Source organism: Megalops cyprinoides, chromosome 5 (assembly GCF_013368585.1).
Source record: "Megalops cyprinoides isolate fMegCyp1 chromosome 5, fMegCyp1.pri, whole genome shotgun sequence".
NCBI lineage: Eukaryota > Metazoa > Chordata > Actinopteri > Elopiformes > Megalopidae > Megalops > Megalops cyprinoides.
Window position 1 is genome coordinate 12,478,886 of NC_050587.1, and position 234,889 is coordinate 12,713,774.

Here is a 234,889-nt window from a genome sequence, read left to right on the forward strand (position 1 = left end):
TGAATATGCTTTCACAGAGATGTATATCTGTTTGCTTTACAGTAGTCACAGAATTTTGGGACATGTCTATTTGCTCCCCGCAGTGCTGTGGATGTGGTTTTAAAAAAAGTGAATTTTTTCTATTCAGTACACTCATTTATCACTGCGGTCGCATGACTTGAAAAATAAACTGTTCTTGTGGTCATTGTTTGTAGACCTTTAACCCTTTGAGAGGTGCTTGTGTATACTCACAGTATTACGCTTTTGAAAACATCTCTGTATCTGGTCTGAAATCCCTCTATAAACCTGTATAGTTAATTAGGTCAGGGCTGAATTCATGTCACGGTTATTGATCTCATGGTTAGCCTCGACAGCTTTAATTGTGGGCTTTAAAACAGGACATACATTGTTATTTGACAAATATTTACCAATGAATAGCACAATCAAACTATGTGTATGTGTATTTACCATGTATGGTCCATGATTTAATGACATATTTTTGCATAATCACTATGTTCAAGGGGGTAGATTGAAAAAAAAATTGATTTCTTTAGACACAACCTCTTGGTTCACAAAATTGGATCACTTTTTAAAATGTTACATATTGAAAACAAGTAATGGTAATATGTGAAAATAGATCCAATTTGCCAATTTTTTTAGGTATTTATTTTTTGAGGTTTCTAGGTCTCCATATAATTCCACAAAACTGTATGTATATGCTCACAGTTTATATAAGTAGGACCTATGTAATTGCACTGTAGTGAAGTAATTACTGTGGAACTGCAAGCAAGTTCACAGTGCTACATGTACATAGCTAGGATGGGTGTGGGGGTAGAGCTGAATGATGGGCAGGGGTAGATAGGTTTATTAAAATAACGTGTAGCTTGATATTGTATTTATCAATACAAAATTGTGTTTCACAGAAGCAACTGTGCAACAAAGTGCACGTAGTACATAGTAACCGTAGCTGCACAGTAGTTACAATGAAATTACATAGGTAAAAATTGCCAGCTAATGTACACTTACCCTATGTACTTATATGGGGCAGTTGACAAAAATGATTTTTGGATGTCCATTGTATTTTACTATAAGAAAAACCTAAAAATGAGAATAATACAAATGACCACAATAATTCTTTTCACACATAAGTATTGCATTTTTTGCACAATATTAGTTCAAACTCGTGAAATGTCCACCAGTGAGACTGTATGGGTAAATAACTCAAGATGTAAAACTATGTTAATGTTCTTGGCATGATTTAAAATATATATACTTTTTCACATGAAAGAAACAAAATCTACTCAGTCTATTTCTGAACTGTACCTGTTTCATCCAACTTGTCTTAAAAAAATAATGTCCTTTGGTATGACATAAGATTGTGTTCAAAGAATATTTTTTCACTTGGATGGCTATCTTGATATTGATGATACATTCATACAGTCTAAAAGAATTGCATTGAAGCAGAATGTACTGTACTACAGACAGAAGAACCCCCATTGTTTATGCAGTAAGAAATTGCTGGGCCACACATTTAAACAATAAAGAATCTTAAAATGGTGAGCAGGCTGTTGTGAGACCTGCTGAAGTAAAGGCAAGTGTGGTATATGTAGGACATGTGTGGTATCACACCAAAGCCCCCATTCATGGCCACTGAGAAGAAAAAAAATATTGTAACCCTCATGCACTAATTACTTAACAATGGTATCAAAAAGACTGCATTTGACCTTATCTTGGATAGAGGTGAAATGAATCAGAAAAATGGGCTAATTATGCATTTGTCATCTTCTGAGGACAAAAATGATACAATGTTTACAGAAAAAAAAAAATTATATGAAAAGAAATACATACACAAAGTTTGGGTTTGTATGCTATTAACCTGATTTTGGTACAAAGCAGTGTCTTGCATGTGGTTTGTAGTGTGAACTGTCTTTTCACTAACTAACAAATTGAACCAAAAGGACAGAGACACAGTGGGATATCTTATCACACCCACAAAAAACATACGTTATAAACCTGATATTGTGTTTCTAAAATATATAGTCATGGTATATGTTTTTAAGAAACACCTTTTTAAATTGCACACTTGACTCTTCTTTTGATTGTACATTGAATTATCAATAATATTACTGTTCACGTCAGATGAATTTTCTGATAAACTGCACACAAGTGTGTGAAGTAAGTTACACTGACGTACCTACTGTACTGCACATTGATTGTTTAGATCATTGGTAGGGTCCAAAATTCAAATCTATGGAACTGAATGTTTTTTTTTCCTTTCTTTCTTTGCATTTTGTAATCTGATGAGGATAGATAAAAATATGTATATATCATTATGAAAATGAACTGAATCTTAACTGAAACAAAAAGGAAATAAAATGTGAAGATCAAAATAAAAATAGGTACCTCTTTCTCTGGCACGCAGCCTTTTTGTTAAAACACAGCATTATCTTATCCACTGTGTCAAACGTGCAGCCTACGTACATTTAACAGTTACCCCAGAAAAACTTTGAGATGCAGTAACCACAAAGGTACGAAACCTGAGGGTCCAGACAAACAATTTTAACTTTGAGAAGGCAAAATGGAAATAAAATTCTCCAATTGTTAGCTATTGTGACTTTATTGTATGTCCTCAATTAAGGACATGTATACACAGGATTAAACAATGATTTAACGATACTTCACTTTGCTTGATGACATTCACTACATTTGAATTTGATAGGGTTGTGGTTTCCCTTTTTTCATATATTTAATGTGTAGGAAGATTCCCAGTTTTTTTTTTTCAATATTATCTGAGATAGAAGATGTTTCTGTCTGTTTCCAATTGTTTTTCATGGGAACCTGAACTCTGACATCTAGCTTTTATTGCAAAAAATGTACAAATCTTGCACTTAATACAGCATTCAATACATTCATACAGGCCACTGCAAAGAAACTATAGAACACTGAATGGGAAATAATTTGAGGAACATAAGTCAATACAATAATCTAAGGTTGTAATGGTGCAACCTCTACCCACCCTGAAAGATTCTGATCTCTGCAAACACATTTCAAATGAAGTTCTTCATTCTAACTTGAGAGATTTTGTTTCTTTATAAGTAGGGAATATAATGAAAATGTAATATGATGCCACTAAGTTGTAGAAGATTAGATATTTTCCTTGCACTTTGAACTTGAAAGCAGGCATCTAGTCAAGATTAAAAACTAAATGACTGGGGTAGTGGCAGATTATGTAATAAAACTGTCAAAACTTTTTTCATCAAAGGTTTTCATACAGCTCTGTAAAATGGACAAAGGAAGTATGGTAAAACCCTCTCTTGGACTCTTCTCAGCTGATACACAAGTTAATTTGCATAACAATTAACAATTAACATATTGATTCAACAGATTTGTCTTATAGGAGCAAATGCATCCCTGTGTTTACTTGTATGAGGCAGTCAAAGTTACATTGCTTTGCCAGATTTCTGTCCTTGAAAATGTGCCTTTTCATTGTATCAATGGTGTTTGTTCTTTTAAGTGCAATAGCCATACCTTTGGTGAAGTTCTTCAGCGGCATGTCCGTTCATTTAAGGTTGTGCTTTGCAATGCTAAAATATTGCTGCTTGAGATTCAACAGTCCAGTCCATTTTTTTTCATTCAGAATTTGTTTGTTCTGAACTTGAACAACAGTGAACAGCATCACTCTCACATTGTTTGGAATTAAAAAGTGGTCATTTCCAGAAGATGTTTACAAATTTAATCTTTGGTTGTATGAATTTTCATCACTCTGTAAGACTGTTGGCAATAAAAACAGTGAATGTGTACTTTTCTCTGATGTCATTTGTGTTCTTGTGGTTTTATACTCAGATTTGTCCTACAAATATCCACATATATTCATAGAAAATATATATTTACAAAAATGCAAAATGCCCTAAAGGGACTGGTTGGAATTCAATTTGTACTCTGTGGGTTTGCCATATATTTGATAACAACTTGTTACTAAATATTTCTGAATATTTCAGTTGACATTGAACAAAAAATGCACTGCATCTGGATTCAGCAATCACAAATGCACAAAAAAACATGGTTTATTAAAGCATCATAATGTCTTTACAACATGTACTGTATAAACTGAACATCCAGTCTTGAAAAGGGCTTGAAATTCAGTCTTGAATAAGATGTCTGCCTTGCCAGACACATACAAAGACCTTGAATGCAGGTGTCCAATGTCATTTATCTAATTAATGCCATTTCCTGGAACACAGCAGGGGAAGTAAAGATGCAACTAAGAATTCAGTAACAAATCTATGACAGTTGAAGTATTAACCCAACCCATATAATTTCAGCTCTTACATAAATACAGTCCAGTTCTAAACCCTATTTACTTCATTATTGAAACAATCCTGTGATTGTTTTCTTAAATATGTAAGCCTGAACTTTATTTGATCTATTTTTTGTTCTGCTGAGTGACTTAGCTTTTATTTTCGTAGTTTTTTTTTTTTTTTTAGTTCAGTAGACTACAAAAACTTGGAAGTTTGCTAGAAAGTTAACATACTAAGTGTCAAATGAAACTTTTCACCAAATTAATGCATATGCTGTGTAGCTTTCTTCCAATGAAATGTGACAAGAACATCTCATGCAGTCATCAGACACACTTCAAGGGGCCCAGCACATTAAATTGTTTGATCTGCATTGCTGTTTGGATGTTACCCTATAGATCAGCATAGATTAAAATCTGACCATACTCCAGCCATAGTGTCTCATAGATTTCTTTTGCAACAGCAACCTTGAAATTCAAAAATGACTTTTATTGAAGTTTCATTGTGATGTGTGGCTTGCAGGTTCAGTTGAAATAACAACAAACAATCTGTTGGAAAAATGTAAGGTCAGTAAGTTGCCAATGATTTAAACCTACAGACAAATGTGTTTTGACTAAGTCCTTTTCAGACAGATGTCTGAACAGGCATTCCATCATAAACAGGAAGGATGCTGGCTCAGGGAGTTTGGGGACATGACTGTTGATAACCATACCATAACTTGAGATACTACATGCACAAATGATGAGCAATCAAAAGTAGCAGGAAATACATTCATATCTCATTGAAATGAGATGTCTGTTTAACTGATAGGCCAATTCACCGTAAGATGCAGCCCAGAACGCTGATGATTTCCTTTTGATTGCCTGTTCATTGTTTGTCTTAACCGTCTGCTAAGTGACAAGCACAACACTTATCTGAAGATCTGAGATGATAGTTTTGGGGCTGTTTTGAGAAATGTATCTATCCCAAATGTGATGTCATTCATGAAATCCATCCAAAAGCTTCCTCTCAGTCTTTGCCAAACCAGACATATTGGCCTACATTAGTTTCTTGTTATTCACTGTAAAATATAAATAATATTGCTTGCACTATCTTACAGTAAACCCATCAATAAATATTTCTGGATGCTTTTAAGCCTTTACAGCTAGGTGTTCTACAAGCAATTAAGTCATGCCATCACTTGGATCATGGCTGGTTTTGAAAACAAGGGACAAGTGGGTAACATGCAACTTTGAAATTATGTGTGGTCCATGTATACTCAGTTTAGTGCACAGTCGTCATAACATGAGAGGTTGGAAAAGTTATAAACAGCTTAATGTTAACAACCCCCATAGCGAGTGACAGTGTTCTTACTCTGACATACATACATACCAAACCGAGTTTTCACTTATTGTGGTATAGGCTAGCCAGCATTCCTAGCAAAGAGACCCCCTCACCTGGTCATTAGAACAAAAACATGCAATAACTCCACTAAGACATGTGGTCCTAATATTCCCCATCATCTAAATGCAGACAGAACATGCTAGGAGATCCTGTGAAGGATTTTTGTGCCAAACAGTGCCTATCCCTGGAATGGACTGGATTTTAGTTAAATGATTTTTGATTGTTTTATGTATCTGTGTATGTTAATGTAAATAGTACTGTTTATGTGAATGTTAATGGAGGATCCTTGTCTCCAATTAAAATTGTCCAGCAAGAGGCCTGTTTCAACCAATTGCATTTCAAAATATTGTTATTGTATTATATATAATGCAATATTATATATTATATTATTATTGTTTTATTGTCTCTGTCTGTTTAATTGTGCACGTGAGGCCAACTATGAGATAATAAGCTTCACTTGTGCCATTTACCACTTAGCCTGGGATGAAATACAAGTGTGTGGCTGGAGACAATGTCATGCTTTTCAGTAGTTTGTTTGCTGTGGCTGTGTTCAGACTGAAGCCCTTGTTTAGTGTTGTACTAAATCATTTGTTATTTATAAATTCTTCTCCCTGTGGTTTATACTGTATGTGTGATGTATCGGCCAGAGTGCTGGTCCAGTGTAAACTTTCTGTGTTGTAATACTTACCTTAAGGATTATGACATATGAGGCAAAGCTGATCGTGGATCAGCTTTTTAAAATGATGTTTTGTTTAGCCTAACAGTTATTGGGGAAATACTGTGAGGGTGCAAAGTCATTGTTCACTTGCAAAGAAGGGTATGTTTGCATTTACTGCACTTACTTTTCTTGTCTTTCATCAGACTTACTTAACAGTTTATATCATGTCATCATCTGAATTCAGCAACCTCAGCCAAATAATAATAATAATAATAATAATAATAATATCTGCACTGTCCGAAAAGATTTTACCAGTTCCAAAAATATGTATATTGTTATTTATTTGTTATATATACCTCTCAAAAAAATCATTCAACCACTAGGCACAATAAGATTGACCATCGATTAACAGAAAAATAGTGTCATTTTGCTACTAAAAATAGCAAGAAAATATAGTATAGTATAAAAATATACAAAAAAATACTTGTCACTTTTCTTGTTAGACACAACTTTCTGAACTGCTTCAAGTTAGTATAACTTGTAATCCCCCTTTTTTTCAAACTGACCAAAATAAAATAAACGTTCATTGGATGGCATTATTTTTCATTCACTTTAAGTGTATGGGGCCTTAACCTAGATACAATGAACCTCTGTACTGTTCAAATACATGAGAATGTTCCAGTTTTGAAACATATTGCAATGCATTGCTTTCTCTTTTCATTTATTCTGACATCTCTGTGACTACTGAGAACATCTTTTTCTTTTTTGAAGAAAATTGACTTTATTGTAAAAGTGCATACAATCATCATTTAACATTCATGCATTAAAAATACCCATATGCATATTTCCATCCAAGGCATCACTTTTGTATTGAATTACTTTATATGAAACCTTTACAGCTTTGGTGCCAAGGCTGAAAATTAGGTTTTTATTATATTTATGATTACGAGTAACTGAAAAAATGTTTTCCCTCACAAAAATCTTGCCACTTACGGATGAATTAAGATTATAATAACAGGGAGAAATCAGAGCAAGGGCTATACAGTACATCTCCACACTGGCTCCAGTAACAACAGTTTTTTTTTCAATATCAGTTGTATAAGTAACATTACAGAACACTGGAATCTGCCTTGCTCGTATGTATATTCAGTTTCAAATGCACAAAGAGCTTCTTACATGAGCCAGGAACAATGCCAATATAAAAAGTTTTGAAAATTATTTCCCTTTCATTCTACTCCTATACACAACATTTTTATATCATCACATTTACACATATACATGCATATATAGTCACAAGCATATATACATAATTATAATAATTATAATAGTATAATAGTAGTTGACCCCTCACTTTTACAAAGCTGCATGCCCTTCCAATCCTTGTATTTTCCTAACTCTACATTTATACTATCTTAACAATCTGTTCCTGTGAGACAGGAGTAAATTCTGCTGGATCTGAAGTTTTTCTCCTCCCTCCTGTTTTAAATGTTTTCACTTATATAGTGATTTTTGAAATGAGGACTGGCTTTTGTTTTGGGCAATGCTTGTATATTCTCAGCTGCATAATGAGAAGTGAGTTCACTGCTTCTTCCAGATCACACTCTCAATGTAGCTGAGTCAAGTCATTTAAAATTATGATTTACAATTGCTTAAAGTCTATTTTTGTCAAATTAGTTACAATATCAATTTAGATTTCATCCATTCATCACTTAAATATAGATGAATTTGTTAAATTAAAATGTTGAAATACTGGGACCTAACACACACACACACACACACACACACACACACGACTGCAAAAAAAAAAACCTCCTCATACTTTATCTATCAATGTGCAAATGGCACCATTATTCCACATGTATTAACAGTCAAGCTATCATATGTATAACTACTGCAGTGATAGAGCATACTGTTCCTAAGTGTAGGTCGATATCCATTTCCCTGAGATCTATTTTTTTTTTGGAACAGCAAATTGTCAATGCCCAATTCTGACAGTACTGCTCTGACAGTTATTCTGTGCCTTAAACCCTATTATGATAGTGACAGAAGGCAATGCCGCTGCTTAGAGATAGACCTTGTTTTTTTTTTTCTCCAGCACAGTGAACTATGCCACTCATGTAGAATAAGGAAATTACTATGTATACATACTAGTTATTTAATTTAGTGCTATAACTGAAATTGTTTTTTACACGTGTTATAAATACATTACAATTTATTACACACTACATTATAAAGAACACCTCTATTTTTTGTTATACATAAGAGAATGCAATAATTCCCCATGAAATCTGCAGTCATAACATTTAAAGTATTAGTTAAGTTGTAACACAGTAACAGATTAATCTGTTGAGCTAGAAATAACCAGACATGGTGGACAGAATGATGCTTGGTTGCCTACCTGTGTAGCTGTCAGGAAGACAGTCAATCTGCATGAATAGTATTGAGTATTTTCTCATTTAAAAAGCTGCCCTGCGTATATGGTAAAGAATTATTCATATTTAAAAACATGTAATAAATGTACTAAATTGTCATGGAATGTTTTGCCAACTTGGTGAAAGTCTCAGTTTACAACAGTAAGTACAAAGGTGAGATGTTTCAGGTGACCAGTGACCTGCAATTGCTATTATTATTTTTTTTTTTTACCCTTGACATAGTTATTACTATAATGCGCCACATGAAATAGAACTCCTATACATTTGAACAGAAAGTACATTTTATCTTATTACATAGGGCACTAAATCTATTGAAATACAGTCCCAAGTAATAATCATAGCTTTTACAACATAAATAAAACAATGGTGAAATATTGTGAAATGTTTATAGAGATAAGTTCCTAACCTCATCTTAAATCACAAGACCATAGCAATATGTAAACTGTAGTATTTCATTTGCTGTGATAACCTAAGATGAGTTTTGCCTTTTTATATATTGTCCACACCATATACAACAGATATCCAAATAATTCAAAATATCACAGTATGATTGAATCAGCATATAACGAAATAATAAATTGTATTCACAAGAATGCAATTAATCCTTATTGTTTTAATGTGCGGTATATTTATATCCCATCCAATGTAATTCTAACCTACTGGAATGAACAATGTGTAGCCTCAGGAGAGCATAATGCCTGTTCCTTTCCCATGCCCTTCCGCCAAAACAAGTAAAGCTAGTATTTGTTCATGGCTACCATTCCAGATGCAGTCAGATATCCAGATATCCATCTTCTGTAATTTTGTAGCCACAAGTTAAGAACTGCCTGCTCCTCCACCCCTGTCAACATTCTCTGGGGGATTATGGGGATTTTTGAGACGTGGGGGACGCCACAATCTCCGGGTTCTCCTTGTCCTGTTTCTGGCAGTGGCTGCTGCTGGATTTGCTCCTGCTGTTTTCGAAGCCGGGCTGCAGCACAGCGCGAGCGGCCTTGGTCCTGACCAGGCAGCCGCAGACCAGGCCGAAGAAGGCGCGCCTCATCTCCTTGCTGGCCAGCGTGTAGATGACCGGGTTCATCGCCGAGTTCAGCACCGCCAGTGCGATGAACCAGTCGGCCTTGAAGAGGACTGGGCACTGCTTGTGCTTGCAGGCCACATCAATCAGAAGGAGCACAAAGATGGGCGTCCAGCAGGCGATGAAAACCCCCACCACGATGACGACCGTCCGCAGCAGGGCCATGGAGCGCTCCGAGTTGCTGTGCTTGGTGACCTTGCGGCTGCTGGACTTCACAAGCGTGTAGATGCGGGCGTACAGCACGCAGATGGCCAGCAGCAAGGCCATGAAGATCGTAATGCAAAAGGCCACGTACTTCTTGGTGTAGAGAGGTAAGACAGTGGAACAGTCGGGCAGATTGTCCAGACAGTTCCACCCCATGATTGGCAAAGCTCCCAATAAAATGGCTATCAGCCAACAGGCACCGATGAGCAGGAACACTCTGTATTTCTTGTTTGCGTCGTAAGGCCTCATTTTAATCATGGTCATGTGTCTCTCAATGGCAATTGCAAGCAAACTGAAGGTGGAGGCGCCCAGTGCAACAAACATGCTCCCTTCTCGTACAAACCAAATAGCAGGAGACAGCTGGAGTGTCCTCTCACCTGACATGAGCAAGTTGACTATATAGGTCACTCCTGCCAGCAAGTCACAGAGTGCCAGATTCGCAATGAAGAAATACATGCGGTTGTGGAATTTGTGGTTTTTCAATATTGCCACCAGCACTATGAAGTTCTCTAGGACTATACAGCAGCATATAATTAGGAATACCACAGTTTTAGCATCTATAGCGCCACTTTCTTCCTTACGATTGTCCAGTTTTCCCGTGTAGTTGTAATGAAGAGAAATCCGGCTGTTCATCTTTCAGATTTATTCAGAATTCAGACTTTCAGAGGTATTCAGTATCTTTCCAGCAGGGGGAGGCCTAGTACAAGGAAACAGCTCCTAGTGGTTGAGCAGACCTTTCTGAAGTGACTGGCCATACATGGCTACTGTTTCCTTTTCTCTTGAGGGCACAGTGATGTTGCAGCGTTCATCACTGACTTTGCTTAGAAGAAAAAAGAAGCGCCATTAATCCTCGTTTGTTTGGATTGAAATCTTGTGCATTTTACAGTCGATATATACTTTTGTATAATGTGAGAATTTTTTTTCAATATTAGGACAGCTGCATTATACAGCAAAACTGACTATTTTTGGACCTTTGCCTCATGACCTTTTACCATTGGGGAACAAAATCAAAGCTTTAATCACAGCAAGGCTCAGAAAATGTTAATAGACAAAATACATGATATTTAGCCCCCTATTCAAGAGGAATAATTTTGCATTAATTTGTTAGTTACTATAGTTACTTTATAGCTTTATGTATAATTCTACCATTACTACCACTGATACTATTACTATACTATTACAGCTGCAATGGGGCCTAAACATCATGATTAATATAATGCCCATTACCAGAGGTGGACACCACGGTTTCAGAAAGTAAAAGTCCTGCCACGTATTTGTTCTAGCCATTCACTAAACAAGGTGATTTCACTAATTAGTTCCTCTACCTGGCTGAGGAGTTGTGCTAATTAAATTCAACTGGTGTAATGAATGGCTAGAACAAACATATGGCAGGACTTTTACTTTCTGAAGCCGGGGTATCCACTTCTGCCCATTACACCCCAAACCACAAGATATATAATATAACAACAATCTTAATTTTGAGATCTATATCAAAAAGATGTTATATTGCCCCATATTAACTTTCATACATTCACTTCAGTTTCATATTACTAATAACATCTTGAAAATGCATTATAGGTAGCTATTTACTTACCCTTCTTGTACAAACTTAAAACTGCAAAAAGAAATTATTTATACGCCCTTTGAAAACGTGTATATAGAATAATATATAGTATATTGAATAAAGAAACATGTCCCCTCTCCGAAGTAATCGAAGTTCTTTTACTTGTCATATATTTATTTATTTATTCACATTACCAAAGCTCTTTGGTTGCTTTGGGACTTATCTTTATGTTTAGCTCGTGTGTGCAAATTTTCCTCCGCTTTAAATTAATTAATTAATTTTTATGGTGCCACGAGCTTACATATCAGCCACCAACTGGAAAAAGAAAACATGTTAACAAGTTTACTTACCGTTTCATTTTCCAGATAGAATAACGGTGATGCTGCAGCAGTTTTAACTTTAGACTTAGGGTATACATGCACTTCAGTTTCATCCACTGAATATCCACTGACAAGACTTCTGAAACGGAGAGCTATGTCGTTTAAAGCATTGTTTTAAATTAAATGTTCTGCAAGATCTTGTCGTCTACGTGCCCTTTCAATAGCATTTTCTGCATCTGTTTCCTCTTAGTTCTGTGAGAGGACCACTGCAACTTTCCGCAATACCAATCGACCGCCCATTTCCTTCACATGGGCAGTCAAACACGCCTTCCACTGACAGAGCCGGAGCTGAAAGTCTGACAGTGGATGGGGGAGGGGTGGTATGCTGTTATGTGTCTGTTCACCATCTCATTTAATCCGATTGAAATTGCTAAATTAAACTATATGAAGACGTGTAATAATGCTGTGTCTCTAGTAACCGTTCAAATACACTGTAGTTGACTGTAACACCACTCATATGGAGGTTTAAACTTGTAAAAATGAAATAAATTAAGGGCAGTTGTTGAAATAAATACTTAAATTGTGAAATTTGCCAATTTAATTTATCTCAAGCTCAATTTAGCTTGGAAAGGTACAAAACTACAGTAACAAGCCCTGTTCTAAGCATACTGAAAAGCAATGTTGCGCTAAACTAGCTAGCTGGGTGGCTAGCTTGCTAAATGACAACTAGTCTGAGCCCTAATCTGTTCTTTTGTTATGTTTCGTTTCTGCGACTAAAACATCTGCCTTCTCTCAAAATTTGTGCCTTCTGCATTCTACTTCAGTATCCAATTATGAAGACATTACTTTTTGTTTGACTTCATTTTTGTCATCTGCAAATTGTTTAATGAGACAAGATCAAATTGTTGGATTGATAACTAGTTAGGCAGCTGACCATGGTGTTTGAGGCTGACCTTAGTTTCAGATGGCAGGCAAATTCAGTTCAATTCAGTTGTCACATAGGGAATTCATGTCCTTTGTGGCCATTTTGGACATTAAATATCAACATGAGTTGGAATACTTTCATCCTAACCTGCTAGATAGTCATCAATAGCCAACTGAAGCCAACAACTAAACAGACAGAAGCCAAAAAATTGCTAGCAAGAGAAAAATCTAAAGCATCTAAATGCTTTTACTGGATGTAACAGCAGAAGGATGCTGTTCCTACAGTGTTGAGCAACAGCTTTCCTTAATCCATAGGTATTACTTATGGACTGCTGTTGCACAATATAGATAAAGAAATTCAATTAAATCCTCTTGCATTTCACTGTCTATTTTACAATTTCAGTATTAATGTATATATTCATTTCACAGGGTGCCTGAGAGGAGTGAGATGAGGAACCTCTGGCTGACATACCCACTCCTATTCTTGGTGGAATGAAGCCAGCTTGGCTGTGGGTTCCTGGTCATTGCCTTACAGCCAGTTTTGAACCAATGCCATAGGGCTCAGGTTACAGTCAAGGCAAGCGGTTTTCTGAGTGAGCTACTCTGGAATACCAAGTACATGCCATACAATTGGATTCAATTCTCAAATTCTTCAAGTTTTTCTGAATGCCAAGGTCAAAGTAGACAATTATGTGATATTGTAACAGTGAGGTAAAGATGGGCAGTGGCTAAAGGTACCCTTAAATCCTCATCTCAAGTAAGGCATACTTCAGTCACTGGTGGAGCTTCTCCTTTGGTGAATCACTGAGATATTGCAGTGGTGGTGTGTACCAAAGTGGGTCAGTGGGTGTGTTGTGTACTCCCACATGTGTGTTCATGTACTGTATGTTCAAGTGATTGTTAAGCTGCTGAAAATGCTGAAATGGGAATGAAACCTCCAATCTGCAGAAATGAACATTCAGGAAATCAGCGCAAAAACATATTATAACGTGGCTTTGAAATAGCCATCTGGGTTTGCTGCATCAGGCTTTTGCTTTACTTAGTGGCAAAGGCGTGTAACTTTGGCTGGGACATGCCCTGGTTGTGGCAAATGAAACAGGAGTTTGTTTGTGTGTGAGTGTGTGCTGTACTTGCTTCTGTTTCGTACCATAGCTTGGATAAATAATTTTAAATATCTTTAAATATCTTAAATGAATTTAAGAATTTTAGTGGTGGAGCTTGCGATTTTGCTAAGCTGGGAAGAAAAGAAACATGGAAGAAAAGATGGAACGCCAACCCAAAAAAGAAACAATCAAAAGGAAACAGAAAGAATGAGATCTGTGTCGAGTTTTTATCAAAAACGATGCTGGCTTGGCTGAATTAGAGACTGAACAGGCAAATCCTTCAGCATTATACACTTCTGTGCCCTTGACCCAGTGGTGTGCACAACATTGGGCTGTGGGTGGGTCATTGCCAATGTGAAATACTCAATGGCACACACTTGCAGAGCTGATCTTGGTGCTGCAAGGGTAGTATGGAGTTTATCATTAATTTTGAATGAGCTTTGGCATTTCATCCAAGGCATGATAATATAGCTTTTCCAGTGGTGTACTGAAAAATCCTAGGCCCTCCCAGGAAAATTTTGGAAGGGGTCCTTTGCAGGATGAATGTTTTTTTCTAACCATGTTGATTGGCCCTTAGTGAGCTAGGTACAGTTATGATATGTTCAATTTCAACAAGTGGAGCAAAGCCATCTCTTTTTTTTCAACCCAAGCCAACTCACTGCATACGAGTGCCTCATAAATTAAACTGACCTTCAAGAATTAGTTACCCAAAATGATTTTCTAGGTCGACATCCTTAGTATCAATTCAGTAAGAGAAGAAACAGCATCCAGAGTTACAGGTAATGGACTGGATTGCATTAGAAAACAAACTCAGTGAGAGCATGACAGGAGACATAATAAATTATTATGGATAATGGGGGATTTTGGTGCAAATTACAGTTGAAGCAGAGATATGAAAACTCATAGCTACAGAAGTACAAGTAAAACAACAGGCCTTATTCTTCATACTGATGCTTTCATTTTGCTTCATATTGCTTCAGTGAGATAAGCATAATACCCATTTCACAAGGACAAGAAATTCTAGGATGACTGAAATGAAGGGAATTTACTAGTGGAAAGGTACAGCATTAAATGAATGAGAAGCAGATCTGCCAGGATCCTTAGCTTGACTTTGACTCCAGTCCTCCAGGGAGACAAGCACATTAGCACAGCCATTGGACGGTGCTGAGACCTTGAGCAGTAGGGGCCGGTTCTGGCCATAGGCACAAGGACAGCAGAGCCCTGGATTCAACCAGCAAAAGGGTGAAAGCCGGGCAGAAGACTACTGAAAACTGCCCAGGATGGAGACCTGCAGGTAGGAGGAGAGGAACAAAAGGAGAGGGGAGGAGGCAGATTCTGCAAACAGCTGATGCACCAGGATGGAGAGGTTAGTAGGCACTTTAACTACATCATTTGTTGGCTGGAATTGGTTTGGGGAAAGTCCTGAAGTCCTTTTTTTTAGATTAATCTTATGCTAGCCATGTTAGCTGCTATTTTCTAGGAAAAGCTACTTTCCCTGACAATTGATGCTGGGAGCCAGCGAGGACAGCTAACAACAAGTTGTGTTAAAATCGAGGGGGAGATTTTGACCATGTCAGAGATAATTACCCATGTTACAGCTCAGACACCACATCTGTAGCATGTGGTGTCTGAGCCAGAATAATGAAGGGACAGACAACTCATTTAAAAGGTTTCATTGACATCATCAAGGAGTATAAAATGTTTTCAGAATCAAATCATTAACTTGCTAAGGTTTTGTGTGTCCCTAAAGCACCCTAATTATTTTTCTCTGGAAATGACTGAGAAGGTTATATATTAGACCCCCACTACAGCATTTTCCTTTGCATAGCATGTCTGAGAAATGGTGTGGTCTGGACTAAGTCATTGTGGCATTCATGGCCACTTCCTGGAAGTCACAGGTCTAGATCTGGGAAAATCTATAATCACAGAAAAATTTTCCTATTCATCACAGAGTTCTAAGGGTAATTACAGACTCAAAAGCCAAAAGGTCATTAGCCATGAAACAGAAGGAGGATAGCATGAATTGTTCAATGTAACCTGGTCAGAGCATAGCTTAGAAAACTGGGCAAAATTCTCACCCAAAAGAAAGTTTCAGGCAAACTCATGTCAACACATACATGTTCTGTGAGTTCAACTCCTATGGGATCACTCTTGTCATTTGTATCAGCATCTAAAAACTTACCATTCAGTTGTTTTACTGGAGCTGTTTAACTTCAGTCTTAGGGCAATCTTACATTATCAAAGCTTTACACAGTGCATTTCTCTCTGAGATCTATTTCTGAACCAAAACCTCCAAACTACAGCCTTTCATTAAACTGCCTTCAAGTCATGTCCCAGCGGTAGCTCACTTACAGCTGTGAATGCTATCTATTGCTTGTGATGACGGATTTCCACGTTTTCCAGTTAGACTTTACAGACTCCCCACTAGCAATTACTCCAGGCTGTGCATGACTTACAGTTCGTCAAGGGTTGAAATCGCATCCTCTCTCATGGTCTCCCTGCAAATTTCTTCAGTGGGGTCACTTTTACCCTTGTGATTGCCATTATATGTGATTCTTGACATCCTACAGCAAACCGTTCATTTGACTAAAGAGTATGGGGATAGAGGTGTGGTTACAAATATACAATTATGAGAAAGCACTGCCTTTAATTTGCCTACTCTCTTTTAAACCAGCACTCCATGAGTTGCGCCTGCAAATATGAAGCAGGACGGTCTTCACTGGTGGCTTTGTGGTTGGAACAGCCCCTGGAGGCCCTGCAGTCCCCACTGCATCCGTCTGTCTCCGGGTGGGCAGTGTTTCCTGGCGTTTTGAGAACGTCAGTTTCACAAAGAACAATCACATTAGAGAAACCAGCTTCTTGCTGGAAACATAAATAAGGTTTTGTTCTTTCAAAAAAAAAAAAAAAAATAGTACATGCTTGTTAGGATTAAGGATTTCACAAAAATCCATGTGGTATGTGGTGATTTCTTTTGACTGTTCTGTAGGATGTTTTGATGCAATAATGATGCAATAATGTATGAAAAAGAAGTTTTCCAAAACAGTAGAAAATGTGAATACACTTTGATTAAAATCCCAATTAATTCTAATTAAATACAGATTGTCCCTGCTGCCATAGTACAATTCATTCCTGAAAAACCCTTCGTAAACAGGATACTGGGTAATTGAACCCTGTTTCCCCATAAACACAATGTTATGAGTTAGGGTTAACATTTTCATACACTTAAGTATCACTTATACATACATACACACAAAGTGCACAATAAATATCCAGTTGTGTGATGGTTTGGGAATTATGGGACATGGAGAACAGTTAGACAAAAATCACCCTCATGGCAGAGATATTTATCACGAGGTGAGTGAAACAGGACAGATTCTGCTCTATTCTGTGGCTTTCAACATTTTTAAAATTTTCTTTTTAAAAATAGACTGTCTTAAACCTGGATCATCATGCGTCAGTTGTGACGTCAGTTGTTGTATGTATAAATTATGAATACAAGACTCCTTAATGTTTATGTCTTATTCATATATGTCACATGTTGAAACTATTAAATCTATATTCAGTCTTGATGTTAATATACCTACACTCATCCCATCGGAGATGAGCCCAACCATGGTGTGATGTAAAGACATGGTGTGATGAGTTCGGTGTGGAAGAACTTGACTGGCCCGCACAGATCCCTGACCTCAACCCCATCGAGCACCTTTGGCATGAAATGGAACAGAGATTGCGAGCCAGGCCTTCTCGTCCAACATCAGTGCCTGACCTCATAAATGCTCTACAGAATAAATGGGCACAAATTGCCACAGAAACACTCCAAAATCTTGTGGAAAGCCTTTCAAGAAGAGTGGAAGCTGTTATAGCTGCAAAAGGGGGACCAACTCCATATTAAAATATATGTATTTGAATACAATGTCATTACAGTCCCTGTTGGTGTAATGGTCAGGCGTCCGAATACTTTTATCCATATAGTGTATGTACATTTTTGCAACCATGCAAATGTTTTTAATACCATTAACTCTTTGCAAAGTTAGAGAAAAGTGTACACCTGGTATGTTTGAGAAGTGAAGCTTTCATAAAAAAGAATGCAGCTGTTTACCCTAAAATAATTAAAATATGGGAGATCTTTCGGAATCTCACTTTCAATCTACAAACATACTAAGTTATTCAAAAGTACAAATATATACAGTATACTTCCTATATTATGTCAGTACATATGCATTTGCAAAAATATCTCTGGAACTCAGACGATTGATATCAGTAAAATGGCTGATTACAAGTAAAACATTTGTCCAGTTATATATCAGCCATTAAAGAGGAATTATTCCATATGGATAGTACCCAATATTTCCTCTATTTTTACAAATTAAGATGGGGAAACAGCAGAGGATATGGAAGAAAGTTCAAAATGATCCTAGTTTGACCATTTATTGCTTAGCCATGTGGAGTTTTAAATTTTTGAAATGCAGATTTTATATTTAAATTATATATTTAAAAACCAATTGTATAGTTTAAAAAATTTTACTAGGTGTATAAAGAGGTTTATTTGTGATGCCACTTACATCTAAGAACAAAAGTCTGAGATTTAGTTTAATTCTGGCAAAAGAGTTTGGCACCCCATAGTTAACAGTTCATTCATATAGAAGAATTCAGGTTGGTGGAAATGAAAACCAGCAAATGGGAGCTGGTGTGAGAAACCCTCTAATGGATAATAATCTGAATTATTAAACAGATGTATTTTAACATGTTTATTTGCATCTCCATATAGAGTTGTATTCTCAAAGAGAAATATCGAACCACTGCTTTAAAGAATGGCGTGGAAGTAAAGGAGAGCTCAGCACATGGGAAGTTCCTTTGAAGCTTGCCACTAAAAAAACAAATGCAGCCATGTATTTCCTTTATGCACACTATTTGCAGACCTGCAGAATTTTACCATGACCTTGTCTGTTCTCACATGACCTCACAGTGCGGTTCAGACCCACTTCCCTCAGGTGCTCCAAGACTAATCCTGGCCAGGGTGGTGGGGGGTGGGGGGCTACATACAGCCATTACAGCTGCTAACCACAAGCAACCTACAGCCTACAATTCTTGTTCCAATTTCACTAATGACAGATACAGTACTGTACTACCATTTTATAACCATCATAACGGTTCATGGAAAATACAGGAAGGTTTGTCAAATTGCCACCAGCGTTTCAGTGGTTCCAGGACTGCAATTTTAAACTCTGGAAAGAGACTAATAGAAAGTGTTTCCAGTATTAACTTTACATAGCTGTTTTTTACAGTGTCTTTTTTTCCACGACGATGCACACAAGGGAATGAAAAAATGTGAAAACTTAGTTGTTTTACAACAGTTTCAGAGCAATAGTTTTTTTGTGCACTGCACATTTGTACAACTTTTAACATACTATGCAAGTTTGGCTGTGAAAATGGAATTTGTACATATTTCTCTCTTCTCTATGACTTTCTGTGTATTGGTGGTTTCAGTTTTTTTGTTGTTGTTATGAAACAACCACAAAACAGGCCGTTGGACAGCAATTTGACTAAGTGGGTGTTTCAAATGTCTGCAAAGCTTTTAGTCACAGCAATATCTTTAAAACATCAATAACAAATATAAGCCAGCATAATGTTATCACTGGCACTTTTCACTTGGCAACTAGGTTGAAGTTGTGGATGTGTGTTAAGAAAGAATACGACAGAATATTACAGTACTTTAATGTATGAAGTTATTATATTTCACTAAAAAATGAGAAATAACATCTACTATATCATGTTATTTCATTAGGTTATTACAGATTCTTCAACATAGATTATTCAGTGTTGTGTCAGTGTATAAACCACACTGTAGCTGCAGAATGAGAATGCAGAACTTGAAACTGCCTGTGTTGTAGCATGTGACTGCTATTTCTTTTGAAAAGATGCATCTTTCCAACATCCTGTAATAGATCTAGAATTTACCAGAATTGGCCATACTTAATTTGCCTCCACATGAGAGGGCATAGCATAGCAAGTAAGAAGGCCTAAAGGTACAGAATGCAAGTAACATGTAAAAATGATTCCTGGAAATAATGAATCATACATGGGGGGAGGAGTATCCTGGAATTTCTCTAGGAGTGAAGGTGTAAGAAGGGGCAGGAACATTATAATGCGCAATATTTATGTCTCAGGTTGCCAGACTGTAAAGGAGCATTAATGGGCAAACATTAAGGAGTATCATTTGCTGCCGTGTGTTTTATTTAATGATATGGTGTATTAATTATCACAGTAACTTGATTATTTCTCCAGTGAGTAAGTATGAAGATTGTTCCATGCCACCAAAATGCAACCTCTGATGTGCATATAGGTTGCTTTTTGTTAGACTCCTGCCTTGCTTTCTGTATCTTATATATATGAATAAAAGTTTTTCATATTGTCCTTGTCTGTTCTTGGTTTGATGAAAGTTTTATGCCTTAGTTCCAAAGGAACCCATTCAGTTAATATCAGATTTTGTCTTCAGATTGAAGTAGTGGTAGTGGTAAATGGACATAGGTTAACTCATACTGGTCAACATGCAATCCACATACAGTGTTAATGTTATTATAAATATACACAGGCTGGTAATAATGTTACAATAAACCTGAAAATAACCCAACATTAAAGACAACTACCTGCTAAAAGCAGTTAGTAGATTAATTAGCATTGGAAGCAGGTAGTGAGAATCTTTGAAAAGGCTTTGAAAATTATTATTTTGGGTCATGGATTCTAAACACACAAGCCACAGGAGGCTGCACCTGCACTACCTCACCAATAATGGTGTTGATTGGATAAATAGAAATGTAAACGAAAAGCTTTCCTGATTGATTGTCAACGTCCAGAAGAAAATGGTGATATTCAATGGGATTTGTCCCTTAGAGAGAAACACGTAAACCCAGGAATTTAACACCTATGGTACAGACTGTATCCTGTATGAACTGATCCTGTTTGAATGTCATTGAAGATGAACTGCAATTCCATTAGTATGGGATAAAATCCAATGATGTGTCAGACAATCTGATATTATACAGTTGCTTAAGTAATTCCCAGAATGCAGTCTGTTGGCTGGTCATATAATGTTTAGCAATACTCCATTAATCTCTTGGGCATGAACTGTCTTCTCCTCTCTTTTTAAATCCTTCAACAGTGAGTCCTGGTATCTTTTGGCACTGGTAGTCACACTGTTTTTTTTTCTTGTTAGGTTCAGGGGCTTATGCTGAGATCAGTTAGCCAGTGTGGACAAACCCATGCTTGTAGAGAGAAAATGAATAGCTGTTTAAAGTCTAGCCAGATGAAGCATAATTAATGTAACTGGATGATTTTGGCTAAATTGCAAAAGCATTTCAACATTCTCTCTCACATTCAGACATTTTATTTCACAGATTTCACATCCTGTTTGAGTGCTGTGTTATTTTCTGCAGGCCAGGATACTGTCATGCCCTGCAAACTCAAGTGTGCTTCAGCTGTCTGGTATTGCATCATTGCCAGTGTAACCCTTGACTTCTGCTACTCCTTACCAGTGGTAATCTTATCATCAGACTTCTGAAGTTAAAGGAGAAGTGCTCCTTCACTTCAGCCAAACTGTCATCACCGATTCATCTGCTAGACATTAAACACATTAAAGAGATGTTAAAGAAATATCTACAGATTCAAATTTTTTCTGGCTATTTATGCAATAAAAATGACAGTATAATACTGTACATTTTGTACTGTACCATGTTTCTTTTCCATTTCAACCCCCTTTTCTTCCAGCTTTTTGTTGTGATTGCTAAGTCTATATTAGCTTCACCTCACCACAACACCCTCTGCACTCTCAAGAGACCTCAGGGTGAGGCAAATGCAATCCTCCAATATACGTGTATGCCAATGTGACTGTTTTTCACACTACAAGTCCCACAGTGCACCAAGAAGCGGATATTGTTCAGAAGTTGCTGCACCTGCCCGACATCATCTATGTAACTCACAGGCAAACAAATTGCAAGGTGCCAGAGGCAGTCCAACAAGAACAGCCTGGCTTGACAGAAAAAGGCCAATTTATTCCATACCTGGGGGGTTCCCAGTCATTGTTGGCAGACAACATGACTGATTTGGAACCTGTGGTGTAGGACTCTACCAGCACGTGGCACAAGTGCTTTAACTGTCTGAACCTCCTGGGAGCTGACCATATTTAAAAAAAAAAAGAACCAGTTGTTTTTAAATATGAACCAATGCCTTTTAAAATACATTTTCTTGCACATACAAAACTAGGAATATTTTCTGATAATACTATTTGTAATTTTAGTTAAAAGACACCATAACAAAGTCAAAGAAGGACAATGTCACTGAATAAGAATGAAAAAACCTTTTAGCCTTTTTTAACCTTTTTAAAGTGTGTGTCTCCGAACTGGCCACAGGCATAATCTATTGTCCTGTGAAAGTCAACATCAGGGAAAAAATAACTACTTGGATACAAAACTGCACCAACACAGCATGTATCGTTTCATAGCCAGTTGCAATCAACCTCTTCATTTTCCGAGTGAATGAATCATATCATAGCTTGCATATGTACTGGACAAAATTCACATCAACTTTATGCCAAGAATCAATTATGATGATCAGTCAAAGTGCAGTTCCTGCAAAGGGCCACTGGTCTTCAAGCTGGCTAAAAGCTTTCCTAGATATCCGAGTCAGGCCAATACAGTGTGTTTACTGGATATGATGAGTATCACAAGACTATGTTGACAAAAACAAAAACAAAAAGTTGTTATTTACCAAAGAAAAGGAGTCAGGAAATAGTTATCTTGGATGAATGCAATTGTACTATTCAACCATTCAACAGTCTTCTGTTTTAAGGGAGCTATACACCAGTAGCCACACATCTGAAAACATCTGAAACATTATTACTTTATGTAAGGCAGTGGTACACCAAGATGAAAAAAGATTAACAGCATACAGCAGATCTCTCTCCCTTCGAAATGGATCACAAGGCTGAGCAAGTTCTTACGGGCATACGCATTTATCTTTTTTTATAATTACATTTTTCCTGAGGTCATCATTATCTTGTCCTCACTCTGACTAACTTGCACGAGATTTTTTTTAATATCCTAGATTAAGTGATGCCTAAATTTTTTGACTGTTTAGATGAGGTTTGGTGCAATTTTTTCTATTTGAAAATGGTATTGGCCAGCTCTCACAGGAGAGTTTAAATAGATGTATCAGCTTGATATTTTTGATGGATTGTACATTTTAGGCAAAATGTGGGACATTTTGGTACAAACACAAAAAAAATCTAGTTTGGACTGTATGAGCTGATTTTAAAGCCCAGGTTCACTCACACCACAATACACCTTGCCAATAACTTTGAATAGCTAATTTAATAAAGTGATATATTTTACAATTTCTTGTGTGTTTGAAGTTAATTTTATTGGCCACCATATTCAACAAATTGTGTAAGATAAACATGTAAGATGCACTTAAACATGTTATTCAAACCTGAAAGCAAATCACAATGTGGTGTGAAAAAATACAGTTAAGGCCTTAGATGTTGATTCCTAATTCAGTATATCATCTAACTTCAATAACATTTCAGCCCCTTTGAAGGTTCTGTCTCTCCTTTGCAGTCTTGCAATCATAATGATTTATTTGTGCAGCCCATATACACTTTGGTATAAATTTTTTATATTTCCACATGCATTTCCAGTCTCCTGTCTTGCTCACTGCCTAATGCTTCTATTCCCCACCTCCCTTTTGTCAATAGAGAGATCCTGAGAGCTACAGAATTGTATTTGTGTTTGATATAGCACACAGCACAGGTCATATTAACTCATTGGTCACTGAGACCTGGCAGTTGTGCCTTTCCACTGACGTCTTATTGCAAAATTTCTGCAAGGCTGTGGAATTTGTTTTTGTCCTAAACTGCTGTTTAAAAAAGAAAATGAAGGCTAAAGACTCCTGGAGCACAAAGCTCTGCAAACCGACCACTGGACCCAGTCCAACACAAACAGAAAATAATTATGTCTGAGAGCAAGTTTTATTTTGAGATCACTCACTCAATTGCAATGCAGGCAGAGCCTATGAGTGAAAAATGCTATTATTGTAACACGCATGTCCTTGTATCAGATCCAAGCTAAACAGTGAGACATGGCCTAGCAGTCTGAAGACATTCGCTCTGCAGCAGACCATTGCCTCGTTTACTTTATCCGACTTTATGATGTTGCAACACACTTGAATTTCTGCTCTGGCGATTTCATTTCCAATCTCCAGCTCACATTGTTCCTCTCTACTTCTCCAGTGTTCTTTGAGTCAAGATCTGTAACAATCAAATCAATTTGGCATACACCTTCATTCATTGTAATTTACAGAGATGAAATGGTTCAAATATAGCAATGAAAAAACATGCCCTGACAAGAGAACAAATGTAGTTGAGTCATCATTTTGAAAAACAATGTGTTGTTAATGCTACTGTAACTATTGAAGCTACACCACATAACCACTGCCTTAATTCATTTTTTTGTTTACTTGTGTGAGCAAGAACTGTGAAGAAGTGCTTTCACCTGTCCCCAAGACTCCCAACAAGGAGGTAACTTGTTAATTGTGTAGTGGCCTGTTAAATGTTTAAATATATTAGTGTTAAAGGATCCTCAACTGCCTTTTCAATTTAACATATTAACAATGGACAAATCTGTATTTCATTGAGTACACTTTCAAAACAGTAGTTGCCATTGTGTGTATTGTGTGTCCAATTATGTTAGGCCTGCAATTGGCTAATGAGCCCCACCTGCCTAATCCAAGCACAGCCACACACCTGTACACAACAACACACAACTACTCCTAGGTCAGGCCCTGGTCCTCTCATGCCTGGACCTCTCATGCCTGGACTACTGCAACTTCCTCTCTGCTTGCCTTCCTGTCTATGCAATCAAACCTCTACAAACTTCACTGGCTTCCTGTTATTGCGAACATCAAGTTCGAACATCAAAACCTTGGTGCTGGCATACAGGACAGTGAATGGGACAGCCCCCTCATACCTATGACCCCTCTTCAAACCCTGTGTTCCTTCAAGATCGCTCCACTCTGCATCTACAGGGCAACTGACTGTTCCGGCTCAACAGGGTCACTCTTCCCAGACACAATCCCTGTCTGTACTGGTCCCACAGTGGTGGAGTGAACTCCCCACGGGGGTTAGGACAGCAGAATCACTAGCCATCTTCTGATGCAGACTGAAGACCCACCTCTTCAGACTGCATCTTGATTCCACTTCTATCCCCACTCCCTAGCACCTGCTACTTTTAGTCTTTGATGAAAATTTTGCATGTATTATTGTGATGTGTTTTGATTTTGTGTTCTAGGGACTGTTGTATCATAGTATACTTGGCTTCTGTCAGAGTGCCGAAATTAACAAGATTTGGTAGCGCTTGAATAGTGTTATGATCATACTCACTGGTTTGGGAGTGCTGTTAGCCTGGTCTGACACTGTTACTCGTTTAAATTGAATGGATACACTTATGTTTTATTATGTTGCAAGTCACTCTGGATAACAGCATCTGCCAAATAAATGTAATATAATGTAACACATCTGCAAAATTATTTTATAATTTAATAAAATAATAGAATTTTAATTCACATGTATTACTTCATTTGCAGTAAAAATTTGCAATTGAAACACCACTGACAATCCAAAAGATGAGATTAAAAATATAGTCCTATCAGGTAATGTCAGGGAGGCTTTACTTTATTTAGGTTTTTGTAACTGAATGAAACACAGCATATGCTGTGCATATGTGATAACAGTTACTAATAAAAGACAAATGGAGAACATTTAAAAACGGAATAAATAAACAATTGCTTTCTGTGTTAACCCTAATACATTAAAAGAGGCAAGGGAGAATGTTACGCCCTAGTTTAAAATGCATACAGATAAAACCATTATCCATAGAGTGCTCCGCAGGGCAGAGTGGTCTCTTGTCAATACTTGTAACAGGCATAAAGCCAGCCATGTGGCCCTAAATGTATAAAGCTCAATACAATAGAATAATCTCCGATTTTTACAAACATTAATATGTTGTAGAGAAATACATTGTTCTTATTTGCCAATATTTCCAAACTTGTTTTGAAAAAAAAAAAAACCCTGTTCTGCTGTTTACTGGAACAGATTGAAGGTGGTATTCAGTTAAAAGAACAGTAAGGGAGAGCTAATTGCCTTGGGTCATTGCCTTGGCTCTGGTTTCCATCACAACAGTGTTCTGCTTTCAAGATACACACCTGTCTGGAATAGGACCCAGTGCCTTTAGGAGTGACACTGCAAAGGGAGGGCACATGGTAGAAGTGGAGAACCCACAAAACAACCAAGAATCACAACCATTGGTTAAGCTGTTTCACCATCACCCCGATACCTAGCTTTCTCACAGTACCTGCTATAACGCTGCATTCTGCCTTCTGCTGCTGGTTAAGCTGAGGAGGATGGTGCGTCTGCTAAAGGTGCACTGAAGGGGAACAGCACAGCTGGATCCTGTGCAACAATCCCAAACTTGCATTACATCTGCAGCCATGGGCAAAAGACAAGGACTTGCAAATCATCACAATCTGCAACCTTCCCTTTCACACACTTGCGGCTTCCATACTCCCCCACTCCTCCACAAATACTTAGTATCAAAGCAGAAAGCAGCCATTCAGTCTGATCAGAGGTGGATCACACCATACAGCTTTCCAGGCTTCCATCTTTATCTATGAAGACAGTGGATTGAGAACTTGCCAGGCAATGGTTCTCAGGTACGGCCCATTTCAGTACCATGACCTGAGGCTGAGTGGAACTGTAATTGATGTTATAGCTCCTCAGAAGGGTGCAGGTGAGAGAAATTAGCATTTCCCATTCTGTGCCAGGACAGTGCCTAGGCTTGACTTGCTGACATCTGTGCTGAGGATATAAGTTCTCACCCCCATTTCAATTCCAGTTATACCATCATAAGCCATCTTGCAGATATTGAACACAGATTCATCCAGTCATTCGGTTTTATGGAATAACTGCCATTAAACATAAATCCCCAAAGGAGATATTATGACAAGAGTTTGGCTTGTTTTTCAGTACAAAGTTTGTTCAATACATTCAGATCCTGCTGACAAGGCCAGATGTTGTCTTATCACCATCATTATGTTATGTTAGGTTTACCACAAAGTACTTTTTTTTAGCTTTTTTAATTGGATGAGCACTTACGTACTGTGAACCAGAAATAGAGGACAAGAGTGTAAGACAGGTATAATATTAATGAACCTGCAGTATAATTTTTTGTCAGTAGTCATTCATATTTATTTCATATTTGGCACATTTCTTAGTCATGATCTTCCAAGGTGTTCTTGACAATAATTCAAAGTGAAAAGCCATTTAACCTGAAAGACCTGTGGTTGCCTACAACCTCCAGCTTTAGACTATGTGCTATAACATGTTAGCACCCCTCCAGCTAGGATGAAGTCTCTACCAAACAGAGCAAACATACAACTTAAAGGACTCCATGTGTATATGGATATTATGATTTGCACCAGGTTAAGTGCATATGTGCTTGTCAGAATGTCGACTGATCGAGACCTCATCTGACTTTATTAACAGTGGGTATGGGCCTGTGATTTTTATTCTGCTTCCCTATTCTGCTTCTTGTTGGCACAGTATAGGCTGTAGAACTGAGAAAAGCAGAGGGGAACAGTATGACTGATTGAAGTCTTTAATTCTCTAATTAGAGAAATTTAGAGAATTTTGAGGGCAAATTTATAGAATTGTCATTCTGGGAATCCAACACTCTTTCTTCATCCATGTATCCAGGGCATTTTTGCAACATATCCTCTCCTGCCCATGTTTGTGTAACATGTACAAATGCTCAGGTAAAACTGGGCTCATTCCATTTCATTTCATGGACGTGTGTTACAAATCTGTTGGTAACAGCCAGCGTCTCATGGAGGTCTTTTCAGCCAAGTAGATTATAAAAAAAGTTTCATATTGAGAGGAACTTCCTCAGTTAAATATTTGAAAAGTCCCTGTGCCTGTGTTTTCCCCTGCTGTATAATACTGAGAAGGTAAAGTTGAAATAGCCATGTTTTTACAGTTGTATCTTCAAAGTACCAATTTGCGCTGCCAATAGAAATGTATGTAGAATAGAGTTTTCCTGTTAAACTGAACTATTTAAGATACAGACTGTGTGTGGTGAAAGCAGTACTGCCAATCTCTGACTCCCTCACCCACCCACCCACTCACCCACAGTTTCTATCAGTCCTTTCCACTGTAACGTTAGTGAGCAGCTCCTCCACAGTAACGTCAGCACCTCATACTGCCATTGGAAAACAGGACAAAAAAAAAAAAAACTCTGGGTGGTGCCTGTTCAGGTGCCTGTTCAGGTCTTGTCCAGGAAAAATTGATATTTATAAGCAGACCCCTCAGTTCTTTGGCACCAAGAGGTCAATAAAGCCTTTTCAAAACCATTTGTTAAACAACAACCAAAAAGAAATTCACAGCTGAAAGATACAGTGGGGCTGTCAGGATAATTTTCAAATTGTGAGTGATGGATTATGCAGATATGCTGTCAGATGTTCTGATCAGTTCTACCTTGTTCTTCCATGCAGAAATGAAACATGTTGTAATATATTGAGAAATTGTTTGGCCCAAGAATATACTGCAAATACAATTCAAATATATTCACTCAAATAAGAAATATACTGCAATGTACCAAAATGGGAGTAATTTACATATTATAAATATATTGCTTGAGCTAAAAAAAATCTATACGATACACGTTCAAGATATATGTATATTTTTTTTGTCTGGGCTTATGCAAGTCAGCTGTCCATAAAGATAATTCTGTTGAAGCTGAATGGCTGATGGAATTACACAGCAGTTTATTACATGCTTGATAAAAAAGCATGCAATTATCCACTTTTTCAACAGGAATTAAAATTTCTGATAGGATAATTTTTCATCCATCACAATGACAGCCCTTGAAACCTTTTAAGGGGCGGAGCAACACAGCGTTCACTGTAAATCATATTTAGGGCGTTTTGTGCATCAAAATGGAGGATAGACTGAAAAAATTTCCATCAGTATATCAAGTATATAAAATTCAGTAAATGAGGGGTAATTGTCTGTTAATAGAAACAATGGAGAATATTTACACTTACTATAACATCTGTCAAATCATGAATAACATTCAGCCTTTTCTCAAGGCTGTCTGTACCCCTGTACTTGCTGATGGATAATTCCCCCTCAGCTTCATTGATCTAAGGCTTTGATATTGTGTGTTTTTTGTCATTTTAAGTGCCAGTCTATTATTATCATTATAAATTGCAAACTGTGCAAAATAAATTAAATCTATCTGGGTACAGAGTATCCAGTGGGTAGTGTAGCACTCTATCGTGAAAAGATTTGCACTTTGTTGTGGATGTATGCTTCTTCTATGGCTCCAAGAGCGTCACAATTAGCCACTAATTGTATAATTAGTTAGGTGACTGTGCAGGTTGTTTACACACTACAGATTATTGAGTTTCTACAGTGACACCTAGAGGATAACTAAATTAATGAGTGGGATGTTTTGCTTGTTTTTTAAGCATTTTTCCCCTTATTCAGCCCTAATTTGGAATCGCCAATTGCACATTTAGCAACCACCACTACATTCGCTAAGGAGTGCTGAGCCAGTCCTCTGATGCCCTCACACGCAGCCAATGACTATTATTCACACTGAAAGTCACACATCCCACAACGGTGGAGTGGGCAGTCATTGGAGAGCAGGCTCTCCTCTGCAAACATCATCCCAGCAACTCACAGATGCCTGATGATTCACAGGGTGCCTGACAGTGGTGAGACGAGGAAACCGCGGCTGACCTTTCCACCCTCGTAAAGTTCACATTTTACAAGGTCCTACAGTTCGGCTTGCTTTCAAAGCAAATGCCATGTATGAACTACATATGTAAATGGTAAGGGTAAAAGTTAAAGGTAAAAGGTGCTGATTCAAATTCTTATTTATTTTTGTCTTCATTATTTCTCATGATGTTCATGGTTTTGTCAAATCTTAGAATGAAATGTCTGATTTCTCAGCTGACTCTTTAAGACTCTTTAAGAGTCTTTGGTTTTGAGACATATGACTTGAGATGGCAGTGCTATTCTTTTGCACAAAGCCATGCTTTTTGTCCTGCCATGCTATCTACAACCAGACACTTAGCTAAACTCAACACAATGCAGCAACTGATGAAGGTTGAGTGAATGAATATGCAGATTATATGAATTTAGCATGCAGCAATTAGCTATGCCCTCTCATGTAGCTTAATGTGACAGGGCAGTTTCATTGTCATGTCAGCACCCCACTGAGAAGGGTGCTTCAGATCTACTTTTAAGTTGTTTCAAATTGGTGGTTGTTCAGTTGACATCAATTTATGCCATGTGCGACCTCTGTGACAAAATCATAGGCTGAATCATGATGACTGTTGTGACCTAATTAAACAGGACAGACTGTATCTATCTCTGGTGTAGTAATGTCGATTGTTTTGTATTTGGTTTATATTTGGCATTAAGCAGAAGAATAATGTCATAGTGTCATATCTCCTCCTGCCTGTTATCACCTTGCACCCCTCAAAACTATATAATGGATGCTTTTGAAACCAACTGAAAATAAGTAAGAAACGAAGTAGTCATGACATCACTCAAACTGTATGCTGTGGTTGATTTTCGGCTCAAGTCACACTCCATCAATTTTTCAGTAGCTTGGCTTTGGTGACTGGTGCCTTCCTGTTTCAACTGAGAGATGGAAGGAGTTTTTTTGTGTGTGTGTGTGTGTGTGGGTAGGGGGGGTTCCTTAAAAGACTTCCTGTCTGCAGAAAGCCTGACTAACCAGTGGCACCAGAGCAGTAAACAGGTTGCTTTCACATAAGAATTTAATGGCTGTCTTTAGAGGAGATGCTAGTCTATTACTGTGCTGACTTATTGACTATCGCCTGAGAATATTTAATTCGACTGGAGACGTGAAATAGCCCCCTGATGTCAGGGAAATGGGATTTGCTAAGGCTAAGGGGCATGGCTGCTTATAGACATTAAAAAAGATCTTTAAACAAAACACAACCATTAATTTGTCCATTCAGTTGTTTGGCTGAAAGGGAGACACAAGTACTTTGGGAGTGCAGGGCTAGGGAGGGAAGGGGGTGATGACATCACAGGAAATGTCCTGTTTGTATTTGAACAACTGTCCCCTCATGCTGTGGGAATGAATGACATTTGACAGTTAACCCTGACCCCTGGGAGGATGGAGAGTGAGGTCATCACAGGTGCAGTTTAGGCGCAGATGGGTATTTTGCACATGGTAGCAAACTCATGAAGACAGGCGAAGCACTCTTACAGATACCTAGATACCTAGATACCTCTTAGAGAGTTTCTGCTGCAGCATATTTATACTCTTCATTTGCCTGGCAGACTTCCTTGTTCAGGGGGACTTGCATGTTGCATTCAACATTCATCCATTTGTACAACTGGATATCTACTGACACAATTAAGGTTATATAAAGGTCCCAGGTTCAAGGTTACAGCAGTGGTGTCCCACTTGGAGTCAAACCTGCAACTTTCAGATTACAAATTTAGTTGTGTAACCCTGGGAGCAAGTCTTTTTTGCTTTGAGAAATTTGCAGAGCCACTCTCAATATTCCAGATGACCTCACTGCAATCACGTAATCACGTAATCACTGCAATCACGTAAACTGCCTTCTACTTCTGTTCCAGAATGGATGACTGAGCAAAGGGTTTTTCTTAAAATATTTTAAGTGTGTGTGTCTGTATGCATCTATAAATAATAATGGAGGGGTATGAATAAGGCCTGTTTGGTTGGGGCCAGGAAATGGCAAACAATCCCAGGATTGATCCAGATTCATTATGAATCCCTACAGAGTTCCTTATTTCCTCTTACTGTCCATCTCAATAGAAAACGTTTGTGACCCAAGGTCTCGTTGCATTCAGATGGCTACAAGGCCATTGTATAGAGTTTCCTCAGTCGCTTTTAAAAGAGCCTTGTCAGAATGTCTATGCACTTAGTTGTCCAATAATGAACTCTCCTGAGTTGTAGCCACAGTTTATTGTCATACGTTTCGTGAGAACACGTGCATGTTGAACGATAGTGGCACACTGTTCATGCTGTGAGTTATGCTGCTCACCAGCAATAGGCTGATGACATGAGAACTGAGCCATTACAGCTGCTGTGTGTGCATTCGCATATCATAATTTTACCTACCAGGGTAGCCATTTCTCCTGGCGTTTTGACAGGGGAAACCTTTGTTATAAAATGTGAATTAGAGGAAAAACATAGTAAGTGGAAAAACTCTTCTGTTGAATTCAGCTGAATGTAGTCTTGCAGATTTGAATGCGTTTGTCTGAATTATCATCTGTTGTCACTACTTAGAATGGTTTGTTCTCCTCTGAATCACTGTACTGTATTTTTTGGTGTCCTACTGTGTAACAAATATGAACACCTTTATACGGTTCTCTTGACTTTACCTGGAAGTATACTTTTGATACATTGTGAAAAAAGCAGGAAGTTGTAATATTTTTATGTTGACTGTAATACCCTTATACAGTATCTGGCCTGTCCTTATGCAGTAGTGACTCATCACAGTAGACTATGCAATATACAAACCATTGTAAGGAATAACAAATGACTTGTGTTGATAAATTTAGTTGTTTCACATCTATTGTTAAAAATACACAATTGATACACACACACAAACACATGCACTTTTGGCCATTTTTTTTTTGATAAGGACTGCACACTCAAGAACCGTTAACTGGAAAACTCAGCCTCCCGTTCATGACACATTTAATGGAACAATGCTGGTAACCCGGGAGTCTTTGCGGCCTGCGTCTGAATTTGAATAATGGTATCAGGGCTGTGCAACTCTTCAATGAAGCATGTGAGTGAGGTTTACATGCTTATATCTCAATTCTAAATTGGTCGCATGGTATCAACATATTGAACAACACTGTGTACGAAAAGTCAGTCATACACTGGTGAAACAAAGTAGGGAAGTTATGACAGCCTTGTGGTACACTCACCCAAGTATACTGTTTGTATATTAAAGAGAAAGCAATTTTACATTGGCTATCCTTGTGCACTATAATGCTTCAGAAAGTGCTGAATACATCAAGGGCAGTTTAGAGTTTTGTGGAGCTCCACAACTGAGATCATATAAGGCTTGCTTGCCACCAATGGCGTGGCGCTAGGTGTATGCTTACTCAACTGCCGGTAATCAACAGTTAACCTCCGAGAGCACTCTGGTTTCCTTGCTGGCCACACAGGGGTATTACACATTGAGATGTACAGTATTCTCTTATTATGCCTTGTTGCAGAGGGTTCTTGCTAGTAGCTTGCACGGTTGTCCCTGCCACCTTGGCCCTGGTATACAATTTCTGTGGAGGTGGATCCAATCCTCTGTTGGAAGCTTGTGTATCAGACACCTGTCCAAAATCATTTGTAAATCACATCTCATTTTGCATCCAGTGTTTGCAGCAACAGGACTACACTTCAATCAGTTACATTTGTGACCATATGAAAAGAATGCTTGGACCCCTGTAGATCCATTTGACCCTGCCAAAGGACATCCCTTTGCTGTTGCACCTGAATACAGAGTGCTCCCATAATGTGTTTCTCCCACACCCAAGGGCAGATCAAAAGAATATATAAAGTATATGAAACATATTACATTACACCATTGTCTTTCGGCAGATGCTCTTATCCAGAGTGACTTACATAGGTTGCCGTTTTTACATGTTATCCATTTATACAGCTGAATATTTACTGAGGCAATTGTGGTTTAAGTACCTTGCCCAAGGGTACAGCAGCAGTATCCCAGCGGGGAATTGAACCAGCAACTTTTCTGTTTCGAGCCCTGTGCCTCACCACTATGCTACACTGCTGCTCAGCTATATATCTGTAATGTCTGTGGAGTTGAAATTTTACCTGGCGGTGCCAGTGGGTAGGAACGTACACAGATGGAGGGATTATTAGGGAGTTTGGCACAAGAGAGCTTGATTGTATCACCTGGGTGTATTTAGAGTAATTACCCCTCCCTGTGAGTGTGTGTCAGTGGTGCGGTGATTCCCAGGCTGAGGTCGTGTTTTGTGTGTAAACCCCCCTCCCAGGAAGTAAGCGGTGGTGGTGAACCCGTTGAGAGTAAAGAGAGGGGAGAGCTGACTGTTTGAGGTGGAGGTGGAGAAGCTGCCACTTCAGGGGAGTGCTGAGATGTGCCAGAAGTGGCTCCTGCTTGATGACCCTGCCAAAGCCACTGTGACCTCTTTCCTGAGCTCCAGTGTCCTCTCTTTCCCCTCTCTTTCCCCTCTCTGGAATGATTTACCCCTCAGCATACAGTTAAAGGCCACTAGCTTAACTGTGATTGACTGGGAACTTACATGTGCTTTTTCAGCAGTATCAAATCATGTTAGGAGGTCTTTCTGTCCAAATCCCTCATCCTCAGCCATCTGTATGCAGTGAGTTTACTCAGTTCCTACCTAGAATAGGACAGCTGTGCTCATTTTAGATGTTAAGATCACATTGAGGATTGCACAGTATAAAATATACACAGAATAAAATAAATATTGTCTGCATTTGTGAATGTGTTTCTGTGACAGTGCGGTGGGAAATTTTGACTGGATGGACATTAGATGATCACATTGTAAAACTGACGGCAATGCATTACTCGCTACCTCCATCGATTAAACCATTATACCACTCTAAGGATTAGTACAATGAGTTAATGAGAAAGCTGGTGGTGGGTGTCAGTAAAACATTTGTCTTAATAGCCTCCAACCAAAACCATTGGTGGCCTTCCTTATCAACTTACATTATTCTCCCATGAATCTGAGGTTTGCCACCTTCGTTTTGAGGTTGGACGGTGAAATGCCTTACCAGGTCCTCTCTGACCATTGTGTGCTTTACAGATCTGTAAGTACTGGAGCTTTAGGAGTGCTTTCAGTCTGAGTGCTGAACTGTCTGAGTCTTACCTAACGCACCTAATTGCTTTGGCCCTTTTCCTACTAGTTCTCCTCTGGCGTTTGGAATATCCAACATGTTTGCAGTTGGCACCCACGCAGAGGCTCCTACACATACTTTGAATGTGTCCTAACTTTCCACGCTCAAAATAATCCAGTTTACCAATCTGTAATTAGAGGCTAGAAAGGGCAGTTTATTTCTTACAGTTTTGCTTGGGGGCGCGGGGGGAGAGAGATCAAGTTCAGATACATTCCATTTTGTCAAATAGTCCTGGATCTTCTGTCCTATGTGCCATCTAACAGCCTGTGTAGTCAGTTCTCTACTGAATTGCTACAATAAATGTTGGCAAGTTGGAAAGTCCCCATCTTTACATTTATTTATGACTAGAAAATAGGATTACCACCTGTTAGCAGTACCCTGGCTCCCCCATCTCTGTTGTGATTATAAACACCTTCAAATGTTAGTAGGGTGTTGCCTTTCCCTAGGTAAGAAAAATCTTTTTTATATCAGGTTCGGGCAGGACCAAAGAAGTTTGGGAATGTTATCATCGGTCTAAATTTTGGCAGTGCACTGACGCACCAGCATTGACACGGTGGTTCTAACTATGGATGATCAAGGACATAAGGAACTGGACCAGTGACTGCCCTCTCTGTATCATGACCAAAGGTGCACCTGAGATAAGTACCCCCCTGGTCCCCTTCTTGCCAGCTGGAAGTGGCGGAGATGGACCATCTTTCATTGGAGTGCCCTGGTGATGCCTACCCATAGGTGCTCATTACATTTTATTGTTGCTTAGTGGACACTCTCATCCAGAGAGTATATATGTATATCCATGGTATATGTCCTGTGCCTCAACAGCAACGATAGTGGATCACTGGGGACACAACTGGCAACCTTTGGGTTACAAGACCTGCTCCTCATTACTATACTACACTGCTGCCAGTGTACTTGTGTTTGTGGATTGCTGATTTAAATGTTATAAATAACCATTGTCTTTAAGCATAAGATGAGAGACCCATCTAAGCGGATAATTGATCTGGGGCAGAAGAAAAGCTGTCCCTTTAAAATTGCCCATCAAACAGAATTTTCTGACATGCCCTTCAAAGTGTGTGCTGTCGTTGATATATTTAGGTTAATATTACTCAAATCTTCCAACAGATGGCATACCTGCTATCCCTGTATATGTAGATGCTTATATATGAACACACACCACACACGCAAGCAGACACACATACGCACGCACGTACACACACACACACACACACACATACATGCACACATAGTTTACATGAAACTGTCATGAACCATGACATTTTTTCTTCTTCCTTTCAAATAATGTAGCGTTATTGTCAGAGGGTGACAGCTCTTATCTTACTGTAATGGCCCCTGGCAAAGACTGGGGGCCAATCAATTTTTGTTCTGTGTCATAAATACTGCATGTCGCATCAGCAGGCCAGAATTGACCCTCTGACCTGACAAGATAATTAATAATTTCCCCTTTGCACTTAAAGACAAAGCATGAACCTTCCTGTTTCACATTAAATAAAAGGATGTGGTCACATTTTAAGTGTTATAAATAAACTGTAGATGGTCTGATGTGTTTCAGATGACGTGATCTGTTGATGCAGGGAAGGAAATGTATTTGTTTTAATGTGCTTGCAGACAGATGGTCTTGAGGTGTGTTGCTTACTCATTCTTCACTGCCATGTTGGTTATTTAATGTGCTGATTGTTTGGAGTCAGTGTAATAATTTTCTACAATTTGTTTCCACTTTCTGATATGTTCAATGTATCCCGATAACTCGCCATCTTGGATGTTTCACTTAACCAAACATCGGTTACACTAAAAAAAACAAAATTATGTGAAACAACAAGTCACTGTCTGAGTAAGCAAATGAAAGTGATGACTAGAAACACTGTACTGAAATAAGCAGAGATGACAACGTTTCATTTATCTCACAGAAAATAAATTTTCATTAAATATATTGGAATATGAAACAGTCATCCATGAAAATTAAATAGCAAGGATCAACATATGGTGGGAGAGAAGGAGGAACCAAGCGAATGTCTAAACAGAATAAATCATTTGTATTACCTTTCTGAAACTACAGTATTGTGTCATTACAGCTCCCTCTTGAGGAAATATTGCACAAATGTATTCTTCACTTCAGACGGTGACAACTGCTTTCTCTATGTAAGCTAATACAGTATGTAGCCTCTAAATACCACACTGCTGTGTCTCACTCCACCTTTTTCAGTCACATTGACATTGATTGACATTAATTCCAGCCATTAACCGCCTCTCAAGAGAATACTTTTCTGTATAATAAGTGAGAGCAAAAGGACATACGCAATATGCTGACATAAAAATAAAACTTGTATGGGATTAATGGAGACAGCTAATGATGTTAACAGTGAAGAAGTTACTACAATAGTATGGTGGGTAGTATGCCATAAGTATAGGGTACATTACATGCCTATTATATCTTGGGCATCCTTTGAACATTTAAGCAGTTGGATATTTACTAAGGTATGCTCTGCTTTGGGGTGTTGAGTAACCTGAATACACAGACCGTTGTTACTCCTGGAGTGATAATTCCTATGTCTGTACATTCCGTACATGCCAAAAGCCCCTACTGAGTCTGCTGTTGCTGTTGCTGTTGCTATTTATGCTGTTACCACAGTTTATTCACAATTCTCATAGTGAATGATAAAATGCCTGACATCAAATACGGAAAAACAATAGGTGAATCTGTCCCCTAGCTGAACTGTAACACAGAGGTGTGTAAGCAATGAAAGATTATGACAGACAGCATAAGATGATTGCACTCCAATAAGGAGTACAGACTTCCAAAAATTGCTGAGATATAAAATTATTGAATTTAATTAGGCTTGGCGTGCATGTGCAAAGTGCAAGTGCAGACACTTTGGCCAAGAGGCTGTCTTTGGTGCTTGACCACTTCGAAGGCCTGATGGTGGCCTCTTAGCCAAAACCTCTGCACTTGCATTTTGCACATGCACTTTATGTCTAATTAAATTTAGTGTTTTTTGGTCTCAGCATTTTTTAAGCCTGCACTTCTTGTTAGAGTGTGAGCATCTGTTGTTATTTGCTGTAATCGAATAATAACACCCTGCTGTGGGATAGCAATTGGGAGTTCCCCTCAGTTAGGTCATCATAATCAGCAGGTTCCTGTGTTGTGTTTTGCATTCTGCAAAACTAATTACCTTGTTGTGTTTGGTTATTTTTGCCATTGGCATTGTCCTTCATCAAGTATGACAAAGAGACTGCATATGTGAAGAATTGTTTTTTTTATCTGTTTGTAGATTAAATAGTAATTTCAGATATAGTGCACAAGTGTAACTAGTTCATCATTGATGAAATAACTTTGTTTAAAAAAGGGATACAACGACTATTTTAGACCTCTTTTGATGATTCACTAAAAACTTGTGAGCATTGTTATGATTTCTATCAGAAGTGTCAAATTGGTTGAGCTACAGTTATTTACATGGGTTTGTTCTCATACTATATTTTAGTGGCTGTGTTACTAGCTTGCTTGCTCACTTAACTAGCTTGAGAGCTTTGCTGAAAATCTGCAACAACCTTTGGAAGACAGCAAATAAAATTCACCTTCTAATTTATTTACATAGCACTTTCACAGGCTACCCTGGTGTTAGCACTGTGCTTTCACATACAAATCTGTTTCTGTTTGCTTTGGAATCCACCTTAGGCACTGGTGAAGAATTAATTCTGAAAGAAATGATTTCCAACTTCATACAGTCAGTTCTATGAATCAACTCATCATGAGACAAAAACAACTTGATTCAATGTCAGATTTGATGCCATGCCAAACCATGGAATTGGTTTGATAAATATTGATAGTTTGGGTCTGGCTTCATTGTTTCACCTGACCATCAGTATGAATTCCTTTTAATTCACTCAGAGCTGTTTTAGTTAATGTCTGTCTTAACGTGTCATAACAAGACTGGATGAATGATTGAATCAATGATCTGATGTTTTCTGCCTTTCACGTCTTCATTTGTAAACTAAAACGATTTTTTTCTTGCAATCAGAATTAGACAAGAATAATTTCTAGCATTAACAAATTAACATATTTATGGGCCTAGTCTTAAGGGTCCTTTTTCCTAAACCAGCAGCATTCCCACTTTCTCCTGAAAATAAGCTGACCTGTCATATGTGTATGTGAAGATACAATATTCCCTATGACAAACTGGGTGACAAATTGGCAGTTGTCACCCAATAAGCCATTACAGTATTAGTGTATATGGCTTTGCTTTTCTCATCTTATTATTTGATCTTGACATTAATATGGAATTTAGGTGTACCTTTTCCTGCAAAATGTGGAATTTAGGCCTAGCTTTGTGGAGGCCTGGTGAGAAATTCTCTTCTCAACCAGCAGGCACTGAGAATAAAGAGGATCATAGATGATAGAGCTTTACATGATCAGTTACTTAAAAGATTAATCTTACATTCTTTCTGGAAACACGCTCTTGCACAGGATATGTCCCTTATCAAACATGAGTAAAGAAAGACCCAAATATGGGTTGCCAGACATCAGTCATGGGTATAAGATGAACTTAATATGTCCACTTGTTTTTTTTATGAAGCCTTTTTAGCACTTTATATGGACTACTGTATGTGCAATGCCTAGTGCAAAGAATGGGTATTACCATTTTCTATAGCTAAGTCCTTTGACTGTACGTAGTGGCCAGAGTCACCACAAGATGGCACTAGAAATGTTGTGGGTGTGTAATGTGTATTGTGAATTTATGTTTCAAATGTTTAATGTAAGTTTAAATGATAAACATTGTCATTGCCAAGCCTTTAAAGCATGTGTGACACGTGTCACATTGGTTTATTATGGGATTTTAATGGTTTACATCGCCTTAAAGTCATACTATTTAGTGGTGCGATGCCATACAGTCTTCACATTCAGCAAACTTGCCTAATAGCTGGGTAAAATATAAATTATACATTGATTTCACTTGGTGTAAAGATGTATTTGAAGAAATTATTAGTATAGTAGAAACAGACAAAGGCATGTCAACTGATTGAAAAAAAAGCCATTTTATTTTCTTGAACAGATTTTTATTCATGTAATAATTGTACTGCCATAGCAGCACAGGCACGTCTTTCAGGGATAAAACATTGTGCACATGAAAAATCAAATCAAAACCGAAACTCTGTCTCATGTTAAGACCCATAAAGTGCATAACGTGAGTTTAATATATTCATTCAATTAATTGAAAGTAATGGTGGTAAATTTAAGAACAAGTAACAGTTAAGCATCAAAAGTAATTAGTGCAAGTACACTTTGTTCCACATTTCAGAATACAGTCCATATATACAAGTAAAGTTTTTTGATAGACCTCACTTTGCTGCGAAAAAAAGCAAGAACAATCCATGAAAATGTTCTACACATTGAATAGATTAGATTAGAAAATATGTTATCTCGTCCAGAGAGACATAGATACTGTAGCCTCTGAGCACACTGATTCAATACATTTTGACAAATTTAAATTAACTTCAAATGTTACCAGTCAAAGCTTGAGCTCAATAACATCTTCGTATTGCGATGTAGATGCATAATACCTTTATCTTGGATCAAAATTTGACAGAATGTTTGGCTTAGGCCAAGAGGTTTCATATTCTTAGTGAGAGAAAGTCAACAGTGGCAGATGAAAAATTAATTGGACAGCAACCTCTCTGGTATTGGTCTGTAAACACAGCTAATTTGTATGTTGTTAAGTCCTTCTTCAGGAATGCCCTTTGACCTGTTGATTGGGAATGATGTTTTTACTGTCTCAAAAAAGAATGTCCAGTTCTGTAGGATTCGTACCAAACACATACAAAAAAAGCACATGCTTCCATGGACTGTACATCTTGTAATAGGTCCCAGACCCAAAGGAATATGTTTTTAGTGTCTTTATAAAACATCTTAACAAAATATAGCCAAGGCAAATTTAAATATGCATAAATAGCTAGAAAATATTTTTTCCCCATCTCAATTCAAACCAACATGAATTACACTATTTATATTTAGGTTTTAAAAAGAACAATATGTAAATGAAGGGTCCACAGTGAACCCTTTTTTCATTTGTTACTAAGGCAAACAGTTATACAGAACAAAAGTAGCAATTGCTTTTAAACTTTCATATATATACAAAATACATTTAAAAAATTTACGCTTTTCAAAGAGACACGAAACATAAAACAACACTGTTTCAAGTTTGTGAAGTTTCCCACTTTCCACATCTTTGGATGATTCTCAGTTACAGAAAAAGAGCCCAAACCGCTGTAGACACTGAAGCTGGTTCAAATCATCAAGGTTGAAAACATTTGCCTGTACAAACTGTATATACACTTTTGCAAGCTAGAGCTATACATGTGTGCTTTCACCATTACAATGTTCCTAATAATAATCTTGTAAGATGGGATAAAATTTCAAAAACATTAATATTGTAGCATTTATCATTGGATGTTTTGAGAACTCCCTTTTCTGCTTTCAGCTAAATGCCAGAGACATTAAAGGCAACTGCTGGGTGTATTTGCGTATTTGTGTATGTATTTGCGTGTGAGGGACACTAATCTTTTTTCATATGATCAATTTATGAAGCTGAGTATTAAGTGTGCACCGACAGTCACACGCAGGAATTAAACCTGCAATCTGCTGACAGAAAGTCCGCCTCTGACCCAGATGCCACTTTTTTGTGACAACATGTTCACTATTAGGAATATGTTGATGAAAATATAGTCATTGCAGCCTGTAGTTTGGGCAACATCACATCGTTACTGCAGATGCCATTTTGCAGAAAAACACAATGGCAGTGACGTGCATTATTCAAAAACGTGATACTGAATAAGCCCAGTATCCTCAATGCATCATAGGTTATTCTTTTTTTTTTTTTTTTTTTCAAAAAATCACAAAGGAATTCTAATTTGATGTGACATTGACTGTATTTGCCACATTCACACTTTGTAAATTTGGTGGTAATGTTGCACACTGCCTTGTGTGTCATTCCTAATACACAAAGAACTATTAAATACTGTAACAGAATTATTTTTAAAGTTATTTTTAAGAAAGAAAAGAATTATAAGACTGAGAATTATAAGAATGAGTTCTTATTTCCTCATTATCTGTACATTGCAAGGTCAATGATACATGACAGAAATAGCGAAACCTCCTAAGAAAAATCTGTGTTGGTTGACCAACACTAGGGGGCAGTAGAGGAGCTCTTAAACTGAGGTCTTTTTTGTCTTTCATTTAATTTTGCCATTTACAAAGCTGAGGTTTTCCTAAATTTGCTTTACAAATTTTTTGTGGCCCAACCTAAATAAAACCTTTCTACAACATTCTGAATATCACAGCACCTATACTGTGAAAAACATGGGTCAGAGATCACAAATTAAATGGCACAACATGACCACATGTTAAATGACGAAGATGTGTGAATATCATTCACAGTAAGTCACATCATGCCTTTATTTAAAATTGCCAGAATGTTCATGTTTACATGTTATAATGTTCATGTCTTAGCTTTCCACTTTTTTTGTTTTTTATTTTTTTTTAAAAATTACAGTCTAGCCCTTCCACCAACATAGTGCAACAAGGAATATATTTTGTCAGCTGGGATTTGATTCATGTGGTGTATTTCAGTTTTTATTAGTGCATTATTCTGATTTGTTTTGCTGCTCATTTTGCAGTTATTTAATTTTTCTTTTCATTTGCATCTCTGAAACACTACAGTGAAGCATCCACAGGTATCCCTCTGATTGCTCTTAACCCTTAGCTGTTTGACTGTTTTACTGCAATTCTTTCATTAAAAATGGTCTCGTTGTAGATGCATTTTACACAAAAAGTAAACTGAGGAGAATTAAAGCTGTGTAGAAGTCTTCCTGAGCTTTGAAACAGAATAAAGACAGCAACCCAGAACATGCATTGACTGAATTATTTTGAAAGATGGCACATGTATGAGAAACGTGTTATATATTGATATATCCTTTCACAAGTTATTTTTGTCATGTGTTTTGTGACGGTTACTGTTATTTATGACATATAAGTTGGTATAACCGGAGTGCAATCATATGCAAGAAGAATCAAAGAATTCATCCTGCTCCTATTGGCTGATATCCTCTCCAAGATACCCGCAGCTCAGAGCTTCTATCATAACAACTGAATAGTTCCCATGGAAATACTGCACATTCATATACTGAGGAGAACTGAGTCCACTTCTTGATTTATGTCTTTATGTAAGCAGAGACCTTTAATTAGGAATTAATACTGTGGAGAGACTCATCAATTTTTTCACAACAAATGCTGCAAATTACAGATATGATTGGTTCTTGAACTTGTACGGTGCAACTAGCTTCATGACAATGGATGTAAACATACAGTATATGTTATGCAACATATCAAATTATAATTTTGAACTTCCTTTTTTTTAAAAAATGAATTTTCACCACTATTATGTACTTTCCATTCGAAATATAAAGAAGATAGTTACTAGATGCTAAATGGTGGCATTTCTTGGACAAGCTTTCACATTTATTATTAAGATTCACCTCAACATGTACCTGCCCTAAAACCTTGTGTAAAATGCTAAATGTATATCAAAGCTCCTGAGTAATTTTTTTGATCCTTTTGTGTCTTGTCGCACTGTTAATGCAATGAGAGGAAATTGGTTTTTTTTCAGAGGCCATTTCAAAAATTCAAAAATTGTATTATTTTTTCTTTCATTTAAAATTAAATGATCTTACAGCCCTAGAATTGTCTAATTGTTAGTCTGAGCTACCCATTAATACCAGAATTACATTTTTTAAAATTTTACAAAACCTTCTTACCAATCAAACCCCAAAGGCAACGGGTTAACCATACAAGATGTGCCTGACGAGAGTTTGTTGGTCACATGCTTACCAGTAACAAAGAGTGATCATCCAATGTATTGTTGGCTGCTTGGTCAAAAATGAAAAAGTGAAAACATGGCAGTGCGGAATGACAGAACCAGAGCACACTTGCATGTGTAGCATACAGTCTGGCATGACTTCGGAAGGCCTAAGACCAGATCTCAAATTCTGTCCGTTTATTACAATGTCCCTCAGGGTATTTCATGCAGTTGCCTTGTATGATGTTAATAACCTTTGAGTTTAAAACAAAGGGAGAGAAACTCAAACTGTGAAAACTGTCCAACTGAAAAAGTGTCAAGCTTTTTTTCACAATGTACATTAAATCTGTGTGGTTGGTTTCAGATAGTCATGTAGGGGTGTTCTTCATAAGCATTTCATTGCTCTTAAATGTAACACCTGTGCCACCTGTTTTCACAGAGCAGGAAATTTTACATTAGTTGGAAAATGTCATAATAAATGTTTATGGTGGTAATCTGAGTTTTACAAAAAATACCGTTAGATGTGAGATGCCATCTAACTTGAGTTCTCATCTAGTTACTCCTTTAAAAACAGGTTTTACAGTTAAGGTGCAGTTAATGCTTTATGAATAAAACCCATTTTACCTCAAATGTGACATATCCTGGAGGCGTTTATTGCATACGTGTGTTAACAGTTTAGTTGGTCGCCTCTGGAATGGGTGGGATGTGGTCTAGCCTCAGAGCCCAGGGGTCAGAGGCTGGGGAGTAGAATGGGCGGTGGGAGAGCACGTCCTCGTGGGCTAGGGCGAAGGCGAACACCCCCCTCTTCCTCTCCACCTCTTCCACATGGTTCCGCTCGGACAGCCTGGTCTCCAGACTCTCCCTGCTGTTGCTGTCCAAGTCCTCAAAGCTCAAGTTCCGTCCGCCCAAGTGACGTCTGTCAATGAAGCCGGGGCCGGTGACCCCCCCGTGGCTGGCCACCGGGGGCAGCCTCGGGCCCACGGGGAGACCCTTGTCTTCGTGATGGGCAGCGGGGGGATAGAGGAAGTTGGCGGAGCGCCAGGCAGCGGGCTTGCGGCCGCGGCGCGGGCGGGAGGCACGGCAGCTCTGCCTCTTGATGTGGCGGTGCAGGTGGTCGGAGCGGGTGAAGCTCTTGTAGCAGTGCTCGCACTGGTAGGGCCGCACCCCGGTGTGGATGCGCAGGTGGTTCTTCAGGTCGTAGTTGTGCACAAACTTGGAGTTGCAGTGGAGGCAGATGTAGGGACGCTCTCCTGTATGCTTGCGCATGTGGATCTTCAGCTTGTCCTGCCTGTGGGGAAGACAATTTCAACTGACTTACAGTTGGACTGACAGAAACTCACTTCTTAAGCTTTAAAATTAAAATGTGGATACCGATTGCAAACTTATGTGTGATAGTAATGTACAAACATGAGAAGACATTTTTGGAGTTTGACAACATAAATGCCATTGTGAAATCAGAGGAGAACCAGATGCAATGTTCAGTGATTATGACATGATATGGCCCATTCCATATTTCCTTAATTCTTGATTATTTCTTTAGTTTAGTTGATCAAAGTCATATAAATAAAGAAAAAGCTGGTAATAATTCCATGCATGTTTATGTGGTACTATCCAGAAAATGTCTAGCTGCAGTTGGTTAGCATAATAGAAAGTCACTCTTTTTCATTTATTTTCACAGGCCATATCTTAAAGTTGTGATTCAGACTCAAATGGGAAGATGTCTGTGGGATGGCTTTGGTCTGTTTAGTGGTTTTCTATCTTATCTGTCATGTTTGAATCTATTGTGCACAGACACAACACTGTGAGCTACAGTATAAACAAATAACAGAGATCTGACTGCAAGTCAGGGCCACTTATTATTCAGAGCCAAGAGAACTCGAGACTGGTCCTTTACTTTGACGAGTAAGAAGAAATCTCAGACAACCTCACTGACCTTGTGAAGCGGACCTCGCAGATGTTGCACATGTATGGCTTTTCTCCAGTGTGGGTCCTCATGTGCCGCGGCAGTTTGCCCGCCCCCTGGATCACCTTGTTGCAGATGGGGCACTGCTGTGAAGCCTTGGGCTTCATCTTCCGCTCCTCCTCCAGCTGCCAGGGCGGAAAGAGCGACCCGAGGTGGGAGGCGCTGAGGAAGCTCAGGTACGAGCGGAAGTCCGCCTCATCCTTGAGAGCCCCGAGGTGAGCCTCGGCCCCCATACCAAGGCCCGCACCCATGAAGTCCTTCAGGAAGTCGCTGTGGAAGAGGCCTGGGTGGAGCTCCTCCTTCAGCTCTTCCTTGATCACTTCCTTCTTTACCGCCAGGTTCAGCGGCCTGCTGTCAAGCTCTGGGTGGTATGGGTGAGGGCTTGGGTTGGGGTCCAAGATCTGTGGGAATCCCGGAAACTCCGTGGCCCACATGGGAGGGAAGAACCCTGGGAGCAGCGGGGAAAAACTTGGCGCTCTGTCTGTGGCTGACATCTTCGGGTACAGCCCTTCCTGCAACAGGGACTCAATTGAAAAGTCCTTCAGGGTTCTGTTTTCCAGTCCTTCTGAGTCTCTGGGTTTCTCTGTGACAGCGTCTGGGGTGTCATAGCTTCTGTGAGCGTCTGACTGATCCTCCTGCTGAGAGGTGCTCGGATGGCACTCCACTCTTTCCCCAGCCACACGGTCTTGATTCTCAGAGGTCCACGCGGACTTCTCGCTGGCGTCCTCCTCGGGCTCCTCTGGGTCCTCCTCTCTCGACTCCTCTCCTTCCTCCTCGGCATCGTCGTCATCTTCCTCATCCTCCTCCTCCTCCTCCTCTTCCTCGTCTCCTCCCCCTCCTCCTCCCCCGGTGTCCATGATCTCCAGGCACACGTCAATGATGCAGGGGATCTCCAGCATCTGGGCAGCACTGAGGATCTCCTTCACGTTGGAGGCGGTGACGGTGAGCGTGGAGGTGTAGGCGAACTCCAAGATGGCGGTCAGGGACTCCGGCGCCACGAAGTCGATCTCGTAGACGTTGTGCTGCTCACAGTCCATCCCCACGGTGAAGAGCTTCTTGAAGTACTGGCTGCAGGCGGCCAGGACGGAGCGGTGCGTGCGGTACTCCTGGTCACGGACGATGAGGACCACGTCGCACAGCAGGCCGTCCCGCCGCTGCTCATTCAGACTGCACAGAACATCGCTGCTGTGGTTGGGGAAGGGGATCCCGATCAGGTCATCCTCTCTGCCAGCCATCCTCACACCAAAACCTCTGAAACGCAAGCAAGAGAAACCATCATTCAAGTGCTTCAGCTCTCCTGGAAGCGTAGTTACATGACAATGCTTACACTACATTCTGTAAACTTGATTATACTTTAATTAAAAAGAATCTCAGAGTGGACAAAATGAGAATGACTGGTAACACTAATCACTAAACTAACACCGCAGCCCTGTCGAATCTACTAAGACTGAGTACTCAGGATTTTTTTACTCATAGGTAAAAAATGCTGCATTCACATAACAGTTGAAGGGAAACATGTTTAATTGCTTATGGTCGCAAGTAGCCTCTAATCTGCGATGCATTCTGAAGCACAACTATCAATTTTGGAAGGCACATGGGGTGAGGCCTTGATTTCCATAATAAGATCAAATATTATCTGCTGTAGCAGGACCAGTGTGGGTTTATACTCACTTTCTAAATTCTACATAGTACTAATTATAAGTGCTAAACTGCTCCATCTGGCAAGTATCCCACAAAGGATTTGCTGTTAATGCTAACTTTCATTCACACTGTTCGTTTTATGGCATGGCTTGCATATGCAGATATTGTTGTACTGTGGTATACACTATATATTTGTAAAACTTAACAGCTTTGTCATAAATGTCATCCAAAAATAAACAGAAAAAATCTATGATTGAAGGCCTCTGAGAGCCTTGAAAACATAGTTTGTTTATCCATAAGGTCCATACCTCGTTCACCAGTTAAAAATTGAAACAGTAAACAACATTACTTATCTTCTACTCTCTCACTAGTGCCAACATACATATTTCTGTCACAGGTTTTGATTAATATATCACTAATCATTTGTCAGCAAATATCAAAGTCTTGAATACTTTCCTCTCTGTTGCTAGGAGACCAATAGAATAATAATATAGCTCCATAAAAGTGTCAGTAGCCGAGGCATATCTTACACACACAGTTCGGCACAGTGCACGTTATAACATATTTGGAAATGCGATCTGGTATGCAGACAGATACTCATCATCCTCAAACACTTTCCATGGAAACATAAATAGAGATACTGTAGCGTGATTTAGAATGAGTGATCGAGAAACTGCAGGGCTTCATCCAGAGAAATGGACTTGGTTTGACTGAGGAAACATTTAATGGCCAGCAACTCACTGACCTACAAACTCTTGAACACATGTAATCTGAAGAGCACCCACATCTGGTGCTGCACCAATCTGTAAAATAAAGTATTTGCTAAGTAAGACTCAGCAGAACATAATTTTGAGTAAAGGCACAGCTGCACCATCTTGGAACTGTCTTATCCACTGTCACACACAATTTTCTACCATGCTTGGCAGCACTGCTTTGGTGGCATTTGGCACAAGTTAGGGATAAACAATATTCATCAGCACTTAACCCTAAATAGTATAAATCACTATAAATAGTACTCTTTACCTATACAAACCTTATTAAATATCATTTCCTTTCTTTTCCAAAACGTTTTGGTTTTTCACATTGTCAGTCATCTTCCTGGAAACACCTGGAGTTTACTGTGATACTTCCGTGACACGTCTGACACAGCACAGGAGGGGGAGTAAGAGCTAGACAGAGGTGTGAAGTACATTTTCCCATGATGGCGGAATGAAAAAGAGGTGGAAAAAAATGAAAGAAATTGTGAGAGAGGTTGGGGTGGCACAAATGTCCTCAAAACCCGAGCTCAGATCCCAGCATTAGGGATCCTGAGAAGAGGATTTGTCCCTTTCTGAAAGACGAGCTGAGCAACCCAGGAGGCTACCTGCCCCTCCCTGGGAAATCTAGCCAAGTCAAACAGCTGCAGGGCTAAAACAACACAGTTGATAAGATGGCCCGGCCAAGCATAGGTCTCCCACCCTCCCTGGGAAGATGTGCCCACTGGATTGGGTTGAGTGCACACTTTTCTCACTCGTAATGAGGAGGATCTGAGGAGGATGTGCCATAGAGACAGCGGGGGAGGAGGGCACTGCTTTCCCACCACAGCTTCCTGGATCACGATTCGTTATCGAAGCCTTAACTCTTTCCCTCTGGACACTGAGCACACAGCTGCCATTTATAACCCTGACAGATGCAAAGCAATCATCTTTCACAAATGATGTCAAATTCCTTACATTAAACAAGTTTTAGTCATTCAGGCCCTTCATCAACAACATTCATGGAACACAACAGAGCAGTTTCATAATTGTGTTTCACTACATTAATAATTATTTGAATAATTTTCCCAACATTTTTTCTTTTGTTTTCTGAAGAAGTGTGCTGTTCCACAATGGCAAAATCTATAAAATGTGTAGTAAAAATTGATTTTAAAAATCCACCATATATATGTAATGCAACAATACAAACAAACAACAATCTTACCATTTTATCTTAATACCTTACATTTCATGGGCAACATTAAGACAAAAAGACAGCCAAGACCCAACCTAACTGCATAGTTGTCTTGTTTGTTGGCATGCTTGATATTTTTGCCTTAAGGGAGAAATAAATGAATAGATAAATAAATAAAATACTGTCAATCCAGGGAACTCAGGCTGTAATTTCCTACACCTGTCCAGTCACAGCTAAGTCATGGCTCACCGCAATATGTCTGAGGGGGTGCATCTTCGCCTCAAGCCCTGCCACAATATAATCACTACAGGCTTCAGGCTAATACAGAGCTGTTTACCACTTTTACCACTGATCACTGAGCTGGCGATACAAACCCTGTAAGAAGGGTTCTAATTTGCCATTTCAAACAAAATATACGCACGCAGTTAGAAATCAATGAGTTCAACTATAATGAGTATCTTTTTCATTGTGCTACTTTGCATAAACTTTGGCAATTTTGCTTGAAGAAAGAGAATTTTGTCTTGCCATCACAAAATTAGTGGCTTGGCTACTCCGATATGGCACCCACTTTTAAGCAGTAAAGTTGCACTAGACTCTGACAAGGCGTTGCCTGTAAATTCACAGCATTACCATTGGGGGGCAGTAGAGCATTGCATGGCCATGTAGTGTCAGAATATTCATAAAAACACACAGACAATACAAAGGTAGATAGATATCTTGCAAAAATCTGCACAAAAACAAGTCACTTAATAACAAAGGAATCATCTCCAGCTGCTTGAACATGCAGAGACACTCCCCATCCAACTCATAAACAAGTTGACGAAGAGTAAACATTTAAGGCCTCTACTTTAAAGGCCTCTACACATCAACATTGTAGTGCCCAAATGAACCAAGACTGGTGATTCTGTGGAACTAATTACATTCCCATTACAGTACATTACAGTACAGGACTTCCGTGAATCCTGAGCTGAACTCTTCCAGTGCTCTACTGTTACTCCTGCAATGTTTACTTCGCGTGGAAGCTCAAATGGCCACACCCTCATACTCTCTGATTGGATCATCGGTTAGCATGGCCCAACCAGAATTCTGCATGTAGAGTCAGGGAGATGACTCTAGACTATGTGCATTGATCATTCAGACTGCCGGGTATACTTTCCGGGCCAACTGTCTGTTCTCTTATTGTAAGCACAGTCTGTACTGGCCTCTGCACATGGCATTACAGCGTTAGCCACTGCCCTGCCAGGCATCAACTTTGGAAGATGGAAGCCATTGCAACCTCACGAAAGGAGTTTAAGGTGATGTATATTGCTTCTGTGAATATACTTTTGAAAAACAATGATAGTTCAGTATCGCGCATTTGGATGTAACATAGTCAGAGGAAAGCAGATGGTATAACATTTTATTGATTCCCTGCCAAGAACAGGAGCACAGATTTGTGCAACATTTGTGGGTCACTCTTTGTTCTGAAGGCCACAATAACTACAATCCCTTATTTCGTTTGCAAGGAGTACTGCTTATCCAGATAATATGATAGTATTACTTATATATGATAGGTCTATACATAATAAGGTAACAGTGTCATTTTATGTAGACATACCAAATATCAATCCTCAGGTACGTGTCATAACAAGCTAGAGGTCTTAAAGAAGCTGTAAAACATATGGAGGTGCAGTCATTGTTACAAATATGTTTATGTATTAAGCATTTCTTACATATAATTACATTTAAAAAACTTAGGGCAAAATAAACTTGAGGGATCCAAAAAGACCAGACCCTCCCCTAAGCCCAAAATAAAATTCCACAACATTACCCTACTCTCAGAAAAAAATAGATAAATAAAAATACAAATAAACCTCCCCTATTTTGAACCCCCTGACCCCTCCCCCCTCAATAAATACTGTACAGTTCCCAGGGAAAGACCTTGAACTAAGTTGGGTGAGAAGTACCTCCTCTGCATAACCAGTCTAAAAGTATTCATAGGCATCAAGACTTTTGTATGGTTTCTGTGAATGACCTGTGAAAACCACTTCAGCTGTTTATGAGGTAGCTGTTTTTCTTTTTTTTTTTTTCTTTTTTCTTAGTCACATTTTTAATGGCTTGTTCATTCTTTTCTTTTCTGCTTCACTGATGTTTGTTTCTATTGTCATAGTTAATAAAATGTATGTTGTGTTTTTTCCTTCCAAAATCATGGTGTGTCTTATACATTTGTGTAGCTTACAAAACAGCAAATTTGATAAATCTGAAATGTGCTAACAAGCTGCCAAATCAATATTTTTTAAAATATTGTGTAAAAATTCAGACCTACTGTAAGAGTGGATCAACTGGACATAACTAACTATAGCTCCCTGTAGCGAAACCTAACACAGTTTCTGGGCATCTCTCTCATGTGATGTTACTCATATGAAAAGATGACTTAAAAAACAGCACAATATCAAGTGAAGAATGGTTATACGACATATTATAATGTTTCTTTTAACTGTACATTAAGCTGCATCATCATAATACATCATTTGCATAAAGTTAAAATGGAGAAACAAAATATTAGTATAAAGATGATGTTTTTTAGACTTTTATATGCTCCAGAAGAAAGCAATTGTTCTTTGGCTTAATTCAATATATACAGGCAGATTATGTTTTTCTGTATTCCTGCAATGCACTGACCTCTGATTAGACCAAAAATGTGGTTGTGTCTGATCTGCTGAGTTAACCAGAGAGACAGTCAATTAGAAGTAGGTGCTTGGATTTTTTTTTTATATAGCAAACAGGTAGTCTATAATATTGGCTACTATCATTCCACAAGCCTAGTCCTATCTGTTGGGCTGAAATGCAGTCATTTAGTCTGTAGTTGATACAGCATACAGTTTTAACTGCTCTTTTTTATTTAGATTTCATGTGATGTATTGTTGCTATATGGGTACGATAATTGCTCACCTGTACATATTTAATATTTGTGAAAAAAACAAGCTCCAGGCTAAAATAGTTTTCAGTTGTAATGAACCCTTATGAAGCAATGTTTCACTTTAGGAAGCCAAACTAACCTATCCAGCAAGTACATGCAAGAAATCAGCCTTAGCAAGAAAACAACAAAAATGGGTCTGAAATGAGTAATGAAATGGCTGTATATAAAACTAGAATTCCCATTATTCAGCCATTAATGATGGGTGATTTACAGTTCTGTTGGCCCATTGAATAATACAATACAGAACTCATTAGCCACAATTTGACAGGGTCAGTCAAGATTATAAGAGGAAATGGAGGGTGCAAGGTACGTTTAGTTGGTGGAATTATTTTTCTTAGTCACATTTTTAATGGCCTGTTTATTCTTTTGTAAACACTGGCATTTTGGGGTCACCATAGGTAATCTGAAATTTGAACTGAGTTCCCAAGAGACACTGAGGCTGCTCTCACATATACCCACAGTAACTGACTGAATTTCTATTTCCGCTCAGTCTACACAACTAGGGCTGCGAAAACTGTGGAGAATAACAACTTAGACTACTCACCCCCCTGTTCTGAAGAGGTGGACATAAAACATTTTTTCAGTAATTACTGTATGGGGAGTAATTAATTTGGACTCCTTACACTAGGTGGCGATGTTACATTTTAAACCTCTCTTTACCTTTAAACCACCCTTTAAATATATCTCACTGAAGAAGAAGACAGCTGCTTGATCACTACACTTGTTCCAGTGCCCTCACTTTATCCATTTATTTAATCAACACCAATCTGTACCTGTTATGGTTCAGAAAAAATATATAAGGTTTTGTCTCAGAGAAAAGTACTCGCTAGACTTTCTGGCTTCAGTACACGCTGTAGATATTTTATGGTATTAATGATTAGTGGTAAGGTAAGGATTTATGAAAAAGGTACAACAACAGTTGTAATTACTCACTACATACTCATTAATACAATCATTTTGTTTGTCCGTGTGGGATTGTAACATGACCTGGCAGTGTTGTGCTTAGCAAGGTACACGGAGCAGAGCGCATATAGAGCATAAGTTTTGTTGTATTTCCTCTGTGTTCATTGTTTCAGTGCAGCCCCATTTTTCACCCAAATAATCGATCTGCCCTTGGTGAACTCACTGAAGTCAGACTGCGTCACATAAGAATGCGACTCGTTATGAGCTGTTACATGTTTAGAACTGTTCACTTGTTGAGCACAGAAACTACACCACAAATCACCTCCAGCAAATGTTAAACCAAACCAATTTTTCACACTGTGTGTCATACTCAGACAATATATCTGAAGGCAACAGGCTAACGATCAAATGCAAACTGTGACAGTCTGGAAATCTCTGCATAATACGGTGAAATAAGATATAAAAAGTTAATATAAATATGCACTCATGGAATGAGCTGATTTATTTTATTATTTATTTATTTACTTATTTTTCAGCTGTGTTTTCAGAGATAACAGTCAAAGGAAGGCTAAACAAAACCTCAGTGTTAAGGTCTCTAATGAACCCAATGACACTACCTTCTTTAAACTTAGGTACCAAGCTCCAGGCTCCAGACCACAGCTAGATGAGTACCATGAAATAATGGAAGATTTACACCAGCTACAAGACTTTCAAAAAATTATGTTAAGGGCTGGGCGCTTTACTATAGGATCTCATAATAAATTATGCAAATCCTGTTGTAAATTAGCCAGCCCCATAAGAGTCAGTGAAACCATGTTTAGTCAGCTATTACACACACCTTACACGATTCAAAGGCCTGCAGGTTCATACCATTCCGGATTTCATCAACTCCAACTGCTGTATTTGATCAGGTATGTATTTCTTAAAAGCAATGTATGGATCTAGGATTTGCAGATTTTTATCATGCTTGATGTTTGATTTTTCTGTTCAAGCAGCATAGTGGTGAACTATGTTTGTGTCACTCCCATTTACAAACTCAGGACTAATGCCGAATAATAGTAATAACTGCTATTGTCAGCGAGACATGTCAACCACACTCAGGCAACACGACTGCTCAGAAACCATCACAAGCCTTGCTTTATGACTGTTAAACAAACCACAGGTCTATGGTGTAGACACGTTAGTGCGGCTCATGTGCACAGTGGTTTTTCGGCATGAAGACTACCCTAGCACCTTGTAGGAGAAACGGCCTACTTGAACAAGGAAAAATGCCAGCTAATTTGACACAGCATAGAATAAAGCTGCCAGTCATCGGCCCATTAATTTATCACCATCACCCTTTACCCTAAGCCCATGATTCAGTCACAGGAATCTACAATGTGCCATGATACTGAAACAAGAACAAGAACAACAGTAGCAACAACAGAACTTTTAATAGCAGTCTCTGCCAAAGTTGCATAACAGGTGGTCTGAATCCCCTTTTTTGTGAGTATGTGAAGCAGAACACTCTACGGATCAGTGGTAAGAGCCTTAACAATAAGATACGAAAAAAACAGCTTTTTATCAAATTCACTTCCAAAAAAGCACTTTTACTTTATTAGTGTTCAATATATAGTAGGTGGTAGAAATCAGTTCATTTTTTACAGTCATAATATATTTTGTTGATCTTTTCTTTCATCGGATTTGTGTAATGTAGTGTTAAACAAGTACAATCTTTATTTGTTGGGGCTATTCTTTTGCTTGTTAAGAAGTTAATTTTATTTAATATTTTTTTAATTCCAGTACAAAGAGTAAAGTGTAATGCCTTATTTATCTGAATTCCATGAATAATTGATTTTCTACTGTGGAGAGGCAATGGGAGAAAAAAGCAAAAAAAGCTTAACAGAATTTTGAAGTGTTTTTTTGCTAATCAACAGGTAGATGTTGATAGACAAATTTGCATTTATAAAGTGTATTTTAACTCTGAATATACTGTAATGATGAAATGTATGAATATATACATAAATATAAATTACGTAAATTGAGCTTATTTGACAAAATTTTTGATTAAAGCCCCAAAACCAGCTGACCTCAGGCTCAACATGCAGTTACTACAATGAAAAAGCTGCCTCAAACAGTGAGCTTGAATTTTGATTTAAAAATGTGGTGCATTCACAGCACAATTTTTACAGTGCCCCTAAGGACCACATGTTCTTTCTTATCTATTGCGACATAAAACTAACTCTGCACCCTAATTTTCTAGCAATGCTGTCTGCAAAGCTGTCCAAATACTTAAATGAGTCATCAAATTACCCTGTCTCCACAGCCTGAGCTACTGTCACTGTGTTAGCGCCAGGCACCTGGGAGGAACGCAACAGACTATCTCTCATACTCATATGCACATCGCTGAGCACACAGACTCACACACACACACACACACACACGCACACACGTTCGGCACCTCTCCACCTACCGTATGTGAATTTGGTACAAAATAATTAACACCCACCTCGTTTCCCTCACGTTTTATCCCGAGGCTAAAAGGTGATGCACAGTGACCTCTCTCATCTCCTCTTCACACCACGGAAAAGCTGCGCTTCCATTCAGAGCCGTTTTTCACTGGCCACCCATTCAGAGAGAGAAGGAATATCCGATACCGTCAAGTGGAATGGTAAGTTGCTTGAAAGACTGGCAAACCTCCCCTCCAGAAAACAGGCTCATGAAGAATACTGGAGCAGAGAAGAGGCAGGCTTGTTTGCGCCACAGTGGGGAGAGAGAGCAGCAACACTGCAATGTCGAGATGTCGCACCACTAGTTTTTATAGCAGGGTGGGTAGCTGAAAGATAATAATACCCCATCCTCCTCCACAACACAAGTTAAGCGCAGTGTGTAATAAGCGCATGGCTCAGACACCCTTTGATTTAGGTCAGACAAAATGAATTTTTAGTTTTGTTAGAATGACGTTGGGTAGGGAGGGAGTAGAGAAGGGGGAGCTGCAAGTGGTAGTTCTGTGAAGGAAAATAAAAAAACAAGTTAAAATTCTGTCTCTATATATACAGCTTATCTGCTGTAAGCAGGGGTTGAGCTCCAATATTGTGTTGTAGTGTAGGGGGACCTACACCTTAAGAAGAGAGAGAAGATATAATTTGAAAATAAATAGTGTGAAACGAGAACTTGCTCTACCCCTTTCAGTAAACTCACAGACAATAAATCTGTAATGAGCGTAAGTGGGGGGGATTTCCATGGGAGGTTTTTGGCTTTGCATGAGCTGTAATTATTTTCCTCTCTCCTATCTCTAGTTTTCCTTAAAATCTAATGATCAATGATCTGTTTCATAGATGTTAACATTTTCAACAACTTTTCTAATATTTCTGTAATATTACATTTTTCAGAACTCACCTACATTTGTCAACAACAAAAACCAGAGCACCCTTTTATGTTTGCAAGCATGCTGCAAAGGAGGTGATTACATCATTATTACCTTCTGATATATTTCCTAAAATTCTTATGGATGGATATGAACATGCAGACAACTCCTCCTGTATCAGCGAAAGTGTCAAGATTAGGCATTGTCTGATAGAAGAACCGACCTGCTCATGGTAATAACTATGTCCTGTAATCCATTTATCTTTATTTATTAAGACCAAACATAATAGCTACAACAATAACATTGCATTTATTCATGAGCCTGGTTCTAAAAGTGAAGATTTGCCAACATATAAAAAAGAAACTGCCAAATGAAAGAATGTAACCCCTAAATTTGTTGTTGCTTTGATACAGGATGACTGTTTTTGGTTATCTAATATGTAAAACCATGTTATTACAAATATATTACCTGTAATGTAATATATCTGGTAACATATTTCATAATGTTGTCATAAAATGGAACATTTTTTATTTTTATTATTATAATTTATAATAATTTTATAATGTGTGTAACTATACTGGATACATAAAATATGCTCTACAATATGTTATGGGAGAAAGCAGAGAACTTCTGGATGTATTTAAAAATGTGCCTTTTCTGATATGCCATTCCCACTGAGTTCATGCAAGTGTAGCAAGTGCATGAAACACCATCAGCACACCTTTTCAGCTGTTGTAACTAACACATACACACTCTCACTGAAACACATTTCCTTGAACTGTCATTTCCTGTGGCGTGAATGTTTGCTTTGGTTACGATGTTACTATATTACAATTGCAAAAATACAGAGAACTTCAAGGAAGGAAATTTGTCAGTGTATACTACTGAAAGGGATGAGAGCCCTTAGACTAGAATAACTTCACTGCTGTTTGCCAAGGGGTGTTACCTAACAGATGAGGATATTACACATATTTATTGACTGGGGGCAGAGATGTAATTCGGCATCTTAAATTTCCCCTACATATGTTTTACCACTTGCAGAGCAGACAGGAACCACAGACTTTACACACACTTCACTGTGGGCTGAGAGATAAAAAACACACAAAATCTGTGTTCAGCCCTAAAGAGCACTTTCAAAGATGGCACAGGGCAAACACATATATCTTTCTTTTAGTTTATTCGCCTTATTGCTCACATAGTATTATCAAAGAACAGTGTACTTAACAGATTACTAACTATTTATTTATTTATTTAGTTGTGGTTTAAAAATTATACATGACCATCTTCGGTTTCCTTTCAAACATGGTAAAACAGTAGTGACAGAAGCTATCAAACTATTTCAAATGGACCTCTTCAAGCTGTATCATACATATGCTTCAAGCTGTATCGTGAAGCATACAGCATCACTGAGCCGATGTAAGTTCAAGACTATGGGACCTAAATAGCTCATATTACTCTGTTTGGGGTCCACAAACAAGGTGAATAAGTACAACAACATGGCTACATGTTCCCTTCAAGCAGAGAACATCCACTGTCCACCCAGCTTCAACCCCCGCTTTGATGGACAAAAACCCACTAATTACACACATGGTGAACAGTAATTAAAAGTAGTGGGCAGACACAAACCAGTATTGGCTAGTAGCATGCTGCATCTCAGCCCTGGATTTGTTGAAACTGACAGAAACGCCTTTTGGTTATTAGTCATCCCTATAACCACCATCTACCTGATGCAAGCTATGGCATAACCAAATACTTTCAAGAGGTCTAGTTTTTTTCAATTTTTTAAAAAATTATTTTATGTAACTTTTATATTTTCTTTAGTAATAACAGAAATATAAAAAAATCACCCATAGGGCAGCCATGGTTTGCCTTTCAAATGCTAAGCTGTGAATCATCTAAATGAGAAATGTAGTGACAGTTGGTGGTCTCTTCAAAAGTATGATTTTGATTTTTGGTAGGGGTAACATTTCATGTGTTCATAGAAAAATGGTAAGGCTAAAGACCCCTTGGTTTCTTCACCTTGAATTCTGGGCCTGCCAGTAGATTTTTGTTTTGAATCAGACTGCACTGAAACTGCACCCTGCCAGTGGCCATTGGTTTGCTGCTCTTTTTGTGCCTCTGTAGAGGTGGGTGTTTACATAAAAAAAAGCTAAGGGAAGACGCGGTCGCTCTGCTCTTCAATTTCGAAAGGGAAATGATCTGTCTGGCATGCGGAGTTGATGAGTGAGAAAAGGTTGAGAAAACCTCAACACCACGCTTGAGACTAAGGCATGCGGAGGAGATCAACAGAAAACGTAACTTTTTGTCTTGGTCCTAAGGGTTCGGTGTAGCATCTGTGTCCCACAGCTGGACCCAGTGGTGGCTCTCTCACTAACCTCACATTCCGCCATGCATGTAACCCCACAGGCTATCCTGAATTTACATTCCATCTATGGTAACATTTTAGTGCAGGATTAAGCGTTCCCATAAATTACTTCAATATCATGGCAAACGGTGTTATTGCCATTCAGTCATTACTTCAGTATTACTATGCCATCATCAGACTGAGTATTTGTGACAAAGGTGGCTGATACTGCACTCAATTGAGATTTAAAAGGTTTATGAAAACATTGAAAACTGAGTGCAGTGTAAAAAAGACATTCAAAAAAATGGAGACTGCTAAAAAGCAGATAATAAATGCTGTAGTATTCGGCTTTCTTTCAGGTCACTTCCAGTGTTTGTGAGTGCCTGAATCTGAAAGCACACCTGTACTTAAACAATACTCATTTGGCCCTGCTAACAGGTCTGGATCAATTACTACATTTACAATTGACAATTGTTTTTTTGCACACAAGAATCCAATAATGAACTCAGCCACACTATGCTACAGTATATTGAACGCTTGTTAGGTGTTTAGGTCTGTTTTGATGGCAAATTGATATTGATTGCAGAAATTGATTTTGAGGATCCTGTTTAGCAAAGGAACAAACAAAAAATGCCAAATGAAGACTATACCCTTAATGGATCTAAATATTAGTCTTCCTTTTTCAGGCCACCAGGACTTGACTGGGGCATTTTCTTGACAGATTTATACATTTGGAAATAAAAGTCAGAGAAAACATAACTCAGGTCATGGAGGCCTGGAAGGTGTCAGGTGTTATTTCTACCACACATATTAATTAGCCAGTTAAATCTGAATACTGGATTGGCTGAAACTTTGTCTGACTGGATAAAGGTCCTTTTTCTTTTCTTCAAACAGGATGGAGGTGCCGATAAATCTGTCTTGGTTGCAGTCCTCCAGGGGTTGTACACCTCTGCCATGACACACACTAGTATCCCTAATTTCCTTCATTGAAGTCTTCCAATGCTCTTATTATATGTATCATGCAATGTACGTGTTAGTGTCTATTCCATATTCTAAGCGTATGGCACCACTAAAATTTTCTTGTTGTACAGTACAAGATTCTTAAACAAAGAGATTCTTTTCAAGTCAAGCGACGATGTACATAAAGAACATACATATGGTAGATATGTATTGATATGCATTGCCTATCAGTCTCCGCGGTTAATGTGATTGACTTTTTATGCCTGCGCACAGATAGGTCCCCCCTGGGAGATTTTAACCAAGACCACAGACTTATTCTTGGTGGTTGCAGTGTTTGTAAATGGTAAGATTTTATATATACTGAGATTCTACGCAGTATAAATAAACACTGAACCCACTAAATGCTAGCAGACCTGTCAGCCAGACAACCAACCATCACATAGTACTGGTTATTGGAACTGTCAGCCTGTTGTCATAGAAACCCCCTGCAGATATCAGCGTTCTGGATATTGTACATTTCCCTTGACTATATAATGTCCCTGAAACACCCAGCAATTCCACTTCAAACATTTTTAGCTAAATTAGACTTTCAAAGCTGCACATCTGTAAATGGGCCGAAACCACATTTTTAGATGGCTCTTCCTGTCCAGTGTGAGAGGGATTATTTAGAGTCTTAATTCCAATATACTTGTCCTTACATGCCCTGTCCTGTCTACCAGCGTAAAATATTTTTACTCATTAACCTGTTTATGTGTGATTTTTTAGACTCAATCCGAGCAGAACTACACTCTAATCATCTAAAATTACACCAGCTCCAACAACTCTTCAAGACCTTCTTAGAGGATGGTGCATCTGAATTTAAAAGAACAGTGGTTCACTTTAGTATAAATGAGCTGCTGTCATGGTAATGTGTCAAAGGTGGTCTGTATCATTCAAAAGGCATCAACTATATTTCTCATTTTAATATGTATTTGCCTAAATGTGTTATACAAATGTGACAGATACAGCTGCCATTTACAGATAAATTCGGCCTATGCAGAATGTCATTTATGCTGACCTGTCACCTCATGTCATTGGCTCAATTCACAAATGCATAGTCACAGTCAGTATCTGTTCCACTGGGTCATAGGTCATGCAGTCTAAACCGAGACGTTAACAAGGTAACTGCGAGCATCTATTAAAACAGACATCTACAGCTGTGAAAGACAATTTCAGAAAGTAAAACGGTGTTGGTCTTATTTTCTCTTTGAGAGCACTGTTTTTGTGGTAATTTACCTTGTTTTTTTAGAGAAAATTAGAAATCCTTACAGTAACGGCATGACGATGAAAGTCATGCACTCTTTTTCTAAATTATTTTAACTGTAGTCTGATAAACATCCACATGTTTTTGGTTACAAAAGTCTGCTTCCACCTTCTCTTGGAACAGATGGTTGCTTCTTTCACATAACTACTTATGGTATATTCACAAGAAGCACTGTAAAGCTGTTTCCTCCAAACTAAAAAATTATTGCGGATTTTTACTTTTCTAGCATGGCTGCACAACCTCCTGCTACATTAAAAGCTTTCGACTTTTATTTTAAAAAGTTGTGCTGCCAAAAAAGCTTGAAATATGGTCTAGTTCAGCTGGGCTGCGCATGGAGGGTATGTGCAGTCTGTTCACACCCTATAAGCTGAGTAAGTGTTGAGTACTGCAGTACCTAATTGCTGTCACACATGCTGTTCCTGTCATGGTAGCCTAGTGTGTATTTCGCTCCATATCCAATTTTCTGCTCTGTTAGGTTTCCTGGAAGAAAGGCTGAGGGGAGTCAAGTGTCGAAAAAATAGAAAGGAAGAGCTTAGATAAAAATCTTTTGGTAACATCTTTGGGGTGCAGCTCCCCCGGCCTCACCCCCTATAGAGTCACATGGGTGTTGGCACTCCAAATGTTTTCATGGATTGTGTGTCGTGTGAAGAGAAGAGAATGCTGAGCCTCTCTGACGAAAGAAAAAAATAGTTAACCCTTTCAGGCCAATAGCCACTTAAATGAAATGATCTGAAAGTCCCACTTTGACATGTTGTTCCTTCCAGTGCACAATTGCAAGTCAGAACCAGAACTAAGTGCTTGAGGTGTAGATTCAGTTTTGCTCACCTGGCAATGGTGTCAGATTGTTCCAGACTGATCCACCAGTTGCCAGGTGGATCCGCAAGTTAAATGAAAACCACAGTGAAGATTAATTGTCACCACGACTAACTTTGTTATTGTTGAATTTTACCATTTCAGAGTACTGACTAGTATTCTGGCTTTTAGAAGACCCAGCACTCTGACTTCAGGTCCTTAGTCAGCACTCTGATCCTCAATATTGACATCTGAGATTTTCACCTTTGCCATTTATGATTGAATGATGACCTGGTGATCTTGCTATACCAGTAGTCAATTACTTTATTATCAGAGGACCTTGGTTGTTACCCATGCACTGCATAGTTTCTCAAGTAGAAGCTGCATTGAATTGACTGAAAATTCATTGACTACATACACATTGGTGTGAGCATCTCATGTGCTGACATTCTTACTACCATACCTTAAACAAACCACATTTTTGTTCTGATGACGACAACACTTCTCGGTGTGTAATTAAAGACAATCAAAAAAAGTTACCCGTCAAGCAAGTCCAGCGGACATTTTTGTGAATGCGATAGGCATGATAATATCTGTCGGTCTGATTTTGCACCTCCAGATGGTATCAGTACGTGCTGTGGCCCATGAACTATACGTGGCTGCTGCTATTCTGTGCTGGCCTCGGAGTGGTCCCACTCCACCTCCTCGCCTCCTGTTGTACGGGAAGACTGGGGTTGTGGGAAAGCTGCGGGCACCCCCACGGCTCTCGCCTGCCAATAATGCCCTCCGCAGACAGGCCCACATTTCTCAGACCTCCTTAGGTGGGAAAACCTTACATTCGGCCCTCCAAGGACAACACAAACACCCCCACGGCTCCCAATCTTCAAACTGCAGCAAGGTCATTATTGTTCCACACCAAACATTATGCAGAGAGCGAGCAGGGAGGGTCAGAACCCTTTTGTTGTTGACATATATATTGCTCTTCTTCAAATTTTGTAGGTTTTAAAGTAATTTCTTGGGGAGGGGGCTAGAGGCACAGATGCACACAAATTCTTGCAGTGAATATTCTCTCCACAAGAGTATATGCCTGTATTCTCAAATGTATTATTTTGAATGCCTGTCGATCAGACTTTATTAAAATGCGTGTTCTTCTCATAGTCAGGCTACAGTCAAAGAGCTTTATTGGTTGCAGTTTTTCACAGGCTGATCAGCCATATGTTTTAATACAAAAGCCTTCAGCATGATTTAATATGTTTACTATGGGTCCGCCGGGACCTCAGGGTGAGCAAGGACATCTTCTCCTGTGATAACGAGGAGGAGCAGATGATAGCTGGAGTGGCTCAGTCTGCCCTCCAGCGTTCTGGCACCTTCTAATTAAAACCAGCCAGGCTTGAGGGCAGTGGCAGACAGATGCCTGTCACAGCAGCCGTGGCAGGGGCTGCCAGAGCAAGGGCTAAAAGTTCCACCTCAGCCTCTCTGCCCCCCACCCCCCCCATCCTGCCACAGTGCCCATCCCACGGACCCGCTAGGCTGCCCGCGCTCCTCGGCGCACGGCGGCACTTCTCGCACGGTGGAGCTGATCCGTGCCTCGCTCGAGGTGGGCGGATCAATGTGGCCTCTTTACCAGTGCTGTAACCCACACACTCATCTCTTTCAGCGCGATCCCTCCTCTCTTCACATCAGTGGGTGGACCCAGTTTGCAGAACCCACCGTCTCTCAAAGGGAAAATTACTAAATAAATTTGCCAGGATTAATGCACGCGGCCGGCATTAGCGACCCCGGCGCTCGCACTGCGCTAATTGTCCGTGAGCATCTTTGAATCCTTTTCTCTGATAGCTTCAACCACGGACCCCGCTGTTGTAATTTGCCCAAGGACAGGATGGAAAGAGAAGTCAGCGAGTTGCCAGGGGTTACAGTGACTATTTTCGTTAGCACGGCCACACTTCACAGGAAACACCTACGTAAGTGTAGATTTTCAAATACTGCAGGTATATGTATGTGGAGCTCATACAGTACAGTTAATAGCACAAACAATGTCAGTTTTCCCATTAAGCATAATATTCTGTGTCAATTTTCACACAGTTTAGAGGTGTTTAAATGCACAGTGTAAGGTGTATACAATGTTGATATCTTTGAATTTGTAGTTGGTAGTCTGTATTCTCATATCTCTACTCGTGTATGCCAGATAGCTCCAATTCACTTATCTGTCTTATTAAAATCAAGTCAGGCTAGGACAATATCAGTAGACATATTTCTGCCTGTTTTCTATTGACGGATGAAACAGAGCAAGGTGAGGACAAGGAGTGGGTGACAGTCCCTCGTGATTAATTGCACCGTACCTACACTAAATATGTGTCTCCCTTTTCAACCTTAAAGAGGCAGGCAGAAAGACCTCTGGGTGTGTAGAGTGCGTGCCTGCTGGTATGAAAAGGAGCCGTGAGTAACACAATGTACACAAATCCCAAAACTTGAATTTTGGCACGGAGCTCGCCTCCCACCCTCGTCACCCTCCTCAAAACCTCCTCCCACCCTCTATTCAAACGCGCTCCTCCAGAGCCAGGCCCAGCGCTTACTCACTGAACCTGCGCCTCTGTTGCTATGGAGGAGGATCACACGCCATACACAGAGGAGACGGGACAGCTAAAGTACTAATGCGGCAATGTGATAAGCCCAGGGCTCAGAGTTCAAATACAGCAAAAAATCCAATATCCACATTTTACTTTAATCCAAAAGCCAAATAAAAGATTTAAACACCCATGTGATTTTTCACTTCAGCTCTTTTTTTTGACGGAAAATATCCCACGAATAAAAAGACTTGAGAGTTTTTGGAATCGCTCACCCACCCCCACCCCCCCCCCCCCCCCCCCCCCCCACAACTGCCTGGAGTACATGTCTGAAATTGTTAGGAGAAAGAGAAGTGTGCTAAGCGACTTCACAATTAACACCACAACATCACAAGTGATATTATAGGTGACATCACAACATTGCACCCAGGTCTGGGTGTAAACCCGGGCTTGGAGATGCCACGAAGCGCGCAAGCCCAAAGATAACCATGTCAAATGTCACGCCAGAATGCAAAGCTATTTCTTAAAATGTTTGTAATGACGGAAGTACTGGCTGTCATTTACCTCCCACCAATAATCTAATACATGAATCCGTCATTGATCTTTAACTTTTTCCAAAATATATTCGCACCTTGTCTTTTTTCCTGCCCTATGCAATACCCTGAAATTGGCCTGATATCAATACAACATGTCAATAAAATATTTTGCTCTATTTAGGCATAAAATAAACAATATCAAAATGGGTCCATATGCGCCTCTTAATATTGTCTATGAGGCATATGTTTCATTGGATCGATAACATACATTTACTGAACCTTTTAATGTTCCTCTTGTGGAAAGTATTTTATAACCGTTATATGCATCTCAGTATATATGTAAAAATAAATAAAAATAAAAATATATTTTTTAACAATTTTTATTGTTACAATTTGAAAATATGTAATCTTATACTGTATTGTAGACTGTAGTAATTCTGCTATAGTGTAGAATGTACATTTACATGCGTACAACTTATGCATAAGGCAGCAATAAATTCTATGTTTATAACATGAGACATGTTCTGGTATATATAAAAATGTGTTATATTTTAATTCAATAATAATGATTATTCCTTCTATTTTCAGTTTAATAATTTCACATACCACATATTTACTTTGCCCAGGGTGTGTTCAAGACAGATAGACAGAGATAGTCCCCAGCCAAACTGCTTTTAACTAGAACTAGGAAATATACGCATACATATGAGCAACAAGTTGATCTGAAATATTTGATGAATTGTTTTATAATCAGAATCCTCGATTTAACACCTGGAGGTGGGAGGGGGGTGGGTAGGAAATCATAACACAAATGAATTGTAACTAACAAGGAACTTACACTGCTTGTAGAGTGCCAGTACTGTGAAAAAAGGTAGGCAAACAAAGGGAGGCTACCTCAGAAATGTTTGTGAACACACCAATGTAAAAGTATCCCTGGTGTAACAAAGGAGCGCTCAGGCACAGGCTCAGCTGTGATAAACCTTGTCCGAGTCACTGAAAGCAACGAGGCGTTTCATTCAAAAGACAGAGGTGTGGTCATTATCCCCACATAACCCTTTCCGATCAGGGAGGGTCAGTTTGTGTGCTTCCAGCTGAATGAAAACACACTGGGGAGCATTAATTGTAGATCAGTTACTGAAGTGCTGAGCATGTAAACACCGAACACTGATTTGAATGTAATTCATTTTGCTTGAAAGGCAGACTCTTTATAAAGGACATTATCTCCAAGTGTCGTACTTTGTGACGAGCGTATGATAAAGTACATGGAGAACTAAATGCACCAATCAGCTTGTATGTTTGATTCATCGCCGGCTTTCAGTAGCCGACTGTGATACACAGATACAGCTATTCCATTTGGCGGTAAATGCAGGATCAGCCAGTGTTGTTGCTTCAGGGATCTTGTGATTATTTCAATACAATAAAACAACACAACTTGTTCAGGACATGAGTTCCAAATGCTTTAGTTTTAAACAATCGAAAAAAAACTATCTAACACAATATATTCTTCATAGCATCCAGGGTGACACTAATATTATCATATGTCATCCACATGATAATTTCTCTGGTTGGCATTATTTTAATTTTGATATGTTCTCACAAAAATGTGATGGATTAATTTCATAGCCCTTACAAACAATGAGTTGAATAACTTATTTACGTTCAGTATATAACTGACAATTGTGAAATACACATAATTATATCATACTTATTCAGCATGCGTCACTACACAGCACAGCATGTTAATTATACGTTGTAAATTATACATATGGATAAACGTACACGTGCAAACATAATGATGCTAATTAACTGAGTCCATGTGGCTGTCAGAGAAATCAAATCTTTCTGGATTTAAAATATATTACACACATTTTGGGATACTCAATTATCAACACATAAGTAAATAATAACAATTGTCCTTCTATATGTCTTTGCAAACAATGCTTTTTGAAGTCCTCACTTTTCAAAGCACACCACCAGAAATAATTTTCTCACATGTACATCCTACTGTCAGTGGCTGGAGGGTACGCAGAGTCAAAGTCTGAACTGGATTAGCGCTGAGTTCAATGCGTCAGATCGGACTTCCTGGTGAATGAGAGTAAAGTGTGAGGACCTGGGTCCCCCTGTGGAGTGCTCAGACAAGTGTGGAGGCAGCCAAGGCTTAATGACATTCACCTCTCTAGAAACGGATCGGGTTTAAGCTCAGCAACGCAAAGAGGCAGCCTCACAGCTGAGAGTGTGGAAGGGAGAACAGCCCCTATGTGACCTTAACAGCCACCTTCGCCAGTTAACACACAGGTGAACGCAGAAAAGGGAAAAAAAAGAGATGCTGCTGACCTTCTGGTAAAGCGGTGCCGCGTTTCAGGTTCCTGTGGCCCCCCCAAGTCCCGTCAGGAAGCAGATTCGTATCCTTTGAGGCGAGAGAAAGTGAGCGAGAGAGAGACGGAGGAGCTCAATTTTGTGCTGGAGGTGTGTCACTGATTCGTGAGAGGAAAACAAACCCTTCCACCAAACGGTTACATAAAAAAAGTGTGCACCCACCCACCAGCTACCCCTCCCTCCAAACCGAAACTATTTGGCTCTGTTCCCTGCTCGTCCACCTGTACTGCTGAGAAGATAATGACGCGCCCAGCGGCCAAGCCTGCAAACCTGCTCCTAGGCTGGGGCTGTTCAGCACCACTCCAGCCTGCACCGAGGGAAACTGTGGGGGCTTGGGCCGAGGCTACGCTGCCAGAGCAGGGGAAAAAAGAAAGAACTGACAGGATATGTGAGGTGCGTGGGCGTGTGCGGTGGCCCTCGGTCCCGTACCTGACACAGGCACAGGTACGAACATGGAGCTGTTTTGCGGTGCGGCGCGGTCGATCGCAGCTCTCAGTCAAAAGGTGTGATTGGAGAAGAGGCTGACTCAACACACGTGTGTGTGTCCGTACACATCCTTTGGTGTTCTGTTTGTGCCTTCTGCTTCTTTTCATGTGTAAACTGCCTATGGCAGCAGGTTCTGTCTGTATTTTGTAGCACTGTAAGCCATGTGAGTAAGTAAATGATTTTGTTGTTTTTAGTTTATAATATTTTCAATAATGAGAGCAAAAGCTTGTTTTTCCCTCAGCATACATATTAGTATACATCTGTGGGTGTATGTTTGTGGTCACCATGGTCTTGATGTGCTGGTGGCGTATTCCGACCTATTAGTGAGCCATGGAGACTGATGTGGGATGGGGTGTAGCAGCCAAAGTAGTAAAATTAAATATAACTGAAAAAGGGTGTGGGGTGTTGGGTAAGCAACACACATGGAAAAACAGGTATACATCATAAAAAATAATTATTGTAAGATTTAATGAAGTGTAATGAGTCAGAGGTACCAAATATACTCTGTGTAAAAATATTCACTGTGTTTAAGCTATTATTCTTTTGGAGTGCAATGAAATTCCAATGTAATGTCCTTAAAAATGTTCTTAACATAAAAAGGTCAGAGTAATTCAATAGTTCCACACATTGTTCGATTCAATATAAGATCTTAGAAAGATTTTTGTTTTCATTGTTTAACAGTATCCAACTACCTCCCACTGTAAATGCGATGCAACAAAATGTTTCTGGGAAAATGTGAAACACTATTTGTCCTTTGGAACACCTTTGCATCAGTCCTTTGAAAACATGTCATTAGTATGATTTACTACCAACACGTGAATGGCAAGAATGTGTACACCAGTAGTTTATAAGGAGGTGGATGTATGTTCACAATAGTACGCAACATGTAGGAATTAAAAAATTTTCTCATGTTGCTTTTTTAGAATTTTATCCAGTCACTGAGCTGCTGTCATATACTTATGGATATATGTTGGTCCAGCCAACTGTCATTGGCAAAAAATATATTTGATTGTATTAATAGAGTTATTGTCTGTTTCAATCAAATGTCCACATGAAGACTACATGGAGCATAAATTTTATGTAAGACATCTGAATGAATGGGTGAGGTTTAAAATAATGTATCATTTCATTTTCAACATTTTCAACAGTATAGCTGCTCTTCAAGAACAAGGAAAAGCAAACTATTCATATTTTAAAATGAACTGGCACACTGAAAAAAAATCAGCTCCTGTCCTTTAAAAGCTGGTTCATTATATCTCAGACACCAATTCCTGCAGGCAGGTCAGCGCTCAGGAAACTGACCTCCTTCCTCTCACTCAGCAATGACAGAAAAATCATTCACCCCTCTTTGTCATCTTCACTGCATGCTTCACCATGTAGGTAACAGCTAAAGGTCAATGATAACACACTGTTAAGCCATCCACAACCATTTATATTAAGAGCAGAAATTAGGCTCAAATAAATAAAGGTTTATCATAAAGTGTTAACCACTATCATCAAAGAAAATGTATTTCTTTTCTTATTTTGTACATCTGTATGTTCTGTACGTTTTCAGGAAAAGTTATCACAGGAACAGTTATTAGAAGAAGTTATCACTTCACGTGCTGACACTGAATGACTTGAAGTGTTAAATAAAATTGCTACAAATTGCAACTGCTGCTGGAGTATGTGTAATCTCTATATCTGACACTATCGTCAGGTGGGATCAGCAACAAATTTTTTATAAACCTCTTTTGGTTTCTGCTCTATGTATAGAAAACAAATTATAAATTATATATTAGCTATATAGAAACAAATTATAAAAAGAATTATCCTGAAATACTTATGGGTACACTTATGGTTATACTTTATGATGTTCAGCACAGTAATCTGATTTAAAATAAGTGGAATATGGCATGAAATTAAAATTTCATTGGCATGAAAAGTTTAAAGAAAGGACAAGTTACATACAATTACTGACTTTGTTCACACCACTTTATACTATCTTTTGGCTTAGTAGACACCCTTATCCACAACATTAACACCACATGCAACAGTACATTTATACAGCTGGATTTTTATTGGAATAGTTCAGGCTAATTACCTCACTCAAGGGAGAAACAGTTGTGTCTTTCTTAGGGATAAAATACAAGGTCTAGGGTTCACTGTTTAAAACATTACTCTGCAATTTGTTAATATATTTATTTGCTTAGCAGACATAGATAGCAAATGAATTGCATCTCTTATAATTTGCATGCAGCTGAATATGTATCTTGCTGACATTTACAACAGCAGTTGCCAAGAGGGATCAAAACCTACAACCTTATGGTTGATCAGACCAGCATTGCCTCCCACCACATTACAGAGCCATTTTATGAAATGGAAATAAAAACCAGACACAAACAAAACTTTCCTGGGAGCAGAGCCCTAAAATATGACCATGTTTCCACTGTTGGACAATGATGTGCAGCAGTAAGATATATATGAGTGGATAGGACCACTTTCACTTGCTGCTGACAATGAAGAGATATGTCGGAGAAGAGTTATGACGTAGACTTTGCTGTAGGAAACACGCTGTCCGAGTATAAGACTACCACTTTGGTTTGTCTGGCATAGGTTTTTATTTTAACAATGCCAAATGAAGTCTGCCGTGGTCTCACATGGACCAGAGCACTGGAGGAAAGGTCACTAGCTAACTTTCCCTCTGTGTGATAAGCAATGGGAGCTTACTCTTCATGGAGTAGCTGTTGACAGATCATGGCTAGCTGTCACGTCATTCTTTGGCAGTACCTGTCCTTATCCCTTTGCACCTATGCTATGTCATTAAAATGATCTTTTTAATTAACAAGCATTGCAACAATATAAATAATGTTTTTTTTATTTCAAAAGCACTAACTAGTTGTTTTGTTCCAGCTAGTTAGGCACTTTACAAGGTGGCTGAAAGACAAGAAATGCAAATGAATCTGTGGTTGTGGTCAGAACAAACTGGTAGGGGAAAGGGTTTTATTACTTGCTTCCAGTAACATATCACATCAAATGCAATATGATGCAATATTGTATTTTTTTATCATTATGCACCAGAATCGCAAGGCAATACAGCTTGAAATAAATTGTATACACTGTAAAGAATAGCATTTTAAAAGGAAAGTGGTGATTTTAAGTGCAATGAAAAGCACTTCATCCAGGTATACCATTTACACACCTAGATAAAGACAAGAAAATGTAGATGACTGTATCATTTAAACACAATCACACATTGACTATACAAAATGTTTCACACATAACTCCGCAAAAAGATCTGTAGTTTTAGGTTCAATGCCTTGTGTCTTTTTTTAACTGACCTTAAAGAGCCACCACGAATGTAGGTACATACTGGAGTTCCACAGTTGTAATGTTGAGTTTTAAGACACATTTTATGAGGCTCTCTCACATCAAGGCCTGGCTGGAACAACCCAACAAATGATAACCTCTTGCTTTTCTAGCTGACTTGACAAATACCACGGCTCACGCCCACGCATCGCCTGGTCCTTTCAAACCGTCCTAGCCTTGCGACTCCCAGTTTCAATTTCAGTCTCCACTCGGGGCTTCCTCAGTCCGCGGCACGGGGGCACGCTACACCCCAGAATCAATACAGATAAGCATTAGACACACAGTCTTCAATGCTGGATTCAGTCCTAGCTGCCATTCTGTCAGTCAGACACATTCACAGACACTGTCAACTGTCTATCCAGCATCAGTTTCAACCACAGATTCAAGTAAAGCTTTTATCAGCTCTATGAACTCAGCAATTTGGCTTTTGTCTCAGACGCTGTCTCAGAATTGCGACACACCTAAAGCAAACACCCACCTCCCCTCTCGCGGAGCAGATCTACACCGTTTGCGTAGCTTTGTCTGCGCAGCTCAGTAGCTCCCTGTTTGTTTGACTCTTGTGTGGTCATAGCCACTCAAACACAGTGCTATAGCTTGCACTTTCCACTTCTTCTAGACACAACAGCCTGTGCTTGCTGACTGAATCATAGGAGCGCAACACTTGTAGTCTGCATCATTTCTCGAGGTGAGAGCAAAAAAACATTTATCGGAAAAACTTGGGCAGACAGTGCACTGTCGGTCATAACGCCTCTTTGCATATGTAAAAGTAATTCTCTTTCCTGCCAGTGACAACCCACTATGTTAGCATAGCAATATCTGGAGTCCATACTTTAGATCTAGAAAGGTAGTGGTGCTAGCCTCAATGTGTGATGCCACTCTCATGTCCACAGTGTCTCATTTTTCCTTTTAAACCTTACAGACACTCCTTACGCTTGCGTCTGCTTTTGATGGAATTCCTTGGCACAATATAAATGAAATAATTTATTTTATAAAAATGTTTTTGTTGCAGGCCATTAAAAATTCATTTAATTTAATGATGGAATGGTGATGTTACAACACTGGACACTTTGACTAAATTGTGAACTGCAATTCTCATGTGGAGCTGTTCTGCTGCTGCCAAACGCCCCCTACCAACAGAAAATTAGATCAGGACTGCTGCAAAGATAATATCCCTTCTAGGCAACCATGACATGACAACAGATATTTAATGTCAATAATAACTGCACAAAGCCCTGATATGTCTGACTCCTGAACAAGCAGCAAACTGGATGGGCACTGTCCTTTGAGTGCTTGTGCACTGTTTTAAACAGTTAATGTAGTGTGGATGTGAACATGTGAGCATTCACTCAGTGGATCCAGTGTTTTTAGTAAACTCGGCTCCATTTTGCGGCCCCAACACAGGATCAAGGCAAAGGCCGAGCTTCGCATCCTGGATAGAGTGGATTTGGCTGGCCCTTTCGTTCTGTGCTAGCTGGAAAGTGCATCCCTGAGAGCAGAGCACACCCATTGCCCCCAGGGTTTCGTGATGAAGTGTCTTTGTATAATTCTGGGTGTGTCGCTACAGGAGTAGACGCAAAATACCATCATTCACAAGATTGCAAAGAGGCAGCCAGCCTCTATCAGATCTGCCCCTTCCTGGGGTGGGAGAGTTTCACATCAAGAAATCCAGAATCGTAAGAGCTTCTGAGTGATTCTGCCATGAGCGTTCTGAGCGGGAGCCTATGCCTCTCTTCCCATGAGTGCATGCAACAGAAGGTAAGCGTTTGTGTGGGTTTGGAGGGTGGGAGGGATGGGGGATGTCGTGTCAGTCATTCTCAGTGAGACAGTGCCAAGACTACACCCTCTGAGCCGTAGGGCTGGTTCACACAGGCCTTCTCCCCCCCTCCCCCAAATCACCACCACCAGCCCCCACATCCCACTGCATGAGAAGACAGAAAGAAGAATGTGATCTAACCACACACTCCCAGAGAAATTACCTCACCTCACCCCCCCTTTCCCTCAACCCCCCCACCCCTCTCCCCTCCCCTCCCCTCCCCTCCAACAGTATTGCTGCCAGGCCGGAATGTTTTTCTTAGCCTCTCCTACACAGTTTCACACAGCTCTCTCTCAACATACATCCTACCCACCCAGGTTACTGGAGGAGGTGGTGGGCAGCAGGTTTATTACACGCACAAAGTTAACCCTTTCAGCACAAATGATTAATGTAAAGTTGAGAATACAGCTTGTCATTTATTTTTTTGGAAACTGCACACAAGAGATCATTCTCCCAAAAAGGGAAGTTGTTGCTCCCCGGCTATTTGGAGTCAAGATGCCATGAACATATTTGATATCCACTTTATACTTCAACAGGTATTCCTAGTTCTTTGGAATTGTTTTTTTTTCTGTGGTTTTCTTGTTTCCTGCTATATGTTTACTTTTACTAAGAATGTACATGTTTGTACATGTACTTACAAATGCTTACTTGTGCTGTAAGATGCAATATATTAAGTACCCTGTAACTGACAACAAGTGTAACAATGAGTCACCACCAGCACGTTGGACACATCTCTTCAACATCCGTAGAATCCATAAATCCATTTTTGCTTTTAGTTTACATGATATGAAAAAAAGAATCACAAATCACAGAATTATTTACTTGCAACAATTTATTTGCTGGTAGATAGTTAGTCCAGTGAATTAAGCAGTGCGTCAGTCCACCTGATGTTACAGGCTAACTATTACAATTGTGCGGCAACTAGGATTATGCCCGATTATGTAACTTGATGTTTAAGGTTTTGCTAAAAAATGAACTCTTTTATTTCACCAGTGTGGTCAAGCAGGGGACTTGTGATTTGCCTCTCGTGGAATTTATTGGTTCTGGGTCCTGCAGTATAAAGGGCTATAAAAAAGAGGCAGGCCCTTTGCAGCTACTCAGCATCATCACAGGATTTGAATGTATTTAAAACTGAAAGAGCAATAAGTTTAAGCCTTGCTGCTTGGCAGTTTGTTCTTAACAACCTTGATGTTACTTGATTTACACTACAATGTTGTTATACTATATATGAAATAATTAGCAGTTGTTATTCAAAGTTGTGTGAACTCAGTGCTCTTTAAAATAGATATTTGCACATTTGTTTTAATTTCTGCAGGTGTCTGATTTTGGATCCATCCAATCGCATCAGAGGTCAGCCACCCCTCATTCAGCATGCCAGCTGTTACTACAGTGTCTTTGAATTTTTCTTTTTTTTTTGATGTGAGCACATGATTACAGTTGTGCATTTGGGTACTATAACTGAACCAAAGAAAAGATTAAATCTTAAGACCATGTGACATTTATGCTGGTGCTTGTAAACATTTTTATTTATTTATTATTTCATATCATGACCGGTGATCACCTCTCCTTCACCACGAAACAACCCACCCCAGCCAACCAAACAGTCATGGACAAGGTAAGTGGTTGTTATAATACTGCAACTCTATTGACAATTCATAAAATGCTATGCTACACGTTAATCGTTTTGGGCAAATGCTCTTGACCTGTCTCCCCCTACCATGGCAGTCCAACACCTCACAGGCCACTCCTGGATCACTCCTGGCCTAAGAGTGCCCTCCCTCTGGAAACGTGTAACTCATTCCCCTGCATTCATATAGTATATATCATTCTGTTGCATCCCTTTCTGACTAGGGTATTACACACTCCAATCTTAGCTTTTCACTGAACCCAACATGATAGAGTCCAGTGCTTATCTGAGGCCTCACTCCTAGCCTATACTGAGATCCCACCCCTGCAACTCTACCCAGGGAGAGAAGACAAACCACTCTTCATGTTGTTTCTTATCATGCTGCTATTGTTTCTATGCCTGCACAGTGACCTGCTGGTAAGTGAAATGTGAATCATAGTGACGCTTGACCAAAAGTCCACCAGAGAGCCAAAGTCCACAAGGAGGACTGCGGGGATCCTAGGAGAGACAGCATCAGATCAAATTCCATCTTATCCCCCTTACAGCAGAAGGATCTGATTGCATGCATGCAAGTCACAGAAACATGCAACTACGGAGGACTCACCCCACCCCAACCCATGTAGCCCTAGTGCTAGACTACTATGCTCCACAACATCATCACAGGGGTTTCAGCCTTCTTGTCCTTGACAGGGGCCACGCATCGCTACCTGGAAAACAAGTCGGTAAACACAAAGCATGTATGGGTAGATGTCATCAGGACACCTCAACAAAAGATGACTTCTAGTGGGTAAATGTTAGAAAGTGGGACAAGGGTGGTTACCTTACCCACTGGTCCAGTTCCTTATGTGCTTACTCATCTGTGGGTAGAAGAATTTTGGCACTGCATTGATCCCCCAGAGACAGATGATACAGTTCCCAAAATTCCTTGGCTCAGGGCAAGAGTAGACACTCACCATATCCGTTGGTGTTTAGGTTTTGTCAATGTTGTTGTCCGGGGGGGGGTAGATTTTCTCAAAATTACACATATAAATATATATAAACACTACATACATACAAAGACACCTGTTGCTATTTACATGAAACAAATTTTATTTGTGTTTTAATGGTAAGGTACACCATCTGAACTGGATTGTACTGACTAACCTCTCATGTGTGGAGCTTTCATATTAATATGTATTGCTTAATGAATAATAAATCGTAAGAACATTATCTAGAGCATCAAAATACGGTATGAAGCATGATAATTAAGCTAAGGTCATTTGTAACCTTAGCTAGCTATAAAAATAAAAGAAAAATGCTTGCGAGTAACACCATTACAAGCTAACATCATTATACACTTATATTCATTTCCAAATTTGGCTTTGAAATGTTTCATAGGCCTACTATTATTGATACCGTTGCCTACATAAGCTGTTTTTTAATCAATGGCATTGTGTGAAACGTTAGCTAGCCTACTAATATGAAAGAAATAGCGTAGCCTTCATCATGGCCAGAGTACGCATATTTAACATGTTTCATACATTTGTCTTTACTCCAGACGTTGTATCAGATTACTGTTTTGAACGTTTCTTACAGATAATGGCATAACCAGCATTGCTTTGTCTTACCGAATGGTATGCTGCCAGTGCACACACAAGCCACCTGTTGCTGCCAACGTGCGTAAATTCCAATTGCTGCTGTCAGTGGAAGTGCTAATGATTCAAGGGGCTGCATCATTTAGGGTCCGCACAGCGGACACTAAATAACAATTCTAAACTGAATTAAGCATGCACTCATCTCAGAGGAGAAGTTCTCAACCACTGATTTTTTTATCCAGCTGTATTTAACTTCAAATTTTATTTTTAGCTCTAAAAAAATTACCAAGGTCTGGACCTCGGTGACCTCATAGTTGGTTACAGGCATGCAAGCGAACCTGAAATTTCTAGTGCTGTTGAAGTATAAGACCAGGAGGGGTCACAGCACCATATGTGGCACTTTCCATATACCTGGCTACAGGTAACTTCTCTGCTATCAGCCAGCTTGTCGTGCATCTTCCCTCACATTTTCACTCACCTTAGGATGCCAGCACTGGCACAACACATTAACACAACACCCTTGACACATTAAAAAAGGTGAATGCTCAATGTTCCCTTACCGTAGTACTCATATTCTGATAATGACGATAATTAGCATTTGAGAGTAATTTATGTTTTTAATAATTACAATATTTTAATGTGATTTATGTTATATAATAAGCCTCATGAACACATTGAATGAATGAAGGTTTCTCTGACCTTGTGAGAATGTACATCACCCCTGCTCAGTGTTCAGATGGCTTGTGTGTCTGCAGCTCAGGTCCCCATCTGCAGACCCCACAGCAACATACCTTTAAAATAACTGTTTCAGTCGACACCTTCACCTTTGCAAATGGCACTAATTAGGAGCTCAGTGTGTCAGCAGCTGGTGCCGCTTACCAGGAGTGGGGAAAGGGGCGGGGTCTGCTGGAGCTAGGGCGAGTGAGCGAAAAAGATGCACCTGATGCTCGTTTTGGAGATTGAGCAGGACGGATAAAAGGTGAGAGCCAGGGAGCGAGCAGTTGGGGTGGCAGCTGACTCCCTGTCAGAGTGCTGGTCAGGTGAGCAGTTCCCCCTTTCTGGCTGAGCTGTCGTGGTGTCCATGTCTTGTGTTTAATGTTTACAGTCTCATTGGAGTGGAGGCAGGGTCTCACTGTCGGGAATCAGACTGAAGAAACTCAGATTAAGATGGAGTAGTGATGGGAATAACAGCTCTTTGAATGGAGCCGGATCTTATGGCTCCATTCCTTTCCAAGAGCCATTCAAAAGAACGACTCATCGTTCTTTTAGGGGGCAGGGATTACTAGGTTTATGGTTTATCTGTGAAATAATCATATCGTACTTGCATTGCCAGACCTGATGTCATTGTGTATTTGTGCTTAACATAACCGCCATTAAACAATCAGAAGGCGAAAAAAACTCACTATCTCTCAGTGGGGAAATCAAACCAGCAACCCTTTGCTTACAATTCCTGCTCCATAACCACTATGCTACACTAACTGAACTTAGAGCATGCAGTGAAATTTGGGTGCAATGATAAAATGAACGGCTCTCAAGTACGACTTGGATCCCTTTGTTCGTATCAAAGAGCCGTTCAAAAGACTTGGATCGGTCGCGAATGTAACATCACTAAGATGGAGGTCAGGGTGTAATTGTCAGGAGAGACCTGACTGACACTGACCCTTGCATTAAAATAAACAATCATTAAAATAAAAAAAATAAAATCCAGTGTCTCCCTGCTGTCTGCATATGAAATAAGATTTCACTTCAATCAAAAGTTGTTAGCTAAGTTAGTTAAGAAATTAACTAGGTAACTAAATCAACTAACCAGGTAAACTGCTAGCTTGCTATCTGACAATCACTTGCTAGCTAGCCAGCTAGCTTGGCTAACTAGTTATCATATTAAATTCCAACAAGCAAGGTGGCAAGCTTTGCTAAATGCCTATGATTTCATCAGCTAGCAAATTAATATGGTATTAAAGAGTAATGCTGAAGGCAGCCTCAATGCATGAAAATGGTTCAAGATGATGGGGCTGATGCAGATGGCAATGGCAACTGAAGCGGGAACTTTTTTTCTGCCAAGGGCATGGGTGTTGATCATTCAGAATGATGTAGCTTAGTGTAAATGGTTTAATGCAACGTCTAAATGGGATCAGTGGAGCCAGGCCACCAGGAGTGCGGTGTGTGGTGCGGCCCCCATATGTAAAGGGAAGCAACTATTTGAATGGTGATGGTGAGTCTGAAGTTGGGAGAGAATTGTAGGGGAACTGAGAATTAGTCATCTGTTAACTGGGGACTGATGACCTAGGGAGGCAGGGATCCACTGACTCAGCAACAGCTCCTCTGGGAGAGGAGCGATGAGAGGAACAAGAGGATGGCAGCTCTTTTTTCGATGGTGTATCCAATCTGAAGGTGTGGTGCGGGCCAGACCACAGTTCTCATTGTGTGTGCATGTGTCTGTGCACAGAGCATTTAACATGGAGAGCTCTCAGCTTGCACTACCCCTGGAAAGTGGAGGGAAGGGGCAGTTTCTGTTTGTTGCCAGGGTTTATGGTCTCTGAAGGCGCAAAGGGAGGGAATTTAGTGGTGGGCTTGTTGTGACTATAATTAGCCTGTGGTCCGGGAGCACTTAGTGTAGTTCATGTGTGCTGTGTAATTGCTGATCACCTTACCTGTAAGGGGACATCTTAGATCAGCAAGGGATCCAGAGTGGTCATAAGCAGAGAGGCAGAGCAGTGACCTGTAAGAGTCAGAGGTGGTTGTGGGGTGGCCCCCAGTTTTATACAGTGCATCCTCTCAGGGTCAGAGATGTGACATGCATTAGGGTTAAGCTCTAGAATAAGTCACTGGATGACTTTTCTAAGACATTTAAGGGTGGTGCATGAACAAAACACAAATATACTTTAACTTCTGGATATGAGTATTACATGTGAAAGAGAGCTGAGAGACTTGTGCTTATGTGGGTAATGTATACTTGGAAACATTTTATGACATGACTAACTCCCATGTCAGGTACAGCTGAATTTTGGCTTCTCTACAACATACCGAGAACACTATGACAGTGTGATACATATATAGTGATATGTTTAGATGTTTGGTACATTGAAACAAATGGTGCAAATGAATGCATATTTATGTTTTTTAATGCATTCAACCAGTCTTTTATCCATCATATTCACACTGTAAAACAGTTCTTTGTTCTTACATTTCACTTTTATAAGTTGTGTAGGGGCTTTTTACAGAGGAAGCGATGTCAAAGTTATTTGACATTAAGAAGACTTAAAAGGTTACCATAGCCGTTATCTGATTTTTTGGGTGACATTTAACTCCTTACTGTGGTTTTGTACCAGACCTGTCAGGGTGACTACACATAATGTTTAAAAAACATTGAGTGATTTCCACTTACTCAGATATCTCAGCTTATGACAAAGAGTGCAGGGGTAACGTCATTGAAAAAGGACAGGGAACAACAGGAATCCTGGAAAGTTGCATGAATGTATTTTCAGTGAAGGCGCTTCTTTCAAAGCAGCACCATCATACAGGACAATATGACTGTAAAAGTAGTCCACACTGGATGACACTCCTATCCATGATTCAAACATTTATTTGCTCCATAAAAGACTCACCTGAACAAAGTTCATAAACAAAATTTATATATTTGTCTCATAGGTTTTTATACATAAAATGATTAGGATTACTTCATAATGGACCAAATATGCAAGCAAGTAGCATACTTACAGATATACAATATTTGTGATGAGAGACAGCCTGCTTTTTTGCTTCATAGCACTCATCCAAATAAAGTTTATAAGCAAAATTTAAACATTTGTTCCAAATATTTTTATACCACAAAATGTTAATGAGGGACACTTCATGTAACGGAGCAAATATGCAATCATTTGTGATGACAGAAAGAGACTAAGAAATGAGACTGGGGGAAAAGAGCCAGTGAAAACAAAGAACAATCTAAGAGGTCAACAAAGAGCTTTTCTGCATTTTGAGCCAGAAGCCTTTCCAGGAGCATAGCCTCCTTCTAACATTGCATTAATGGGAAAAAGAGGTCAATTCAGAAAAATCCAGGTTCTGACAGGATTTCCAGGAAGGCATTGTGTTGTAAAATCGGGGAACGCCAGTACTGCATTCAAACTGAATGTGACACTTGCATCTAACACTGATATTAACAGAGAACAAAACCTAGTTTCTCCTCCATAGTCAAAGTATTTAGTTGACTGATAATCTCCTACTTAATGATGATTGTCAGTGTTTAATAGACAGGATTGTAAGGTGGTCATGATGAGAATCTGATTTAAATTTAGGTATTAAGCTTCTTGATGACTTCTTGGATGACACATCTGAGCTTTAATTTTCCTCCCATGGGGGCCACGAAACAGCCACTCAAGGGTTAATTTCTTAAATTGAGCTTGCTTGTTGGCACTGAAATTATATCTCACATTTTAATGTATAGCGAGCTAGCTATTCACAGGCTAGAGACATAACTAAAAAGTTAATTATTTTTAACTATTTAGCCCTGTGGTTAGGTTGTAATATCAGGTAAAAAAGAAAAAACTAAACAGTTAAATTGCAGTACAGTATTCAACATTGTACACAGTACATAAGGAAATAACAATGGACTGTGAGTTAAAATGTGCTGAATTGCTTTTTGTTTGCTGTAACAGTTAACACAGGTCTGTAGTGGTCACCTTATGTTTGCACAATGTCAATGTCAATGTTACGAGGACCATTGGGTAAGTCGTATCTTGCCCATATATATAGCATTTTTTTTCTCTTTCCTGAAATTCACAATTATGGATTGTTTTTCAAACATTAATTGCTTTGCAGCACTAGTGTCCACCACTACTCAGACAAATACACCATCAATGCAAATACACCATCATGCAAATGATAGTCATCTATCTTATGCCCGAAGTTACCCCTTCTTGCTTCTGTCAGTGCCTGGGTGACAGGATTCTGACCATTTGCTTGTGGTGGAGACTGGCACTAACATGGAACACATGGAAAACTGGTTATATAGCCTTAATACTTTTATGAAGAATCGCTAAGAACATTTTTGTGTTAAAACAGTATCTCAGCATAGGAGCCTTGAACGTACAATTGTACAATTACAATTGTATATGGCACCATCACTGTATTGTTTGGTTTCAATCTTCTTTTATGGTCTCTGTTGTTTGGATTCAATCATGTTTACAAAGAACCTGAAAAACACTAATGTCATTATGTGCTGAAATATACATAATGTGTATACCATAATGTAGCTGCAGACACCAACATTGTGTCTTACAACAAAAGCGCAGCACACACTTCAAAACTCAAGGCTATACGTTTAATTTGATGTTGATCAGTGATTAAAACTAAATATGTATCTTAGAGGACCCTAAAATGTCAGTCAGATCAATATTTCAGGAGAGACCCTGACTGGTAACTATGATTACATGTTTACTACTTTTCAGTCAGAAATGATGATATGTGGGAAAATGTATATGCAGTACATAATTATCACTTGCCCATCAATAACCCCATAATGGTTATGCAAATTTTGTGATGGGTCACTAAATGATAGTAAGGTTTAGTAAGATGTGTTAAAATATCCATCCCTTTCCAGAGTGATTTGAAAACATACATTGCTATTTCAAATGGCAAGGATTGTCTAACCACCCGCTGACAGAAATTACGGCCTACATGCCTTTTTATCTCAATACAAAATCAAAGACTAGTCAGAAACCATAAATCTCTGCCACATGAGGACAAATTGGGCACGTGATCACTAGTGGATACATTCATTGAAATGAAAACACATTTTTCTGGGTAGGAAAACCTCTTATTATATTACAGAAAACAACAGCAGCTGTAACTTTGGAGGTGTAGTTTGCCTTTTGTTACAAGTTGTGTGATTAGTATGACACTAATAATGTGTGATTAGTAATGTGTGATTAGTATGACACTTAATTTGGTAATTTGATGCAAAAGTTTCTGTTGTTTCAGTGTCCAGTGCCAGAAAAGTGTATGGTTCATCAATTGGATGTGTTCTGATGACAGCGAATTAAATGATTCCAATTGTTCAAGAGTGAGGCTTTATTGAGGAGGTACAAACAGATGTTCCAATAATCAAATGCACAATGTCAGCATTTAGTAATGGAACAGATGCTGAAAAATAACGCGTGCAACAACACGTCCTCTTTGTTTCTGTAAGTCATGGTTGTGACTATTTGATTGGGGGTGGGGCCTGGCACTAACATGGAACAGAATATTTACATGTTTCTAAGGACCCACAAGCCAATAAGTGCTTTCAATGCAAACAGAAAATGTAACAGACACACCAGAATACTTGACCAGGGCTTATTATGAGAAAAAAGCAGTGTGGCATAGTGGTAAGGTGCAGGGCTTGTAAATAAAAGGTTCCTTGTTTGATTCCCTCTTAGATCACTACTGTTATACCCTTGTGTAAGGTGCTTAACTCACAATTGCCTCAATAAATATTGAGCTGTATAAAGAGATAAAATTGTAACCTACTGTATGTACGTTGCTCTGGACAAGAGTGTCTGCTAAATAGCAATAATCTAATATGAATTTATATTATATAACATTATGTTTACTGTTATATATAGCTAAATAACTGCAATATAACTGTTGTGTGTTTATGGTTTAGCTTTAATTTTAATTATGTCATTTATTTTCAACTATGAATAAAGCATATATTTGTAAACACAGGATTTCAGATTAAACAGATAAATCATAGAAAGATTAGTAATCAAATGTGTATTGTATCAAAACCAGGCTGAATGCAGGAACAGGTTGCACTTCCATTGAGTTTTTTTTTTTTTTTTTTGATATTGCTTTTCAGTGAGACAAATCTTGGACCGATATCACAATGAAAATTGGCTAACAACATTTTGTAGATCATGGTCCAGACCATTCAGATTAATGCTCTGAACCACAAGCCAAGTGGCACGCAGCACTAGCGTGGACCTGCAAATGAGTACTGTAGATGGCAATAGGACACATAAAAGCATATAGATGGTTGATTAGAAAGCCACCGATCACTGTAGGACGCCGTCTGTCATTGTTTTCATTTATTTATTTAGTTAGTTATTTTTGTAAGGCACTTGCCTCACCAAAAAAGTGTGAGTGAGGGCAGTCAAATGTGGCATAGGGCCCCAGAACTGCTAGAGCCAGCCCTGACAGGACATAATGAGAAGGACACAACACAGCTGACACATGACACCATTGGAAAATATCTGACACTACATATAACCACCTATCTTAGCTAGCTATCTAGATAGCCATGGCCAATTGTAAAGGAATAAAGATATTCCATACAGCACTGTTGTAAAACAATGATAGCATTGTGTTATGTCAGGGCCATTGAATTAGAGGATAGGCTTGATAAATAAAATAAATAAAACCAACACAAATATCAATTAAATATTAATATATTGTTAATTGCTTTATGATTTTTTTTAATCATAACTGAACTAATTTTTCATAGACAACTGTACCTTTTCAAGGATAGTGTTGCATTTCAGTTTATTTTTGAGTAGTTTTCTAGATTTGCAAATATACAGTTAATTTAAATAACTGATTTCATAAAATCACACTATAACGAATCCAGACATGATGGAGCATACCTGTATTATAGGTCTGCATTGCGTCATATTTTTGTGTGAATAATGATGCTTCATGGCGCTGGCACGAACACTCATTTAAACCTAATGTGGCAGGTGTCCTGATTGGTTAGTGCAAAGTCACAATGTCGTCACACCTTGTACTCATTAAGGACTTATTACCTGCCCACCTGCGGCTTGCACCGCAAGCACCATTAAAATACCAAAACCGATTCAGACACAACTTTTTGGATCAGTGCCAGCCAACTGCATCTGTGTTTGACAACTGAATTTCTTATGTCTATATGGGGCCTTAGCAATCTATGGAAAAATATATTGAAAATAAGTATTTAATCCTTGCACAGAATGTCAGTTATTCATACAATTAAAACTCCTCTAATACAGCTACTGTGCCTGCAATAATCTGGCACTCTGTACTTTACAAAAGGGAGAAAAAAAGAAAAAGGTTCAAATGACTCATTTACCAATTCATTATACCATGTAAGTAGTGCAGTAGATTCAGTTTGTCCAAATGAACTAACTGATTGCTTCACTTTGACTTACTTGGATACTGTTCAGACCGAAGGCAGGAGCAACACTGAGGCTAATTTAAGATGTGGGTATTTAGCGTCTGAAGATCACTGCACAGAGAAGTGCAGAGAGCTGTCTGAGAGATCCTGGGTTTTCAGGCTGCACTCAGGCAATTAGCTTGTTAGGACAACGCTATGTCCACCAGAACAAAAAAAAAAATATTGTTTATTATTCATAGAATAAATATAGTATAAAATATCTTTTCAACATCAGTTTTGCATTGCAATGACGCATACCAATTCACATATCAATTCAAGGTCAGCAAGGTACAGTATGATCACTATGCATGCCTCCATGTGAGCTCTGTTATGTTATGAGATATATTATGCAATTTCTGATTCATTGTTCTGGGTCATGGAACAAAGGGCTCCAGTTTGGTACATATTACATGAACCCATCCCCGTACTGAGTAACTAGGGTAAAATCACTCCGGTGTTTTTTTTTCTATAGCATATAACGGCACTTACAGTTGGGAAAATATTTCATTCTGCCCACTGCCACCGAAATATCCCAATGAAATATTTTCATTCTGCCCACTCCACACTCAGGAGAGGTAGAGGTGAAAAGTAGAACACTAATCACAGTAGAATACTGTGTAAAATATATGTACATTTTTATATAAATATATAAATACTATCACTTAATAGGACCAACAGCTCATACACACAGCAATTTGGAAGCGGCCACTCCACATACTCCAGAGGCAGTGACAGCCGGGTCCGGTTGCCAGCGTGTATCGAGAACTCCAGCACTGGCTTAATTACAGGAGCACGGCAAACAAATTTAGCCGAGATGTTAACCAAAACGGAGGAGGCAGAAGGGAGGGTTCACTTGGAAAGTCACGGCTGGATGGGAGCTTCACAAGAGCGGACCACAGAGAAGAGGGGGGGGGGAGGCTATTTCAGGAATCCGCCGCCCTCATTATTTATCATAGCTCCAGTCTCCACACAGCGTGGCAGCCTGCAATTCTCTGGGTGCAGATGGGCAGGCTCCCTGGCCCTCCCTCTCGGTCGGGACCCACGGCCAGATCCAAACACCTTACAGGGATCTCACTCCACCAGCCCCCACCGGCCTCATTCTGGGGAACTCCACAAACTCTCAACCCACTCTTTATGCTTAGGCGTATATTATGCTTTATTCATTGTATATATGTATGTATGCATTTATTTATTTCAGTGTATTTTATAAGAATAATTAATTAATATGTTACATTAAATTAATTATTAAATACACGTTCTATTTTAAAAGATTTTTAAAATGTAGTGATATTGTATTGCATGGCAAAACTTGAAATATCTTGTCACGCCAGTAAAGCCTGTTGAACTGAATTGCCTCCATCATCCAGGAGCTGTTCGACAGCCTGGCCTCTCACTTCATTCCACCTTCCCTGAGGTGTATGACATCGCAAAATCATCTGACTCCATCATCGTCCTCAGAGAACGTACAGAGCCAGGGGCACTGGGAGGACCCTCTGTCAGCTAAAGAGGAGCTGTAGCGATTAAGTTACAGCTGCAAACCCACCTGCTCACAGCCTGTCAGACAGAAGAGCATTCCTGCCTACAGATTATTAAATACACCGAGGAGATCCCATTTTCAAATCATTAGGCCAGAGAGATGAATTTGGCTTGCAAATCATTGCAGCTACATTTTGGACTCACACTATTAAAATATGAAAGTCAAATCAAAATGCAACATTTCCCAATCAGATACTTTGAAGGCGAAATATAAAAATGTTCTCCTGTCTGAGATTTTTAAATCTTTGAAGTTTTAAAACAGCTTTTGAGTTACATAAATCATCCTCATGATGATTTTTATAGTATTATTCAATCAGAAAGTTTCATGAGCTCATGTCAAAATTAAAGCAAACTGTTTTTCCATTAATTAAAGATTGTGCTCTTAAATCTGTACAATATAGTGATATCAAAAGAATGAAAACGTATGGTGTTTATTCTAGTGATTGGTGACTGCAGGCCAAGCAAGATTCTTCAGGAGAATTATATGTTCAAAGCTGCTGTCCAAAACGTATGCTTGCTTGACCTATTTTACTGCATGTTCGCTTGCTCTGTTCATCAGAAATGTGCTATGTGTTGATGTTGACATTGTATCATCATGTATGTCAATCACTAATTTCTACATTGCTGCTGCTTGCATAATGTGCTGTTACACATGTGCTGTTGCCAATGCATGCTCCCCTTCCAGGTAAATATTTACAAAATGTATGGCAGAAAAAAAGGTTTCCCTGGATGATCACAGCTAGAAAAAAAGGGTGTTGAAATATTTGCAATTCATGTATTTCAAAAGAATCCAATAATAATCAAATTCTTTCACCACCTTCACAATCCTTATTCCAAGGTAGAAAGGTAGTGTGCCCAACTTTTCTCCTTAAATGAGAGCAGTGCTCTGTATAACAGAAAAAGATAAACAGAAGCAGTGAAATCTGAAGTGTTAAAATCAACATTTTTAAAACATGTATTTATAATTCTGTGTTTTGGATGGACAGTCAGTGGTTACTGAGAATTTCACAGTAAAGCTGTTCTGCCCTTAGTGGCATTCGGGTATTATATAGACAAGACCCTTGCCTTACTGCAAAATTTCCTGGCCTCGATGTGAACTTTTGCTGTTTCCTGTGACTCTGACCTGGATACATCCTCTTTTCAGCACAGGGGTTTGTTTTATGGACAGTACTAAAAACTGTAATAGGCACTGAATTTGCAAAATAAAAAGAGGAGAAGGAGAAAACCCACACAGACGTACATGCGTGTGCGCACACACACACACACACACACACACACACAAACGAAATAGCTTTTTTAATGTCACAGGAAATACCACACAATTGGGTGCCTCACCTCAGAAGAGCAAGGTCTCTTCAAGTCTCTTATTGCAGTGAGTTTCTTAACCCATGACTTCTTCTAGATCAATACAAGATAAGGTTAATCCTAATTTTATTTTTTTTAATGAAAATGACATATTATATGTTTCACTAATTAAAATGTAAACAGTTCACCAAATTAAAATGTGTTTCAGACCTCAACTGCGAGAAATGGTCTCTGTACAACAAACGGCAGGCCACAGCATGGTGTTTCCTTTTTGAGGTGCTTGAGTAGAGGGAGGAACTATCAGATAATGTGTCCCATGTGGTCTAAGCGTGAGAACAGGCAGTCGCAGCTTTCTACACTAAGAGGAAGTAAAAATGCAGAGGCAAGCATCTCCAATGTGATGATATCTTCTACAGACACAAGGGGAAACTGTTGTGGTCCATAACTGCATGACTGGGTTGTGTCTTTTGGGCACCTAGAAAATAATGGAGTTGCTCATTTTCACAGGTGACAGTGTTTAGGCTTTAATCTGCGTTGATCATCCTGAAAACCCGGGGGCTGCATATTTCCCATCTGGGTCACCGTCTGTCCCAGGAGTACTGCTCAGAAGCAGTCGTTTTTAGCTGGGTCCGGGTCTGCGTGGAGTCACATACATGTGTGTCAGTAGTGGACGGATGTGGCACAATTTAGACAGCTGCTCTTCTCTGTCTCTGCTTCCACTCAAAAGTCATAAACAGAGGACTCTATGCCTGTGTCTTTCAAGTTCATAAGCAAGGGCTGCCCTTAACCTCTGAAGAATGCCTGTTGTGATGGAGGTTCCCCTCGGCCCAGATGCAGGGTTTCCAATCCTGAACAGGAAGCTCGGTCAAAAGTCTAAATTTGATTTCTGAACCACGTCCTGTGAGCCTGGCACACAACCCTCCTCCTCCACTCCACGATGAGAGTCCATATAAAATAAATAAAGGACCAGAGCCACCCTGTATTATTTATCTCCTAGTTATGTTTTTTCTGTTTTTCTGCTTGGTTTCTAAATAATAAACTATTCACCATTTACAAACCACAAAACAGATTTGCTCGCAATTTTTTTCTTCATGTTTATTGGTGTTTTTAAGTGACCATAGAGCTATCCACAGGAAAAAGCCAGCGGCTGGTACGGCCGCTCTTATGGATTGGAGGATGAGGCTTGCATTGTAGGCCTGTGGGATATGGCTCAGATTAATCAATTGTGCATGTAATTGGTAAACACATATGATATGAAATTTTACTGTTTGACTGGAGATTTTTCTTAGGAGGCTATACAGATATGGATACATTATAGACAACTATTAACAACTGTACCCAAGTAAAAGCAGTGTTTATTTTACTGGAAATTGCTACATAGTGGCCCTTAGTTACATGGACTGTAAAAAAATAAATAATGCACCTACAGAACTGTCTTATTTGCTCATTCACTGTCTCTCTAAGTTGTAAGTGTGTAAGGTCAGAGATTGTATTGAGCTTATTGATCCTGACCGCACAGCTAAAATCAATAACTGGACAGGTTTGAGCAGAATCTATGCTGCATGAGCCCTGTGTGTCTATCAGGGAGTTTACATTAAGAGAGCAATATCACTCTCCTGTCTGCTTTGGCCTATGGATGTGTGCTTTACAATAGGAAAAAAGAGTACAAATCAATGTATTAAATGAAAATAACAGACTCTTCCATTATTTGCGGTGAAAACTACAGGCAAGGTTCACCGTATAGGCTTACAGACAGCAAGAAAATGTTGCCGTCTTTTTTTTATGGACTGTCCGTGAGTTTACGGATGGCTGGCAACGGTACCCAGAGCTCACCCACGAGCTGCACCACTTCCACCCACACTGTCCCTCGCACAGCTGCTCTCACTGAGGCAACCTCACACTTCACTTTCTTGCTCCCCCGTCTCTCTCTCTCTCTCTCTCTCTCTCTCTCTCTCTCTCTCCCCCTCTACCTCCTGCCTTTCTCCTGCCATCTCTTTCCATTGCTTTCACTCTCTCTTTTCTGCACACGCAAACACGTACTGTACATACATGCAGCTGCTTGTGTTCCTTTCTCCCTGGAGAGTTCTCTTTTCTCATAAATATGATCGTCATCAAATAAACAGAAGAACCTTCTTTCTGTCAAGATTTCCAAAGCTATCCTTTTAGCTTTAACAAGTTCACTAAATAGATTATATTTAATATAGCTGTAAACATCTGTCTCCAATGTATTTATCCCTTTCAATAAAGGTTAATGTCATAACTGAATTCTACAAATTTCTACAATTTGTCTCCAAATAGCCACCCAAGCTTCAGTTCAGCATTACATTACATTACATGCTTTTAGCAGATGCTCTTATCCAGGGTGACTTCCAGCACAATAGAACAAAAGTGTATCCATTCAAGTTAAATGAGCAACAGTGTCAGACCAGGCTATGTGAGTGTGAGCATAACACCATTCAAGCCCTACCACAAGTTAACTTGAGCAATCTGACTAGTATTATATGCAGTTACCGTATATAGATACTGTATTCTATCAAAATATCAGGAATTCATCTAAATAGGGAAATCTATCCTTGAGAATGCACATCATATACTTGTCTTGTAGATAATATGACTGTGTGGATATGAAAGTATTTGTTAAGTGCAAATAAATCCTCCCTTAACCAGGCTTTTTTTCAAAGACAACTGTAGAGAACATCTGACTTCTAACCTGGCCCATGTGATGTCTAGTTGTCACTCTATTTTTTTCTTGTAGATACACTAAAAGTTATTATCTTTATTTTGCTTAGCTGGCCTCCTCATACAGACTGAAGCAATTCAGGTTAAGAACTTTGTTCAAAAATACAATTCTGGTCTCAAGTCCATTTCCTGAACAAGTCTCACAGGAATGCACTATGAAGCATTATGAACCAATACTGAGTGGTCTACTGTATGATGGTTAAAACATATCTCATTTACAGTAACAGTTACAATTACATGGGCAGATTTAAGATATTTTAATATTTATTACCGATGTAAACCCTCCCAATACCGTCTATATGTGTTTTCCATTCCCAGTCATCTTGCAGGACCAGCAGAGGTCTGAATAGCATACAGCATTGATGCCTCAAAAGCAGGTTGATTTTGCAGGGGATTTTTTGGGGAAATTCATGTCAGATCATTTTAGAGGATCAGTGGAAGCCTGAGCACTATACAGTATTTTCGCCTAAAAAACTGGCTGATTTTGCAGGGGATTTTTCAGGAGGTTTCATGTGCTGAAGTGTTGCAGATCAGACCTTTTCTTTCTTCAGTTAAACAAATTACATTGAAAGTAGCATCCTACCTATAGTATTGACTCACACTGTTTTTCGGTATCAAGCGATCTTGACTGTTTTCTGTTTAGTTTGGGATGTATCACCTGCAAGCCTCGCTAGGTGATTTAGGAACAGTCAAACTGAAGTTGCTCTAGAAAAAACTGTTGGGAGACACACTCATTTTACAGGAAACAAGTGGCTTATGATAATAATGTTGATGATGACGACCCCCCCCCCCCCCCACCCCATCTTTAAAAAAAATCCACCCACCCGTTTGTGCTCAGCGCAGTGTTATCTTTATGGGAAATGGAGAGTGGGAGGGGTTTTGACCTTACAGCATTCAGGGCTTTGTTTGCATATGACTTCCTCAAAGAGCTCTATTTCTATCAATTTTTTTTTCTTTTTCCACACTAAGCAAAGCGCTGCTTCTTCTGACAGCATGTCCAGAGAAAAGAGAGCACATCCCCCATATAGGAACTGGGATGTACAGATCCCCACAGTGTTCTTGTGTTAAGGTTGTGGATGAGGATTGTGGCAACATTTTTTTTTTTACGAAAAGAGACACTGTTGAGGGGAGAGCAGAAATCTACATTGGTTGAAGTGATGGTAATGAGCAATTTACATTTGAGAGTTTAGTGACCAGCTCTAATGAAAATCACACATTGACATCCCAATGCATCATGAAAATAGTGTTTCTATGTAGCAGCTTTTAAGAGTGCTTTTAAATCGAATGCATACCACACACCACAACATACCCACGCGTGTCATATTTTATTTGGAAAGTATGCGTCAATTCTTTTGTAACAGGCATAGGTCATTTACGTGAGGGTCGCTCCTCCAGCATTGAGTCTTAAGGAACTATTCGCTGCAGACATTTCACACCTTATAGTACGTGTGAAATGTATGACTTTATCAAATCATAATTAAAATTACAAGATGGTGACAAGTCATGTTATTACAAGGAAGGAAGTGATAATAATGATACCTATAGGATCTTTTTCTTCCGTAAATAATCGCAAAAATTAATCTACTTCAGAAAACGTCTGGCGTAACACTCATGCTGGCCTGACTTTAACTCCAGCATTTATCGGTAAACTCTTACTTATCCAACTCTCAAATGTTTTTACTCTGTTAAACTCCATAAATAGTTCACTGCTCCTTGGCTGACACCTATAAGGATTTAGCGTAATCACCTCAGCTCCTTGGGCGCTGCCAGTTGCCCACAGGCCAAGCCCGGCTCTCTGGGACTACTGATCTCTCTCCCGTTCGAGCAGTAAAGAGGCTAACTCACACGCGCCCGCTAACGAGCGGAAGGCAGGGCTCTGTTTATCAGTGGCCACTCAGGAATCGGGCTGTACCTGAGCCTGCCACACTGAGTCATTATAATTATAACACTTATGGATTCTGAAAGGGTAGAGAGAGTTGGAGGCTGGAGCACATTTCAAGAATGACAACTAATCTCTCTGACACAGTGTTATTCAAATTGGCATTCCGTCTCCGAATCCTTCCCGTCAGTTTAGTGTCAGCTCCGAATTAGCATGAGACACATATAGGGGAATGGGACAATTTGAGTTATAGGGAGTAAATAGGTGCCACGCTCGAGCTGCTCTCGTAAGGTTGGCAGACCCTCACGTCATCACTAAAGCTCACAATCGGTCAATGAATTTTTATTCATTTCTTTCTTTATTGCAATACGTGCAACACTTTGCCTTGATTTCAGTGGAAGACAAACTGCTGTACATGTATTGAAACAATGCTGCCCCCGTCAAACCCACCCCCACCTCCCACCTCCCACCTCTCACTTTATTTTATTTCTCAAAGTCAAGGACAAAACACATTGTGAGAAGACTCAGTTTTGGCTCACATTGGACTTCACAAAAGGAGTCCCTTTTTGTTTCCTTTGTAACTTAAAGAAAACACTGCACTCATCTCAAGGAAAGGTCACACCTACTGTAGAAAATTAACAGGTACATATCTCACTGAGAAACCTCACTGAATCCAAACTGCAGACAAATAAGAACAACAAAAGAATCTGATATTTTATTTCTTTTATGCATTCTTCAGAAAGTGGGAAAATTGCAATAATGACTTTACAATAACTTCTAAGTGAACATATAAATGTTAATACATTTTTGATATGATTTTTTTGATGATATCATCAAAATTCAATTAAAATACAAAAGGAATGGAGTCATTTTTGTTCAGGCTGTTTGTTTTGGACGAACTTCACCCAAACCTTCAACCCACCCAACTTGTTATTATAGCAGTACAAAGATAAAAAGGTTGGTTTAGACATTACACACTGCAGATCCAACCCCTCATCAAAGATATTGTTTGTGTGACAAACCAGAGCTGACACAGCAGCCAGATCACGAACGCAAACAGATCGTTTCTGATCTGAACAGTCAGAGGAAGGGCTATCACATTATCTCTGCTAAAGCCTTCAACCTGAAGGACTGAGGCCTTGATGGAACGATGATAATAGATTAGGAGGGCTGGACTGAGTCTGAATGAGGTTAAAAAGATGCTGATGGCTTTAGATTCTCAAATCTGATAACAATGCTGGATTAAAAATTATCAGAATTAAAAGACCATACTGGACGCACTTAACCATTGCTGTGATCCTGCAAAAATTTTTTAAGGCTACTCAGCTATCAGCTGCAGTGTAGAATTCTCATGGTCACATTTCGATGATATGGTAATATTGCAGAGACACAGAGAGACAGACGTGCAGTTGTTGGGCACCTCTTCCCTCACTGCATTTACTTAGGGGTAGAACTCTGGGAGATATTTATCAATCTCTTTTGTTTGATTGTTTTTTTTTTGTTAGTTTTACAGGTGAATTTTCCCTCTCAGGCAATTGGCAAACGAAAAACCATCATTTGTGCATGTTCATTATTTCTCCTAGTCAGCACAGTGTGGTACATGTAGCCTAGATTTTCTGGAAAATGCCCACTAAAAGTTACAGTGAAGTGCACTGCTCGAGTTTCAGAATGTGTGTAGACTTTGATGATCAGTACAAAATGGGGGGCAGGCGTGGGGAGGGGTGTTTTCTAGGTCATGTAAGGCGGGCTCAGCTTATCCACCCTCATATTAGCCACTAAACTTTGTTTTAATGGAGGACAAACAGCTTTGCAGAATCAATTGCGAGTGATGACCTCTTTAGATTAATCTCGAGCCAAAGTGCGGCCAAATACTAGCACTCTCTGTACAGACTATTGAACTCTTGTTCTTTACAGTTGTGTCAACACAATGTAAGTCTGTACAACAGTCAGGAAAGAACATCAGCAAGTTTGCACATTTTTATTTCTTTTTTTCCACTGAGTATTTACATATTGAAATGTGAATCTACATGCTTTAGCATGGAAGTAAATTACACTGGCATGTTGTTCAGTTCAGATGACATCTGTTCTGTTTTGAAAAAGTCTTATTCGCTCTCCACAGGGAAACACAGTAACGTTACCCAGCTTTGGAAACTGGTGAAAGGCTTTTGCTGTGGGAAGGCTTTGACCAGCCGATTTTAATTTTGAGGAGTTACCTCTTTTAACCATTTTGTTTCTACAGTGGTTTGTTAGAAGAAAAGGGTTGTAATTTGTGGTGTTTAATAAGGCCCTTTGTGACCAATTTCCTTTTGCTCATACACAATATTCACTGCGGGGCACAAAATTATAATACCCACCAAAAATGTTTTAAATCTATATTTTATTTAAAACCATGTCAATTGGAACTCATAATTTAGAGACATATCTTAAAATGGGTGTTTTAACTGAAACGGAAGAGATGAATTTGGCCATCTGGACACAATAGATTTTCAACCATGTGTGAGCAGTCCAGTCTTTTGAATTGGGATCATATCAGCAAAATTAGTGAAAACCAACTACATATGATGGTGGTTCCTTGTTTGTGGTTGAATATGTCTGAAAGTCCTGGGAGTTTATCTGATCAAGTATGTGTTTCTGCTGTATCTTCCCACTGTAAAGCACCTATGCTTTTTTTCTTTGGTCCATGTGTGATTGGAACATATGTGTTTCTTTGGTCCACAGTGATTGGAACATATGTGGCGCATACTAGCTATTTTGATCTTGTTTTTATTAGGAAGTCTTACAGCAGAGGAATATTTTCTCTGGCAGGTACACGAGTTATGTATTTTACTAGATAGAAACATGGAAATAAAGTCCACTGAAGGTTATCTCCGCAGTGACTCACAAAGGCTTCCTCCTTGTTTCCTGGTGTGAACTTCACACGGGGGGGCGATAACGGAGAAGGGGACATGGGGCCATCCGAGCCTCACCTCCCGATGGAGCGAGGGTTCCCGCACTGTTTCCATCCCCTCATCTTCCTGAGCTATGGTGGGAACCAAGGCCCATGTGCTGACATCAGATGTGACCTCCTTGAGAAGAAACTCTTTACTGTCTTTCTGACAACTTCTCTCACAAATGCCCACCCACGCCCTTGTTTAAAATAGGAATTACCCATTCATGAACCTGTGCCCATGTCATTTGGTATTTCCTACTCTGAGGGAAACACTAGACCAAAAGACATAGTTCACTGAAAAAGGGACTTATTTTTTAGAGAAAATATTTTTTTAAAATATTGTAAAACTGAGTTTAATGTGTTCATGTATCACTGCATTAGCTGAAAGCTGTACTTTTTTGAAAGGGTGAAACAGTTTCCTATGCAAAATTGAACCCATACAAATTTAGTGAATCTTGCCTTTTCAGTTTGAATATGTGTATTACTTTGATAAGGAAAGAATTGATATTGTGGTCTCTGAAGAGAAAGAGACTAGGAACCCTGTCATTTAGACCCTTATGGTTTGATTCCATTAGACATGTTGACCAATTAATTTGCAGTGCAGTTAACAGAAGGATATCAGATTTCTGCTATTTTCCTCCATTTCTCTTTCATGCTGGCAGACAACAAAGAATTTATGCAGCTGGCACCTGGTTATTAACTAGCAGGTAGCCAGCTATGTGGAAAATCAGTCCAATCTGACAGAATTTAACATCCTTCAGAGCATATTTGTCTGTGCTCTGTTAGTGTCTTTGTGATGTTTGGTCATTTTCATTCAACTAACTTGGAGGTACAGAAGGCCCTAGTGTAAAGGTAACAAAAACTAAAGTTTGCCCTCCTTTTCCCACACAGTGAATAATGTTTCTATATCTGGCTGGACATGTTTAATGTTTACTTTAGGAGATCAATTCTATTTGCAGAAGCTTGCAATATTTGCTTGTCATTGTGCCAAGCTACATCCTCCTTTGTCAGTTCCATAAACATACCTACCTGTCTGCCAAATATAAGGAAACCTACCCTGGCCATGTCTACTATTAGGTAGCAAACTGCACTGGAATTGATTTGTATCTCCACTATACCTGGCTGTCAGCAGGAATTGAGTTTTAGCACCTGGGTATTGTTTGTGTGAGTGGTCAAAGCTCACACAGTGAGACAGTGTTTGCTGCAAGGAGATGCACTTCTTCTGAGTGTTTATGAGGTAAAAGTTTATTCAGATTGCTACCAGAGGAGGCAGTAGGTACCAAAGGAGGTTTCCTGACACAAACAATAATTTCTCCATTGAACAGTTTAGATAAATTATGATTTTTCAGTTGACATTTTATACAATTCTAACATAAATGGGGTTTCACTTGCCTGCGAGCTAGCTTAGCATTCATGTCATGAACATCCAAAACTGGCTATGCCTTTTTTTGTCAGAAGCTGTTGTTGTTTCTTGTTGATCCTATGTATCTGAGAGAAAATATCTGGGGGTTTAAAGATTTAGTTATATTTAAAAATGAATTGGCAATTATATGAACAGATTATAAAACATATGCGAGAGAATCAACGGGCAGTAGCCAGCAAGCTTGGGTAACAGGGAAGCTACTGGGCTGGTGTTGATTATTTATTTTCTTCTAGCTACCTAGCTAGCTTCATATTGATCTGATTCTTTAATATGTATGGCACATGAAGATTAATTTTCATTTTAAAAAGGCTTGCCACAGTATTTCTCAACTCAGCACTGACAACTTGATCAGAGCATTTCAAAACGCCCTAACAGATGATTTGTAAAACGCATAACATCCTTAACCCATAACATTTAACCATAATCCATATAATTTAACTTTCTAAATTAAGCAAAAAAAAAAAACCTGATTCTAGCTTCTAGCTAACTATTGAAGCAGATAGATACGTCTGTCTTGCTTCAACATATACAGTGCTGGTTAGTGTGGCAAAATAGCCAGGTCAGGAAAATAAAAGAAACTCCAGTTGATGGTAGTTAACTTCGTCATCATTTTGTCTCTCTGCTAAACTAATACCCCCAATCCAGAGCAAACACCAGTGCTGTTAATCGTTTCTGCAGAAGGTAAAGCATCTTGGTCAAGGATATATGGCCTTGTCCCACAACAGATATGAATCTACCACCCAGGGTCCAGAGTACAGTGCTGTTCTTGCTATATCATATGCTGTCCTACAATGTGGAGAACAGTAAAAACAGATATGTAAGGACTCTGACTGAGAAAGGTAAGGTAAACTGCAGTTAATCCTAGCCAGTGATATGGAAATGGAGGGCTATTCCAAGACTTCATTAGAAAACATCAACACCCCCCCAGCTTTCCTGTTTTATATATTATCCATTTACTGAGATGGGTCAGTAAAACATTTCCATTCGTGCAATAAGTGTTATAAGTGTGAATTAGGTTTGTATTTTATGTGCCTCACAAACTGTCAGAGCACAAAAGAATGACCTCTACAGAAATAATGAAATGAATGGATATTTGTACCCCTCTGGCTTTTTTCAAATTAAAGAGTACATAAGTATGGAATATTAATATTTTCCTACATTAGTGCCGTAGTTACAGTGTGTTGCATGAGATGTAACTAAACAAATTGCTTCATCTTAACTGTTCAGAAGTCTACTGAGTTATATTGCTGTGCACTACATCCATCCCTATTATCGTTAAGAAGGACTTTAGTGCACAGGAATAAAATCTAATTCACTATTGTAGATCATTGTTATATCCACAAGTCTTTTCTGTTACAATACCCAATTACCGGCCTTCCTGACTTACTGCAGCCAGCCCAGCTCCAGCACCCTCAAGGCTACACAGCCCACTGTAAACATTTCATCAGCTAATGAACTCCACAGGAGCTAGTGCAGCATTGCAACACAGTACCTGGTGCCTTCACACACACACACACACACACTCCGTGTCTGTGTGTACAATGTTTACTGTGAAGTTTTTTTCTGTGTGTTAACAGTTTGTAACCCATTCATTGAAGGGGCATCTATTGGATCGGTTCAGTACAAAATCGGGCCTAAACTTTCCAATCCTCCAACCTGTCCTCCCCTCCGCTGCCTGTGTGCATTTCTGAGCTCTGCAGCACTTCTCCCTGAATAAAAACAGAAGAACCTGTGACGCGCGGCGAAGACGGCGCTGTCCCTCCATGGCCCTGACAGGAGACTCAGTGTAGGAGGTGAAAATTAAAGACGGCGGGTAGCGTCTCGCACCTCTCCCGGCCCCGTCTCTCAAGAGGAGCTGCTGAGGGTCACACAGATGACAGACCTCTCCTGGGCTCAGACACCCGCCAGTGGCTCCCAGACAACGGCTGCCGCCTCACAATCACAACACACCTGCATACCTGCACGACGGCATCATGGAACAGACAGTCGCATCATAGGGGGTGGTGCTTGCCTTTTTGGGAAAAATTCAAACCATGTTCGCCTATGTTATCATTATGTGTTCTTGAATCTGAATTCAAACGCGGATCACTTGTAAAACAATTAGACCTACAGTCCAGGGAGATGTGGTCCCAGACTAGGAATAATGTTAAAAGAAATGACTGCTGATACAGATGATGTTTTACATCTCTGGCACAGAGCATTGGGTGTCCATCAACTCTCCCACTGACCAGTCTGCCAGGGATACCACATGGCGTGGAAAACAACAGCTCTTTGACCATAATCAGAGGAAGGTTAATCGCAGAAAATGCAGTCCTTCAATTATTTTAATATGCTCCTTATTTGAGGGAGCTGGAGAAAGAGGTTGTGCGCCACATGTGTAGTGGAACAAACTGGCCCCGGTGAAAGCTTGAGGAACCCTTCATGACTCTCCCTGTGACCTCCACGGTTCCGTCTGGGCTCTGTGGTCAACACGATCTGGGTACACTCGCATACAAACTATAATCATCCCCATTTACATCTCGCTGTATTACAGACACACGGTCACTCAGGTTTCTGCTTTTAAACATTTGTAATCATAGGGAGTGAGCTTTGCTCTTGTTTGTAATTGTGTGCTAATATTAAAGTCTGGCCTCTTTTCAGATTTTCTAGTTATTTCTGAAAAAGTTGCTCGCTAATCCAGACAAATCTGCTCATATTCCCTGAATATGACCAGAAATGTCATCTCTCAGTACTCTTGTCATAATGTATTAGAAAACTCCTCTTTTGCTGTTTTACTTGTTTGGTTTTATGATTGGCAAATGATTCACACTGAAAGCAGCTGGAAGGACTTTGGCAGCCTCCAGGGATTGGACCACTGTAATACCTCAGGCTGGCTCATGAATGAAGCAGCTCGTCAAGAGAAATGTATAGCAAACCACAAGTCAGCTCAAAAGAGTGGCGTATGAGCATGCAGCTGAAATCCTTCACAGACTTTAACCCAAACAAACAAGTCGTGAGGACAACCAAGAAGAGGTAATAGAAACACAAGCTTGTCACACAGATCACAGCCGTCACATGGTCTTCACATTTAGTGGCAGACTGTTAGAGCATAAACTAAACAGTAGCAATTTAATTTATAAATGTGCTTAACCCATATGCTCAGTACACTTGATGTCTTTTGGCATTTGTTTAGCTGTTTAATTTTTGGAAATGTGAATGCTTTCTGCTCTAGTTGAAAAATGAATAATGATGAATAATGAATACCGTACATATCTAAGTTAAAAATATTTTCTGTCTTTCCAGGAAAGTATGTAGCAAGCAAAAATGATGTGTTTTTTTTGACTTGGTTGTTCTTTTCCCTATTTATGTGTGGGGAGGGGTGTGTCTGTGTCAGAGGGACAAGATAATTGGCTCATTGGACAAGATAAGAAAATTCTTTTTCTTTCCATTTTTTAAAATTATATTTAGTTGGATTTTTTGGAGAAGGCCCATATTAATTGCTGAATCACACAATCGCCCCATTAACGGCGCTCATTAAAATGTCATTGTCAGTTCGACCAGGTGTCGTGACGTATGAACGGCATGGCCGCGTGGCCTGACAGGACAAAAGAGGGACTGGCACGCTGTCACGCCGCCACATTCCTGCTGCTCCCCGCGTCGTGGGGCCGTGCCAGCCAACGGTCAGCCGGGGCGCGGAGAGAGACCAGAGGCTAGAAAGCCAGCGGGGATGACTGGGAGGCTGCTGGGGTTTTTTTTTTGGTCCCCTGCTCTGCTGCCTGCAGCGAGCACCGAGCCGTCAGCCGCTCAGGCAGCTGTCCCACACTGGGCTGAGGGCGAGGAAACCTCTAAATCAGGCAGGCTTTTTTCAGGGAGGCGCAATCTGGTCTGAAGTAGAGGGTGGGGAGCTGGACGGGGCTACAATCGCTACGTTTCCATGCAAACAACATAGGCGGTTATGGGGGAGGATGTTGAAAAGCGGGCAACACCCTTGTGTGAAGCTTTGTTGTGTGACACATACGCAGCCCACCCTAGCATTCCAGCTCCTATATTTGGCCCTGAGTACAATTGCAGGTTGCGAGTAGCAAATCAGCCTGGGCCAGGCTCAGCTGAGGACAAGGGCAAAGAATATAAAACCATTAAACTGCAGGAAGGATGGCTCTTTTATAAATAAATCCCAACGCTAGAGGAGCGGAGCGCGCGCGGAGGGTAATTATACGCTGCCGGACCCGCGGCAGGCCAGTAAATCAGACGCAGGCGGGTTTTTACGCTGCCCTGTAGGGCAGAGTCCCGTGCTCTGGAACGGGGCCGCCAGAGCAGGAGACCCAGGGACGCTGCCACAGGCACACAGAGACCTGCCGCCTCTCCCTCAGCCTTTGCTTCTCTTCCTTAACTGCACTTGCGCGAGGGCCAGACAGGCAGACAAAATAGTCAGGAGTCTTTTTTTTTTCTTTCAAAAAAAAAAAACAAAAACAAAAACACAAAAACACCACAAACCGCAAACCCAGTCTGACGAGATGTGAAGAGAGGGCACAGAGGGCTTTGCTGTGAAACTGTTATCAATACCTCCTCTCCTACTGATCCTTTTACATGTATATATGTGTACATATGTGAACCTGTTTGTTTCAGTTAAAATCCCTGTGAGGAACACCTTCGCATTCACAGAAATGTATACATGGCTGTCAGGTGACTCTGTAGGTGTGGCTGTGTAACAGTCGGGTGGGAGGGGACGCATGATTACAGGACAAAGCCTGCCAGACATGGGCAACCTGTTAGTGGAGACCAACATGGGCCTTGGTCTTCTGACTGACATGTGCAAACATGAGTCAACACCACAGACACACACACACGTGCACAAAAACAGACACACCACACTAACCCACACACATACACACACATACACGCACACGCACACACACGCACGCACACACACACACACAAACACACACACAATACAACATCAATCACCTCTTGATCAAGTCTTAATCTCCATTTACCTAATACATATTATTTAATGTGCTTTCATTTTGTTTTTATCCTTATATGGTAGATGTCAAGCACAGTCATAGACTTACACAGGCCTAGAACATTCACACCAAGTCAGGCCAGTGAACTCAAAACAGACAATGCAGAAACAGATGGAAGTAACCAAAACAGAAGAGTGTATACCTTGATCTCTTCTGAAGTGACAGAATGGTTTGACATAACCACATGAGGACGGACCTTGTGTTAGATCTCACCTCCCCATCTACTCTCCTCTCAGCAAATACTCCCACACCTTTAAATGGCCTAGTTAGACGTAGGCCATACACAAACAAACAGAGGGTAACCATGTGCTGAAAACCCTGCGGCCTGACCTCAGACTGCGAAGACACAGCCTTCTGCTTCTGTGGCAGTGGGTCGAAGGAGCTGGTTGAGTCCACAGATGCTGCACTGGCAGGTAGACAGTACAGTTTCAACACAGCAGACAATTGGTAATCTAAACAAAGACCCCGCAATGATAGAAAGATTTCTTTCTCTTTGAAATATTTCAGTTTTTGATGTTTAATAAATGTGAAAAAGTTTTTGCCGTGTCATTATGGGTATGGGTATTATGTGTAGATTGATGGCCAAAAGAATGCCTTTAATCCATTTTAGATTAATCCTATAACACAACAAATTGTGCAAAAAGTGAAAGGGTCTGAATACTTTTGGAAGCCACTGTATGTGACTGCTCTGAGTGCTGAAGCAGCATCGGAGCACAGATGAATCGCAGATTTAAAACCGGTACCATAAATGATAGAAAAGAATAAAATTCCCACCATTTCATATGAAAAGTTCTCACCCTCCAGACGACAAAGGACATAATCAGCGGTGTCCACAGAAATGCATTGGCAGGACTATAACCGTCAAAATCATATCCACATGTGTAATTTTACAGTGAGGGCTTTAACCAGGCCTCAGTTATTCAACAGAAAATGATCAAATGGAATATTACACTGAGAGACACAAATGTATGAAGGAGAGGTTTAATTAAACTGCCTGAAAAGCCATGAGTTTCAGATTAGTGTGGGATGTTGCTTGGCTTGAGATGTGCGCGGCGCGTCCAGAAAGGGCTTGTTTTATTTCGTGCCGCGGGCAAACACACATTTTAAAGACATTATGTCCGAGCGGGGCACAAACGTGTCGATGAGCTAGCTGCCCTCAGACCTCGCTGTTAAAGCTTTGAAGGCCCCCTCCCTGCTCACAGTATGACTCCTAGTCTGTCTCGTCTAGACCACAGTGGGTAGCGATATGAGTCCAACACAAGCTCTCAGTGTGTCCCAGACCCACGCTTTCAAGGAAGGGGCATCCGCCATTTCATAACTTATTCTGCTGGGCAAGTGTGTGTTGTAATACTTACAGAATTGGGACTGCGGGCGAGAGGGTTGGGGGGGGGAGATGGGGTCAGATGTACGATGATAAGTCACCCTAGATATGGGTGCCTTCAAAGCAAATGAATAATAAAAAAACGTGTGAGTTTAAGCGTGTACAGTGCCACCACATACATCACACAAGCACCTCTGCGTTCTGCTCTTATTAGCTGCCCTGCCCTGTCAGCACTAACACATCTATCTCTGTCTCTGCCTCCTTCTGAATGCTAGTGAGCCCTGGCTGTTTGGAAATAGGGCAGCAACAAAAATATTAATCGGGTAGATTTATTAACTAAAGCTTGGATTGGAAATCGTTTTTTTAATGGATTGTGTTTTTCGAATACAGTGTTTTACCTCATTGTGTTAATTGAAAGGAGAACACGCAGAAAACCGAAGTTGCATGGGCAGTGTGAATGAAGCTAGCAAAACAATAGTCTACAATGCTGCCATAATGCCACAATGCCAACGTATATAACTGCAAAACAGCAGTTTTTCACATACAAAGCTGATTACCTTTCACTGACACAGCAAGTGAACTGTACAGCATCAAGTTCAAATATACTGTCAGACACAGCTTTCCAGAATTGTTGTAGAACAAACATGACCCGTTGACCTATCGATTTATGAACTAATAATAAAAAACAATTGCTTAATGCACTGACAACACCAACAGCCCATTAATGTCTATTCGTCAATTTGCTGAATATATGCAACAACCAGTTATTTTTTCATGTGTAGAACTAGCTTTCTAATGACATATTTCTGTGTACTCTCTTCTTGTCTTACTAGTAGTAACATCCAATATAATGTGTCAGATGTTCTTTGTTATAATAAAGGATATTATAATTTATACAAGTATTCCAGGGGTTGGTAACGGGCATTGTTTTCTGGTTGTTATTCCGTTATTGTTCCCCTTTTCAAATTCCATTTGATGTTGTGTCTCTTACAGTTGGCTTTGCTTTCCTGTTATGCACTCAGTGACGCACTCAGTGATACTTCCTTTCTTGAAAGATTATAATGGAACATTTCATTAATTTGATTAGTACTTTTCCTTCATTGGTAAATTTCTGTGAAAATGGTCCTATGTCACAATTTGACTCATTCATTCTTCCATCCTAAGGTGCAAAGCAATATTCAAAAGCTTTTCTTTTTCACTGCCAAAGTATTATTTTGAAATAGTGTGAAAAGGCCTCAATTATCAAGCTATCATTTTAAGTGAATGTTTTGTTTTTTTAAATGGATTTTAAAGACACATCATATTAAAATTTTAAGAGCTGATGAGTGAATTGCTGGGAAATCGGCGGGAAATGTCTGTGTTTCAAATGTAAAACCATTTTTATTCTGTAATTGTAGTGTCCAGCCAAAAGCCGTTCTCACTCAGTACCTGTTTATTTTGTTCAGGGTGTAGTTTCCCCCAGTAATTTCATATGGTTTTCAAATGTCTTTAAGCTCTCGGCTGACAAATCCAATAAAAAAGGTTGCAGAGTGACGGGGACAGGCTGTTAAAGATGAGGCATAGAGACAAAGACAGCTGTCCTGATGAGGAGTCCAGACAGTGCATGTGACAAATAACTCATAAACTTCTCACATCCGGCACAGCTAGACACTCAAACCATTAACACGTTTAAATAAAGGCCTGTGTATCATTAAACAAACACATACGCTAGAATGTTTAGAACGTGTTATAAAATGTGCAACTGTCTTTTATATTGTGAAGAACAAAAAAAAATGTTAGCATTTGGTGTTTGAAGAGCTGTTAGGCACTCATATCGAATGATTTAACCTCATAATTTCCTCTCATGGATACCTGGGTGCTGCGAGAGTGACAGCGCTGTTTGCTACCCCTACATAGGAAGACACTCCGGCAGTATAGTAATCCTGTTAATAATGGCCTATATATGAGATGTTTGACACAAATCGTTTGAACTGGAAGCTGAAATAGGGAGCTGAATTTGTTTGTTTAATATGAAAATGATATAATCACAATGATATGGTCTGGGATTATTGGTATGTATTATTTTAAGGGAATGCATCACATTAATCCAACATTTTGCCATACCTGCACTTCTAAATAAAACACAATGTTCTTCAATACTGATGATGATAATGATAAACTGTGACAGCATGTTTTCAAAGTCAAAAACATTTTTTTTTTTCTAGACATCGCCATTTCACAAGGTGTACAAGAGACATGTTCTTCGTGCCACATTGGTACATGGAGCCATATGGTTTATATTGGTTTGAAACAGACCATTTGTTCAAAAAAAAAAAATCCTGAGAGAATCAAAACACTGATCCACATTGTCTGAAAATGAATCATAACATGTTTTGGTGTACAAACTATTAGGTTCAAAGAAATAACAACATATTATAATAGTTTTAACTCCCAACAAAATTAATTCAAAATGAATTTAACACAATGGCAAGGGAGACTCTATACTCTATACTCTAAGCCACAGCCTGCAAATGCTCTGCTTGTGCTAAAATGTACTGTAAGTTACAAACTGCTGGCCTGGTGTGTTCCAATGCATTATAAATGTCCTGAGTCTGAGGCAGGAACGGGGGAAGAACGCCGTGACAGAGATGCATCTGCTGTTCGCCTGTAAAAGAGAGGAGGTATTTCTCTACAGGAGATGGATATCAGCAGGCTCAGGTCCCCCCCCCCCCACCCTTCCTTCCCTGCACCTGACACTTTCTCCATCCTTTATGAACAGCCCAAAGACTTCCTCCTGCAGTCCATCTGCCCCCTTCGCACCCCTCCCACTTCTTTCCAGCTCACCCACCTACTCAACTGGTGCTCACACATGCAGACACACACACACACACACACACACACACACACAAACACACACACAAACACACACACACATATGCATGCACACGCATACACACACACACGCATATGCATACACATACCCACACATGCTGCCAAGTTGACTCAACAAATCCTTAGGGGAACCCTTTGGCAGCAGTACTGAAAGACACCACAAGAGGGCCTCAACTCTCACATTGCGCCCTCTGTCATAGGGCCATGATAAGGATCATATAATCAGGTAAGAGCACTTTGTTAAAGCACAGAAAGCAAAGCATTTTGCCTCCAGCCAGCCTTGTAATTTGCAACAAATTTTTAAAATTCTCATTTTTCCTTACAGAATGCAAACAATAGAATTTTGTGATGCCTGAACAGATATCATGTTAGTGTGTAGTGCATGCGTGGTTTTTAGCTGATTTATCTCTGCATGCTGTGTTTGGTCAGGAAGAAGACTGAACATTCTGGCATTAAGTCCATAATAGAGGTTCCAAACTTGCTAACACAACACAGCTCACATTCATTTCATTTGTTTGATTTTCACAATTTCAGGAAATGCTGAAATATCTTTCCATATATTTAAAGAACGACAGTGTAACATGCTTAATATCACCTCTGCCATACAAAAGAAAATATGTGATATTAAATGGGGTGTGATTTTACCAGGGTTCCAATACTATACAACAATGCTGCCATGTGGTAGAATGAAGAAAGTTATTTTAGCTGTTCTTATTTATGCCGTTAACAAATAAAATTAAATACTGTTACTGTTTATGTTGAATTGTACTATCAAAGTATTACATGAAAATCTATTGCTCACTTGATCTATTTGATTTATTGCTCATCTAAGTTTATTGATTTTTTTAACCACGTTTAGAAGATCAAGTACTCAAACAGTATATACAAGGCAAATGTACATTCCTACCAGTCGGCTGATAGGAAACAGACCATATCCCTGGTAAATGGTAAGGCAATGTTTGGCTATGCTGTTTGTAATTTAAAATGGAGCATACACAAAGAACAAAGCTAAAAAGTACATAGCAAATACTATTCCAGTTTTGTTGCAAGTTAATTTGTTGGGAGTTAAAACATTTCGCTTGACATAATGAATGCTGAAATAGTCGGCGATACAGCTACCAAAACAGCAGTAGCCTATGGAAGCTATAACAGTTGATTCTACTAGAGATGTTTTGACAAGCTTTGACAAGATTAAGACAAACCCTCAGATTAAGACATTTTCAGTGCTGATCTGACAAACTTGCCAACCAGTTTAGCTGATGCAACATTGTCGCACATTTTTTAAAACATACACACACACATGCATACATGTGACCTACTTCAGAAGCAAAATCCCAGATTTTATTTTCAGTTTTAGTATTTCTTTCTATAGCTAACTTGTACCAAAACAATGACAATTATGAAATCACTGAACACTATCAACTTGATAATTAAAAAAAACAAATATATACTCATATATAAAGAACTCATGATGCATTTATATATTGTATTTATACTTTAATAATTGAGGTACACTATTACAATGAGTAATGAACAATCAAATTACAGTCAATGAGGCACATCATTACAGTAATGTGTGTTTAATTTTGTTTATGGTCACCCACTGATCAACATCACAGCATCTGTCTTCATGTGGACCCAGGCAAACAAACCTCCTCAGATGATAGATCCACCCCTGATGAGAGTTTCTTACGTTGTCCCACACAATTAACTGTGCTACCTCTGGCTTTTGGGAGATTTTGGGAGTATAACCCGAAAACAGTGATCAGAGGTCAACTTTGGGCCCAAAGTAGTGGCTACAACATCTGTTATATCCGAACACATGTTCATGTTCCCATCCCTCATCCCCAGCTGTTGTTTGCTTGCCAGTGCTATTCTGACCACACCTCCGCTGCTTGGATAAGTGCAGCCCAGCTTCATCAATAAAAAATAATTTACAGTGATTTATCTGAGCATGCATCCATAGAGAGATGAGACGTTCAGGTTTTTGTGCCCTCTATGCACAATACTGCCCTCCTAAAATCAGCCCAGAAAGCTTGTGCTTACTGTAGAGTATCATAAAGTTATTCCTGCTACCGTGCCTGTATTTTCATTATAATATTTAATGGTGCTCTACACTGACAGTATTCTACTTCAACATATCAGCCTCATAGTTCCTCCACCGCTGGAGTGTTGATTTGAAGGGCACTGAGTAGAAATCTTTGATTGTAACGTGTTGCTTTTCCTAAATGCAAGCAATTGTTGGGACGCTGATATGCTTCCTCCCCTGGAACACATCATATTCACTGCCAATGTGTTGCTGGATTTCAGTCATCCGTGTCTAGTTCCCTGTCCAAGCCATCTACTGTACAGTGAGGAAATGACTACAGACACCACTACACTCTCTCCTCTCAATACTGGCAGTAAAGTGTATGTTGTGTTTTCATGTATCGCACTGTGAAGCTGTACATACTCACCAACTCTCTGTATGAAACAGCTGTGGAAGCAAAAGCTGTCTGTTTGAGGTTCAGATGAAGACCCAACCATTCTGGTCTCATTTATGCACCTTGCTTGGTCCTGTGGTCAACTGATGTTGCTCCAAGTACATCTGAAAGGGTAGACCTTTTCACGCCCCAGGCCCCTGTCCTGACCATCACCATGACTGCAACCTGTTGAGGATGACAGTGGGCACCCTGCTCAGCCTGCCTCATGCTGTCACAACATGCTGCTGTCCACATGGCTATTCATTCAGTGTTCAGATGATTAGTCATGCTCCACATGGAAACAGTGATTCACAAAAGTGAGAGGTGATTCTTCTCAAATACAATTACGTTCTATGTGTTTTAAGATACTAAGGTTATTTAAAATATTAACATAAAAAGAATGCAATTTAGTTACATTTACTTGGGAGTTTGCACATAAATTGCATTAAAATGTTTCAAATGTATTTAGGATTTTGCACAACTGAAAGGTTTGGCTCTGTGCTTTGTTTTAAAGGGTTTTAAAGAAGTTACTTGAAGTTTGATAAAAACAGTTAACTGAGATCTGTGCTTAGATCATCAACAGCATCCTCATCATCATCATTTCGTTCAATTCTCTGGCCATGTTTACTGACTACTAACTACAGCCTAATATCCACAGCTAAAGCCACAGACATTCATGTGCTGGCCAATCAGAGACTTGTGCTCCAATTTGTGATTTAATGTGTGCACTATCAATACTGAACGGTGTGACTATGTTTCGTATACACATACAAGAGTTGAAGCTAGTCAGTCTATATTCATCTATAGTCATCTGCCTATATTCATCTACGGTGTGCAGCAAATTAATGATAAACAGGTGCAGCATTAAAAAGTACTGTTGTTTATCAAGCATCAGGTCTTGTCTACATTTTGTAGTTTATGGAAATAACATTATGTTGGTTTAAAGGAAAGGATCTGTGATATAGAGAAAGGCCACAACATAGCTAGCTACAAAAGCGAGCTTCGTTGCTTTACAGAATGTTGGCTTCGCACTGGTTCATAAACACTTTCAAAACAATTGGTTATAGCTTTAGTTTGTTGCTTGTTTATGCTATTACATCCGCGTAATGGTCCCAATGCACAGTAGTAACCATCCCAGTTTTGATCATCCTTTATAGTTTTTGAATATCTATGGTAAACAGATAGAATTGTAATGTATTTCTTAAATTGGAGGCTTATTCCCAGTTGTTTATATTCCACAAATAACACTGGAATTGGCAATAGTTACTACCACAACACAGGAGTCCACATCTGCCAGCGAAAACATTGAGAATTCATGCACTTGCCAGTCAGGAATTCAGATGCCAATTTCTAGCTTGATGTCAGTAATGGGCCTTATTCACACTGGTAATTTCACTGGTAAGTGAAAGCAAGACTAGGACAAACTACAATTACAAGACTACAAAACAAAGATGTGGATTATTGAAATGAATAACTGAACAAGAAATGTGTAAGATATTTCATGCATTAAATCACAAAGCTGACTGGTAGGCTGAAGAGGGCATTAAAGTTCCAAGTCCATTCAGCAAAAAAATGTTAAGAGGTAAAAACAATTGGGCAGAGGATTATTAGAGCAAAACTTAATGTACTTCATCCTGCTTATATAGGAAACTGCCACTAAGCAGGCCCTTTTAAAACTAGCCTTTCAAGTTAGACCTTCTACCTCATTTTCCACATTAACTAACCAGCTACTATGATATGTAACTTGGGTGATGGTTAATATCATTGGTTTCAAACAAGTCTGTGTGATATGGTCTAGGTACATTTACATTTTACCTTTATTCATGTGGCAGATGCAGTGAATCAGAGTACAAAAAGCCATACAAGGAGTCAACAATATTAGAGGTTAACAATATTAGAGGTGCTAGATGACCAAGTTTCAATAGTTGGCAAGGCAAGGTACAAGCTAGCTGGTAGAGATACGAGTGCATGATACCATAGATTTGCGATTTTTTAACAAAGTTAAAACAAAGTTTAAGACATAAGTAATTGCTTTAGACAGCAGTGTTTCAGGTGTTCAGGTGAGTGCGGAATGTTTCAGATGTTTCTTCAGATGTCTCTTGAATATAATGAGGGACTCAGCAGAATGGATGAAGTGTGGAAGTTCATTCCACCATCAGGGGAAAATGGCGGAGAAAGTCCTGGATAACGATTTTGTGCCACAGTGTGTAACGGGGCCCCCAGATGCCTTTCGGTTGCAGTGGTCGATAGGGAACATGGGCTTGGTAGCCAATACCCCTTTTCAACTGATGAAAATGATTTGAGAAGCCAAGTCATTCTGCATCCTAGTTTAGCTTTGACTGACCAGCCTTGATTGATTTTCCTTTGTAGTGTCTGGGCGGCAGTACCTTGCATGGATTTGAGTAGAAGAAGAGTGAAGTATGGTGGGATAACTGGGATATGGTGGGAGTCTGGATGGAGGATTTGTTGAGTATTCATGGAATGACAGAATAACGTAAAGACATCATGTCTTTTTAATTTTGTTGATATAATTGTTAAATTACCCTGTCCTTTTATGGAAAGCATCATTTTTCACATGGTGATCTTCACAGTACATTAAGATTCGAGACGATACCATGGCATTAGCGTGGTCTTACTATGCATTATGTATTATGGTATTACCTCTGACTTATTAAGCATTATGCGTTATGACATTAGCTATGCATCATTAAGCATTATGTATTGTGACATGAACTTGGTCTTATTAGGCATTATCCATTATGGCACGAGCTCAGTCCTGTCTGGTGGCTGTCTTTGTCTGCATGTGCATGACAAGTGACTCGGCATGGGGTGACCGCCGCATGTAGTGAATTCCTCATTTTATTCGCTGTCGGCTGGCTGACGGTCCGCAGTGGCACACCGTAAGTAAGAAAACACTAAAAGCAACATCTCTTTAAGAGCCTAAAATAGCGAAGGGATTGCACCGCAGACATGCGGCACTTGACCGAGCCGCTGCAGTTGAAACCTACGTGGCTCGAACTTTCACCTGCTGGTGACGTTCTCTCCCTGCACCCACTGCTCCGTCTCTCATGCTATCTAGCCCACTTACCTGATGTGGTGGTGGGCTCAGGGAAAGGATCTTGGTGTGTGTATGTGTGTGTGCACACCCTCCTTTGTTGACAGATTTCGATGCCCACTGCATAATGTAATTGCAGGGACCTCACCCTCCCACATACCGTGCATTTAAGATTTATTTTGGGTTACTGAGACAAACCGCTAACTCCTCCGCTCTTTTTTTTCCCCTGTAACACCCCCAGGGGATTCAGTCGTTTTTTTAAGTAGAAAATACTTAATTTGTCACACAATAATTCCACGCGCAACACAATTACATAAAATAAATTACTACCAGCACCACAAATAATAGTAATAATGATAACCATTATCATGAATACATAAACAAACAAAAACTGTGGGAAGTGCAAGGGCAAACAATGATTAGAGCGCTGTAGTCACCAACCACTCATCATTGTCATCTGCCATGGTGTGTGTGTGAACAGGTGCGTGTAAACATATGGAGGAATGGACAGCTGTGAAGGAGAAGTGTTTTTACAGAAACAAAGGCAACTGATTGCAACTGAATAGTGCAAAGTGACTCCACGAGCGGAGAAGAGATGGAAGGAGAGTTCAGCATGTGGAATATTATACATTTTTTAACCATTTTTCATGGCAAAATGAATAAATCAGTGGAATGGCTGATCGATATGGGCTACAGGAGATTCGTTTTTGGAAATGTTGCAGACCATGCATGAGCTGCATGGTTATCTGCAGGCTGCTTTCCGCTATCTTACTGCATTCCTCACGCATTTTTACAGAACTTACTGTTAAAACAACAACTGCTGTACTTAGCACCCTCATTTGTTCCAAATTGCCACAATGATTTCATAAACTATCTCCTCTGTTAATTTCAAATAAAGTGTGAAATTGAAGAAGTTCAACATCAGTGAACGAGCAAGGCCTTGAGTTTCTGCCCACAGAGGATCATTTCGAATTATCATGGTTTCCAGCTCGTGGAAGACAAAAATAAACAAAAAGGGTTTATCAGCTTGAGGCTCAGCAACAGTGTGTGGTGGCTGGAGCCCACTTTTCAAACAGAAGATTCAGGATGAAGCGCGTGGCCTAGGCAGAATCTCGGACAGTGTGCGAGGCGTGACCTTGTCAAAAGCTCCCTCCTCTTCACCTCGATGACCAGCTTGGTGTCCCCAGGTCACCCGCAACTAGACAAACAGCTATTTCTGACCTGTTGAGGCATGAATCATTGGGGCTGCGCCATGGCTACAGTGCCGTCGCTCACAAAATTCACAAAAAAAGGTAATGATAGCTGGGAACCGAATGCTGTCGACATTGCAGTTTTGCATGCGCTTGGGCTCTGGTAGAAAGAGCCAGTCTGTGACATGTGAAAGGAGTGTGCTGCCTAATTCCATGTTTATGGATTCCCTTTTTTAACACACTGGCTGGGGACGTGCAGCCACAGGCCTAAGGAAATATCATTATCCTCTCGTCCTGCTAATTGGTGCTTTAGTACCATGCGCTTCATGTCAAACTCGTCCCTCCCATGTAGGGCGCTGAAGCCAAACCCCCCTCTCACCACCTCACCAATGTATAAAAATCCACTATGATTATACATGCTTATTATGTTTTATATATTCTAAAAAATGATGGATTGTCCTGATAGAGATTTAGGAGATGAAAGGACAATAGGTAAAAAATATTATTATGGCTCCCCACTCTCTCCTGAATGTGTTGGACTTACATACTTGGGTCTTTGAGGACTTCATGAATTGGGTCTTAACTACAAGGACTCTCCGTCAGTGCTGCAAACCAACTCGCCACAGAGATTTGAGTAAAGTGATACAGACAATGCAGGTTGTAACCGCTTCAGCTCAGAACACCACTGATAAAGTGAGAAATCGAATACCCCAAGTTTGTCCATGGAAGGCTGTTATACGCGAATTAGATTAGCACATTATACAACTTCAGATGAAGACCATTGACAATGGCATGAATACGGAGAGTCGCCTCAGTGTGTCTGTGAAAGGCAGGAGGTTCCCGGTTCAGACGTGCTTTCTGACACCTGGCTGGAGGGTGTCCTGGTGTTAGGTAATTTGGGAAGCTGCTGGCGCGAAGAGGAAGCTCCGTGGCTGCCGGTAGGTGCCGGAGCCTGCAGGAAGGTGGATCTCACCAGGAAGATTAATTAGAATCTGACACTGAAAACCAAACTGTCGGGCCATCTGGAGTGCGGAACTTTGGAGACTTCTTACACTGCGGCACTGCTGCTGTCAGAAGGCGAGCTTTCAGATGCGATCAGAGCTGGAGCCGGAACGGAGATCATAATCAAATCGTCCTGACTCATACCGTTCATAAAGTGTTGTGTAAGAGGTATGTGTGTGTTGGCAAAGCTACTGTCGTGATTTTTTGGGGTCTTTGCTAACAGCTGTTTGAGGCCAACCTTGGTGTTATAAAACAAATATTTTAGTCAGCCTTTGAAATTACATGTCATCTGGGTCTGTTTAATAATATTTTAAGTTTTGAAAAGACAGTATGTAATATGTATGTTAAGCTATTTGAGACTTTTGAAACAGACTGACGTCTGCTGTTTTTACTTTTGAAGCCAAAGGTCCAATATGTGGTGACCTGGCCCTATTATCTGGCAACATTCTAGAGCATGTAACCATGCTGAAATCTCTACCCACCATTACCAAGAAGTGCTAGGCCAGCTGTGTGGAGTAACATGTTTGGGAATTTCACCTGTTGGTTGTTCAAATCCTGAAAGGGACACTGACAGTAAACATTTCAGCAAGGTACTTGATTCAAATTGCTTTCATTAAATATCGACCGGTATAAATGTAAAATATGTAATCTGTATGAGGTGCTCTGCATAACAATTTTCATCAGTTTATAATCAAAAAGTCAAGTAATAGAGAGAAAAAATGGCAATGGGGAAGAGCAAAATATCAAATTAAAGGCTACCCACCAAGTCTCAGAAATGGCATGGGTGTTTGCTATTGGAAATGATCCCACAGCATCTGTTTTTAGTTCTCTGTGAACTGTAAGTCAGTACATTTTATTTTGACTGCTGTAAAAGTGTGTACTAACCCTCAAAGTCTGCCATGGATCACTGGTAACTTATGATGCACAACTCGAAAAACTGGCATGAGATTTGTCATTCTCAGACCACACATCAAGCTTCTAAATAATGCGGATAGCTACGCTCACTTATTTATAGCGATATCAAAAGTTTTCACATCTCAGTATTAAAAAACATAACTGCTAGCTACCGTCCTTGCTGCATTACATTTGGGACCTAAATCAATCAATCAATCAAATTGTCCATTAATTCCTCAAAGGAATTGTCATAGAGTGCACTATGTGGAAGAAATGGTAATTAAAACGGATACAACATAAACCACAATACAAGAGCAATAATACAATGACGAAACAAAACCATCAGCGATTACAGCCTTATTGTGAGGGGCAAATGGAACAGTTCTCTTTTGTACCTTAATGGCAATCAAAGTAACTCAATAGGGCAAACTCATCTTGCCTTTTGGCAGACCAGTTAAGAGAGGGATGCAGATGCAAAGGTTTGGCTTCAGGTTTTTGGCTAGAGCTAATCCTGTCAGTGTCTCAAGTCACAGGAAAATAAATGCACATCCTATGTAAAGGACTACAAATAATGTGTTTGTTCATATCAGATTGATAATCCTTACCATGTTTTCAAATTGTGTCTTTTGTGCCCCTATGCATGATCTTGCCTGAAGCACAGCAATGATGTTTGCAAAAGCTGCATATCCAGTAGCCTCTGGCCTGGGATGCATGAGCATAGCAAGCTCTGCCAAAACCATGCGTATTCACTGATTTTTGTATATGGGCTCAATGGATAGAACAAACTGTCTAGTTCATTTAACAATCAGTGAACGTGCACAGTGTAGATTAAAATGAAACAATATAAAAATCCCACAGAATTCCACAATAGAATGTTCTCAGACAGAAGAATTCATGGTGGCCAGGAGGGCTAGTTTCCTTTCACACTGAATGTTTCCTTGTTGTGATTTGGAGTAAATCAGATGCTCCATGTTTGAGCTGCCTTCATTAAATCATATGCTATTATCAGACTCAGATTACAGCCTTGGACAGTAATTATGATTTGAATGTAGTCATTACCTTGGGGTCATTATACCTCTTCTTGCAAACTTTACTAGATTATTTTGATAGTAGCACCCTGAAAAGCCGTCTGTTTATTCTACTACTGTAGTTTTCCCATTAACCACTAGAGGCCAACAAAATCACATCCTCAGGCCATTCGGTATAACAGTCTGAAGTTATAGTATGAGCACACAGTCAAGTGTTCAACTTCTTAACCCCAAAAACGAACATTGGAAAATACCATAATACCATAAATAATATTTAATGTGTTATATAATTTCGATTTTGCATTGTGTTATTGTAATAACCCAATCATAGCCTTTCAAAAATAAAGCAATACTTGCAGTGTTGCAAACCTTGTATTTCCAACAATGACCACAAGATGTCACTTGTGAATGCTTTAAAAATCTTAATCAAAATATGAAGACAATCTCATTGAAAAAATATAAAAAATAAATACAACAAGGTTTGACATTTGACATTTTAATCCAGTATTAACAGTATATTTTGCCACAAATATGAGGAATATATTAGCTATACTATGTTCTTCTACATGATACTAGCTTATTGAACGCTTTATTTGTTGATTTATTTTGTTGTATATGTGCTGGTAGCCTTTCACGGCATTACCTTATTACAAAATTTGTCACTGCACTATTAGAGTGGTATCTTCGACTAAAGATGCTTTAGTCTTCCTTATTTATTATTTATTTTGTCGTTTTCAAAATACTATCTGCAGATTTAACAGCTGCATTTTAAATAATGAACATGGCCACACACAACACAAACATTACTTTGCAAAAGACGCTTTGTCTTGCACATACTGACCTAGGTTATTCTAATCAAGACTGGGCATGGCCCTATGATTCAGCAGGTTTATCCTCCCTTTGAACTCAAATGACAGGCAATAGGTATTGAAGATTATCTGGCGTAATTTAATTTGGGACTACTACACAAAATTATTTTCAGATCTCCATGAAAGCTATAAATGGCAATGCGATCTGATATTTCCCGAGCTTTCCTCATGTGGCCTTATTTTACGCGCTTACGTCTCTGTGCTTTATATGTCACTCTGAATAAGAGCGTTTGTCAAATAACTATCGACATGTAAATACAATGTAAATTGAACTTCCCTCAGAGGGATAACTTTCCACGATCAGTGTCACAATATAAAACACATTTTATAAGGATTTACAGGACAAATTGTGTGCAGTGGATTAACATGACCCAAAATATAGTTGATGTAGGTCAGTAGATGTAGTGAATTTGATAAAAATAGCAGTGAACAGGCAGTGAATAGGGATCAGTAGCATTACTTACCAGCAATGTATCAGATATGCATATACAGCTGGATGAACGAAGACAGCCTAACACATGGGTGGTAAGCAAAACTAGGATTCCGGCTGCGTGGTGGGTTTTTGGGAAAGAATGCTGATGTTCATCACACCAAGTTCTGCAGCAAATTCGAGAGCGGGGATGAGACTCCGGGACTCCACCTCCCAGAATTCCAGCTTCCATGTGCGCGTGCTGGCAGCAAACCGGACCAAGCGTCACATTCCTGCATTCCCCTCCGTGTGTCAGGGACGTAGCTAATCTTTTGCTCCCGGACACATTTCTCTCCGAAAAAAATACACCCATGCGAAGACTCATGACACTGCAAGAGGGGATTTAAAATCAGGTGGTGATCCCGGATTCCCTACCAATCTGAATCCAAGAGCTGGGGTGAGGACTAATGTTTTGTAAATGAAGACTGATAAGTTTAGCTAGCTAGCCAGCTAAAACCTCCTCGCCGGTGCGTGTTTACGGTGTGATCTGTATCTGTCTAGCCGTTAAGCTAGCCAGCTAGCAGCCGAGCTGGATCCTGTGGAACTTGTAGTTACGCTTTGCGACCAGATGGATCTCGGTACCTTTGACAGTCAGTTGTAGATGCTAACTAGTTAGCTTGCTACCTTGCAGCGCACCTTCTTGTTTAGTCTGCCAGACTTCTAATAATAGAAATAAAACTGAAAATAGGCAGCTCATTGTTGGTGACTAAAGCAAATGCTGGTTAGCTATAATACTAGGGAATCAGACAGCTGTTTTATACTTTTGATGTAGAGCACGGTCCTATGAAAAGACAGATTTCATCAATTAGCTAGCCAGCCGGTTGATGTCAAACTTAGCTTAAGCTTGGGTAGCTTGCTGGCTCTGCAGTGATTGCGCTTTTACCAGTGCCTGTTTTCCCGGTGGTAAGGGTTTTTTTCAGGAGCGTCATGCGCGATTGAAGAGAAACGTTGTTAGCTCAGTAGCTAGCCAGTCAACTATAGCTGGATGGTTGCATCACCTTTGTTACGGTCCAGACACAGACGAGACAATGTAAGGGCGGGGAAGCGGCATTAGGCCGGACAGATGTGGTCATTTCCTTACTGCGACTTGACTTGTTGCAACTATGCATTACAGCCCGTTATCTTTATGCCAGCCAACAATCCAATCGTATTAAGATAGTTAGATTTGTTGTATTTACGGGAAAATTGTAGTTTTATTCAACGAACTGATTAGATTTAGATTAGATTTCAGATTTCAGGTAATGGCTAGCTACATAGTTAGTGTCATGCTCTCGGTGCATTATTTAATCCTTACCAAAAATAGGCAGGTTGGTAGCTACATTCAGCTACCTAGCATGTGTTTGTCGGCTACCTAGCCATCAAGTTCATGCCCTATTCCAGCTATAAAGCACCGGCGTTAGCTACACAACTGGTAAACTAGCTATGCAGTGATAGTGATACTTAGCTACCCAAAATCGACATAACGTTAGCTAACTAGCTAATGAAATATTTAGCTAGTTAGCCACTTGCGTTAACTACAATGTGACATTTAAACCCATTGGTCAATATAATTTGAGAATCCCAATTGTTCCCAATTCATTGCTAAAATGTGGTACATGTAAAAGTAGGTATAATAGTCTATTGCTTTAAAACATTTTCTTCCGTTCCTTCCCCTGAAACATAACTTCTCAGGGAATTTAAACGGCAAAAGCAAGTAGCAACAGGAAGTAGCCTGCTAAGTGGCTAGCAACAGTGGAGACGCTAGCCTAGCCAGGATTCCTCCTGCCACGTACGGGAACGCGGAGTAGCTGGTCTTCGGGGGGGGGTTAACATTTACCATTTACTCATTTAACATTTAACATTTACGGAGCTGTCTATATTAGTCTTTGGATTGTGATAAATCATTAGCTAACGGTCTGAAACGTCCTCTACCGCCCTCCCCTTATCCCTGTTTCGCTCAAATTAATTTTCATTCAGTCCTCATATGCGGTTAGACACGCCGCAGCGTTAGTTTCTGGATTCTTTGTACAAAGATACATGCTCTGGCGTTAAAGACTACACTAAAATACACTGTGCGATTGAATAATATAATAGTCGCTTACATTATTTTAAATCACTTTGACTTTAGATAACGTTCCTTGCTCATAGGTAAATGGAAATGTATGACAAAACAGCATATCAGTTGACAGTCCAATTAAAATTGTTTGTCACGCCGCTTTGATTTATCAGCTCACACTATGTAAAATTAGTTTGTTTGGCCTGTATATCTAAGACCGATAGGTGGTAGGCTTTTTGTGAGAACATTATGTAGGTCCTTCGTAGAGGGATGACTAATGACACGAATCACAAGGTTTAGTGGTGAGACATGTGCCAAGGGGGAGGGTAGCTAATTAATACAGTATTTAGTAATACAGTGAAATAAGTTCCTAATAAAAGGCCTTAGAATATTCAATAGATCTAGTGAGCTCTGAGGAACAATTATGTGGTACAGTATATTGAGTTTCAGCAGTCTTTGCCCTGAACCCAGTTGCCTTTAAAGGAGCAGCATGTTTTAATCAGGTTTAGGCAATTGAGATTGATCAAGCTCCATCTGTTCTCTGGATTGTTATATTGTTCTCTGGATATATAGGGGGGGTGTGGTCACAAAGTACTTAAAGGCAACTCTAACTTCAAAATGGATGTTTATTCCTGACCTGAGGAAAAGTTGGTGTAGTTTTTTCTTCATGTACTTTATTCTACAACTGAGTCTTTCAGAAACACTCCTTCTCTGTGTGATTACTGTGGTTAATGGAGGTTTTCCCCTTTATTGAGAGGAGCTGATCCAGGAAAATTCTGAGGTCCTTTGATGATGAATATCATACACGATTCCTGTCGCACAATCAATTTTGAATTTAAATAAACTCCACACACACACACACACACAGCCTAATCAAAATCTTTTTTGACTAAATGGCTGAAGCATCATTCTCACTGCAAAACCACTCATATTAATAACATATCTGAACACATAAATGCAGAAGACTGTCCACATCACAAGAAGCAATAGATATTGTAGTGGTACTCTGTGGGATGAGGTCACAAAGTGGTTGTTAGTCAAGTAAGCATCTAATCAGATGCTGTCTTGGTAAGAAACATGTGTTTACATGTTTCTTTTACAGTCAGCGAATGTGTAATATTAGAATTGGGCAGAAGTTCTGGAATGGCTTATTCTGTAGTTCTGTGCAGTATTGTGTCATCCATCTCAATGCCTGTTGTGTACCCCATAGGAGGTCCCTACTTTGTGCAATTACTGAAGGGACACCCACCAGTGTGGCTAGTTAGGTTAACACACATAACCTCCATAATCAAGATTTAGCAGAGTTTGGCTTTTTTGGTCCATTTTATGCAGTTGTCTTTTTAATCTTGTGTACCTTAATAAACTCTGAATGTAATGAAACTGTGATGCAAACCTTGCGATTGTGGAGCATGTAACTACTGTAAGCAGATGAGCTGTACTGAAGTGATGAAAATCAATAAGCAGCCAGCACATTTTAACACATACTCTGTGAAACTGAAGACCTTAAGGGAATTAAATGGGCTGAATGTCATTATCCATATGGAGGTTTTTTTGGCTCACTGAAAATCTTCCATTCTTAAAAATGACTGGAGAAAACTTAAACTGCCTGAACACAGAACAAGCACAGCACAAAACTGCAGTCTAGGCAGCAGCCATTGCAGCTTTTGTAAATTTGATTGCAACAAGCCAAGTGTAGAAGAAATCTCACATTGGACTCATCTGTACCTCTTAAATGATTTAGGTTTCTGCTGTTGAATACAGTGATCCCTGCTACCCTCTACATTGTATCCAAGCTCATCCATTCATTTTCAGATAATGTTTCAGCCATGAGCTGCACAGAATAGGCACATCTGGGGATCAGACTTGTGTCCTGTGTCATAAAGTGGATTGATGTAGATTTGAAATGGTAGAAGGCCATTTTACACGTTCATTTCAGTTTCACTGTTTCACACCGGGTGAAATCTGGAAAATTCTAGTGTTGGAATGAGATTAACACATTACACTTTAACAATATTTTAAAAATAATGCGATCAAATACGAATTTGTTGAGAGAATGTTATAAATTAATAATTGTATTCTGTGACATTGATCCTACACGAACAACGTGTTAATTTGGTTTGCATTGTTTTTTATGTGTAGTGTGATTTTCTTATGTTTGATATTTGCTTGCTTATAATGTGTGTTGTGGGAGGTTCAAAGGAATTTACTGGCAGTTGTATAAGCACCTTAAAGCACTGGCTGTAAAATAACTAAGGAGTTGGCAGGACTGATCATAGAAATGTTTTCAATGGAAGGATAATTAGACACACTGTACTCCATGATAGCATTCTTGTTTGATCCTGGTTACGTGTGCAATCTGTGTACTTGTATAAGAACCATGCTACGTGAAAAATTGTCATATTGGAAACTACAAGTATAGTTAAGTGAATATCAGATATTGACATAGGCCAGTAAAATCTCTTATTGGTACAACCCATCATATTGTGTTCGAATAAACCAAATGCTCCTAGATTGTATTATTTCCCAGGAAGAATTATTTATTGTATTATTTAGCAAATGGTATAGTAGCAAAGTCCATAAAGGCATCATAATGCTTATATTTGTTATGAAACTTTACTGTGGCCTTATTTCGGAACAGAATGAAACAGTAAAAGCTAAACGTGAAATCTAAGCCAACCTGGAATAATTCATCCAGATGTAGTGACTAACATTTCATTTTCACCAGCAGCATGGTGAAAGTGCTAGTGTGGTTTTGCTCAGCTGGCAAAATGCTAATTATTACATCAGCTAACATGACTTGACAACAAGTAGCCTGTTCTCTTGTTAGGTGGTTAACATGTGGTCATTGGCTTTAAGTACTGTAACATTATACCTACCAGTTATTATAGTTGAAGATAAACAGCAGTTAAAATGCAATGGCTGTTATAGCTATTTTGATAAGAAAGGATTAAACCCATCACCAAGGTCTTGAAACAATATTTCCATCTTCCTACAAACACCAAGGGCTCAGAGGCCAGGCTTAATAAGCAGAATGTCCCCTTAGAGAGGATAGAGAAGGCAGACGCGGGTGCTCATTGCTAGTAAATGGTTTTTAATGATAGAATGGGCATGAAGGGATTTGCACTACCCTATTCAGATCTGTTTGCAGAAGGTAGTCAAAGGATATTATGCATAGCTTGTTTATAGGGTTAAAAATCTGCTTAATTTGTTACAATTTCTGATGAATGTGTGTTTTTGGATTGATTTTGCTCTCCCTAGCTGTCCAGGCTCCTGCTGTCTGTCACAGAATGGTTCTCTCGAAGCTGAGTTCCTTTTAAAGCCCTTATCAATCGAATATTGAACACATAGTGGAATTTAAAGAGTCCTGACTGGACCTGTGTGGATTTTACTTCCAAACTGTGAACTGCCCATCCCCGGCCTCCGTAAGGCATCGCTCATGTCAGCAGCACCGAAATTGGAATCTTGTTTTCAGCCGGGCCACTGACAACCTGATCAAGGTAGCAGCTCGCACAAATGAAATTGGAAGAGCAGAAGCGCCTCCTGAAAGGATGGTTAGTACGACATAAAACATGCCCTTGAATTCTCAAGCGACGATGGTATTTGTGGTCACATCAAAGTGCCCGTCTTCTCAGTGGAAAGTCAGGTTTGCCCAGTGCTCATTCTGACTCTGTTTACATCAGGGTTGGGTAGCCTCTGCATGTCACTGCTTTTCTGGAAGTTGCCAGCTGTACCTGTATCAGCTTTGTGTAACATGCTGGGCCTGGGACAGTCCCTGTGAAATCAAACCACCTGACATGACCCCCCTCAGCTTTTCTGGAATGTTGGTGTATAAAGGCATTGGAGCACTGAACACTGCACCATTTACAGGAGCCGGAGCCCAGAAGAGCCTGCAGCCTCTGATAAGAAATATATGCTTCATAACTGAGAGCATTTCTGTTGTTGTGAAAGTGCAAGTATGCTTGTAGAGTGGACTACATCTTTCTATGTGTGTGTACAATGCTTCCTAGAATTTTACCCTACACTCGGCTACTAGCAAGCTGTTGTGCCATAGAGAACTTTCATAAGCACAACAGTCATGCTAGCTATGCCTGTCATTTTCCATCTTGATTAGATGGATTTGGTTAAGCTCATTATTTCTCTTTATAAAGGTATTAAAGTAGGAATTGAAATTCCGAGTATTTGTAGTGGTTGAGTACCCAGCAGTTGGGGGAAAAGACACATTGTGCAGGTACTTTGAAAAGTTACAGTTAATTTCCATAAATATTAGGCTTCAGTAATATAACTGATTAGCTTTAACAGTTCACCAAACAGTAACTGCATTTATTCACATTCTGTACTACCTGAATGTGTTTTACTGAATGTCTTTGTATCTAACACAATCTAACATATTTAAAATATCTTTTAATTATGCTACCGTGTACAAGGCATTTTGAATGCCAGTGGCATTTAGAGGTCAATAATGCAAAGCCACATGACACATTGGAAAAGATGCAAGGAAACTGGTCACCTTATGGCAAAACTATAGTATACCTGGATTTCACCATTATGCCTGCAAAAATGGTTTTAACATGGCTGCGTTGCAGTTAAGTCCCCATAGCAATAAATGGTAGCTAGACCCATTATAAATTAGAAAGGAGCAAAATAAAAAAAATCCGGGTCAAAAATTAATCAGACTGTACTTTTCTGGGGCTTGTTAAATGGGTTAAGTTTACATAATTGTAGTTCAGTGAAAATCAAAATGCAAATTTAAGAGCACAAAACAGCAGTAAAGAATGGTAAATAGGTATAGATACCTTGTGCTAACTGAAATATTTTTTACAATGTCACTTAAATTACCTGTAAGCATCATATATGAGTTAACTACAAGGGCAGTTTGATGGAAATACTAAGGCAGAGAGAAGCCTTGGCTGTTCACCCAAACAAAAGATATGCAGCCTCTGACTTGTTTTTTATAGGCATGTGCTTCATGCAGTCTGTTTCTGAGTCTCATGGTTTGTTTGCATGGTTTAATTGCACACGGTCACACATTGAGCTAAAGGTTTTATGGTATGTCGACTTTGCATTGCAAATCGTGTTCATTACTGCTGTTCCGTCTGTTTTAACTAAGTGTGTAACTTACGACACACTTCTTTTCCATTGTTCTGGGAACACCGGGCTCTGAACTCCTTAGTGAGTGAATCTGTTACAGTCTGTTACAGTGCCATTCCCTGGATTTTACAAACTATCAAATGTGCCCACATTCAGTTACTTAAGAAAATTTGTAAAACATGTAAAAGGTTCTGTGCTACTGTTTAAAGCCTTGTATGATCTATTTCTGCATGATAGCAGTTTTTAAAAGTGTTATTTACTGTGTGGAATTGTTCAAACAACATCAGTCTTTTGTTTTCTGTCGTATTTTATTAGCATGCTTCAGGCTTCTCTTCTGAGAAGTCGAATGCCCAGCCCTGTGTTAAACCCGGGAGAAATTAATTAGAATATCTCATGCAGAACAATACAGACCTGAGGTTTGACAGGTGTTCACACTGCGACAGTGAGAGAGCGCGTTTGGCATCGCCGCTCCATGTCATTTCTTGTGATTTCCTCTCCCTTTCTTATCGGCCATTAATTTCAAGGTAGCTGAAGTCTTTGGGGGAAAATGCCCACAGGGCCAGTGGCTTTTTAGGCTGAAGATGCATTTTAGAATGCATATTATAATGAATCTGTTGGTCGCTGCTTGTTGTTTTTTTTTTTCCATTCACAGGGTAGCAGGCGAGTTCGCAAGCTAACGTGAGCTAGCCTTATGCTCAGAGCCAGAATGTATTGTGGAACATTCATCTTTCTTCAGCCAGTTTCTTAGGTAGGGTCTATTGGGTATACTGTACCCCATTTGTTATTGGTTAATTGGTACCACAGGATACTGATAACAACTACTCTGAGCTGGAGGTATCTGAATCTGTTACCAGAGTTAGTAACTGTAGTAACTTACTGAAACTGCTGAATATAGCTGTATCCACCCAATATACCGCGACAGGCCTACATGGAGCATGTGCCCAAAGCTGCAGAACACTACATGTACTTGTACCCTGTCTCTGACTGTGGATAGATGACTGAAAATTAGCAGTTTGTTTTTATTTCTTACTAGCCCATTGTGGGCAGTAGAATACGGACATCAGCTGGAAAATAATGTGCTTACTTGCTCATTGTGGCCTGACAGGGCCAAAAGCCCCATCGGGCCGTCAGTCCAGTGCCAGCATTGCGGTCCGCTTTGTCTGCGCCCAGCATGTGCTTACACAGCGAAGGAAAGCCATTGAGGTGGTTCCAGTTCAAAGCTTTATTTCCCTCCCAATAAAACTACCAGGTCCTCAGAGTGCATTTGACAAAACTGTCTGTTCAGCCTGAGCTGCTGTTTGTGTTTTGTCCTCACACAGATTCATTCATAAAAAAAAAATGCTACGCATAACTATGTGATTGCTTGAAATTAGTTGCCTTTTCAGTTATTCAGTAAGGGGAGTTGTTTATTAGACAGTCTGACATCTGACACACCCTACCAGTGAAACACAGACTGAGAACAAGAGGTACCTTCTCTCTTCAGAATCCTGAGTTTATCAGCGCAGATTGTGTAGTTTAATGAACAAGCTGCTCTCTGAGCTGTTCAGTTGTCTGTTTGCTTTGCAGAAGTTATCTGCACGTTCCCTAAGAAATCCATTGTAACAATGATGCCGTGACCTCCGACTCTTTGTCTTGGCTTGAGCACATCAGATAGAATGACTTTGGTCACATGGTTCAGAATTTAATCAATTGCTGTGATTTAAATGTATAAATCAGCAGTCTAGCGTGAAGATGTGCCCTTGAGAGTCCAACATGGCCGTTCAAGCTCTGTTTCCCCTGCTCTTTTGCATTCATCTGAAAAGCATAGGCTGGGCAGGTAAACATGCTGTTCAGCAAAGAGATGCTCATGTTTTACTTTGGAATAACTGTGGAGATGGTACCGTATTCTACCAGACAGGTCAGCGTGTGTTTATATGTATGTTCTAGAGGCTGATAATTCAGTATTGATTACACATTTAAGGTGATTACATTGCAAATGGAATTCAGTTAATGTTCTACAGTAACTAATTTATTGCCTATACACAGTGCTGATGTAAAGTTGTTCTACATGCAGAAGCTGTTGCCCTGGACTGCTAAAGTGCTTTGCAGTTGCTGAGTTACAGTATCACTGTGGGACCTCTCTAAAAGTATTCTTAACATGTAATAGAGAGCTTGTTTTTCTGATATTGCAGCTATATGTACAAATTTAAACTGAAATGGGAAACTTAGAGGGGAAAATATTGGGGGCTCTCTCTGAGAATGCTTTAAATTATTTATTTAATTTAAAGCATAATAAGGATGTGGACAGTTTTTTTTGGGACTGGGAAATGGCTTGTTGTAGGGGCTTGTCTGTATCACTGAATTGGTATTGCTTTGTGCCAGGATTTTCAGATGTGTACTTAAGATGGTCAAATGCTCTCTGAAGGGTTTTCACGCAGAGCTCACTCAAAGACTAGCCACCCCACTTTACCCCACAGTAGAGAGATTCCATCACTGGATCCTCCCCCACCCGCCTGTGTGTGTGTGTGTTTGTGTGTGTGTGGATGCATATGCGCATGTTTGTGCGTGACAATGCAGAGGCTTTGTGGGCCATCCAGGATGGGGTGGGTTCACTGTGCCAGGCCTACACTCCCTGCACTGAATACCCCATCAGGTCAAGCCCAGGGAACAATGGAGGGCATTGTTACCCTCAACCCTTTAAGCAAGGGCAGAACCCCAGCTCTGCCATACAGCTCTTTCACTTCTCCCTTTAATGTTACAGTGCACGGTTACTGCGGTCCATGTCTGCTCTGTCCTTACACAAGTCTTACACTCTTGTCTGTCATGGCGGTATGCTTTCCTGAAGTGCCAACTGCTGTTCTCTTTCATTAAATCTGTTTGGGATGCAGCGTACGAGTGGCCACATCACCCCTTCAAAGAGCTTTCTTGAGTGCTATTGTGGTCCTTCATTTTTCTGGAGGATTGAGGCGGCGTGAGGTGTGAGTGCTTTGCCACTGCCACCAGTGTATTAGAATAGTGGAAGAATGTGTGTATTGTCTGTGTGAGGGTGTGTGTGTCTGTGTTTGTGTGTTAATTCGTACATGAGCGCATGCATTGTCTGATGAGACCTGTGCATTTCTCAGCCCCACTCCCTGTATTAATCGCGCTCTCTCTCTCCTGTCACCACGTCCCTGTAGAATCTCTGCAAAAGGCTGACCACTCAGTTGTTTGGTGGCACTGCGCATTACAAAGCATTTGTAGCTTTCAGGGCCTGCGCATACGATCAATGAGGAGTTGCGCACTGTGCTTTGGGATCTGGAACAATGAACAGAGACTGGCGTGCTGCGTACACTGTGTGCAGGGCTCTGCAGATCTGCTCGTAGAGACAGCAGGCCATTCACGCCGCGGAGAGAATATCTCCAGTTAAACAAATGTGAGGTTGTAAACACGGCACGGCCAGATCAAAATGTATCGATCGGGCTGCTTTGCATCTTCAGGGGTACCTTACAGAAAATGTTATTTTGAGGCGAGTGCGCCATATTGAATGAGTGCCAGATGGGATCAGCGGGAGGCATTAGAATGCTGTTATGTATGGCTATGTTATGATACATGATACGTCACTGTGCCGCTGTAGTAATGCAACTCGTGGCAGATGCCGATGTAAGCCTTCACATTGTGTTCATCATTTTGGGTTTACTTGTTGCAGAGGGCTTAACGGCCGTGCCCTTGGCTCTCTTGGCTTTTGTTCCTGTTTAATTTAATCACATTACCGAGAGGACACCCATTCATTCAGTCTCTGTGGTCCAGATTAGACGTAGCTCTCGGGCTCGGGAGGCTAGCGTCAACTTACTGTCTGAGACCACACAGCGAGCCCTGGCCAAAGTTCAGGCCCGATTTGTCCTGTATACCTCACTGCCGCTCACAAGTATCCAGATGCACTTAAAATGTGGTGTGGCTGACAATTCCACTGCTGTTTACAGTGAGGCGCATTTGACCTATAACAGCAGGTCATTGCAGGTGCGGCTGGTTACTTAGGACTCGATATGGTCAGACTGCGGTTACATGACGTTTAGCGGACGTAGCCATGTTTACGGAACTACAGCATATGACAAAGGAGGAAGTGGCCTGGCACGGTGCCATATAAATAGTGTAATCTGCTAGTCGGTGAACAGGTGCCAGTTTTTGGCATGCTAGCCTGCTGCAAATATCTGAAAAAAAGCGGTTCACAGCTGCTATGATTCTGGAGCTAAAAGCACATCCAGAACATATAATGGAAATGCAGAGGGTTGCCAAGCTAGCCTGTAGCATGGCTAAGAGAGGGAGCCGTTAAGGCCTACATTTACCGGGATCTGCTGAAGATTGAACGTCCATTAAAAGCCATTTATTGGCTAATATGTGGAAAGCTGTTACCTCGGTGACACAATCTGGTGCCAAGCTGGTACGGCATGGATGCGTTTCCATTACTCCAGCTGCAACCACAATATCATGTGTTCAAAAGGTTCTGTGTCACATTGGATGGTATGGCTAACTGGCAATCCTTCAGAGATCGATAAAGACAGAAGTCCTTCCAGGTGGGCAGGCTCGATGAGCTGGAATTGTTTTTAAGCTCGTGTTTGATGTTTTTGTTTGGTAACATATGGCGATCAGGCGTTGGTCTTTGTTTATTTCTGTTTTTACAGCTGACGGGAGCAGCGTAGTTACATGGCTTGCCGACTTGCAGCATGTTTGTAAGTAGGCCATTTCCAGTAATGATCGGTTGCTGAGCTGAGTGGGCTCTCATTGGGGCTGGCAGAAAAGAAAATGGGGAAAATGGAAACCCACCCAGACCTAAGTGAGTGAGCTTGGTTGAAGTTGCCTTGCAGAGATGGGGTTTTATAGTATTCCACAATCTCTGAAACGACTATATTGAAATATTCAGTGTTTATGTGATACCTGCTGCGGTGACAGAGTGGCAGCCATGTGTCCTGACCGTGTCATTGTAGCCGTAACTGAGACGGAAGTGGTGCAGTGATTGTAATTGCTTGTGTTGAAAGGTGGGGTTTTGTCCTGTGTCAGTGTCTGCTTTCTGCAGGCAGCTGTCTCTAGAATGCAGATTCAGAGAAAGCTTTGGAAGCTGGCCTCTTTTCTGAGAGCCTCTCTCTGCAGTGTAAGGGTGCCTACTGCATGCTCCCTCTCTCCTGCATTCTTATCTGCAGTGTGGTCATGCTTGCTGCATGCCTGTGTCCTGCTTTCCCACCTGCACCTTGGTCGTGCCTGCTGCATGCTCCCTCTCTCCTGCATTCTTATCTGCAGTGTGGCCGTGCTTGCTGCATGCTCCCTCTCTCCTGCATTCCCGCCTGCAGTATGGTCGTGCTTGCTGCATGCTCCCTCTCTCCTGCATTCCCGCCTGCAGTGTGGTCGTGCCTGCTGCATGCTCCCTCTCTGCTGCATTCCCGCCTGCAGTGTGGTCATGCTTGCTGCATGCTCCCTCTCTCCTGCATTCCCGCCTGCAGTGTGGCCGTGCCTGCTGCATGCTCCCTCTCTGCTGCATTCCCGCCTGCAGTGTGGCCGTGCCTGCTGCATGCTCCCTCTCTCCTGCATTCCCGCCTGCAGTGTGGCCGTGCCTCCTGCATGCTCCCTCTCCTCTGCCACGTGCCACCTGAGAGCAATGAGGTGTCACTTCACCATATCTTCTCTCTTCTCTCTCTCTCAATGGAGCTCTGGTTGTCGCCCAGCAACGGAGGCGAATGTATTGATAGCTGGCAAACCCCCCAGTTTTCTCCCTTTCATCCCGTAGCCACAGAAGTGTCTGGCTGTCGGTTTTTAGATGCACAAGTAGGTGTATGTAATGTTGCTGGTTGCATGCTACACTTCACTGTAAAGGTTGTTGAAAAGAGGTTGCATTTCTTGACAAAATTTTCACCATGGATTCATCACAGCCATTTTTATTTTTGTTATGTCCTTGTATGTCTATTTCTGGCATATGGATATTTGGAGATTGTCTCAGGTGAAATAATTATCAGGCTTATTTTAGCAGTGACAAGGTCACGCATGTTTCCTGCTGGTGCTCCAAACTGCTAGCAGCCTGTGTGGTGTTTCAGTGGTTTTTGATCCAGCGTGTGTCAATGTGTCAATCACTAAGCCAAGAGAAATGACCCACAAATCCCATTTCACCTTTAGAGAGTGTCTAAGTGGAAGCATGAAGTGGTTCCTTATCTCTGCACCACATGGCTCACATGACGAGCAGCCCAGCCCCCCTCCTGTCCTGCGTTCTCACCGTATCAGCTGAATCAGAGCAGCTGCAGAGATGGGACCTCGTCTGCTGCAAGACAAGCACTGTGCACTGTGACAAAATACTGTCAAAAATAATCACAAAATATTGCAACATGTATAAAAATGTGGAACAAAAAATCAGGCAACTTTGAATTGGACTGTAAACTGCCTGATGTGTTCAGACAAATTCTGGTGTGTAGTATGGTACAGTCACCGAGTTGAACTTTTTTTCTGCCTCTCTACTGCATGTACTAAATGGGAGCCAGTTTGAACCAGTGACTCAAGATTATGAAATTAAGTGTGGAGTCCTGAGGCAGAATCCAAAGATGCAGATTACTAGTAGTAGGACAGACGAGTTGATCCACCGGTGCATTCGGTTGTAAAATACAACATACATACATACAATGTTGATTTTTTTTTTTTAATGGACACAGAATTAATACTTACAGATACAGCTAGCTCCACGAAAAAGTGCATCTTATACAAGAAGTCTGTGAATTATATAATAGAGAAACAAATTAATGCTTTTATTGCATCTGAACAATGGACTGTTGTAGACTAATGACTGGCGAAATAGTGACCCTATATAAAAACTATAACAATGTATGTTTCTGAAATAAGTTCAGAAACTATCACAACAATATTATGTCAGTGGTATTTCATCTTGAAATATTTTTGAATTATGATAAATAAAAAATATATATATTAATTTTCACTATTCACTATTTCACTACTCCACTGTTCTTCCAGGGAGGTTTCTGCAGAACTGTGCACATTGCCATTGTAACACAAAGGAATCAGGATAGATAATCCGAAAAGTTTGTTCTGTTTAGTATAGTATGTGCACTTGCTGGTGTGCTTTGAAACTGGCAGCTGACAGGAATAAATACAACCAGTAGCATCCAATCATTATTCCACATTATCCCAGAAGCACAGCCGACCATCTTAGTATCTGTAGCTGACTTAAAACTATTAGCTAGTTAGCTTGACACAGTTGACAAGTAGCAAGCTCATTTACATCTGTGTTACAACTCAGCATTTTTGTTATACCTTTGGCAAGTGACATGTTAATCAATGTAATACTGGGTGACAAGATTATGTTTGTTGCATAATATGCTAAATAAAATGGCAAATGGGTTTTCTTTTTTGTCTCTCTTCTTAAATGAATCAATATATCGATGATCTGAAAACAACTCCAGTCCCTAGACAGCAATTGATTAAGTTTCAGGGTACATCTTGCCTTTTCGTTAACATTGATCTGGGAGAAGCTGGTTTAAAATGGCCTTGTAGCAAGTAGTTTGTGTTGATTGGGTATCTGTCTTAACATATTGGGCTGCATAAATAGAGTTTGGTCTGGGCTGTGATTGGATAAGGTATGTAATGGAAAGCATGTTGTTGGTTAAGGGACGCATTGTAAGGTGAAAACGTGTGTAAATGTTAGATTTTTGTGTCTTCATAAATTCAGTGTGTTGTGAAAATGGTTTAGGAATCACCATCAGGTGATTGTTTTCCAAAGGTTGTTCTATGTTTTCTGACCAAAATATAACTGCAGAGAAAAAGCACTGAACACCCTCTACTCCATTCAGTGTGGAAACAGTAAATTATCATTGAATTGTCTCCCAAACAGGTTTTCTGTTGTGAATCCTGCCATCCAAAACAATGAATATTCACGTTCTTTCACACATATGTTCACAGTCCCATTAACACCTCCTGTTCTTAAAATCCCATCCACACCCTTTGCAGATTGCAGTACACAGTAACCCCTTTCAGTGTTGTGCCAGATGTGTTGCTTACAGCGCTGAACCACGCTGCTCTGTTATGTTGAGTTAGACCACACTGCACCGATGGGTGCTGTGTCTGTTTTTTTTTTTTTCTTGTCGTCATGCTGTTCTGAAAACGTGCGGTCCTTGGCCGGACATGCCCGGGCTTCGCACAGCCGGTCAGTGAGAGGCTGTCCCTCAGAGAACACGGCAGATTCTGTCAGACAGCAGGGGAGCTGAGGAATTTCACCGCACGTTCACGAGGTGACAACAAAAGCGTGTCAGCAGGCCGGCAGGTCAGGTGGTTCACCTTTGTGTGTGACGAACGTACTGGAAAGCGAAGGGTAGAGAAAATGCGTGTCCACTCCAGCATGCTATTCGCACAGGTTGCGTATATTTAACCAGCTGACCTCGCTGTGGTTAAAACTGCCATTGGGTAGCGCACGTTATAGTATTGCCACATTCCTACACACGTGCAGTGCTGCTCCCCTTCAGCGGTTTTCACGAGAAACTGAGCCGGGAGCCTCCCCCATTGTAAGTGGCCTGCGAAGGGTTAAATTCCCCGCCGTCAGGAGAACACAAAGAGATCCTCAGTCAGGGCTGCTGAGCTCTGGTTCTTTATGGCCGTGCTGTGAAATGGGAGCACTGTTTGTCCTGTCAGCCAGGTGGGGCTGGGCTGCTCTGCTTCCGAATGACACCCAGCTGTCTCCACTGTGTGAGCCCCACTACTCTGCATGAAGGCAGCACGTTCCACAACACTTAAATAGCTAATGTATATTTCCCACGCATTTACAGACTCTTCAAGTTCTTTGTGGATAGAGGTTGGCTATGCAGAGTGCTGAAGAGTAGAGGGCGTCTCGATAGAATGCATGGCTAGTTGAAGGTGTGATGTGATTGAAGCATTTCACGTGAACGGCATGGGGGGCCCATTTGAAAGGATTTAGTAACTGAGCCCCACAGGTTTAAGGAGGTCATGCTGCCTCCTCACGTTAGCACTTGTTCAGCAGTGGAGGGCTGTGTTTTGGCAACTGTTATCTAAATCCACGGTCCAGTTGAGTGGCTTTGGTGAAATGGATACAGCTTCTGTTACAGTTTTTCAAAAGGGACCCGTAGTCCAGCCAGTCAGATTTGGAATTTGTGCCATTTAAATACAATAGCAATACTGTGCTATTTAAATACAATAGCAGTACCGTGGCACTTAAATAGCCTGTACAAGGCAGGTAAAATATCCATCTCAGATTAAAAAAATAAAAAACACTGAAGTGGTTGTGTAATGATTGTGAAATGTGACTATAGACAGAGCAGACAGACTGCAGAAATGACAGTCATTTCTTAATGGGTGTGGTCCGGTTACAGTGATTCAATAGCTGGGAATTAATGTACAGCATTTACAGCACAGCTGGCTTTCACACGTCCAAGGGCGATAGCTTCAGGCGCAGAGACACGGAGTCAAGGACAGAAGTCGGAGAGGTCGCGTTAAATCGTTCCCAGAATGGAAGCGCCCCACAGAAGGTGCATTCACAGCCAGAGTTTCACAGGCACAGCACTCTTTCAGGGGGAGCCTGGACCTCCCTATGAAACACAGGCTGCGGGTCCCAGCGAGAGCCGAACTGCCGGGAAATTCGCAGAAAGTCATTATTGGGCGTGGTAATGAGCGAGAGAGAGGCCCGAGTGTGGTGAGGAAGTGGGCTGTGTGAACGCACTTCAGTGGTAAACGCCTCACAGCAAAATCAATACGCACAGGCTCCGCTGCACTTACGGCAGCTCATTGATCAGGCTGTCCTTGGCCTAGCATTTTCCACACACACTGTGCCCTCATACAAACAGCACAGAATTGGTAAAGGCTTTGCTCTTTCCTGTGAAACAAATGCTTTCATTTGACTTATTGACACATACAGTATATTGTATGATTGGCGTGGTTAAGATGAAGAGCAGTTCAACATTGCTTTCAGGGAAAAAAAAAAAAACTCACTACATGTAGTGTGTGATTGTGTGTGTCGTTGTATCGTTGCTTCAGAAAAGCCCTGTGTCATAGGGCCTATGGCCAGGGGGCCTTGAAGGGTCAGACTGCCCTGCTGAAAAGCGTCACAGTTGTGCGAGTTTACAACTGCATGCTATGTTGTCTACTGTAAATTAGACAAGCTGTCACCATGGGGGAGTTGGTTGGCACTCACCTCATTTGCTGTAATAGTAAGCATGTTTGTCCATCTGCCAAGCCCTCGGCCTATAAGCGATTATCTGTGGTCCCCGATGCGGCGTTTCCTGCCACTCATCACAAAGCCGCGTTTCCTGCCTCTGTTTCCAGCACTTCCTCTGTGCACCTGTCGGCTTTGTGCGCGCGGCCGCCCTTCACCCTGGAATTCTGGAAGGCCGCGTGCAGGTGGCCAAGAGCGGGGATTGCGAAAGTGCTCGCCGCATTTCCGCTTGCGTTATTTTGGACCTCAGCGAGCGGGTGCCAAACCTGAATTAAGCGAGACTGCATTCTGCTCAAAGCCAGTTTAACTGATGCAGAGAGAACTGGAACCCCCCGTTCATCTAGACCTTACCGTTCTGCCTTGGGTCCCTGTCAGGCTGGTGCTCACTCGGTGCCTGATCAGACTTGTCTGTCTGTGACAGCGTGTGCTCTGTGTGACCGCCTCCCCGGTATGTGGCAGGTATGTGAAGTATGCAGTACTGAAAGCGATAGTTCTGAGGTCTACGCTCGTACTGCCTATCAGAGTTTCTACACTGTTCTGATTGCTTTGGTGCCTTTATCTGTGGTCACTTTATGGCTGTTTACACAAGCAGGAATCAGTCATTGCCGTCTTCTTAGAATACTGTACTCCACATGTTAACCACTTAGCTTGCAGACTGAGGTGTGTGTGTGTTTGTGCTTGTCACCTGCAAGTCTTTTTTTTTTTTCTTTTTTTAGCCAGCCAGACTAACAACTGGAAGCTGAAACGTAAACATTATTTAGATCCGTTAAGCACAATGTTATGAAACCTTGAACCCCTAGCTAGTGATATGCAGCATTATAGTTTCACCACAACAAAAGACCATATGTCTACAAGTCGTATTCAGTTTCAGTAATCAATATAAATAAACAGAATCGCACTTGACATTCAATTTTTGTTTGCTTTAAGGTGGAACAGCATTCAGCTGCAGTAGTTGGTACATAAACGATGAAAAGTCATGAGAGTATCGATAAATGAACTGATTCCTCTGTACTCGGAAGCGTTCTGGCTTGCGATGACAGATATCTGGCTAATGTGGCGCTAGCGCCCGCGGCTGTGCCATTGTCAGGCCATGAAGTCTTTGGCTGGAAGGGCACACCGAGCCGCAGCGTTATTAGCAAGATGCTTGCAACAGCTGTAAATCCTCTTTGCATGGTGAGCGCTCAGGCGGTGATTTAAAGGGGATTAGCCGCAGGCCCTGCTGGGCCCAGCCCGTCAGCTGCCTGTCATGTGACCAGGGGCGGAGGGGACGTTCCCGGCGAGCCCCCAGGGAATGAGCAGCAACGGGCCGATCGGGAGGACAGAGCGACGCCGTGCGCCAAAAACCAACCCGGCAGGACTGAAATTGAGCAACAGCCGAGCCTGTGTGTTGCCATGTTCCCGCCCTCTGTCTGTAGATAGGAATGAATGGGTGTGCTGGACCAGGTACATGTGCGATCCTCGGGCTGTTGTTAAGTGGCGTGGCTCTCTGCTGCCCCTGCTGGTGGTGATGCTGGAACTGCACCGTGCAGGAATTTCATTGGAATGCTTTTGTCTGGCTGTCAGTTCAGTGGAGGATGGTGCCTTCTTCCTTTTATTTGTGGGGTAGTATGCTTGTTGAATGGAAATATTAATGCTGTATAGTTTAATAGCAGATTAATTGCCAACGCAGCTGGTGCATTTTTCAGGTTTAATAAAAAAACAGAAAATGAAAGAGAGAACAAGCTGATATTTTCAGCCCGAAAGGCTCCATACCCGAAATGATCCATGTGTCAAGCTGATATTTTCAGCCCGAAAGGCTCCATACCTGAAATGTTGAATCCGATTAGCGTGTTCTTTTCTAACCAGTTTGGCATTCCCGGCCCTGCCTACCTCCCTAGGTCCCGCCCATCCCACCCTCCCCCGCCAGCGGAAGGTTGCCATGGAGAACTCGTCGGTGGCGTCGGCGTCCTCGGAGGCGGGCAGCACGCGCTCGCAGGAGATCGAGGAGCTGGAGCGCTTCATTGACAGCTACGTGCTGGAGTACCAGGTGCAGGGCCTGCTGAGCGACAAGAGCGAGGCGGACGGCGACGGGGAGAAGACGCAGTCGCACGTGTCACAGGTGAGTGTGCGCCCGGCTCTGCGGCGTTACGCTAACGCTGCGCGCTCCCTAGAACTGGGGTAAGATGGCCTGATGGGGACAGAGGCGCTCCCAAACGGGGTGTTCAGATTGGGGGCTGACGGTGCACCTGCTGCATCCAGAACACTGAGACAAACCAGCGTGAATGCCAGACCTTGAGGTGGCAGTGTAGCATAGTGGTAAAGGAGCAGGGCTCGTAACCAAAAGGTTGCCGGTTCGATTCCCTGCCGGGGCACTGCTGTTGTATCTTTGGGTGAGGTATTAAACACAAAATTGCCTCAGTAAATATCCAGCTGTGCAAATGGGTAACATGTAAAAATTGTAACCTATTTAAGTCGCTCTGGATAAGAGAATCTGCTAAATGCCAGTTAGGTAATGTAATCTCAGGGGACTCACATTGTTAAGTCTGGGTTTCATTACATTGTTGTTATGACATTTTTGTCATTTAGCAGACATTCTTATCCAGAGAGACTTACATAGGCTACACTTTGAATGTTATCCATCCATTTCAGAATAGTTTCAGGACAGTGAGCGGTGATAGTGAGTAGAACCTCTCATCTACTTTTTCAGATTTGACAAGGGTAGGAGTGTTAGCGGTAGTGGTATGGCCTTAAAAAAAACCAAGCAAAGGACAAAACAGGAACAAGCATTTCTTCCCCCAAACTGCCGGAGCTTGTGACTTTAATCAGTATTTACGTAATCCTCGGAGGGGACCCTTTTTATGGACGCAGCCCTCCCTGGCGCAAGGGCTGGGTGCTGGTCACCGTAATGAGATAAGAGGGCTTCCCGAATGACGCCTCAGCGCTTGGAAAACAAAGGCACTTTGTGGGCCAATCACCTTTATCCTCACATGCCAGTGCTAGTTCGGAAGAGCCACCGTGATTGGAGGGAAGCTATTGGTCTGGCAGCGTGATGTTTTACGCCAGTCCCAGGACATTTTGAAGCCTTCCAATTGAGTGTGCTTACCGACACAGGTCGATAGGGCTATCCTCAGCTCCTCAGAGATGACCAGTGAGGTAGACTATGTTGCAGCAGTTTCATTTAAACCTTTGCACCTACCCATCATTTTAATGTTATAAGTAATTTCAATCCTCTTTCTTGTTAAATATTATTTTGCTGAGTTTGCCAGTTTTATAAGCTGGGATGGATGTGGCCATTTGTTTTCTTTAACGGTCTTTCTTCTATAATTCTCATAGAGTGTAAGATCATCATTCGTGAGAATGTATGTAACTGCAACATCACTGATGTGGCTGGCTCACAATTCATTGAACCCTACCAAAAAAGAGCAGTACTTAGGTAAACATACTGCTCCGACCCATTGAACTGTGAACTGAACTCAAGGATGGATGCCTTTCTGAGCAAGAAGGGAAAAATTGCTTTGGTTTTTCTCCAGATCCCTGCCGATGACACGACAAAACCCAAAGCAGACAGAAACAGCATGGTCAGAATGCACTTTTTGCATCTGTACTGTCATTTGACATGAGGGGGAACAGGATGTCAGACCAGTTTACCCTATGGATAATCTTGCCCCGTAGTAAATGCTGGACCAGAATAACCCCACTTCAGGAATCACAGCTCGTCAGAGGTTGAGTGTCAGTGTATAGCGTGTGCATGTGAGCTTCTCTGTCCTCCCCTTTCGGGGGGCCCAAAGCAGGTTGTTTACAGGACCTTACTTCAAGGGCACACATGCATTGCATTACATTTGCTTAGGCAGATGCTGTTATCCAGAGCAGTACACAGACAGTAGCTTATTTACATTTCCCATTTATACTGCTGGATATTTTGGCAATTTGGGTTAAGGTTCTTTGTTCGCCAGGGGATCGAACCAGCAGCTTTTGGGTTACGAGTGCTGTGCCCTGCCACTGCGCTACACTAACGCACATGTGTGTCTGAATGTGCCTTTTTGTGTGAGGAAAGTGCTGCATTAAGCCAGCGAAGCCAAGGCTAGCCTCCATATAGCACGCGTGTGTGGAATGCGATCTACCCCTGTTTGTGGTGGTAGCGCCGATCTCTACATGCTAATGGGAAGAGGAGAAGAAGCATGGCTCATCCGTCATTGTCATCCTCTCTCTCTCTCTCCCCCTCCCTTCCCTTCTCCTCCTCCCTCCCTCCTTCCCTCCCTCTCTCATGTAGTGGACTGAGGACTGCAGCGACAAGATAGACGGGAGCTGGTCGTCTTCGCGGGGGAGGGGCTCTTCCAAGCCGGTGAGTGGTGCAGCTGTTCCTGGTCCGCTGCCCTGGAGGCAGGGCTTCACACCTCAGCGCAAGTGCCAACATGTGTCGCCACTCCCAGGGGATGCTGGGATCTGATCGATGTACACTCCGCTGCAGTCTCTGATTGGCTTTAAACAAGGGCCGACGGATCGGACTGTAGGGGTGGATGTAAGGGGGGAAAGCCTCAAACCGGCACGGTTTTCAATGACAAAGCAAGGTTAGTCACGTGACACAGCCCATCCCTTATTGGATATCTGTTGTTAGCCAGTTGATGAAAAGCCTTCAGTATGCAATTATCTTAACTCGTGGAATTTGTAGTCAAAGGCTGCAAAATCATTTTCTTTTTTTCTTACTTTAGGTTATATTCTTACTATATATATATATAAATATTTTTTTAAGTCAGAGGGAACACTCTTTGTGTGGATTGTCACATACTGACCACCTTTTTTTTACTGACTTCTCATTAGGGATAAAGAAATCTTAAAATATAATCGCAGATAAGTTGTAGATGTCTTCAAATTGTATTTTATGAAGGTATTCTAAAAGTGATCCACACATGATTTTTTTTTACTTCTTTTTAGGTCAGAAATATACTCATGGGCTTATTTCAATTTAACTCTCGCAGAATCTTAAATGGCAACTCAGTCCACATAAGAAAAAAGGTTTTGCTTGTATTGCTAAGCAGTCAGCAGCAGCACTAGCCTATAACTGTCTCCTGCCGTATAGCTGCAGCTGAGCAGGCCTGGGCTGGGTTAGCACTTGGGGTTGGAGACCTAGTATGAAATCCATGTTGGTGCAGCGGGGCTGATAGGCGGTAGACTTTCCTCAGAACCCAGCAGAAGACCAATTCCCTACTGCACTGATGAGGACAGTGTGCTGTAGAGCTGCCGTCTTTGCAGTGAGAAGGTCCCGACTCACTGTGGTCATTAAATAGGAGGGGGGGTTTCCTCAAATTCCCAATCTGGCGCTTTCAGTCTGGCCCAGTAATTCCCCAGTTTAACTAAATTAAATTCCTCCCTTTCCACTTCGGCTAACATGTGTTTGGTGCAAGATGGCTGTTGTACATTACCCAGAGGGCCAGGTGGGTGCTCCACTTTAGTGGTGGCTGAGGTGAGTCACCCCTCAGCACTGTGCAGTGTTTTAAAATCCATGCAAGGGGCAGCAGAACCGCAATCCATTATTGTCCTATAATTATAATAAACATATTTCCTTGATGAAAGATGAAGATGAAACTGGGCGAGGCCATTTTTCAACAAGGGCTTTCAGGTACAACCTGCAAGTGCATGATAGAGTGTTCGTTTGCAACTTGAAAATGAATTTGAAACAGAAAATTGATTACCCTTACAGAGTGAAAGGCAGTTCTCGCAGTACTGTTTCACCTGCGAGGCTTGGCCAAATGTGCCTCGCTTTGCTTAAGTGTTTCCAAAATTTCAGTATCTCTTGAATAAAAGTATCATTTAACCCCTCCCCCCATTTCATTGTTCACCTTTTTGTTTCTCCATATGTATTGTGTAACCGGTTGCTAGGAGACCGCGTTTCCATGCTGATCCGACTGCTTGAGAGAGAGAGAGGCCAAGGCAGGCCTTTCCCCTGCTTTTCATGTGCTGTAAATCAGCATGATTCAGCTACATTACAGCACCTGCCGGCTGCAGTGTGTCTGGCATAGGCGCTTTCCGCCAGCGCTCCTCTCTCCATCGCGCGGCGGTGTCTGGGGGAAGGCATTTCCCGTCGCACCACCTCCTGTTTTGTGTCTGCGGTTTTTGGCACAGTGATTGGAGGGCGTGCACGAGGGCCTCCACGGGACCGTCTGCCAATGAAACGGCCCGCTGGCACGGCCAGCCGGGTTCCATGCACGCCTCCGTTTCCCCCAGCACTTCCACTGCGTCACATGATCAATGCACGCGAAGCCCTGAGTTCATCCAGCATGTGGTGTAGCGGTTACCAGCTCTCTGTCCAACACGGTTTATCTCAGTTCAGCCTGCAGTTCAACCGCAAATCCTGCCACAGCTGTTGTAATAAGGGTAGACATACAGTAAACACATATCATCGATCTGGCCCTTATAGCGGCATTTGTCTACGGTTGATGTGTTAGCATTTGGGGTTGTCATTTAGAGTCCTGTCTTGGACCTCAGTGGGGTTACGTGATGTGGTTCAATGTAAAATTGTCTCATGTTGCCTTACTTGCTAGTTACCTCAGAGAGGGAATCCAGTGTGGTGATGCTCACACATGCGCATTTTTGATTCTGTGTGTGCCTGTGAGCGCGTGCACGTGGTAGCCACTTTGTGTCCAGAAACAGGCCTCTTTTCCGCTCCATGTGGGCTCTGTGCAAGGGTGACAGTCTCAGCCAGGGGCTGCTCAGGTCAGAAGATGAGGTGCTGCGGCAGGACATTTCACACGCACATACCCTCGCCCTTTAACACAATGCTGTGACCCTGCTTTTCAAAGACCTCAAAGAACCTCTGAAAGACGTCTTGAAGTCTGAAGTGGCTTGGGGGGCCCCTCCTGCCATCACAGCCACAGTTAAAGGTCCAGCCCTTCAAAGAGCCCCCTAATCTTTGTTCAGGTCTGGGGTTGTAGTGTAGGTTGTTAGTGGATTATGTTGTTGTGCTCAGGGGGGTTTGTGGTAGCCATTGAAAACATTATAATGGAAACTTATTGCTGATAATGTACTGGATGAATGTTAGACATAAAGGAGTGAAAGGCTGTTGCTACAGATGTACAGTCAGCTTGTTTCTGGATAGCTGACCTCAGTGGCTACTTGACCTCTGTATCTGTCATTTAGAAAGATATGTCTGTTTTATTATTGGTTTAGAAGATGCCCTTACCAAGAGCAATTTACATAGTTCACATTTCAGAGTTGATCCATTTCTGTGGGGTATTTACTGAAGCAATTCAAATTACTTTGCTCAAGTCATCAATGGCAAACATAGTCAGATATACTACTATGCGTGCATGTGCATGCATAGCCAAAGTATCCATGATTCTAAACTGCAGATTGCTGCAAAAGATCTTTCTTTCAGTAAGTTAACATAGTATTTAATGGTTAGCATTTTTAATGTTTTTAATGTCATTCATCTGTGTTATGTGTTGCTTCAATTTCATTTAAGTAGTTGTATAAACATTTGGGAATTTCATGCATGTTTTGTATGCAAACATTCTAGCTATTCAATGGTTGCTTGTCATTTTTAAGTAAAAAATGTCTTTCGAAGAGGTGTGGTACTTGTGATGAACAGCAATTACACATAATTATCTTGAGCCTAGTGTCAGTAATAATTTGAAAGTGGTGTACCACTTGACTCTTGTGCCCCGCCCTTAGATCGCCACTGTTAATGTGGAATGAAGTGGATAAGCAAGCCTCATTTGGATGACATGCAGCATGAATATTTCTGAGAGGCAATGGATGAGATCAGGGCGTGGCAAGCTTCTAATTGATAGCAAGTCAAGCGTGTGACAGATTAATTGTTGGTTTATTTGCCCTCTTAATTCTTCAGTGCTTAATTCTTTGCATGTCATTAGCCCTGTAGCTGTACATTTGAGTTCAGCTTTTCAAAATTTAACCACACTGTGGTAACCGACCTCAGGATTTGCACTGCTGCGGCTGGCCTATACAGTGTGGAAGGATACCCTGCCACAGTAGCTCTCAGCTCTCTGACTTTTTTTGATAAATTGTCAACAAAGCACTCTTATGCTTCACAACTGCCTTGTGATTTGGACAAAACTGCAAAACAACAAAAGGCAAGGCTCAACAGTAAGCTGAGTGGTATGACAGCTAGCTTGACAGTATTAGCGTAACCCAGTGGATTCTTTCCCTAACGGTAGATGGTAAATTGACCTCAAAAAGCATGAACAATTTAGAGTCCCAAATAATTTCTCTGCAAAACATCAAAACAGTTCCAAAACCTTTGAATGCTCTGAAAGGGATCACTGTTTAAAATGTTGAGATTGTATATCATATTTTACATTTGCTAGTTAAAGCTACAGCCGGTAGCAGTCATTTTAAGATGAACTTCAGACAGTACACTTAGGTCATTCTGTATATTTAAAGGCAGATTGATAGTGCTGTGCCACTCCTAGCTATGATTATTACTGTGGTAGCATTAAACCAAGGAATTAGCTTCTCCATTTTATGAATGAATAAAAATAATGTGTTGAGTAGCAGCTTCCAGTCTGAACTTGAGAAAAGATTTAAAGATTTCAGTGTATAAAGGGGTAGGAAATGCAAGCTTTTTCTTTTTTTGAAGAAAGCTTACAAAGCACCAGTTTTATTCGGTGAATTCTTATTATTGTTTGAATTAGCTTCCTGAGACCGCAATGCAAGTGGGTGAAAATTAATTACATTACAGTTATCAGTAGCTCCTAGACACACTCAGGGCTCTAATTAACTGCTTAGACTACTTATACCTAACAGCACACACGCACACACACACACACACACAGCATGTCATACATTCTTGATAGCTGGTCCTTTTTACAAATTACAATTGCATAAATTTAAATTGTACCAATCTTTTCATTAGGACCATTCATCCTCTGTTGCATCGGCACTAAATTTGCTGCATGAATTATCGTCCCTTTACTGAAGTCACACTGGCGCATTCTTGATTGTGATGCTACCCGAGAAAAATAGCAGCCTGCATTTCCTGCATAGCACAGTACCGTGTCTGTTCCCACATCATCAGATCTAACTCATTTATCAGACCTGACGCCACGCCTCTTCCTAAAGAACACAGTGTTCTGGGTCACTTTACATTTCCCAGCTTGTTGTCATTTAACATTTTCTCTTGATGGTTTTTTTTTTTTTTTGCGCTGTCCCCCTACACACACACACACATGCCCGAACACACGCCGACCCTCTCCAGTCAGGTGCCGAGGGGCTGAGAGCTCTTGCCTGCCTGCCCTTTGTTCCTCACGGCCGGGAGCGGCTTCACTTTCGTTTCCCCGGCAGCTCCCCCCCCCCTCCAGTGGGCCACGCCCCGGCTGCCGAGCTCGCCGGAGCAGGAGTGTCCCCGTTACTCCAGCCGGCGCTGCGGTGGCTTCTCGTGACGCGTCAGGCAGGCAGGCGGGCGACACGGACACCTCGGTTCCTGTTAAAGAGCTGACTGCAGCGCTGTTGTGGTTTTCTTCCCCTTTGCTCTGTTTTGCAATGGCACAGGTGCCGCGCCAGGTAAGCCGTTAGTGTGGGGCGGGATTCAGTCAGGCTGGTTGTGCGCGTACGGGTCAGGGTTCGGGGGAACGGGTCAGATTTCAGCGCCGAGGTTTGACGGGCCGTGCATCCCTGGCTGTAATGTCCCACCATTCCGCTGTGTTCAGGACAGGTCTCTTCAGGGCTGCTTGGAGATATTTCCCATAATCCTCATTTTCAACACACAATACCAGAATCTGTTTTGTAGGCTCGAACTGGACAGGACTACAGCACATACAAGCTGGTGCCATCCTTCCTTAAGTGCTTCAAGCAGTAGAAATCGAATTTTTCAAGTGTGAGCTCTTATCAAATCAAACACACGGAACACAAACACTCTTTGTGATTGCCTCCAGTGTGCTGTTGATCTTTGCTCCCAATTTTGTTTTGTTTTTTTGCCTTTTCCCTATTTGCACAGTGTGTGAAACGCAGTAGATGTGCAATTGCCGCTGTCGTTAAAGAAGGTTCATATGGCCGTATTCTGAGTTTACAGCCTGCTTGAGAGGGTCACTCGGTGTAGCAGGTGGCGTAGTAGAGGCGGAGGTGGTGCTGGGTATTGGGTTTCGAGCTCTCGGTCTCCTCGCAATGCGCAGGAGCGGAGCGTGGGACCGAAATAAAACAGGAAGTGGAGACAAATAACCGCCCCCTCCAACCCCTGTCTCTCCCTCTGCAGAAAGCCTGAGGAACGAATCGGCTTTGCGCCGCGGCCCGTATACATTTTCACAGAATTATGCACCGCTCAGAGGCACGAACGGAGCGAGCAGATCAGGTTGCTAGGGGTTACGGGGCCTCATCAGCATTAACGAAGCATAAGTAATGTAATGGATTCGGTGAAGGCCGGAGGTGGGGACAGCCTTGGCGTACGTTGCTGTGAGAGTTACGAGTGATCAACAGTGCTATTGATTTTTCTGTTTGCTTTTCAAGTTCAGTGTCTGTCAAGCGTAGTTAACTTCCACTTGTTTGCGTGCTACTCTTTTTCCATTTTGGAATGCCGTAGTTTACCCTCAGCGCAGCTGAGTGTGGGCGGAGCTCATGACGCTTTGGATTTAGCAGCCGCCTCAGTGTTGCTTCTTGCTGAACAGGTGGTGCATGATCAGAGAACAGGGTTCTGCGCATGGTCGTGGGGTCAAATCCCCAGTGGAATGCAGTTGTATGACCTTTTACCAAAGCAGTGGACCCGAATAGCTCACATAAAAATCCCTTTGCACAAATAAATGAGACTGTGTTAGCAGTAAGTTAGTATGTCCCCAAAAAGGATGATGTCTTATCATAGCCCTGAGCAGTGTGTCTTTGCTGGGGGAAGAAATACATATGTTATTTATACAGTGCTATTATATATGGTATTGTTCATCTTGTAACCATGAAAACTCTTGACTTCGAGTTTACATCCTTGTGTAGTTCAAGAAAAAGCAACATAAGAAAGATTTGTTTCTCCACACTGAAGACGTCTTTTGTATGAGAAATAGGGACCCGTTTCCTTTAAATCCCTTCACTCTGTGTTTACTGTATGTACCTACTGTATTTTTGTACTGTATTTATGTTTAGACATGACTGGGAAAGAGGCACTATAATGAAAGCAAATTCAATCATGAGCTGAACCGAAGCTTTGGCCTTATTTTCCAATTTGTACTTCCTCAGCTTCAAAAGTATGGCCACTATTTCTGTGACAATAAATTGATAGGTAATTTGCAGTAATTGGGCCTCCAGGTAATATGACGGTAATTGTGCCTCCAGGAAATGATTGAGACCCGCTGTAGACGGCGATCGCTGACGGCGAAGGGCAGACTGTATTACATTCACTCTGTTCATTTGTGTGTGATTACTGTCTATTATCCTGGCAGACGTGTGCTTTGGTAATTGTACCAAAGTGTCCCTACAGTGCAATATAATGTGCAGTTGTGCGTGGAGCCTGGAAGACCAGCGAGAATGTCCTCTTGTCTTTCTGGAGAGTTCTTTGCTCTCGTCTTTGTTGCCTTCCTTGGTTCTGACCCAGTTTCCTGCCTTTGCAGGACGATTGGGAGCACAGCAGCAACGGCAGCACCGGGTCCCGGCCCAGCTCAGGGTCCAGGCCCGGTTCCGGGTCCAGGTCCGGTAGTCGAGGGAGAAACAGCCAGTTCAGAGGACAAGCGAAGGTACTCTTCCGTCACTCAAACATGCACTGGTTACTTCTCACAGGACCGGTTCAAAGGACCACAAAACCCAAAGGCCTCTGGTCATTCAGGACTGGAACTGCTAACATTGGAGCTCCAACAACAAAGCATAACGCTCCAGAAAATGAAACAAACTGAAAAGAAGCTGGTCTGTACATTCACAAGGTCATATGTTACAGTAAAGTCACATTAGATATTACCTACACCCTCGTAGTTTCACATCTTTATGTATATACGCATAGCTTAACATCTGGGATGGTCAGTTTTGTTTTGTCACTCTGCATGTCTTTCCTTTCTCTCTACAGCAAAAATAAATCAATTAATAATGAAAATAAAGCATTTCTACTTTTTCAATGAAGCCGATGGATTTAGTTCATCCATTTTGTGTACATTGCTACACTTTTATAGAGTAAAATTTTCTTAAAATCAGGTTATGACGGAGCCCTACCCGGGATCTGAACCTGTGACCCTTTGTCTAACTCTGATACCTCTACACCGCATTCGTAATGACTACTTACAAATCTGGAGTGTTGTGTGCTGCTTTCAGGCTATACCTCTAATAACCTTCTTTCCTTAAATCCCAGAATGGAAACAGAGAAGGGTCTTTTGACATCCTGGGCACAGACATCTGGGCAGCCAACACGCTGGACTCTCATGGGTAAGCTATCCCACTGCCTTCAGACCAGAGTATTTTCACCAAAGCCAACTAGTGCGATAATTAGGAGCCTATTTCTGTTGAGAAATTTAGCAGTTTTCGTGGGTGTGCATTGCATATTATGTGACTATTTTGTGGTCGTTATGGATAGTTCAATATTATTTTACACGCAGCTATAATTCAAGAACTCCATATCTCCAATTTGGATTCCAGTGCAGACAGAAGTCATCTCTGTCTGCACTGGTTATTTAGCAGTACATATTTGATATAAGAATAGCTATACAGACAGCTTTGATTGTTGCCATGTCGCAAATCAAAAAAATCCTTATTGTCAATGTAAAGACCGAACAGTCTTGAATGACGTGTGGCATTCGCAGCAAAGCCAGGGGCGTACCCACCAGGACACTTAATGATGTCGTGACAGAAAGGGTGTCACGCTGTCTTTTCTGTTTTAGGCTGTGAAAATAGGTCTTCCGTTTCTCGCACTGCACCAGCTGTTAACAAATGCAATGATTTGGAAGTGTGGGAGTGGGAGTAGTTGGGTGGCAGTGCTAATGCTATCGCTGACTAAATGAGCCTTTCTTGTGGCTGGCAGGACTGTTTGGATACTTCCGTATCACCAGGACCAGACTGTCTTGGGAAAGAAATGTCTAAATTAGGAACCAGTAAGCCTCAGGCTAAATATAATTAAACGAGCGCCGTACCTTAATCTCGGGCAATCTGCTTTCTTAATAGAAAGCTACTCCTTTTTCTCATTGATGAGAGTACTTTCTTTTTAGCTGAATTAACGTATCAGTATGGATCTTTGAGACATCGCTTCAATTTAATACTCCTCGACCTACTTGTGAGCAGACACAGTAATTTTTGTTACTAAGAGTACGGTTCTTACGGGAAATATTTTTTGCATTGTTCCTACACTCTCTGTGACTGTGCTACTGATGGATTTTTTTTTTCTTTTAAGGTACATATTTATTCTTCTCAGATCCGTAGTCAGAGCACTTGGGACAGGATATCCCTCAGATCAAACTGCAGAAAGCTAAAGAGTTAAACCTCACACAAGCTGAGCACCAGCCTTCTGTGGCAGAGTAAAGAACACTGATAAGAGTGCATGGTATCTATTTATATTCCTCTGAGTCTGAGCGCATGTGTGTGAGCGCGTGTCGGGGGCCCCTTTGTTGTTGTTGGTGGTGCCAAGTCATTACGGCAGCTGGCTACAGCGAGGTTAGGACCCTTGGCACAGAAGTCATCTCTGTCTGCACTGTAATCTGCTTACTCCCCAATCCTCCAGATGACCAAGGTACATCTCTGCCTCCACAAACAGGCTATTTGTGCTGTATTTATTAGCGGGCAGGACAGGTCCTAGCCTTTGCCTTGAAACTGAGTTCTTCTAGTGAGTTTTCTGGTGTGGATATAACTATTAGTAACTGTTCCCACTCATGCTGTTGAAACAACCATGCACTGGTTACGTATAGACGAGTTGTCGTTTTTGTGGCTCAGAGAAACGTGGGTGGTTTGCAGAACAGAGACTCCTAGGAATGTTCCTTACTTCTGTAGGGACTAGCTGGAAGCAGGGAGGTCACAGATATAAAAATAAAAATTAAAAAAGCAGCCAAAATGGGATGGTCTTCTGTGAGAGTCTCTGGAGCAGTTGTGGGGGTGAGCTTGGGACGGGGCGGGGGACAGGGGGTCGGGGGGGGGGGGTGATGGGACTCCTGGGGTCTGAGCATCCTGTTCCCTCCCTCTGCAGCGGAGCCACATGGGACCTGCAGCCCGAGAAGCTGGACTTCACCCAATTCCACCGCAAGGCCTACCGGGGCACACCAAAGCACCTCCCGCACATCGACCGAGAGGGGTGAGCACGCCACCCACACGGGTGGGATGGGTTTGGTATGGGGGCTGGGGCGGTGTAGGGTATTGTTGTTACACACTACACCTAGTGTTCCCGGTCAGGTAGGTTCAGGCAGTTCCATTCCCCCTCTGATTCCTACCAGAGAGGAGATGCTCCGTCTGGAAATTGTACCTTTGCTGTCCTGGGGGATTAGGACAAAGCGCTAGGACGCAGAGATAAATTCATTTCCCTGTGCAGACGGGCGTGCACCTGCTGCGGCCTGTGAGCGGTTCGGGGGTTAAAAAAAAAAAAAAAAAGTGTTAGCTCCTCTTTCGCTGTGCCCGCCGCTCCCAGCCTGTAATGCCACGGTGGCAGGATTGATGATCCTGCTTAAATTAGCTCAATGGCCAGGCCTGCGCTGGCGCTGACTGGCAAATCGCTCCCCGCTCATCCCCACAATGCCTCTGTTCCCTCTCCAGGATGATGAAAGGCAAATTCGACGATGACGACGGCATCGACCTGAACGACATGGAGAAGTTCCTGCCCGGCCTGACGGTAAGCGCTGCCGTGCTCTCTCTCCTCCCGAGCTCGCTGGCAGGAAGCAGGAGCGCTCTTCATCCCGGGGGCCGCCCGTCTGTCATCCATTACAGGGAATTAAGGAGGGCAGAGGTCCAATTAACGTAGCTCTCGAGTAGACCAGCTGCGTGGGCTGGCTGACACAGCGAGCTGAGCTGAGGCCCGGGTTGTGCGTATTTTCCTCAGCTCTAGAGTAACGCTGCTCTCACACTTGGTTCGTTTGGAGAGGATTTTTCAAGATCATTTTAGCCTCAAACTTCAGGTCCTTTATTCGGGTGTGAAACACATTTCTGAAGCCTGTTATACACCAAAAACGGTCTCAAGATCACTTAAACAAGGTCTCAGGGTCCTCTTCAAACAAACTGGGTTACAGGATGCCCTGAAAATTCACTGGTGTGAGAGCAATACTCTGTTTACAGGTTGGAGTTCTTTCACTATTTGTGTGTAAGCTAATCACGGTTGTAATTGACTTTGTATTACACCCTGGTATTAAATATGAGCTCACTCTGGTGATACCGCCAGTGGCACAGGTTGACAGTGAACTCCTTATGGATTGCGTATCTCACCAGAGCCTGGTTTCCCCCAGCTTTTAGGTAGTAAGAACATCTACGATTTCTGCCGTCCAAAGGCAGCGTGTTCACTGACAGAGTCCCGGCAGTCACTCACATTGCTCAGTTCACATACATATCACATACGCATGTTAAAGACTCCAGTGTGCTTGAAAATTGACGGCGTGAAATAAACCAACCCAGTTAGCTAATGTTTGCAGAGGACACCATCCAGAGTTCAGCAAGTGTTCTGGGTGAGAAAATGACTTCAGTGACCTTACTGTCACCTGCGAAACCTCTGCCCGGTCGGGCTGCGCGTGCTTGCAGACTTTGTCAGTGCAGTGTAAATGCCCTTGAAATGAACGGTATTGTACAGTTGATGTTTACGTAAATACACCTTATGCAGGCAGAGCCTGGAAAAGCATTCATCTTGGTGATTTGGCATGTTTATCCATTACGTGACATTCACCCTACATTTTATCAATTAGCAGACACTTTTTACATTACATTACATTTAGGCCAAAGCGACTTACAAGCGAGGAACAGCAAGCAAGCTAGTAGTGTTTGTGCGGGGTTCAGGGAAGAACAACGCGGAGAGTTTATTAGCAACACACACACACACAAAAAAAAAAAAAGAGTACAAAAGTGTGTATATGGAGAGACATGAAAGCTAAATCGTCTGCCATTTTTCCTCTTTTAAAAATATCAGCATCTGTTTTAAAGGGCTGTTTGAAATGAAATGAAGACAGTTAACACATTTGAGCATATCATAGTTAGCGTAACTAGCTCCTGGTTTTCCAGTCATCTGCATAGCAGGTGTGCTTTATAGAGCAAGAAACTTTAGTGCAGTTGCGATGGACCTTCTACTATGACACCACTTTGGGGCTGCTTTTCAAATTAAGCATTCTCCCAGGAATTTTACATGTCTTTGTTATATTTTTAAAGGGTTTTATGGTTTTCTATGAAATATCCACAACGTTGAAGGAAATGGTACAGACCAGAGACACTTGTTTTTTAGTCAATTAGCAGAGACAATAATTGCAACATTCAGCCAGGAAAATTTAGTTGAGCTTCATTAACTGACAATGGAAAGTGACTGTATCATTTGCAGTTGTTAGCTGGCTAAGTTAAATGCTTGTAGAGAGCCCCCTCTAGTGGAAAGAGTGGACCACTGCAGTAGTGGCCAAAGTGATATCACAATATCTGCGGCTTAGCCTGTGGGTTTGGAACAACAAGCTTCCCTTTAATATGACTCAGGAAACCCTCAGCCACAACTACAGAAAAATGAATGTAAAGAATGACACATCAGTATGTGTGTGAAAGAGAAAGCAAGATTTATTGTAACAATTGTGTGTGTGTGTGTGTGTGTGTGTGTGTGTGTGTGTGTGTGTCTGCGTGCGTGCGTGCATGTGCGTGCGTGTGCATGCCTGCTATTAACCTATAGCAGTGGAATGTTTCCATGTGTTCATAGTTTTAACTCCTATTAGTAAAAATTTACTAGGAGCTCACGTAAAATGCACTAATTTTACATGCTGTGGGTAGACACTGACATCTAGTGGAGAAGGCAAGCATGCCCATACTTATTTTGTTCTGGAAAGAGCAATGCAGAAGAAATGAGGTGAAAATGTAACATTCCTCCATTGTGTAATTCCTGCTTCAGAGTTTCTGTACTTGTGGTCTCCTGTATGGTGTCTGTTCGTCCTTGTTTCATTTTTCATGAATGAATCCTGACATACTCTGTTGTTGCTCTTAGATTTACATTAGGCCCTATGAGTATTGTAGTACCGCCTGTCTGTATCACTGTCTGGCACCATGCAAGCACTGATTTAAGGTGATGTTTTATATGGATTATTATTAGGCGGTATGATCATGTTAGTATGATGCTGCTATGATGGGTCCCTGGGATTTGATGGGATAACAGAAATGTATCATGTGTGGGTTTGAACAATTACTGTGGTATCTTGAGGTTTTAGCGCAGTTTTGGGTGTTCAGTCAGTGTGTTTCTGGCTTCTGGACCTGGCTGCGCTCTTGTTTTTCTTGTTGCTCTGGTGATGCACACTTCATTCTTATTCTAATGGCCTTTGAGCTCACCCCTGATAAGTGTATGCCAAAGAAATCAATAATATTAATATTAATAATGCGAGTATTGTGTAATGTGTAAATGAGCTCTATCACTGGCTTCAGGCCCTGTGTCAGTGTGAACTCTGTCAAAACTGCAATAATATGACTTATTGTGATGTTGAGCCATGGGGTCAGAGTAGCCTAAAGCCTAGCCTTTTTGTTGTTGCATAAAAAATGTTTCAGCTCAACAGTTTCAACTTTACTCTTAACGTGGTTCTCATTGTCTTCTACATGTAACTGCATCCTACTGTAATGACACTAATCACCAAGGCTCTACTCAAATTTTAGAAAGTAGAAAACGAGTCTGAAAGTAGAAAACCAGCGCTCAAAGCCGCAGTTGGAAGTGTATTTATAGGACCGGCTCTCACGTACAGCTCGTGTGGCTTTGCTGGTGAGGCCGGGCGGCGGCCGGGCCCAAACCTCACACGCTCTGATCTCCCCGGGTCCTCTGCCGGAGTCAAAACCGGTTTGGGCGGCCTGCCGTCCCCCCCCCGCCCCCCGCTCAACCTCACAGACCGCTCAGACCAACCTGTGCCTAAGTTTGGAGAGTCGGGCCCGTCCCAGCGGCAGCTCGGCTAACCACTAAGTTTATTTTTTGGGGCATCTTTTGCGGCTGTATTTGAGGCATCCTGTTGCGCTCGTTTACACTTGGATGCCAGAGGACCTGACAGCTGCCCCATCCGAACGAATCTGCCATTTCCCCCAAGGCCCCATTGGCCGCTTGTAACAGGCGTTGCTATGTTGACAGATGAGAGAATGAGCAGCAGTAATTTGCAAATTCTGACAGCATTTCCACCTTTTTTTTCTCGTATTCTGAAAGTGAGATTGAGGAGGTATTTAAGGTTGGGTTGAGAGGAACAGAAAGCGCACACTTCAGGGCCCTTTGTCTTCTGAGACTCCTACCTGCTGACAGCACCACTCTGGTCTCCACTCTACTTTTTAGCATTCTACGTAATACAAATCCAATATATTTAAGACGCTCCTCTGTTATGGTGTTGATCTCATAAAAGGCGCGTGTGAATTAAGTCAAGGTGGCGATCGTTGCTGAACACGGTGTCTGGCGGCGTACAGATGCAGTGCACGAGTGAGTCTTAATTTGCAGCCGCGGTCCAGGTGTTCCCGAGTGTTATTCTCTGCAGTTTGTCGAAATTATGCAGGATTTCCCAGGCATTTTTGCTAACTTTGACATTTTTTCCAAAGTTCATTTTTAAGTTGGGCCACATGTTGACATTTGTTGGCACTGTTGAGCCAGGCGGTGGTAGATGCTGGTGATTTTGTTTGGCGTGAAATAAGGTGCTTTGACACAATGCAGGACGTATGCTTGGAAAGGCAGTGAAATTTGGCACATGTGCGACAACCAGTGGAGTTACCTCTATTGGTAATGGTTGATTGTTAAAATATGTCCCTTGTTACTGTCTTTGTAGGTTCAGGCTGTGTTCCTTCATAAAGCAGAGCTGTGAATTATGTGCTGCATTGAGTTGTACAGGTGTTGGGGGTGTGTGGCATGTTGCATTGAATTTGTTTCATTTGAACAGGACTGTACATATAAACTTTAAATATATTAAATATATTTCATTTAAAGAGTGTATAAAATGATAATAATGCATCCTTGGAGCTGTTGAAATCTGTCTGTTTGTCTTTACATTCAAAATAAACTAAAACCTCTACTGCAACAGTTGATGTGAAATACCAGGAGAATAATTCATAGAGCCAAATTGAGTGAATTGCCACCCCCTAGTGGCCATTTTATGGTACAGCCCCTTTCTGAGCTGTGTCATTGTTAGGGAGCAGCGGGGCTGAATACTGGACAGAACCCAGAGCTGGAGGCGGGGCTCCTGCAGCTTGCTGTGCGCCAGCCAGCGCTCGGAGGCACGACTGGCACGACATGGGTAGCGTGGCACAGCGGGGGCCGAGAGGGCAGGGGAGCGCCACCCGCTGCCCATCCCGCGCTGTGACAGAGGGGGCCGCCAATGGTGCAGGGCCATTGTTTCCTCTTGAATACACCCGCCCACCTCCTCCCGAGACTGTCTTTAAAGACAGGAACAACAAGAATCGGAGTCCAGTGAAGGAACAGAAACTGCTGGCGCAATGCTGTTTACAGGAACGTGGGGAGATTTCACTTCAGCTTCCTGACGTTTCAGAGCCTTTTCAAGTAAATTGCCTTAAAAGGTGCCAAGGACTGTTGTCTCGACACATGTGTGCATAGTGCTTTACGTTGATAAATACCACGCAATATGTTTCTCTAATTTGGAGCTTGAAAATGTTTCTAAAGAATGTCAGTACCTGCCTTTGACAGGGAGATTTATAAGCTCTTGGAACATCGAACCAAACACTTTCCCTGGGTGTTATTTTCCGATTTAACAGCCGTGGATTGACAAATTCTTGTAATATAGTATCGTTCGTCCGTATCGCAACTTGTTCCATTAGACCCCAAACAGCTGTGATGAATAGTCCTCTTAAAAGTTTTTTTCTTAATTTATTGAAGCTTTCCGTCTGTCTCTTTGCCAGGTTTGGTCTTTACCACACAAGTGTGTTGGAGCCAGATTTGAGGACCAGTAACTCAGTCTAACTCAGAGTGTGCAGTACAGGAATGGCAGTGCCATTGAACCAGCCTGACACTTCCTCCATATGCTGTGTGTGTGTGTGTGTCTGTGTGTGTGTGGCTCTGTCCTGTGTCCGAAACCACAGGGGATTCTACAGTATATGAAATTGAAACCTGGCAGCAAAGGAGGAATTTACCCGTGAGTGATTGCCAGTTCTCTCTTTGGCCAGGTGATCTGTAGAATGCACACAAGACACGTGTAGATGGCACTGTAAAGTAACCAATCCTGTATACATCGGCAAGGTGCTTAATTGGAAAAGCTTCAGCTGAATATCTAAGGTGTTTAATTGCCTGGGTAAGGGTGTCTGTGAAATGAATAAATATAAATCTTATGAAGGTGGTAGGGAAAAGCTGCCAGCTTGTCTTTGTCTCTTTGTGTGTTTGGAAACTTTTATTTATGGGGTTGTATGTGAACACCGGAGCATTCCTAAGCTATTTAAAAATGAAATCTTGTGAACTCAAAAATAATAAAGTAGATCCGCGCATACACGACTACGTGTCCCAAAACAGACTAGGGAGTGACCGGGTCAAGCACCGACAGTCGCCCCTGTGATGACATCACCGCAGCCGTGTCACCTGACAGCTATTCCAGGAATGCAGACGAGAGAGAGAGAGAGAGAGAGAGAGAGAGAGAGAGAGAGAGAGAGAGAGAGAGACAGAGGGAGGCCAGTCCTGGGGCTCCCACTCCCCCCGCTCTTGCACGCTTCCACTGGGCCCGCAGCGGCACCCCCCAACCCCCCCAGGACGTACCTGCGCAGGAAACCCGTGGCGAAAAGTCACTTCCCCCCTCGGCAGTTCGAAGCCGCCTCGGCCGAGCGCTGTCCCTCATTGACCGTGTGGCAGCGGCCTTGGAATGCTGCAGGCCCACGCCCCCTACCCCACCGCCCCCCCTTCCCCTTCCGCCTGTCTGAAACATCGGTTTAGAAAGACAAAGGGAAATGCCTTCGGAATTCACGACCTGAAATCAGAGCTGAAAATAGATCTGATGTATTGAATGCCACGTACATATTTGGCTGAAGGAAAGCGGGCCGACTCCTCTTCCTGATGAAATACTTTCTGATGAGCTGCAGAGTGTAAACCTCTTGCAGTGGTAGTACAGCTTTCTGACACTCTTAGTTGTGGAGCAGATATCAGATGTCACTGAAAGAATGAAAGGAATTTAGAAAAATTAACAAGCTAGGTGTGTAGGTACATGATAAAGAATTAAAGATAAAAGGAGAAAGACCCACGCAAACTGTCTAATTACAATGAGATATTTCCATCTTTACATAACAATGGAATGTGTGTGGAGAAATAATAGAGTGAACTGAAATATGAAATATGAGGATGATACTTTAAATATGCCCACGTTTAGTGAAATTATATACCACATTTTAGAGTATATCAGTTGCTGACATTTTGGCAATTTTATGCATGTATTTAGGTGTTTTTCTTTTCACTGTAAGTGAGCATTTGGTAGTGGTAGTGAGCATGATTTCATAAAAATCATGTTGCCCTTTTTAAGTGAATGTTTATTTGTGTTTAATGTGTTAATGCATTAAAATGAGAGAAACAGCTTGTTTAAACATACTCTTAAGCTAAGGACAGCACTGTTTTTGGCACAGTAGCTGCATTTTAAGGATGTACATTAAAAGCTGCATTAAGGCTGTTTAGGTGACGTGTGTGAGTGTGCAGGAGGCAGCAGTGCCCGCAGGACAGAGCTGTGCCCAGCTGGAGGACACAGTGAGAAGGATCTAAGCAAACATGAGTCTCACCTGTCTGCCAGAATCATCACATCTTACAAAATGCAAAACTCAAGTGGGCCGGTCTGCCCTGCGACCAAACATTTAACGCTCACCAATTTTTGACTATGCAAAGGAATGCAAAATTTCTGTCTCAGCAGAAAAATGCATGATGAGTGTGTGGCACCGCTTAAACGTGAGGATGAAACACACAGAGACACCTGAAGATTACTGTTCGAATGGACACTTGTGGCTGGGAATGGCAGCTCACGTGGAAGGGAACATGATCTTTAATCTTTAATGTTGCCGTAAGTTTGTATTGGGACTGTCAGTGAGGTGCATGATGAAAAAAATAACCCACGCACAATTTTTTATCACACAAATAGTAGAGTAGAATAAACATTTTGTTTTTACTAGTCAACACTTTGAAAAACAGTGAAAGTACATAGCTCTCTGTGTGCTCTATGATATATATATATATATATATTTTTTTTTTTTTTGCTTTTTCAGTTTGACATATTTGCTACTTTTTCTTAGGGGTAACTGGCATGCTTCTGAGTAGAGTTATTTCACCATTTCTAGATTACTCATGTTCAGTCACAACAGACTACTTGGTTAATTCATCCTGGATTTCCAGCATGTAAATACGGCTGTAATATAAACAGCACCTTCTCCAGTGTGCTCTCAGCCAGCGTCTGTCAAGCATCCAGGAGTTACAGAGTGTTTATCCTACAGATATGCGGACGGTGCGCAGTGCAAATGTCAGTGATTTGGAACTCATTTGAAGCAGAAACACGGGCTGGCTGACAGTGCATCATCTGTGTGTGCCTGTTGCTCGGCGCGCAGAAGAACATGCCCCGGTTATTTACGTTCGAGCAGCAGGCTGTGTGAACCAGAACATGCCTGCTGTCACAAACGGTCCATCATCCTTTCACATGCCGAGTGCTCCCCGAACCTGAACGCCTTACATTTTATCAGTGATCAGCGCCTTGTTTGTGTGTGTGTGTGTGTGTGTGTGTGTGTGTGTGTGTGTGTGAGAGTATGAGTATGTGCGAGTGTGTGCGTGTGTGTGTTTGCGCATTCTCTGACAGCACCACAATACCCAGGGTGTGCGATTTGGCCGGTTCATCCGGAAGTCATCCGAAAGCGGTTTGGCGGCGGATTGCTTGCGCTCAAACACGTTGCGCTCTTTCCTATTGGTGAAAGGCCACAAAAGTTTCCACGTAGCTGCAGAGCACGCTGGTGCGTTTCTCCCCACGTGCGCGGGGCGGGTCTGTGCGGGAAGACGCTCTGAGCATCTGTTCAGTGACAATGCAGGAAGTGCAGCACTCGGGCGGGGGGGCGACGCTGCCTCATGTGGCCCCACTTAGGGGACTACTCCCCGCCGCAGTCAGAGCCTTGAAACGGTTCCTCATTCTGAGTCCTCGAATCCTGAGCCCTCTTTAATAAGGGAACGCCCCTCGGCGGTACGTTCACGGTGTCTGTCTCCGTGCCCGGATTGCTCACCCGCGGGGGATGGCTCATCCTCTCAGATGACTCGGAAATGGCCGAGCCGTTAGGACGGCTCCACCGGCGCGGCCGAGCAGACGGGTTTCGGTATGCACGCGCATCCGGTCCCCAGTGAGAGAGTGCAGCGGCGCGGTCAGACTCTCCGGCCCCCGGGTCTACGTGCGTTCGAGCAGGAGTCTCAGCAGGGAGCTGGGCTCTCTGACGCCCGCCCCCCCGACCCCCCCGTGCACACCCACCCCTTGGCCGGACAAACATGACTGTGCATCTCGAGCTGGCTGGGAGCCTGGCGGGCTGGCCGACTCCTGGACAGAGGGACCCCCCCACCAACCCCCCCCCTCACCAGAGAACAATAAAGAGGTCAGCATGCCGCGCCGCCCCCCTCCTACGCCCTTTTCCTGCCATTGTCAGAGCTCTGACTGACCGCCGAAGAACTCGGGTCCTGGGGAACGAGGAGCCGTCCCACTGAACTTGCTCACTCTTGCCCACTCACTCACAGTCACAGAAATGCAGGTACACACTCATGTGCACGTCTGTACACACTCACACATGCACACATACGAAAATATATTTACTCTTAAGTGCATACACACACTCACACATGCACAAATTGAAAATATGCATTTCCTGTAAATGCACACACACAAATAACTAAATACACTCAATTCATTGCACATGCAGAAATATCTTTATCTTTCCGTGTTACTTTTTGGCTGATTGGTTTGAGCGTGACATGAATTGATCCAGCGATAATCCATTTCTGTGTTGATTGTTTTTGAACCAAAGTTTTCATGAAGAAATTTTCCATGACCATTTTTCTCAAGGGATTTGAGTTCTCATAATGAAAGATGAACACACACACACACACACACACACACAGGTTTCTTATGCTATTACTTGCAAGTATATTGGGAAGAACGTGCCTTTCATTTTAACCTTTCCTATGATTTGCCTCTGAAGCTGTCAATATTAAGCTTGGTATTGAGCTGTGCCTGTGAAAAGCTCTGATTGCTACCATTTTTTTTTATCAGAAAGATGTCTTCATGACAAATCATAGAGCTTCTTTATTGCACACCATGCTTTTTCAGAATAGGGGAAAGCAACAGCTAGTAAGCAGAGGCCATTTTACATTATACCCAGCAATCATGTTTGTTTAAATTTTCAGTTTACATTATAAGGACGATAGCCACTTTTTTCCTTTGTTAAAATTGTGGCTGTAGACACACTGAAAGCACTCACTTTGTGTGATCCTTGTCTAATGTTGTACTATATTGCTTTGTTATGTTGCATTGTATAAATGATCTCACTGGATTCTTTGATAACATTCCTAATGTCTAATATTTTCCATCTCTGTCTGCTGAGTCCTTCATCTGATTTTAATTCATGGTGTTTATAGTTTTGCTGTGTCTCTTATTTCAGTGTTTTATAACCGGCCGTGTATCAGTTACACAGTAGCTGTAACCTCTGCACTGAAGACACTGTCAATGACATAATTGCACCTTATCTCCTGACAACAGGAAACTAGAAGTATATCAAAAAGGTCAAATTTACCTTGCATAATTGTACATACCAGGTTGTCAACATTTTCTTTAATAGACAGTACTTGTTTTCAGTTTTTTTGCCCTCACATTATGTGCAGTCATAATAAGCAATAAAACTTTAGGCATAGCAACTTATGATTAGCACCACACTTAAAAAATACTGTTTCATATTTTCAGAACATCTGTTACCATGTTCCAGTATCAGTCTCCTTTTCAGTTAAAGCATAGGCTTTGGAAGAGATCTTTTCCATTGATGGAGAGTTAAAGCCTGCTAACTGCCTCATAATATGAAGCATATTCTGATGTTGACCACCCCGTAGGAGGAAACACACACCAAAAAAAGAAACGCGTGAGGCGAGTATCGCCCTGCATGGCAGCAGTAGGTACTGAGCTCCTCGGCCGCTTCCCCTGGTGACCCAGGATGACTCCAGTAGCGAGTGCCAGCGAAAGGACCATCAGGCCTGTGACAGCCCTCACTGTTGCCACGGTGACACAGTACAGGTCCCGCTTGTGAGAACAGCGGAACTTAACCCCCCCCCCCCCCCCCGCGCACCCCCTCGGGGCCCCCCATTTTCCCAGCAATCCTTTGGGCGCAAAGGCGTGACGCTGAGCAAGGTGTTTGAGCGCGCCCACAAGTCTGCAGGGTAATTACATAATGAGGCTGCAGTGTAATCGTCTCCGTCTGCGGTCGCGGTCCAGAATTGTGCTCGTGTTAAGGGTCCTTCACCCTCTCTCTCTGGTGGGCAAATTGTCCCAGAAAGGACCATGCAAACAAAAACATTCTATGGATTTTCCCCCCCCCACAAAAGAGACCAAAAGTCACTCCAGTGCACATTTTTGTAGCTTTGGTGAATTTCTGAATATGTAATTGATTGCACAGGAAAGTCGTTTGTTGTTGGGAGTAATTAGATTGAAGTTAGATGGCTGAAATTGCCATTGACTCATTCAGTGACATGGGTCACACAAAGAATTTAGTTTCAGAGGAAAGCTATGTTATGTAGACAGTTGCCTGCACAATAATGAATAATTTCAAAAATATTTTTAATAAAAGAACAAGTGGCATTTTACGTCTGTTAGTGCTGAAACTGTAGTGGAGACTTGGCCACAGCATTAAAAAATGTTTCATCCTTCACTCCTGTCATCGGCATAGGTTAGGTAGCAGTGTCTGAAGACTTATCTGAAGTTAGTTGCTAGATGATGGCAACTGCAGTTTGCGTGCAAATACATTCTATTGTGCACACTATTGCCTGTGAAATGCACATGGCATGTTATGATTATAGAACACAGAACGAAACGGCAGCAGTTAGTAGCATAAATTCAGCTTGATTTGTTATGATTGTTAATTTAGTTTGATTTATTTCATGTAAATAATATAAGAAGTCTAAGTTTTGAGTAAAATCTTTGTACGTAGGACTCAAAGTCAGTTACACACCTTTTCCGCTGTAAAGCTGAACTAAGGCTGGTAAGAGTTGGATAACTCAGTCGAATTGCTTTTCTGTTACGTACCACAGAGCTGTGGCACATGATGTCACTCAGAATGCTGCCTGGGCTTCATCCGCTATCCAAGGTTGAAGTTTCTCATTAAAAAAAAAAAAAAAAACAAACTAGAGTAAGTGAAAGGTAGGCTCCATATTTGTTGACCTCATTGTTGTTGATGGACGGTGTGGTCAGTGCTCAGGCCACACTCTGTCTTCTCCTTCCATGTGCATCTCCTCAGTTTTCAGCCCCGTCGCCAACAGAGTAATTGCACTGTAGTTCACAGCTCACTGAGTCTGCCCACATCTCGCTTGCAGGTAACCCGGTGATCTGAGCTGACACAAGCCAGCATGGCAAAGATGATGGAAAAACATCCAGAACCAGAACATACCGAGCTAGCCAAGTTCCATATCAGTATAAACCAAGCTCTTTGACAAATTAATAAGTGCATTGCTCTCTAATAAGAGACTGATTTAACACATAGATTCTTCTTCTTGAGGTAATATAACTGAACTCTGGATGTAAATTGGAGTGGAATTACACCTTTTAGATTGACAGCTTGATTGACAGATTGCTTGATTGCTGCATTTGGAAGTGCTGTGCAATGATTGGCCATGGACCATAATTGCATTACATTACGTGGTGAACCGATGTAGCATTGTTCCTGTTGTACATGCCCAGAGGTAATGCTGAGGAGTTTACACCGCTAGTTTATAGATGTATTGATGCTGGGAACAGTGCAAGAAGGGATACAGAAATAAAATGATCGTGACTCTCGACTCATGAGGTAATTGCAGTGTTGCAATCACATTGTTTTTTTATTGCCAAAAATCTGGTCCGATCCCTAGCGCTGTAATTCCTCTCTGGCTGCATATTGCTGTTGGACTGGCAGAATGCTGGCAGGCTAAAGTAAACATCGGATTTGGGGGGGTTGTTGGGGGCGTCACTTTCAAATCTTTTCTTTCCCCAGAGTTCTTCAACCACAGCGTTTAATGTGCTTAGAAGGATAGCGCAGTGGAGCCGAAGCAGTCCGTGGAAAGACATTCTCTAACATTTCCTGTTTTGTTGGCCTGTTCTCGTTCCTCCTTCTCTCCCTTCTCTCCCGAATGCCTTTCCTAATGAAATAATCCAAGGGCTGAGGTCAGCGAGGGAAACTTGGAGCGATATCTCAGCGGGGAATGTAAAGTTTTCGGCGCATGCCAGTTGGCTGGGACGGCCCGCTCACTTTGTTTCGTGTCGGGTTACAGTTCTGGCCGCTCCTCGCAGATTAAATAAACTTTTATTAAAAAAGACAAAAACGCGTGCAATAAACAGTGTAGGACAAATTTTTTCTGTGCGCAGTCTCTTTTTTTTCCAAGAGAGAATTTAATTAAGAGGTCTTGGCCATCGCTGCGAATCCCCTATATGGGCGCAAACGTTCGCTGTAATTCGAGGCGGCCCCAGCAGTTTTGGGACGTGGCCTAATTAGACCGAGGGAAAGACGAAGCATTTCTAAACAAACCATCCCTCCAGTATTAAGGGGGAAAAAAGGCACCGTGAAGCCGGGTTTTGTTAGCATCAGCACTGCCGTTGCCAGGCAACGGTCAACACAAGCTTGCTAACATGCGGAGAGAGGGGGGCTCACCGCACTCAAGAGAGGGAGCAGAATGTCAACCTCCGAGGAGACACTCAAGGAGCAAAACAAACCCAAAATGTACAAGGAGAGCATGCACCGCGCGAAGGAAATGGCACCCTGCCAGAGCACCGCGAAATGCCTCAGATCTCCCCCCAAAAGTCAGAAGACAGACCAGCGCGCTTCTGTGTTGAGAGACTCGCATGTCTGGCTCAGAATTCACTTTAGACCCAGCTTTCTTGTTTAGCCTTTCATGTGAAGTGCATGCATGTCCTTCAGGAAATGGAAAGAATCCACTGCCATCTTCTATACAAGTGCCTTACAGGAAACCCCAGCCTTCACCCCACGGTGTTTTTGTTGTGCACAAACAGAATATGAAGACATTCCTGGCCTTTGTTAAAACTGGTCTCTATGCTTGTATCCCTGCAGTTTTTGTCAGTAACTATTGGGAAATTTGCACTCCCGTCACTGATTCTGTTTCCTGTCTGTTAAGTAAGCACACCACCGAAAACAATAACTACTATCTGATGTTTTTGTCCCCTTAAATTAGCCATTCGTGGTATTAATTAACCTCTGCACCAAGTCATGGTTTTATCGAGTCGACGGCACGCTCTTCAAAACGCTCTTTGCTACCATTCGTTATGCCAGGGGAAGTTTGTTTTTCACTTTCAGACAATTACTCTGTTTTGGAGCAATCCTGGATGGATTTCCAGAGCATCTGTCTGTCATATGTTGGAACATCGAAGGCTTTTTTATTTTTTTATTTTTTTATTTTTTGTATTTTACAAACTCGATTAAGAGGCATACGACATTTTGTGACGATCATTTGCTGAACATCTGTAGTAATTGTGTGAAAACTCAGTACTTTAGGCGGGACCAGTGGTGACTACGGTCAGTAGATCCTCTGGCTTTGACATACTCAGGTCCAGATATGGCTGATCACAGCAATGAACAGGATCGTGTAGCTCAGCTTAGGTAGCACAGACAGGTACTGTTCAGGTGGCATCATCATTGCCTCCTCGTCTTTCTCTGCGTGCGGTCTGTAGGGGCTTGGGGGGGATGCTGAATGGGGGTTGGATTGTAGTGGTCCGATTTTAGTGGCTCAAAGCTTGGTGGAATATGCCAACGTGCTCAGCGCAGCTGTCATGGTTAATGTGATGTCATATGGCACACCTGCAGGGGTCATTTTTGTCCCAATTCTGATAGCACTTTCTGGTGTAGGAGGGTGATGTGTGGTGGTACAAAAAAGAGTGGCAGGGGGGACTTAGGAAAGGCATGTGACCACTGATTACCAGCAACATTAAAATAACAATGCTAATTATTTCAATGAAAACATTGGTTGTTTTTAGACTGGAGCTCTAGACTGGAGTCTACAACTAGACATCATGAAGCAAAAATATATGGGCATTGGCCACTTTGTGCATCCTGTAATAATGTCTAATGAATTCCACTGTTAGCAATAATTAAAACAAGCAAACAGTCTTAAGTGGTCAAATACCAAAACGCTGACATTCAAGTACAATTTTAGTATGGTTCGGGCAGACCTGCCACAACAACTATGTGAAGAAAGAGAGAGAAAAAACAGCTATAGGAAAACTGGCTGTGATCGACATAAAAAAAAGAATCAGATGTGAGTTATGAAAGGGCTGAAGAGCACATTTTATTGCGTGTGATGAGGTGAGGTCATTTTTTTTTCCTCAAGGGCATGCTGGCTATGGTGGCATAATTAATTCGTTTGATAGATATAACTGATAATCTTCATGCATTCCTCTCTGAAGCACCACTTCAGGACCAAAGCGCGGTTCTTAAACATGGCTTTTAATGCAACAAGTGCCTGACTCAGAGAGTATTGTGGGTACAGTCTGAGCGCAGTGCTGGCGGGTTTGCACACAACAACAAGTTTAGGATCCTTTCAAAGCAGAGCCTGCCAGCTAGTAAGGATGAAAGCGGTTTATTGAAGTTAATGTATCAGCAGCTAAAGTATGGCAGCTGCCACAGCCTGCAATACCCAAATGACGCCTCTGCTAGCAAGTAATAAATTGCTTAACAGAATAACTGAATTACTAACTAAAATAACTAATCCTTAAGTGTAATAAATTTGTCATTTACCTTAGGAGCTGTTTTTATTTTCATTACAAACTAATTAAGCTAATGGAGAACATACCTGTGAGGAGAAAAAGTCTGGAGAAGCATTTAAAATGAACTCCATCACTTCCCCTGTTTACAGGGCATTTTCACTGCAAGGCTGCCATTATTTCTAACATATACTGTACATATTACTACTAGGTAGTAGTTCTCTTTCCCGTTCTGTTTGCTGTTTTCATTTATGTGTAGCCAGATGGCTAGCTAGCTGGTAAACATGCAGGAGAAACCCCGTTATGAATAAATTGAAAATAAAGCCGCCCTCCTTCCATACGGCAAATGACACCGCCTTCTGGCTGGATATGGTACAGGATTGACTTTTATAATAATTTCTGAAAAAATATTTACATGTTGGGCCAGTGTTCTTCAACCATCCTCAAATTTCAAGGTTGCATGGCTAAACATGGCTACCTCTTCCAAATATGGTGTAACCAAACCCTGGTTACACTGAGCGCTAGGTAGTTAACTGTACTTTCAGCAGCCCTGAAACTGTTGGGTTGAAACAATCCATGAAGGTGTATCCAGTGAAACGTGTAACAACAGTCAAAAAGAAGCAGGAGATACCACACAGCTGATGGACCACAGTATCTAAAAACAGAAGACAGTAGCACCTATATTGTTGAAGACAGAGCTTTGTGTGTGTGTGTGTGTGTGTGTGTGTGTAAAATATGTCGATCTACGTTTATATTAAAAGTGGTTTTTGGTTGTGGTTTAACTTAGTTGTCTGGAAAATGCATTACAGGCAACGACCCTGAGAAAGCCAGGGGTTCCCCCCAGTCCAATAAATGTAACATTGTGTTGGGAACTACAGTTGCTGTGGGGATAGTGTGTTTGCTCCAGCTGCTTATTCAGTCTTGGGTAAGCCTCATGCATTGAACATTCTGTCGTTTTAATATGAGAAATAAATGGTGCTTCATTCAGAGCTGCTTCTTGTGTGTTTGCCTGCTGTATGTTCTAGCCGTCACTAGAAATCAGACCTTCCTTTTTGTTGTGTTGGCGCTGGTGCATCGGAACTTCGTGTGCTGTCACTGATTTAAATTTGGACCCAGCACAGGGTAATGTGCTTTATCAGCTTATTAATATTCAGCGAAATTCAAATTTCTGCAGTTTCTTCTCATCCTTTTGCTGTACTAATTGAAAAACAACTTGAAGAGATTCCACGTAGCTGCGGTGCTAAAAATTGTATGGGGGTCTTGCATAATTCATTCTTCACTTTAGGCAGCCTTGTTCCCCAGCCATGTGCGGGCCTGCCTCCCTCACTCAGCTGTGTGCTTAACCGTCACAAGTGTGCACGGACCGGCTGAAATTGTTACCTATGCGTCCCTTATGTAATGAGAAATGTCTGTTCCTCTCTGATTGAGGCACGTGAAACACCTGGGGATTTTGATTGCTCGACCTTTGTGCATATATTATCTTTGTGTGAAGCAAGGTTGTCATCGGATGTGGTGACCAAGGCTACACTGAAGGCTGTAATTTTGCCATATGTATGCAATGGTAGCTTGTCTTGAAACGAAACCTCTGAGATAAAATGTGCTATCATCCTCTACATACTTTTTCTTCTGTACACGTCTCCCGTTATCTTTGGAAGATGTATGTTGTTTTGCAGCAAAATTGAAAGCATGTTAAAATGATATTACCAAGGTTACAGATTCTGATGGGATTTTTGAATATCCAGTTGCCTTTGATTAATATAGAAGATTGATAAAGAAGTGCAGAGCATAACTATATGATGTGCAATCCCTTAGTGTTTCTTCCCTGGCCATTTCTTTCTTTTTAAATTAGGCTGCTCATGCTCACACCAGAGCTCAATATGGACCTGACCTGATGTAAAACAAGCGTTAGCAAACTCATAACGGCTAAGAAAATAGCTAAATATGTGCAGCATCTTCAAAGTGTGTACTAGGCTTTAGAATTACCAAACTGGTGTGTAGGCTGTGGTTCTTGACCTACCTTGACATAACTCAGCTCATTCTAGCACAGGCAGCACGGGGATCTCAGACTCAGTTCCTACAGGGCGAATGTATATTCTGGTTTTTTATTCAGCTGAGTAATTGATTTGGTTTGAAATTTTATGATAAATGATACATTACACCTAAAGATAGCATATGTCCTTTATTCAGAGTGTAATTGGAAAATTTATGAATATAAATGTATGCAGCTGATTCACCAGTTTGTCCGCTTCAGGAAGGTGGTTAGACAAAACCAACAGATGCACAGGCTCTCCTTGAATTGAATTCCTGCTCTAACATGATCAGCTTCCAAGATGGCTGCCACAGGACTCTTAGGACTGCTACAATAACAGAAAACTGCCTATATCTTTAGACCTCTTAAAGCTAGAGCGCTGCTTTAAAACATTGGCTTCTCTGAGTTTTATCTTGTAACATTTCCAAACCAAAATTGTAATAACGTCATGTTTCTAGCAAGAACAGACAAGATGGTGACAGTCAGATTAGTTACGGATGCTTCAAAATTATTGACACTAACACGGGTAAAATAAGGCTTTGATGATCTGTTGAATTTTAAGCATTCCAGATCCTTATTTAGCAGCAAAATGGAGCATGCAGGCATGCTTGTTCTGACCCATATAGGAGTGTTAAGGCTGTTACATGCCATGTTGCTCTTTCTGTGTGTGTGTCTTGATGTGTCAAGTTGCCAGGTGGATAACCGTCAGTCAAGGAATTCAAAGAAAGACAGTATTGTATTATGTTCTTCTCTCAGTATATAAAAAAACAGACATCTCTTCAGGGTTGAAGAGCTGTGTGAGCATCTTGAGGTACTGAACATCTAGGGAGTTTGCAGTACAGAAGGTCGCCCTGTCAGTAATGTGTCAGTAAAGTCAGACAATGTCTTTCTGATGTGCGTGATTTGAAAACACTGTGTACGTCTGTGAAATGAATTTGAGTCGTGGCCACACAGGTGACCGCTGTCCCATGCAGCGTCTGAGTCCCTGCTGGCTGCAGAAATCCGGACGGTCTCAAACGCACCATCGGAGACTTGTGCACGACTTGCACGCACAGCGCCTTTAATTAGTGATAAGTGTAGAGGGCTTTGGTGAGAGGTCTCCGGTGTGGCTGGAAAACATGCGCTTACATATTGTAAAACATGCATCGTCTTGTTGTGACAGAGCGGAAAAAAGTCCCTGAAAGGCTCCCGAGACAGAGTCACGGTGCCTGCTGAATGTTATGCAACACCCTACAATGCACAGGTCTTTAAAGAACCTGCCCTGTTGTTCGAGCTTCTGTGCCCTGAACGCCCCATGTCGAAACTGCAGCGTGTTTCACCGTTGCGCAAATGCTAGGCGCATAAAGTACCAGTTAAAACACACCCGAGCTCTGCTTTCGGCAGCCCGGCTGAACGGAATTAATTGTGATGCTATCCGCATTTCGGCAGAGTGAACTTTGCTCAAACTCGCACAAACCCACGTCTGCTTTGCGCCAGAGGACAAATCAATATATCTGACATGCCCACGCACCTCCAACTAACACCCACAAGGTCAATATCAATGAGGAATAATTCCAGATTCGTGGTACCAGCGCCGCGCTCCCTCCCTGTGTGTAGTCGTGTGCGGCTGTACCACGACACGCCGTGCCACCGGCATCCAGGCTGCGTGAGGTAAGACCCTGCCCGCTACCCCTCCCCATCTGCGGTAGCCGGCCGTCCTCAGGAGCCATGTTCACACACAACGCGTGTCTGTACCCTCCTTCAAATCCAATGAAATGCAGTGGGTGTCTGAAGGATTTGCATTGTCAGACCTGTTTAGACCTCCTTTTTCCCAGCTGTGCGAGATTTCTCCAGGTCTCTTTGATATTAAATTATCCACGTCCCAGGGATTCTTGCATTTTTTCACGAGGCCCTGCTTACGAGCTTACAAATTAGACCTGTCTGCAGAGTGATTTGCGAGATTCTTTGATCACCTGAAAGAGGCTAATGGATTTGGTAATTCATAAGCAGTCGCTACCTGCGCTTTGGAGTTGGGGATGACCGCCCTTTTTAAAAGAAGCTAACGGTATGAACGTTGGAAGTGTTAATGATGGCTATTGAAGTGCCTTTCAGTTCCCTCTGCAGTTCCCATAGCTGAGCTGAAACCTTTGATTAACGAATCGTATCTATAGTGGCACATTGGTAAGAAATTTCTTCATCCCTCCTGAAAGCTTAAAGTAAACAGTTCAAATTTTAAAGGAGAGTGGCAGGATCTATGGCAGTCATTTTTTTTTCCCCATGACCTTTATTTAATGACTTCAACATAGCACCATTTTGAAGTTGTCAGATATCTGAAGAGTGGATCCTCATGCTCTATGCCTCTCTTGAACGCCCCTGAGTTCAAGGTGGTTTTGATAGTGTGGACTACAGCTTTTTATTGATGTGCGTCCATCAGTCCATCCACAGGAGTGCTCCTCACGGGTCTGCTTTCCTTGGTTCCTTGGCTTGCTGGTAAAGCACAGGTTTTATGCTAGTTGGATGTCAGTTATTAGACACGGCATGTCTGTTTGTCACACTGTACGTCAAACCTGTGTGCTCACCGCGTTAACTTCCCAGACTGGTCACCCTGATGCCTCCTTTCAGTCTGCCTGCGGTGTGCTCTGTCCTTACTGTAAATATTTGTGACAGTTTTAAGCTAGTGCTCCATCTTTCAGTGTCTTTGCCACATTTTTTCAATACCAGTCATCGTCAATCTAATAATGTGCAAGAAGCAAGAAAAGTAACACAGTGTTAAATTCAGTGGAGTTGGGTAAATTGCTTCGCCTTTAGAATGAATACAGACAAACATTTTGAGAAATACTGCAGTTTTGCTGAATTGAAAAATGTTCTGTTTCAGAAGCATTAATGAAATGGATTTCTTCTTTGTTTTTTCTGAGAAATGGCTGTTTACCCATAGTATGAACCTTTCTCTCACACAATAAAAAAGTTACTTGTGTATCTTTCTGGAAACGATATATGATATAATGATATATTATTGTTTTCTTTGGCTTAAATCAGTGCCTTTGGGAGGAAGCCAAGAAAGCATAAATAAGCGGCGATTGAACAATGGATAGAATGCTTTGTGAATGTGCTGAATGCGGCGGGATCATAACACACAGGGGGTTAAAGGAAGTACCCTCAAACAACAAACTTCCACTTCCTCCTCCCAGCGGATCCCTCATCTCCCGGCGACAAGGCTGCGGAAGCGCCGCCAGCGATCCGGTTCTGGTGGAGTCCGTTTGCCTCCCTCATACTGTATGGAATTTATATTCACCCCTGTGTCCGCTGTCCTGCAAGGGGCGGGGGTGGGGGTCAGTCACGTGCCAAAACTCTGACCGTGATAGACTGTGACGGACCATGACATCCCACCACCAGAGGAACTCCCTTGTCTCTCTCCTCCTGTGAAACTGGAGGAGTATTGAAATCCAGTATGGAAACAGAGAGTGTTTCATCTGTGCCTTAATGTTGGTTTTACCTCCTTGCCTTATTGCGTCTGATAGTTACAAATGCGCGATGGTCTCTTTCACATATTAGCCAAGGCTATTTATTGCCCTTTCCGAAACTCCCAACAGCGATTCACAGTATGAGTGTAGTAGTAACTGCCATCCATTGAATAAGTGGAAGAGAAAACAGTCTCTCAGAGGATCCACAAGCACTGATGCAGCTCTGAAACCCTTGTGCGTACCATGATAGATCAACTGAGCCTTGCTTGCACGATGGTAATTACTCCTAATATCATCATGTGTCTGAGCCTGGCCTCCGCCGGGGCCCTGGCTCTCGTATCGGTGGGGGCGGAGCCTGCAGAGAAGCCCAGAAAGGCCGAAAGCCCACCGGCTTTCTGATCGCTGCCTCTTCTTTTATGACCTCATCTGCGACTCATCACCCCTCGCAGCAGCGGCCAGTCAGAGCAGGGCTCCTGCCGTTAAACATGGCCATTACGCCACATGTGCGTGCTCTCTCTCTCTCTCTCTCTCTCTCTCTCTCTCTCGCTCTCTCTCTCTCTCTTTCTCTCAGTTCAGTTCAATTTAAATCTGCTTTACTGGCATTTAAAACATTGTGTAAATATTTCCAAAGCATATAATATGGATATATATGTAAGTACATACACGCATATACACACCAACATAAAAATATGCAAATAAATAATGGCTACAAATTTGAACCAGTGAACATGTAATGATTAAATTGGGGATAACTGAATTAATTATGATTAGTGGGTAATCACTGCGGCAGGCTGAAATGAGCTGTGCCGCTAGTGGGGCTGTGGGTTCTTCCCCAAGCAGAGCTCACAGTTTTTCATTATTTGACATCCAGTTTAAATTATTGATAATTTAGGATAATTTTTCTGAATAAAAAATTATTTTTAATTTAAATGTATTTTTTTCACAGTGTAGTAGGAAGTGCATTTCTGTTTCTACGTCTCTTGTCTTACAATGACCACATATTTGCTCACCTTTCGGTAACCGTGACTTTTTGTGTCAACTTTTTTCAGTTGTTAGGGCGTGGTCACTGAACTTGTACTTGGTCACGATCTGTCTCTGGTTTGTTATCTCTGAAAGTGAAGAGATGTTCTGCTTGTGTATAATCCTTGTTTAAGGCCTGAGTATCCCAGTGTTCTAGATATGATGTTTTTGTTCGTTGTATAATTTGGGTTACAGTACTTTCTTACTGCTTAGCAGTGCTGATCTGAAACTTGTATGTGTTAGCTGTTACTAGGTCAGTTACTTTCAGAGCCAGCTGACTGAGAGGGCTCTTTTTTGGGCACAGCTCCTGGATTCAGTATGCCTTAAATTGCAGTGAGTTATGGGGGCTTGATTTTAGATGCATCCAAAAAATTTAGCTGTCTTGTTTTGATATTTATTATCAATGGAAACCAGCCAATCCTGCCCTGCATACATTGGTTGGTCTCTCTCATCCTCTCTCTCCCCTAGTGTCCCTCCTGCTCTGTCTCTTTCTTTTTCCTCTCTCTCTCTCTCTCTCTCTCTCTCTCTGCTCCGAGGCCCCCACTGTCAGTATCTGCAGGGCTCTCCCCCCTGCTTGACCCCTGACCTCCTGGAATGCGGTCCGCACAGTACGGGGCAGGAACCCGCCGCGGTACTGTACGTGAGCTTCCTGGTCAGATCCCCACACGTCCCGACTGTCACGTCCACAGGCGGCTCAAGCCGCCGTCCACCTCCAGGTGAAAGGGCACTCCGGCCGGGGGGACGTGCGGCGGTCTTGGCTCCATCATCAGTAGGCTCCTGTCAGAGGCCTGCTTTTCCTGGTGTTCTTTTATATGCAGCACAATAACGGACAGGGGTTTAGGATAGACCAAACTGCAGTTCTATTGCAGGAATACTTTTTTGGGGGGAGGCGGATGCGGAGGTGGGGGTTTGGGGGGGGGGGGGGGGGGGATTTGAATTCAGTGTTATGGAGGCATAGCTAAAAGTGCACGTAGGCCGGCTCCCACATTGTAAGACAATACACAATATGAAGGTGATTATGTATTTTTTGCCTTCTGATAAATGACCTCTGTATAAGGGGGGAAACACTTGATTGTACTTCCTGATATATAGAGTTTGGTATGTCTCCTTTTAATAACCGTCATCTAGTTCCATTGTGGGCTGCAAGGCTGAGGAGTGTCCCCTGCCATCTGTCTCCTACACTAAAGTCTGTAATACTGTAAAATAGAAGAAAATCAATCTAGTCAATTCTATATCAGGATGATTTTTAAAGGGGGTGCAGATAATAGATCTTTATATTCCTGTGTGGTCTCTTGAATATGCTAGAGAAAAGCCAAATACAAGACTAAAATATACTATGTAATAATAATAATGTATTTTCTTAAGGGCTTTTTTCCTAACCTCAAGACTTATGTTGTTACAAAGATAATATTTTGCAATAACAATAAAAAACGTATTGTGCTGGACAGGTTGGGGTTTTGTTAGGCACATGAAATGAATTTTTATTTGTCCGTAATTAATATTTGTTGGAGACCTTAGAGAGTTTGTATTTCGGTATCATGTTACTGATAACAGTGGTGGTATAGAGTTGTAAGTACCTGAGATAGAATTTTGCTTGTAATTTCCAAATATAACTTCACAGGAAGGCATGATAGTGCAACTGTGGCATTTGGAAACACAGTTTCCAATGCTTTTACTTTATTGTCCTTTTCTAAATTGGAACAAGGTCCAAAATAAAAGGATCCATTCATTTAATCCAAATCACAGCTTTCATCCAAAGGCAGGATCGTCATCATAAGCACTTTCATTGAGACATTTCTAATAGATGTGCAGTAATCTTCACTAAATTTGACCTGCAAAAAACACAGATGCAACCTTATAGAAGCAACAGAGTACATCATGAAGTGTTTGGGTCTTGCTCCTGCAAAAGCCAGGTCTTGCCTCTTCCTTTTTTCCCTGAAGTAGGCAACATGTAAATATTTATGATTTTTCCAGCTTTGATGGCTAAATAATTAGAGTTAGAGTTTGGAGTTTTAGATTATCATCTGGTTACAATTATGCAGCAGAATTACAGCTAATGATATCCTTCAGGAAAACAACAGTAGCTAAACCAACAGTTTCTCTCTCTCTCTCTGCCTGTCTGTCTGTCTCTCTCTCTCTCTCGCTCTCGCTCTTTCTCAAAAACACACTCTTTCTCTCTCTCTGTATCTGTCTGTCAGTTGAAAGTGTTTACTTGATTGGGATTATCCAGACGGTAGTGTAGCGTCAATTACTCATAAACTGTTAGTCATACAAGAAATGGAAGCAGTTGTTATCTGTAAGTTTATTTTAACTCTCATTTATGAAGACAGACCTTATTCATTTTTTCACTGTGGGTGTACATTTCAGCAATATGTGTCCAATTTGGCTAGAGCTGGAACCGGGGCAGCAAATCATCGTAGCCCCTCCCTCTTTGCATACAACCAAACTTCGACCAAAAGAAGACACGTTACCGTAGCTCTCTCCGAACCGGAGCGAGACACGCGAAGGATATACAGCGTTTTTTACGCGGTGGGGGCACGGAATATGCGCGTTTTTCCGAGGCAGAATGTGCGGGACGCGCAGGCCCCTCTCGGCCTCGCTCGGCCTGCCCGCTGGGGTGGCGCCGCGTGTCAAAAGCGCTTATTAAGATGCCAGTGAGGGTACGGCGCTGCACTGCGCGGGTCCGCTCCCACATCTGTCTCCAATCTGCACTGGCCAATCAGAGGGGGCCCAGCGGCAGTTACCGGGTCCTCCAGGAAAAACTGAGTAAGACGGAGAGAGGGAGCCGGGGAAGGCGGGGGAAGGAGAGAGAGAGAGAGAGAGGAGAGCGAACGCTCGCAGCGCCAGAGGCTCTGAGGTTACGGGGCTCCGTTTGTTGGAGCTGGAGCCCTCCGAGCGAATTCCGCTGAAAAAGACCTTGATTGTTGGCGTTTTGCGGAGGGCAGGTGTGGTGTATGTACTCGGGGAATTTGGCCGTGATCTTTTGGTCACCCCAAGAATGAGTCTGTAATGTGTGCTGTGATAAATGTCAGCACAGCCGGGCCCCCTCTCGTGGTCAGTCCTCTGTTTCGGCTGAACGTGGGTAGCAAACAGGCCAGCGGCGCAGTGGTGGTGTTGTGGAGTTCTGTTTGGTTAAGGAGCGGCAAAGAGTTGACGGTAGGAAAAAGAGTTTGGACCAGCAGGAACACTCACGGACCCTTCTGTTTGAGATTGGGGGAAAAATAGCAAATATTTCTCAGGAGCCTGTTGACGGAGGTGTTAGAGAGGTGTTCTGTGCTCTGCTGCCAGCGCTTCATTTGAAATACACTACTTCACCCTGGCAATATTTACATCCTCAACACTACAAGTGTGTATGAAGTGGCTTGCAAATGGGTCAATCATACAGTGAGTCACCCTTTGACATAGAAGCCTTTATGTGCTAAAATATTTTTCTTAATGGTTCATCTCATAACCATAATGGCAAGGCATGTGGGTGACAGCATATGTAGAGTATGGGGGGGGTATATCTGAAGAGGTAGCCGCTTACCCAGCTCTGCTGTCATAGACCTTGCTCTCAGCTGAGAACTACTGTCTCATTGTGGAACTGTACACATCCTGTCCCCGTACTGTCGCTATACTTACTGTATGCACTTCTGTATGTCGCTTTGGATCAAAGCGTCTGCTAAATAAATAAATGTAAATGTAAATATCCGGCTTGCTTTAGCTTCACTTTAACAGCCTCTCTCCCTCTCTTTTCCCGTAAATAAGGCACTGAGACCACAGCGTATGTGACGCGCTCCCCGTACGCCTGTCTTCAGAAAGGGGTTAAGATTAGATAAGGTGCGCGGGAGCTGCGGTCCCAGCCTGCTGCACAGACTGCAGGCCGGGCAGAGCTCCAGGCGGGGGGTCAGGAGGGCATTTGGGCCTGGGCTCAACGGAGCAGATCTCTGCTGATTGAGAGGCGCAATCAAACGGGCGGGCGTCGGCCGGGGAGCGGAGCGGGGGCCCTCCGCCGCTTCCTGTGCAGACGCTGCCGATGTGGAGATAATGAAGGCTGGAAGTGTCGAAGCCCTGCAACGCTCCAGAGTTGTTTGAGAAAACAAGCCCTTTTGCCCTGCCTCTGCCTCCCCCTCCTCCACCCACCCATTCCCCTACTCCCTTCCCACACGCACCTCCTCCCTTCCACTGGTAGCAGGCCAACTGTGCATCTGTAACCAAGGCAACCGGAGCTCCAGCCAGACATCGAATTTGACTGTCACCTCTCAGATTGATTTAATGGAGGATGTAAGGGCTTGAGAGCACAGACCGCATTTTGAATTTTGAGTCTCATCTTGAACGCACTCACCTATATGAGTGCCCCACCCCCCCCCTCCAAAACCCCCAGGGTTTGTTTGACCATATCATCTGCTGTTTGGAGAAAGTATAGGCTGCCCACATGCTTCACAAAAGAGGCAGAGGAGGGGCCAGAGGACGTTGTATTTCTGCGCCTTTTCTGCAGATGAACAGCAGGCCCTGTAATTTTGTGGCTGCGCGTGTGCATCTCGCAGTGCCTTCCGTGCAGAACAGATTGTGTAGGAGCCGGCCGAAGAGGAGACGGAGTGAGGTGCAAGACTCCCCTCTGTCTGTGACATCGCTGCTATGACAGTGTTAGAGGGTCGAGTCATCGATTTACAGCGCGTGTTATTTCCCAGAAATTCTTTTTTGCCTGCGTCAGAATAACTGGGAGACAGGCGGACAGTCTCATGTGAACACACAAGCATCCCCATAACTCTGTGCTGACAGGGCATGCCAATGGCTACTGCGTTTGGATTATGTTGGGTATGACATACCGTCCATAAATATAATTATTTTAATATGTTGTTACTCCGCTCCAAAACTGGCGCTTGAATTTCAGTGGAGTATTGCGAGAATTGCACACATACTAAAATCATCTTTGCACAGTAGACCGTGGCTGGGCAAGAAAATGCATAAACGCTGCAGACTACATTTTTGTTCCGTCTTAATGGGCATTTAACACACTTCTAAACTAAACATCTCTGCAATCTCAAATCATATTAATTATAATTGGTCAAGCTATCAGAGTGCGTGCGTACAAGTCCTTTATGCAAAATGACCCGAGGACGTTTTTCTCCACGGCGATAAACGATTGCAGACCACCGACTTTGCACCATTAAGTCGAAAAGCCATGAGAGACCGATTGAAGAAAGAACCTGATTGCAATTAAACTCACACAGACCGAAGTACGTACAGGTATTTTCCCTTTCTGAGTAAAACTGAAATAAATGTGCCACTGGTTTAAAAGAAAAGAGACCCTTGTGGGGACAGAAACATCCGTAACAGCAAGGCCGTTCACGGATGCGAGCAGCGCTGCTGGCTAACCGAACACCACTGCAAAATATAAAGGTAAAAAAAAAAAAGGTTCCAGTCAAAAATACCTAAAGCTATGTCTATGACCAGAATGTGGTAAGAGTACAATGAATTTTAGAGCCAGTACACATAGTACCATTCCTGGAAATCGGTAGCGGGTGAGCTGCAAGTCAACATGACGCACATTACGGCTGGCACATTACGGCACGGTATTCGGTCCCCTGCTAAATTGTGAGGCGAGGTAACAGCTCGACGCCCCCTCCATTACACTGTATCTTTCACATTCCACCGCTCTCGCTCCGCTCAGCTTTTAACTCGTAGCTATTATTGAAAGCTTGTCGTAAAACATGTTTATCAAAGGGAGTCAACAAAAGTATCCCAACCGCTTGATATCCACTAGCACCTTGTAAGATGCTAGTGAGTGCAATTAAAGTGAGTCTTAGGACCTGGCGGGCTGCACATTCTCTGATCAACTCTGATTTTGTCAGGGTGGCTGCAATGCAGACGAGTGAAACGGAGGGAAAATAATGAGATAAATAAAGAGGAGAGTGTGAAGGTAAATATTTACAATGTGTTTGAGACAGTTACAGGTTATGAGAGCGTAAATGTTGAATTGTGAAAGTGGGTTCTTATACATTTACTTTTACATTCATTAATTTGGCCAGTGCTCTTATCCATAGTGATCATTCATAGTATCCATAGAGAGGCTTGTTTTCTGTTTAGCAACTTTTATTTATCACAACTTATGGTTGGAAGGTGATCAGGTGAAGGTGATTGTCTTTTTCATTTTAAAAAGGTTAATCAATGTTTATTAAATGTATTTTATCTGCTGTTTATTTTATTTAAGAACCTCTCACTCAAACACATTTTGATGTATAAGTATATGTATATGTATATTTTATTTTTATGATATTTTTATGACAGATCTTTACAAACCACTGGACTACCAACATGTGTGATTGTCGGCACACATGTACAGTCGGTGCTCGTTCTCCAACAAATTATCCATGTGCATGTTATCTTCAGCCTGTTAAAAAATATATTTGCAAAGGCAAAGCCTGGTGCACTATTTGTCAGTCATATTGGGTTTAATGATATTCAACATACCAGTGCTGGAGCTTCAGGATGTTTGTTGAATATCAGAATTTATGTATTCTGACAAAAAAAACCTACCCATGCAGAGCTTCAGGGGAGCTAAATTGGGAGTCATATCTCTCCCTTTGCGTTTTCCCTCAGAGCCGTGTCACTCCATGAATAATGGACTTCCAGCTTCCCCCGATCGTCTGCGTGTTTGGTTAACAGGTGGCAGTTTGATTGGCAGGCTCATCAGTGAACATGGCTGCTCATCTCCACGGCCATCAGGCCTCATAATTTCCTGCCATTTCACATGTCTGGTTACGAGCGCAGGCAGCCAGACCGATCTCTCCTCTCGCTCTGCCCTCGCAGGTCTTCCCGCCCCTGTCGAACGAAGCCGAGATCGCACACACCAAAAAGCTCTTCCGCCGGAGGAGGAACGACCGCCGGTAAGTGAGCGCAGCTCTGCCATCGCCGAACGGAAGCCGAGAAGCAGAGCGGTGTCCGAGTGGGAGCAGAGCATGGTGTTCTCCCTCTCCATGATAGAGGAGCACCGACAAAGTGGTGTTCGGGTCCCAATGCCTCCCAGAATGACGAGGCTCTCTCATTCTTATCATTTGCCGAAAGAACATTAAAACCTGGAATGCTGGCTTCAGAGGTATAGAATGTTAAAAGGCAAAAAAGACACTTTCTTCAGAAGTATATATATCCCCTGAAGTCTTTTTACAGCTTGAATTGGTGGGCTCAAAAGACGGTCTACAATAACACGTGACTGCATACGCGGGTCTCTTTTAGGTAACTGTTCATGCATTTTAAAAATCTCATTAAATTACTTTTTTTTATTTGATTTTTCAAAATGTCTTTCCTGTATGACGTCGTTGGAAAATTCTCTGCAGTTGCTAAGTAACAACTTAAAAAAGAAAATATTTAGGGCTCAGTCAGTTAAATATGGAAACTTGAGCCAAAATGAAAGTAAACCTCTTTTTTTTTTTTTTTTAGAAAAGGCACAGCATAATTGATTTCCAGCCATTGTGTGCAATATTTAGCTAAATCAGAAATGTTGTTGGCTAACAAGGAAAAGATGGAAGTTATCACAGGTTTTGGTCTGGCATTAAAGCATTGTGTATTGTTCATGTTCTCCCTATGTCTGGAGTTCTTGTTGGGAAAATTGCTCTGGAGGGGTTTGTCAAATTACAGGTAGGTCATCTTTGGTTTATATCTCAGCAGGACATTTTTTGTACATTTCCTGTGCATTTTTAGATGCAGGCTCCTGCTGGCTCAACGGCTGGTGTCAGAGCACAGTTTCACAGCACCCAACAATTAAAACAGCAGCAACTCATGAAAATCTTGCACAGAAATCCCTTTCTCACCCTCTCTCCCTCTCCCATTTCGCTCTTTCTGCCCCTTCTTTCTCTCTTTCAGGCTCTCTCTCTCACCCTCTCTTCCCCCCACCCCTCTCGCCCAGAAGTGTTTTCCAAAAAATACTTTTAAAATGATAGCCTTTCCGGAGAAGAAAACCACCTCAGTGCAGTGAGGGCCCTGTGGGTGTGGTTAAGGCAGGCTCAGAGTGGGCCTCTCGAGTCGCGCTGTCTAATTACTTCAGCCACAGGCCCGGGAGTGACTTAAGGTTCAGCCAAGAGGTGGGTCCACAGAAACCAGGCCCATCATTACTCAGGCAGCCCCACAGTTCCCTTCCCAAACATTCGCACTTCAAACGTCCCGGGCCCCGTCCTTCGCCCCATTCCCAACACTGGGGAATTGATTTTCTTTTCCTTTTTAGAGTGGGGGTTGGGGAGAAGCATGGGGGCACAGCACAGGCCGAGCCCCAGAGAAGTCCCTCAGTTTTGCAGAGCCGAGAGGTGGTGCCTTCCCTGCGAGCGTCCCGCTGTTCCACGGCCACGTGCTTCGCCTGCCGGAGCTCAGGCTCTCGCACCGCGTGGCGCAAATGCGACACCGTGTTTGATGCAACCGCCCCGGAATAATGGAAAACATACACCAGCCATGGCCTCGCCGTTAAGCAGCCCGTTGGCATTCCATAAATTAAGACACAGCCAGGAGACGGCAATTAATTTTATTGCCTTTCACCCCCAGGGTGGGTAAAGGGAGCAGTACGTGCAGTAAAAAAACGAGAGAGAGAGAGAGGGCAATGGTGACAAACGCACATTAACTCTCTTCGGTGGGTGCGGGAGACCCCAGCGCTGCGTTCGGCAGCCCGTATGCCTGATGCGCCGTGTGGAGCCTGCGGGCGCACCTCTCTCTGCGTTCCTGATTTAATCATCCCGGTCCTTTTATGTCGTCCTCGCCACTGCGAGGTAGGCCTCCGCAGGAGGTTTGACCTTCTCCGGCGGAGACGGGGCGGAGGGAGAGAGCGAGAGAGAGCGCCCGCTACTTCATATTTCTCCTCCCCGGCCTCATTAGGCACCCTAATTCTGCAGAAGTGCGCACTGCACAGAATTTTTTTTTGGCTCAGGTCATCGTGGAGTTATTAGAAATAGGCTTCCTTATCTGCAGCTAATAAATAATGTAGAGGATTTTCCCCGGGGTGGCGCGCTGAATTTGACTGGATCGGCCGGTCGTACTGCGCCGGGTCTCCCCCCCCACTCCTGACGGCTAATAGATGTGTGCTCAGCATTTTAAAGATGCCCTGACAGAAGGTGCTCTTGCCGGATACTTAGGAGCGCTGGCTTGGCAAGCCGTGCCTGCCGCTGCTGCTGGCAATGAGGACACTGCAGTCTTGTTAGTCAGAGTCGCTGGCTGGGGGGAGAGCCGCCGTGACCTGGCAGGACACCTTGCTACAGAATCACGAGGCCATCCTTGATCCAGTCCCCTCAGTACACTGTGAAGGACTTTAGCAAATTCACAATACAGGATTTCCCCCCAATCCCCTCCACTGCCCACTCCTTAACTTCTATTTTTCAGCAGCCTCCCAGACTTCAGAATAAAAGCAGTACAAAATAGGCTGTGTGGTTAGCAGATGTCTTCATTAAGGGTGACCAGCACTGAATATAATTTTCAGTTACAGTGGGTAATTCAGGTAATTTGCTCAAGGATAACGTGGAAGAGACTGTCTGCCAGGAGAGGGTGATCTTGAAACAGGAGCCTCTCACTTTGGAGTTGAAACCATAACCACTAACCCCCTAACCCCCTAATCCTAACCCCATTGCCCTACAGTGCTGTCAAAATGCTGAGTATAGCATTTAAAATGTGTTGGTTCCTACTGCAACTTATGTGTCTTTGGATGTCTTTTGATTTCCTGTTGAGTGCATCCAGTATAAATAAGGAAATAAGGGGAAAGCCAATAACGGTTGGATGAATATTGACTATTCATTTGTAGGGTCAATTCTGCCAAGGGGAAAGCCAATAACAGTTTGATGACTATAGATGGCAATTGATTTTTATAGTGAATTCTGTATAGTCAATTCCACCAGAAAAAAATCATTATTGTGTTCCAGGGCTGCTTACAGTTTTGACGGTCAGAACTAGAAAGGTAAAGTGCTCTATGCTTTTGTCTGCATTAGCACTTTCAGAGACCACATAATTATTGTTAAAGTAAAACCGAATGTGTCCCTGAATTCCATACCTTTCCAAAGGAAATCAGTGTGTTAATATTTATGGTCGTGGCAGTCAGAGAGTAAGAGCAGGAAGCGACAGTAATCAGAAGGTCGGGTGCTAATCAGAGCAATTGCGTGTGGTGTTGGCATTCTCTGGGTTTGTCAGCAACGGGAAGTGTTGGGAGGAGCGCAGACTGAACTGGTGGATCAAGCTGGATTTACCTGTTTAGTACATACTTGGGACAACAGTATACCGACAACTGGGGGTTAATTATCTGTAAGAAATCCAAGGCACAGCGTTCAGTCAGATGTTGGATCTCTGGAGCTGCAGTTCCCAGTATTGTAACAGCTACAGTGCTGTACTAATTCTGACTGTTGTAATGCTTGGAGATGTTGGAGATTTGCAAGCAGAACTGAAAAATGAGTAACTAGCTCGCTGGCTTGATAAGTTGGACTGCAATGTTAGGTAGTGTTGGCTGTATAGTATAGTGTTGGCTGTCTTAATAGCTATAAACCAGAGATCTGTATATAAATCTGTCCAGTTTATATTTGTCATAAATGTAGCCCTAGCAGAGCAGAAATAGTGCACGTGAAAATAGTCAGGTTGTCAGTCCTTTTTATATATCTCTTTCAGTTAACTCAATTTTAAATGTATAGTATTGCTTTTTTAAAGCCAACCTACAATGCTCAGAATTAGATTACAGTCTGAAGTTTTTCATGCATGCACTGTGTGGACTAGCTATTGTTCAGTTTGTGTTGAAGACTGTACCAAACAAAAGTAGAAAGTACAAAATTAAAATTTAATTCAGAGAAATGTCTTGCTGCAGAATCATACATGCTATGGATAAAAACATGAATTATTAGAGGAAAAATCAATGGTGACAGGAAGATCCAGCAGTCAAGCATCAGAGGCTTAATAAGGCGTTAAAATGAGAAATGAGTGGTGTCTTTTAAAGCGGTCTATCTTTACAAGATGATAACAGGTATAAAAACATTGTTAGTGGGCATTTCATTCTGTTGCTGTATGCAAGAAAGGGGAGGATAGAGATTTACATCTCGAGGAGAAGGACGAGATTCAGGAGAACGTCTGCCAGTAGAGGATGATCTTGTGATGAGCAGGAGTATCAGAAGAGGTATCACAAAAACTATAGACTGTTTCACAGTAGTTGGTAAAGCATACCTCGGTCTTTGGGAAGAGCCTTCTGGTTCGAAAGCTGAGCATAGACCAGCCATCACATTTATTCAATAATACAGATTTACACAAGGTGATTTTCTGAAGTTTACAGTAACATCTTGCCGTAAAATCTGTTTGGTCAAAGCAGTTGACGTGTATTCCAGTAATTCATGTGTAAACATTTTCCGTGTCCTACTTAAGCATGGATTTATTCAACACAAGCAGTTAGTCTTTCCTTTCCTTTAGCTTTTCCTTTGCAGGTTGGTTACTGTTCAGATATCCTTTATGTCATATTGTGGTAACAGTGGATTTGCGTGCCGTGGTCTGATAAAGGTTATGAAGATTTGTTGTACGTTGAGAATGCTCTCATTTGGTGACTCTCATTATTTGGCTGGCTTAAAGTCCCCAGACCAGTGAGGGTTATTACTTAATAACTGCGGTCAGAACAGACTGGCGATGATCCCTATTACATTAGATTACATAATTTATTTGCTTAGCTGGGCGACTTACATTTCATCCATAAGTCATCCACTTACAGTTCATCCATTTATACAGCTGATTACTGAAGCAGGTCAGGCTAGGCAGCTGTATTTGTGGGAGTGTGGTCCACATGGGATTAAAACCTGAAACCTTATGGTTGCAGGAGGGTGCCCTGTTGGTCCTGCCATGTTCTTATGATTTTATGTGACCCCCTCCCCCGCATATATTCACACTATGCATGTGAAAGCATCCTGTGAACAGACAGCCATGGTGATTTCCCTCACTGCAGTCACCTCTGATAGTGAACTCCACATCCATGCAGCTTCCTAAAGTCAGGTTTTATCCAGAAGGGTCAGCAGCTGGCTACATGCCATCCTTTTTCTCCGTGGAATGCCAGTTCTCTTCATCACCCCCCTCCAGCCTTGTCCCCTTGCTTAAAAATATTATTATTCATTTATTTGATAGATGCCATTATCCAAGGTGACTTGCAGTGAAAATACAGCATAGAGCAGAAGTAATCATTAAGCAAAATAATGTGTAATGTGTAATGTGTAACCACTAGCATGGAATCACTCCAGAGGCTACTCAGAGGCATCTTATATAATTAAATCACACAGGACCAAATTTATAATAGCTCAGAATTGCTAGTTGTTGGTTATCTGAACTAATTCAAACTTAATTTTAAATTAAACTCAGCCAGGTGTCTCAGCTTTTCTCAAATTCATTCTCTGTAATGTAATTAAGTATATGAATCCTGAGTCTATTTTATTGTTCATAAATAATACTGTGTGCGAATGAGGAGCTCTTTTCTCCTTTCTCTGTTGGAGATGGACAAGGTTTCCTGGAGCGCATTCCCAGCGCAGTGACGGAGAATGGCAAATAAAGAGCCCACGACACAAGACCCCTAGACCCACAGATGTGTCGCGCTCGTCCTCTTTTTCGCCGGCGTAATCCGATCTGTCCTCCCCGCCGTCGGCAGCCGTCTGCATTGACAGTGGCCGCATTTCTGTGTTAATGTGGAAGCGGGCCGTTGGACACGGAGGAGCAAGGAGGAGGTGTCCACGCTGATCAATATGCACGCTCCGTGTCTTTTTATTAAAGCGCTTCTTTGCCCCATCCCACCCCCCCACCCCCCCCCCCCCCCCGAGCTGGCGTTAATCTCCTCGCCGGCTGTGAGGAGCAAGGTCTCTGAGCAGCGGCGCGCCATGACCATATGTTGCCCCCACGAATCGGGCAGGCTGAAATGGAAGTCCTTTGAAAGTTCAAAAAAAAAAAACCACCCGAGTGCATAAAATTGATGTAAAATTAAGTTAGCCTGTGAGTCAGACCAAATAGCGAGCAAATACGAATGGAGTAGATCACTGATGTTTTTTTTTTTTTTTTGGTGTGCAAGATGACAGGTGTCAGCAGATGGCGCGGCACCGTTTTGGTTATGATTAAAAGGGGGCGCACCGGTCTGAATCTATCGTTTTATATGCAATGTAATGCGCACGAAACATAACCTTGATGACTGAGAGCGATTAAAGCGCAGTCAGCCCAGAGCCACCCCCCCTTCTCAGTTACCAATGACATAACTGGAACTAAGGCAGCTCTGAACCATTCCTCCCATTGACTTACTACAGCCTCTTAGCTCCAGTCATATCATTAGCACACAGGAGGGGGACTCTGCTCTGTACCCGACTGCAGTTTGGAAACACTGCTCTCAAGCCTAAATGTCCGTGTTTCGTACACATCATACAGTATATCAAATAATAGAATGACACCAGTGCGCCCTTGTTAATTCAAATACAAACCCTTCAACTGGAATTGAATTTCTTTTCACAGTTAATTTGTTCCTATTGTCAAGCAATAATATTGCAGATACTTCTACGTAATTGTGCTTCCTAATTACCTCACAGGTGCTTCGGGATGGTTTGACCATTTTAGTGTTATTAATTCCCTACATTGGATAAGTGGAGTTTTTAAAAGGGTCATTGTTTTCCTTTGATCTGCTCTTTTTAATAGAACTGCGTTGCTAGGCTACTAATTGGGTGTTTTCTCCTCGCTAATATATTAGGTGAGTTCAGTCTCATCAGCTGATCTTCAGTATCTTTCATTTCAGCTTGCAGTGGTTTACATTCTGTTGTTGAAAACATGGATCTGGATGCTACTGTTGCTGTTTTTAGAGTATCTTGGGAGAAAAAGAACTGCCTGCAAGTGGTCACATGTTCATTGAAATAAAGCATGCACTGTAGGCTATAGTCAATTACATGCTGTCTACCTGACGTATGTCTACCTGAGATTGGATACAGGTAATAAAATGTATACCTGTGCCTCCCAACATCTGATGGTGTGCGTGTAGCATGTATGATGACTTGTGCTCAATGCAGTGTATGTGATATTATTTTCAAGGGATAACATACATTGTTGAAAACTGTTCTGTTCTACTCTGTAAGTATTAGCAGTGTGGCTTTATTGAATTGGGTGATAGACAGTGTTTGTACTACTCTGATCACTTCCCCTCCAGAAACAAGAACACACACAAATACACATTTACACACACACACACACACACACACACACACACACACACAAACACACACACACACACACACAAAAACACATTTACACATTTACACACACAAACACACACACACACACACACACACACACACAAATACACATTTACATTTACCTCACAAGGAGGCACACACTCATAGTGCACAAACACACAATCATGCAGAAACACAGAGGGGCTGGTAAACACACCCTGCACATAATGAGCACTCTGTGCTAAAGGGCTTTATTCGCTAGTTTGTTTCAAGCAGGATCTGCAATCGGGAGCCAGGAGAGGGAAGGCTGGTTTGCGAGGCACACATGTGTTTTGAATTTAGCCGACATGTCAACTGGCTTGAAATTAGGCTTGATTTACAGGAATGTGCTTCTTACTGCCTCTATTCAGGAAACATGTTTCTTTTGTCCCCTTTAACGTTTCAAAAATGATATTTTATATTCTTGGGGGCTTAATTCCTGCTTAACCTTTCTTTGACACGAGAGCTTTTCTGTTTTTTTTTTTTTTTTTTTTTCTCCCCCACAAACTCTTTACGATCAGCAAGTTATTTTTGAACTTATTTTGCCAGGCAACAAATGAATCACACAAAAAAATTAGCTTCTTATTGATCCAAATGAGACTGCAGTTTCATGTTGGTCAATAATGAGTGCAGGAATTATCCTTGTAGTCTCCTAAAAACCCTAAGGGCAAAGCACAGTCTTGACTCAGTGCCCGAAGCCACACCCAGCCCCGTCCCAACTCCAGTGACAAAACAGACTAAACAAGCTTCGTCTTCATCTCTGTACGACGGCACAGCCCCCAATGTTACTGAGAACGCCGACTCCTGTCCTTTAAAACACGGCTACAGCCACGAGCGATCTGACCCGACCACCTCCGCCGATCTGCTCCTGGTCACGTCTCTTCTACATTACTCCCCCCCCCCCCCCCCCCCCACGTTTCTCCCGCCCCAACGCGGCGTCTGGTGCGGTGGATAATCGGCGCAGTTCGCTCAGAAGCGCGCTACACGGGTAATCAAGCACAAATGGCGGCCGGGGCTTTATTTTGTTTGTTCTGTTTGTTTGTAATGTGCGGTAATTACAGCGCAGAGCACGCCACCCGGGCGTTAATCACTCTCAGGTTTGCTTACGTGTTGGGCATCCCTGAAGGGGGGGGAGGTAGCGGATACTGTTTCCGGGGAGGAAGTGGTCCGTTTGCTCCGAGTGATGGATGACAGTGCCGAGGGAGGGATCAGGAGCGTGTGAGTGTGCGAGTGCACCACTGTCACACGTGTACATAGCCTCATGGTCGCTAGTGCGACTGCTGGTCTCACAGTCGGGAAAGAAACAGCTAAGACCGGATACACACCTTGTATATGTTACGCAATTCTTCTGTTTTCTCAAGGGGGGGTGGGGGTTTGATGGTTGTGTAAATACCAGGCCATGATTTCATTTCATAACGCTGTTATTCTACAAAAAAGGCAAGATGGTATTATTAAGCAACATTTATTCGTCTCATCCTTTAGCGCAGGGAAAAGCTCTGGGAAGGCCCGCAGCTCCTTGCATGCTTTGTAATTAAGACGCACATATGGAATTCCTGCACATTTCACAGCAGTGGCTCAGGAGCCGCACTGGCTGTCGTCCTTAACGAAAATAGCCACGTAAGTGCGACCCAGCACCACTAACGAATGCACGCGCACACTCTCCCCTGCTCTCGCTCTCTGAGTCACTCACTCCTAATTAACAGCCTTTCTCAGATTAACCGGAGGCTGATTGAAGTATGGCGGTCAGTATGTTTAAGAGCCCGGTGTGTGCTCTGCTGAAGAGGGAGGGTCCTCTGGAGAGACAACGGAGGTGATTGGTGGAGAAGCAGTCGGGTGGGCAGGTAGAGGGTGGCTTATAAAGTTGAGCTCTGGGATACTCTGACGACTGCTCCAGTCTGGTCATTTGAGATGAGCCAGAGGGTTTTTGGGGATTGTGCACCAGTTTGAAATGGTCTGTGAGAGGTGGTGAAACATCTGGGTGTGTTTACTGTGACAGACATCTATATTGTGCATCACATCTGTCTTAGCTCACAGGTCAATGGATTGGGCTGCATGTGACAACAAATACCTAAACAGATACAGGTCAATGACTGATTGTGGATGCATGTATGTGTGAGTCAAGGTACGGATGAGTCAAAAACGATGTATGTGTGACTGGGTCTCGGACCACCTGTTTCGAATCTTCAATCTCCCCTTACAACTCCCGACCGTGGTAACCTCAAATGCTTCCTGCACAAATTGCATATCCCACCCATCGACAGATGTACGTGTATTTAAAACACAGCGGAGCAGGGCTGAAGGAAGACCTGCACCTGAAATTGATTTGGGCATTTAGTTCCGGTGTCCACCTTGAAATATGTACAGTGCCCCAAAAGCCAAACAAAGAATTTCTAACAGTAACAGAGAAAAAAGCAGCACTTAAATCATGTGCGTCGGTCTTTGGTTTGCACAGGTTAAGTTGCTGAGAGCGTAGCTAACTGAAGTTAACCAGTTGAAAACTGGCAAAAACAGAATGTTTTAAAAGACTAGAAATGAAAACCTGCACATTCAACCCAAGGAATTTGTTATTATTTTGAGAACGTTAGGCAGCCACCTTGTCTCTGTGGGTATTTTCGTTGGGAGGGCAATGGGATGTGCAACTTGACGCAGGAACCCTGACGCATAACCCCCCCAGTCCATCATCGCCACAGCAACATCCACGTCGCGTGTCATCTCTCCCCACTCTGAACCGCCATCGCATTCCAGTAGAGGCCTGTAGTTTGGCCCCGCCTGTAGGGCCGTTAGCTGTTTTTTGTTTGTTTTTCTGTTGTGTTGTCCAGCCCTCCTCCCCCCCCCCCCTCCCCCCCCCCACCTCTCTCGCCGGCTCCCCCAGCTGCCCACCCCATCCTCCGTCCCCTGTCCCCTGTGTCCTGTCCCCTGTCTCCTGTGTCCTGTCCCCTGTGTCCTGTGTCCGTCGCTGTCCCTGTCACCCCCCTCCTCATTCAGACCCTCACACTCTCATGCTTTTAGACACCCTCACCTCTCCCAGGACCAGCTAACCGTGATGCTGCCCGCCGGGGGGAAACGGCAAGTCACCAGGTCAGTCTCCAACCCAGCCTGGGGGTGGGGGGAGGGGGGTGTTCGGGGCGACTGGTGTGCCTTCACCTCTGTGGGTTTTTCAGCTTGTTTTCAGACCATACAGATGACGTCACAGAGACGCCATTTGATATGACGGATGAGGACCAACAAAACCCATTTACATAGCAACAAGAAACTTGTACCATTTCAAAAATAGGATTGTGAGCTTTGAAAACAACAGAAAAACCTATACTGGGATGGGGCACTCCGTGAACATGGTGTTGGTTTGGGGTTTCCATTTGGCGGTATGGTGTGCTTAGGGGGCCACTTTTAGTCCCTGCTCCCCGGTGTTGCTCAGAAGAACACAACCCTCGCAGCCTGAGTTTGAGCCCTGGGCCTGAAGTTGCAATTCAACGCTCCATTGGACGCGTGTGTACAGTAACCAAGCGACCGTGCAGTTTTGTCCAATGAAATGGATTTTGCAAAGCGATGCACATTTCTTTGAAAGGAAGGGAAAAAAATGGAGACCACACTCTGCCATGTTCTGTGTTCTGAACATGATCTGTTTCACATTGTGTTCATCTTGTGGGAAAAAAATGACATTTTCCTATCCTGAATCTCTAATCATCGCATATCTTTCTCGCTGGTTCGGGGCTAAGCCTTCAGCCGGGTTGGTGGGCGTGCTGTTAATTCATAGTAATGAGAATAAAACTGAGATAAAATTGAGATGACTACCGTACATGCTGCAGTTACACTGACAATGGGATTTAACATGGGGAAGAGGGAAGCTGTCCTGTGTAATTTATGTTGCCAACCATTCTGTTTTCCTCAGCCAATACACCGTATAACCAGATATGTTACACCTGGACTAACAAGAAGGTGTCAATTGTGACACCGAGCACAATGGAAGGTGAATGGTTGAGTGCAGTGTTGGGTCTTTTGTAATTGATTGTGAATTACATACGCTTGTTTGTGCTTATCGCATTCAGTTATCACAGCTTGAAAAAGGATCCCATTACTCTCTGTGTAATGGTTTGTCAAAATCTGACAACAGCAGTGCGACAATATTTACAGATATGTCATCTGTGGTTGCCACTGTCACACTGTGCAATTTTCTGCATATAATAAAATGGCAGTACACACTTTGTGTTTTCTGTTATGTAGAAGTAAAATTACACATACTGTGTACCCTTAGAAATTATTGACTCTTTAATATGCATTTTTGCTTATGAGGAATGTTATTTATACTGTACGCATCTTGGTATTTCATGTTTGAGCATGTATTAGCATATTTTAATTTTTCATTACTGAAGATATGGCTTAGGCATGTGGAGAAATAGGTTTTCCGTAATCTCTCACCGTGTCTTGTTTATTCGTGCTTAATGTGGTGTGTCACGGCAGTTCAGTTCTGATATTAAACCTGTGAGTGTAAATTAGCTGTAAGCGCAGGCAAGAGGCAGGTCTTTCCTCAGTCCCAGTCATCTGTCAGTGGTTGCCCTTAGTGGTGAGACTGGTGTTACTGGGGCACAGCACTGGTTTGGGGTCAGCCTTGAGGGTAGATTTGTAAAGAGAAGGAAACCAAGCTTACCAACCATCCTGACTGTTCTGCACTGATGTCAGATCAGTGGGTGCAGGTTATATGTGAAGGAAACTGCATGGCAGTCACATCCTGGTGTCTGGTTTCAGACACAACTATATTTAGGGGCATTTTACACAATGAAAGTTGGTTTTCGGGAACAGTGATCTGGTGGTGGAGTTTCTTGGGCAAAGCTTTGTTTCAGAGGGGAACTCTATGGGAAAAGCAGTATTATAACATTCCACAGCTTTAATAAAACAATTAACTTCTGACCTACAATCACACCCATGCAATTTCTCATATGAAATGTATTTGTTTTTGCTTTTTAAATGGGGACAGCAGAAAGCCTGTTGATTCATGAGTTCATGAGTAAAAATTGCTGCAATAGACAATATTCATATGCCAGCACAGACATGTCAAGTCATAATTTCCAAAGGTAAGTCCATCATAATGACTGTGTTAAATTGGCTGTTTTCGTTGCCGCAGATGAGATATTGAATTCTTCCCACTGACCTAGTGCAGTAGTGGCAGTTTAGAAATAGTCTGGTTAAAAGAAGGTCATGTTTCGGGGCTGTCATGTGGCTGGGCTCCAGATTGCTTGTCATTTAGGTCTGTTTACTTTGTAATGTTGCTTTGGGATGGATGTGCCCTGAAACCTCTATATTCATTTCCAATAGCTGAGTCTTTCTCAGCAAAGTGGAATGCAGTTGGACCTTCTGATAACCCAATCATTTCCTGCAAGGCACTCGGTGGTAGTTCATTCCTTGCAGTTCCAAATAAGCTTAAATTGATAGATTTCAGCCTTGACATTTTGCCTCATCGTAATGGAATTGTTCTTTATTAACTCTACTAAATTTCAGTTTTTGGAGCGACAGTCATCCTTGTGGGATCTAACCGATGCTTTGATTGCTGTTGTACATTATTTGGTGCAGATATAGTACTGAAAAATAAGAGTAATTCAGAAAGCCTCAAACTGAAAAGAGTCGCAGTTATGTTTCTCATAGATGAAAGTCTGTTGTTCTGTAATATATTTATTAGACCTCATAATTTCCCAACTTGTCTCACTTACAGTAAATTAACACTGCACAGCTGTGATTAATTAACTGGCCATAAAAGTTGCAGGTTAACGTTGACTGCATTTACTTGATGTAAGATCACAGTTTCTGCCACACAGATCTATGGTGGCCTTTCCTGCCAACCTGACCCACCGCTGCTTAGAGAGAGGTACTCAACAGAACAGAAAGAGAGGAACAAGAAAGACTGGAGTGTGTCTGGATGAGTGCAGGCAGAAGCAGAGGTTAATGCAGAGCTCTTTCCATTCCGGTTGTGTCTCGCCTCCGCCGGCTGGTCCTCGGTTTGACCCGCTGATGCCCGTGGGGTATCGCCGAACCTGTCTGCGACGGTCATGTCGAGGGCACCGCGGCGCCGCGTGGGAGGGGTCGGCAGGAGACGGGCTGCCGAACCGCCCGCCACCCTCCCAGAGAGAGAGAGGCAGCGAGGACAGGTCACTGCCACCGCTGTGACGCAGTGGAGCCAGCCGACAGCACTGAAATCCCATACCTGAGAAAGCCCTCCACCTAACTCCACTGACAGGGACAACATGTACAGTCATATTGGATACAGATATTATCTCCTCATGCGGAAATAGCTGCCTCACTCCTGTAGATCAGAGTCAGGAAAAGCAAAAACTGTCGCTTTGGATAAAAGTGTCTGCTAAATGAATAAATGTAAATGTAAAAACAAAGGAATTAATGTGATGTTCTTCCCCTACATACATTTTGTACTCGTACACAGAGGCTCAGGTATTTCACTCAGTCAAGGTCTCCCTAAGTTAATTTGTAGATATTTAAAATGGATATAAAATTATTGTTTGTTGGCTAGTGGCTCTTTTTTCTTTTCTTAGAGAGAAAAGTTAACAAATCACCTGTAGATAGGTTTTCAGATTGCCACCTCTCCTGGACATTAGTGTTCTCTTTCTTCTGGGGAAATTGTAGGTTATTAAACCCGACTAGAAAATCTGACAAGGCCATTCGTGAAAAGCCTTTTGTGGAAATAATATTGTGAGTACCTCAGCCAGGCTCCTTCCTTTTAATGCTCCACAGAGTTCAAGGGGCAGTACTCAGAGATATGTCTCAGCCCCCTCCAACTCACACGCGCGCACACACACACACACACACACACACACAGAGCGTGGTATTACCTCTCTCCAACCCTCAATACTCGACCCCTCTACACAGCCGTTTCAGTTAACCACATGGCTAGCACTCGCTCTACGCTTCTTGTTCTTTCATTGAGACCTTGCATTTCATCTGCTCAACCTGTAGCCTCCCCTTCTGTCGTTGGAGTACTTCAATATTAAAGGCCTCTCAGTAACATAAGTGGGACCTGCCAGTCAAGAGGCATGACACGAGCGGGAGAGCCCCGAGCGTGCTCCCCCTCCCTGGTAGCATCTGCCCGAAGATGGTCTCTGAGACAGATGGCCGGGGTTCACAGGGGTTAACACTCATGAAGCTGTTGAATGCTGTGGTCAGGCCTTTACTGGCCGGACGTCTTATTTTGAGCCTGTCAATCCGAGCCCTCGATTCGCCTCGCTGTGTATGCGTGCTCGCCCCAAGGGAGGCAGAAATTCCTTGGGAGCCTTTTTTTTATTAGTGTGCAGGGCTGCGTGTAGCCAGTAATGGACAGTACTGTAAGTGTTACAGAGCTATATGTGGCCGGTGATGGACAGTACTGTAAGTGTTACAGAGCTATGTGTGGCCGGTGATGGACAGTACTGTAAGTGTTACAGAGCTATGTGTGGCCGGTGATGGACAGTACTGTAAGTGTTACAGAGCTATGTGTAGCCAGTAATGGACAGTACTGTAAGTGTTACAGAGCTATGTGTAGCCAGTAATGGACAGTACTGTAAGTGTTACAGAGCTATGTGTAGCCAGTAATGGACAGTACTGTAAGTGTTACAGAGCTATGTGTGGCCAGTAATGGACAGTACTGTAAGTGTTACAGAGCTATGTGTGGCCAGTGATGGACAGTACTGTAAGTGTTACAGAGCTATGTGTGGCCAGTGATGGACAGTACTGTAAGTGTTACAGAGCTATGTGTGGCCGGTGATGGACAGTACTGTTAGTGTTACAGAGCTATGTGTGGCCAGTGATGGACAGTACTGTAAGTGTTACAGAGCTATGTGTAGCCAGTAATGGACAGTACTGTAAGTGTTACAGAGCTATGTGTAGCCAGTAATGGACAGTACTGTAAGTGTTACAGAGCTATGTGTGGCCAGTAATGGACAGTACTGTAAGTGTTACAGAGCTATGTGTGGCCAGTGATGGACAGTACTGTTAGTGTTACAGAGCTATGTGTAGCCAGTGATGGACAGTACTGTAAGTGTTACAGAGCTATGTGTGGCCGGTGATGGACTGTACTGTAAGTGTTACAGAGCTATGTGTGGCCGGTGATGGACAGTACTGTTAGTGTTGCATAATGTTGCAGAGATTTCCCCACTTTTGGTCACTGTCCTGTCCTGAATTGCTGTCAAGCACAAATTTGGCGCAAGGGCTCCCACAAGCCCCTTACGTCTACTCTGGAGGTACTTGCAAAGGAAGTCTGGAGGCACACGCCTTCAGAAGCATCGCGGCAGGATCTGATTTTTATATCTAATTATTGGGTCTGATAAGAAATTCTGCAGCGTAATCCAAACACGCGCGCACGCACACACACACTGCCGTGATGAGATTAGCTCATACACCGTGCGTAGCAGGGGGACGTCAGCGCTCTCCACAGACTGCGAAACGATGCCGCCGCGTCAGGAACAGGCGGATCGGACGGGACGTGCGTGACGGGAAGGTAATTTGCCCTGCAGCCCCGTCTGCCGACGCAAAGCCGCCGAGCTCGCACGCCCTCCGTTTACGCACCGGCCACGGGTGCTCGTGCCGCACTGTCCCACCCGTTAAAAATAGACCAGAATTAAAGGAGGGGGTGGGTTGGGACAGAAGAATCTGTACTCCCGTGGCCAACTGGGTAAAGTCACGGAGTCGGTCCCAAGGTCCTCTCACAAATGTAGGTTGCCTCTGTTTGCCTGTGTGTGAGTGTCCTGTGCATGTTAGACACACACCAAAATACTTCAACTCTGTGGAGGACAGGGTCGCATCAGGAAATGTTCTGTGCGTTCTTTTCTCTCTGATTCTGGGTCATTCTCCCCAAGCGTGGTTTGAGGAAAGTGCAGGAGAAGCAGCAGTGAGTTTAACCTCAAAAAAAGGGTATGGCAAGAGTCCTGTTCAGGGCACTGTATCACAATTACAGTGTTTTAGTGTCATACATTTCACAGATTGCAGCTTGGACCCTGTGAGGCCTGTTTCCAGTGAGAATTTCACCTTATGAGGAAGACCTGTAGAACACTAGGTGATACACAGCACTACATAGTGTATGGCAATCACACACTTGTCTCTGAATTTTGTCTTTCTCCTCAGACTGTGGCATCAGGGCCATTAAAAGTTGCCTTACCAAATAAAATATGCCATTTTTGAGCAAAACATTATAAAGCTGTAGTCTTTTTCTAAAGAACAAGTGACAGCAATTTAGGTTTCATTGATGCACTTACTGTACAGCAATGAAAGAAATGAGGATAATTCAACTATGCTTTCAAAATTGTGTACTTCAGAGTTGTACTTATTCATTTGGTGGAAGTTAAATGTAAGCAGTGAAATTTTAGAAACATACCTTCAGTCAACTAGTGGAAGTCAAATCAAAAATCTGTTTTTTACCCCTAATTTATGGCCTGATTTTATTGGGTCTTCGTCTTCCTCAAGATTCTGGGATCTGTTGATACAACAGTAGTCTTTCAGGTTAATATCAATATTAAAGTACTCATTTGTAGTCTGCCATTTTAATTATTTCAGCTAATCCAGGAGAATTTTGTTGTAAAGTTGTAACGTGCAAGGATTGGTCTTTGAATCAGGACAGAGGAAAGCACGATTCCATGCACCCCCATAAGCTGCTGCTGCTTTCCGGGACGAGGGCTGATAACAGGAAATCTCTCAACAAATTTGGCTAATCCTATTTGTGCGTCAGCTGCCTGTGCAGCCAAAACACTTACAGAATGCTGGCTTGCTCAGCCACTGCTATTTTGAACAATACACGTGGAGACGGTTTTTACCATGGTAACTGGGCAGCATGAGGTGCTGCTGTCCGTCAGGCTTGCGGGGTGAGGGAGCTGGGCTAGCAGAGGAGCCACCGCACACGGGAGCCTGTGAGAGGAGTGCAGAGGAGATCCTTCCTGAGAGCTGAACAGATGGACATCCCTGCGTCTCTGTGACGCGTGTCGCCATCCTGCGCGAAGCGCCCCTCCGCCGCCCCCTCCTCAGCCATGCGGGTAACCGAGCCTCCTTCCCGTTTCAGGAGACAGCAGCGGCCGCCCGGGGGAGGAAAGTCCCAGAATTCTCAGCAGCAGTCGCCACAGCAACAGCAGCAGCAGCAGCAGCCCCAGCAGCAGCCTGCGCCCCAACAGCAGCAGCAGCAGCAAGGGCAGCAGCAGAACGCCGAGCACGCGCCGGGCGGAGGCAAGCACGGGCGCGAGCATGGCCGGCAGTTCCAGGGACAGGGGCCCCACCCCTCTGGCCGGCAGGGCCCCGCCCACCACGGCTACAGCCAAAACCGCCGCTGGCACCACAACCAGAAGCACCAGGGGGCCATGGCGGCCTCGCCGGGCACCGCGGGCGAGAAGGGAGCGCCCAGGAACGCCAAAGAGACTGAGAGCGCCAAGGCCGAGGAGACCAGGCCCGACCCCGGCGCCGACAAGGGCTTCGGCGAGGGCCCCGTCCAGAGCCCGTTCGTGGCGGAGCAACGCAGAGACAGCTACCCCGACGGACCCAAAGTCAGCCTGTTGCAGTCGTCCAAGGAGAGGCTGAGGAGGAGGCTAAAGGAGAAGGTAAAGCTCCTTACTGTCACTCGCCATCAGCCTTCACCCAATCACTGTGCACGGTTTGCTGTTAATGCTTCACACCAGTCTAGGTGCCCAGCTTATTAAAGCTAAATAATCGCATCTTTTATGATCCGGTGGCTGTTTATAAGTTCACACTGTGAGGGGGCCGCTGAAATGGCGCTCTTTGATGTTTTCCGTTATGTGCTAATTTCTGTGATGCTGGTCTCAGCTTAACACTGAGGAGAGCGACCTCATTATCACTTTTGCACGTTGGTTTAATTTATATCCTGTATTTACCCTGAAAACTGTGTCTCATGGCAAGAGGTAACAAGGCCAGTTATAAACTCCGGATCGACAAATGTGCTGATCGTAAACAGGAACTTTCCCAAAATGCAGAGGGGTATCCTGCTGTATGATTAATTAAGGTCTGGAGTCTTTTGTGTCATTAAGAGCTTATTCTGCTGATCTAGGTTGAAAACTGTTTATTTCTGCTGTGCCGCATGCTATATGAAGCATATTGCTTTTGCTGTGTTATGGATTATGACAAAACCTTTGTTAGTTGCTGTAGGCAATATTATTCCCTTAAAGTTTTTAGTTTTTGTTTCGTCATTTTGTATACCAGAAGAATTGGTTCATCCTTTAGTTATGTAATTGTAAAAGTGGTTTGCGCACAAAAGAAGTCTGGCTAATGGAAGCAAGTCTTCAAACTTGCAACTGTTCATTTAATATTTAAGGCCAAGACATATGTATTTTTAATGCCCCTGTGCTTGAAGAACATATAGCAATTTCATCCACTAACTTTTTGGTTCCACACACCAAACTAACAGACTTCACTTTTAATGTGAGGTGAGCATGATGTAAACCTTTTTTGTGTCAGCCTTTAGTTTTAAAATCTGACTGTTTTAAAGAATCTTTTTGAATGAGCACCACTCTTGAGACCGCATTAGGGCCAAGACTTCCCACAGCTGTGCAAACGGCAGTTTGGTCACATGACCTGTCTCCCGGCTGCAGGACGAGGCTCCCGTGGCGACCACCAACCCTCAGCGGAACCGCATGGACAAGCTGATGGAGATCCTGAGCAGCATGCGGAACAACAGCAGCGAGGTGGACGGCCAGCTGACCACCTTCATGGAGGAGGCGCAGAACTCCACCAGCTCGGAGGAGATGCTCTCCGAGATTGTGCGCACCATCTACCAGAAGGCCGTCAGCGACCGCAGCTTCGCCTCCACGGCCGCCAAGCTCTGCGACAAGATGGCCCTCTTCATGGTGGAGGGCACTAAGTTCCGCTCCCTGCTGCTCAACATGCTCCAGGTAAGGGCCCCTTCGGGAGGGGAGAGGCGGCTGCGACCAGAGCCCAAAGATCGACTCCATATTGTGTCTGGAGTGACAGCCACAGGGTGTAGTAGAGTGGGAAAGCGCTGGAATCATAATCGAAAGGTTGCTGGTTCGATCCCCTGCCGGGGCACTGCTGTTGTACCCTTGGTCAAGGTACTTAACCCAGTAAAGATACTTGCCCCAGTAAAGATACCTGCCTCAGTAAATCCAGCTGTGTAAATGGGTAGCATGTAAAAAACTGTAACCTTTGCAAATTACCCTGGATCACAGCATCTGCTAAATGCTAATAGTGTAACGTAATGGAGCAAGTAACTGAAATGATGGCTAGTTCTGTTTTGCCACACTGATAATGCAAACCCAGACTGAAAAAAAAAATAAGGGAACCAGAACACCTGAGAAAGAATGGACATGAGAGAATCTCCATTCCTGCAGTTCGCTTCTCTTAAGAGAGGAGGCTGATGGGGTCAGTCGTGATGTGAAGAGGACGCCCATCTTTTAATCAAAACCAGGCACGAATAGAGGCCTCGCCGTTTTGAAGCCCACACAACCAACATCAAAAATAAATACATTCCATCAGAAAGGGTAGGGGTAGTGTTTATGTGGCTTGTAATTGGGTGGCTCCCAATGTAGACCAAAGCAGTAAGACGCATTGTTTGTTTTTCTTTTTTTTTCTCTCTTGATTTCCTAAAGACCAACTACAAACATGGGTCTCTGGCTTGCGAACATTAGAACATCGTTTCTTAGAATCTGAGGTGAATTTAAGTGTAGGGGCAAATCCTAGTGCTTGATTACAGTGATAAGGGAAAGATGGAAATCAGTGGGTGATTTAAGAACCAGTCAGGGGGCCACCACGGAACACTGGAATCGCCGGAGACCTGGGTCCATTAATCGCAGAATACCTCCCTCAAACTTTTATCTTAAATCAAGTTTGTGTCACGAATAAGGAATGGCCAAATTACCTGAGTTATGCGAGACCACTTCAAACCTTCATGAAACCAGAGATGATTGTAGTATTGAAGTGTTTTTATTGCATTAGTTTGATGTCATCTTTTGTTGCTAGAACAGGTAATCAGAACCTGCTTGTTCTTTTGCTCTTATCGGAGTGGAGGGTAATGTCAGGAATTAATGATGGGGCCTTGGAAAATGACGTAATTAGCTCAGTGGAATTAGCCATTGGTAACTCTTCAAAGTGTTTGCTGTGGTTTTCTCAATCTACACTGAAAATATGTTGAAAGGCAAAAAAAAAAAACAAAAACAAGTGTCTTGTAGTTCGAGTTGGAAAGGTAAGAAAACGCTTCAAGGCACACTTTATTGACATTAGTAGTTGGACAAGAAAGCAGCAAAACCATTTTACATAGAACCTGCCTCGTTACACCTAATTAATATCAGAAAACTCCTCCAAAGCCACAACAGGGAAAATGTCCGCTAGCAGAGCGATAAAGAAGACACCGAGAGCTCTTCAGAAAAGCAAGGGATCACACGGCAGAGGCTCACCCCAGGTAAACTGTGGACTCGCCCTGGGCGCCACCCCAGATTGCACTCCGAATTGCCACCTGTCCTGGTGGCCTCGGAGGGCAGCCAGGATTTTGGTGTTTGCATAAAGTGCACTGGAACGAGGAGCGGCCCCGGGTGGAGTATCAGTGGGGTATTTGAACCCAACATGTGTCTCTAAATGTTAGTCCCACCCTCTGGTGACAGTTTGATATTTTCTCAGTTTGTGGTGTCCTCTTCTGTGTTTATTTAGCATCACCAAAACCGGTGTGGAGGTGGTAAATCCGTCAGAAAGACTTAACTGAGGAGATTGATGGGCACATGGCATTGAGATCATTCATAAAGTGTGTTATTAAATTTTCCACGGCAGTAGAGATTGCTCCCCCCTCTAGTATTTTTTTCCATAAAGAGTAGACTGATCACCAAATCTCAGAAAGCTTATCAGCAGTAAAGGTACCTGTTGATTGCTCTAGACCAGTGTTTCTCAACCCTCTCCTGGAGGACCCCCTGCCCTGCATGTTTTAGATCTCTCCCTGCTCCAACACAGCTGATACAAATGATCAGTTTGTTATTAAGCAGCTTCAGGAGTTCATAGCGAGTTGATCATTTGAATCACCTGTGTTGGAGCAGGGAGAGATCTAAATCATGCAGGGCAGGGGGTCCTCCAGGAGAGGGTTGAGAGTTAGTTAAAATCTCATCCAATCTCATCCCAATTTATATGCAATATACATACTGTGCTCTTTCATTATTTCATTAGCACTGGTATGTGTATGCTATCTGAAGGTTCCACCTATTTTTTTTCTCAGTCATAACTGTTATTCTTTCAAAGCTGTAGTGATAGTCACAAGTATATAGGGTGGGACTCGGCTGTACTGAAACAGTCGTACTAAAGATCGAGCTGTTGCGATCACTGCAGCTCGTAGAGAGTAACTTATAACTTGGCATTGAGCATTACGACTAAATCTTCTGTACCTGTGTGTGCATTAATAAGTGTTTCCGCACAAGATACAAGCCAACCTTCTCTGCCTGATCAACAAACCTGCTTTTGAAGGTTCCAGCAAAATGTGGAACTTCTTTATTGATCTTTTTTAAGGACTAATGCTTTCTAAGTAAATCTGGCTGTGGTTCTATGCGTAATAAATGCATAAATGACCTTTGAATACATTTAAAAAATGCTTTCGAATTGAGAAAAGTCATGACTCATATAGTCACCACAGAGTTGGTATGTACAGCAGGGAAGGAAAAAAAAAAAAACATCAGCTCACCCCTCTTAAAAAAAATGCCACCGTTGGTTTAAAAATATCCGGTGATGCATGCACCAACTGTTTGTGGTGAAGTGATGGTAGTGAAACCTGTCAAAGCAGCACAGGCATTTGCGAGAACAGATGGTTATGTTATTTTCTGACAACATTTCCTTTGTATTCAAATGCCGCAATGTATTTGTCTTGTCTGCTTCTTGCTTCAGTGCATCTAAAAAGCAATTTAACTGACTAACATGGTCAGATAGAGAAGCCTGCATATGTGGATATTTATTTGTAAAAATGTCAGCCCGTCGGTAGTAATGACATTTAAAATGTTCTGTGCTGTGTAATATTGTCAAGTAAATAGGACTGTGAGGTATGGATGAGACGTTGTAGATTTTACGGCAGAAATTGGACCAAATGGGTCTTCCGCGCAGTGCTGGGAGAGGTAGAGCTCCAGGTGGTGTCCAGCATGTGCATTTGTCCTCTTCCCATTGTCGCTGCTCTGGGGAAAAAGGAATTAGAGTGTAATAAGATGATAACATTTCCTTTAAATTGAATTAGAATGTTGCAGAACCGCTATCCAAGGCCCGAGCTGCATTTAAGAAAGTGATTCGCGTCAGTACATGGATATTCTATAATGTAGTATCTGTATTTTTATATGCGTGTTCAAACATATTACCTGATGGCGCTATATGCCTAATATATGCTGGTGCTCATTGTAAAATACATTACGCATTGTTCAAACAAAAATACATTCATTATATTTTAGATCAGCCTTGTGACTTGTGTATGTACATAACCGGCTGGTGTTGTCAAATGTGTATTGAAAATTGTAACATGATACGTGGTACCAAACTTTGGATCCCTGATGGTAATCAGTTATCAGGTATCATATGCTCTCCTGGCGCAGAGACACCAGAACAGACTTCAAGAATTCCTTCAATGGCTCTGATATTTGTTGAGTCATATTCTTTGGCAAACTACCCAGAGTTGTGTTTTTTTTTTTTTAAACGTTTTGGGGTTTTCCTAAAATTGTAATTTCTCGTGCTTTAATCATTGCCTTTGCAACTTCCTGGTAAAGTTTGAAGTCTGAATTGTTTGATGGATAATTGCTGATCAAGGAAAGATTACTGAATGATTTAACTCTGTGGAATGCATTACAGTATAGCTAATGTGTTTAGATTCAATAGGAATACGTGTGAATTATACTGAAATGGGTTACACATGTCCCTCATAATTACTTTTACACAGCAAAACTGCCAGTGTTTCTTCTACATTTCCAGTTCAATTATCCTTGAAGCATTAAGTCTTTAATCACACCATAATGGGTATTGTGCATATGGCGAGTCATTGATAATGTATTTGCAGCAAGCTGAGCATATTTGTTACTCTTAAATGAGGTGATACACAGTCATGTTGAGCAGCTTTGAACCAAAACGTACCTAACAAAAAGTCCAACAAATATAAAATAAGGAAACCAAATGCAAAAACAATGGACAATTTAAGCAATGAAGGCTGGCAGTCATGTCAAGACACTTCTGGTGTCACTCGGAAATGGCCACGAGGCCACGTCACCATGGCAATAGAAATAGCAAAAGCAAACACTTTAGTTGTGTTTTGCATTTCCCTCTGTCTCTCGCTTTGCACCCCCCCCCCCACTGACCTCCTGTCTGCGGTCAGCCAGTCTGTCTGCTCTGCAGTAGTTTCGCGGCGGTGTGCAAAGCAGTGGCAGTGTGTTTTAGGAAGTGAGTGCGGAGCTTGTTTCTCACCACAGTGTCACGTCGTAACTCCAGCTAGCCCCCCCCCCCACCCCCCCTTGCAGGAGACAGCTCTTCCTGTCCCTTCTGGCCCTGACATGTTCTTTCGCATGGGCCCCCACTCATGCGCCTTCGAAGTGACCCCCCCACCCCCACCGTCAACCCCCCGCTGCCAGTCCCAGATCTCCCCTCCAGATCGCTGCGCAGTGCGGCCCAGCCCAAATGATATGTAGGCGTTTCATTACGGCTCGTCTCTCCCAGCGCAACGGTGTGCACTGTCCTCTCGTCCGTAAATGAGTGCTGATCTCAGCCCGACCCCAAAGCACCCTCACGGTGACACGCTAAAACGCGACCCACCCTCCAGCCGCGGTGGCGTCGAAAACCCCGAGACCACAAGCGACTGAACTGGGATCGTATTTCGTACTGGGCACCTGGATAAAGCTTCAGTGGGCTGTTCTGAATCTCCTCGACTCACCAAACTACTCTCAAAGCCCCTTTGCTGTGATTCAGTGTCCACTGTCCAAACAAAACCATGTGCCCCTCTCTGAACGCGGAAGGCTGTCTGCTGTACTTCGGTGTGATTGACTACTGTGCTAATCCCTCTGAGGATTTTTGCTAAATCGTTAAAGATTTCACAAGAGCGGAGGCAAAACAGCTTGTAACTGTGTTGCTTCGGATTTAGGGGTACAAGTCAGACTTCACAGCTGTGGGGATAAGTGTGTTCAGATGTTTGCCGTTTCGGAGGCAACGAAAGTTTCTACCATCTTCTTATTACCATTGGAGAGTTACATGTCCAACATTAAAAGGAAATCTACATAGTGAAGCTGGTTGTAGAAATCTGGACAAACACCACCTTCCACTTCATATTTTATATTCAGATGTTAGGTAAATGATTGCTGCTTTGAATAAACCTCCATTTGCCATTTTGCTCTGTGTAATGGAACTTGCAATTTGGAGTGACATCTGATGTTTCAACTGTAGTGTGTAACGTGTGGTAGCCATGGTAACATCGACAGGTCAAATACAGCTTGGTGATCAGCATCATTTAATGCAGGAGAGAGTCCTTTAACTTGACCTGCTGTACTCCTCTCACATCTCTTAAGATGCGCTGAACAGCTTTCACAGGTTATTTCACTGGTAGATTTGGCCATTTTGTAACCGCCTCCCTTGTCATTGGCAAAAAGCATTTATTTGATCTCTGCTGGTCTATAGAGGCCTATAGAGTCATCTTCACCTTTGTCTGTACAACTAACAAACACCCAACTTTATGTAACACCCACTTATGTAAGGAAATGTAAGGAAAACACTGATGCCCAAGGTTTATTAAAATCACTGTAAACAGTATGTTTTACTGATTGGTATGTTGTTTTATCTATCTATCTATATATATATATATATATATATATATATATATATATATATATGTATGTATAGATAGATAAATAAATAAAATATATATATATATATTTCTTTTGAATACTTATAACAGACTACAACATCAAATAATGTATGCTTTGTCTGCTCCGCTACTATGATCGCAAACCTCTGCTGTAATTTCCGAGTATAGCACTTTCCAGTGTGCATTGCTCCAAGATCTTTTTCTGTCTGCTAATATGTGGTATCATAACCTTTTGGACCATCCTTAAAAGTTAATGTTTTTTTCTGTCTTCTCACTGTTTTCTTCTTTCTGTCTGTCTTTGCTCACTCCTCTCTCTCTCTCTCTCTTTTTCTCTCTCTCTCACTCTCCTTCCCTCCCCCCATCCCCCTGTGGCTGTGTTCTCAGGATGTGGTGAGATGTTGTGTAGAGAGGGTTGCAGGAGAAACACTCTCAATTGGGCCTTCTGTCTCACAGCCGCAGTCACTGTGAAAATGAAGCTTTTATTAAAGCACTCCTTTAAGTGAACAGTTTTTTTCTGAAAACAGCAGTGTGTAATATATATTCTTTCAGGGGCGTGGCCATGAGGTGGGTGTAACAACAGTGGCAGACCCCCCCCCCCATCTTATTCTGAGTAAAATGTCTGCATTTTACCAGTTCATCTCTTCTCCAGCTCTCAAAATCTAGAGTAGTTCAGGTCAGAGGCGAGGACATTTTGTTCGAAATTAAACCTTTCACCATTGTGAAAATGGGGAAACATTTCGTACAGCAGCTTGTGAGGACAAATACCGGACAAGCACGAAGAGAACCCTCACGTCTGCGTTTAATATGTTAATGATTGCATGAAGTGGAGTCAGAGGAGGTAAAACTTTAACGGGGGGTGTGCTCAGCACCGTAAGTGCTGCAGTTAAGCACTTTTGCTTTCACATTGTCACTCTGTAACCCGACAGAAATTTGCACTGACTTGATTGGACGTGAAAGAGCAGACCTCGTTCAGACCGGCCTCGTTTGCACGCGGTGTGAAAGCTCTTTAACGAGTGGCTCCTCGTGCGCGGCAAGACGGGCGTTAGACGGGAGCCGCTGAAACGGAGTGCCGTTGCGTCGTTTCCAGCGCGTTTCTCCATGTGAATCATTCATGCCCCCGTCTGCTCCGTTGGCGCGGCCGTCACTGAGTGCCGAGGCCTCACGCGATGGGGGACGCAGGCGCGCCGAGCATCGGTTCTTCACAAGCTCCGAAATTGCAGTGGCTCTGTACCAAAGCCACGTGTTGCAGAGGATTGTGCAAGCCTTGTGCGCCTGTCTGCCTCGTTGCGGACACAAGGCTGCAAGGTCATTCTTACCAAAGAGCAATTCACTGTCTGTCACCTGAACAGTGTCTGTTTACACAAAGGGGCGCATACATCGTGAATTCCTGACCAGAGCCTGGAGGCCTTTAGGCTGCTCCTGCATTTGGTTCAAAAGAAACAAAATGCACACAGTGTAGTATGTACACACATTCACAAAGAAGGCAGCCAGGGTGTCACTAGGGTAGTCCCTCTGTCTGTCCTTTGATGGGAAGGTCGTACTGTGACACTCTGCCCCTTCTCCCTCAGAGCGCATGTTAATGTTCCTCTCAGATGCAGGGATATAGACGGTATAGCTATGTCTGTTTTACATTAGGGTGTCACATATTCTCTGCCTCCTCAGCTCATCCCATTTATTTGCATTTAATCATTACCTGTGCCTCCGCAGCAGAGTATTTTACACATACCACTACAGATGCAAAAACAGATTCATTCATAGCGCGCTCGGTCTGTAACTTGTAATCTGTTACATACAATTGTAACCCCCAAGTGACATTAAAATAATAGTATTTGGCCCCTGCCTGAGATTTGCATCCTCAAGCGAGAGACATTTTACCTCCTTATTTTCACGTTTCTTTGCATGACGCCTGTCCCCCTCCCCCGGCTCATGTCTGCAGTTTTCACTGCAGATATTCGCCGTTCGCCGGTCTACTGCGTTGGCATTGCCAGCAATGCCAAATTCAGGCGCATCTCGCCCCCCACCTCCGCCAGGTTGTGTTTTCAGCTGTCTCTCCAGCACCGCGCAGCGGGAACACTCCGGCCCTTCCGCACCAGACGCCCGGGCACGTTTGCGGCGAGTGCTCGGCCGTTCCCGCTGCTCTTCCACCCCCCCCCCCCCCCCCGGGGGCGGAGATCCACCCGTCAGCCACGGCACGCTCAAGTCCTGCTCCTCTCGGCCATCTGCGCCCAGGGAGCGAGGCGGCGCTTGGCGCGTCCGCTCTGGGCAGAGGCGCAGGCTTCGCCAGCGTAATTTTGTCTGTCCCGTTCAGATGCCCAGAGTGCGGCGAAGGCAGGGGAGGTGGAAGTTGTTCTTTTTGGCTTCTTGGCTGCAGCGGGCTGTCCACGTTTCGCTGCCACATGGCAGGCTGCTGAGGATGCAGGCTCTCTAACTCAGCAGTTGGTGGTGGTGTTCAGGCAGTGTTCAGTCACTGCACTCCCTCTGTTACAAGCATCAGAGTATGCACAGTAAATATGTATTTATTTTCTCACATGGGTTTAGGCAACATAAATTACTTTCACTCCTTATCAACAGTTTACTCTTATTGGCTGTTACTTCTGTATTGTTTTAGCTAACACAATTATTGACCTTTTTTTCTATATTCTGTGGTCTGTTGGATTAAACCAGTGAATTACAGGAACCCAAAACTAAGGCTTCATATGAGATGTACTCATTTTGGAGACAGCAAAAAAGGAAGCAAAACAAGCGTGATAAGTGTGAAACCACACATTTTGTGTATTGGTAGCCCAGTTCGTCTGATTGCAGTGATATAAACGTCAGGAGTGAGGGATATTATTAATATCGATAAATGAGTTTGACCCACTGCTTTAGAAAGCATTTCATCGAGAGCTGTGCAGGCAGGGACCAGGAAATGGTGCTCTGTGGTGATCAGGCCGAACCCCTCATCTGGGCTGTGTCTGCACCTCCTGCAGAAAGACTTCACGAGGAGGGAGGAGCTGCAGCAGTCTGATGTGGAGCGCTGGCTCGGCTTCATCACCTTCCTGTGCGAGGTGTTCGGCATCATGAGGAGCAGTGCCGGGGAGCCCTTCCGGGTGCTGGTGTGTCCCATCTACACCTGCCTGAGAGAGGTGAGTGTACCACATACACCAGTATACACCCATATACTACTGTACCAGTTTACCTCACCTACAGCTAGCCCCTCTACACATGCACAAAACTCCATCTACACCTGCCTCAGGGAGGTCAGTGGCCCACATATACACTGCCCCAGTATACTGCTGTGCCAGGTTACGTTATTGATAACTACATGTATATACACCTGCACAAATACCAGGTCTGTCTGTCCCAACATACACCTGTGTACTACAATTCCCAACATGCAAATACACTGCTCAGAATCCCTTAATTTCTAAAAGTGATCAGCTCACTGACAGCAAATGTTTTACATGTTTTATGTAAAAATGGTGTCAACAAAATGGGAGAATCGCAGCCAAATCATGGCCTGCATGGGGTTTTTTTTATGCATGCAGACTTAGACTTGCAACGTGCTGTGATGCTGCCAGGTCACATTACAGCCCGTTGCAGTCAAAGCCAAATGTTGAGAACTGAAAACTACTTCATTAGTATGCAGATGCCCATGGAACTATTTTAGTCATTTTTGAATAGCATGAAAAATGAAAAAGAATATAGCAATTAAGTATTTTTTTCACACAAAAAATACATACCAGTATTTGGGAAACCACAAACACAAACATAGGTGTATTTGAATTGATGGTATTTGTGAAGGGCCTCTGAAATAAAGGCCAGAATCAGAGGTGCATTGGTTCTAATCTCAAATAGAACACTGCAGTCCCTGCAGCGCAGAACACAAGCAGCCCACTACAGAGTGTTGCGTTCTACAAGTCTGCCGTGGATGACAGCAGCGTGGTTAACGGTAAAGACGATAAAAGTGCCCATAGCAGGAACTGGTAAACAAGTGGTCTGACTCAACTTCACGTTCGTCGAGGAGGACAGAATAATTGTGTCTCCATGGAGACCAGAAATACCGCAGACATAAACACTCCTAGCTGTGACAAAAAAAAAAAAAAAAACAGAAGTTGGTGCGCGAGCGAGAGGTGAACAGGTTAAGGTTGCAATAAAATTTATCGCGGCGCTGCGTCAGATGCCGGCTATAAAATTCTCCCAGTTGTTCCCGGAGAAATCCCACTTCAGAGGACCGGATGCGCTCGGACCCCCAAAGCGAGATGGTGACAGCGGGCCCAGTTGGCCCCCTGGGAATTCCACCGACGTGAGGACGTGTTTATGTCTGGTTTTCATGGTGACATCCTATACCCAGCCGAGCCGCGCGGGGCGAGCGGAGGCCCCCGGCGCTGTGTGGTCCGTGTCCGGGGTGGCTGGAATACGGGCAAACGACAGGAATGCCGCCGGGGAGCTTTTACGTCCTCCCTTTGAAGTGTCCGCGTCACGCCGCGCCCGTCTCCACTGGCACGAAGCGAGGCCTCTCCCCTCCCGCGCCGCCCCCCGTGTCGTCCGTCTCTCCTGTTGTTTTAACTCTCGGAACACGCTGACCTTCCGAAAGTGAGAGTTGCGTGAGAAGTGTAGTGTCCTCTGTGCGGTGGGGGCCCCTGGGTTTCAGGTTCGAGAAATGACCGACCGTAGAAAAAAAAGCAAGAGCCCTGAAAAACGGTCAAATTCTGGAGAAGTGTTCACTTCTTTGCACCATTCGTCCACACTGTTCTGTACACAGAGAAAATATTCCAAAATGTTTTTCTTTTTGATTTCACTCCCCCACACACACACACCCCTGCTCCCACCCACCCCTTGCTTCTCACGCACAGCTTCCATCTTCCAACCCCCCCACTTCAAACATCACCAGGCAAGTTTGATGCAAATTTTAACATTGGTCTTCCTCTGGAGCATTTCTCAATATTTGCCGAAGAAACTGTTGAGCAGAAGTGTGAAATCAGAATGACACCCACCCACTCGCGGACAGTTTTGCCAATTAAAAAGTGCACCGAGACTGCCGTCGCACTGCTACACCCACCAGCAGACTGCGGCGTACCCGCCACCCCCGCCATCCTGGCACGCTCCGTGCCCGCAGCTCACGAACACAAAAGGAACACCTCAGCGCTGGAGCTGCAAAGAGCGGAGCGGGGCTCGCATTCCAGCGCCTCGCGCTAAACCATTAACATGATTTCTCTCGCGTAAGATTTACTCCGCCGAACAGTTCAGTGGCACGCAGGACTGTAAAATATAATCCCATTTCCTTTCAAAAGTGGAGAAGGGCTGTTATAGCCTGCTGTTGTGATATCCACCGTGCGGCAATGAACTTAAGGATTTTTCCTGGTCGTTTTCATGAAAGACCTTTTTTCCTCCCCCCCGTAATATATCATAAAGTTCCCCCCCGTCTGTCCCCCGTCTGTCTTTTAACCCACGTGTTGAATTTCACATGGCCGAAAAGCCTTTAACTCAAGGCTGAAAAAGGTTCCTGACTTTTTTACAGAATCATGTCGGGTAAGACAATGGTTATACAGCCGTTGCTGACCACCCACGCGTTAGCCGTCTGCTGGGCATACATTTGGCAGTCATTCCCCAGGCTGACCGCACCCACCCCCCCTAATGTACCTCCATTCTCCAGCCGCATGCTCCCCGCTACGCCCGCCCCCCCCCCAGTTCCATCCTGCTGTTAGAGTGCTAATTACAGACTTAACAGTAGTCAAGCACCTCAGGACATTTCCACTACTGCAGCACCTGACATTTTGCTTGTATTCAGCTCTTTAATTGGGGAAGGCAGGAGGCGGAGGTTAAGGTTTAGGGCTGGGGGGGGGGAGGGATGTTCAAATAGGTGCGCCGCCATGTCAGAAAAACAGAGCAGACCGCCGCAGCCTCCTGTCTCTGCGCTGCTTACGCAAGGAGCCTTCCCTGGCTGCCTCCCACCCCTTCCCCCCACCTCCCCCACTCCCCTCTCCAGCAACCCACTGTGTACATTTTGTGAGAGCCTTAATGAGATCCAGAGAGCTCTGGAATTGTCTGCATGCATGCACCGCCACCGCAGGGCATGGGGCTGAACTTTCTGGGCAACAGGACGCCCAACCTCCAGGCAGATGCTTTCCATCAACATGCACCCCCCCGCAGCAAGCCCAGGACAGGGAATATACATAATTGTGTCCCTCTAATGGCATAACTGAACTAATCCGATAGTCTTTCATCTTTCACTCTCCTGCTGCACATTATGGGTTGTTAGTCTCCCGGTCTCTGTCGGAAAATTACATACTGTTGTGACATAATTCTCATTAGATATCTGTGGGTTTATTACCCTGTATATTGGTTGTCAGATATTGTTAATGCATTAATTTATTGAACATTTACTGAATTGGATTTTTTTTTTCAATTTTGATTAAAAATGATTTTTAAAATTGATTCACAAGAGAAAGAAAAAACTCACACTCAATAAAAGTCCACAACAAAATTCACGTATTAAAAAATACTAGCGCTACCAAGGTTATGTACAGAATTATTATGATTATGAATTTATGGGCAACTGCTCTCATCCAGTGTGTTATATAAGGCCATCATGGCAAGATATCACATGAGTAATGGGAACAAGGTACAGAACCTCCAGTAAAACTCTAGAGACCATGTTTACATGCAAACTGATATACTGTTATCATTCAGAAAATTTTAAAACTTCACATCATAGCGGAGTGCTTTCAGTTGATGTCAGAAGATGCTTAACAGTTCTGTAGTTTGGCTGTTTGCAAGCAGCTCGTTCCACAAATGGGGGACCGGTAAGGAACAGCGGGTAATTTAGAATGCGTGGCCAAACAGCTAGAGGTCGAAGTTACACAAGCTGCAAGAGATCTCATGTTACAGTGTGGTATTTGATGTTGTACCAAAGGTAGGGAGGAGGGTTAGGCTAGCAACAGGGTCCTGAAGTGAGCTGTGATCAAAATTCAGTGATGGCAGGACAAGGAGAGGCAAAACATGGACATAGTTTGGGAGGTTAAAGACTGAGTAAGGAACAGATTTCTTAAAGAGCTGAAGTGGTTTGTTGACAGGAACAGGACAGCTATTCAGCAGGGAATTGCAATACTCCAGATGGGACAGTACAACAACACAAATGAGTGCTTGTTGGGAAATGGGTGAATTCCTCTAATGTTGTTGAGGAAGAACCTGCAGGACCAGGTCACCAAAGCAATTTTTCCTGTGTAGAAGAGCTTGACGGTGAGAGCAAAATGGAGGATATTTGCAGTCTGGGAGAGGAACAGCGTGGAACCAGTGGAGTTTTTGAAGAGGCCTTACAGTTGAAGGTTTAGCCTGTAGGTGGAGCTGGTCTGTCTGTGAAAGGTTGAACTAAAGGTAGCAGTTTGTGCTTCAGGTAGGGACCTGCACAAGATACAGGCAGAGATCTCTGTGTCAGAGTGGGTAAAGGAAATACGAAGGTGATTGTCATCAGCATACCAGTGACTGTAAAAAAAACCATAAGCAGAAATAAAGATCCAAGCAATTTGGTTTAAAAGGGAGAATTAGAAAGGGGGGCAAACACTGAGCCCTGGGGGACTCCTCCTAAAAGACTGCATGGCTCAAGAAGCAGGAAACAGTCCAGCTCCAGGCGGTGTCTGAGATTCTCATTCTTAACAGAGTGGACAGGAGGAACTGTCTATGGCATTTAGTGCTGTGCAGAGCAATCCAGAAGTACTACAACAGAGGAAAAAGCAGGCAGGAATGCCTCAGTAACTGCAGTAGCAGCCATCTCTGTGGAGTTTCCAGCTCTGAGAAAGAAAAAAAAGATATTTCTTGAAGTATAGGACATTGAAGACGTTTGGTAAGAAAGGGCATGAAGTACAGAGGGTAATAGTTTTTTGCATTAGTGCTGATTTCATTGATGTGAGGTGTGTCAGACTGAAGGTAGCAGGAAAACAGGGTAAGGGAGGTATTACAGAGAGTGGATACAAAGGAGGGCATGTTGGGATATTGTGTATTTGTCAAAGAACACAATGAAATTTATCCATACCTTGTAATTGTCTAAAAATAGGATTCTGTAAATACGATACTGCATCAGGTAGGCCTGGTCTGGAGGGTTATATTATCCTCTGGAACTTTATACTCCATAGAAGCTTCCAATATCTGCTTTAACTTGGGTGTGGAGCCATGTACAAAATTAATCTATTAGTAGATTATATATATATATATATATACACACACACATAATACTAAAACTCCATTGTTCACGCATATCTATGAGTGCTGTGTCTAGGGCTATTGTACATCAAATGATTAACTCATATGGGCATTCTGGCTGAAAATGTACAGTGAATGCAAGGGGTCTTTCAATGCTGATGCTGAAACTGTTGTCACCATAAATTGCTACCATAAAGAGCCAAAAGGGATTCAGTTCAAAGAAAAACGATTGGATGAAACAGGCAAATTGGACAAAATGATGCTGCCAACAGGCAGCATAACACAGTAACATTGGATAAAAGGTGGGAATGGAGTTGAGTGCGTTAAAGGAGATAACTACCCGTCTAAGTGCAGCACTTTAAACGGGGCGAAAAGCAAGACTTTTTCCCCAGAATCACTGCAGTTGTCAGCATCTTGTCCTAACTTGCTACCGTTGACGGAACAAGCAGCACCAGCAATGTGAGACATTTTATTTACCTAGATTTCATCAGCTCCGGATGTAATGTATAAGCCTCCCACCACCTACCGGTGGAACCTGTTGAGATAATTATTGGCGCCTCTTGAAGTATTGAATACATATCTTGATATGTGAGAGTTGGGAGTATATGCATATATGTACACAGATAAGCAGGCTGGAAAACAGATGAGTAGGCAGCCTGATACATCAATAAAAAAAATAAACATGGACAGATTGATAGCTACAAGGAAAGTAGGTAGATGGGAAGGTAGGCAGATTTTTCTAGGTCAAGAAGAACTTGAGAATTTGAAGAACAGCATTATGTAGCACCGCTTAATGTTTGACCTTGTTTTCAACTTTCAATACTGCAGCTTTAAGTGCCCTCTATTCATGGATTGTAAAGCTGTATCGCAGTGAGGAGAGACATGAGGAAAGGCTGCAAAGAATGGCAGATGTAGGTGACAAAGAGACTCATGGGAGTGTCCTCAGACGTTCTGTTTACCTGCAGTACATCCTATTGTCCGAGACTCCACCGGGTTGTATAGACACTCCCACGCTGTCTGTTGTCATAGCCGTCTGTGGTGGAGTCCTCCTATTGTCAGACACATCAGTGGCGGAGTCCATCAATCAGTTGTGTTGTTCAGCTCCTGATCCCCAGCTCTCTGACCTCGCTGACATGTTTCCATAGAGTCCAGTCCTCTTAAATGCCACAAAGGCTTTAATACCTTAGAGGCCTCTTACCTGTTGTACTCCTTTTGTTTTTTTTTTTTTTTGTTTTTTTTTTTCTTTTTTACATCTTTGTCATAAGGTAATGTCAGTGTGTATTTATCATTAATGAGAAAGACTAACTACAAAGCCATGCTTTTCTGTCATGGTGTGGTGTGGGTATGTAGCAGCTGTGTAGTTTTTTGCTAAGCGGAGCTCTCTGGCACTAAGCTCGTCGCCATTTTAGGCAACCTGAGTTTGATCTCCTGCCCTCCCCTCAGACTCTGTAGTATGAGGTAGATAAATCACAGAATGCTAACCCCAGCAGGAGACTGGGACAAAAAAAGAAAAATAGAATGACACCACCGGCATGAAGCAGGGGTCCAGCCTGCTGGACCTCACCGGTTCCCCTCCGCTTCTTCAGATCAGGAGACGAGAGGAACCAGTTTGGATAAATCGCACTGTTTCAGCTGAAGCTTTGTGAGAGAATTACAAGGGAGAGAAGTGGGTGGATGAGACATTTTTTGTCTACCTGTTTTACAGGTTAGATATTAATTGATGCCTTTATTCCAGGCTCCATTAGTGGTGCTCCCATGTTGAGTTTGCACACTGTAAGCCTGTTTACCTTGTCAGTTTAGACAAGAGGTTTGTCGGTCTCAAATGAGGTTTTTTCGCATGACGCCTCTCCTGTGTGGTGGAAAAGGCGCTGTTACCCAGCAGTGGATTACACACCCCTCACCGCGGAGGGGTTTGTACCAGGCGGCGTTCCCAGGCGGGGAGGAAAGCGGCCTGCAGTATGGTCCGATAGCAAAGCAACAGTGAAAAGAGCATCCAAAACTGGAGGCTTGAAACTGAACTTGAACGTAGCTATCATTAATCAGTTTTCACTGGGAACCAGAACCAGTTTCTGTTTGGTCACTGATACACCAGTGGTGAAATATGAGTCTTCTCTACCATACGTGGTACCTGGAGAACATTATTTGGGCATGTCTCACTCTGCTTAAAAGTGTGTGTAATGCTAGTGGCTACAGGAATGATAACCCTGAAGTAATTACAGAAGGCTTCCGAGAATACCAGTCATCTCCTCTCATGTGTGCCCAGTAAACTCTTTTCCAGTTGGCATGCCCTGACCGAAAGTGGACTGGGCGGTAAATACAGCATTAGACAGCAATTACTCATACAGTCTTCGGCGGGTTTGTAATTTTTAATCTGGACACAGTACATCATGTATCAGCTTTTTTCCACATATGCAAGCAGTGAGGTATAATGCGCATGTATAACACATACTCATCATTAGGCAAAGCATTTACGTGTGTACGTTTAGGTGCTGTAAGGATTGCTGGAGTGTGCGGTTTTGTTTTGTGGTCCTTTTATGCATGAAAATTGCCCATCCCTGGTTCAGAAAAACAGTGTGTGGCTCAGTCTAAAAGAAGGGGAAAATGTTTTAAGAATCTTCCTGTTGGCTCCCTTGTGGCTCAGCCAGTAAAGGCATTTGGTCCGAGTGCAGGCTTAGTCCTATGGCCCGGACATGGGTTTGAGTATGAGCCATTGTCATTTCTAGATGGCAATGATCGGGAGTAGGTAACAGCAAAACAATTGTTTTGCTGTTGGGCTTTGTTCCACCAGGGTCAAGTGTGTTTTGTTGGCCAGTTCCTCTTTTCTCCCTGGCTGCGGCAATGTCTCGTGAATCATTGGGCATGTTGGCATGAGGTGGAACACGCCTGTCCTCCAGTTGGCGCTCACTCCGCTGTGGTGCACCATGGGACTTGAAGGCATGTAGGATTATCGGAGGATTGCACTTGTGCCACTTCACCTGCACAAGCCTAGTGAGTTTTCAGAGAGGCAGGCTTAATGTGATACAATTTGCAATTCCAAAAAGGGGAATAAAGAAAATACTAAAAATAAGCTCACATATGTGGTCAATCAAAGTCAGTCCAAAGTCTGAGAAAGTGTTAATTTCAAGGAAATCATGCTGTCACCAAAACATAAAGGAATGACAGAAGAATCAGTATTTTTGATTGACAGAAACAACGTGTCAGGAACGCATGTATTAGTGTATTGTTCAGCAGCTGTTTTAGTGAATTATAAAAGATCCCCTTCCTGAACTGTACATTTTCTTCCAATGAAATGCATTTAGCCACTGCCCAGACTGTCAGGCTGTCCTCCTCCTCTTGGGCTTGCATATTTTATCTGCAGCTAAGCAGCCCTAGAAACAGCCAAATTACTCCCTCACTCTTTCATTCCCTCACCAACACTTCTATTCCCTCTCTGAGTGTCTCTCCATCTTCATTGTACCACTAGATGGCTAATGGATACTGACAGGACTATTTGCCAAAGTAGTCGTCACGACCCTAGAATAGTCCCAGCTCTCGGTACACAGGCAATTATTTTCTGGTCATAGACATTGAGGATCTACTTATCAAGGCACTGATGACAGAAGCCATCTTACGATCCATCCGTGCCTCTTTTTGTCCTCCTGAATGCGGTTGCGCTATTTGCAGCTGTGTGTGTGTGTGTGTGTGTGTGTGTCCATCTGTTAGTGTCGTCACTCCCCTGTTCTCTCTGCTGTATGTCTATCTGTCTGCGTCTCTCTGGCGTGGGTGGGCTGGTGCGTGGATAGGTGAGTAAGCAAGTGGGTAGATGTGTGGGTGGCTGGTTGAAGCGAGTGCATATTTCTGCGCTGTAGTATTTATGCATTCAAGTATACTTGCACAACTACCTGTGGTGGTGTTAATTAATATGAGTTAATATGTCCTCTAAAGGCCTTCAGAGTTTCTTTAGTGTAGCTTTACTTTCAGCGTTTTCAACTCTGAAGCATCTTTGTTTCCCCAAGGTGTAACTCTTTAACAGCCTTTAGTATGACTTTCTTTTGCTGAAATTAGAGGCCTCAGAAAGGTTTGCTAAATGAAAAAACGACAAAAGAAAATGTGAATAGGACTAGCTCTTGCATCTGCAGTAGCGTCTGTCATTGTTTCTACTTTTTTCTTCTCCTCCTTTCTGAGCTGTCAGTCAAATATTTATTTAGTTTTTGAAGCCATGCCATAAAGAGATTGTTTGTAAAAAAAAAAAAAAAGTAGTTTGAAGAGCTGAAAGAATGGCCTCCAAAAAGATTTCTGTTTTATTTTACTTTGAATTGTCATTGTACATCTCGTAAGTGATTTGGTAGGTGGGGAAAAAATGAAAAGTCTTTCCTTGTTTGAAACGACCCTGAATAGCTTCAGAATTGTGAGCAATATGCCCTGAAGAGCTGCATACTTGCAAAGCCTGTTTATTGTCACATTAATTGGGAGCCATATTTGAGACAGGGCTGTGGGTAAAATCAATCTCTTCTGCAGCTGAAGGTTTAAGTCACTGATTAACCTCTGTTTCTGTATATCATTGTCTTTTTTTAGCAGGAGAACCAGGAGAAATAACACACAGTGGTTGGGTTGGGTTTGAAAATTCAACTCTCAAATCAAAAATCAAAAAACAAGTCCAAGTGGAACTGAATTGCAGCAAGTAGTTAGAGCTAATCACTGAAAAACTCCCACCCTCTTTTTGTACCATCTTGCCCCATCACTATGATGGCTGTGAAGGGAAAAGAAATTTTAGAAGTAGATTTTTTTTTCCTCCTCCTCAGCCAGGCCAGACCTTGAATTTCCTCAGTTTCTCTCTCTTCATTACTTTGACTTGACAGCCATTTTTCTTTGACAGTGTCCAGGCTTGCCCAGAGCCGCTTTGATCTTCTCTCCATCCAAGGCCCCCAACTCTTTACAAAGAGTTGCCTGTCTCACTGCCCGTACAGTTCCCCTGTCTGCTGCTCAGTGCATCTTCCCTTCATAGTTCCCTAAACTGAGTATAGTAAACAAACATTCTGTGCTGTGTCTTTAACATTACCAGCCTCTTCAAAGCAAAAAACACACCCCATGTTTTCTTTTTATGGAACAGATATATGCCAGTAATAAATGTTACATTTAGTACAGTAGTCCCCACGTCTGGGAATTTATGCTTCAAAGGTTGGCGTTGTGCACTTGAAGGGCCTGACATTTTGTGTACTTCTGCAGTACTATGCGTGGGTATTAAATGTATTTTTAATACAGAAGCACCAATGACTTGCTGAATAGAAATATTATAGCATAACTGTAACATGGCTGCCATTTACTTGCATTTGGTTAAGCATATTGTAGTAGCAGTGGCATTATATATGCTGTTAAAGTGAAGACGCAGAACCTTATATCTCTGTGCAAACTACTACTGTCTTTCCAGAATCCAGTTCCGCGGTTCTTGCTAAAAGATAAAAACGTTTTTTTTTTTCCTGTATGCGCAAAACAGTGGGGGTTATTTGATCTTTTATCCCATCTTGTTCTGTGTTTTGTAGCCCAGCAAGCTGATAATCTGAAAGTGCAATATTAATCATAACACGTCACTTATTTTCATATGAATGTATTCCTGCCCCCATACTCCCAGGGAAGCTGACGGAAAGCAGTATCACATGTTGCTATAGAGCTTGCATTGCAATCGCCCCAGTAGCGGGCGTGGCTGTGGGGGGATGGTGTCTGACAGGGGCTTTTGGACTCGTGTCTGGAGCGGGGTGGCCTGTTCCCTCTCCCGCTGTGCCCACGCTCCTCCGCTCCTGCGCCTCAGCCACACCCCCCCATCCCCCCATCCCCCCATCCTCCCACCCCCCCCCCCCCCCCGGCGCTGTTTGTTTGACCCAGAAAATAAAGCACCTCTTCACAGCAGGATTTGTTTCACCCAAGTCCAAGTCGGATGCTGTCCGCTCTGGTGAGCGAAAACGAACAGATAGCCCAGAATAATGAAGTTGCGTCAGAAATGGCGTCTCCTGTAGGCCCGGGATTACAGAACCCCCTTGTGTGCGGTACAGCAGTGGCTTATTTATCATTTATCTTTTTTTTTTTTTTTGGAATACCTCACCCCATCTGCTGGACGGACACTCGGGCCGACTCTTAGTCCCGGTGAGGTCGGAGTGACCCCCACATTTGATGGCAGGGTCTTCAAATCGGTTTAGCCCGTGCTGAAACTCTGCCCATCTGTTGCGAGGCAGGTAAATCCCTCTGGAGAAACCAGACCCAGGAGGCAAAGCCGCAAATCTGTCTCGGGCACAGCGCAGGACGTGGCAAGGTTAGCAGACGTGGTCCCCGCCCGTGTTCCAGAATGCACCGCGACATTTGTGTGGAGAAATGTGACGCACAGCTACCAAAAAATATGTATATATGTGTGTGTATCTTTTTTATTTCTGCTGGGGGAAGAATAATCCTCAAGCATTTACAAGAACAGAGGCTTTTATTTAATACTTTTTAATGAATTAGGCCAGGTTTTTTCCCTCCCATTTTATTTAATTTTTTTTCCCTCAGAATTACGTTTTTCGTGCCTTCACGTTCTCCTGAATATGCAATGAGCACAGCTGTCTCTGTTATCTTCCCTCTTTGTTTTTGCTCCAGTCCAGCCCGTGATATCAAAGGGAACCTGAGGTGTCCTTTTCATAGAAAGCACGCTGGAGTAGATTATTTCATGTGCAGTTATTGTGTAGGACCCACGTTAATTGAGGCAACTGTGCAGGTATTAGTGGGTGAATAATGTGTGTTGGGACTTTTGTGGCCTGCATCCTCAGTGAAGCATACGCTTCTGTGGAAGGAACAGGGCAATTTGCCTGTGAACCTCGAGACTCCTCTCACTCCTTCTCGCCGAAGTCTCTTGGCTCTCTCCTGGGGCCGGAGGGTCTTGCTCCACGTCCAAGCCGGAGAATGGGCGGCGACCTCATGGCAGGGTAGCTGAGAAGGTCACCGGATGGTATCGGTGCGTAGCGCAGCGCGCTCGGGGTTCATCAGAGCCAAGGCACTCTCGCATTGCAAGTGGAAGTGTTTGATTCGAGATTTCCCCGGTCCACCTGTTCTGTGAAACAACGTAGGCTCTGTGCAGCGGTACAAAAAACAGCCTGAGACCTGTATGTGAGCTTGCCTGACTAATCCCCACCGACTTTGCTTAACTCGCAGCATCATGTGAATCAACACCCGAAATAATGAGATTTCTTCCATGGCTACTGAAAAAATTGCTTTCCTTAGAGAAGCGTAATCAATGAAGCCGTCTCCACTCCCGAGCTGTTTTTCCAACCGCGTTGCCCTGCCCTAAATCAAAGCTTTTTACACATATGTATGGTTCTGTGCAGGTATACAGAATTTATAGAGGCGGCATTGTGAATTCCTTTTGTTCTCTGACAGCCTTGCACCGTATGACCTGACTGCCTGAACACACGCAAAATGGAGCCGTAAAAAACCAGTAACAGTGGTCTGGCAAGAATGTTTGAACCTTAGAAGACATGGCAGGTTGGTGCCAGAGGACCACTCTGGCTGCCTCAGCGCACAGTCTTCACACCCTCGCCAGTGCATGTTTCCCTTTGTTTCCTGTTTGCTCTCAGCGCTCAGTGCGATGTTTCTCTGCTTTGCAGCTGCTGGAGTCTGCAGAGGTGAAAGAGGATGCGGTTTTGTGCTGCTCCATGGAGGTAAGCGTGCCCTCGACCCCCCCCCCCCCGCCCACCCTCACCCCCGCTCCCCCTCCTTCCCCGAACTCCTCCCTCTTCAGGAGAGTTGTACGCCTTCTCCTGTCTGGCTTTGGCGGGGCCTCAGCTGTCCCTGCGGCCAGGAGATTTCTTAAATCTTCTTTTCAAATGCAGTCTGAGGCTTATCCCAGACCCAGGGTGTTCAGTATGAACGTGCTGCATTGAGAACCTGCTGTATTTAATGCAGCCAAGGATTGCATGCGTTACACTCAAATGTAATGGTTTTTAGGCTGTTTTTATTATTGTGTATTATTTTTAATATTATTATTTTTGCAGAATAACACTTAAATAATATATATTAGCCCTCTTACTAGTATGTTCACATTATGACTTGAAAAGTTTCAAAAGCATTCATTGAAGGGATTTTCTGCTCTTAGAGAATTAATTCATACTTTCAGTTGTTTGCCAGTCAAAAAAAATAGAAATATTACTGTTTTTGTTGCTGTTGCCATAGAAGCTGTGAGTGGCAGGTCTTTTCATGTCAGCAGTGGTGATCTGTAAAAGTAATCAAAGCAGGCATAAACACAGGTGCAGCAGAGAGATTAAACAGCAGAAAGCTGCAGGGGTTGGTTATGGTGCTTCTTAATATCTCTTACCGGTAGTTTAAATCAGACTTAAATCAGGTTCAGATAATACTACCCTCTGACAATGCTCAGTAGTGCAGTAATGCCTGGCCTGACAAACAAGAGCTTGCCTGGTAAAGAGCGTTACTACTAAAAGCAGAAATAAATTTAAAAAACATGAACTAAAATGTTTTGTCAACATATAAAATGTGTATATGAATGTATATATGTATGTATATGTGTTAATGTACAGGATTAGTAAAATGCATTTTTCCCTCCACTTGCAGTCAAAGCATATTGCATATTCAATTGAGTATTTTTCGTGTAAGTTTGAAGAGTAGATGGGAATATTATTTTTGCTGGAGCTGGAATGAAGAATTGTCTTTGATGATATTATATTTTGAGCTTTCCTTTATTAATTTATTGCGGGGGGGGGGGGGGGGGTATGGTGAGTTGGGTCGAGATGAGTACTTCTGCCAGAAGAGTTCTAGCAGGGAACAAGAACTTTCTAGGACTTGTGCATATTGCAAGATTCTTTCGCCTCATAAATAATGAAGCCCATGTGTCAAGTTGAACTCAGAGGCTAGCATTTGAAAGGCGTTGAGCGCAGCTCCCCGAATCCAGCCCTTCGCACAATCCCACGGCAGGGCGAGGGGTTGTGGGATGGGAGGATTCATCGAGGCGGGGAGCGGGGTGAGGGGAGGTGAGAGCTCGTTCGGAGCGCTTGCATCACAGATCCTTCAGAGGAGCTTCGGCAGTCAGAGGGGCGGGAGCGCTCCATACGCGCCCAGTGACAGCCAAAGCCCATCAGATCATAGCTCTTGCTGTGCCATAAAGCAGTTGCAGCCTCCCGGCTTCCAGCAGGTCCTCGTTTCACCAGCCCAGTTCAGATGAGGGCAAGAGAGAGCACTTTCAGCAAGGATTCCACTTATAGACCGAGCATTGTGCTACTCCACATGCGGGGAACTACTCTGTCCACCGCAGATACTGTGGGTACTCCTCTCATCGTGATGTGATCCAGGAGCACGTTCATCGATTTGCCTTAAATAAAGACACTCAAAACACAAACTATGTTTGCCAGGGTTTAATAACTTTTATTGGATTTACAAGGCCTAGCGTGGATATGTTGCTGGAAACAGCAACCATGCTTATCTCAGGGTGGCTTCGTTACCCTACTTTCAATCCAATTGTTAACCTTTGCCCAGCCCAACTCGAATCTAAATATGACTAGACACAAACGCATTCTCCTTTGTGACATATCCTCCTCAACTCATGTCTGAAGCCGGTTTTCAGACAGTGAGGAGCACGTTTCTCCAGCACCACGCCCCCACCAGGCTCCAGAGGCTCTGGGTGCTGCACGGCAGAGGGCAAAGGTCAAGTTGAAGCTTTCAGTCAATTGTGCGAGCCTCATTTCAATGTGAATGGGGCCCGCAGTTATTATTATTATTCACCAGCATCAATTTCCATGTATTAGAATATCAAAAGCTCTAATCGTCTGACATTCCTGTTATGTCGTCTGAATTATTCATGCATTGTTTCGCCACTTGTCCGTTAAACAACAATACGATATTGTCAGCCCCGTGTTGGCCGAGCTTGTAAGGAAGAGAAAGGGTCAGTTTATTTATTTGTTCTTTGTCAATTGCAGTCAAAGTCTTGAAGTGACGTTATACAGTCGGGAGCCTCAGTGACTGTGTAGACATGAGTCAGTGATGACTTCATACTGGCAGGCATGGAAGCCCCTCAGAGTGTTCGTAGATTAGGCCAGCTTCTGTACAAGGCATTTTGCTGCTTTATTGTGTTTTTTTACTGAGTATTCAGGCCCTCTGAATGTCTGCCTCGTTCCCCCTGACGGATTTTGAGGCGCAGTCACCTGGCCCTGACGCCAGACTCCCGACAGCCCTTCACCTCTCGTCTCGTCTCCACCCCCCACCCCCCCACCTCCCCCCGGCAGCTGCAGAGCACCGGCCGACTCCTGGAGGAGCAGCTGCCGGAGATGATGACGGAGCTGCTGGCGGCGGCGCGGGACAAGATGCTGTGTCCGTCCGAGTCGCAGCTGACGCGCTCCCTGCTGATGGAGGTCATCGAGCTGCACGCCCACCAGTGGAACCCCCTGGAGGCCCTCACCACACAGTACTACAACAGGACCATCCAGAAGCTCACGGCCTGAGCCAGGCCCGCCAGCGGGGATGGGGGTGGGTGGATATGGGGGGGGGGGGCAGTGACGGGATGGGGGGTGTGGGGGGTGGGCTAGAGACAGACTTGTCACAGCCGTCTGCACGGACTGGGAGGGGGGGGGGGTGGCGTGTCTCTCCCCCGGCGACAAGAGAGGAGGGTAAAGAGAGGGAAAGGCGCGTGTGGGGGGAGAGGCGTCCCAGCATGCCATTTGGGGATGGGGTCTTTTGAGGTGACAAGGAGAGAAGGGGTCGGGGAGGGGTGGGGACTGGGTTGGGGGGGTGGGGGGGTTTCTTTCTCTCTTTTGTGTTCGTGTGCCAACCACCCGCCCTCTCTCTCTCCCCCGCTCCCCCCCCTCCAAGTCCACTGACCCCCAACCACAAACGCCTGTGTTCGGTGTCATAGAGACCACGGCCGCCCACCCCGCCTCCTCCCCCGGGACGTCCTCCGAGGTCAAACGAACAGACTTTGAGGGGGCGAGAGCCCGAGTCAGGCCCGATATTGTCCCGCCGGCCCATTGTGTGAGCGCCTCCGTGGCCCGCTGGCTGACTCTGAGTGGCAGATGGCTGTTGGAAACTCAATGGCAGCACGCTCCCTGGCCGACCCTCCGTCTCAATGGGCGACAGAGCCGGAGGGGTGGGAGGGGTCGTCGGGGGGGGTGCAGGGAGGTGGCCCAGAAGCATCAAACAGCTCGTTTTGTGAGGGCTCTTTGTTGTTATTGTCTTTTTTTTCCCTCCATCAAGCAGAGCCTGTCCATGCTGATGTTAGTCTTGTTATAGATATTATTTTATTATTCTTTTAAATCATGTTTCGGAAAAAATATTTTGAATTTTAGGGTAGACCTATTGCACAGATTTGATTTATTTTGCACTGTTTTAAGGCAATTGCTTTAGAAGACAAAAAAAGATGTTTTTCGAACAGTGGTATGAGATAGCATTAAGAGGTCCTGTGGCTGGAAAAGTGGGTGTACTAGAGGGGAATGTTTTTGACTAGAAGGACTCATAGAAGATTTATTTTAAAAAATCTTGGGAGAGTCTAGTGGCCTTGTGAACTGCTACAACTTGTAGTGTAATGTCTTTGTTTTAAACCAAACATACTAGGGAGTTTTAAGGCTTGCAGAGAGTGATAGAGAATGACTTTAACCCTGCAAAACACAGCTTCCGAAAAACAGAACTAAGAACAGACATTGGGAAAACAAGCATGAAATATTAAGCTTTTTCAGATTGCCCCTAATAGGAGTGGTCTTTGATCATTTTTGCAGTGGACATCTTTGCAAGTATTTATTTATATATATATATATACAAATGTGTTATATGTACAAATAACCCAGATTTGCGTTTCTTTTTAAAATGATGGGTGGTTTATTTGCAGATGAGGAAATTTTACAATGTAGTATTCGTCCATTACTCTGCCTTCTGCAAATGTGTATCCTGTTATACTGACAAGCCTAGCCAATCATATCTATTAGCGAGCTATTATTATGTAACCACACGTACAGTCGATATAAACATTGAAGACAACGGAGCAGGGAGTAGGAGGGTTTGACTGGTTTTGCAAACATAATTAGGCTTTGGAATCTAGGGCTTATTCTTGAAAACTACCAGAGTGTGTGGTTGTTTGGATAGCCAGTGGCCTTCAAGTGTATTTTTTTATTTAGCGTAAGCTCATTTTAAATAACTTGGGAGGGGGTGGGGGGGATTCGGGTGGGCATGGAGGGGGGTACACAGTCCCCCAGGTTTCCATTGGATTTCTGTGGGCAGTCTTGTGGATTTTTTGTCTTGCATCAAGAATCCAACTCTTAAAGTGGTTTATTTTTAAAGTGTTATTTAATTTCATTTGCTTTTCTTTTCAGTAGGTTTATATGTGACAGAGGCAGTTATAATGCTGATTCACTTTGCCTGTTTAGTATGTAAATGTGGTGTTTCTCTGTGTAATTTGATTGGTCAATTCTTTGTGCAAAGAACCATTCCCTTTCAACCGGGGTTGGTCTGTATCTACAAAAACTGGGTCCCAGAATGTCCCTTTGACCCCCGCGGTCATGTGACTCGCCAACCCATTGTATGTGTTGCCCTCAATTTGCATCTCATTGACATTTAAATTACCCATTACCTGAGAGTACTGTCAACAGATCAGGTCTAAATTTTTGGGAAATTGAGCAGGGTCATTAAATGAGCTTTGAAGCGGTTGACAAATAAACTAACAGAAAAGAGAAGTGAAATAGTGCCCTTGTAACGTCATTTTTTTCCCTACCCTGTCAGAGTTCACTCGTGGCTGCGCAGGGTAGAGGGAATGACCCTGTCCATTGTGTCAATAAGGCTTCTTTGTGTCACGGAAGCTTGGTGGCTGTGTTGACGTAACTCCACTGGCACCCTTGGGAAACCGTCTTGACAAAGTCAGGATTGACCGCTCATATTAGCATCCAAGCTCTGTCGAGGTCAGACAATACACTTTTGTGTTACAAAAACAAAACAAAACAAACAAAAAAAAAACACGCAAGTGGACTTCTGTTCTCAACACCTCCCCACTATCGATGTCTCCCCCAGACTGCTTAGAATGTTTTTGAAATCCAGTAACATTTGTATAATGAGATGCATTCCGAGCTTTAGGTATGTACAAGCTATTTCCATTCAGTCAGGTGAGCAGGCTAGCAGCAGCCAAACCCCCATGAGAGCAAATCCCTCCCCATGAGAGCAGGTGTCCGCGGTTTGCAATGGACGTCCTTGTCTGGTGGGTTGTCCTTGCAAAGCGCCAACCTGCGCCTGGGGCTAGACTTCTGCCAAGACCCCCCCCCCCCAGCAGCTTTAGCTGTGCTGCAGTATGCCTTCCACAGGGCAAGCCCCCACCCCCGCGGTCTCTGAGCTCACACAGAGACGTCCTTTAAGATACACGAGAATCAGAAATGGGTTTGCCCAGATAAGGGGGGAGCATCCATTACACTGAGAATGTAAAACTACACTAAAACGGCACAGCTTAAAGGTTCAGTTTTCTTTCCTTGGATTGCACTTTTAGAATGCAGGTGACATGAAGTGATATACAAATTATATCACAAAAAAATGGAGGTGCCTACCATCCATGATTGTGACACTGAGTGTATGGCATCCTCCAAATAATAAATCAAGCTCTTCGGATGGTCATGACTGTGGTATTTGTTATTAATGCAGGGGCCCCCGCTGTAGACAAGATAAGATGAGAAATGCAGACAAATGTTTCGCAAGGGCTGTATCATTCTTAGTCAGTTCATTATAAAACTGGCCTCAGGCAGCATAACTTGATTGAATTTTGTTTGAGAATGTGGGCTTTTAGGTTTTTGCAACATCTTGTTTTTAACATTTCTCTCACCAGTTGTCCAAGTTTGGGTTGTCCTGCACCATAGATTTCAGTATCCTTAGATACCATGTTAAAGTAAATACAAGGGCAGGCTGCTGCCAGTCTGCAAGTTGGACATGCACAAGGGTGTCCGTATTATGGGTGGGTGATCAGTCAGGCGTTACTCTGCAAGCACAAGGGAACGAGACAGCGAATGTGTTCGGCCTCGAATACGGTGCTGTGCAAAGCGGACCATGGTTTAAAAAAAATGTTATGAATAAATGATTATGAAGGAGAATCCTCACCTCAGACAATCCAGGAGGTTGCCCTAAAATGACGCTTGAGATTTACACATTGCACAAAGGTGAAACGCAGCACTGATATTAGCGGAGCTGACCTGGTGCTGTGTGCTGTGACCTGGCATCGGCCGTAGCTAATGTAGCATGGAAGAACCGCTTACGCCAAACTTATTGGTAAATGCAAAAAACGCTGAAAATATCTTCCACATTATGTCAGTTTACATCTAGTAGAGGGAAAATTCATTCACAGGTGGCATGTTGTTTACCATAAGGAGGCTTAGGCTGTTTTATTTTTGTCAGTAGCCACAGCTTCAATATGCCAGTCATTTTGCTTGATAGTGTGTCAGCTTTCTGCCCGGTTGAAGTATTCATCATTTGCTATGCTTAACAGAAAACCTCAGCTGTTCATACTTTTCCTACATACCTGTACAGTCAGGTATTGTGTCCGTTTTCGACGGCTTCTCATTGCTGAAGCAGCAAAGGACGCTGGCTTGAATGAAGCCTGTCGTCTGGGCCTCTGTTTCAGCCGTTGGCCATGTGGTTGTAGGCGCTCCCCGATGTCTCCCCTCGGTACTGCCCCCTCCCTCCCTCCCAGTAGCACCTGCCAGAATCATGGCAGAGGCCAGCCCTTCCTGCAAGCACTGCAGGAAGAGGCCAGGTTAGAGCAGGTACACTCAGTCGTGGCTCATTCCTGACCCCATCTGCGGGGGATGGATCCCCTTTCCTGAGCAGCCAGCACTGCACTGTGAGGATTACCCTTAAAATAGCCAACAGACAGGGCCAAGGAGCTAGGGTAGAAACACAAGGTGAAGAACACAAGCCTCGTTCGTAGCAGAGAATGGTCCTGAATGTGAAATGAAGGAGAAGGCAAACGCACAGAGAGAATCCATGCTGACATCTTCTTCCCTTATTAAGTGTGTTTTCCCTGATATTCAACCTAGTGTCACTGAAGAAACTATGCATCACTCCCTACATGGAATTAGGAAAGGGTACATATCCCATAGGCTTTCTTGTTTTCTTCAATTTATGGACAATAGGAAGAAAAACACACCACTACAAATTTGAGATGAATGTATCAGAGGGATGTGATGAATCAATTACTTGCCTTTTTATGTACCTTTGTTGAAATTTAGTACTTATTACAACAAGTGACATTTTCAGTTCTTGTGAATCTAAAAGACTTTTGTTTTCCACCAGGATTTCAGTTCTATTTGTAATACATCAGCATTTATATAGCATTCCAAATGGCAGACTGTTCATGAATCGTGTTGATCGCGAAAGGAGAAATGAGGCTTACACTGATGGCAACCAGATTCTGGGGTGGATACCTATGATGAAGCAAGAAAAGCCTTTATGTTCTGCAAAAGGGAACAGGAAAGTCATATTCTGGCATCCTGGACTGGCAGCTAGGAAATGATGTCATGACCTGCCAGCTTCCTGAATTAACTGTTTAATGATTCCACTCGTTTGAGCTGCTGAGTAAGGCTCCATCCACCCCACCCTGCCCATCCAGCCGTTTTAATGGGTCCACTTCCGGATTGGCTGTGGCTGACATTTGGGGGGCAGGGAGATTTTGCTCCACTGATCTGTTGCTGTAGAAATCAACAGTCTCCTATGAGCAAAGTAAAGGGGAGGAACAGTGAAAATGGACCTGTGCAGGAATGAGCAGTAGGTGGCTGTTTTTAACCCTAGAGTACAGACGTGCTAAGTGTATCATATTAAATTTAATCCTGTTAATCCCCACAATGCCGGCAATGCAGAATCCCCATTAACAGGTTAATCTCAGTTGTACAGTTTGGAAAGGCATTGGTTTGAAACTGTCAGTGCTGTTAGTTTATCAAAGTGCAGTTAGTTTATGACATTTATCAAAGTGCACCATTCTCAGTGAATGATATGGTCACAGAGAGGGAGAGAGAGTGGGCTGGCTGTGGACCCAGCACATGTTAAGTGCTTGGAGTGGTGCAGCCACAGAAATGGACTTTGACATGAATTCATAATTAAAATTCATCACTGGATGCATTTCGTGTGGAGAACAGGTTGCAAGGGGCCCAGGAATATTAGTTTACATGGCACACCGTCATCGTTTTGACAAACACCAGAGCTGAAGTGGTGCTCTCACTCTCTCATTTGACCACGGCAGCCGCATATCCAAATGTCCACAGGCAACCGAAAATTTTCCCTTACTCTTTGTTTCCCAGCAGTCAGGAGGACAAATGTTTTTTTCCCCCTCTCTCTCCATGCAGTGTACCCTGCTGCTGTTAAGCTGTTAGCAGTTATAATAGGAGGTGGGAGACTTCGGAGGTGTCAGGAGACAAGCAGTTGGAAGTAGCACCTGATGTCTTTGTTGCTAAGCTGTAGCTCCTGTCAAGCAACTGTCGCCACTACGCCCTCCTCGCTGGATGTGACCCGGTTGCCAGGCAACGTGAACTTCTGTGATAGCCTGAAAGTTCTCGCCACAAAGCCCTGCTAAGGACTGCGATGCTTGTTTCCGAGTGCATTGCTGTTTTTTTGTTTTTTTCCTTCCACGCGTTCCTGTGTCGACATGGATTTTGGTGCTTTCATGCAAGTCTGCTCCGGTGCCACCCTCAAATTATTTAAAAGAGCAATGTTTTGGTCAGATTGAAATTTATTTACTTTAATCTCACAGTCCTGGCTGGAGCGAGACCTAAAATGCAGCTGATACATTATCTTATCTTAATTTTTGATTTTTATAGATTTTTCTAAGAAAATGCTTATTGTCCTGTTTCAGTCTACCTTCATTATATGCTAACTCCTCTAATTTAAATCACTTAAAAACAGGGACGATTTTTAAGATTTATGGTGGTTTCAAGAAAGAACTGTTTTTTGATGGCAGTTTAATTTGATAATCAAATGTAACTGGTCATTTTTAGACTACCATGGTTCTCTCATGTAAATATCAGTTATTTATTCAAGTTAACAATTAGTGATTACGTATAATGAAAAGCTCATTACACAATACTATCAGTGAGGTCTAAGGTGTGTGGGTGGGGCAGAGCATGGTGTTTTGAAAATCACTTTATCGGTTCTTGTATACTCTCGTTCCACCCTGCAACCCCTCTGTCGTGACTGCAGACACTGGCAGAAGTCGGGCAGACTTTTTGCGCGCCTGCAGGACAACATCAATGCCACTGCTTGGTCCCGTCAGGTGAGAAAGTGGATCTGGCGAGACGCTGAGATCAGAGGACGCGTCTATTGATTGCGAATTTCCATCTGGGGGTTGAGATGTAAATTTGTGTGCAGGCAAACGGGACGCTCCGGCGTTGAAGGTAGGGGGAGATAATACGGTGCCCATCGATTGTGTTGTCGATGCGTTCCTTTCAAATTGTCCTTTATTGAGAGACAAGGGGACTGTTTATTGCACACTGGAGAGCTTTGAAGGTCTGTCCAATTAGCTGTGTAATGGCCTCCATTTAATTACTGGGAAACTTCTGCCATTTGAATTTTAATGCTCTTTTTCCTTTACATACAGTAGGCAGAAAACACACAGCTGTGGATGCAGAAATCCCCTCCCTTAAATCCTGGAATATTGGACAGTCAGTATAATTCAGTGCACATGTGCTGGGTTTCAGTTCCGCAAACTGTACTGCTGCGGTACCGATCCGAAACATCAGTCATGACTCCTCTTTGAAGTACACTTCAGGTCATTTAGAGCGTGTTCTGCATTTTCAAGCATACAGATTAATTAGATGGCAAAAAGAATGTTCCATAGACTGACATGCGTACTTGGTTCTCAGAAAAAAGTAAGTGTTATATAGCTGATGGTGCAGGTGTGATCCAAGAAGAGATTCCCACCTCTAGCCAGTTTTGTCCAGGAGGAGCTGTGTGAGTCTCAGCCTTCAAAGTGTCCCCCATTTGGGCAAAAGCTCCGCACACCACTCAGGGGCCTTTAAATGCAGCTCCCGTACCTCTTTGGCGACAGGGGCGCGTGCGAACGGTCTGTGCCAGAGGGCCAGCTCGGGGGGGACACGCCGCACCCGAGGCCCGAGCGTGTGTGTCAGCGTCCCTGTTAAAACCTTGTAACTTCACACAGAGGTTAGGAGGTGTTGACAGAGCCCCCAGATATAGGCGCACACACACACGAACGCACACACACACGCACATGCTCGCGAAACCCCCTGATTTGCAAGGTGGCTCGCAATGCAAGGCATGTGTCCCCCTCCCCCTCCCCATGTGTAAACACACGTAAAAAGAAAAAAGAAAAAACAGCCGTATGGTCTGAACTCGCTAGGGGTTGTCACATGCGCAAGGGTACAAGGTACCCCCTTGTCCAGGCGGGGGTTTGGCTTGGCCCTGCTGCAAGTGATTACAGACACAGGTGCAAACCTCCCACCCCCCCTCACCCTCTCTGGGTTCATTAACCTGCTCTTTACACAACACCTCATGTGGAGCGAACATACTACACCACAGCCCTAATTCATCAAGGCCTTCGCGGCATTTTACTGCACAGCAGCCTCTCCATTGTACAGGGTTTGTGATGGTAAAAAAGTGTCTTTTCTCCTTTTCTCTTGAATGTATTTCATTTGGTTCAAAAACTCATACAGATCCTCATCATAGTACAGCAATGAACACATCTATCATTTCATATTTTAATCTTTGCTTCCATTAAGCAGTCAGCGCTTCCACATCAAAGCTCTCCTGACAATGCCTCCATTGCAATTTACTGCTGCAGCTTTCTGGCATCGTTGTTTTGCCATTATTTGAAGTTACACAATTAGACTGAAATTTTTATTTGCATCAGAAGCAAATTAAGTTTGATTTTTTTTTATTATTACTTGTTGTTTTGTCACATGGACAAAGACCGTCCGCACAGGAAAGTTGAGCAGTTTGCTGTGAGTGCGCTGGTTGTGCCCGACCGCAGAGCGGCAGACCCAGCGGTGACCGAGACGCATGACAGAGCACGGCAGCTAAGAGCCTAAGTGTCCCTGGGCTGCTGGTATTCGAGCGCCGGGAAACGATGGCGCAAACCATCAGCTATTGCAATATTCTGTCTAGACAGCGCGAGATACGCTATGACAAGTCAAGCTGTGAGCCGCTGAAAACCTCTCAGTAGGGGTAGGAAGCGAGGAGAAACTCATTTGAAACGAATTGATGAAGAGAAAAAAAAAACATGAAATGTCTCCCGGTCATTTTGTGAAATGTTTTGGACGGCCTCGGTGTTGACGCAGAGCTGAGAGGACATCACATGAAGTCACCTCACCGAATTGTACCGCTACGGATCTGAAGGCATCACCTCAAGAATTCTGATCTCTTTTGCCGCTTTAATTAAAATATGTTTTCTCTTCATTTTATTTAGCTTTTTTTTCTTGCTTTGAGACATAAGTAATAGCATGATTTAAATACCTCAGTATACAAAGCAAATGTTTCACATCTTTGCACATTTTTTTTTCATTTGTATGTATCTTGTAAATGTACTGTATGTTTGACATATGCAAAAAAAATACATTGCTGCAGTTATCAGTTTCGTGTCATCTTTTATTATTTTATGGACTGATGCTGAATAGTGCTATCACACAAATGTTGTGACAAGGGTCACAGCCTTCTTATATTAAAATCTAGCCATGACGTAAAGACAATGTGGTTTGGATGTCCTGTTATTTTTTGTTTGTTTGCATGTTTTTTTGTTGTTTTTTAAAGCTGCTAGTCTTAGTAATGTGCAAGTGAATTTGTAAATCTTTTATAAATTTCAGGCCTTTACACTTCCACAACGTTAGTCACAATATTAGTCACCGTGCTGAGAGTCACTTTGTGTCTGGTACTCTCAAAATCCGAGAGACGAGAGTCTGAGAGACGGTGTGACACATTTGTTGCCAGGACGTACGTGGAAGCTGTACTAAGATGAGTTCATAGCCTAAACAAATCGTGTTTTTGCAGTTGGCCTTGATGTGGTAGTTACCCACTGTGTTTAATCAAAAAAGTCCTGCTGGAAATGGCGTCTGCCAGTAAATTGTCCACTTTTTCTTGGGCATCCTTCGCTGTGCTTTCAAGTTCGTGTAAATGGGCCTCTGGCCTCTGCTTCAACTCGGCAAGCCAGCACTCTCCTTGTCATGGGCGGAAATGACCTATACAAGAGAAATAAAACTGCCCTCCAGATCCGAGGGGCAGCACGGGTGTGGCTTTGGCACATCCTGGTTTAGGGAAAAAGAGGACATACAGTCTCCCACTCTCTCAACCCTGACACCCAGTACTGTAAGTTTGACATGAGGCAGCAGATCCCCCTCACCCCCCCCCCCCCCCCAAGCAGCTCCCTCCCATCCAGCTGTCCGGCAGTCTGGAGCCACTCTCTCTGTGTAGACGGCTCTCCTCAGTCTCCCGCCCCCCGGAGCGGCAGGGGGGTGGCGGTCGCCCCTCCGTCTGCCCCCGGTTTGCGCAGTCTCCTACCCCTCCGACCCCGCTGTCTCTGCGCGCCGCCGGAATTCCGATGGCAGCCTTCCCGGCAGTTTAACCACAGCTACCAGCAGCTCCACCAAGGCATGGGCGCTTGTGATATCAGCCACGGGGTGAGGAGGTGCACTCTGACCCGTGGGTCCGCCACCAGGCACTTGAAATGACGGCAGGAGTGCCACACGGGTGCATCCGGTTGCCGGATGGCCCCGGTCCAAGAGCGTCAGACGCCTGCCTGGACGCCACATCATCGCCACTGTAACGCCCCTCCCACTACTGGAGTGTCCAGGGTCTCAGGGTTTAGTTGTTGCTTGTCCTATCGTAATACCACCCCGAGGTGAACCATTAGGGGAACCATGTAAACACGGGTCTGTCGATGGGAACGGCGGGAGGCGTATTTAAGCGCAGCTTAATTAAAGCAGCATGACGTCAAGGATCTTGCCAAGTGCCATCTCCTCTCTGATCAGGAGGGGCAGCCCCTCGGCATTGTGGGTGCATGCATTGTGACATCATCGCTCTTGAAAACGCATATTGGTCAAAGCGCTTACTCACAGGTCACCTATGACCATGCACTGAAATAGACGTAAGTTGTTTGCACAACTTCTTGCAGGAAGATAAAATGAAAGTATTTGAAAGGGAGCCCCAGGGAGACTGTTTAGCGGGGCATACCACACACATTTCAGGTTAGTTTTTAAATACACAGCTTATCCATGTAATCAGACTTACGGTTTGTTTCTGGTCAAGCCACCACTGGTGCTGTAGCTGTGCATTCTGGAACTCCAGGATCAGAGTGGCTATCATTGGATGAAGGCTTCACATGTGAGAGTACTGATGAGACCACTCATCCATAGCAGTTTGTCCTGGTACTGTTCTAGTGCGTCGGACTGTGTTATCTACAGCCTTTCATCAGTATTCAAACATGAACTAACATTATGAGAATGTTAGTCCAGGTCCAGTTAGAATTCATTTGAGGGGTGTACGTTTAAGCATTTATTGAAAATAAAAAGTAATGGTCTGTTTAACATTTTTTTCTTAAAGTTGTACTCTAGAATTTGTAATTTGCACTACATAATTCTACTTTATAGTTAAATTCTAAACATGCACAGAAGAGTCAAACTCTCTGTCCTTTTGAATGATTCATAGATTTTTTTTTTCTCCCCTGTACTCACAAGCTCTATGGGTGACTTGTACCTCTCCTGCAGCATTCTGGGAAACCGGGAAGTGAACAAGAGAGTTAAATTTGAGAAGTTTCTCTCTCCCTCACACAAACACACACACATAATCACAGCACAAGAAGGCATCTGACCGCATGAACTAGTATGCTGTAAATAATTACTTCCTGTCTCCTAGTAACCATGCTCATACTACATTAGAGAAAAATCTGTCAGCAGATCCAAGCGCCCATTTCCCCCACAGAAAAAGAAAAAAAATACTCAGATACTTTTTAGTCACTGTTCAGCAAGAGAACTCAAAAGAGCATCCTGCTGAAATGCTGTGTGGATGTTAATAGAACAGCATTAGCATGGATTGAGTATGAGATAGTTTACTGGAAAATATGCCACTGCACTGTAGATTAAAGCTAGCTCTATTATTCATGAGCATCCAAACTCTATATATATCACCTTTGACATTGTGATTGTTTTTTTTTTAAATTACTGTTATTATTTTAATGCTGTCCTGTGACGGATTTTGTGATGGCTCAGTGTCTGAGGAGGTTTTTTTATGATCAGCGCCTGGCTCCCTGTGGCCCGCTCTGCTGCAGACCTCAGAATTACCCATGCTGCAGTTTCAGCTTTCCTCGCGGTTCTGCATTCTTCCCTGGACCACAGGCTGTGGAACTCTCCCTGGAGCCAGAGCTTCACATGAAAAGCAACTGTGTGCCAGGCCCGCTGCCTTACAGGAGGGGCACCATTTCATATCGCACAGACGCACAGACGCACACACGCACACACACACACACACACACACACCGGACGTGCTTTCTCTCACCTCTATCAGAGGTACAGACTCAGAGGCGGTACAGACTCAGAAAAGCTGTACTGTTTCTTAGCCCATTATTTCTGTTTTGTTTCTTAATGTCACAAAAAATGGTCTGCCCTTGAAACCATGTCAGCGTGTCTTCTAAAGCGGTTCCCAACTTGAGCTGTAGTTCTGCCTGATGAAAAAGGCCTGACTTTATGGCACTTGGAGCGTCAAGCACAGCTCTGATAAGTGTCTGATAATGGGTGAAAACATGTATGTAACCAGAGGATGTGGTACTATTTAAAAGCTCAAGGTTGTGTGTGTGTCTGCCTGTCTGTCTGTTAACTCCTGAAAACCGGCTGAGTGTTGAAAGAGCCAAGCATGTGGCTGTATCTGTATACTGGTCCTCAGACAATAGAAATCCTTCACCGCGAGCTTGGAGCCAGCAGCATTATTGGAAAATGTTTACTCCACTTAAGCGGCACTGTCCCTGTCTGCACAGATTGACTCACCATGCATCTCTCTCTCTCACACCCCAGACACCACTCAGACCACTGACTGCCCACAGCTCATGGCTGTCTCATTGCATTGACCTTTATTGCTTTTTCTGTCAGGATACGTGAAGTGCCCCCAGCGTGTAGGCTAATGCGGCCGAGCTGTGACTCAGAGAGAGGTGAAATTTTAAATGGGATGGCTAAACTCACTAACACTAGAGCAAGGTGTACATGAATCACAACATCCTGCCAGTCTGTAAATATCCGATATGAGGCAGTTCTCAACTGGGTGGGCAGATGGCAAGTTGTACTCGAAGAACACAACTGCTGTCTGGCCTGTGAGTTTCAGGAGAGACAGTATTAGGAGAGTTACAATTTTTTCAACATTTTTCAAGCTGTCTGAAAAGTAAATACGATGAATGTAAGTCTTAAATACCCAATCAGCTGAAAAACAGTGAAAGCAATAATGTAGCCTGAGGTAAAAGGTGGCTGACGGATGCTAAAGTTGGAGAGTTTCAGAAGGTGATCTGCTGATGAACAGACAGTTTGGAGAGAAGTGTCTTTTAAAATGAGGTGAGAAAAGGTCGACTGGCTTGCGCTTTCTCGATTGTCTGAGAGGAGAGCTCCACAGACACAGGGTCACAGATGCACAGATACAGGTTTAAGCAACCTCAGATCCACCGGTCTGAGCCAGCCCAGAGCAGCACAAAAATACATGCACTGTCCATGCCAGGAAGAGACTTTCAATAGAGAACTGCAATTTTATGTCTGACCCTGGATTTAGCGCCCGTCTCGGCTTTGTCAGTGGGACATAAAGCTCAACAGAGTTTATGTTTTTGCAAGGCATATGATTTGAAAAGTCATCCTTATATGAAAAAAAAAAATCAGGTCAGCAGCCAACCTCTGTGGCCCCCACACCTTTCCTACACTGCGGCAGTGGGGTTCCGCACGGGCCGGTCTCGGCCTGTGCTCCGTGTCAGGTCTGGAGATAGCGACATCCTGAGCCCGACTGCATCTGTTTTTAGTATTAAAAACGCTCCATTGTGGCTTGTTTGGAAAAACAACAGTCACGGCCTACAAAGCCGAATCGTATCCCCCTCCCCTTCCTTCTTTGTTGCTACCCTGCTGGCATTCTTTCTGCTTTTATGAATTTATTCAGATGCCGAGTATTGTTTTATTTATTTCTCTAACCCATTTTCCACTCACTGCGTGGAATGCCTTTTTCTTTCACATTTGTTTTCAACAATGCTTGGCGTGCTGCACTTTCTAACACATGAAGTGAATAGATACGCTAGGCGGCAAAAATGTTGAATGACAAGGCGAGAAAGCATATCAGTACCTTTGAGTCATTTTTTACATGTGGCTAAACACCATCTCCAGGCAAAAACACTGATTTGAACTTTTTTCAAAGGTGAAGTTAAAGTGTATGAATTTACAGTATTGATTAAATGTATTCATGCCATCAGTTTGACTGATTGATCATTTATATCTGAACATGATACACTCAGATGTTATTGATTGTTCCATGAGCACTAGATCATTTAATTAGTTAGATGGGTGATTCGGCACAGGTGATGGGGTGATTTAACTTCTATGACAAGCCTGGTCAAAAAAAATCGATGAAACGTGGATAAATCAGCAGTCCCTTCACACTGTCAGTTTGTCTGAGGCAGGAACAAGTCAGTGCTTTGTAGCTGCACGT

At 42.4% G+C, this 234,889-nt stretch overlaps 3 protein-coding genes across 7 annotated transcripts; 1 reads left to right on the plus strand and 2 right to left on the minus strand.

Moving 5' to 3' along the window:
- Positions 1 to 9,609: 9,609 nt before the first annotated feature.
- On the minus strand, positions 9,610 to 11,953 carry LOC118777640 (sphingosine 1-phosphate receptor 3). The gene is made up of 2 exons (XM_036528746.1): positions 11,941 to 11,953; positions 9,610 to 10,846 (listed from the first exon to the last, which is right to left on the minus strand). Exon 2 carries the CDS (start codon positions 10,657 to 10,659, stop codon positions 9,610 to 9,612), a length of 1,050 nt encoding a protein of 349 aa, XP_036384639.1. The 5' UTR covers positions 10,660 to 10,846; positions 11,941 to 11,953.
- A 32,536-nt stretch (positions 11,954 to 44,489) lies between these two features.
- On the minus strand, positions 44,490 to 67,518 carry LOC118778264 (zinc finger and BTB domain-containing protein 7C). 2 transcript variants are annotated; one of them, XM_036529722.1, is made up of 3 exons: positions 67,396 to 67,518; positions 45,755 to 47,035; positions 44,490 to 45,109 (listed from the first exon to the last, which is right to left on the minus strand). In XM_036529722.1, the coding sequence occupies exons 2-3, from the start codon at positions 47,017 to 47,019 to the stop codon at positions 44,497 to 44,499; spliced, it is 1,878 nt and encodes a 625-aa protein (XP_036385615.1). In that variant the 5' UTR covers positions 47,020 to 47,035; positions 67,396 to 67,518; the 3' UTR covers positions 44,490 to 44,496. The 2 variants fall into 2 exon arrangements, with proteins under 2 accessions (XP_036385615.1, XP_036385614.1); XM_036529721.1 differs by lacking the exon at positions 67,396 to 67,518 and adding an exon at positions 55,705 to 55,920.
- A 49,156-nt stretch (positions 67,519 to 116,674) lies between these two features.
- ctif (CBP80/20-dependent translation initiation factor) lies at positions 116,675 to 220,719 on the plus strand. 4 transcript variants are annotated; one of them, XM_036529230.1, is made up of 14 exons: positions 116,675 to 116,824; positions 135,593 to 135,813; positions 137,965 to 138,036; positions 145,235 to 145,357; positions 145,960 to 146,033; positions 147,778 to 147,882; positions 148,338 to 148,413; positions 176,918 to 176,994; positions 187,330 to 187,398; positions 194,345 to 194,873; positions 195,879 to 196,178; positions 205,063 to 205,218; positions 217,879 to 217,932; positions 220,504 to 220,719. In XM_036529230.1, exons 2-14 carry the CDS (start codon positions 135,634 to 135,636, stop codon positions 220,717 to 220,719), a joined length of 2,031 nt encoding a protein of 676 aa, XP_036385123.1. In that variant the 5' UTR covers positions 116,675 to 116,824; positions 135,593 to 135,633. The 4 variants fall into 4 exon arrangements, with proteins under 4 accessions (XP_036385123.1, XP_036385125.1, XP_036385122.1 ...); XM_036529232.1 differs by lacking the exon at positions 187,330 to 187,398; XM_036529229.1 differs by lacking the exons at positions 217,879 to 217,932; positions 220,504 to 220,719 and having other exon boundaries at positions 205,063 to 205,526.
- Positions 220,720 to 234,889: the final 14,170 nt, after the last annotated feature.

Coding starts and splice junctions, on each gene's coding strand:
- LOC118777640 (XM_036528746.1), bottom strand. CDS start 10,659: ATGAACAGCCGGATTTCTCTTCATTACAACTACACGGGAAAACTGGAC.
- LOC118778264 (XM_036529722.1), bottom strand. CDS start 47,019: ATGGCTGGCAGAGAGGATGACCTGATCGGGATCCCCTTCCCCAACCAC. Junction 45,110..45,754: donor TGCGAGGTCCGCTTCACAAG/GTCAGTGAGGTT, acceptor TCTTCCCCACAG/GCAGGACAAGCTGAAGATCC.
- ctif (XM_036529229.1), top strand. CDS start 135,634: ATGGAGAACTCGTCGGTGGCGTCGGCGTCCTCGGAGGCGGGCAGCACG. Junction 135,814..137,964: donor CGCAGTCGCACGTGTCACAG/GTGAGTGTGCGC, acceptor TCTCTCATGTAG/TGGACTGAGGACTGCAGCGA. Junction 147,883..148,337: donor CCGCACATCGACCGAGAGGG/GTGAGCACGCCA, acceptor TTCCCTCTCCAG/GATGATGAAAGGCAAATTCG.